The sequence below is a fragment of the Schistocerca cancellata genome, chromosome 2, assembly GCF_023864275.1.
Source record: "Schistocerca cancellata isolate TAMUIC-IGC-003103 chromosome 2, iqSchCanc2.1, whole genome shotgun sequence".
Lineage (NCBI taxonomy): Eukaryota > Metazoa > Arthropoda > Insecta > Orthoptera > Acrididae > Schistocerca > Schistocerca cancellata.
Window position 1 is genome coordinate 993,485,879 of NC_064627.1, and position 288,358 is coordinate 993,774,236.

At 41.0% G+C, this 288,358-nt stretch overlaps 1 protein-coding gene across 1 annotated transcript; it reads left to right on the top strand.

The window, feature by feature from the left end:
- The first annotated feature begins 39,851 nt into the window (after positions 1 to 39,851).
- On the top strand, positions 39,852 to 195,425 carry LOC126160409 (UTP--glucose-1-phosphate uridylyltransferase-like). The gene is made up of 9 exons (XM_049916905.1): positions 39,852 to 39,989; positions 49,799 to 50,004; positions 50,078 to 50,153; positions 71,214 to 71,366; positions 114,316 to 114,454; positions 160,752 to 160,889; positions 186,935 to 187,101; positions 187,259 to 187,363; positions 195,269 to 195,425. The coding sequence occupies exons 1-9, from the start codon at positions 39,852 to 39,854 to the stop codon at positions 195,374 to 195,376; spliced, it is 1,230 nt and encodes a 409-aa protein (XP_049772862.1). The 3' UTR covers positions 195,377 to 195,425.
- The last annotated feature ends 92,933 nt before the right edge of the window (positions 195,426 to 288,358 follow it).

The following is a 288,358-nucleotide window of genomic DNA, read 5'->3' on the forward strand; positions in this document are numbered from 1 at the left end:
CCCGGGAAAGCGGCCGCCACTAGCGACGACTCGATGAAACAGGATCCGCCTCCCACCGGTTGTAGCGTTGTTCCCTTGAAACCTGGCCCTCTGCGGCCGTCGAGGTGACCAGCTCTTCACCCATTTCGTTCCCCCTCTTTTCTGACTAACGATGGCTTTGTTACATTGGAACATAAGAGGTATTCGATCTAATCGGGAGGAATTACAACTGTTCCTCCGCCTGCACTGTCCGCTCATCCTTGGTCTCCAGGAAACCAAGTTGCGCCCAACTGACCGTATTGCTTTTACCCACTATACCTCGGAGCGGTATGACCTCCCCCCTGTGGACGGTATTCCAGCTCATGGTGGGGTCTTGTTGCTCTTACGGGATGATGTCTATTACCATCCCATCCCATTGACCACCCCACTCCAAGCAATAGCTGTCCGTATTACTCTTTCCGCCTTTACTTTTTCTGTTTGTACCATCTACACTCCATTGTCATCCGCAGTTAGTCGGGCTGACTTGATGCACCTGATTGTTCAGCTTCCTCCCCCATTTTTATTGTTTGGCGACTTCAATGCCCATCATCCCCTTTGGGGCTCTCCTGCATCCTGTCAGAGAGGCTCCCTCTTGGCGGATGTCCTCAACCATTTCAATCTTGTCTGCCTCAATACTGGCGCCCCGACTTTCCTCTCGGACTCTACTCATACCTACTCCCACTTGGACCTCTCGATCTGTTCTACCACTCTTGCCCATCGGTTCGAGTGGTATGTCCTTTCTGATACCTATTCGAGCGACCACTTCCCCTGTGTCGTTCGTCTCCTGCACCACACCCCATCCCCACGTCCTTCGAGCTGGAACATACCGAAAGCTGACTGGGGACTTTACTCCTCCCTAGCGGCCTTTTCGGACCACGATTTCCTCAGTTGTGACAGTCACCTCACGGCTGTTATCATTAATGCTGCCGAACGTTCCATTCCTCGTACTGCCTCTTCTTCATGTCGCGTTTCCATCCCCTGGTGGAATGAGGCTTGTCGAGACGCTATCCGTGCTCGATGACGTGCTTTACGCACCTTTCGCCGCCATCATATGCTGGCGAATTGTATTGGATACAAACGACTCCGAGTGCAATGCCATAGAGTCATCAAAGACAGCAAAAAAGCTTGTTGGGCCTCTTTCACCAGCTCCTTTAACAGTTTTACTCCCTCTTCTGTCGTCTGGGGTGGCCTGCACCGGCTGTCTGGCATTAAGGCCCACTCCTCGGTACCTGGCCTGTCTTCAGGTAATGAGGTCCTTGTTGATCCTGTGGATATCTCCAACGCCTTAGGCCACTTTTTCGCGGAGGTTTCAAGCTCCGCCCATTACCAACGTGCCTTCCTTCCCAGGAAAGAGGCAGAAGAGGCTCGGCGACCTTCCTTCCACTCGCTGAATCTGGAAAATTATAATGCCCCCTTTACTATGCGGGAACTCGAACGTGCACTTGCACTGTCCCGGTCCTCTGCTCCGGGGCCAGATGCCATTCACGTTCAGATGCTGGCACACCTTTCTCCGGCAGGCAAAAGCTTCCTTCTTCATACCTACAATCGCGTCTGGACCGAAGGTCAAGTCCCCATGTGTTGGCGTGACGCCGTCGTAGTTCCTATACCCAAACCCGGGAAGGATAGACACCTTCCTTCTAGTTACCGCCCCATTTCTCTTACAAGCTGTGTCTGTAAGGTGATGGAGCGCATGGTTAATGCTTGGTTAGTTTGGATTCTTGAATCTCGATGGCTACTTACCAATGTTCAATGCGGCTTTCGTCGTCGCCGCTCCGCTGTTGACCACCTTGTGACCTTGTCGACATTCATCATGAACAACTTTTTGCGAAAGCGCCAAACGATCGCCGTGTTCTTCGATTTGGAGAAGGCTTATGATACCTGTTGGAGAGAAGGTATCCTCCGCACTATGCACAGGTGGGGTCTACGCGGTCGCCTGCCCCTTTTTATTGATTCCTTTTTAACAGATCGAAAGTTTAGGGTACGTGTGGGTTCCGTATTGTCCGACGTCTTCCTCCAGGAGAACGGAGTGTCTCAGGGCTCCGTCTTGAGCGTAGCCCTTTTTGCCATAGCGATCAATCCAATTATGGATTGCATTCCACCTAATGTCTCAGGCTCTCTTTTTGTCGATGACTTCGCGATCTACTGCAGTGCCCAGCGAACATGCCTCTTGGAGCGCTGCCTTCAGCGTTGTCTAGACAGCCTATACTCATGGAGTGTGGCAAATGGCTTCCGGTTCTCTGAAGAGAATATGGTTTGCATCAACTTTTGGCGCTATAAAGCGTTCCTTCCGCCATCCTTACATCTCGGTCCCGTTGTTCTCCCATTCATGGAAACAACTAAGTTTCTAGAGCTCACACTGGACAGGAAACTTTGTTGGTCTCCACACGTCTCTTATTTGGCTGCCCGTTGTACACGTTCCCTTAATGTCCTCAGAGTTCTTAGTGGTTCATCTTGGGGAGCGGATCGCACTGTCCTGCTTTGCTTGTATCGGTCCATAGTCCGATCAAAGCTGGACTATGGGAGCCTCGTCTACTCATCTGCTCGGCCATCCCTCTTACGCCGTCTCAACTCCATCCACCATAGGGGGTTACGTCTTACGACTGGAGCTTTCTACACTAGTCCCGTCGAGAGTCTTTATGCTGAAGCTGCCGAATTACCATTGACCTACCGGCGCGACGTACTGCTTTGTTGGTATGCCTGCCGGCTGTTGTCAATGCCCGACCACCCCTCTTGTCAGTCCTTCTTCGCCGATTCTCTTGACCGTCAGTATGGGTTGTATGTGTCTGCCCTGCTGCCCCCTGGAGTCCGCTTTCGTTGCCTGCTTCGACAATTGGATTTTGCCCTCCCTACCACCTTCAGAGAGGGTGAGAGCCCGACACCACCTTGGCTCCAGGCCCCGGTTCATGTTTATCTCGACCTCAGCTCGCTCCCGAAGGAGGGTACTCCGGCTGCAGTGTATTGCTCATGGTTTGTCGAACTTCATGCGCGACTTGCCAGTCACACCTTTATTTACACTGATGGCTCCTAAACTGACAATGGTATCGGCTGTGCCTTTGTCGTCGGGGCCGTCACCTTTAAATACCGGCTCCTCGACCAATGTTCCAGCTTTACGGCCGAGCTTTTTGCTCTCCATCAGGCCATTCAGTTTGCCCGCCGCCACTGCCATTCATCGTATGTACTCTGCTCTGATTCACTCAGTGCTCTTCAGAGCCTTGGAGCTCCATATCCGGTCCATCCCTTGGTGCAACGGTTCGGATCCAGCAGTCCCTCCATTCCTTTGCTGAGGGTGGCTCTCCTGTCAGCTTTCTGTGGGTTCCCGGCCGTGTAGGAGTGCCTGGGAATGAGGCTGCTGATGCTGCAGCCAAGGCTGCAGTCCTCCTGTCTCGGCCAGCCTCCCATTGTGTCCTGTCATCTGACGTTAGTGGGGTTGTTTGTAAGAGGCTTGTGTCCTTGTGGTGGGATACTTGGTCCTCACTTCAAGGAAACAAGCTCCGGGCAGTAAAACCATTCCCAACTGCTTGGACAACCTCCTCCTGACCATCTCGGTGAGAAGAGGTCCTTCTGACCAGGTTGTGGATTGGGCATTGCCGGTTTAGCCACCGCTACCTGCTCTCCGGTGACCCAGCCCCGCAGTGCCCTTGTGGTCATGCATTAACAGTGCGCCATGTTTTATTGTCGTGTCCCCGTTTTAGTCAATCTCGTGTTGTCCTGTCTCTGCCATCTACTTTACAGGATATTTTAGCAGATGACGCTCGACCAGCTGCTCGTGTTCTTCGTTTCATTACTTTGACTGGATTGTCCCAAGACATCTAACTCTTTCACTTATTTTATCTGTATCTTTGTAAGAACTTTCTGGTGCCGTCCCCCCCCCCCCCCTCCTTGAGTTTTACTAGATTCTATGTGCTCTAACAATTGTGACTGGGCGCTAATGACCCTCAGTAGTTGAGCGCCCTTAAACACCCCTCAAAAAAAAAAAAAAAAAAAAAAAAAAAAAAAAAAAAAAAAAAAAAAAAAAAAAAAAAAAAAAAAAAAAAAATTCCAGGCAAATGTTAGCTCACTTGGACTCCTGATATGTAAGCAGCTTTTGACAACATCAAAATCGGCCTGGCTCAGACCACCACTCCCATCGCCGGACAGCCATATGGTTATGACAACCAGGCAATTGGGCCAGTGCTACAACAGAAGTCCCTGGTGCAACCCATCCACTAAGGTTTTTCTCGAGGAAATTTACTGACTCCCAGAAAATGTGGTCAATCTTTGACGGTGAGCTTTTGGCAATGTATGAAGTGGTTTGGTACTTCCGAGATGACACTGAGGGCCGGCCGCTTACTATCTACACAGACCACTGCCCTCTGGCTGATGCTATTAAAAACCCACCAGCCAAAACCTCCCTTCAATGATTCCATCACCTGAACTTGATTTAAAAATCTACTACAAACGTCTGCTGTGTACTGGAGCAGAAAACATGGTGGCTGACTACCTCTCACGACTTGCTGGCACATCGGCACACCTCGACTTGGACCAACTAGCGGAGGCACATGCAACTGACACTGACCTTCAAAACCTGCTATCTGGACACACAACAGGCCTCCAGCTCAAGCAGTGCACCAATGCAGGCACTACCAAACTAGTTTGGTGCAACATATCCTATTGTAGGTATCAACCAGCCGTCCCTCCTCCACAACTTGTCTCACACTGGCGTACGCCCGACACTGAAACTACAAACTGAACATTTCGTTTGGACTAAAATTAAACAGGACTGTGCTCTGTGGACAAGAGTCTGCATCCAGTGCCAGCAGGCCAAGACAGGACTTTATGCCCAACTGCACTTTGGGAAATTTCCTATCCCGAAAGGCCATTTCCAGTTGTCCACATAGACTCGGTGGGGCCATTCCCAGATTCAAAAGGATACAAGTACATCTTGTCAGCCATAGACAGGACAACTTGATGGCCAGAGGCCACACCTCTGACTGATATCTCAGCCAAAACCATCACCCGAGCTTTTGTCACACTATGGATTGCATGCTTCAGCTACCCAGAGTCCCTGACAACGGACGAGTGTCAGCACTTGTGGAACGGTGGCACTGCACCCTCAAGACAGCACTCATATGCCATGACCATGAGTGGACGGAGGCTCTCATGTGGGTGCTGCTTGGTATACGAGCTGCCTGTAAAGATGATCTGGATGCCTCGCTGGCAGAAGTGCTCTGTGGGGAACTGATCACTCTCCCAGCAGAATTCATATCACAAACCTTCGACCTGTGGATGTCAGCCTGCCAGACCTAGTAAAATGTGCCAGGGATCACATCTGCCATGTCCACATCCCACTGCCATCCCACCACTACAAAGCAACCATCATTGTGCACGAGGACCTCCAGCCGTGTACCCACGTCATGCTCAGGACTAACACTGTCAAACCTGTCCTCCAGCTGGTGTACAGTGGCCCTTACAAGGTGTTGAAACAAGGGACAAACACTTTTGATATCTTGCATGCTGGAAAAATGACAGCAGTGTCACTGAACCACCTAAAACCGGCATGGACTTAAGCGGACACATCTGGTGTTTACCCTCCATTGGCCCCAACTCCAGGCCCCGTAAGTGAATTTATAGTCAGCCTAGAACTGCAGGACTACCTCCCAGAAGACATTTCTGTAACACTGTAAGACTCGCTGCTCATGGTTAGGGCCAAATTCGACAGTAGACAGTCGGGCTACAGCGTGGACTTGAGAACATTAGAGCGCTACATGCTCTTCCACCTACAATCAACACAGCAGGTCTAAAATCCATCCTTTCTTCAGATGGCTACTTGCTTTTGTTGGCCCCGGAGCACTTGATAATGATGACTGACACCCTGGACACCATTACCGGTGGACCAACAGCTTCATCGGATGGTATACCACCAGCCACACAATATGTCAACGGACACCACCATCACCCAGTCGGCACTGCTACTGATGTCACAGGCCAGCTTCCCTTTACAGCTGCACAAGCACCTAGCAGACTGTGATATGTTAGCCCTCACCACCCCCAGCAGGACAATGCACCATGACGTACACCAGTCACTGTGCTTTGCACTTATGGCGTGGGGGGTGGTCTGTGAGAATGTAGAACAGATTAGTTTTCTGTAGTATGCGCTCTATGCTAAATGCATTGTGTACACACGATGAGAATAAAAGTATTCATAGTAAGTGACAGATGTGCAAATGATTATTTATCATCATAATTACTGTGCCTGCTCCCCACTACCTACATGTCTTTACTTCAGAATACCTCAGACAGTTGCTTGAACTTCTTCTGTGCATTTGCATTCTCTCCCAATGTCTTCTTTTTCACTAGGGACTTGCCAAGAGATACCAAACCATCATTTAATCCATCTAAAGCTATTTTTGCAGCTACAGGCATGTCTGACTCAAATGAGGAGCTATACGGGTTTTCAGTTTCCACTTGTTTCAATGTTGTTGGGTCAGCCACAGGCCCTTGTCCCTGAGTTAATTTTGTTCTACGTTTATCACATATTCTGTAATCTTTCATTATGCCCCACCAACCATATCATCAATCCAAATGTGTTCTTTATGTAGATTTTACTTGTATCTGTTGTGTCCCTCTTCCCAGAACGGAATGCAGCAATACATGGTTTTCTCAAACTCCATCTACAAGGAAGATTTGTGTGATATCAACACACAACATCTTTAGCAACAACTATCTGTGTACATGTAGCAGCCATACAGCTATTCAATATTTGATGGCTCCATATTGTCCTGCCTACATTGTCACCTTACTGTGCATTGTTATAACACCTTTATAACAATAAACATGTTTTTCAGTGCTTTCTGTCATATTATTGGAGTCTGAATACGATTTATTTTGTATTAATGCAACACCTTGCTGTACGTATTGACTTCTGTCTGCTAACTGCATTGTCATCCCAATTTGATTTTTTATTTTGTTGTATAGTGTAACATGAAGAAGCAAATATATATTTTTTTAGTTTTGACCGTAATATATTTTGAGATATTCGAGGTCAAAAGTCAGGCTCACTGACCTCAATTGTGTATATTCTTTGAATATGACAAAACTGCATGTAATTGAAATACTTGTTTCAAGACCTTTCAGAAATTACCTGGTTCACTGTTCTATATTTATTAAAACAGAGTTACAGTTGTTTTTGTCAGCAGTATTTGTTAAATTTTCTGCACATTTTTAGAACTTTGAGTGGCCATGACTCTTGTCTCACATGCACTAAAATTCTTTGATTTGGTGTTTTTCATTCTATTGTCATGTGCAATGAACATATCACATTTTATGAAAACTAAACATGGCCAGGTTGAAAATTGTACTTTCCTGTGTTGATTTGACATGGAACAATTTAGAATATGAAAATTTTGAATACCAATAGCGTTTAAACTAATGAGGTTTCTGACAACATTTACTTAAAAGAAGCTAATGTGAACTTACAAACAATGTATGTTCATCTTAACTTAAATAGTTTTTTGTTATATAGAAATTTTGCATTATGTTTTGCATAGAATTCAATTTTTGATTGTATTTATTTAAGAAAAGTGGTAACTATGAACTGATTAATAAAGTTAATCTGTAATACTGTAAATAAAACTTTCATAATTTCAGAAATTTGTAAATTACACATTGCATATTTCATAGGCTGTATAACACCAAACTACAGTTTGAAACAGTTAAATAAACCTTTTTTTGTTTTTACGAACTACTTCTGTTTCAAATAAATGACGAGATGACAAACCTTTTGTGGAATATGATATACGTACATGTTATAATTAACAAAAAAATGAAATGTATGACTTTTTAGTTATAACCCACAATGAATGCGATTATCACCTCTATGTGATCAATAGTATCACATAATATGAGAAAAAACACTTGCCAGAAAGTGAACATAACACTGCTAAAATGTTACTGCCATTGCAATTAAGATACAAGTAATGATATTACATAGAAATAACTATATAAACAAGTTAATTGAAGTCAGCAGGAAGTTACTTGCCATCCCTCTGTAGTTGCTGAAATGGTAGCAAGTTTATTCATTTATCAGGTTTCTTTTTATTAAAAAAAATTGACTTTTTGTAGTCACATTCCTAATAAAGTCTTCATGCTTTGGATGATGGCCCACATTTATTCTTCTGACATCTATTTCCAAGAGAGGTTTTTTGTTTTTGATCATAAATGTCATACTAATAATTAAAATGCTACGTATTTGTTCATCCATAGACTATTTTCATGTCTGGGGAGTTTGGTGGCCAGCAGAGGTGTTTAAACTCAGAAGAGTATTCCTGGAGCCACTCAGTAGCAATTCTGGATCTGTGGGTTGTTGTATTAATCTGCTGGAATTGCCCAAGTTCGTCGGAATGTACAATGCTCATGAATGGATGCAGGTGATCACACAGGATGCTTATGTACATGTCACCTGTTGTAGTCATATCTAGACATATCAGACATATCAGGAGTCCCATACCACTCCAACTGCACACACTCCACACCATTACAAAGCCTCCACAAGCTTGAACATTCCCCTGCTGACATGCAGGGTACATGGATTCATGAGGTTGTCTCCATCCCGTATACATCCATCCGCTCGACGCAATTTGAAAGAGACTTGTCTGACCAGGCAATATGTTTCCAGTCATCAACAATCCAATGTTGGTGTTGACAGGCCCAGGTAAGGTGTAAAGCTTTGTGGCATGCAGTCATCAAGGATACACAAGTGGGTCTTTGGCTCCAAAACCCCATTCCAATGATGTTTTGTTGAATGGTTCGCACGCTGACACTTGTTAATGGTCCAGCATTGAAATCTGGAGCAATTTGTGGAAGGGTTGAATTTCTGTCACACTGAACTATTCTCTTCAGCTGTCATTTGTCCATTCTTGTAGGATCTTTTTCTGGCCCCAGCGATGTCAGAGAGTTGATGTTATACCGGATTCCTGATATTCACAGTACACTTGTGAAAAATCCCCACTTCATTGCTACCTTAGAGGTGATATGTCCCATCGATCACGCACCAACTATAACACCATGTTCAGACTCACTTAAATTTTGATAAGCTGCCATTGTAGCAGCAGTAACTGATCTAACAACTGCGCCAGGCACTTGTCTTATATAGGCATTGCCGACTGCAGTGCCGTATTCTGCCTCTTTACATACCTCTGTATTTAAATACACATGCCTATAACAATTTCTTTGGCACTTCAGTGTAAATTAGCCATATTATTAATATAAATTCCCCTTTCTGATAAGTAGAAATGAACAGGTGCCTATTAAATCATATAATAATAATAATAATAATAATAATAATAATAATAATAATAATAATAATAATAAACCCCGTGGAGGCCCGGGATAAGAATAGGCCTCCGGTATGTTCTGCCAGTCGTAAAAGGCGACGAAAAGAACAAACCACTGATAGGGCTAACCCCCCTTTTAGTGTGATTACTTGGTTCAGGACAGAACTAAAGAAGCCTCGGACAAGCGCCGTCATGGTCGGGGACGACGCTTGAACCCTATGCCCGCCCACAATGGTAACAACACTGCTAGCCAACTGGAAAATGATTTAAATCCAAATAGAGGTGTTTTGCAGGATATGCTTCCTGCAACCACCCTAGAAGGAAAACAAAGACAGAGGATGAGATGGTCAGATGAAGTCAATAGACACCTCATGTTCTGTTATTACCAAGCAACAAACCTAGGAACCAACACAACTGGATACAGATCACAAGTATACACAACATTTATTACCAGATACCCGGAATTAAAATTTTTAACAGAACAACGACTAGCTGATCAGATCCGTGTAATAATCAAAAATAACAGGATACCCCAGTCAGAATTAGAAAACATCAAACAACAAGTACAACAAATACTGGAACAAAATAATGTGCAATCAGAAGAAGAAGAAAATACAGTTATGGACTCAAACATCCCAGAGCAAACAAACAAAGACCAACACGCATCAGTTAAACAATCAGAGGAAAACGAAATCTTAAGACAGCCACCAGAACAAGCACAAATAGAACACGAAAAGACACATGTGTTAGACATAGAAGAGAAATTTCAGCTGACATATATAGAATACAAAGACACAAATACAGACATAAGACCATTCCTGCATAGACCGCCAAACAACCCACAAGTCGAAACAACAATAAAAACTATCAACACAATCATACACAACAAAATAAATGAAAACACAACTATGGAAGAGTTACAACTACTGGTTTACATAGGAGCACTCACTACACTAAATATACACACTAGGCAGAGATCAGAACAAACCAACACACAGAAGAAACCCACAAAACCAGCATGGCAACACAGGCTACAGATCAGAATAGAAAAACTGAGAAAAGACATCGGACAGCTAACACAACTTATAAGAAATGAAATATCAGACAAAAAACGAAAAAGGTTAGGTAAAATCTCACAACAAGAAGCAACAGAGCAATTAGATGAAAAAAAGCAGAAATTGCAAGCATTGGCCAAACGACTTAGAAGATACAAAAAAAGTGAAAATAGAAGGAAACAAAACCAAACATTCAACACAAACCAAAAGAGATTTTACCAAACAATGGATAACACACACATTAAAATAGACAATCCACCAAACATAACAGACATGGAACACTTCTGGAGCAGCATATGGTCAAACCCGGTACAACATAACAGGCATGCACGGTGGATACAAGCAGAAACAGACACATACAAGATGATACCACAAATGCCTGAAGTGATAATTTTGCAACATGAAGTCACCCGAGCAATTAATTCTACACACAATTGGAAAGCCCCTGGAAATGATAAAATAGCAAATTACTGGCTAAAGAAGTTCACCTCAACACATTCACATCTAACTAAATTATTTAACAGTTACATTGCAGACCCATACACATTCCCTGATACACTTGCACATGGAATAACCTATCTGAAACCTAAAGATCAAGCAGACACAGCAAACCCAGCTAAATATCGCCCCATAACATGCCTACCAACAATATACAAAATATTAACTTCAGTCATCACACAGAAATTAATGACACATACAACACAGAACAAAATTATAAATGAAGAACAAAAAGGCTGCTGCAAAGGTGCACGAGGATGTAAAGAGCAACTGATAATAGATACAGAGGTAACATATCAAGCTAAAACTAAACAAAGGTCCCTACACTACGCATACATTGATTACCAAAAAGCCTTTGATAGTGTACCCCACTCATGGTTACTACAGATATTGGAAATATACAAAGTAGATCCTAAATTGATACAATTTCTAAACACAGTAATGAAAAACTGGAAAACCACACTTAATATCCAAACAAATTCAGATAACATCACATCACAGCCAATACAGATTAAGCGTGGAATATACCAAGGAGACTCATTAAGTCCTTTCTGGTTCTGTCTTGCTCTGAACCCACTATCCAACATGCTAAATAATACAAATTATGGATACAATATTACTGGAACATACCCACACAAAATCACACATTTGCTATACATGGATGATCTAAAACTACTGGCAGCAACAAATCAGCAACTCAACCAATTACTAAAGATAACAGAAGTATTCAGCAATGATATAAATATGGCTTTTGGAACAGACAAATGTAAGAAAAATAGCATAGTCAAGGGCAAACACACTAAACAAGAAGATTACATATTGGAGAACCACAGCGACTGCATAGAAGCGATGGAAAAAACAGATGCCTATAAATACCTAGGATACAGACAAAAAATAGGAATAGATAATACAAATATTAAAGAAGAACTAAAAGAAAAATATAGACAAAGACTAACAAAAATACTGAAAACAGAATTGACAGCAAGAAACAAGACAAAAGCTATAAATACTTATGCTATACCAGTATTGACCTACTCATTTGGAGTAGTGAAATGGAGTGACACAGACCTAGAAGCACTCAATACACTTACACGATCACAATGCCACAAATATAGAATACATCACATACATTCAGCAACAGAAAGATTCACATTAAGCAGAAAGGAAGGTGGAAGGGGATTTATAGATATAAAAAACCTACATTATGGACAGGTAGACAATTTAAGAAAATTCTTTCTAGAACGAGCAGAAACTAGCAAAATACACAAAGCAATCACTCATATAAATACATCAGCTACACCATTGCAATTTCATAACCACTGCTACAACCCTTTAGATCACATAACATCAACAGATACAAAGAAAGTAAATTGGAAAAAGAAAACACTACACGGCAAGCACCCGTATCATCTAACACAGCCACACATAGATCAAGACGCATCCAACACATGGCTAAGAAACGGCAATATATACAGTGAGACGGAAGGATTCATGATTGCAATACAGGATCAAACAATAAACACCAGATATTACAGCAAGCATATTATTAAAGATCCCAATACCACAACAGATAAATGCAGACTTTGCAAACAACAAATAGAAACAGTAGATCACATCACAAGCGGATGTACAATACTAGCAAATACAGAATACCCCAGAAGACATGACAATGTAGCAAAAATAATACATCAACAACTTGCCATAAAACATAAACTAATAAAACAACACGTTCCCACATACAAGTACACACCACAAAATGTACTGGAGAATGATGAATACAAATTATACTGGAACAGAACGATTATAACAGATAAAACAACACCACATAACAAACCTGACATCATACTCACCAATAAAAAGAAGAAATTAACACAACTAATTGAAATATCCATACCCAACACAACAAATATACAGAAGAAAACAGGAGAAAAAATTGAAAAATACATCCAACTGGCTGAGGAAGTCAAGGACATGTGGCATCAGGATAAAGTCGACATTATCCCAATTATACTATCAACTACAGGAGTCATACCTCACAATATTCACCAGTACATCAATGCAATACAGCTACATCCAAACTTATATATACAATTACAGAAATCCATAATTATTGATACATGTTCAATTACCCGAAAGTTCCTAAATGCAATATAACATATACCATACAGTTACAAGGAAGTCACGCTTGACCGAGGTCCGCGTCACGTTCCATTTTTAACCAGACTTAAGTCTGAGAAAAAAAAGTCGATAATAATAATAATAATAATAAACCCCGTGGAGGCCCGGGAAAAGAATAGGCCTCCGGTATGTTCTGCCAGTCGTAAAAGGCGACGAAAAGAACAAACCACTAATAGGGCTAACCCCATTTTAGTGTGATTACTTGGTTCAGGACAGAACTAAAGAAGCCTCGGACAAGCGCCGTCATGGTCTGGGACGACGCTTGAACCCCATGACCGCCCACAATGGTAACGACACTGCTAGCCAACTGGAAAATGATTTAAATCCAAATAGAGGTGTTTTGCAGGATATGCTTCCTGCAACCACCCTAGAAGGAAAACAAAGACAGAGGATGAGATGGTCAGATGAAGTTAACAGACACCTCATATTCTGTTATTACCAAGCAACAAACCTAGGAACCAACACAACTGGATACAGATCACAAGTATACACAACATTTATTACCAGATACTCAGAATTAAAATTTTTAACAGAACAATGACTAGCTGATCAGATCTGTGTAATAATAAAAAATAACAGGATACCCCAGTCAGAATTAGAAAACATCAAACAACAAGTACAACAAATACTGGAACAAAATAATGTGCAATCAGAAGAAGAAGAAAATACAGTAATGGACTCAAACATCCCAGAGCAAACAAACAAAGACCAACACGCGTGAATTAAACAATCAGAGGAAAACGAAATCTTAAGACAGCCACCAGAACAAGCACAAATAGAACACGAAGTGACACACATGCTAGATATAGAAGAGAAATATCAGCTGACATATATAGAATACAAAGACACAAATACGGACATTAGACCATTCTTGCATAGACCGCCAAATAACCCACAAGTCGAAACAACAATAAAAACTATCAACACAATCATACACAACAAAATAAATGAAAACACAACTATGGAAGAGTTACAACTACTGGTTTATATAGGAGCACTCACTACACTAAATCTACAAACTAGGCAGAGATCAGAACCAACCAACACACAGAAGAAACCCACAAAACCAGCATGGCAGCACAGGCTACAGATCAGAATAGAAAAACTGAGAAAAGACATCGGACAGCTAACACAATTTATAAGAAATCAAATGTCAGAAAAAAAAAACGAAAAAGGTTAGGTAAAATCTCACAACAAGAAGCGATAGAGCAATTAGATGAAAAGAAGCAGAAATTACAAGCATTGGCCAAACGACTTAGAAGATACAAAAAAGTGAAAATAGAAGGAAACAAAACCAAACATTCAATACTAACCAAAAGAAATTTTACCAGGCAATAGATAACACACACATTAAAATAGACAATCCACCAAGCATAACAGACATGGAACACTTCTGGAGCAACATATGGTCAAACCCGGTACAACATAACAGGCATGCACGGTGGATACAAGCAGAAACAGACACATACAAGATGATACCGCAGATGCCTGAAGTGATAATTTTGCAACATGAAGTCACCCAAGCAATTAATTCTACTCATAATTGGAAAGCCCCTGGAAAAGATAAAATAGCAAATTTCTGGCTAAAGAAGTTCACCTGAACACATTCACATCTAACTAAATTATTTAACAGTTACATTGCAGACCCATACACATTCCCTGATACACTTACACATGGAATAACTTATCTGAAACCTAAAGATCAAACAGACACAGCAAACCCAGCTAAATATCGCCCCATAACATGCCTGCCAACAATATACAAAATATTAACTTCAGTCATTACACAGAAATTAATAACACATACAACACAGAACAAAATTATAAATGAAGAACAAAAAGGTTGTTGCAAAGGAGCACGAGGATGTAAAGAGCAACTGATAATAGATGCAGAGGTGACATATCAAGCTAAAACTAAAAGAAGGTCACTACAATATGCATACATTGATTACCAAAAAGCTTTTGATAGTGTACCCCACTCATGGTTACTACAAATATTGGAAATATACAAAGTAGATCTAAATTGATACAGTTCCTAAACATAGTAATGAAAAATTGGAAAACCACACTTAATATACAAACAAATTCAAATAATATCACATCACAGCCAATACAGATTAAGCGTGGAATATACCAAGGAGACTCATCAAGTCCTTTCTGGTTCTGCCTTGCTCTGAACCCACTATCCAACATGCTAAATAATACAAATTATGGATACAATATTACTGGAACATACCAACACAAAATCACACATTTGCTATACATGGATGATCTAAAACTACTGGCAGCAACAAATCAACAACTCAACCAATTACTAAAGATAACAGAAGTATTCAGCAATGATATAAATATGGCTTTTGGAACAGACAAATGTAAGAAAAATGGCATAGTCAAGGGAAAACACACTAAACAAGATGATTACATATTGGATAACCACAGCGACTGCATAGAAGCGATGGAAAAAACAGATGCCTATAAATATCTAGGATACAGACAAAAAATAGGAGTAGATAATACAAATATTAAAGAAGAACTAAAAGAAAAATATAGACAAAGACTAACAAAAATACTGAAAATAGAACTGACAGCAAGAAACAAGACAAAAGCTATAAATACTTATGCTATACCAATATTGACCTACTCATTTGGAGTAGTGAAATGAAGTAACACAGACCTAGAAGCACTCAATACACTTACATGATCACAATGCCACAAATATAGAATACATCACATACATTCAGCAACAGAAAGATTCACATTAAGCAGAAAGGAAGGAGGAAGGGAATTTTTCGACATAAAAAACCTATGTTATGGACAGGTAGACAATTTAAGAAAATTCTTTCTAGACCGAGCAGAAACTAGCAAAATACACAAAGCAATCACTCATATAAATACATCGGCTACACCACTGCAATTTCATAACCACTTCTACAACCCTTTAGGTCACATAACATCAACAGATATGAAGAAAGTAAATTGGAAAAAGAAAACACTACATGGCAAGCACCCGTATCATCTAACACAGCCACACATCGATCAAGATGCATCCAACACATGGCTAAGAAAGGCAATATATACAGTGAGACGGAAGGATTCATGATTGCAATACAGGGTCAAACAATAAACACCACATATTACAGCAAGCTTATTATTAGAGATCCCAATACCACAACAGATAAATGCAGACTTTGCAAACAACAAATAGAAACAGTAGATCACATCACAAGCGGATGTACAATACTAGCAAATACAGACTACCCCAGAAGACATGACAATGTAGCAAAAATAATACATCAACAGCTTGCCTTACGACATAAACTCATAAAACAACACGTTCCCACATACAAGTATGCACCACAAAATGTACTGGAGAATGATGAATATAAATTATACTGGAACAGAACCATTATAACAGATAAAACAACACCACATAACAAACCTGACATCATACTCACCAATAAAAAGAAGAAATTAACACAACGAATCGAAATATCCATACCCAATACAACAAATATACAAAAGAAAACAGGAGAAAAAATTGAAAAATACATCCAACTGGCTGAGGAAGTCAAGGACATGTGGCGCCAGGGTAAAGTTGACATTATGCCAATTATACTATCAACTACAGGAGTCATACCACTCAATATCCACCAGTACATCAATGCAATACAGCTACATCCAAACTTATATATACAACTACATAAATCCGTAGTTATTGATACATGTTCAATCACCCAAAAGTTACTAAATGCAATATAACATATACCGTACAGTTAAAAGGAAGTCACGCTTGATCAAGGTCCGTGTCACTTTCCATTTTTGACCAGACATAACGTCTGAGAAAAGAAAGAAAGAATAATAATAATAATAATAATAAGAAGAAGAAGAAGAAGAAGAAGAAGAAGAAATTGTGATACAAATAAGTTTAAGTTTCCAATCAGTGTGACAAAAATGGTGTCACATTGAACTCATTGGTCATGAGATTCAACAAATACTTTTTAATGACTAATAAAAAACGAAACACACATCTCTTCTGTTAGCACTCTTAGTTTAAGAAGACACATGTTGCAGCCTTAATTTACACAAGTTTCAGCAAGAAAGAAAGCAGTATCATAGTGAAATGTTCGTAAATGGTTGATAATTTCTTTCAATTAGAATCTATTAGAAACTGAGGACCAAAATTATAATACTTTTTTTTGTAATTTCAGGTTCAAGATTACTCAACATTGCACTTACCATCATCAGAAAAAATACATCAGTTGCTCAGTAAACTGATTGTTGTAAAGCTGAATGGTGGACTTGGGACATCAATGGGTTGTGAGGGACCAAAATCTGTTATTACTGTCAGAAATGACATGAACTTCCTTGATCTGACAGTGGAACAAATACTAGTATGGTGGAATAAGTGTCAAATTATGCTACTGAAATTATGTTTATCTTTTCATTTAAATGATAGAATTTACAGTCTTGCTCACACTTTATTTTAACAATGTTTCTAATGATCCCAATCCTTCCATCCAGACTGCACTGCATAAATTCCTTAAAACCTTAAGATCTGAGACATGGGTACTTACAACTGCTTCCATAGAACTCTTACCTGCTCCTGATCCATATAGCATCAACTTCTACCTGCTTCCTAAAATAAACAAAAACAACCATCCTGGCTATTCCATAGTAGCTGGTTTCAAAGCCCCCGCCAAATGTATCTTGATTCTAATTGACCATCACCTCTGACCCTCCACAACAAAAGACACCAACAATTTAATGGAATGTCTCAGATCTGTTACTATCTCTCTCCTACAAAGAATTCTACTTATGATCATCAAAGCAACCTCATTCCAGATAAACATTCCACAAAACATGGCCTCTCAACCCTAGAACACTACTTCTTTCAATGACCACATTATTGGTGAAAAGCTCTCAGGTTTACAGCTGTATAGCAGTGTTAAAATACTGCAATGTTTTGATGAGCGTCATACTTATCTTCTGGCAAAGTCTCGAGGTATGTGGATGCTGTGATGTTTATACTAGTGGAGCAGCCCCCTCTACCTGGCTACAGGCAGCTGTATACTGTCTGATTGGTGGGTGGGGACGGGATGAGGCTGCAGTGGTGGAGTAGCGGGTGCTCCATTTGCTCTCTGTGGGCATTCTAGCCGCATCTTGTGAATTGGACGGTGCTGGTCACATTCTTGTCATATTGCCATTAATGCCAAATTCAATGCCACACTTAGCTGGTATTCTTTGTATCTGTTGACAAGATGTTGTGAACCCAAATTACAGTGGATCCCTTACAGTGCTGTCCTAATAGCTGGTTGCTCACCAAAGCACCTTGGTCTTCCTAGAGGCTATGCTCTGCTAGTACTGATTTTTCTGTTTGTTCCAGTCACATGCACCTGATGTCCTCCTCACAGTATTTTGAGATACAGTACTGTGTTCGCCCAATGTACTGTTGGCCATATTCATAAGTAATGCTGTATATTCCGTATACTTTCATTTTTAGTGGGTCTTTTGCAGAGGCAAACCACTCTTTTGTCTTTGGTGGTTGTCAGAAGATAGTTTTTGTGTTGGATTTTTCGAGTAGCTGTGGAGTTTTGACTGGGAGTAGTCCCACGTGCAGAAGGAAAGCAAGTCTCTTGCTTCTTGCTCTTCCTGTTTCCAGCATCTTGTCTCTTATTGAATGCTGTACTAAACTGCACTTCACTGTACCTATTTTTGTGGAATCCTTCCCTCAGGTGTTGTAGTTTATCCTGGAGGCTTTCTTTACCACATATGGCATGTGCCCTATGTACCAGTGTACTCAGCACTGTCTACTGTTGTGCTGGATGGTGGCAGATCATTGCATGCATGTACAGGTCAGTGAAGGTCTTCTACCTATATAGTGAATGGCCTAGCATACCATCTGTTTTCTTCCTTGTTAGTAGGTCCAGGAAAGGGTGACAGTCATTCTCGTCTATTCCCATAGTGAAAGCAAAGTTATGATGGATACTATTAAGGTAGTCCAGAAACTCTTCCAGTACATCTCTACCATACTCCCATACCACAAAGGTATCGTTGACATAGCGGAAGAAGTGCTTGGCTTTCTGGTGAGCAGTTTGAAGAGCCACCTTCTCAAAGTGTGCCATACAGCAGTTTGCAATGTGGATCCATGGTCACATCATTGATCTGTTCATAAGACTAACTGTTGGACTTGAAGCAGGTGTTCGTCAGTTCATGTCAAAACTCACAAGCAGGTTATCACTTTGTTATCAGATATCCTAAGTTTTATCATCCAAGTTCTTAATATGATGACTACAATGTCCCACAAGGGGTTCTGGAAGTGTTGACAGATATTTGGCCAGTCCATAATTGTATGAATTGATGGTGTCAAGTCTAACAAGGAGAGGCCCTTCAGGGGGCACACCACTCTTTGGTGAGTTTGTGCTTGGCTACTAAGGGCCCCAGCCCATGCAGCACCTTTTCCCTTTCCGTCCTGCATGTCTATTCTCCTGCTGTTCTTTTTCCTCTGCCTTGGGAATATGTCTGGGATATTTTTGGGAATGTGTTCTGAAGTTTTAGTAACTTGACATCAGAATAGTCCCTCAATTGTTTTTTCTTTCTTTCTCTGTTGTACATCTCCTAGCTTTCTCTGCTTTCGCATTTGATGACCCTCTTTATTTCTCCTGCTTCCCTCTGTGCTCCTGAAAGCCGACCTATGCATGTGATGTGTCACAGGTGACTGGGTAACATGTAATTCCCAGCCCCAGGTCGACAGGTGGGTTTCGCACATACCCCCTGGTACAGGTCAGCCCCAGGGAGGGGTGATTGCCTGAGCTGTGACCTTCCCAAATTGCCAATTGGTCCCTCTGCCAGGAGTTCAGGAGGTGTTACCTGAGGTGTGGACTGTCACTTGAGGGGGGGTGCCCTCAGCTGGAAGGAGTGGGCCATCAGAGACTTTTGTAATGAGCCTATCACCACATCAGTCTACATCTACTAAATGTAAACACAATGGGGCTAAAGATTCGAAGACTCTACTAGCTGTCCTCGGTTCCTCATGGTATCATGTGCAGAAAAAGGTAAGTCCTTTGTTACAGTTAATCCATTTATTGTTCAGTAAGGTGTTGATGCAAATGCAGACCATGTGAAATCCTGCTCTCATTTACATAATGCCATTTTGCTTCTGGAGACCAATTGTGATTATCATGCCCAACAACTGCTGACAGCTTCACTCCTCCATGACTATCCTGTTCGTGTTGAGGCACATCGAAGGCTGAATTCTTTACATGGTGTTATTTATGCTCAGCTGCTTTATTGTCTGACTGGGGGGGGAGGGGGGGGGCAGAAATTCAAACTTACCTCTCTGATCAGGGCACCACTGCAGTCCATTGGGTAATGGAAAAGGTTGATGCAACCTTAGTGCCTACACTTACTCAATTTCTGATGTTTGACAGAGTAGTGCTTCTGCCAGAGATCAAAGTAGGCTATGAAGTCATTGTAGTCCAACCACACATTCCCAAACTAATGCATTGCTACCAGTGTCAAAGTTACAACAACACAAGTCCTGTAAAAACATGGCCAAATGTGTTACTTGTGTAGGGATGCTCATGAGGGCGACTGCCTGCCTCCTCCTCCCCGCTGTATCAGTTGAAATTTTGACCATGCTGCCTCATCCCATGTCCCAAGTATCTAGATGAATGGGCCTTTCAAAAGATCTGGATGAAGGAAAAAGTACCTTACACTGTTGTTGGCTAGTTGAAAGCCCTGCACCTTACCACCCAGCATTTACAGTACTGTTCTTGTCATGCCTCACTCCATGAAGACCATAGCCATGAAGATTTGTGACCTCTAATTCAGCACTGCATTAGTAAAATCACCCAGTATCACAGTAGCATCCCAGTCCCGTTCTTCTCCAGCTATGTGACAAGCCACAAAATCATCACCTGTGGCTGTGAAATCACCTACTACACAACCAGCAGTCCAGAAAGACAAAAAGAATATTCCTGCAAAGACTTTTTACATCCCTGCAGCCAACAAACGTCTGCATCTTCATCTGTTAACTGTAAAGGCTCTAAGAAATCAAACAAGGGCAAACAGTGTTCTCTTTCCCTGACTCAGAGATTCTCTTCAATGGTGTCACCATGTGACACCCTCACTTGGCCAAACTCAATTTCACTGGTGCAACCCGCCTACCATTTTTCTGTCCCAAATCTGCAGACTCACCTAGTGAGAATGCTGATGCCTCTGTAGATCTCATGGAACAGGATCTTCCAGCCTCTGTACCCTGTAGCAATCGGTTTTCAAAGGCTGTCACTCAGCAGTCACCGAGATGACTACCCTTTGTTTGTTCCCTCCTCCTCAATTCCTCTTATTACTCTTCTCCAATGGAACATTCATGGCATTAGATCCAACAAGGACGATTTATGGCTGCTCTTGGAATCACAGCATCCACTTGTTCCTACTGCCAAGAAACAAAATTGTCTCCTCACAACTGCTTTGACCTCTCGCATTTCCTTCCAGTCCGCTTTGACTCCCCCCCCCACCTTCCCCCCAAGGACAGCATTCCACCTCATGGGGGAGTCATGCTGCTCATCTGTGATGATGTTCATAGCCAAACCAACTCACAGGACACTTGGCTGCAAGCAGTTGCAGTCTGCGTTATCCTTCCTTGCTTCAAATTTTCTCTTTGCAACATCTACATCCATCCGTCATTTGGTGTCACCAGGGCAGGCTTCCTCCAGCTTATTGATCAATTCTTTCACCTCTTTTTGCTGCTCAGTGACTTTAATGCACACCATATACTTTGGGGCTCTTCCAGAACCTGTCCGAGATGTGTCCTCTCAGCTGATCTTCTCAATCAACACAACCTCATTTGTATTAACACTGGAGCAACCATGTTCCTTTAAGATTCCATGCACACCTACCATATTTACTCGAATCTAAGCCACACTCGAATCTAAGCCGCACGTGAAGAATGAGACTCAAAATAAAGGAAAAAAAAAAAAAAAATCCAGAATCTAAGCCACACCGGAAATTTGAGACTCGAAATTCAAGGGGAGAGTAAAGTTTTAGGCCGCACCTCCAAATCGAAACAAAGTTGGTCCATTGTAATATGAGACACAATTTAGGTCGAATGAATGATGATACAGCTACAGTAGTTTGGTTCGAGTCGTAAGTTTAGCAGTTAAGCTTTACCAGGTAGCCATTGCTATGCGTCAGGCGCTCCATCCGTATTTATACGGGTACCCTTCCTTTTTCACGTTTTTCATCTGGTTTGAATCTATTGCTTATTTTGCTTTGATCTGATAAGTGTCGTTTTCTTTGTTATAGGTGTTTGCGTCACTCTAAGCTGAAAATGCATTACTGTACTGTGTCACACATTGTTTGTCGCATTCTGATAGTGCATGTTTACGGCCTGTCGCCGCTCGCGGCATGGCTTGCTTTTGTGCGCGCTACCGCCACTTACAATTAAAAAAAAAAAAGAGAAAGTAATCATCTCATTAGTGAAACAATGGCAAGAGACTGCTATTTGTTGTTACTTACACTGCTGCTTTCTTTGATAATGATCAACAAGAACCAAATAATAGACTGCATATGATAGAACATGTTCTGAATGAGAGTTAGGCGAAAATGTTTCTCCGTTTGAGAATCTTTGCGGCCGCTTCTTAAGTACATCAAATTCTGCACAGAAATTAGAGTCATCTTAGAATTAAAAATCTAGTCAGTTGCCGTGCTTCATTTCCGACTGTATCACTATTAGGCATAAGAATAATATGAATATAAACATGACACGATACGTATATTCTTCCGCGTTTGCTGTTGTCTCACTCTAGTTTCGTAGTTTATTAGGCAGGCAGGATTTAAATGAGATAGCAGCAAACACGAAAGAATACATGACAAAATGTTGATATTTGTATTATTCCTATGGTGAAGAGAATACAGCATGTGATTCACATTTCATCAGGTTGCTATTAGCAACCATCTCTTCTCACAGGTAGGAAAAAATTCAGAAAGTAGAGTTGGCCATATCGACAAACATCCCAAACAGTCTTGCATGTCGGATTTTCGCAGTACATTGAAATTCTGCTACATTCGAAGATGAACAATACGGAATTTGTATTTACTTCGTTGGATAATGTATGAAAATGCAGTGGTCGAAACTCGGGGCGGAGAAAAAAAAGCTCGTCTTCCACCATTTTTTTTTTTTTTTTTAATTTATTTACTGACGCGGAGGTTTTGGCGCCAGTATTTATCTTTGTGCCTACAAAGCATGCCTGTGTAGCGCTACATATATTCGACGGCAGAAGTTAGTTGTGGCGGCACCTACCAACATTTTTCAGAACTTCCACTTGCTTTGCACTCGATTCTAAGCCGCAGGCGGCTTTTTGGATTACAAAAACCGGAAAAAAAGTGTGGCTTAGATTCGAGTAAATACGGTATTCTCATTTGGATCTCTCATTCTGCTCTGCCTAGCTTGCCTATCATTGCAAGTGGTCCATTCTCTACGACATGTACTTGAGCAACCATTTCCCATGCGCTATCCATTTGCTGACTCCTACCCCACCTGCATGTAAACACAGTTGGTGGCTTTATAAGGCTGATTGGAGGCTTTATTTCCTCCTGGCGATCTTTGATGAACAACATTTCCTCAGTTATGCTGACCAGGTAGGGTACCTCACAAATATTATCCTTGCCATCACAGAACATTCCATACCTTGCACTTCATCTTTACCGTACCATGTTCTGGTCTTTTGTTGGACTGAGGCATGCTGCAACACAATTCATACATGGAGATGTGCTCTCTGTGTTTAGCTGTCATCCTATGATGGCAAATTATTTGTTACAAACAGTTGCTTGTGCAGTATCTTTGCATTCTTCCTGATAGCAAAAAGGCTGACTGGATTTCATTTACTAGTTCTTTTAACAGTTCCACTCATTCTTCCATCATGTGGAGCAACCTCTGTTGCCTCTCTGGGACCAAGGTCCATTCCCCAATTTCCTGCCTGACTGTAGCAGATGACATCATTGTGTACACTATAATTGTCTGCAACACCTTGGGCTGCTATTTTGCAGAGATTCTGAGCTCGAACCACCATCACCCTGCCTTCCAAACTTGGAGAGAGTGCAGGAGGCTTAGGTGATACCCTTCTCCTCTCAGATGCATGATTCATGGCCAGTTGGTATGGTGGCTCAGATCTAACCACTGCACAATGTGGATTTTGAGTGCACCGTTCTGCAGTTGACCATCTTGTTACTTCGTCAACCCATACCATGAATGGTTTTCTGTGGAAATACTGGACTGTGACCGTATTTTTTGATTTGAAGAAAAAATCACACCTTCCAATGGTATCCTCTGTACTCTATACATGTGGACAGAATGATGTAAGGAAAAAATGAAAAAGTTCATATGGTGATTAAAATTATGTGGAAAAGGAATAGAAATAAAAAAGTTACATATAAAACAATTAATTGAATAAAAATAATGATGAAAGTCATTTCAATAATAATTTAAAAATAAAATAGTTTAATGGACCTGATGAGATTTGAATCCACACATTTGAAACTATTATCCTGTCCGTTACGCCACACAACCACTCTACCAAATATGACTTTTTTAATGATATTAAGCATCATGCAAAATTCCAAAAAAGTTTTTTCTTCAGTTATTCATAACAAAAGACACATCAGGGTGAATGCCTGCTAGGTGTGACACCTGGGATGTTAACCTACATAGCCGTATATTTGTTTTCAAAAAGTTGATCCCACTGGTGGGTGACCTCTCCTTCCTAGTGAAAGAGGTACTTCTTCCATGTGGATATGTGGAAGTCCATACAGATGTGGTGACAATAGCAGCCTGAGATACAGCCACTTCTTCACTGCCTCTAGAAGATCTGAGTTCTTCAGCATATCTACAGTTTCCCTGGTCGTGGTCAACGTTGGATCCTTCTTGAGCTTCCCATAGACCAGACCCTGTAGCAACAAGCCAATTTTATGATGGTAATCACTGATGCATATCAGCACTACTGCATTCCCATTGTGTGCTGGAAGAACCACAGTGACAAAATCATCTCTCAGAGATGAGACACATTACGTGAACAAAAGTATCCTTATGCCTCCAAAAAATACATTTTTCATATTAGGTGCTTTGTGCTGCCACCTACTGCCAGGTACTCCACATTAGCGACCTCAGTAGTCATTAGACACCACGAGAGAACAGAATGGGGTGCTCTGCAGAACTCATGGACTTCGAATGTGGTCAGATGATTGAGTGTCACTTGGGTCACATGCCTGTATGCAAGATTTCCATACTCCTAAACATCCTTAGGTCCACTGCTTCTGATGTGATAGTGAAGTGGAAACATAAAGGGATATGTGCAGCACAGAAGTGTACAGGCCAACCTCATCTGTTGACTGACAGAGATCGCTGACAGTTGAAGAGGGTAGTAATGTGTAATAGGCAGACATCTATCCAGACATTCACACAGGAATTCCAAATTGCATCAGGATCTACTGCAAGTACTATGACATTTAGGCGGAAGATGAGAAAGCTTGGATTTCATGGTCATGTGGCTATTCATAAGCCACACATCATGCTAAACGCCACCTCACTTGGTGTAAGGAAGGTAAACATTGGATGATTAAACAGTGGAAAAACAATGTTTGGAGCAACGAATCACGGTACACAATGTGACGATCCAATGGCAGGGTGTAGGTATCATGAAAGCCAGGTGAATGTCATCTGCCAGCGTGTGTAGTGCCAAAAGTAAAATTTGGAGCCAGTGATGTTATGGTGTGGTCGTGTTATTCATGGAGGGGGCTTTCACCTCTTGTAGTTTTGTATGGCACTACCACAGCACTGGCCTACATTGATGTTTTAAGCACCTTCTTGCATCCCAATGTTGAAGAGCAATTTGGGGATGGTAACTGCATCTTTCAGCACTTTTGAACACCTGTTAATAATGCACAGCCTGTGGTGGACTGTTTGCACGACAATAACATCCCTGTAACTGGCCTGCACAGAGTTCTGACCTGAATCCTGTAGAACACCTTTGGGATGTTTTGGAATGCTGACTTTATGTCAGGCCTCACTGACTGACATCGATACCTTTCTTCAGTACAGCACTCCATGAAGAATGGTCTACCATTCCCAGCACCCGACTGAACATATACCTGTGAGAGTGGAAGCTGTCATCAAGGTTTAGGGTGGGCCAACACCATATTAAATTCCAGCATTACTGATGGAGGGCGCCATGGACTTGTAAGTCATTTTCAGCCAGGTGTCCGGATACTTTTGATCACATAGTGTAATCTCCATTTTTGCTGCCATCACATTCACTTAGAGATGCAGGGAGTTATTGATGAAGCTGCAAGTTTCCCTCTGGGTTTCCTTTGCATCTTCCTTTGGCAGGCATCAGATTGATTCCTACATGCTACTAATAATGTTGTGTTTTGGTATGGTCCTTGGGATGGGTCCAAAGTTCAGTACTTTCATGAGCACTGTAGTGGAGCTGAATCCAGTACTCTATCTGTCAACTTTACAATTGCTTTGGTGCTATTCACCTCCTTGTCGGTCATTTGAGCTCACAGTAGCAGCATGGAGGAAGCAATCTGAGGCCTGCAAAAGGAAGAATCTAAGGATTCTGGTGGGAAACCTGGAGTATCATTGATAAGTCCCAACGTCCAAAAGTGAACATGATAGCAGTAGAACAGGAGACTATCCAATCACTAAGAGATGATGTTGGTATTATGGTTCTTCCAGTAGACAAAGGGAATGCAATGGTGCTGACATGCATGATTACCATCATAAAACTGACGCGCTGGTACAGGTCCCGGCTTGCAGGAAGCTCAAGAAGGGTTATGACACTAACACTTTTCCCTAATAACTGAACCTTTAGTCCTGTCATGGGAAAGGCACATATAACACTCTAACATGCCATAACACATGCTAATGTTACCCTCTGAGAGGATTTCGAAGTTTGAGCGTGCGTATGTCTAGTGGACAAAGATATCAGACTATAATTTCAATTTTGATGAAATTAACAGAAAAACCAAACGGACTTTAACCTTGGAAGTTAATGAAAGTGGTAAAATCATGAATGAATTAATAAAAATGAATGGTCAATAGCCCAATTAAGCACATTAATTTGGAAATATATATTCGAGAAAATTGAATATTAGTTAGAAGTTAATTTTGTTGAGATTTCCCTTTGAATAGGAAACAGGATACAAACTGACACAGTGGACTCTTTACTGTGTGTAGCAGCAGTTACCAATAACACACACACCAGTAAATTGTTGTTGTTGTGGTCTTCAGTCCTGAGACTGGTTTGAGGCAGCTCTCCATGCTCCTCTATCCTGTGCAAGCTTCTTCATATCCAAGTACCTACTGCAACCTACATCCTTCTGAATCTGCTTGGTGTATTCATCTCTTGGTCTCCCTCTAAGATTTTTACCCTCCACGCTGCCCTCCAATACTAAATGGGTGATCCCTTGATGCCTCAGAACATGTCCTACCAATCGATCCCTTCTTCTAGTCAAGTTGTGCCACAAACTTCTCTTCTCCCCAATCCTATTCAGTACCTCCTCATTTGTAATGTGATCTACCCAGCTAATCTTCAGCATTCTTCTGTAGCACCACATTTCAAAAGCTTCTATTCTCTTCTTGTCTAAACTATTTATTGTCCATGTTTCACTTCCCAACATGGCTACACTCCATACAAATACTTTCAGAAACGACTTCTTGGCACTTAAATCTATACTCAATGTTAACAAATTTCTCTTCTTCAGAAACGCTTTCCTTGCCATTGCCAGTCTACATTTTATATCCTCTCTACTTCGACCATCATCAGTTATTTAGCTCCCCAAATAGCAAAACTCCTTTACTACTTTAAGTGTCTCATTTCCTAATCTAATACCCTCAGCATCACCCGACTTAATTCGACTACATTCCATTATCCTCGTTTTGCTTTTGTTGATGTTCATCTCATATCCTCCTTTCAAGACACTATCCATTCCGTTCAACTGCTCTTCCAAGTCCTTTGCTATCTCTGACAGAATTACAATGTCATCGGCGAACCTCAAAGTTTTTATTTCTTCTCCATGGATTTTAATACCTACTCCGAATTTTTCTTTTGTTTCCTTCACTTCTTGCTCAATATACAGATTGACTAACATCGGGGAGAGGGTACAACCCTGTCTCACTCCCTTCCCAACCACTGCTTCCCTTTCATGCCCCTCAACTCTTATAACTGCCATTTGGTTTCTATACAAATTGTAAATAGCCTTTCGCTCCCTGTATTTTACCCCTGCCACCTTCAGAATTTGAAAGATAGAATTCCAGTCAACATTGTCAAAATCTTTCTTTCTCTAAGCCTACAAATGCTAGAAATCTAGGTTTGCCTTTCCTTAATCTTTCTTCTAAGATAAGTCGTAGGGTCAGTATTGCCTCACGTGTTCCAATATTTCTACGGAATACAAACTGATCTTCCCCGAGGTCGGCTCCTACTAGTTTTTCCATTTGTCTGTAAAGATTTCGCATTAGTATTTTGCAGTCGTGACTTATTAAACTGATAGTTCCGTAATTTTCACATCTGTCAACACCTGCTTTCTTTGGGATTGGAATTATTATATTCTTCTTGAAGTCTGATGGTATTTTGCCTGTCTCATACATCTTGCTCACCAGATGGTAGAGTTTTGTCAGGAGTAAATTATGGGGAGCAAATCTGCACCAAGCTCATACTAATGACAGCCACACTCAAGAGCATTACTTATTCAAATACTGAAATATCATTGCATGAAGTGCAGAACCAAATTTGGACATGAGGGGCTTCTATCTTGATTGACATGAAAAACGCAAATAAAGATGAATAATATCAGAAATACACTGTTTAAGCACCTCTACATATAGCAGTTTTCCTTATTTATAGTAATAGCTCAATTTTTTTCCTAATAGGAGTAAACAATAATGGGGACCCATAAACTAGTATAGTTTCACTAGTCAAAGCTCTTTGACTAATACAGTAGTAAATAATGATTCTAAAAGCTAATCATTCACTTCACTTGGAGTAGTTCATAAATTACTTTGCAAGTCAATAAAATAAAATACAGCATTGGGTTTAATTAACTTCAAAAAAGGAACCTTTCATGATGGGTCCCAAAATTGCACCTTCTTTAAAATTGTGCATATTTTTTTTTCTAGCAATACTAACTTTTACTACTCATTTTACTTTAGACAAAAAGTCACTTTTAAACACATGAATTTTTCATTTAAATCATGATACTTGGTTTTAGTAGCACTTAGGTGAGGACCCAGTGTAGGTTCATGATCAGGATTGAAAATATGGTTCCAGACACACAGTTACGTTTTAAGTCATTATTATTGAAACAATACACAAATTATATTGTCCATGCCCATACACATTACTTAACTGAATGTATGAAGTTTGTAAAGCAGTGGCTAAGATTGGTGGCAGGCGACATGGCGGCTAACTGTACTCAAGGCCCTTGATGCTCTATAAAATATCTTCTTGATATCAGATTTTAAACATATTAGAGCCAATCCATTACCCCGTGAATACCAAATAATAATCAGATCCACATCCAATGCAAATCTGTTATAATGCAGCTTCCATATGCCTCTCTTAGCATCGTCAAAGTGTTCCATGCTAAGGCTAGCCTCATACTGCGTGTTGTTCACACAAAGGAGCCACTCAGTTCGACCACCAAACCCACCTTTTGCATCAAACTATGTCACTTCCATTGCGGAGGGACTTCCCTACAGTGTTTACATCTTAAAAATACAAGTGGCCTAAACATGAACCAGCTTTTAACAAACATACTCTTTTTTTATAAACATATTCGTATCATGATAATTTAAAATTTCAACATATTCTTTTGCTTTTTTTGTATATACATTACAAAACTCTAATTTTCATGTCATAGATCAAGGAGTTTAAACAACATAGATTACACACTTCATAAACTGCAGATACACAATTACGTAAAATAAACCTACTTCTAATCGATATAAGTGTTACAGGGTCCAACCTCAACAATGACCAGGACAACAGTAGCACTGCTGAAGAACTCAGATCGACCAGAGGAAGTGAGGAAGTGCCTGTATCCAAGGCTGCCATTGACACCACAAGGAAGAAGTGCATCTCTGGCCAATACTTGACACCATCAATTCACACAATTATGGGCTGGAAATTAACACAATTATGGACTGATCAAATATCTAGTAACACTTCTAAAATGCCTTGTGGGGCACCGCAGTCATCATGTTAAGAACTCAGCCAATTTAATGAAAATATTTAAGAATATGCAATTACAAAGAGATAAACTGCTTGTGAGTTTTGAACTCTTTGAACATCCACTGATGACCACCTTATTCAAGTCCAATAGGTTTAGGAGTGCACTCCACTGGTATAAACATCACAGCATCCACCTATCTTGACACTTCATCAGAAGATGATGAGTGTGACACTCGTTGAAATGTCATGGTATTTTAACACTGCCACTCAGCTGGATACAGAGAGCTTTTCACCAACATTGCGTGCCAGGAGAGCCTACTTTCATATAGACAAACTTATTGCCTTCCTAAAACCTCATTTATTGTTCCCCTAGTGAACTTCATCTATACCAAAAAAATTTTGTCTTTGAATGCCAGACGTATAAACAAATCAGGTGGACTGCTGTGAGCACCAGGTTCACCTGGTGCTTTGCCCAACTTTTCATGGGCCACATGGAAGAGTTATTCATCAGGACCCAAAAGCTGAGCCCCCTAGTTTGGTAGACCAAATCTCTGGAAGGATCTCCACATTGAAACTGGTATCATTGGTCTTGTGGCTGTTTTAGCAACAATGGATACCAAAGTACAAAGGGCAAATAAAACTAGCAGAAAATCATACTCTTTACCTCATGATCAGTTTTGTATTGTGAATATCTTTAATATTATATGTGTGACTTGCATTATCAATATTATAGTACTTCATAATTAACTGTGGCCTTTAGTTCCAATAATCAGAACACATTTATGTTTATACTGTAAGTGCCTCTCCAGGCCTTTTCAGATGTACTTTCAGCAAAGTGCTGCATGCATCATTTTGATGATTTACTGTGTAATGTATTCAAGTATGTATAGTTGCATATACAAGTTAGTTTTATTTGAATTTTAGTTTTCTGGTATTTTACTCTATATCTCACCATTTTTCCCTTCCCTTTTTAAATAGACGATATGATGATGACTTGGTTAAAAGTCAAAACTGTTAATACTAATACCATTTGAGTGACCTGAGACTATAATAGATAATATATTTTTTCTCTGAAACTGCAGACGTGCGTGCAAGTTGTGTTTGCGTGCGTGCGTATGCGTGTGTGTGTGTGTGTGTGTGTGTGTGTGTGTGTGTGTGTGTGTGTGTGTTTGTGTGTGTGTGTGTGTCTACTGCTGACAAAGGCCTTAATGGCCGAAATCTATAATTGTGTGAATCTTTTTGTTGTGCCTATTGCGACTCAGCATCTCCACTATATGGTGAGTAGCAACTTTCCTTCTCTGGTATTGTTACATTCCATCCTGGATTTTCCATTGTTTGACTTAATAAATTTTTTAGAAAGATTTGCATATTCAGTAAAGTAGTGAAACTGTAGTAGTGTCATACATCAAGGAAGAATGTGAAACTTTTAGGTCTGGGCATGACCACATAGAGCAACTATGTCTCAGAATTAGAAAAATAAGTGACAAAGTGCTCTACCTAGTCAGTTCATGATGAGAGTGACTTGTCATGTTATAAAGTCTCTGTAAAAATCTCAAAGAAACTGTGACAGTATGTATAAAACTTTCTGATACTATAGCAAAGATGAGTGATATAGATGTTAGTGTCAGTGATGATGAGAAACAGCTTAAATTACTCAAATTGAGCAAAGCTTCAGGGCCCAATAGAATCCTTATCAGATTCTATACAGAATTTGCAGCTCAGTTAGCCCCTATTTTAACTACAATATACCAAGAATTCCTCATACTCCCACACTGTGCCCAGCAGTTGATAGAAAGCACAGATCACACCATACTATATGAAGGGCGGCAGAAGTTTTCCACAAAAATCCTCAAATTCTTCTGTCCAATGTATTTGACATCTACCTGTTGTTGAATCTTAGAAATACTCTAGGTTCAAATATAATTGAGATGGTTTGTAACAATATTAGAGAAGGAAAGTTGCTACTCACCATATAGTGGAGATGCTGAGTCGCGATAGGCACAACAAAAAGATTCACATAATTATAGCTTTCGGCCATACACACCATCCTTCAATTGCCCTCCTAATTTCTGTAATGTCCTGGTCAAACTGTTCAACATTCTCAAACCGTTACCTCTTCCCTGTGATTCCTGCCCCTGCAATCATTCCCACTCCAAAACATGGCCCTTGCTCTCAGTCACTGCCACCTACCCTCACCACTCCTATGGTAAATGCTACTATATCAAAGGCAGAGCAACTTATGAAGCCACACATAATGTTAACCATCTAGCACGTGTCCACTGCACATAATTTTGTACAGATATGACAACCACTATGCTGGCAGGGCACATGAATTAATATATAAGAACTGTCTAGGGACATGACTGCTACATCACATGGTCTGTCTGGATACTCCCATCTAATACTAATTTCTCTGAATCCCAGAGGTGGGAACTTCGCCTCCAGCAGCTTGGTAGACTGACTTCAATAGCATCAACATCCATTCTCTCTTCTCTTTTTTCATTTTTATTATATTTTTAATTTTGTATATCTTCTCATTTTCTTTATTGATCTACACTTTTTCATCTTTGTGCCCTTCTGCCCTCCTCTTTACCTGTGGCTTTTTTTTCATCTCACATTCCTCCTAGTTCTTAACTGCACCAGTCATATCATTTCTCTTCCCCTTATCCATCTTCTCACTGTGTCCCCATAATTTCTGGACCAAAGCTAGCTCAGTGCTTACCATCATACCACTCTCTGAAGACATCTTTGTCACCCCTTGTCCTCAGAACAGGTGAGTTACCTTACCCTGGGGTCTAGTAACCTGCTCTTTCTGCCTAAACTTCCTTACCTATCTCTCTTCCTTTCCTGAGAAAGAAAGTAATAGTTCCAGAAGCTAGGAGAGTTTCTTGCCCTTTCATGTGTGTCTGGTGGCAGTACTAATAAGTTTATCTCTTGAAGGTAAGCACTGGCCAGCCTTCGCATTTTGTAATTTTATAATGTTGTTGATAAGTAATGTAAAATCTTTACACAAGTCCACAATCATTATAACTCTAATTTATATAATTTTCCATTTGATTGCTCTTTATTTTCACCTAAGCTATGCAACTTAGCACTTTCAACACAAGCCATGATCAGATATCTGTCAGGTAAGAAAGAAAAAATTGAGAAGTAGTTTTACAGAACAAGTTGTGTACATTTGGTGGTGTTGCTGCAATATACTTTTCTTATAAAAACTGAACATAATGTCTCAAATATTAGTATGAGGCATAGTCATTGCATACAAATAAACTATTTAAAAACAGAAAAGTGTACTATGCACTAACTTGACAATGAAACCTCTTGTAACATTTTTTTTTTTTCATTTTTTTGAGTCGTCTGTATTCTGACTGGTTTGACGAGGCCCACACAAATTCCTCTCTTGTACCAACCTCTTCACCTCAGAGTAGCACCTGCTACCTAAAACCTCGGTTATTTGTAGTGTGAATTCCAGTCTCCATTTTACTCTACAGTTTTTACCATTTACAGCACCCTCTAGTGCCATGGAAGTTATTTTCACATGTCTTAACAAATGTCCTATCAGCCTGTCCCTTCTTCTTTCAGTGTTTTCCATATGTTCCTTTCTTTGCCAATTCTGCAGAGAGCCTCATCATGCCTTGCCTCATCAGTTCACCTAATTTTCAATGTTTGTCTGTAGCACCACATCTCATCTGTTCCAGTTTTCCCACAGGCTGTGTTTCACTACCATACAATGCTGTGCTCCAAATGTAGGTACATTCTCAGAAATTTCTTCCTCTTCTTCTTGACCAGGAATGCCCTTTTTGCCTGTGCTAGTCTGCTTTTTATGTCCTCCTTGCTCCATCCATCATGGGTTATTTTGCCTCCCAGGTAGCAGATTTTCTTAGCTTCATCTACTTCATGATCAATTATTTTGATGTTAAGTTTCTCACTATTCTCATTTCTGCTACTTCTCATTACTTTTGTCTTTCTTTGGTTTTCTCTCAATCCCTATTCTGTACTCGTTAGAATGTTTGTTCCATTTAAGAGATCCTGTAATTCTTCTTCACCTTCACTGAGGATAGCAATGTCATCAGTGACTCTTCATCCTGAATTTTAGTCCCATTTTCAAACCTTCCCTTTATTTGTGTCATTGCTTCATTGAAGTATAGATTGAACAGTTGAGGAAAAAGCCTGCATCCCTATCTTACATTCTTTTTAATTTGAGAACATCCTTCTTAGTCTTCCATAGTTATTGTCCCCTCTTGTCCCTTGTACACACAGCATACTAGCCTTTTCCATGTGGTTTGACTTGCGTATGCTTTCAGCACATATATTGCACACATCTCCCCCTCCCCTCTCTCTGTGTCCACCTCTTCCTCCCCATCTTTCTGTCCACCTCTTCCACCCCGTCTTTCATCCACCTCATCCTACCACCTCTATGTGTCCATCCCACTCTCCTCAGCCTCCTGCATTTCCATCTCCTTCCTCCTCTCTCTTTGTCTACCTCCACTGCCCCCTCTCTCTGACAATATCTCCCTTCCCTTCCATCTGCCTATTCGCCTTCCACTCTATCTGTCCATCACCTCCTTCCCCCTCTCCTTGTCTCCCTTTCTCTGTGCATCTCATCCTCCCCCCCCCCCCTCCCCCTGTCTCACTATCCATCTCCTACATTCCTTTCTCTGCTCAGTGATGCTCTCAGCATTTGTAGCCCCTACAAGTTCACTGACACTACCTGCACAACAAACTTTAGCTCTCTCTCTCTCTCTCTCTCTCTCTCTCTCTCTCTCTCTCTCTCTCACACACACATACTCACTCACTCACTCACTCAGTCTCTCCTCTTCTCTCTCCCTCTCCTCCACCTTCTCTTCACCCACCACTCTGTCCATAACGGTGACAAAGAGTTATGAAGAAGAACTAAAAAAAAAAAAATAAAAAAGGAGACACTGAGGCTATACATTGAGAATTTCAATTTGAAAACTTGAGTATTTCATTATCATTAGGATGTGAAATAGACGCCATGCAATCTTACCTATGACAGCTACAGCATTAACAGCACCATTGTCTGCAAATACCCAGTGCGAATGGGGCAGCACCCGCTGCGATGTTGGCGGACAACACATGTAGAGCTGGGGCATACTGCACCACACAACCCACACAGATGCAGGTCAGTATAATGAACTACCCACATGAAATGTGCAACCGATAAACAGAGAGGTTATGCACGTGACACAGTGCATGAAATTAACACCATACCGGCCCCACCGTCTTATTAAATTGCCCCAAACCTGCCTTAATTTTGTGAGGTACGCCCAGCACAGATGAGACAAGTGTCACTCAGACAGAACACAACGTGCAAGAAGAGAGAAATAACAATCCACTTGCTCATTCATCACCACCACAAGCAACTCTCCCACCACTGCTACTAGAGGTCTTGACACCAACTAACAATATTTCTGCAGATGTGTCTGATGACTTCCCCCCTGCCTTAGCCACTATCACCTAAATCACTGTGCTCCTTTACTGAGGAATTGTACAGTCACATCCTGCCTTGCAGCCAGCCACAGCATGACTGGTTATGCACAACTGCATGCAGAACACATGGACAGTTGGAGCTGAGTTCCCACCTTTCACTAGTGGTCCGCACTGCAAATGGAGGGAGGGGGGGGGGGGGGGGGGAGGGAGGGTGTTGTCTGCCAAATTATATCTCTTGATGTCTCCAATGGCTAAACTAACATGTCCATAGATGACACTATATCAGTAATTAACCAACTCGGGAATGCTTCACAATTGTTAAATATTTTTGGGAACTGGATATACATCCTGATCTACTTCTTCCTCCCATCTCTCTGTTCAGCAGATCCTCCCTCTTCTCTGCCCATTTCCTCCTCCCCTTATCTCTCTCTGCCCATCTCCTCCTTCCCTCTATGTCCACTTCCTCCCCACCCTCTCTCCATCCATCTCTTCTTCCCCCTTTTTCTGTCCTTGAGACATGATTATTATAATAGCAATCAAAAACTTAATTGGGAATTTGTCGTGTAAAATAAATGGTTAAATCAGTTGGGATCATTGATATATGGGGTATGAGAGATCTCTCCTGCTGTTGGATCTGTGAAGATAGTAGCTGCAGTGATAGTAATTTGCATCGTTTTAATCTGCAGATTGGTAGGAGTACAATGTTTCAGGCAATACAGATTCTATAGTGGTATTATAATATAAGGCGATAAGCAGTACACATACAATTTTCATGTTTTCTGTTAATAACTGATTGTGATGAAGAAAACAAAACAGTATGTAGTTGTGCATACAATTTTTGTTTGAAGTTATATTTAAGGAAAAAGAATATATATGCAAGAAACAATTTGTCAAATGGTTTAATTGCCCTGCTACCTAAGTTAAAGCTGTATAGCATTTACTTTCGCACAGTTAATTTTAATAGAAAACCTGCTCACTGTTGCTGAAAAAAATATATAGCCTATGTCTCTCTGAATCTTTATTAGAGTAATTAGAGTATCATGTAAAAATCTGAAAAAATTTGAAGTAGATTGATCAAGCACTTTTTGAGATTTTTGCAATTAATGTTTCCTATTTTTGGATGGACACACACACACACACACACACACACACACACACACACACACACACACACACACACACACATTATATCATAAAAAATTGTTACCTCTGTCTGTCAGAATGTTTATTAGAATATTGTGTAAACATTTGAAGTAAATTTTCGAGATTTTTACTAACAACTTTTCTTCTTTATATGGTATGTGTTTATATACCATACACATTAAAAAATATATAGTCTCTATCCATCTGAATATTTGTTAGAGTGTTGTGTAAAAATATGAAGTACATCAGTCAAGAAATTTTTGAGAGTTTTGGTGACAATGTTAAACATTATTTTGTCTTTCTATAGTATTGTAGGTTTTAAATATATAGGGTGAGTTTTTCCACTGTGTACAATTTCTAGCAGTTGATTGATGAGAGGATATGGAACAAAAAAAGGTCTAATGAACTTATTTCTGGAAATGCATAGTTTCCATGCTAGAGACCATTTATCCAGTCATACATTGTTACAGAGACTGTACCTTGCAGACACAGTTACAATATGCTTAGTTTCCTCCTAGAGGATGGTTCTGTTCCTCATATGTCATGCCCTAGGTCCCCCTTCTGCCGTAGTAATTGGTAATGTTGTGTCCAATTCACTTCACTTGCTGACTCACCTTGGAGTGGATGAGATACAACATTGTATGCAGTGGTTCCGTATTCGAATTGAGAGCTCGGTGACATAGTGTTTACTTACAGAAAGGCAAATGGCAATGGGCAGCAGGCATCAAGGTTGTATCAGGAGACCTATCTCACAGCATTCAATGTTTGCAACAGTGTTTTGCCATTTGTCTGCGATAGGATCATTCCAGGAAGCAGGAAATCATGTAGGATATGAAGGATCTGTCTGAAATTTTGGGACAGCAGGCTTGGAGGAAAATGTGATTAACACCATGGAAGGCATCTACTGTGTCAGTACCAGGCAGGTGGTCCGCCAGTACAGGGTAAGCCAGATGACCATGTGGAACATTCTCCATGACAGTTATTACTACCCTTATTACTTAAGTGTGTGCAGGGCTTACTAGTGACAGACTTTCCACTCGGGAGCAGTTTTGTACTGGTTTCTTCACCAAGTGACCACAATTCCGGGATTTTTGTCATCCATCCTATTCACAGATGAGGCCACCTTTACACAGAGTGGTATCTTCAACTGTCATCTGTGGCATAGCATGCAAAACCCCCATGGTATGGTGACAGTGAATCATCAACATCAGTGCAGCCAGAAGGTGTGGGCTTAGATAATTGCTGACCATATTTTGAGACCAGTCTTCCTTCCACATCGCGTAAGAGGCCGGAACTATTGGCGTTTCCTAGGTTAACTTTGCTTCCCCTGCTAGAAGAAGTGCCATCAATTATTCAAAGGGTAATGTGGCTGCTACGTGATGGTGCTCCAACACACTTCACCATTAGTGTTTGGACGCAACTCAGTCATGTCTTCCCTGGTTGATGGATTGGATGAGGAGTCCAGATGCATGGCCTGCTCGTTCACTGGATCTCAACCCGTGTGATTTCTGGTTATGGGGCCATTTCAAAAGTATTGTGCATGCAGAGCCCATTCCAGATGTGGAGACAATTCGTGCTGCCTTTGACACTGTTCAGATGCAGCATGGCCGATGTGAACATGTGAGACAGAAAATGCTACAGCATATAAACACGTGTTAGGCACATGCAAACCATTTTCAGCACATACTGTAACTGTGGCTGCATGGTACAGTATGTATCAGACTGCAGTCTCTGTAACAATGTATGATTGAATAAATGGTCTCTAGCATGGAAACCACACAGTTCCGAAGTTCATTAGACCTTTTTTGTTCTGTATCCACTCATCAATCAATCTCTAGAGTTTGTACACAATGGAAAAAATCACCCTGTATAATTATATGTCACAAGTATTAAAAAAAAATTGTAGTCTGTGTCCATCAGAAGGTTTATTAGAATATTCAGTAAAAATCAGTCAAGAATTTTTCAAAATTTTTGCTTCAGCATTTCCTGTGTATATAGTAAATATATATTAATATACCGTATATATTAAAACAATGTAGCCTATGTCCATCTGAACCTTTATTAGAATATCCTGTAAAAATTTAAAGTAAATTGGTCATGTACTTATTAGTAGAGATAAAACACAACTTGACAATAAGAAATAGCAAACTGACCCAAGGAACTATTTTAGAACTAATAGATCTCCTGGAACTATTTTTAAAATATATCTCTTTCAATAGTAACCAAGTAGTATACAAATCAGTCAAAGTAATACAAATATGGATTTATTCATAGCCGGCCGGAGTGGCGGTGCGGTTCTAGGCGCTACAGTCTGGAGCCGAGTGACCGCTCTGGTCGCAGGTTCGAATCCTGCCTCAGGCATGGATGTGTGTGATGTCTTTAGGTTAGTTAGGTTTAATTAGTTCTAAGTTCTAGGCAACTGATGACCTCAGAAGTTAAGTCGCATAGTGCTCAGAGCCACTTGAACCATTTATTCATAAACATCTGAACAATAATGGAAGTAAGTCTCTCATAACTCCACACATAACAAGTCAAAATAAACAAGATGCAACATAAGTGATACACAGAAATAATGATGTGAGTGGTACAAATTAAAAGACCATAGAGTGAGTCAGCACTTTTCTATGCATATATAGGCACAAATCACCAGTAGATGGTGTTGTTGAGAATGTGCCATGTGCTCGCTTTCTACATGTGGCCTTTAGTGGCTGGCCCATGCTGGTACAGTTGGCAGTTGTAAGTATACATGCACAGTGACACTACACTCAGTGCACTCACAGTCACATGCATTAGCAGTAGGATACGGCACACCTCTCTCTCATGCAAAGATGCTGCCCAAGTGATGGAGAAGCTGGCAGCCCGATGAGAGACACATCCATCAGATTTGGAGTGGTGATAGTGCCACGGCAGGGGCAGGACAATGTGCTGGGTGGGCATGGGAGCATAGTTTTGGAAGACGCTGAGAAGTGGGCATGCCCGAGGACAGTGGGCCCATATGGTGCCCGATGACAGCACCATGGAGGAGGGTGCCATCACTACCTCTTCATCATCATCAGGCAGGTCCCACGCTGGAGGAAATACTGCTGGACCCACTGGCTGAGGCAGTGATGGTGAGTGGACGGGTGGAGGTGACCTGACTAGAACAGCAGGCTGCGGCAACAGTCCCAAAGCTGGAGACAAGCCAGTGCCTGGTGCTGGGAAGCTGGAACCCCATGGTGCCACATGTGGAGGAGGCAGCCAATGTAATGGGGTGGATCCACAGAAGGGGATGACGGGCTCGAGGAGAAGGGTTACCGAGCAGGCTGTGGGAGAAGGAAGCCATATCAATGAACCAGTAGCTTCCAGTGGCAAGTGGGGGGCAGAGCTGCTCAAAGTGGTGTGCCTCTAGCCCATTGGCCATACAGCATCCCTGGCGGCAGATAACAGTGGTCAGTACCACTTGGGCCAGTGACCAAACCCGTGCACTGACATCGGCGATCCCGGCGCCAAGTGGCCAGACATACCTGACCCGCACTGCAGAAGGTGGAGGAGTGTGCATGGCTGTCAGCCATGAAGCAGCTCAGCTGGGCATTGCTTTCTTGTAGGCATAAAGTGGTAGGTGTGGAGAAGGGCATTGTCCGGTGAAGAATCCACAACAAACTTTTTCATTTGGGACTTGAATGCATGCACTGGTTGTTCCACCTCCCATTTGGTTGGGGGTGGAATGGTGGGACAGTAACATGATGAATGCTTGATGGGAAAAAAACTACTGGCTTGAAAGGTTTGAGAAACTCAGGTTCAAGGAAACACCTCAGAAGAAAAAATCCCTCAAAAGCATATGAATTGTGACCTCAGCCGACATAGACACACACTGGTGAATATAAGGAAATGGGGAAAATGCATCCACAACCAAGAGCCAATGGGAATTCAAGCACGAACCCACACAGTCTATATGAATGTATTCCCTTGGCTGGCATGGATTGGGTCAGGGGGGAGAATACCCTGGGAACTGCCTGTTGTGGGCACACTTTTCACAAGCCATGAGGAAGTGGACAATTTTGCCATCAATTTTGCCAAAACAATGTCTCCTAGGTAACAGTTTAGTGTGCGAAACTCTCTAGTGCCCCTAATGGTGAAGGTGTAGTACCCCGCACCATTACGCAGTGTGAATGACTTTTCTGGGAGAGAAGTCTTCCGTGGACAACAGCAAAACACAGTCAAAAACAGAGAGGTGATACTGTAAGGAAAAAGAGTTGTGCAGGGGGTCTGAAGCCAGACCTTGGTTCATCTCGGCAGTCCTGTTAAACAAACTGAACTACCTGGCAGAGAACTGGCTTGGTAACAATGGCAGCTGCTATGTGCAAGATTGTAATTAGGAAGCCTCAACCATGGCCTGTGTTTCAGTATCAAGATAGAAGCTAAGCAATTCTTCATGCTCAAAGTCAGGATCAGGACCAACAGGAATGTGGGACAAGGCATCTGCATTGGAATTTAGACCTAGCTCAAAAATGGATTTCGTAATTGTAGCGAGACAAGAACAGTGGCCAGGTATGCTTCCTTGTCAGGCAAGGAAGTGTGACGGTTAAACAAGGAAATTAAGGGTTTACGGTCAGTAATAAGTCAAAAGTAATAAGTAAAAACAATGACATTTGTGGAGAACACAGACAATGGCAAGAGCCTCTTTTTCCACCTGAGAGTAACTTTGCTTGGACAGAGAGAGATTTAGAGGCAAAAGCAGCAGGTCAGTCAGAGCCACTGGCATACTGGTGCACTAGGACTGCACTGAGACTGTAGTGTAATGCATCAGTCATCAAAACTATGTGCTGATCCTGAGAGTAATTTGGATTTCAACATTTGCATTCCGGGATGCAGCAAAAAGGTACTTTCTTGCGTAACAAGGCATGCAACTGGTGGACCAATGTGTTGCCCCTGGCAGAAATTTGTGGCAGAAGCTATCTTCCCCAGGAAAGCCTGAAGCTCCTTCATTGACAAAGGGAAAGGCATAGACGTAATAGTGGAGATGCGGTCTGGTAAAGGGTGAACCCCTTCCTGCGAGACCTCAAACCCCAAATAAACAATAAAACGTTGAAATACCCAGGATTTTGTGAGGTTACACAGTAAGCCTGCAGACTGTAAGACAGAAAACAAAGTGCACAAATTTTTCAAGTGGTCAGCCTTGGAGGAGCCCATGCCAACAATATCATCCAAAAAATTAATGCAGTCCGGGACAGGTATAGTCAACTGAATAGCAGGGGTATTAGCCACACCAAAAAGGAAGGCACAAGTGTTTAAGAAGTCCAAAAGGATTATTCAGAACCAGAAATTACCAAGAATCATTATACACGGGAACCTGCAGATATGCTTCAGACAAATCGATTTAGAAAAGTACTGGCCACACGATATTTTTGCCAATAGTTCCTCCTGGTGTGGAGAGGATACACATCCACAATCAAATGCGCATTGCCAATAGTACTGAAGTCAACACAGAGGTGAAGTTTTCCTGATGGCTTCCAAGCTATAGCTAGCAGAGACCACCATTCACTAACTGTAAGAGGTTGCACCAATCCCAGAGACTGAAGACTGTCCAATTCTGCTTTCACTTGTTCTTTCAGGGTGACAGGAATAGGACATGCACAACAGAAACGGGGCCAGACTGTGGATTTCAAAGAAATATGACCAGAAAAATTCATAGCACATGAAAACAAGTCCAAAAACTCCTCACTGAATGTTTTCAATTGAGAATATGGTACCCAATCAGACAGAAGGTGAACTACATTGGTGATAGAAAATACAAGTGCCTGAAATTCTTCCATCGTGAACAAGTTTTCAGTACTGGCATCAGCAGCCACCAAAAATGTAGTGGAATGAGCCACTGACTTTTAAGAGACAGATGCCATAAATTGTCCCAACAGCACAATTTTACGTGTATTATAGCTGATCAGTTTCCACGTGGCCGGTCTCAAAGGCAGCAGGCCTACATGCACATAAATTTGAGAACTGAGTAATGTCACTGCAGCCTCTGTGACAACCTGCAGACAGAGAACTTGGTGAAAAACACTTAACTTTATAAACAACATGGGAGAAGTCACAAGCATTGGATTCATGCAATTTACGTCCAAGTCCATATCCTGAGCAACCTCCAGTGAACAACATGCAGAAGCAATGTGGCCTTTCTTTGAGCATGCATTATGTAGCCCATTGCATAGGACATGCTGAACGTTCATGCTGGACAAAACAGAAAGGACAAGATGGAAGCAGAGAATTCTCACACTGGCACTGTGGTGGTTGCGGCCGCTGGTGCTGGCCCTGGTCTGCTCAGTGCTCGGTGTGCATGTTTACTGCTGCCACTGCCGCTACACCGTACAGGCCATCTGTTATCATAGCAGCCACATCTTGTGACACTACTGCCACATCACCTTACACTTGAATTTGGCCACCTGCTGCCCAAGAAACTTCTAAAGTTTGTGGTATTTGTAAGACTTCTGCCAGAGGGTATTTTTTCACAGAGTAAAGCCTTATGGCCCACATCCTTGTCTGGAGCTAAACATATAATTGTGCTGTGCACCATAGAGTCTGCATAAAAGTCATTGTGGTCATCAGTAATGAACAGACACTTATGGCTAAGTTCATGAAGTTAGGCTGCTCAGATCCTGTGTGACTGGCTTGGTCTCTTTCAGTATCAGTAGAATTTGACTCACACCACTATGACATGTGTTCATTTGTGATGGTAGTTGGACAATAAACTGCACATGTGATCAAAAGTAAGAGCTGCTAGTTCCTGTAAAGAGGCAAGCTGACACAATAATTGATACATCTTAAGATATGTTCCCACTGAGGGGTTTATCATGGAGATTTGTGCCTGTCACATGTAGCCGATGCGATGTGGCACAAGTTGCAAATTCCTGTGACTTGTACCTGATGTACCTGTAACATCAGTGCTAGAATTCTGAGAAATACATGTGCCTGTATCTGCTCACTCATCAAAAACACGGCACAGATCCAAGATCTACTGTGCATGCACGGTTCACAGGCCGACTCATGCTGCATCATGGAAACAAGTGAGCAGCTCTGTGCAAGGAAGCTATAGTGGTTGTTTACGTTTGGTAGGAGGCTAGCAGTCCTTTTAGCAGCAGTGTGTGAAGTTGGAGTGGACGAAAAATAGCAACATGAAATTAACTGAAGAATTTTGTGATAGGCGTTTATTGTGGGATCCCACTTTCCCTGATTATAAAAACCGGAAAATGAAATGGGATGCAGTTCAGCAGCTAACTCATTTATACAGCATCTCTGATAAAGAATTGGACAGCAAACTGCATAACCTGAAGATGAAATTCCTCCATGGATTCAATATATGTGCTTCGTCGAAGACAAGGATCGTGAAGAGAAGGTGTGTGCATTTCTAAGGGGTATGCCTTTGAGTTGTTGCTCATCCTGTGAGTATATCCATTACATAAAAATGAAGAATGTAAATGTGTTGTTTACAGTACCGCATGGAAAAGAAAGCATTTTTTATGAACTATCTTTGACACTAAGCAAACAAATAGTTCCACTCCTCTTGTCCTTCAGCAGTGTCAAAATATGCTGCAAAGTCATGTCTCATTTGCTTAGCATCTGTGGCAGCATTTCTGCTGATTCTTGATAGCAATAGAAGTGGTGGGTGGTCTCTCCATCTCCCAAGTTCTACAGTCCCTCTTTCTATGTTTTTGAAAACTTCCTGGTGGTGAATAAATTAGGCGAGGTTCTCGATTTCTTCTTAGGGTATTCTGAACGTAAATGCAGTGCAAATTCACAATAGTTGCTTTATGCAGATCAAGGTGAACAGGTTTTCATAGAACATGAAAAACAGACGGCACACATTGCTTCTTCAGTGTGTGTGTGTTGGGGTTCATGGGCGCTCAACATCGAGGTCATCAGTGCCCTCATTGCTTCTTCAGTTGCTTCCTAAAGTCATCCAGGATTCACCGCTATATAAAAGTAATAGCTGTACTAGTATAGTGTACAGCTGAATATTATTCTGTGATATTAGATGTGACTTGAATAAACTGTTCAAACTAAAGAACATGTGATTGGTGTTTATTATTTGTCGGTGTACTTCTTTTGGCACTTCACTTTTATTAGTCAGTATGCATCCCAGGTACTTGAATTCTTAATTTATACAATATAAATGTACATCTACATCTGGACCTATACTCTGCAAACCACCATGAAGTGCATGGCAGAACGTATGCCCCATTGTACCAGTTATCAGGGTTTCATTCCATTCCATTCACATATGGAGTGTGGAAAGAATGATTGTCTGAATGCCTCTGTGCATGCAGTAATTATTCTAATTTCATTCTCACGAACACTTTGTGAGCGATATGTAGGGGGTTTTAGTATATTCCTAGAGTCAACATTTAAACCTAGTTTTTTAAACTTTGTACCGACTTTATCAGGATAGTTTACATCTGTCTTCAAGAGTCTTCTAGTTTAATTTCTTCTATCTCTGCAATACTCTCCCACAGATCAAACTAACTGTGACCATTTGTGTTGCCCTTTTCTGTATATGTTCAGCATCCTCTGTTAGTCCTATTTTGTAAAGTTCCCACATACTTGGGTAATATTCTAGAACTAGCCACATGAGTCATTTGTTAACAGTGTCATTTGTAGACTGATTGCACTTCCCCAGTACTCTACCAGCAAATGAAGTCTACCACCTGCTTTACCAACCACTGTGTCTATGTGATCATTCCATTTCTATCGCTACAAAGTATTACACCCAGGCATTTGTATGAGTTGGTCAATTCAGTGACTCATTGAAATTACAGTTTGCTGTATGAATGTATTGGTGCATTCTTCTCAAGACAGTTTTCAGTCTATGATCACTTAAGTAATTTCACTGTTTTATTTTTAGTTACCTTGAGATTAAAAATTATATCCTCTCTTTCTGTCTGGTTTATGCACAGCTGATTGTCCTGACACCAGTTACTAGTCATTTGCATTGTTTCCCTGTTGTTACCTAGTAAACCCTGTAAATTCTCCCCTATGATTGCCAGTGCCATATCATCAGCATATAGTATATTGTTACGTGATATAAAATTTGAAAAGTCATTAACACAGACAGTGAACAGGAATGTCCAAGAAGAAATTCTTGGGATATTTCTGTTTTTATTGGAAGTATTACTTTTCTCTGCTTATTTGCATAAATAGGCTGTAACCTGTAACTTAAATAAGATTTGGATAAACTGAGTGAAACATTTTCAATGCCTTAATATTCTAACTTTTTATGACTTTCATATGGGACTGAGTCAGATGGTTTGCTTACATCAATAAATGTTCAGGACTTAGCCTTTCTTTGTATGCTACATAAATATTGTTCACCAAAGCTTCATTTGCTTTTACAGTTGATTGGCAAGACCTGGATCCAAACTGCTGTTCATTTCAAATTTTATTCTTTTCAAAATAACTGTATATCCACTTATGCATACAGTTTTCTATTCTCTTTTGGATGTGGCTGGTACTATTGAAATGAGTCTGTAGTTATTTGGGAGGCTTTTCTCACCTTTCTTCATGATTAAGCAATATAACTGTGAGCTTAAGATGTTCTGGAAAATTTCTTCATCTAGTACTTTGACAGTGAGAGAAGTGGCATTTTGATTTCCTTTGCTATACACTTTGTGATGAAATTACTGAATGTAAAAAGAGTCTTCTGTTTTGTAATTGCTTAGCTTGTTTATTGATTTGTTGATATCATTTAAAACAATTGGGATTCAAGTAAATTTTCTCACTTCTTGTCTGTTTTGTGGGAGTGAGTAGGGCTTCTGCATCTACAGCAGAATTATTAAATGGAGTTGTGATGGTAGCACTATATATGACGCTGATCCATAAAGTAAGGTTACAATAATTTTTTGAAGTACAAATAATGAATTTATTGTAACAAAATGTACATGCATTGTAGTACAGATCTTGCATTATTTGTCCACATAATCATCATTTACCCCAATACATTTTGTCATCTGTGGGACAGGTTTTTCAATTCTTGTGTCATAGATGTCTCCCACCACCTTTTTCAACCAGTTATTCACTTCGATTTTCACCTCGTCATTGTCAGAAAGTGTTTTCCATGAAGGTGTTCCTTCAATGTAATAAACAGATGATATTCACTAGGTGCGAGATCAGGACTGTGAGAGGGGTGGCTTAAAACATCCTTACCAAAGGAACTCAACAACTCTTCTGTTGCACGAGCAGTGTGTGGACATGCATTGTCTTGAAGAAGACAGACTCCCATTGTCAGCATCCTGTGATGTTTGTTTTGTATGGCTCTGCAAAGTTTCTTATGGTCTCACAGTATGTTACAGCATTTATTTGTTTACCTCTTTCCAAAATATCAACAAGCAAAACCACTTTTCTGTCCCAAAACACTGACATCATGATTTTCCTCACTGTTTGCTGAGTTTTGAATTATTTGGCTGATGGAGAATGAGTATGATGCCACTGCATTGATTGTTGTTTGCTCCCTGGAGTATGATGATAGCCCCAAGTTTCATCTCCTGTCACTATAGAGTTGAGAAAAGCCTCGCATTCAGTCTTAAAACAGTCAAGAAATTCACAATTGGCACTGACTCTGTTCATTTTGTGTGCTTCGTTAAGCATCCTGGGCACCCACTGCACACACAACTTGCGGTAATTTAATTGATCAATTACAATTTCATGAACAACATTTCATGAAATGTTTGGACAAACTGCATGCAGCTCGACCAGAGAGAAGATGTTCTTTAATTTTCTGCACCACATCATCAGTCGCAACGGAGCCTTCTGCTTCTGTCTTCATCGTGAATTTAGGTCCTTCCAAAATTGCAATTTGGTACTCATTTCATCTCATGCTTCCTTGACATTATGTCCTCTCTAAAAACTGAAACAATTTTGTGATGAATTGCAGTGGTGTTCATGTCCTTATCATTTAGGTAGCAAATTACAGCATGCACTTCATACTTGGCAGAAGCTGGAATGAGAATGCTCATTTCTAACAGTCCCCACAACACTAATCAATGAGCTACTGATTGTTGGGAAAGCTCGTTCCTGCCCCTGGCTTCCTGCTACATGGCAATGGTGCCAACTTCCCCCACGGACATTCCATGCTAAAGCTACATGCCTTCTAACCTTAGTTTCCAGATAAACATCATACGAAAGTTTCATTTGGAGTATTGCATTCAGATTGGAACTGTTTTCATTATTGATACTAATTGTACTTTTAATGACATTCCATGCTATTTTATATTTATTTCTATAATCTGAAATAAAGTCATCATTTGCAGTGTACACAGCATTTTTAATTTTGGGTTTGTAGAGTTTTCTCATATTTATGTACTTCTTCTTGTCTCTACCAGTCTTATGAGACTTATCTTTCGGAATGAGTAGTAGTATCTGAAGTTTGTTAATTAGTGGCATGTAGCACTCATTGGCATGATGCTGCTTATGTGTAATATTAGTATGATGTCTTTTGATTACAGTGAGGCATGTCTTTTCTACTATGCACTTAATCTCTGCCAGGAAAATGGAAAAGTGTTTATAAATGGTTTTATTGTTACCCATTACATGAGAGCAATCCATTTTCTTTAACTGGTTTGTCATATTTATACATTAGAAATTCTATACATTGCTTGTCTTTGTGCAATATTGAGAGCTGAAGTTCTATTTTAAACCATAGCCCCTTGCCCCCCCGCCCCCCGTCCCCCTTTCCCCTGTAATCTAATATTCCTAATTCTGTAACATCATATTCTGTGTACATTACTAACTATGTTATCAAGACATGCATTCAGTCTAGTTGATTTTTCATTGAGACAGTTATAGCAGTTTAGAGAATGAACCATGTGAATCATATTTTTTTTTTACTTTGGCCTTATAATCTGTGTTAATGTCACCTACAATCATAATTTCATGATATTTATATTTGGACAGTTGCAATATTAAAGTATTAACTTTTGTATAAATACAATCTCATCCGATCTTGGACCTCAATAAACTGAGACAGTTACAATTTTTCATGTGCATTACCATACCAGCTACTTCAAAAGTGCGTTCAAGGCACAGTCTGCACCACCATGTGAAATGCTGCTTCTGCAATAGATAGTAGCTAGTATGTAACCAAGAGGAACACAAAAGTCTATTTCAGAGTCTTTTATGTAGTGTTCATTGATACATGAAACAGTGCTGTTAATTTTATCAATCTGCTATTGTAGTGTACTGATTTTACCTCTAAGAGATTATGCATTTAAATGGCAGAGAAGGATATTGTTATTGATACAGAAAGGTGTTTTTATGTCCCTGGGTTTTGCATGTTTGTTTATTTTCACTAGATCATTAGAAACACATACAGTGGTTTGCCTTGTGCTGATATGTTCAGTGCAGTGACGGGTTTACATTTTGATAGTGGCTGGATCTTCCTGGGGTAGGCCATAAACATAATCAGGATGGCTGATTTGATGCAATTGACAGCTCATTTTTAAAACTTTCTTTATTCTTTTTGTGTTTTAGACATTTTATGCAATTTATGTGTTTCACTGCATTGTATCATGTGATTTTTGAAGCCAGACTGATTTTCAAGGCTGATGTGCCGTACAACTAGTGACTAGGACCAGACATAAAAATATTAGCATTTTCTTGAATTCATAGTTTCTGACAGATGTGCTTAGTAAGAGAATTGATGATAGTTAAAAATCAGTAAATAAATAAGGGAGATTTTTATTTCCCTTGTCAACATAACTGTGAATTACATTTATGTTGTCATCCACTATGTAGATGATAGGCTACTTCACTCTTTCCTTAAGTTAATCTTCTTGAAATGGGTTTATTATTTGAAGCATCTATAATTTTATATTCATATATACATGCTGCATTATACAGTACCACTAATAACAGTGTAGTGAATGCCACTCATATTTATTCCTAATTAATTTTACAGTACCTGAATTCAACATATGGCACAAATGTTCCATTGGTGTTAATGAACTCCTTTAACACTGAAAGTGAAACTCAAAAAATGATAGAAAAGTACAAAGGTTTGAATGTGCAAATACATTGCTTTAATCAGAGCTGTTACCCTCGAATAAATGAAAGCTCATTCCTTCCAGTTGCAGCAGACTGTGATATCAAAAGTAACAAGGAAGCGTAAGTGATACAATTAAATGTGATCCTTCATGTGATGCTCAGTATAAAATTGCTTATCTGTCCTGTTTTATAGGTGGTACCCCCCTGGTCATGGAGATTTTTATGAAAGTTTCAGCCATTCGGGGCTTCTTAATCAATTCATTGAAGAGGTATGTGCATGCTGTACATAATTTGATTAATCTCATTTCTTTTTGAGTAATGATGATTGTAATGATGCTATTTTATGAGATTCACAACTAGTGTGTCTTTCCTTTTGCACAAGATGTAACCTTATAATGTATGTAGTGAATGGGCTAAGTAAAATGCGTTACAAACTTTAAAGTTTGTTGGCAGTGTGTCCAATGATTGCCACACACCCGTCACATCACATCACATCATATCAACTATAGTTAATATGTTTATAGTCCCAACCACCTGTGGTGTTATATGAGATAATACAAAAAAATCTGTTAATGTACTGCAAAAAACTTTACAAATCCATGAACTCATGCAAGAATTTACTAACATCATCCTACAATTCAGAGTTGAAGTCCACAGGAAATTTAATCTAAGTCTCTAAATGCACAAATAAATTTTGTAAGTTTCTAGACCTGGCACATGGATATTTTCAAACTCTTTCAGAAGTGACTGATAGACCACACATCTGGCCATGAGAGGTCTTACTTGTACAGTGCATATGGCATATGGTCACAATTAGTATGTCTGCATCTCCTGTATAGCTATCAATCTTTTGTTGTCAAAATCACAAAAATGCATTTATTGTAGGGGAGAGTGTTGTACCTGGAGAATAGTGTACATAGGAACACATGGTGCTTCCTGGTTGATGTTTCAATCAACTGCCCAATTTTAGAATCACATGCGGGAATGTACACTAGAAACCTCTAGAAGACGTTTCTGCCATTTTCTAACGTTTTTGTTGTTGTGAGTCATGATTTGTGTTTTTACCAGAATTTGTAATTGCTACAAGCTCTACATATTTAAGTACTGTTTAATATATGAAAGCTTTGTGGAGGATATTGTTAATTCTTCAGTTACAGAATTCTGTGATAGGTAAAATTCAGTATATTTTAAAAACTAGTTATATTTTGTGTTAACATTTAAGCCATACTTTACCAGTCATCATTGAAATGGAAGGTCTTCTATCATGGAACTCATGATGTTTGCAAATGAACAGAATTTCTTTAGTGTCTTAGCAATTTTCCCTGTCCTGTAAATAGAAAATTGTTTTAGCTGCCAATAACTTCTATTGTAAAGTTTTTATACTTGAAACTGGTTGTATGTGATACTACTTTTTAATTTGATTTCACTTATTATTTATTGGTTTGTAGAGGAGTAATAATGTAACACATAAACTATTAAGTATGTTATTGACAATATTTTCTTGATTGCAACGCTTTTAAACTGGAATAGAATACTTGTTCCTAGGTAAATGACATTTGGAAAAGTCTTACTTTTCTGGACTAATTTTTGTAATTTCATGAAAAGACTGCAGCACAAAAAAGTGGCAGCTATAATTTCAAAATGGAATAAGAAAATATATTAAATTACTATTACAGGGTTGGCTAGAGGCAAAAGTCTGCATAGTGTGCCAACTTACAACATTCCTAGTGCTGGTTTAAGGTTCAAGTGACTCGTGGCCACTTGAGGTGCCAAGAAAGTGCCAAAGTCCAAAGTTCGTACACAGGGCGTACCACAATTTCTAGCAAACACAATCCATTTCCAAGCTCACTACATTTAAATTTACTTTGAAAGGTCTTACTGAGATCCTAAGGAATGATAAATAATGTATGAGGGAGGGAATGAGTGAGGTGATGATGGGGTGAAAGAAGGGGGGGGGGGGGGGGTAAATGCTATGTTAAATGTATGGGAAAATGTTCTCGACTGGCCCAGAATACTCTTCCGTATGTACTTTTACTCAGAATATACATTACAAAATTACACTCTTGTATTGATTCCTATGATATGTTATAATATGTCACTTCAATTGGGATTACCTGGAAAATTGTAGAGACAGTTTCTCCCATGCACATGCAAACATTTTAATGAATAAAAGTTGTATTAAAACTTACTGCTATGACAAGTATTTTATATGCTGGATGAATATTTCACCAGGTTTTATTTGATGTCCTTGCAGTTTTTGTACACGGCAATTAGCTTGGGATTTATTTCCATATCACTGTTATGAATCAGACAAAATTAGAGCTACTTTTAATTAACTGTTCAAAACCAATAAGAATTCTGTATCTAAAGCTTGCTATGCTGATCTATTATAACTTTTTTGGGGTCATCATTCTTATGACAAATTTGATGCAATCTGCCATGAATTCCTCTCCTGTGCCAATCTTTTCATCTAGGAGTAGCTCTTGTGCCCAATGTCCTCAATTATTTCTTGCCTACATACCGATATCTGTGTTCCACTACAGTTTTTACCCTCTACAGCTGCCTCAAGTATGCCTTGATATATTAACACATGTACCATCATCCTGTATCTTTTCCTATTCAGGCCGGCCGCGGTGGCTGTGCGGTTCTGGTGCTGCAGTCCGGAACCGCGGGACTGCTATGGTCGCAGGTTCGAATCCTGCCTCGGGCATGGGTGTGTGTGATGTCCTTAGGTTAGTTAGGTTTAAGTAGTTCTAAGTTCTAGGGGACTTATGACCTAAGATGTTGAGTCCCATAGTGCTCAGAGCCATTTGAACCATTTTTTCCTATTCAGTGTTTTCCATGATTTCTTTCTTTGCCAATTATGTGGAGAACCTCTTCATTCCTTATCAGCCCATCACGTTTTCAACATCCTTCTATAAAATCACATCTCATACACTTAAGATTCTCTTCTTTTCTGGGTTAGCTACACACCATTACTCACTAACATAAAATTCTGTGCTCCAAACACACATTCACAAAAATTTATTCTTTACATTTTTTCTTTTCATCTTTCTTCAGTTTACCATCAATCCATAGTGGATGCTTCTTAGGCTATTCATTTCATTGAACAGACTCTGCAATTCTTCTTCACTTTCACTAATGATAACGATGTCATCAGCAAATCATATTATAGATATCCTTTCACCATGTACCGTATTTTAATCCCACTCCTGACCCTTTATTTTATTTCAGTCAGTGCTTCTTCAGTACAGGGGTGAAAGTCTGGCATTGCTCTGTCATACAATTTCTCATTCAAGCACTTCATTCTTGGTCTTTCAGTCATATTTTTCCTTCTGGTTCTCATACATATTGTATATTACAAGTCTTTTTCTGTAACTATCACTTTATTTTTGTGAGAATTTGGACCATCTTTCACCATTTTACTTGTTGAATGCTTTTTCTAGGTTCACAAACCCGGTGAATGTATCTTGAATTTTCTTAAGTATTGCTTCCATTATCAAATGCAGTGTCAGAAATGCCTTGCAAGAGCCTTTACCTTTCCTAAATCCAAATTGATCATCATTTAATTTGACCTTCATTTTCTTTTCCATTCTTCTGTATATTATTCATGTCAGCAACTTGGATGCATGAGCTGTTAAGCTGATTGTATAATAGTTGTTGCTTTCATCTGTTCTTGCTCTCTTTAGGATTATATGATAAACCAATCAAAGAGACATTTGGTCACAACTTCCTCCAATGAATTAAAAAAATACAAAAGATTGTAATCTATGCCTTCAGCCTTATTTTATCGCAAGTCTTCCAAAGCCCAGTTATGTTCTGACTCTAATACTGGATCTGCTAATCTTCCATATTGCCTCCCATTTTCTTCTTCTATCTCTGTATTAGTAGACTGTTCCTGCTTTCCCTGTGTTTTACACTGGAATTACTCTTGCATGTTTAATGTTGACATATACATCTACATCTACATGTCTACTCTGCAATTCAAATTTAAGTGCTTGGCAGAGGGTTCATCGAACCACCATCATACTATCTCTCTACCATTCCACTCCCGAACAGTGCGCGGGAAAAACGAACATCTAAACCTTTCTGTTCGAGCTCTGATTTCTCTTATTTTATTTTGATGATCATTCCTACCTATGTAGGTTGGGCTCAACAAAATATTTTCGCATTTAGAAGAGAAAGTTGGTGACTGAAACTTCGTAAATAGATCTCGCCGCGACGAAAAACATCTTTGCTTTAATGACTTCCATCCCAGCTCGCGTATCATATCTGCCACACTCTCTCCCCTATTACGTGATAATACAAAATGAGCTGCCCTTTTTTGCACCCTTTCGATGTCCTCCGTCAATCCCACCTGGTAAGGATCCCACACTGTGCAGCAATATTCTAACAGAGGACGAACAAGTGTAGTGTAAGCTGTCTCTTTAGTAGACTTGTTGCTTCTTCTAAGTGTCCTGCCAATGAAGCGCAATCTTTGGCTTTCCCCACAATATTATCTATGTGGTCTTTCCTACTGAAGTTGTTCGTAATTTTAACACCCAGGTACTTAGTTGAATTGATGGCCTTGAGAATTGTACTATTTATTGAGTAATCGAATTCCAACGGATTTCTTTTGGAACTCATGTGGATCACCTCACACTTTTCGTTATTTAGCGTCAACTGCCACCTGCCACACCATACAGCAATCTTTTCTAAATCGCTTTGCAACTGATACTGGTCTTCAGATGACCTTACTAGACAGTAAATTACAGCATCACCTGTGAACAACCTAAGAGAACTGCTCAGATTGTCACCCAGGTCATTTATATAGATCAGGAACAGCAGAGGTCTCAGGATGCTTCCCTGGGGAACACCTGATATCACTTCAGTTTTACTCAATGATTTGCTATCTATTACTACGAACTGTGACCTTCCTTACAGGAAATCACGAATCCAGTCGCACAACTGAGACGATACCCCATAGGCCCGCAGTTTGATTAGAAGTCGCTTGTGAGGAACGGTGTCAAAAGCTTTCTGGAAATCTAGAAATACGGAATCAACTTGAGATCCCCTGTCGATTGTGGCCATTACTTCGTGCGAATAAAGAGCTAGCTGCATTGCACAAGAACGATGTTTTCTGAAACCATGCTGATTACGTATCAATAGATCGTTCCCTTCGAGGTGATTCATAATGTTTGAATACAGTATATGCTCCAAAACCCTACTGCAAACCGACGTCAATGATATAGGTCTGTAGTTCGATGGATTACTCCTACTACCCTTCTTAAACACTGGTGCGACCTGTGCAATTTTCCAATCTGTAGGTACAGATCTATTGGTGAGCGAGCGGTTGTATATGATTGCTAAGTAGGGAGCTAATGTATCAGCGTAATCTGAAAGGAACCTAATCGGTATACAATCTGGACCTGAAGACTTACCCGTATCAAGCGATTTGAGTTGCTTTGCAACCCCTAAGGTATCTACTTCTAAGAAACTCATGCTAGCAGCTGTTCGTGTTTCAAATTGTGGAATATTCCATTCGTCTTCCCTGGTGAAGGAATTTCGGAAAACTGCGTTCAATAACTCCGCCTTAGCGGCACAGTCGTCGGTAACAGTACCATCGGCACTGCGCAGCAAAGGTATGGACTGCGTCTTACCGCTTGTGTACTTTACATACGACCAGAATTTCTTCAGATTTTCTACCAAATTTTGAGCCAATGTTTCATTGTGGAACCTATTAAAGGCATTTCGCATTGAAGTCCGTGCTAAATTTCACGCGTCTGTAAATTTTAGCCAATCTTCGGGATTTTGCATTCTTCTGAATTTCATATGCTTTTTCCGTTGCCTCTGCAACAGCGTTCGGACCTGTTTTGTGTACCATGGGGGATCAGTTCCATCTCTTACCAATTTATGAGGTATGAATCTCTCAATTGCTGTTGCTTTCAATTTCACCAAAGGTTGTTTTGACTTTTCTATATATGGAATCAATCCTTTCAATAACCTTTTTTTATGTCCTTGTATTTTTCCTGCAACTATTTTGCTTTGGCTTCCCTGAACTTTTTGTTTACTTAATCCCTAAATGACTTGTATTATTATATTTCTATCTTTCCTTGAACATTTTTGTACATCTTTCTTTCATCAATCAATTGATTTGCTTCTTCTTTTACCCACAGTTTATTCACAGTTACCTTCCTTGTATCTATATTTGTCTGTAAAAGTTCAGTAATTGCTTTTTTTAAGACCTGTATATTCGTCTTCAACTGAACTACTTATTGTGGTATTCATTGTCATAGTGTCTACAACCTTAGAGAATTACAAATGCACCTCACCATCCCTTTTATTTCAGCATCCTGCTTCTTCCCCATTAATTCTTTTGGTTGATTATCTTCAACTTCATTTTACTCTCCATTATTACAAAATCCCCCCCCCCATGAACCACAGACCTCAGCGTTGGTGGGGAGGCTTGCGTGCCTCAATGATACAGATAGCCGTACCTTAGGTGCAACCACAACGGAGGGGTATCTGTTGAGAGGCCAGACAAATGTGTGGTTTCTGAAGAGGCGCAGCAGCCTTTTCAGTAGTTGCATGGGCAACAGTCTGGATGATTGACTGATCTGGCCTTGTAACACTAACCGAAATAGCCTTGCTGTGCTGGTACTGCGAATGGCTGAAAGCAAGGGGAAACTACAGCCATAATTTTTCCCGAGTGCATGCAGCTTTACTGTAGGATTAAATGATGATGGCGTCCTCTTGGGTAAAATATTCTGGATGTAAATTAGCCCCCCATTCGGATCTCTGGGTGGGGACTACTCAGGAGGACGTTGTTATCAGGAGAAAGAAAACTGGCGTTCTACCGATCGGAGCTTGGAATTCAGATCCCTTAATTGGGCAAGTAGGTTAGAAAATTTAAAAATGGAAATGGATAGGTTAAAGTTAGATATAGTGGGAATTAGTGAAGTTCAGTGGCAGGAGGAACAAGACTTTTGGTCAGGTGGATACAGGGTTATAAATACAAAATCAAATAGGGGTAATGCAGGAGTAGGTTTAATAATGAATAAAAAAATAGGAGTACAGGTAAGCTACTACAAACAGCATAGTAAACGCATTATTGTGGCCAAGATAGAGACGAAGCCCACGCCTACTACAGTAGTACAAGTTTATATGCCAACTAGCTCTGCAGATGACGAAGAAATTGAAGAAATGTATGATGATATAAAAGAAATTATTCAGGTAGTGAAGGGAGACGAAAATTTAATAGTCATGGGTGACTGGAATTCAAGCGTAGGAAAAGGGAGAGAAGGAAACATAGTAGGGCTAAGATATGAAAGAGGAAGCCGCCTGGTAGAATTTTGCGCAGAGCATAACTTAATCATAGCCAACACTTGGTTCAAGAATCGTGAAAGAAGGTTGTATACATGGAAGAACCCTGGAGATACTAAAAGGTATCAGATAGATTATACAATGGTAAGACAGAGATTTAGGAACCAGGTTTTAAATTGTAAGACACTTCCAGGGGCAGATGTGGACTCTGACCACAATCTGTTGGTTATGAACTGTAGATGAAAACTGAAGAAACTGCAAAAAGGTGGGAATTTAAGGAGTTGGGACCTGTATAAACTGAAAGAACCAGAGGTTGTACAGAGTTTCAGGGAGAGCATAAGGGAACAGTTGACAGGAATCGGGGAACGAAATACAGTAGAAGGAGAGTGGGTAACTTCGAGGGATGAAATAGTGAAGGCAGCAGAGGATCAAATAGGTAAAAAGATGAGGGCTAGTAGAAACCCTTGGGTAACAAAAGAAATATTTAATTTAATGATATGAATATAATAGAAGGAAACATTCCACGTGGGAAAAAAATATATCTAAAAACAAAGATGATGTGACTTACCAATCGAAAGCGCTGGCACGTCAATAGACACACAAACAAAGACAAAGATACACACAAAATTCTAGCCTTCGCAACCAACGGTTGCCTCGTCAGGAAAGAGGGAAGGAGAGGGAAAGATGAAAGGATTTGGGTTTTAAGGGAGAGGGTAAAGAGTCATTCCAATCCCGGGAGTGGAAAGACTTACCTTAGGGGGAAAAAGGGACGGGTATACACTCGCACACACACATATCCATCCACACATATACCCTCAGCCTTCAAGAAGAATATAATAATTCCAATCCCAAAGAAAGCAGGTGTTGACAGATGTGAGAATTACTGAACTATTAGTTTAATAAGTCACGGCTGCAAAATACTAACGCAAATTCTTTACAGATGAATGGAAAAACTGATAGAAGCCGACCTCGGGGAAGATCAGTTTGGATTCCGTAGAAATGTTGGAACACGTGAGGCAATACTGACCCTACGATATATCTTAGAAGAAAGATTAAGGAAAGGCAAACCTACGTTTCTAGCATTTGTAGACTTAGAGAAAGCTTTTGACAATGTTGACTGGAATACTCTCTTTCAAATTCTAAAGATGGCAGGGATAAAGTACAGGGAGCGAAAGGCTATTTACAATTTGTACAGAAAGCAGATGGCAGTTATAAGAGTTGAGGGGTATGAAAGGGAAGCAGTGTTTGGGAAGGGAGTGAGACAGGGTTGTAGCCTATCCCCGATGTTATTCAATCTGTATATTGAGCAAGCAATAAAAGAAACAAAAGAAAAGTTCGGAGTAGGTATTAAAATCCATGGAGAAGAAATAAAAACTTTGAGGTTCGCCGATGACATTGTAATTCTGTCAGAGACAGCAAAGGACTTGGAAGAGCAGTTGAATGGAATGGACCGTGTCTTGAAAGGAGGGTATAAGATTAACATCAACAAAAGCAAAACCAGGATAATGGAATGTAGTCAAATTAAGTCGGGTGATGCTGAGGGAATTAGATTAGGAAATGAGACACTTAAAGTAGTAAAGGAGTTTTGTTATTTGGGGAGCAAAATAACTGATGATAGTCGATGTAGAGAGGATATAAAATGTAGACTGGCAATGGCAAGGAAAGCGTTTCTGAAGAAGAGAAATTTGTTAACATCGAGTATTGATTTAAGTGTTAGGAAGTCGTTTCTGAAAGTATTTGTATGGAGTGTAGCCTTGTATGGAAGTGAAACATGGACGGTAAATTATTTGGACAAGAAGAGAATAGAAGCTTTCGAAATGTGGTGCTACAGAAGAATGCTGAAGATTAGATGGGTAGATAACATAACAAATGAGGAGGTATTGAATAGAATTGGGGAGAAGAGGAGTTTGTGGCCCAACTTGACAAGAAGAAGGGACCGGTTGGTAGGACATCTTCTGAGGCATCAGGGGATCACCAACTTAGTATTGGAGGGCAGCGTGGAGGGTAAAAATCATAGAGGGAGACCAAGAGATGAATACACTAAGCAGATTCAGAAGGATGTAGGGTGCAGTAGGTACTGGGAGATGAAGAAGCTTGCACAGGATAGAGGAGCATGGAGAGCTGCATCAAACTAGTCTCAGGACTGAAGACCACAACAACAACATATTACAAAATTGTGATCTGAGAGTCTATGTGCTCACGGGTATGCCTTACAGTCCAATATGTTATTTCAGAATCTCTTTCTGACCGCGATGTAATCCAGTTGTTATCTTCCTATATTTCCAGTGTTTTTCCAAGAATACCTTGTCCTCTGGTGATTTTTGCACAATACATTCACTATTACCAGCTGAAATTTATTGCAGAGTTCAATAGTCTTCCTCCCTCTCATTCTTACTGCCAAGACTTCATTCTTTTGTAACTCTTGTTTTCTACTCTGCCCACTGAGTGAAGTTGCACAGAGGTTAGCACACTTCACTCACATTTATAAGGACGATGTGATGAAGCAAGCTGGGATAATTTAATTCCCCTCTTGTTTTGCCATCTGACTCCTTAAATTTGTTTTGTTACTTTTAACTAATTATCATTAACATACGTGAATATAATCTGCATTTCCATAAAAGAGAAAGATTGGCCCTCAGTTTTAAAGTAAATAACACCAGATCTAATTTTGTGCTTAGTTTTATGTATGTAATTGATTTTCTAATTTATTCTGATTATTCCTAGTTAGTATCATTTGTTATATGGTGAAATCAGTGATTGTTTCATTACTTAAATTCTATTGTTGACCTATAAACAAATATAAATTCTGTAATAATTGTAAACATTTGGAAGTTGAAATACTAATAATCTTAAAGTATCTATTTGGCTATATTTGAAAACATGTTAGCAAAACCAGCCCTTCATTAATTCCAAAGTAATTAACAGTTTTGTCAAAAGTATTGTTTGCATAACGATGTCTGTTAATTTCACCATTTAAACAAATAATTTGGACTAAACCTTATAGTAGAAGAAACTGTTAAAAAGACACAATTTTTCAATGTATTCAATCAATTGAGTGAGTTAAGTTTTAATTGTAATTTCTGTAAATTTAACTTTGTTGTGTAGTTTCAGCACCTATTATTGTGATGATCTATGAGGACCCAATTTTTGATCACGAGACAGTCCGTCCACGGCTGAGTTTCAGACAAGTAACCTGTGCTGTTTTGGAACAACAACAGTGCTTCAAATTAACTGTTGAACAAGTGTTAAACAATTAGGCCATGTGTAAAAACAGTGACAATGTCTGCTCCATATGTACCTGCTTATTCTTCAAGAACTGTGGACTTTTTGGTTAGGTTTTACTGCTCGTAGATGTACAACAGGAAACTATTGTAGCAGTATTTGGAGTTTCATCTGCAACCTATTAATGAGGCTTATCGCAAGTTAAACGATAGTACACTGGCCATATAACGGTGTATTATTGGAGGGTTGTGAACAGTGAAATAAAAGTACTGTGTAACACAACTGTGCACCTGTCGGCTATATAATTTGCAGTAGTCAGTGTCGGAATCCACAACCCATTTTTTCAGCCAGTGTAGCAACGCAGTACATTGACACCGAGGATAACAAACGACAAATGAAGAAATAAAAGCAGGTGGCACCGTGACAGCTACTATCAAAACCCACATCTGGATGTCCTACTTTAGGTTTTCCATGATTTCCCTAAACTGCTTCAGGCAAATGCTGGGATGGTTCCTTTGAAAGGGCACAGCTGAGTTCCTTCCCCCATCCTTTCCTAATCAAAGCTTGTGCTCTGTCTCTAATGACCTTGCTGTCAATTGGACATTAAACACTAATCTCCTTCTCCTATTCCTTCCACAGTTGCAACATTCAAATTACATGTGATTATTAGCTTTTCATGTCCCAGTACATACTGAGTTACTCATTAAAGAACTTTGTATATTTTCTCTGCCTCTTCATCTTCTATTTGTGATTTATACTTAAACTTCGTTTGCTGCAGTAAACCCTGTCACTGTACTATTCACCATAACTGATTCTGTGCCCTATCTGTCCACTGCTTGTGCCTGTAACATGACCTTATTTACCTGCGCTAATCTGCCCTTGGTAGCTGCACCTCTGTCAAATCTGACTGAAAAGTGGTTGTTGAAAGTAGGCTATTTCAATTGATATGGTCCACACAAACTTACAGTCCAAACACTTTAACTGCACTTTTCATGTCAAATAATCTACAGTCTATGGCCGTCAAATAATCTACAGTCTATGGCCAGATTGAGTTCCATTATTTATGGACAAATAAATGGTTAGCCACATACTACACTCAACTGGTGTCCCATTACATTATTGTTCAAGTGCAGTGAACGAACATAGACATACTGAGTCACAACAAGTAACATGTGCAAGAAATCATTAACATGTTTGCCAGTTACACTGTCCTTCCAAGTAGACAATTACATCAAAATGAAAATGATGTGCACAGTTAGTATAAGCTGGAGGTAAAACAGTTCAGCTTGACCTAATTGTCACAGTAAATGATCATTATTTGACTCAGTTCATACAGTTTACTGCCCAATTAATCATCAAAAACAGTCACTAAATTACAGAATGATCTCCTGAATGTGAAATACAGATAAAACCCAGCACATTGTACTACTAGTAATTTGTGCTAATTCATCTGTGGTACACTTTTGGACACAGATCTTACTCGTTTCATGACCTCCTGCACACTGACTAATGTTCCTTTCATAAGTTTGCAGTAACTGAAACAACATTCAAACAATTGAAACACAAGGTAGGAATATCAACAATGTAGCGAAAGATAGATTGCTACTAACATAAAAAAGGCATGTTAAGTTGCAGACAAGCACAATTAACAGACACTTATACACAGCTTTAAGCCACAGCCTTCATCAGCAAATGAGAAACAGAGAAACACCTACCATTCGTACACACAAGCAAGCACACATTGCGCATATGTGACTGTCAACTTTGGCAGCTTGGGCCAGAATGCAGCTGTCATGTGGAATAGAAGCAGCAATGTGGAGGGGGTGGGGGAGGGGGAGGGGAAGGGGGATAGTGGTATATGGGTGGGGGAGAGAGGAACGCTGTCTGGTGGAGTGTGCAGGGACTAGAATGCCAACAGACACAGTGTCAGGAGGGTGTGGATCAGGAGCAGGGGAAAAAAGGAGTGAGGAAGAAGAGGAGCAGGGAAAGATGGGTGGGTGATTTGGCAAAGGGCAGCAAATAAAGTGGGTGAGAGTTGAGAATGTGGAGGAGATGAATTGACAGAGAGGGTGGAAACTGTGGGGTAGAGACTAAGGGGCAATATGTTGCCATAGGTTGAGGCTAGGATATTTCTGGGGCCAGAGAATGTATTGTAAGGATAACTCCCATCTGTGCAATTTGGAAAAGCTGGGGCTGGAGGGGAGGATCCAGGTGGCTTGGATAGTGAATTAGCCATTGTAATGAAGAATGTTATGCTCAGCTGCATATTGTGCCACAGGGTGGTTACTTTGCTCTTGGCCACAGTTTGGAGGTGGCTGCTCATCATGGTGGACAGTGGTTGGTAGTCACACCAATACGAACAGATGTGCAGTGATTGCAGAGCTGGTAAATGATATGGCTGCTTTTACAGGTGGCCCAGCCACTGATGGGTGGGTAGGATAGACCTGTGATAGGACTGGAATAGGAAGTGCTTGGTGGATGGATTGGGCAGGTTTGCACTGGGGTCTTCCAGAGACAGATGATCCTTGTGGCAAGGGGATGGGATTGGTAGTGGCATAGGGATGGACTAGGATGTTGTGGAGGTTGGATGGATGATGGAACACTACTTTAGGAGGGTGGGAAGGATCTTGGGTAGCATGTCTCTCGTTTCAGGGCATTAACATAGGTAATCAAAACTCTGGTGAAGGAATGTGGTTCAGTTGTTCCACTCTGGGGTGACACTCCTTTGTGGCTGGCTCTTGGGGATGGTGCAAGGATTGGGGGTGTGAGGGGAAATGGCATGGGAGATCTGTTTGATTGCTAGGCCCAGTGGATAGTGCACGTGTGTGAAGGCCTTGGTGAGACCCTCAGCATACTTAGCAAGGGAATTCTTGACACTGCAGATACACCATCCCTAGATGGCCAGGCTGTGTGGGAGGGACTTTTTCAGTGTGAATGGGATGACAGCTGTCATAATGCAGGTACTGTTGGTGGTTGGTGGGTTTAATGTGGGCAGATGTGCAGATGGAGCCATCACAGATGAGGTCAATGACTAGGAAGGTAGCACACTGGGTTGAGGAGGACCAGATGAAGTAGATGGGAGAGAAGGTGCTGCAGTCATGAAGGATGAAGATAGGGTGTTTCGGCCTTGAATCTATATCCTGAAGATATCATCAATAAACCTGAACCAGACTAGGGGGTTTGGTGTTTTGGGAGGCTAGGAAGGTCTCCTCTAGTTGGCCCGTAAACAGATTTGCATAGGACAGTGTCATGAGGATGCCCGTGGCTGTGCTGCACATTTGTTTATATACTTCATCTTCATAAGAGGAGTAATTATGGGTTAGGCTAAAGTTATTAAGATGTATGAGGAATGAGGTAGTGGGTTTGGAGCCTGAAGGACAAGGGGGAAAGTAGTGTTCAATAGAGTTAAGACAATAGGCATGAGGTATACTGGTTTATTGGGAGGTGGCATCAACCGTGATGAGTAGAGATCCAGGAGGTTAAGGGGTGCAGATGGTGAGAAGTTGGTGAAGGAAGTGGTTGATATCTTTGACATGGGAGACTAGATTACAGGCAACTGGTTGGAGGTGTTGGTCAATGAGGGCCAAAATTCTTTCAGTAGGAGCATAATAACCAGCTACAATGGTTCATAAAAAATAGTTGGGTATGTGGATTTTGGAGAGCATGTGAAAGGTTGGTGTGTGGAGTATCATAGGGCTGCAGAGAGAAATAGATTCAGGGAGGAGGTTCTGGGAAGAGCTTAAGACTTTAAGCTGGGATTGTAGGTAGTGTTGGACTTCTGGGAGGTATCACTCTGGCAGAGTTAATGGGTAGAGGAGTCAAACAATTGGTGGAGGCCTTCTGTCAGGTAGTCACTGCACTTCATAACAACAGTGATGAGACATGTGTCAGCTGTTAGGATGGTTAAGTTTGGATTTTTTTGTTGAGGTTGTGTTTGGCTGTTCTTTCTTCTGCTGAAAAGTTGGTGGGAGCGGCGAAAATTATGGTATCATGGTTGGACGATGGTATGAACTGGGAGACACAGTTGGAATTAGGTGGTTTTGGTTGGAGGAATTGGTGGCAAAGAAGTTCTTCCATTGCAGGGATCAGGAGTATGAGAGTAGTCTTTGACAGGTCCAGCATGGTTAAATTTGGGTGTAGAGCTAAAGGTGAAGCTTTTGGATAGGACTTCAACTTCCATGGAGTTCAAGGTTTTGGTGGACAGGTTAACTACAGCATCATAGGAATGTTTCTTTTCTGGATTTGGTGGAATGTTGGCAGGGAGTTTTGGGAAGATGAAAAGGTCGGCTAGGCAGGGTTTAGGGGCTATGAGCAGTGTACAAGGAGGGAAATGGGTTGGGTAATGGTGGGCCGAGGTGGCAACAATATGTCAGGAGGTTTGATAACTTATGGAGGTGGTGTCTGGAACGCTCCTGCAAGTTCTGGAGAGCAAGTGATACAATTTCAGAGATGTGATGTATGGAGCAGGGATTGCACAGTAGTAGTGTCTTGCAGAGGGACCAGAGGTGGGTGGTTCTGGGATGTCTGTGCCATGAAGATATGTTTTTGCAGTAACAGGATTGTGAGGGCCAGGGACTGACAGAATCTGGAAAGGTGAAGTAACTGTGAATGGAGGTTTGGGATCCAGAGAAAGAAATTTTTATGATTAGGCTGTTTGGGGTGATTCCATGGTTTAGGTAGCATTTGTGGAATAGTATGTGATTCTGAGTTTTAGCCAGGGAAAAGGATACCTTTCTGAACTGGTGCAGATAGAGCAAAGCTCAGCTGTACCAGTAAAGGTGTAAAGGAAACGAGAATAATATGGAAATGGGCAAAATAGCTGTTACTGGTTGTAAGAGGAGGTGGATAAGAGAAAAGACGCGTAAAAGAAATGTAAAGACACATGGAAACGCACACTGATACGCAAAAATACACACAGATACGTAGAAATACGCAAAATAACGTGAAAACATGTAAAAATATGCACAGATACGTTAAAAATGTACAGAAACATGGGAGAAAAGGAATGGATGAGGTGTAGGAGCACGTGTGTGTGTGTTACGATAAGAGATGAGAGGAGGAGGGGGAATGTATTAGGTCGAGGATCACAAGCTGTGTTGCACAGGCAGGTGTGTAAAATGAAACACTAAAGGACTTCAGGATGAGGGATGAAGTGGAATCAACAAGAATAAATATAACTAATAGAGGAAAGAATCTGGAACATCAGATATTGCATCAACAATCTGACCAGTCACGGAGCCTGGATAGTGTGTGGACACTCTTTGATGCAATGTGGCTCGGAAGTAAATGTGGTTTGGAAGGCAGTGAATAAACCCAGGTAAGAAGAGAAGGAACAGACATTGAGAGGAGTAATGTTATAGATAATAGTAACAAAGGAAAACATCACACATTTGTACTACCCCTTCCTCTACCCTGCCCCTCCAGATTGCTGCTTCCATCCCACATAACAGCTGCATTCTCTCCTGAGATGCCAGAGTTGGCAGTCAAGTCTGCATGTGCTATGCTTGCTTTTGTGTATAATTGGTGTGCGTATCTCTCTTTTTCTTTTGCTGATGAAGACTGTGGCCGAAGGCTATGTGTAAGTTCTTGTAATTGTGCTTATCTGCAACTTAACGTGTCTTCTTTACCATAAGTAGCTCTTTATCTTTCCCTATGTTGTTGAGATTCCTTCCTGGAGTTTAATTTTGCTGAATGGTTTTTCTACCATCCTACAAGCCAGTGACATTTCCCTTTGTTACTCTTCTCTTTGGCATTACTCTTCTGAATGTCCATTCTCCCTTTTTCTTTCCTGTGTTTATTCACCACCTTCCAAACCACCTCCACTTTCAATCCACACTCTATGGATAATCGTCTACACATAATACAGGCTTCTTTACTGCGTGGATTGTTGATACAGCATCTGATACCCCAGATTCTTTTCTCTGAGGTTATTATTATATTTATTCCTATTGATCCCACTTCATCTCTCATCCTGAAATACTTGAGCGTTTTATTTTCCACACCTGCCCTCAGTCTAACCCATCACACACACACACATTCCCATACCTCATCCATTTCTTTATTACCACGTTTCTGTACATTCTTACCATATTCGTGCGTATTTTTGCAGTGTTTCACGCAGTTTCATGCATTTTTGTGTATTTTTACGTACCTGTGCTTATTTTTGCATATCGGTGCATGTTTCCGTGTGTCTTCATGTATTTTTATACATCTTTTCTCTTATCCAGCTCCTCTCACAATCACCAACATTTGTTTTTCCCATTTCCGCATCATTCTCGCTTCCTTTACACCATTCCTACCACAACTGACCCCTGCTCCATCTTTCTGCATTAGTCTAGAAAAGTATCCCTTTCCCTGACTAAAACCCAATCCCACATTCTATCTCTCAAATGCTACCTAAACCATGGAATCACCCCAAACAGCCTAACCATAAAAATTTCTTTCTTTGGATCCCAATCTCCTTTCACAGTGACTCACCTTTCCAGAATCTGCCAGTCCCTGGCCCTCACAACCCAGGTACTGCAAAAACACATCTTAATGGCACAGGCATCCCAGAACCACCTCTACTCCCTCTACAAGACGCTACTACTGTGCAATCCCTGCTTAGACATTACATCTATGAAATTGCATCACTTGCTCTCTAGCACTTGCAGGAGCATTCCAGACACCATCTCCACAGCCGGCCAGTGTGGCCGAGTGGTTCTAGGCACTTCAGTCTGGAACCGCGCGACCGCTATGGTCGCAGCTTCGAATCATGGCTCAGGCGTGGATATGTGTGATGTCCTTAGGTTAGTTAGGTTTTAGTAGTTCTAAGTTCTAGGGGACTGATGACCTCAGATGTTAAGTCCCATAGTGCTCAGAGCCATTTGAACCATTCTGAACCATCTCCACAGGTTATCCAACCTGCTGACCTACTACTGCTGTACCAGGCCACAACTATCTAACCCATATCCTACACACACTGTTCCTTCTCGTCCACCGCTCATAGCACTTAAACCCTGCCTAGCCAAGCTTTTCACTTGCCACATTCCCCAAAATGCCCTGCCAAGACTTCATCAGATCCGGAACCAAACAATTCCTATATCACTGTTAACCTGTCAACCAAAACCGTGAGCTCCACAGCAGTCTCAGTCCTGTCCAAAAGCCTCATCTTTAAACCTACACCCAAATTTAACCATGCTGGACTTGTCAAAGACCACTCTTCTTCTCCCAATCCCTGCAAAGAAAGAACTTCTTTGCCACCAATCCCTTCAACCAAGACCAACCTAATTCCAACATTGAACCCTGTCTTTCCTAGTTCATACCACCATCCAACAATGATTCCCCCCCCACCTAACCACTCTCTGGTTACCTTCCAGGAATTCCTTACCTCTAATGTAGCCCAACCATCCTTCCACAGAACACCAACTTTTCAGCAGAAGAAATAATAGCCAAACACAACCTCAAAACAAATCCTAACCTGATCATCCTGGAAGCTGACAAATGTCTCATCACTGTTGTTATGAATCACAGTGTCTACCTGACAGAAGGCCTCCACCAATTGTTTGACTCCTCCAACCATGAACTCTGCTGGAGTGATCCCATCAAGAAGTCCAGTACAACCTACAACCTCCACTTAAAGCCTTAAGCCCTGCCACAACCTCCTCCCTGAATCACTCCTATGACGCGCCATGCACCCACCTTCTAAATGCTCCCCAAAGTCCACAAACCCAACAATTCTGGCTAGTGACCGTGTCCCTACTGAAAGAATTTTGGCCTTCATTGACCAACACCTCCAACCAATTGCCCACAATCTAGCCTTCCATGCCAAAGATACCAACCACTCCCTTCACCAACTCTTCACCATTCATTGGAGCAACTGAACCACATCCTTCTCCAGCTTTGATTACCGATTACCATGCCCTGAAATAAGGGACATCCTATCAGAAATCTTCTCACCACTCCTAAAGTGGTATTCTGTTGCCCACCCATCCTCCACAACATCCTAATCCATCCCTATGCCACTCCCCATCCCAAACTCTCACTCTGGTACCGCGCGCTGCAGGATTTGAATCCACGCCAGATGTCATGGACATCGAAGACCCATAGAGGTCTCGGCACCATCGCGCCGTAAGCTGTGGCGACGCGCGCCTCCTGCCCGCTTTTAGTGTGAGGGTGCCACAGTTGAACACGTGGTCTCAGCGGCCAATAGCGGCGCCCCCGATAGCGTACTTAAGCGCCAGCCTCTCGTTCAGTCAGTTAGTCTAATCTCGCTTACGTCGGTTTACACCTCGCTTTGCGCTAGACTGCTTGCTTCCTGGTTCATGTACAAGTGGACGTGTTTGTTTACTTGTGACTCTGTTGTTCAGTCTTGTTGTATTTGTTCTGTCCTTTGTTGGTCGTGTCTGTCCTCATCAGTTGTGTTGTTGTTCGCGGGCCTCTCCGCGGGTCCCACCGCGCTTTCCGTCATTGCTACCCCGTGACCATCCTGGTCACGGTTACAACACTTATCACAAATATCATATCCCTTGGGGAGATCCAGGTGCAGGTCCTACCCAGTCCACCCTCCCGGCATTTTCTGTTACAATTCTGCCACAGATTTATCCTATCCCATCGAGGACTGGGCCACCTGTGAAAGCAGCCCTGTCATCTACCAGCTCTGCTACAATCATTACACAGCTGTTTATGTGGGTATGATTATCAACCACAGTCCACCAGGATGAACAACCACCTCCAAACTGTGGCCAACACCCACCCAACCTCCACAACATGCATCCCTATGCCACACCCAGTCTCAACCCCTTGCCACAAGGATCATATCCCTGTGGAAGACAAGGTGCAACATCTGCCCAACCCACCCAACCAGCACTTCCTATTGCAATCCTGTCACAAGTTTATTCTACCCCATTATCACTTGTGATAACAGCCACATCATTTACCAACACTGCTGCAATCATTGCACAGCTGTTTGACTACCAACCACTGTCTGCCAAGCTGTGGCCAAGAGCTAAGTAGACCGACCTGTGGCACAACAAGCATTGGAGCATAACATTGTTGATTTCAATGGCTGCTTCACTACCCAAGCTATATGGATCTTGCCCTCCATCACAGCTTTTCTAAAGTGCACAGATGGTGGGAGCTGTCCCTACAACACATGCTCCACTCCCATAAAAATCCCAGCCTCAACCTATGGTAACATATTGTCCCCATGCCCTCCACCCAATAGTTTCCACCCTCTCTGTCCTATCATCTCCTCTCCATTCTCATCTCCCACGTTCTTTGTTTGCCACCCTTTGCAAGAATTATCCAGAGCCCAAAGAAGTCTACTTGTAAAATGGCACAACAGGCACATGTAAGTAGGAGGAGTTGCAAGCAGATATTGAAAAGTCTTAATTTCAAGCCATATCGTGTGATGGTTGTGCAGCAATTAACAGAGGATGACAATCAGAAATGTGTAAATTACACTTGTGGCTTCTGAGTAGCGTCATTGATGGTTTGTTAGATCCTTTGATTATATCATGAGTGATGGAGCAGAGTTTCATCTCTCCAGCCATGTGAATTCACAGAAAATAAGGTATTGGGCAACAGAGAACCCTAATATTGTGTTTCAGCAACCACTCTGTGATGAAAAAATCAGCATTTGGTGCAGTGTAACAGGAACATGCATCAATGGGCCAACATTTTCTGACACTACCCTCAATGCAATTGCATATATGGAAATTTTTGATACATTTTGTGCTCAACTCACTGAATATGAAACACAATACTGCTTCTTCCAGCAAGATAGTATTCCTGGAATGAGTCTGTGATGTTTTCACTGAGGAGCAAAGATTTAAGGCCACCATATTTGCTGGATCTAACAAAAAGGGGTTTTTCCCTGTGGGAAACTTTAAGAGCAAGGTCTATGAAAGAAATCCACATACACAATACAGGAACTGAAAGACAACATCAGCTGTGAAGTTGCTGCCATCAATATTCGAACTGTACACTGGCAGTATCTGAATACGCTTAGATGTGCACAGCCTTGTATTGACATTGCAGGGGATCACTTTTAGCATCTTCTGTAAGTGTGTTTGTCACTGTATTTTTCATTGTAATTAAATGTTAAGTACATTTCAGCTCTTCATCTCTCTAATTTCACTGCATTTCCTTCACACTGACATGGGATACTTTTATCTGCAATACCCTGTAGTATAGTACAGTATCTATTGCAATTCTATTGACTGTTTCTTCTCCATTCCACTTTCTCTCAAAACTGTCAGTTTTGACATTGTTTTTGCTTCTAGTTTCAGTTGATCTTCTTCTTGTATCTCACTTATTAATTTCCATTGTTATAGTCTAAATTTTGAAAATCTAAAATCCTGGCTGCTGACAGGACATGTCTGTAGTCAGTATTGTAACATAAAGATCTATTGATAACTTTATTATTGTAATAATGAAATGTCTGTGAAACAATTACTGTAAAGGATGATAGGGATACTTCAGAAAGTAGTAATCCTGTTGCTCTGTGTGCTACTCTCTCTTAATCTAAAATTTTAATGACTTCCTTATTAAGCCTGAACATTTTGTTTCCTCCAACATATCTCCTCTGTAACTATATGAGGTAATCTGTGGTTCCAAAGACTAGCATTTGTGTCATCTTTTGTCTGCTGCTGCCTGATGTATAGAATTTTTAACCTTATTTACCTTTATGAAGATTTGTTTTATGAAACAGGATTATAATTTTTGTCATTATATGTTCTACAGTGCATTGTGTATGTAATTGATCTTTGTGTAATAGTTTAGTGCCTAATGATAGTTTATTTCAGTATTTTCATTGTTTTCAGGGACGCAAATACTGTTTTATATCAAACATTGACAATTTAGGTGCTGAAGTTGATCTGAAAATTTTAAATCTGATGGGCAGTGCGCAAAGTGTACATGGCGGAGAACTTGAGTTTTTAATGGAGGTTACTGAGAAAACAAAGGCAGATGTTAAGGTAAATCAGACTTGTGTAGTTGTCGTACATAAAATGAAAATATACTTTCTGCAATTTTTCTAAATTGTTTATGTGCCATTGCTGTTGTATATAATTCTCTCCCACACAACTGAAATTTGGGAATAATTAAGCATCATTACCACATTGTCAATATTTATTAATGTGGTAATTCCAGTTTTAAAGATGATATGGTAGAGGATGGAAATCACCAACAAGTGATTCATTATCAAAAACTTTAATGAATTGTGGAAGCACAGCACAATGAACCACTTGTAATGGTACACAGATACAAAGACAAAGAGAGGTGAGTCAAATATCATGACATCAAAGATGCATGATAGTGTTCCATTGGTTGATGGTCACCACAGAGCTGTCTCCTGGGAAGGGTAGTATTGTGTTGGCAGAAGAGCCAACACCGTGTTGCTAGAGGAGGCCGAAATGCATGCGTTTAAGCTCACGCAGACTGGCGTGAGGTCTGGAACAATGTAAAGTAGTTGAGTCTAGTAAGAAAAGAGCGTAGTAGCTGGAATACTTAACTTTAATCCATAATTGGTGTACATCGCTCTTGAGGATACATAAGTACAATCTCAATATAAACTGGTAATGGCGCCTTGCTAGGTCGTAGCAAATGACGTAGCTGAAGGCTATGCTAACTATCGTCTCAGCAAATGAGAGCGTATTTGGCAGTATAGCATCGCTAGCAAAGTCGGCTGTACAACTGGGGCGAGTGCTAGGAAGTGTCTCTAGACCTGCCATGTGGCGGCGCTCGGTCTGCAATCACTGACAGTGGCGACACGCGGGTCCGACGTATACTAGCGGACCGCGGCCGATTTAAAAGGCTACCACCTAGCAAGTGTGGTGTCTGGCGGTGACACCGCAGGTAGAGCACAGAGGACATGCAGAGCAGACAATGCCATCGATAAATAAATCTCATATCCACTTCAGTGGATGAAGTGGATGTCCTACATGTGAGTGGGGGAGGTTGTTGGTTAGAGTGATATCTGTAATTGGAGTCAAATGAGGATGATGGCGGAGAGTCAGCCATCAGAGGAAAATTTCATCAAAATAAAATCCTGGTCACTGTTGGGAAGAAGCTCGAAAGAGTTCAAGATCTGGATGTGCATGGTGGAGGCATTGTCTTGAGGCACTGGTGACATGACAAAGATGAAGGCTGTGCTGTTCCTGACCTCAACAAAAATGTTGTCAATGTTGACATCTGTGATGTTGGCAGTGAACACAGTGTGAGCTGGGTGTGCAAAGGTGGAGGTGGGAATGACACACAGTACTTCACTACTGTCACACATGTCACTCTAAACACAAGGGGGGCAGGTGGGAATTTTGAGGGGGAATGAGTCACTAACAACACACATATTGTACACTGGATCACTGAAAGATGAAGCTGAGGCCATGGAAGGTGGGCAGGGGTCATGGGACAGGTCTGAAGGAACATAGGTGCAGCCTGAGTAAGGTTGTCAGAGAGCAACTGGGACAGTTTCAGTCGATCAGATGAGGCTGTTTGACCATTGCCATTAAGTATGATGTAGGAGGTGTTCTCTCTGTAAGCAAGGACTTCGTGATTGGTCAAGTAAGAAGGCAGGAGTGATGCACAGATAGAGTCATCTTGGAGCATCACATAATCGTAAGTCACCAGTTCTTTGTGGACAAAGATGTGGGGTAGAGAAAGTGGCTGTGGGGGTGGCGTATGGATGTGTGCATTCTGTGCATGTATGCAATCAGTCAGTGCTGGGAGATCATGGTCCTGTGTGGTAGTAAGAGGGGCAACAAATGCGACACATAGGACAGTGGGCTCATTGTAAAAGATGTCTGTGAGTGATGCCTGGAGAATCTCCTTGTAGGTAGCATCTATCCCTAAGGGTCCATGGTAGTGCTTCTGACCAGGAATTTCCATAGCATGAGAGTACTGTCTTAAGTGTGTGGTTTCAACATACCATTGGACCATTGCACTGTGGGTGGTAAGCGGTGGAATGAAATTCATCAAATCGTGCAGCTTGCAAAGTTTAGAGAAGAATGAGGACTCAAACTGGCGGCCCTAGTTGGTTGTAATTGAGGAGGGGCAGCTGAAGTGGGCAATCCAGGAGTTAATGAAAGCCTGGGCAATGTTTTTTGCTGTAATGTCAGAGAGGGGCACCACTTCAACCCACCTCATAACTTGGTCGCTGATAGAATATAGTGAAAACCATCTGGGGGTACTAGTGTTCCTACAGTGTTAATATGGATGTGGCTTAGGTGACCCTTGGGGATAGTGAGTTGTCCAAGAGGGGCTGGGTGTGCCATCCCACCTCACTCCTCTGACACAGTATACATGCACATATCCAAGTGTGACAATTGTTTTTTATTCCCGACCAAATTAAACATTCAGTGATTAGCTTTGTGGTAGCTTTGATGCCTGGATTGGTCAGTTAATGTAGCTACATGAAGATTGTCTGGCAGAGAGGGGCAGGCAAGATCGGGCAGAGCATGCCTGTTGGGGTGTCATACACGAGGGATATGGGGGAAGCCAGGAGTAGGTGGCGCTTGAACATTAATGAGCATTTTGCGTCCTTCAACATTTTGACTAGCTCAGAATCATCTGTCTTTAAGTGTACTGATTTGTTCATGTCCAGGGGAGTCAAACTAATGTTTACACAGAAAAATAAGCTGTGGTCCTGATTATATACTGTACATCTGTGGAATACTGGCAGATGGGGTCCATGTGTCATAGCCCTCAAGGTGGAAAATTCTTTCTAGGGTTATGGATGACGTCAGCCAGTGGGGAATGATCTTTAAAGATGGTGAATTTGTGTCCCTTGATATTGTCATGGAAGTGTTTGATTGTCTCATAGACCCCAAGACGTTCATGGTCAAACATTGACCATTTGTGCTGAGAGGGTGAAAGATTCTTTTGTGACAGCATAGGTGAGGGTGGTATTCAGTTACTCGAGATCTGTGATCATACTGTCCATCCAAGGCATCTTCCTAGCGCCTGAGGTGTCATTATCAATGAGCACATCAGCAAGGGGGGCCTGGATAGAGGCAGTATGTGGGAAGTGGTGGCCATAGAAATTTATGATACCAAGGAGTTCATGGGAGTTCAAAGGTAAAGATAGGTTGTCAGTTAGCTTGACGTAGGTTAGATGCTGTCAGACAAAACAGTGTAACCGTGGAAGGTGACACTGTCATGGGTCAGTTGTGACATTTCATGACTGATCTCGATACCGTTGCAGTGAGACATCACATGGACTGTGACTGAAGCTGTTCATGGTCCTTAATGGTAAATCAAAAACATCAAAGTGTCATCAAGTTAATCATATATGAATGCAGACTGAACAGGTAGTCAATAAATCTCTGCCACATTTGGGCTGCATTTTTGAGTCCATAGGGCGTGAAACACTATTCGTAAAGTTGAAAGAGGGTGATCAGTGTAGTTTTTGGAATGGTATAAGTGAACGTAGGTATTTAGTCGTAAGCCTTGTGGCAGTCCAGGACACTAAACACCCATGCACAATTAAGCAATTGGGTGAAGCCTTGGATGTCAGGGATTGGGTAGTTATCTAATGACATTTAAAGAGTTCAGGATACAGTAATTCCTGCATAGATAAAATGAGCCATTTTTCTTCTGGTCAAGGTGTGTCGGGGAGCCCAATTGTTGTTCGATGGGTGTGTGATTCAGATGTTGAGTGCTTCACTAACGCTTTGCAAGTCATAACTTTTGGGGGTTAAGGCATTTGGTTAGACTTATGATGTGTTAATCTGTGGGACATGCCATGAGAGAGCACCGCCATTGATGTGTTGTTAGAACTTGTCAGAGCATGAGGGGAGAGCACACTGGGATGAGACACTGGAGAGACAGATGTCACTGATCTTGGAGTCCTGAGATGTTGGGCGAAGATCCAAAATCTGTAAAGAAGTTGATGCTGAGCACTGGTTTGCTGACATCAGTAATGTGAAATGTTGATGGGAAAAACAGTTCAGATGTGAGATGAACTTTCAGATCCACAGTGCTGAGGCCTTTGATGCAAGCATTTTTCACCAAGCACAACAGTTTGGTAGGGAATTTGCAGTGGAGGGCCAATGCCACAGGTACAATACTAGCCTCTGTGCCAGTGTTAATAACAAATCGAAGGCCTGACATGTGGTCTGTAACATAAAGATGACTGCTGGGAGATGAGGAGTCATTCACCAATTGTTGTTTGATGAGGCTTGATGTAGAAGGTGTGTAGGCCAGAGTGCATAAATTTGTGCACATAAAGAGTTTACTGTGCAGGGCGAGTATGTGACTACAAGCAAGCTGGGATAATTTTACTTCCCCTCTTGTTTTGCCATATGCCTCCTTAAATTTGTTTTGTTACTTTTAACTATTTGCCATTAGCATACGTGAGTACAATCTGTATTTTCATAAAAGAGAAGGTTGGCCCTCAGTTTTAAAGAATATAACACCAGATCTAATTTTGAGCTTAGTTTTATGTATGTAATTGATTTGTAATTTATTTTGGCTATTCCTAGTTAGTATCTTTCATTATAGGGCGAAATCAGTGATTGTTTCGTAACTTAAATTCTGTTGTTGACATATAAACAAACATAAATTCTGTAATAATTGTAAACATTTGGGAGAGAAAATACTAGTATTCTTAAAGTATCTGTTTGGCTCAGGTTGGAAACATTTTAGCAGAACCAGCCCTTAATTAATTTCCAAGTAATTTTCAGTTTTGTCAAAAGTATTGTTTGCATAACAATATTTATTAATCCCCCCCCCATGAACCATGGACCCTGCTGTTGGTGGGGATGCTTGGTGCCTCAGCAATATAGATAGATGTAATGTAGGTGCAACCACAATGGAGGGGTATCTGTTGAGAAGCCAGACAAACATGAGATTCCTGAAGAGGGGCAGCAGCCTTTTCAGCAGTTGCACAGCAACAATCTGGATGATTGACTGATCTGGCCTTGTAACACTAACCTAAACGGCCTTGCTCTGCTGGTATTGTGAGCAGCTGAAAATAAGGGGAAACTACAGCTGTAATTTTTCCCATGGGCATGCAGCTTTACTGTATGGTTAAATGATGATGGCATCCTCTTGGGTAAGATATTCCAGAGGCAGAGTAGTCCCCCATTTGGATCTCTGGGCAGGGACTACTCAGGAGGACATTGTTATCAGGAGAAAGAAAACTGGCATTCTATGGGTCGGAGTGTGGAATGTCAGATCCCTTAATCGGGCAGGTAGGTTAGAAAATTTAAAAAGGGAAATGGATAGGTTATAGTTAGATATAGTGGGAATTAGTGAAGTTCAGTGGCAGGAGGAACAAGACTTCTGGCCAGGTGAATACAGGGTTATAAAAACAAAATCAAATAGGGGTATTGCAGGAGTAGGTTTAATAATGAATAAAAAAATAGGAGTGTGGGTAAGCTGTGGGTAACTACTACAAACAGCATAGTGAACACATCATTGTGGCCAAGATAGATATGAAGCCCACTCCTACCATGGTAGTACAAGTTTATATGCTAACTAGCTCCACAGATGATGAAGATATTGATGAAATGTATGATGAGATAAAAGAAATTATTCAGATAGTGAAGGGAGATGAAAATTTAATAGTCAAATGTGACTGGAATTTGATAGTAGGAAAAGGAAGAGAAGGAAACTTTAAGGTGAATATGGAATGGGGTAAAGGAGTGAAAGAGGAGGCCGCCTGGTAGAATTTTGCACAAAGCATAACTTAATCATAGCTAACACTTGGTTCAAGAATCATGAAAGAAGGTTGTATACATAGAAGAAGCCTGGAGATACTGGAAGGTTTCAGATAGATTATATATTGGTAAGACAGATATTTAGGAACCAGGTTTTAAATTGTAAAACAATTACAGGGCCAGATGTGGACTCTGACCACAATCTATTGGTTATGAACTGTGGATTAAAACTGAAGAAACTGCAAAAAGGTGGGAATTTAAGGAGACGGGACCTGGATAAACTGACTAAACCAGAGGTTGTACAGAGTTTCAGGGAGAGCATAAGGGACCAATTGAAAGGGATGGAGGAAAGAAATACAGTAGAAGAAGAATGGGTAGCTTTGAGGGATGAAATAGTGAAGGCAGAAGAGGATCAAGTAGGTAAAAAGACATGGGCTAGTAGAAATCCTCGGATAACAGAAGAGATACTGAATTTAATTGATGAAAGGAGAAAATATAAAAATGCAGTAAATGAAGCAGGCAAAAAGGAATAGAAGCATCTAAAAATGAGATTGACAGGAAGTGCAAAATGGCTAAACAAGTTGGCTAGAGGACAAATGTAAGGATGTAGAGGCATATCTCACTAGGAGTAAGATAGATACTGCCTACAGGAAAATTAGAGAGACCTTTGGAGAAAAGAGAACCACTTGTATGAATATCAAAAGCTCAGATGGAAACCCAGTTCTAAGCAAAGAAGGGAAAGCAGAAAGGTGGAAGAAGTATATAGAGGGTCTACACAAGGGTGATGTACTTGAGGACAATATTATGGAAATGGAAGAGGATGTAGATGAAGATGAACTGGGAGATATGGTACTGCTTGTAGAGCTTGACAGAGCACTGAAAGACTTAAGTCGAAACAAGGCACCGGGAGTAGACAGCGTTCCATTAGAACTACTGGAACTACTGACAGCCTTGGGAGAGCCAGCCCTGACAAAACTCTTGCCATATGATGAGCAAGATGTATGAGACAGGCGAAATACCCTCAGACTTCAAGAACAATATAATAATTCCAATCCCAAAGAAAGCAGGTTTGGACAGATGTGAAAATTACCGAACTATCAGTTTAATAAGTCACGGCTTTAAAATACTAACGAGAATTCTTTACAGACGAATGGAAGAACTGGTAGAAGCCGACATCGGGGAAGATCAGTTTGGATTCCGTAGAAATATTGGAACATGTGAGGCAATACTGACCCTACGACTTATCTTAGAAGATGGATTAAGGAAAGGCAAACCTACATTTCTAGCATTTGTAGACTTAAAGAAAGCTTTTGACAATGTTGACTGGAATACTCTCTTTCAAATTCTGAAGGTGGCAGAGGTAAAATACAGGGAGCGAAAAGCTATTTACAATTTGTACAGAAACCAGATGGCAGTTATAAGAGTTGAGGGGCGTGAAAGGGAAGCAGTGGTTAGGAAGGGAGTGAGACAGTTTTGTAGCCTATCCCCAGTGTTATTCAATCTGTATATCGAGCAAGCAATAAAGGAAACAAAAGAAAAATTCGGAGTGGGTATTAAAATCCATGGAGAAGAAATAAAAACTTTGAGGTTCACCGATGACATTGTAATTCTGACAGAGACAGCAAATGACTTGGAAGAGCAGTTGAACGGAATGGACAGTTTCTTGAAACAAGGGTATAAAATGAACATCAACAAAAGCAAAACGAGGATAATGGAATGCAGTCGAATTAAGTTGGGTGATGCTGAGGGAATTAGATTAGGAAATGAGACACTTAAAATATTAAATGAGTTTTGCTATTTGTGGAGCAAAATAACGGATGATGGTCGAAGTAGAGAGGATATAAAATGTAGATTGGCAATGGCAAGGAAAGCGTTTCTGAAGAAGAGAAATTTGTTAACATTGAGTATACGGAAGATTTAAGTGTCAGGAAGTCATTTCTGAAAGTATTTATAAGGAGTGTAGCCATGTATGGAAGTGAAACATGGACGATAAATAGTTTGGACTAGAAGGGAATAGAAGCTTTCGAAATGTGGTGCTACAGAAGAATGCTGAAGATTAGATGGGTAGATCACGTAACTATAGATGGGTAGATCACATAACTAATGAGGAGGTATTGAATAGAATTGGGAGAAGAGAAATTTGTGGCACAGCTTGACTAGAAGAAGGGATCGGTTGGTAGGACATGTTCTGAGGCATCAAGGGATCAAGTATTGGAGGGCAGCGTGGAGGGTAATAGTCATAGAGGGAGACCAGGAGATGAATACGCTAAGCAGATTCAGAAGGATGTAGGTTGCAGTAGGTAGTAGGAGATGAAGAAGCTTGCACAGGATAGAGTAGCATGGAGAGCTACATCAAACCAGTCTCTGGAGTGAAGACCACAACAACAACAACACATTTATTAATTTCATGATTTAAACAAATAATTTGGCTTAACTCTTGCAGTAGAAGAAATTATAAAGAAGACGCATTTTTTAATGTATTCAGTTAATTTAAGGAATTAAGTTTTAATTGTAATTTCTGTAAATTTAACTTTGAACAATGTGTAGTTTCAGTACCTATTATTGTGATGATATAAGAGGCCCCAATTTTTGGTCACAAGACAGTCAGCCTATGGCTGAGTTTCAGACGAGGAACCTGTGTTGTTTAGAATGACAACAATGCATCAACTAAACAGTGAAATAAGTGCTACACCAATAGGCCATGTGTTGAAGCAATGACCATGTCTGCTCCATATGTACATTTCTATTCTTCAAGAACTGTGAACTTTGTAGGTATTTACTGCTCATAGATATTCAACAGGAAACTTGTATCAGTATGAAAATTTTTCCCTGCAAACTATTACTGAGGCTTATCGAAAGTTGAACAATAGTGCACAGGCCATATTAAATGTGTATATGTGGGGTTGTGAAAAGTGAAAGTAAAAGACTATGATGCGTAACTGTGCATCTGTCAGCTTAATTATTTACCATAGTCAGTGACCAAATTACAAACCCCATTTTTTAACCAGCGTAGCAATGCAGTATGTTGATACTAAGGACAGCAAAGGAAGAAAATAAAACAGGCGGAACCGCTACAAGTAGAAGTTCACATGGCATCTTCAAATGTCTCATGCGACCAGTAGGGAAGCCATATCATGCTAACATAAAGTTGACTGTTGGAAGATGAGGAGTCATTGGCCAATTGTTGTTTGACGAGGCATGATGTAGAAGGGTTGCAGGCCGGGGTGCCTAAACTGGTGCTCATGTGAAGTTTACTGTGCAGGATGAGTGGAAGTTACAAACGGCATGTTCAGATTAGCATGGGACTGGCAGAAGGGGTGCACAGGCTGGGGAGTAAGCCATATCACGTGCATGGCCTCTGTTGGAATCTGCACAGAGGTGTTGTACTGTTAGGCTGCTTCCTCGGTAGAGTTAGAAGTACTTGAGTAGTTGGTGCAGTTAGTGCATGAAGATTGACACCATATGGCTGTGTCTCATCCTGGGCAACTGTGTTTGCTTTTGTGTGGCCTGATTGTGGTGGTGGTGGTGGTGGTGGTGGTGGTGGGGGTGGGGGTGGGGCACCTGTAGTGCCAACATTTACATCTGCAATGACCACTTGTGCTAACAATAATGCATCTGTGCCTGTAGGTGCCATGTGTTTGATCCATGAGATGTAACTTATTTTCCAGTGGAACAGATGCATGTAACAATAATTTTAATTGCAGTTCATATGGAAGTTTGATGAGCCACAATGTCCACAACACAATGTTCAGCATGAATTTGACATCCAGTGACATGTAAAGGTGCTGCCAAAATTGGGATGAAGCTGTCAATCATAAGTTCTCATCATGATGACGCATGACATTGGAAGGGGGATGTGACATATGTTCAATAGTAGTACTTTTAGCCACAGGATATTTGTGATGGGCAGGCGTAGAGAGGACCAAGTCACTGATAAGGTTCATGTTGTAGTGTAAATGACTAACTAGCATTTGTCCATAATGCCATAAAGGCTGAAGATGTTATCTGTGAAGGCAAACCACATACTGTATGTGGATTACCCTTCAGTAACTGAGGCAAATTAGGAAACCTGCTGGATAAAGCCATTTGTGTAGGTGTTATTGTAGGAGGTGGACCTGCAGTGATCAGTGAAAGCAGTACACAATTGACAGTGGCGAAATCTTGATTGAACAGTTGCAGGTGTCCCAGTGAGGCATTACCCAAGGTCATTGTGAGGAGGTTGATGTGATGACCACATGCAGTACATGACGTAGTAGTTGTGATAGCATGATAGGTGGTGCAGCAGGGGTTACCATGGCCATCAAAGGTAGCATTGCATGGACGTGCGGAAAATGGACACAATGTGTTGTCATCCAAGGCTCACATGGGGGTGACAGGGGGACCCCAATGTGGGCAGCATGGAAGTGCAGCTGTCTGTTGTAAGAGGTACTGCCCTAGGTGTAGAATGTGAAAACAGAGAAGTCATATGGAGCTGGGAAGTGTACCATATATGTAGAAGGAAAATAGTGCACAGATCCCAGGCCACCGAGTGGCAGAAGCAAAATATGAAGTATGTAGTTGTACATTGCATGGTAATATCAGGTCCAGAACATTGTCAACAGGTTGTGCAACATGCAAAGTGGTGAAATCAACATTACCATGTGGGAACACTGAAGTCAGTGCAGTGTTTTCATGCCATTGTGTGGTTGGAGGGTTAGATTGTCCGTTTGAGTCACGTAAGGTAGGAATTTTCCCTGCTCCAGTTTAACAGTAGGATGTGGAGGACAACATGTTTGAGATTCACAGTCTACCAGTGCAATGTGATGGGCTAGCACAGAGTTCAACACATAGTATGCTGCAGGATTTATAGTTAATAAGGCACACACACAGAACTAAATAAACACCAGAATAATGTTTCATGGAATGTAGTCAAGTGTAGCACTGTACACATTCAGATTGGGAAAATATACACTAATCACACACTTCCAGTACACTACATCCAGATGTGACAAGCTGTAAAACTGGCAAACATAGAAGTCCAACAAAAGATAGCCACATTTTAGTCACCAGCCACTGTGGCCAAGTGGTTCTTGGCACTTCAGTCCAGAACCGCTCGACTGCTCTGGTCGCAGTTTCGAATCCTGCCTTGGGCATGGATGTGTGTGATGTCCTTAGGCTATTTAGGTTTAAGTAGTTGTAAGTTCTAGGGGACTGATGACCTCAGATGTTAAGTCCCATAGTACTCAGTGCCATTTGAACCATTTGAACCACATTTTCAGTCCATGAAAAAGTGCAAATCCATGTTGTAGATATCAAAAATGATGTTTATGAGCATTGTCGTGGTCACCAGTGTGGTAATTTCAGTCCTAACGATGATATGGCAGAGGATGTAAGTCACCAACAAGTGATTCATTAATTGAACAACTCATAATGGCATGCAGACACAATGACAAATAGAGCAGAGGTAAAGATCATAACATCAAAGTTGAATGATAGTGTTCTAGTGGTCAATGGTTGCCACAAATGTACTTCAATCTGGAAAGCAAGAAGCTACCAAATGAATGTTACCACCTACTAAGCAAGAGAATAAGTAATGAAACTTCCTGGCAGATTAAAACTGTGTGCCGGACCAAGACTTGAACTCGGGACCTTTGCCTTTCGTGGGCAAGTGCTCTACCAACTGAGCTACCCAAGCATGACTCACACCCAGTCCTCACAGCTTTACTTCTGCCAGTACCTCGCCTCCTACCTTCCAAACTTTACAGAAGCTCTCCTGCAAACCTTGCAGAACTAGCACTCCTGAAAGAAAGGATATTACGGAGACACGGCTTAGCCACAGCCTGGGGGATGTTTCCAGAATGAGATTTTCACTCTGCAGTGGAGTTTGCACTGATATGAAACTTCCTGGCAGATTAAAACTGTGTGCTGGACCGAGACTTGACCTCGGGACCTTTGCCTATCGCGGGCAAGTGCTCTACGAACTGAGCTACCCAAGCACGACTCACGCCCCGTCCTCACAGCTTTACTTCTGCCAGTACCTCGCCTCCGACCTTCGAGTCTCGGTCCGGCACACGGTTTTAACGTGCCAGGAAGTTTCATATCAGCACACATTCCGCTGCAGGGTGAAATTCTCATTCTAGAATAAATAATGTTCTGAGTAAATGTAAGTGTACAGTGTCATTAAAAATGAAAAATGTTTCATAAATATCAATACCTATGCAATAGCTACAAAGCGTTGACAGTCAAATTGAAGATCACAGCTACACAAAACATGGCAGTAAAAGAGAAAAGAAAATGCTCTTAAAAGTAAAAAAGCCAGTAAAAATGAATGATTAAAATGATTAAATAGCTGAACCAGATGATGAAACACTAAATGTGATAAGTGAACCATCATGCTTAAAAAAAAGTAAGCAACAAACTGTAACTCCAATGAACAATAATGTATATTTATAAGTAATCACTTAAAATATAACCACCTTTTGTGGCTACCAAACTGGATACTTTTTGTTACTGTTTCTTGTTATTTGTATTCTTAGTGTGTGTGTTTGGACCTTACAGGTGCTCACTAAAACAAATGAATTTGGATAAAATTGCTAAACTCCTCACATGCATTGCGGAGGAAATCTATAAAATGACCCTCATTCACTCACTCCGTCCTCACCTGGCATCAATTCACACAATCAATCTCTCACACATGCCTGAAGACAACTTAGAAAGGGTGGGAGGTCTGATACTTGGCATTAAAACAGATGTAAAACCATACAGGTGCTAAAAGAAAGACACAGGGAAGCGTAACTGGCTTACCACTTACAAAAATCTTGGGTGAACCAGTCACCCTGCTAACAAATTAAAAACAGCTTCCTAAAATTTTCAGAAACAATTTGGGCATATCACAAAACCTTAAAAGCTGCACTTCATTCATTTGAACGTCACTTAAAGTAGAGGGAAGATTTGCTGGCAAATCTGACACTGCCTTCTTCTGCGAAAGTAAAACACAGTCTAGTAAAGTAGGGTGCAAAGTGATCTACAAGCCACAAGCACCACATGTGGGAGGGTCCTCTTGCTGGAGAAAGAAGCCATGTGTCAGAAGACTATGGCCTATGCGAAGATGAGTGACTAGGACTTCATCCCATCCTTGAGGTCGAAAGGAGGTATACCATGGTTGCAAAGCAGGCCTTAAGAGATGCAGCTTATTATTTGACACTTGTAGCCACTCGTCTCCCGTCAACACATGATTCTGTACCTCAACAGTGATGTAAATAGCATTCAGGGGGATGGCACACTGAAACAACTGAGAATTGCGACACTCCTCCTTGGCTGCTATGTCAGCCCTTTCAGTCCCCTGCAATTCCCTTGCGATCTGGTACCCAGTAGAAAGACACCTCCTTCCTCAGCCTTTGTAGTTGGAGGAAGGCATCCTGGATATTCTGGATGACTCTCTCTGCAGAGTACAAGAGTTGCAGACAATGAAGGACACTCAGAGAATTGGAACAGACAAGGAATTTAGTACTTGAATCGCATCTCAACTGTTCTAGTACTCATAAGACTGCATATAATTCCATGTCAAAAACAGTAAAGCCTTGAGGCAGTTGGACCTTGATAACACATTCAGGGAAAACAACAGATCAACCAACTGAATCCCCCTTCCATGAAGACACCTGTGGAATTGTGGTGCTCACTTAAAATGTAATAAAATAATGTATTAAGAACATACGGGGATGCAGGAGTGCAATCTCTCCTGTCCTGCACCAGATCTAAAAGTACCCTAAGCCTCTGCAGTAATCAGTGTGGCAGATAGTTAAAATCCTGGGTTTAGGGTTGGCTTGCTCCACACCAAGTGATCTGAAATGTCCTTATTGCTTATGGACATTCGGAGAAAAGATGTTCCAGAGGTGGATGAGCAATAGTATGGTATGCAGGTGAATTTGGAGCTGCAAGGAACTTACATGACTGATGCACCACGTGTAGTTGCCATCAGATTATAAGTGGTGGTTCACCAGCCTCAGCATAGAGTTTGGGCATGGGGCCAGTATTATAAGCATCCAGAGTTGGCCGAATATCCTTATGGTCGAGAGCATCAATGATCTTCAAATAACAAGGCCTTGCTGATACACTCTGCACCCATACTCTAGCTGCAAATGCACAAAAGCCATATAAAACAGGAGCAGATGCGTCCTGTCCACTTTCCAGTTAAGGCACTTTGTGATGTTCAGTGTCTTCAGCATTCTGGCTTTCAGGTCTCTCATGTGTGACAATTATGACAATTTGGAATAAAAAATGAGGCCCAGAAGCCTCACTGAGTCTTTAAAATGGAAAATGGTATCCCTCATATGCAACTCAGATAAATTAAAGATACAATGAGAATGATTAAAATGAAAACTGAAAACCCATCTTTGCAACCCACTCCTCTAACCTCTGCATTGCAAGTTGAAACTGATGGGTCATTGTTATAACACTGGAGGAGGAAGAGAAAACAGCAAAGCTGTCCACAAATAGGGAGCATTGTACACGGCTCCTAACTGTAGATGTCATACTGTTTATGTCTATAGCAAAATGGTTCATATGGCTCTGAGCACTATGGGTCTTAACTGCTGTGGTCATCAGTCCCCTAGAACTTAGAACTACTTAAACCTAACTAACCTAAGGACATCACACACATCCATGCCCGAGGCGGGATTCGAACCTGCGACCGTAGCGGTCGTGCGGTTCCAGACTGTAGCGCCTAGAACCACTTGGCCACTCCGGCTGTCTATAGCAAAGGGGTAACATTTCAAACACACTACCCTGAGGGACACCATTGCTTAAAACACTCTGATAGCTTGTTACCAACTCAGTACGTAAAAAACCACTGAGACAGGAAAGACCACTTGCAAATTGGGAGGTGGCCATGAAAACCCCACTGTTGCTATTGTGGAGAATACTGTGTCTCCAAGTAGCATTGTGCACCTTACTGCTATCAAAGAATATTCTGATACAGTGTTGTTTATGTAGGAAGGCCTGTTGAATAGTTGCCCCTAGCTGGGCCAGGTTGTCGACAGTGGACTGAAATCTCCAGAAGCCACACTGAGGAGTTGCATGGTCTCTAACAACAAGACCAGACAATGGTAAACCGTTTGCTCCAAGGTCTTTTCTACACAGGTCATTAAGGCAATGTCAAGAGCTGGAGAAGTGTCCTGTCTGCCATATCAAATTAAAACATTCTAGAAGGATTTCCTTTGACACTGCTGGCAAACACTGAAGCTTGCAGTACTGGATTTGGTCGTGACCAGGTGCTGTATCACGAGTCTCTGGCAGTGCTGATCCCAGCTCCCATACAGAGAAAGGACAGTTGTAAGGCTCAGAACTTTTGGATGTGAAGTCCAGCCTGTCCCTCTCTATAGTTGCACGGTAGTGGCTAAACACCATATCCTTGCTGGCATTGGCAGTGGTCAGTGAAAAATGCTTTGCCATCATCAGAGCAATGTCTGTGGTTGTGTATAGACACCCCACTTTCAGCACTGCAACTATTGGTAAACAGCTATGTTTACCAGAAATCCACCAGATAGCTTCTCATAACAGGACAAGTGAAATGCTTGACAAGAGTCCAGGAACACTTGCCATTACCTTTTATTGCTCTCCTTGATTATACATTGAGCCCTAGCTCTTACAACCTGAAATGCTGTGAGGTTCCTGCTGTTGAGTGATGCTTTAACCATTGAAGAGATGCATGTCTGACCTGGACTGCTGAGAAGCCCTCATTGGTCCACCAAGGTACAGACCTGGACTTTGGGATGGATATGTCAGCGGCATGAAGGATCACTTGTGTAATGTGGTCCACCCATTCCTAGATACTGTTGTGGTGTTCAGACACAGCCAGTTGTCTGAACAGCATCCAGTTAGCCCTGCTCACCATCCATATTGGTGGCTTCTCTTCAGGGAATGCTCAGCTGGTAGGTGAATGCAAAGTGGTCAGCAGAATCAAGGTCGTCAATAAATTCCCACTGAACAGACTCTGTGAGGGCTGGAGAGCAGAAAAAGAGATCGATGGCTGAGAGTGACCCAGTAGCAGCATAGAAGTGATTCAGAGTGCCCATATTGAGGATGCACAGATCGTGAAACCTCTTGAGGCTCTACAAAACCTGACTGTGAGGGCAGGTACAGCTCGAGCCCCACAAGACATGATGGGCTTTGATGTCTCTAAGTAGGAGAAATGCTTGGGGGAGTTGTTCCATGAGACCTGTGAGAGCCTCTGAGCCTATTGCATCTTGCGGAGGTAGATACACTGAGCAAACAGTAATCCTGCAACACACACGAATTTCAATGGCAACTGCTTGCAGGTCAGTAGCCAGGATGAGAGCAGAGGAGTGGTGTGTGTTATTGACAAAATCCTCGACCCCTCCCTTGGTTCTTCCCCAGTCAAATCAGCCTTGTGATAGAACGTGTAGCCATGTAGTGCAAGTGCATCAGATGCTTTCAAACATGTTCCTTGCAAACATGAGCACAGAGGGCATTCCTGTGCTAGGAGTTTCAGTTCCTCCATATGTGTCCAAACCCATTAATGTTCCATTGTGTAATAGGAGCCATCTGTCATGGGAGTAGCGCTTTCAACCTGGCTTTCCTCTTTTAAAACAATGTTATCTTTATTTTTAACATTTTTTAAATTTATTTTTTACTTAAGTCCATATTGCTTTTGATTTGTTTGTTGTCCCTATGATAACTTTGTTATTGTGGATTGTCTCTGCTTTTTTAATCACCTTTCTATAAATTATTTTATGTGACTTAGCATAGTCTGAAGTGTTCATCTTTGTGATCTTTTTAAGTTGGTTGTGATGCTTTAGAGTTTGACTGGAACTCTGATAGCAGGTGATATCCACTGGCTGTGCTTCTTGGCATGACACTGATTTTTGTGAGATTTTTTGGAGAACACATCTCAAATAGGGACATGAAAGTGCTAGAAAATTTCAATGATTCATCAGTTGTTGGTTTTCCAAATACATTTTCCAAAGTTTATTTTGCTAATATTTGAATAAAAGTATTCACTTGTTCTGTGTAGAAGTGCCTTTTTATAAGTCCCACTTATATTTTATTACCTTGGGTATCTCTCCCTCTTCTCAGTGGTCAGAGGTCCTGTAGACTACGCACTGCATCAGTGATCTGCTTCCACTGCCTTCTATCTCTCGCATCCCCTCTCCACCCTGCGGAAATTCCTGATGCTGCAATGTCCTTCTCTATGTCATCTTTCCACCTTGTGTGGGGTCAGCACAATGGTCTTGTTGCCTGGAGAGTTCTTTCAAATGCCTTCTTGGTGATTCTGTTGTTTTCCATTCAAGACACATGTCCAGCACATTGCAGTCTCCTACATTTTAGTTTCTGGATGATAGTGGGTTGCTCCATTAACTGATAAATTTCATTGTTCTTTTGAATTCTCCACACACCATTCTCCAACATAGGTCCCCAGATTTTTATCATTACTTTTCTTTCGATAACATTCAATTTTTCTCTTTCATTCTTTGTAAGCGTCCAGCTTTCTGAACCATACAGCACTATGGGGCAGATGGTAGTGTTATATACCTTCATCTTTTTGGTATAGGAGAATTTATATATGTTACTGATTTGTTGTGATCTCACTGACGTAAGTTTACATTTAGTGCCTCAGTGACACTGTTTTCCATATTTGTGAAGATATTGTTGAATAGTGAAGCTGACACCTTTGCTATTCTAGAGGCGTCTATAAAGAGTTGTGAAAGCTGTTTAAAATACTCAAAAGCTGTCCTTTTTCCTTTTAGTTAACAGGTTAATGTTAAAATCCCCATATAATAAAAATTTCATTATTATAAAAAGTGATTATTGCTGTCTCCATTAAAAAAAATGTTTTTATCACCCAGTGGTGATCTATATACTGATATGACAACCAGTTTTTCACTCTTCTCCTCAGTTTTGATTTCTATGGCACATGATTCAAAATGTTTTTCAGTATTTAGGTGGTTGTCTTCTGTTTTTACTTTAAACTGTAATTCTAATATTGTGTAAATCCGTACTGCACCATTCTTAGAAACATTGTGGCAATAATAAGATGCTAATTTAAAATTTATACATTTATAAGTCTTGATTTGTTAACTTTAAGTCAGTGTTTTGACAAACATATACAAGAGGCATTAGCAAAATTATTATAGCTACTTTTAGATCTGACACTTTGGTCTTGAGGCACTGAATATTCAGACACATTACCCTGAACATTTGGCAAGTATATTTCCTTTTATCATGCTTTTTCTGATAGTTGTCACTTATTTGCAAGATTTCAGCCTAGGGTTTCTGAAATCTTTCCATTTCCTTTGGAGCCATTTAAAATCCTCATGAAATGAAGTACAGTGAAACCTCTATATAACGTTTTTCAAGGGACCACAAATTCTGAACACTGTATAGAGGAAAACACTATAAAGAGGAAGACTTCCAAATAATAATTATAGGGCATTACTGAAGATCGGGATACCACTAATCAGCTTTGACAAATGGTGCCATAGATGACATTTTAAATTTTCACAACACATGTAATATGATGTTCACTGCAAATGATCAATGTATCAAATGATTAGTTTTTTGTAATTAGAACATGGGTCTCGGTAGGTGGATGGGTGAAAGTAAATGGTGCTAAAAAGATCGCAAGTAGAATGTGCGTCATATATATCATGTGACCAGGTTCTGCCGCTGACATATGAAACACGCTGAGTGCGGGCTTTCCGAGCCGGTGCAAACTGTGAATCCAAAGAACGGAAAATGATGCATCTACATCCAGTCACTTAAACGTTATAAAGAGGTAAATAATTGACCAGGGTTCCAAAAATATAAGCATTACATGGAGGAAATTATAATATAGAGGAAACACAGTAAAGAGGAAAATTTAACATTGTTTATATGGGCTTTTAGCCGGGACTGAAAAAAACAGATGTAACATAGAGGAAAACATCACATGGAGGACCGTTATAAAGAGGTTTCACTGTAGATGTACCTTATCTTATGATACAAACTCCATGTTTCAGATGCAAAAATGAATACATTACAGTCATTTTTGACACATTCTACATTGATGGAAACTTGGGCTAGTATCAACTTGTAGCTGATTTTCGATCAAGGTGGCTTACGTCCCATTTTGATACTAGGCTCTTCATATACCAAAGCATCAAGGATTCATCAGTTTGATAATGAAGGATAGTGTTGTGGATTACAATGTAGGAAGAAACAAGGACTTGACTACAGTAAGCTGGTTCAAAGGGATGTATGTTGCAGTAATTTTACAGAAATGCATAGGCTTACTCAGGATAGGCTAGTGTGGAGACTTGCATCAAATCAGTCTTTGCACAGAAGACTACAGTCACAAAAGGTAAAAGTTACTTATTTAATTGCTTCTGAGCACCTTTTTCAAACCTTATTTATGATACACATGGTGTAAATGGTAATTGTTTACAATGTACCATAGTTGTATAGGGAAAGTCGAGATGTACCTAAAAACAAAGATGATGTGACTTACTTTGTTCTTTGTTTTTAGGTATATTTTTCCTTTGTTTTTAGGTATATTTTTCCTTCGTGGAATGTTTCCTTCTATTATAACCATATCATTAATTTGAAAGTCGAGATGAGTTAGACTACAGTAACAACCTAAGCTACAGTGCATGCATGGGTCATGAGACTTTCAGTATCCTATTACTCTCCATGAGAACTATTGGTTCTAGAGAAAAAATGAATAGGGCCGTGTAGGAAAATGAATACAGTTTAATTTTGCACTGGTATTCGTTTTCACTGTAGGGAGCAATCTTTGATTTATTCAAGAGAAACATACAGAAGAGACATTCAAATCCAACACTACCCCCCCCCCCTCCCCACAGCCACCACCTGCCAAGATTTTTAGTATGTTGTTCATGGTACTCCCTCCTATCACTGTATCACTGTATCACTGTACCAAATTTTGTGACTACATGGATTATTTTCCATATTTGACATTTTTGGTCTTCTTTGATTGGGCTGTATATTATGTCACTGTCTGAGTCATGGAATTACTAAATACATTGATTTCACCTCACAGTTTCTGAATTTTAACAATATAAAATTAATAATTAAGTTGTTTTGGGTGGTCTGACCTTCTTATTACAAAAGTGCTATATTTATAGAGTAGTTGAGATCGAATTGTAAATGTGATTAGTTTGTTTAATGCTTACAAAAGTCTTTATTTTTAATTCCCTTGGGGCCCCTCTCTAAATTATAAAATTTTTAGAGTCTCACAGTCTGCCCTAGCAGAGAGCTCTTCCCCCACAGTCACACCTAAACACTGTCCAAAGCACCTGCACCATAATGGACACCTACTGACAGGAATGCCTACCTGGGCTTTCACTCAGAATTCTCATTGGTATACTAGGCAAACGGCTCACACCTTAGATAGCTGGGCTATGCTTTAAGAAGTATAGGGTCATAGGGTCAACCAGCACACATCTGCTTTCATACCCAGCAACTAACTTGCTGCAAATAATAATCTGTAGCTGTCATCCTGCTGTCCAATTGTCTATACATTGGCTAGAACTGCAAATTAATAAAATACAACAGATATATGATGTAATAAAAAGGATTCTATTTTAACATCTGTATCTGATTTAGACAACAGAAAATTGTATTGAATAAAATTATGTTGAAAAATTTTTATTCAACAAAGGACACCTCAAATAAACAGGAAGTAGCACTATGATATCCAGCTTAAAAAACAGACAGAAAATACCCTTATTGAAAGCAGTAAACTTTGACAGCATTACAAGAACGGTAGCAAAATCCCTGAGCTAAATAGTCATCAAATATATGCAACAACTAAGTCCATTTCTTGACCACAATACATGAAATATTCATCAGATCAGAATAGTTCAGAGTTCATCATGATGATATACAAATTAGCACATGAGATGACAAGTAGAAACTCATGTCCTGTCTCTTCTGAATTCCGCAGTTCAATCAGATAAAGTTAGACATCAACACTGGAGCACATTCAGACCTCTCAAAATACCAAGTCTCTTCAAAAGTTAGAGTATCATAGTGCCCATTCACTGCCAAGAGACTATCACCAACATGACCAAAAAATGCACTATATCAAAGACAGCTCTGCCTTCTTCCAGAACAAACATAATAGTGTGTAAAATCACTCCCTTGAGCTCTTCCACCACCATCTATTTTTCCATTGCTGAAGGCCTTCCCCACCAAAAATACATGATTCTTAAGCTCTACAAACATCATTTTACTCAAAATGATCACTTTCCACACTGAACTAATATAATGCAACAATATTTAACTAAAAGACATGTTATAAACATTTGGTCACACTCAAATCATTTACAGTAAATATAAATAATAGCCAGTTGGTAAATAAATTAGCCAGCATTCTTGCACCAGTGCGCTTACTTTAGATGACGACAGATTGTCTCCAAATATTGTTTAAACAATTATTTAGGTCTTCTTGATAGAAGCATCTTTTGGTTCTCTTTACGATATGGGGGTTTGGCAGCTCATGCAACTGACCACTTCTTAAATTCCCATGATTTTGTATTAACAATTGTAATCAATAATTAAATAAATGTCTAGCAAAAACAGTAAGAAATTCATGAAATAACTATGCTACTATGACAAGATATGAGTGTTCATACTGCATCAGTTGCTATATTATTGTGGAGAATAGTGTGTTCTGACAACTATGTGCATGATGAAAAGATATAAAAATTCTAATAAATCAAGAAATAAAATAGATTCACATGTATAGCTTTCAGGGATGATGGCTATAGTGCAGTGCTATCATCTGAAATATTATTTATTCAAATCACATGAAGCATTTAAAAGTTGTTAATTCAGAGGTTCATTGTGAAAATGAGTAGTCACTAAAATTACTAACTTTTGTTGTCTTAAAGATATTGAAAATATCATTATGTCATTGGATGTGCCTCATTTTTATTAGACCACTGATGTATTCAGATTTGTTTAATATTTGTCTGTGAATTATTGTCAAATTTCAAAGAGGAGGTGAGAAGCTTGTCTGAGTCCTCCATTGTTGTAGAATTTCTCAAAGTGAGCAACCATTGTTCAGCTCTCCTTTCTGGGATTTTCCTCATTTCTGGCTATACTGCTTATCTCCATACCTGGCTGGGTGGTACTGGTCATCTAGCCAGATTGGCTCTGGCGTGCACTGAGCCCTGGGCCCACTAGTGTTCAGCCATACAACAAATACACCTTAGCTTGTACCAAATCTAGGCAGTTGATTAGCACACCTACATACACACAATGTTATGCCTCTGTTGGGCACTGGTTCTCTTGTGTTCACATTGATGTCAGCGGCCCCCTGAACATCCTCAGATACTTGCCACAATGATAGACCAGTTTACATGCTGACTGAAAGGTGTCTCCATCCTCGACATTTTGGCCAAAGGGTTGCCCTGGCATTCATCCATGCCTGGGTTTTGCTACAGAACATTAGACTGCTGGCATCAATTAACTTCCTGTTTACTCATAATCCTGTCTGAGACTTGCAGCACCCTTGTTCATTTTACTACTAGCTATCACCCTGCAGCCAACGACATGGTGGAATGTTTCCACCATACATTAAAATCCATCTTTACCTACAATGACATGTGTCTGCCACCCTGCCGCTGGCCTTGTTAAGTTTGTGGGTGGAGGTGTCTGCTGCCAACCTACCCCTAGCCCTAACAGGTGACTTTATTGAGCCACAGCCTCTGTCATCCAAAAACTGTGTCCCAGCTTACATTCAACAGAGTATGTAGCCCAGCTATGACCGATGCCTCCACAGTGCCCATGTAAGACTTTTGTGCACTGCAACCTCACATCATGCACTCATGTAATGCTATACATCGACACCTGCCAGTCCCAACTCCACCCACAATATTTGCATCCTCACCTCATTTTACACCGAAACAACAGAACATTACCATGCCTCTCCACAGCACCCCTTCAGTTGTGTCCTTCGACAGATTAAAGGCAGCTTACATGCTAACACTCGACAATGCCTGTATGCCACTCAGCTGATATCTTTCTGCCCATCACTGACACTACTGGTGCCACCACCAATGTCGTCACTGGTGGCATATCTGACACCACCACCATCCCTGCCAGCACTGCTGAACCATTGGTCAGGGACTGGGACTCAGACACAGCCACCTCACTCCCCTTCACTTCCCCTCCATCTCCCACTCTGCAGCATTTGGAGCCTGACATAGAGCACACAGTGTCCGAGCTCAGCCCAATGCCTCACCACTGCCACCTTATGGAGTCACAGGCGCTTCTCCGTCAGCAGTCATGCGGTCCCCACTACAACTCCAAATGCAGTCCCAGAATCTTGGAGCTGACGCCATACCCTACTGTCATGCCAATATCTCACTAGGGCATCTGGTAGATAGCAGCAACAGCAGCAGCAGCACTCACCAGTGCATGCACACTCATGTGCACACTACACCACATGTGCCAGCTGCACAGTGCATAGCCATCTGTGTCATGCCTGCTTAAGTATCCATCACCACCTGCCCCTTGCTCATTGAGAGTGTGCCACATTGCAGCTCCTCGTGCTGTCCAGTGTCCCCTTCATGCCTGTCACTGTGCCACACTACACCTACTTTTCCAAGTTACAGTAGTGCCATGTGCAATGCTGCCATTTGTGCAAAACGCACATGCAGTCAACTATTACCAAGCTACGCCAGCCTCGCCTTCCTCACAAATCAGTAACAGACATTTTTGTGCATCCAGTTCACCACAACAAACCACTGGATCGGCGGCCCAGTTTTGTGACCACTTGGGTACGAGTGCACCCAGCATGGCCTCTTCACCCAGCAACGTTGTACTACGACAGTGCGACCACCAACAGGTTTCTCCAGCATTTTATGGTCCTACCACAAAGGGTGCATGGCCAGTGTGCACGGATAACTCTCATTGTTGCCACTTTAAGCTCCAGGCCATCTCCCCTTCACCCCCTATCCTACCCCACCCCACCCTCACCCATGGGGGGCCTCAATTCCGACCATACAACCACTTGCTCCTTCTGCAGTACCGTCTGCGTCTGCTGCGCTGGCCTTCCACATAATTTCCGAGTTGGGCAATGTCAGTGCTATTCCTGCAATTTCTGGTCCAGTTTATGGGCCCACATTATGTGCCACTTGCCCATTCGCTCCCATGGTACTGACTGTGCCTGCCGCATCATGTTTTTGGGTGTCTTCAGAGACATTACAGCCAGCCGTTGTTCCGAACGTGTGTGCTAGTAACATTTCCGCCACGGTGGTGCCGGATCCCAGCATAAACTCTTGTGCAGCAGGACCGCAGGCCTTCCAAGACATGTCGAATCCACCTTGTCTCCACCTCCAGGCTGCCTACCGAAGCTACCTCCCCTATATGAGGATAATCCAGTTGCATGGTTTGCACTGGTGGAGCACTTCTTCGAGCTGCATCAAGTGACTGATGGCAACCCCAAGTTCCTATGTTTGGTCACACACCTTCACGACCACACGGATTTAATTTGTGATCTCCTACTTTCACCTCCACTGCCATCAAAGTACGAGTTTGCCAAGAAAACGATATTGGACCAACTTGCCTGCTTGCCACAGGAACTGATAATCAAGATTCTGTACGAGGAGCACCTGGGGGACTGCTCTCCGTCACAACTTCGGCGCCGTCTCAGGTTACTCGTGAGTGAACACACGATACCAGACGTCACTCTGTGGGTGGTATGGTCTGTCAAGTTACCTACCGACCTACAGATACACCTACTGCTGCACTCTTTCGAGTCTATCGGTTCTTGCCTACGCATTGCAGATCAGCTGTGTGCGCTCCTGTGCCAGAAACATCCAGCTCACCCCCTGTCGCTGTGTGACACTACACCTCCTGTTTCCCAACCGTCTGCAGGCAGGGGCAGGGCCCATTCTGCTTCCATGCCTTCTACACTGCAAGGCAGTACTCGTTCGCTCTCTCATCTTTCCGAGCACTCAAGACTCGCCTACGCTCCATACATCCCGGTTTACATCCCAGAACAGATCAATGAGAATAAGCCTCCCCTGCTATCACAGTCACTGCCACCGCCACAACCAGCTCATCCATACTGTTGGTACCACAAGGTTTTTGGGGCTGATGCCAAGAAGTGCAGATTACCTTGCCAACACCCAAACACTGACCGCAGGAACTACGTGACGCCGAGTCCTGCGGGGAACTTCACAGGCATCCCCTAACATTGCACCCCCATCCACTTGTCCCCTTGGCTGAGCGGTCGTTTATACTTAACAGACATTTCATCACAGTTTGTCTACCTAATTGACACTGGTGCTGATGTGTCTATCATACCTCAATTGTTGTCTCCTACTGACTTTTCACTGACGAAGTCTCTCCTATGAGCTGTCAATGCATCAACGTTACGAACTGTTGGTTCTGTGAAAGTGATGGTGCACCTAACCCCTTCTCTGTATTTCCTGTGGACCTTCTACATCACCAACATCGACTAGCCAATTCTCAGTATGGATTTTTTGTCCCAATCCAAGCTCTTCCCAAATGTAGTCCAGTGTACAGTGTTACACCACCCATCTAATACTGAGATACTGTGCTCCAGCACCCATACTCCTCGTTCTGTTTCCGCTGCGACACGAGATTTAGTTCACGAGTGTTCCGCCCTTGCGGGCAAGATTGTGACCTGTGTCACTAACCTACTTTCAGAATGCAACACAGCGGTGCACCTCCACCGAGAGAATGACGAGATGAAACAATGTATTACTCACACCTACAACGAGCTCGCTGCGGCCCGCACCTCGCTGTTGAACCTACAATCCGCAGTTCCTTCACTGGATCAAACTTCATTGCCAAGCATCAATTCGAACACTCATCAGGTTAGTTCAAAAACATTCACTGCGTGTGACAATTCACGTTCAGTGACCTCTGCACCACCCAAGTGCCCACTACGCGCAGTGCCTCGTGTTTCAAACAGTTTCTCTAATAACAGTCGCTCGCGCAGCACAACCATGCCCACTACGTAGGCAGCTGCATCACTTGTTGATAAACATTCCCCCTCTTGCGCGTGCCAGCCAAGCAACTCGGCAGCCATTGCTGTCCCTCTTGTGATGTCAGCGCCTCCCTTACCCGCGCCGGTTACCCAAGGCAAAGTTAACGACAGACAGTTGCTGCACGCCCTACTCCTTTCTGTGCTACGCACAAAGCCGACCTATACGAACAAGCGCACACCGCACTCGCATGATAGGCATGTGACTTTCGTGCTGCCTTTTCCCACTCGTGCTAACAGCTATGCCTCATCGTGCCCCACTCTTCCCAAAACTCCACGCCAGAACGTTACTCAGCCTCGTGTGCAGTTCCCAGTCTCTTCCATTGCTGATGAAACGATACACAAGATAATTTCCACTGCCGGCCCTCCTATTATACACAAGGTTAGATGCCTCAACCCCATTAAGTTGTACGTGGCCCAGCTGCAAATTAACGAACTTCTGGAGGCAGGCATTCTACAGCCATTAGACAGCAACTGGTCCTCACCAATTCACATCATCACCAAACACGATGGTTCTTTTCGAATGTGTGATGATTACAGACATTTAAATGCTCGCACTGTCATGGACAATTACCCCGTGCCAAACAAAAATGTTTTCACTCTTATGTTACCGGGCGCCACAATCTTCAGTGTGATAAACTGCAAAAGTGCTTATCACAATATTCCCGTAGCACCGGAAGGCATTCCAAAGACTGCAACCATCACGCCACTCAGTTGGTTCCAGTACAACTTCATGCCATTCGGTTTAAAGAATGCGGCACAAATGTGGCACCATTTCATTGACTCAATCTTACGACAATTCGAGTTCTGCTTCGCATACCTGGATGACATACTCATTTTCAGCAAATCGACTGAAGACCATGAAGATAATTTATTTCAGGTCCTCCAGACTTTGGCGTCCAATGGTGTTGAGGTCAACAAAGAAAAATTCCAATTGCGTCAGTCTTCTGTGACATTTCTGGGTTTCAATGTCTCCGCAGATGGTATACAGCCTCCCAAATCCCACATGCAGTCTATCACGTCATTGCCACCCCCATCTATGTACAAAGAATTCAGACATTTCCTAGGTACTATAAATTACTACCGCTGTCATCTACCTTGTGCTGCCACCGTGCAGGCCCTGCTGACGGGCTCGCTCTCTGGCAAATAAACTTCAGACGTTAAACCTGTCCATTGGACTCAACCCATGCTAGAGGCTATCAGGGCTCTTAAAACAGCTTTAGCTCACGCATTTGTACTCGCACACCCTGATCCATCTGCCGATTTGTTCATGACTACAGACACCAGTGACATTGAGGTCGGGGCAGTATTACAACAGAGCACAATTTCACCACTTCATTTGTTCTCCAAAAACTGTCTACAGCACAGAAGAAATATTCCACTTTTGATAGAGAGCTTCTGGCAGTGTACAAGGCTGTCAGACATTTCTGCGCTGACATCGAGGACCATCTTTTCTTCATTCTTACTGATCACGAACTGCTGGCGGATGCTTTCTGCAATCCACCAGAGGATACCCCCTGCTGATTTCCTCTCGCGGATCAATGCCGTTTCAAGTATCGTTGATTTATCCGACCTTGCCACTCTACAAGCTTTGGACGAGGACACTCAGGCTCTGCTCATGGACCCACAGTCTTTGGTTGTGTTTACCAAGGCTAGGTTCCCTGGCATTTCTGACTATATGTGGTGCGACTCTTCTATGGGCATTCTGCGGCCTTTGCTCCTGCCCACACTGAGCCGACGGTTTTCGATGGCTTGCATAATCTTGCCAATCCTGTGGTCAGAGCCACCACTCGACTCGTCACTGAGTGTTTTGTGTGGAAAGATGTGAAATGGGACTGTCAAACATGGGTACACAGCTGCATTTCCTGTCAACGAAGCAAAATAGGACATCTAAGCTCTCCACCGCTCGGCAAGTTTGACATCCCTAAGGGACATTTCTGTCATGTACATATCGACCTTATCAGTCCCCTGCTTCCATTGGTGGGCCACAGGTATATACTGTCCACAATAGACTGAATGTCTCGTTGGGTGGAAGCCGTCCCCTTACCCAACATCACAGCAGAAACTCTGGCCAAAGGATTCATTTCTTCTGGATCACTAGGTTCGACTGTCCGTCTACCTTCACAACTGACCAGGGTCGACAGTTCGAATCTGCACTTTTAATCATTCTCTGTAATCTTTGTGGTATTAAAAAGATCCATATGACAGCCTACCAACCACAAAGCAACGGGTTGGTGGAACAATGGCATCGCACCCTTAAAACTGCACTCAGGTGCCACGACTGTCTCTGGTCCTAGGCACTTCCTTGGGTGTTGCTGGCCTTTGTTCTATATTTAAACCAGATTTACATGGGACAATTTCTGAATTCGTTTTCGGCGAAAACCTGGTTTTAGCCGGAGAACTAGCTCTTCCCCTAGATCCCAGGGATTCCCCCTCCTTCTCAGACTTTATCGGAAGGATGTATGCACACTTTAGAAACACCCAGCTACACCTACCCTTCAGCCATTCACACCTGACACATGCTGACTGCACTCAGCACTTGCTCACATGTCATGCTCAGGGACAACTCTGTAAGACAACCCTTACAACCCCCTTACCTCAGCCCCTTCGAAGTACTTGGGAGGGGTGAGACGACATTCGACATTATGATAAAAGATCACCCATAAACTGTTTCTCTACACAGGCTCAAGCCTGCCTTTGTAGACTCCGACACCCCTATGCCGTCCTAGTTGGACTGCCTGAGGACATGTTCTTTTGACGAACCCGCTAATGATTCCATTTGTGGGGCGGCGGGTGGATTTATTGTTATAAATGTTCTGTTTTTCCTGGCCGATGCACCATATGTGGGTGGTGGGTGGATTAATTGTCATAAACTGTTCCTATTATTTATTTAATGCTGTTGTCTGCCGTTCTCAACACTTGCTCTCTAACTACAATATTGGCAACCAGAAAGTGATCAGCAAAACGTGAAGCTTGTAATTAGAATTCCTAGTGCCCACTTCATCTGAGAAATACATTTATAGCTAAAGCTTATAGCTCTGAGGAATTATGAGATTGTCTGGGATTCAAAATCAAAAACGATTCTCTCTAAAATGTTCACTATATTCTGAAAGCCACAGAAAAAAAAAAAATCCACACAATTCAACCAACTACCAGAGCAGTTCAGAGTCTAATGCGCTGATGCTACTATAACTGTTCAAATTAAATTTTTAAGTGAATGCTCGCCATAATTTGATGATAATGTTCATCAAACGCCACGCTAAATAATGGTAGAATGTCTGGCCCGCGGCAGCACGTGAAAATACGACATACGCAAACTGAAGATAGTACATTAAAGTCATCCCAGAATTAACACTTCACTCGAAAACAATTTCATGGTTACGCGTATCCCGAGTAACTTATTACGACATCTGAGGCTGTTTATAGCAATGATACCAACGCGACGCGACTCCCGGCACAGATGGTGCGCTAATCAGCGTCTGAAGAGAACTGGGGCCTTACTTCTCTCGCACAGCATTCTTATATATAAAGCCACGGTGCGGACGGCTAAGGGAATGCCTGATCAAATCCACTTTCCCGACTAGCCGCTGGGCTAGTAATGCACCACTTTAAGTTATTGAATAAATCATAGCTTCCTTTGATGATGGCTGATGAAGCTCTCAATTTAAATGTGCAATCAGCTCACAGGTAAGTAATCATAAGAAAAGTCTGACGTGGCTAAGTCAAATATTTTGGGCGAGAGAATTAATTTAATTACACTACACGCAGTAGACGAGCTCTGAACTTGCCCTTTGGAGATATGCTATCGCTATAGTTTTATAGTTATTCAGTTGAAACATCTCACATCTTTATGATTATAGCGGATCTCCCTTCTACTTAAATTTAAACATCCTAGCCTTATTTATTCGCATACTTAATCTATCTTGCTTCCTTAATTTCTAAGACAAAAACCAGAAAATCATGAATTTCAACTAAAATTTTAATTTGTGAGATCCAGAATCTACTAAATTATTATGCAAAAGTAATCTAAATATAAATTTTTAAGTTTCTAGCTCTTTTCTGTTGCGCCAATGATTTTTACAGAAAATCGTCCAAATTTCGAAAATGGTTAAAGTTACTGTACTGATATTCAACACATATTGATTTAGTATTGCTCCTGACATGCTAGAAACGTTTCAGGTTATTTACTTGATTTTTAAAGTATTGCGCAACATTTATGACGTCAGAGCTAGTTACAGCGGACTAGGCTGGCACACAATGGAAAGACTGATGTGAATTTTAAAGCGTGAGTAGGCTGCTTCCCTACATCAGCCTCTGCTTAATTTTTTTTTTTTAATGTAAATGGGAAAAAAAATTAATTACAAAAAGGGAAGCAAGAGTACAGCTTAACTCCCTATGAAAATTAAAATTGAAATGTGAACATAGAGAAATATTAAAAGAAAACTTATTACCTACTTCAATTATTTAAATTGCTGGGATGTTCACTGCCTCTTAATAAGCAACATTATCACTCAAAATTTAAGCAAAATCAATTAAACACTTTGGCATACATATTGCCTTAGACAGACAAACACATAAAATATGTAAAATTATGAAAATCTTTAATCCATTAAATACATTTTTACATACACAAATTCAAAGAAAATAGCACAGTTATTCATGATACATAAACAGATAATTATATCTTAGCAATCTTTTCTAAACCTGAAAGAAAATTTCACAAATCATGACAATTTCATTTTTACACATGTGGTTGTAGCCGCTTTGGCTGGCGTTCTACACTCCCATTCACAAGGGTAGAGGAGGGGAACTTGCTATGGTGTGCGTCCTTCACGTTCACTCTAAATTGCATGGGGAAAGGGGAGGGGTCACTGTGAGTTGTGTCCAAGTCACTCCACGCTTTCACGCAGCTACCAGGCTGCCATTATCTGGTTTGTCCTGTAGAGCAAACAAAAGGAGTGCCTCAGACTCTGTTCACTTAATATCTAAGGGTGGGTCACAATGAAATGGGAATATATACATTTTATCTTTCAATATGTTACTGGAACAAAGTTAACAGAACTTTTTCAATTTTACTCTCGTGGTTACTTAATTGTCATAAAATCAGTAAACAAATGGCTCAAAACGCCGTTAGTCACGTACTAGACAAAATTTATGCTCAAGACATACAATCATAAATCCTATTTAATCTTAATTTATCATTTCTGGGCCGCAACACTGAACCAATGCTCGGTACATTCTTGATACATTTGTATTTTATTTACTTAGCTGACTCATCTTCGATTACATTATTCTTAGAGATAGTATGAGTATATTTGATTAGTAGTTGTCTTTTCAGCTTCTTTGTACATGTAACTTGTGGTAATAGTACAGTTCTGAGTGTTCAAAACACACTACGTTTAGTTGACTACTAAATCCACTTATTGGTCCTCTGCTGCTGTGTCAATTCCACATCTACAATTATGTACTTACTTCAGTGAAACGTATTTATGCTGAGCTATAAATAATGTTTCACGTCTGCCATTATGTTACTCAATTATGTTGCTAGTGTATGTACTTATTTAACACTCACTCTATTAACATTTAACGCATAGGGTAGCACATTTATTTTATATCTATAGTGTGTTGTAGCTGATCAGTTTGCTCACATGGCAATCCATTTCCACTTGATTGAATGCTGAAACCACAGGTAGTCTCTCTCGACCTACCACTAAAGTGCATAAGTAATTATGGACGAGCGTAATGCTTAATTCCATAAACCTATAGGACACCATGAGCTGCTCTGTCTCATCTAACATAAGGGTACCTATGGTCGCATTCACGCCTCCAACTCATAACCTCAATACGTGTAGGTGTGTCCTGTCACACACTACACCAAATAACGGCCAGCTCCAACCTTATAAATATTTCAAGGACGTGTCCTTCACGTCTCAACCACAAACACTGTTCAATTCTATTACACTGCCATTCCTTGCTAAACAAGGTGAGTTCATTCTTACAACTTATCTGCATATTTTTCATAACACTAAGCAATCTCTTTTACTATTAATTAGTTAGCTCTACAGCATACAATAGGTTTCACTGCCACTTCAGATCCTGCTTATAAATGAACTTGTATATCTTTTTTAAATATTATTGTGGGACCATTTCCAATAAAACAACACTTTGTACTTACAATATTACCAGGGTTCTATACATACTTGTTACTCAAATACCTTTGTATCTTAATTATGTCATACTTCTGTATTGTTTATGTCACTGTTAGGTTTGTCACATTAGGTATTTTCTTCACTAATCGGTGGATAGAATGGTTACAGAGCTCATGGCTTGATAGCCATGACAGAAAATTTTTGTATTGCAAAGAAGGAGTCGAAACTTTGGTGGATAGGAAAGATGTAGAATGAGTGAGACCTGAAAAGGAAAGAAGATCTCACACAGCTGGGACTGCACAGCTGCCACACTGTGTAGAGGTTACAGAACAACCTCCCCCCTACAGAATTCATTAGCTTAATGCTGGCTTGATAGTCATACCAGAAGATTTTAGTATTTGAGAGTAAGAGCCGAAATTTTGGTGGATAGGAAAGATGAAGAATGTGTGAGACCTGAAAAGGAAAGAAGATCTCACACAGCTGGGACTGCACAGCTGCCACACTGTGTAGAGGTTACAGAACAACCTCCTCCCTACAGAATTCATTCACTACCTATGAATTTCTTTAGGTTGATCACGTTCCTGAGACCTAATATCTTTTTACTTTTAGGGTACTCTAGCCTATATGCATTGGCATGTGGTTTTCCTATGATCCTGAAAGGTCCTTGGTATATGAACATGAATTTCTTTGTTCCTGCATTTATTTTCTTTGATTTTTCCTTGGTTTTGACAAGGACTAACTGACCTATTTCAAAACTGGTGGGTACAGCTTTTGCGTCATGACGCTTCTTCCTTTCCAATGCTCTTTTTCTTATATTTGCCCTAGCCTTTAACTTCTTCTCATCTGTGGATATTTGCATTAGAATAGGGAATTCTACCATATCTGCAATCACATTGTGTGGTTCTTGGCCAAACATCAATTTGCAAGGCGCAAAACCAGTTGCATGCCTTAAGTTGTTAATTGCCAACATTCTCAAAAATTTTCGAAAAAGTAATGTACAGTCGTCTTTATAACCATCTTATCTCAAATAACATACTGTCAAAGTCACAGTTTGGATTTCTAAAAGGTTCTGATATTGAGAAGGCTATCTTCACTTACAGTGAAAATGTGTTTAATTCATTAGACAAAAAATTGCAGGCAACTGGTATATTTTGTGATCTGTCAAAGGCATTTGACTGTGTAAATCACAATATCCTTTTAAGTAAACTAGAATATTATAGTGTAACAGGAAATGCTGCAAAATGGTTCAAATCTTATATCTCTGGCAGGAAACAAAGGGTGTTATTAGGAAAGAGACATGTATCAAGCTATCAGGCATCATCCAACTGGGAACTAATTACATGTGGGGTCCCACAAGGTTCCATTTTGGGGCCCTTACTTTTCCTTGTGTATATCAATGACCTTTCATCAGTAACATTACCAGATGCCAAGTTTGTTTTGTTTGCCGATGATACAAACATTGCAATAAATAGCAAATCAAGTGTAGTCTTAGAAAGATCAGCCAATAAAATATTTGTGGACATTAATCACTGGTTCCTAGCCAATTCTTTGTCACTAAACTTTGAAAAAACACACTACATGCAGTTCAGAACTTGTAAGGGGTGTCCCAAGAGTATATGTCTAACATACGATGACAAGAAGATAGAAGAAGTGGACAGTGTTAAATTCTTGGGATTACAGCTTGATAATAAATTCAACTGGGAGGAGCACACCACAGAACTGCTGAAGCGTCTTAACAAATCTCTGTTTGCAATGCGAATTTTGTCAGACATAGGGGATATAAAAATGAAAAAGCTGGCATACTATGCTTACTTTCATTCCATAATGTCATATGGGATTATTTTTTGGGGTAATTCATCAAGCCAAGCTAAAGTTTTCCGGGCACAAAAACGTGCAGTAAGAATGATGTGTGGTGTGAACTCAAGAACATCCTGCAGAAGCCTGTTTAGGGAACTAGGGATACTAACTACAGCTTCCCAATATATTTATTCCTTAATGAAATTTGTCATTAAAAATATATCACTTTTTCAAACCAACAGCTCAATTCATGGAATCAATACTAGAAATAAGAATAATCTTCACAAGGATTTAAAGTCACTTAGTGTTGTACAAAAAGGTGTGCATTATTCAGGAACACACATTTTCAATAACTTGCCAGCAGCCATAAAAAGCTTAACAACCAATGAAATTCAGTTTAAGAGAAGCCTAAAGGATTTATTGGTGGCCAACTCCTTCTACTCCATTGATGAATTTCTTAGTAAAACCAACTGATTTGTATATAAGTACAACATAACTTCTGCACCATTTCAGTGCAGTAATGTGTTCACTGAAAATTTGTGTGTCTGTGTGTGTGTGTGTGTGTGTGTGTGTGTGTGTGTGTGGTTATGTGTAAGTATAATCTAACTTCTGCACCATTTCAGTGCAGTAATGTGTTCATTGTAAATAAGTATTACAATAGTTGTATTACATGTTTATTACCTTATAAATAAATAAAAAACTTTTTTATTTTAAATTCAGTGCATTAGTATTTGTAAAATGACTCTTAGTGTTCATTAAAAAATGACGATCATTCCACTTGGGACCTGTGGAATGGTACATTAGCTTATTTGTTTTAGTTGTAAATATTTGTCATGTATTGTTGTTTTTCTGACATGTTCCACATCCTGGAGGACCTCCTCACTACGGATCAATTGGAATGAAAGTAAATCTAATCTAATCTAATGACATTCTCAAAATACTTCATGTGCTCTGCCCAACTTGAGTGTTTCAGAGCACAATAAGTCCTGCAAAGCCTATTCAATTCTCTCATAATACGTTCACTCATATTTCCTTTGGGGAAATACGCAGATATTTTCAGATGTTTCACTCCGGCCTTATCCAGACAGTCTTTAAATCTGTCAGAAGTAAATTGAGGCCCATTGTCTGACAGCAAACTCTTTGGAACACCAAAGTTCATGAAGAAATCTTTTTCCAACTTTTCTACCAATGTTTTTGCATTTGCTCTTTTAATTGGGTATAGCTTAATATATTTACTAAATCCATCCACAACAACAAAAACATGGGTGCACCCACCTCTCGAAGCAGGAAGAGGGCCAAACAAATCACAAGCCAGTAATTCTAGAGTTTCAGTTGGCTCTACTGAATGCATATCCCCTTGTATTCTTGTGTTAGCAGCACGGACTTTCTGGCACACTACACAAGACGCTAGACGCTTGGCAACACGGCGGTACATGTTGTCAAACACAACTTTCTCTTTTAATTTTGCAATGCACTTCTTTGCACCATAGTGCCCATACCTGAGGTGTACATAGTCGATTAGTAAGTCTGCGTGTTGTGAGGGAAAGCATAGCTTCCACTCAGAAACACCTACCTTTTACCTCCTAAACAGAATACCTTTATGCAGACAGTAGTATTGCGAAACCTTATGATAGTTCGCATCTTCCAAATAGCTCTTTACTAATTTCAGCTGGTCATCTGTATTCTGCTCATGTCTCAAGTTCTTAATCACCCTCTTTAATGCACTTTCTTCCTTTACTTCGTGCAACGCAAACATTCATACTTCACTTAGGTCTGTTGCTTTAATTCCCACGTCATCACAGAGCTCCGCACTTCTAGATAACCCATCAGCTACCAGATTGTCTTTCCCTTGAGTATATCTAACCTCAAGGTCAAACTGCTGGAGATACAATGACCATCTTACCAAACGAGCATTCCTCAACTTACAGGTCTTTAAAAAGGTCAACGCCTTATGGACACTGTAAACAATTATCTTGTGATCTAATAGATACTGCTCAAATTTCTGTATCCCAAATACAATTGCCAATGCTTCCAGTTCTGAGATGCCATAATTTCTCTCTGCTGCCTGTAAAGATCGACTTGCGAAAGCTATAGTCTTGTGCACTTCTTGTTCGTTCTCTATTTCTACTTGGAATATCTCCACAGCTATACCATAGCCACTAGCATCAACAGACATACAGAATGGTTTTTCAAAATCAGGATGATGTAAAATAGGACTATTAATTAAAGATTGTTTAAGCACCTCAGACGCCTGTTGACATTCTGATGTCCAAACCCAAGCGATATTCTTTTTCAGCAGGAGGTGAAGACAGGGCGCATTAAAAGCCTGATCACTAACAAAACGCCTATAGAAGCTGAAAAGACTGAACATCGATCTCAACTGCTTCTTGTTTCTGGGAGCCTCAAATTTTTCAATGACTGCTAGCTTGCCTGGATCAGGCAGAATACCTTTTCCACTTATCATATATTCCAAGAAACCTATTTCCTCTTTAACGCACTCTGTCTTTTCAATCTTTAGTTTCATGCCATCTCTCTCAATAGCCTCTAACACTTCCTCTAATAAAACTATGTGTTCTTCCCAGGTAGGAGTTGCTATTAACAGATCATCTACGTAGACTGTGATTTTATTAATTAAGGCTGGTCCTAAAACATGGCACATCACACGTACGAAGGCACAAACAGAGATATTAAGTCCGAAAGGTACCACATGGTATTGGTAACAAACTCCTTCGTAGAAGAAAGCTGTGTACTTCCTTGAACTTTCTGCCAGTGGCAAATTCCAATATCCACACGTGATGTTCATGGAAGTTAAGAATTTTACTCCCCGGAATAACTCGTCCATGTTCTGCGGTCTATCATTTTCCCTAACCACTATTTCATTCAACCAACAAGCGTCCAAGACCAATCTGACACTCCCATCTCTTTTTCGTACAACAACAAGAGGATTATTGTACTCACTGACTGCTTTTTCAATCACACCCCACTCTAGCACTGTCTGTATCTCCTTTCGAACCACCTCCTACCTAGCTACATGTATTTGGTATGGCTTCCTGAAAAACACTTGGCCAGGTTTCACATTTTATTGACATTCATAACCTTTGACCACGCCAGGTCGATTTGAAAATACCTTATGATGCCTTTTTAAAACCTGTCTCAGTTCTTCCTTCTGATTAGCTGAAATATTATCGATTTCCTGCAATTTAGCTTCTATTTTGTCCAAAATAATTGCTTCTTCTTCTTCTTCTTCTTCTTCTTCTGTGTTTAGCTTACTTTTACTAAGATTAACACCTTCGTCCCAATATCTCCTATTTTTCAGAACTCGTATAGGCAGCTCCCAAGTTTCACCATTAGTTACTACATGTTTATCAATAATAGGTACCGTAATTACTCCGGTTATCAGCAAGACCAATTTTAACTGGCTTCTTTCAAAGTCAACAACACTCTGATATTTTGAAAAGAAATCTATGCCAATTAAAACCTCAATACTGAGATTATTTAGAATTAAGCATGGATGATCAATTAAATTATCATTAATGTTAAAGGGCAGCAAAGCTTCTTGCTTTACCGTTTTTGACACCTTGCCAGTAGCACCAATTATTCTTAGTCCTGATACCCTCATTACTGTAAGCTTGTCTTTACCATGTAATGTATCAAAGAAGGACTGAGATATCGCACTCACCTCACTTCCACTGTCTAAGAGACAACGTACATTGATAACCAACATATTCACTATTATTATAGGGTGGCTTATTCTAGGTTGTACAGGTGGTTCCTCAAACTCATCCAATAGTTCCTTTTGGATTTGCCTCCAACTAAAGTGATCGACATCTGTCTTCATTACATTTAGGTCAAAGTGTGTAGGGGTTTCCTGAATTATATTTTCAGCTGCCTTTTCCAGTCGGTCTATTAATTTCAAATTGAAACACCGCACGAATTCATTACATTTAGTTTGCTGAACATGACCCAAATTACTGTAGTCTGAGCGATTCTGCGCCTCCAGACCGGGCATAACACTAGTTACAGCTAAACCACTTTCACTATTATCGTCGGGTTCCTTCTCAAGTGACAACTGCTCACAGCTACTGGGTTCATCGACCCCCAACAGGCTATCCTCTACAGTCTCACTTACCTCCTGTCCTAAATCTATTAGTACAGTACCAACATCCTGCACAGGCACTTTAGATAAGAGCACATCATCCTCATCGTAAATATAAGCATGAATTTCTTCTGCTTCTTCACCTGACAATTCAGTATTTTGTAGCTCTTCCCTACCATTACACTGATGTGCCTTCTCTTTCTCTTCCCACTTAGAAAGCGTCTCTAACATGGTATCTATCAAATACTGTGAGTGATCTAATATTTCTGCTGTATCCTTAGATGCTACCGACCCCTCATCCACATGTTCAGTCTGAGTATTCTGATCTGTCTTACCAATTACTGTAATTACTGGTTTAGGAAAAGTAACCGCCTGGTGAGCGCCAGTGTCCTCATAGACGGGAACTAGTTTTCCTGCCTCGGCCTACTACTGTTTCCTTTATTTCCATTATAGTTAACTGGCACAGCATTGCTTTCCGCACTGTTGTTTACCTGCATAATTTTGTTCGGAACAAAATTACTATCATTTGGATGCCATTGTTGGTTCTGATAATTATTTCTCCAATTCCTACCTCTCTTAGGATGGCGAACACCTACTGTTCTGATGTTTACATTGCCATTCTGCTCGTTCTTAAAATTACTAGTAGTCTTATTACCATTTCTGTTATTACGTGCTTGCTCCTCATTGGCAGCAACATGCTCTACACGTTCCAAATATTCAATGAAATGATCCAGATTGTCTCTAGGGGCAGATATAATTCTAGTTTGCCAATACCATGGTAGTTTGGCTTCGAGACCTAGTATTATCATTTCAGGTTTTAGCTTTTCGGCCAAATGTGACAAACGTGAGATCCATGACCTGGCAAACTCTTTAATAGATTCCTTGCCTGCATTGAAGTGTTTTCCACTCCAAAATTCTCTCAAAACTTCATTTTGCTTATTACTAGACCAATACTCATTAATGAAAGCTGTTTTAAATTCTGCTAATGTTTTACACGTGAACATAACATCATCTGACCAACGCATGGCGTCACCTGCTAAATGGCTTCTAATAAATGAGATCTTCTCTCGTTCAGACCAAGTTGGTGGAATCACATCTTCAAAATCGTTCCAGAAATCTAGCGGGTGGATATTTTTATCTGGATCGAACCGCAAGAACTGCCGACATCCGATAAAAGCGGCGCTTGCAGCTACAACTTGCTGCATACTACCATTACCAGAAGTTACTGAAGCTACTTTACTCTCAATGTTAGCAATGTTAGTACTAATATTTTCTACTCTCATTTCAACATTATCTACTCTTTGCACATATGAGTAGTATCAGTTTTGATTGCGTTTACTTCTGCTTGACATATGTTTACTTTTATATTAACATCTTTAAACCTATCTGAGCACAGTTCAGATTCCACCTTGATCTTTTCTGTCAACTTGTGCTCCAGCTTCGCATCTTCCATTTGGAAGTCTTTGCGAACCTCAGCAACTTCGGATTTTACTGTTTTATACACTTCAGAAAATTGTTGAGCAACCTTTTTCTTAATATCCTCATGATTGTAATCAATTTTATAATTCAAACTGTCCAGATCCTCTTTCAACTTATTGCAACCAGCCTCAAAGGTATTGTCCATTACCTCCAATCGTTTATTAAAATTAGTTTGGCTGGCCATAATCTCATATTTTAATTCAGCATTACTGCTTTTGACCTCAGTTACTTCAGACTTTAATTCAGCATTACTGGTAGCTATTGCTTGTAATATAACATTTAAATCAATAGCCCCAGTATCTTTGGGTTGCTCATTAGCTGGCTTTTTATCACACTCAGGTGACGAAAAACTAGCTCCAATACCAGAATCATCAAAACGAAATGAAACATCTGATTGATCAATCATATCTAACTTATCCTTTTTAAACTCTACCACCTCTGATGACTGTTTCGTTTTTAACTCATCAGATAAACTATCATCCAATAAATTAACAATCTCTGATTTCTGCTTTACTACAGGGGTCTCTATTATTGAATCATTGCCCCTTTTCACACTACTGTCAGGAAACAATACTTCATATTTCCCTTTAAGATTACTATTTTCATGCATATTTACACTTGAACCATTGTCTGGATTTACAGTTCTCTCAACAGACATAGGTTCTGATTTAAGTTTAACCTCAGTTTCTTCTGGCGGTTCCATCGCCGACAGTCTTTTAGTGCAGGTTAGTAAAATTTTTAACAGCTTTTCACTTAACTTAGTTCCTACTGCATGACATATGGCGTTGCTGGCGCAGCGTACCAGGATTACTGATGTGACGCGGCATGTTGAACTGCAGATAACACTTCGACGGCTGCTGTGTGTTTGCGTGGCCCGCAACTGCAGGCATGGCTCCGGTTGCTCCGGCGGGCGACTGCTGTGAGGCAAAACTGGCTTGTCGCAATGCTGGCAGCGCTGCTAGACTTAGTGCCAGCTCCGTCAATCCAAATGCGTTGTTAATCCAATTGCGTCGTCCACATACACACGTAACACTATCACTGTTTTATTACTCAGTTGCATGTCGCATTTCACTCCCGATCCGAATATTTAAAAATCACTTTCACTTTTACTCAGTTTCTTTCCAGGCCGATGCACCATATGTGGGGCGGCAGGTGGATTTATTGTTATAAATGTTTTGTTTTTCCCGGCCGATGCACCATATGTGGGGCGGCGGGTGGATTAATTGTAATAAAATGTTCCTATTATTTATTTAATGCTGTTGTTTGCCATTCTCAACACTGGCTCTCTAACTACAATATTGGCAACCAGAAAGTGATTAGCAAAACGTGAAGCCTGTAATTAGAATTCCTAGTGCCCACTTCATCTGAGAAATACATTTATAGCTACAGCTTATAGCTCTGAGGAATTAGGAGATTGTCTGGGATTCATAATCAAAAACGATTCTCTCTAAAATGTTCACTATATTCTGAAAGTCACGGAAAAAAAAAAGTCCACACAATTCAACTACCAGAGCAGTTCAGAGTCTAATGCGCTGATGCAACTATAACTGTTCAAATTAAATGTTTAAGTGAATGCTCGCCATAATTTGATGATAATGTTCATCAAACGCCATGCTAAATAATGGTAGAATGTCTGTCCAGCGGCAGCACGTGAAAATACGACATACGCAAACTGAAGATAGATCATTAAAGTCATCCCAGAATTAACACTTCACTCAAAAACAATTGCATGGTTACACGTATCCCGAGTAACTTATTATGGCATCCGAGGCTGTTTATAGCAATGATACTGACGCGACGCGACTCCTGGCACAGGTGGTGCACTAATCAGCGTCTGAAGAGAACTGGGGCCTTACTTCTCTCACGCAGCGTTCTTATATATAAAGCCGCGGTGCGGACGGCTAAGGGAACGCCTGATCAAATCCGCTTTCCCAACTAGCCGCTGTGCTAGTAATGCACCACTTTAAGTTATTGAATAAATCATAGCTTCCTTTGCTGATGGCTGATCATAAGAAAAGTCTGACGTGGCTAAGTCAAATATTTTGGGCGAGAGAATTAATTTAATTACACTACACGCAGTAGACGAGCTCTGAACTTGCCCTTTGGAGATATGCTATCGCTATAGTTTTATAGTTATTCAGTTGAAACGTCTCACATCTTTATGATTATAGCGGATCTCCCTTCTACTTAAATTTAAACATCCTAGCCTTATTTATTCGCATACTTAATCTATCTTGCTTCCTTAATTTCTTAGACAAAAACCAGAAAATCATGAATTTCAACTAAAATTTTAATTTGTGAGATCCAGAATACTGTTTCTACTAAATTATTATGCAAAAGTAATCTAAATATAAATTTTTAAGTTTCTAGCTCTTTTCTGTTGCGCCAATGATTTTTACAGAAAAACGTCCAAATTTCGAAAATGGTTAAAGTTACTGAACTGATATTCAACACATATTGATTTAGTATTGCTCCTGACATGCTAGAAACGTTTCAGGTTATTTACTTGATTTTTAAAGTATTGCGCAACATTTATGACGTCAGAGCTAGTTACAGCGGACTAGGCTGGCACACAATGGAAAGACTGATGTGAATTTTACAAAGCTTGAGTAGGCTGCTTCCCTACACATTCAACCTATGGTTGGGTTTTCTCTGTGTAACGAGTCACCACTGCTGTTTGCGGGTTCCTCAGGCATGTCATCATCATCCACATTCACCAGTTTTGAAGACGTTTCAGATACTAGAGACGCGGATGCCCCGTCCTTCATTGTTTTGCACTGCGCCGTACCACCTGACCACATCAACAATGTGTCAATTATGGTGTTAGATAATCGTGTGCTTGTACTGCTCACTAACAGCACAGACCCGACCCTCACCGAGGAACTCAACGTCAATATAGTGCACAGCTTGTCCCTCACACAAGAGTGCGACCCATCAAGTGTTCGAGCATTCATTTCTTCGGATGGCTCAGTATGCATTCGGGGAAGGCATGCTCACACACTGCCTCCTCTCCTCCCATACTACCACTACTCCCGAGTTGGCTGACGCACCTTCCCCCCCTCACCCCCCCCCCCCCCCACTGGTTTTCGGATTACGAGTTGGACCAGCGGCCACCCACTGCACCTTCACACGCCGACCCGACGGAGATGGAGCTTCCGGTCGTGCGCCTGCCACCTCGCACCACTCATGCCGATGCTGATACCCACACGACCCCCCTCAGTGCTTGTAGTCCATACTCCATACTGTGGGAGGGGGGGGGGGGGGGCGGCTACGTTGCGTCGATAGGTCACATCGACCACACAAATTACAATCTTTGGAACATTAACTGCTCTGACGAGCCGCCATGTTTACTTCAGTCTTCCTTTGTACTTCATGCAGTGTTCATGCGTATCAGTCTTTATGGTAAAATATATATGTATATAAAAAACTTGGGAACTGTTTATTACATATATTATGATCTGTATCCAGAATCCCATAACAGCATCAAGACATGTTATTTGGCAAATGATAGTAGACAGAGGGGCACATAATTCTGTTGCATTCATAATACACTTAAACCTTGTATCAACTGTCATATTGAAGCAAATATGTATTTAATGGAATAATACACTTTTGTTAAAAGTGTACAAAAACTGATTACAATGCTATATCCCTTATCTATACGTATTTATGTAGTAGTTGATGAGTGAGGTGTGGACCCAGTATGATTTAATAGATGTTTTTCAGGGTGGTGCATTAGTCATATATGAAGAGAAGCTTCAGCTGCTTGAGACGGCACAAATACCTAAAGAGCATTTAGAAGACTTTAAATCTAACCCAATTTTTAAATATTTCAACACAAATAATTTATGGATACAGTTAAATGGTAAGTTTCACATTAATTAGTTTCATATTAATTGTTGTTTTATTAGAGTGATACTTCCGAAACAACAGTAATTGATTACCATGCACTGTGTAAATGCAGTTTCACATAGTTTCTCTGCTTCAAGTGATTAATGACTTATTAACACATTAACAAAGAATTACTTGTGGCAGCATGAAATCCTACTTTAATTGCACATTTAATTATATGCTAAGGATTTCACAAGGTTTGAGTGAGCTGTCATGGGCAGGTATTTCAACAATGCTGCTGCTGTTCACATCTCAACTGCCTTTCAAAAACTGAAACAGTATTAAAAAAATTAACAGCTGGTGCTACTCCTGTCATGGGACATTATGATGAAGTGTGGCAGTCTTTGTGTGCTTCATCCTTTCTTTTAGATGGGAAGCAAATTCTTTCAAATCCTTATGAAAATACACTGTTTCCTCAGCTGCACATCTAGGCAGATTTCACACAGTTATTTTTTTTTATCAGTTCATGACATTATCCATTCACTTAATAATTTTAACACAATAAAATATTGTGGAGTATTTATTGTTTTCCACTTATTTAGTTTATTTGTTCATGAGATATTATGGTACATAGAATGTACAGTACGATGTTGGGCGTAATATAAAACAGTACTTTTTCTATCATAAAACATGATTAATTATTTATGGTTATGGTACAGATTATTGACACATTATTAATATTGGTTGAGTGGTTACAATGCTACTATGGTTTCAATGGATGGATGGATGATGATGATGATGATGATGATGCATGCTTTGCTGGATCCTTCTCTTCCATAAATACCTATCCAGTGCTTCTTCTCTGAGCCTTCCTTTCTCCCATAGGTACCCTGCTACCTTGTCTTTCCATCTCAGTTTTGGTCTTTCTCTTCTCCTTGATCCTTCAATTTCTAGGTCTTCAACTCTTCTCCCCACATAGTACTCCCATCTTCTCTGTACATGACCATACCATCTTAACCTGCTTCCTTGGATCTTCTTCCCCATGGGCCACATTTTCACTGTTCACCTGATGTACTCATTCCTTAGTCTATCCTTTCATGTCATCCCACTCATCGACCTTAACATTCTTATTTCTGCCACTTCCATCTTTTTTCTCTTGGGCTTTTGTAATTGGCCAAGTTTCTGCACTATACAGCATCACAGGCCTCACCACAGACTTGTAAAGCTTTCCTCTCATTCTGCCACTAACCTTATCACACAGTACTCCACTCAGTTTCCTCCAGTTCATCCATCTACTATTTATCCTGAGCTGTATTTTGCCCCCCAGTCCTCCATCATTTTGCCTGCAAGAGCCTAAGTATTTAAATTTCTTGACCAGTGTCAGTTGTTCTCCTTGCAGGTTAATATATATAGCTTTGGCATCCTTTGTACACATATAGTCTGTTTTCACTCTGTAATTCTCATTCCCCTTTCCTCTAGAGCTTTTCTCTACTGTTCAAGCTTGTCTTGACAAGCCTCCTGGATGGGTTCACAGATTACATCATTGTCAGCAAACATCATGCTCCAAGGTGCCTCTTTTTTCACATCTTTGACTAGTACATCCATAACAAGGTTGAAGAGATATGGCCTGAGAGCAGATCCCTGATGTAGTCCTACTCTCACTGGAAATGCCTTTGTTGCACCTGCACTGCTCCTGACTTGTGCCATTGCACCTTCACACATGCCTTCTACCACCCTGATATATTTTTCTGGCAGACATTTACTTCTCACACATCTCCATATCTCTTGCCTCAGCACTCTGTCATATGCCTTCTCAAGATCGCTAAAGGCCATATGCAGTTCAGCTTGTACATCTCTGTGCCTCTCCATCACTGCCTTAGTGCAAATATTGAGTCAGTTTTTCCTTTTCTCGGCATAAATCCAAACTGTTCTTCACGTTCTTCAGCTTCTAAATGCAATCTCTTCTCAATTATCCTTTCCCAGGTCTTCATTGCATGGGACATCAGTTTTATCGCTCTATAATTGCCACAGTTTTGGATACCCCTTTTCCCTTATATATGGGAACCAGTATACTGTTTCTCCACGCATGCGGCATTCTTTCTCCTTTCCAGATATTCTGCATTAGATCCCAGAGAATATCAGTCCCCTGTTCTCCCAGACTTTTCCATACTTCTATTGGGATTTGGTCTGTCCTTAAGGCCTTCCCGTTTTTCATTTTCTTCATTGCATGTTCGACTTCTTCCCTACTTATACTTTGGGTCATTCCTTCATTTATGTCTCCATCCTCATACTTCTCTTGTAGGTTTTCCTCATTCAATAGCCTTTCAAAGTACTCCCACCACCTATTCAGGATTTCCTCAAGGTCATGTAACACTGCACCTGATTATCCTTTATCTGCCTCATTGATGTTATATCCTTGGTTACTGTGGTGTCAGTGCCAGACACCACACTTGCTAGGTGGTAGCCTTTAAATCGGCCGCGGTCCGTTAGTATACGTTGGACCCGCGTGTCGCCACTATCAGTGATTGCAGACCGAGCGCCGCCACACGGCAGGTCTAGAGAGACTTCCTAGCACACGCCCCAGTTGTACAACCGACTTTGCTAGCAATGGTTCACTGACAAAATACGCTCTCATTTGCCGAGACGATAGTTAGCATAGCCTTCAGCTACGTCATTTGCTACGACCTAGTAAGGCGCCATTACCAGTTACTATTGATGCTGTAAAACATGTACCGTCAAGAGCGATGTTCACCATTTACGGATTAAAGTTAAGTATTCCAGCAGCAACATATGTTTTTTGCTAAAGTCTAATTTCCTTGTCCTGTTCCAGACCTCACGCCAGCCTGGGTGAGCTAAAATGCGTGCCTTTCGGCTTCCTCTAGTAATCCGGGTTGGCTCTCCTGCCAGCCCACAACTGTTACCTTATCTCTTGCTTTAGCAATCCGTAGGAGTTGCCTGCTGTCCTGTCTTCTTTCCAGCTCTTCATACGCCTCTTCCATTGCCTCAGCCTTTGCTTTTGCCACTGCTGTTTTTGCCAACTTGTTTTTTCAGTCTTGTAGGCTACCCTACCCTCTTGTCTTCCTGTTAAGTCCCTTTTTTTCATCTTTCTTCACTTTTATCGCTTTCTGAACCTCCTCATTCTACCACCATGCCTCCTTATCTTCTGGTGGTCCCTTTCCTGTTGTTAACCCAGCACACCTTTTCCAGCTTTTGTAATTACATTGCTATTATAACCCCACCACTCCTGTACATCCTCTGGTAATTTCGCTTCTCTTAATACTGTTTCCTTGAATTTTTCTCCCAACACCTCTTTTTTCAGTTTCCATCACTTTATTCTTTGTTCTCCTCACTTGATACATTTATGTCAGTTCCCCACTGAGTTTGTGTTGCACAGCCACACTTTCAGTGTATATAACCCTGGTATTCTTTATTTCCTTTATGTGTTTTCTTCTGAACAACAAGTAGTCTAACTGACATTTATGGTCTCTGCTCCTGTACATTATAAGTTGTTCTCTTCTACAATTCTTGTGCCCTGCTGCATTTCTTTCTCCATAACTCCATCCACCATGAATTCTGTCTTCCACACTCCTCCTTTCACGAACATGTTCATTTAAATCTCTCCCAGTTATCACCCTTTCATTGTCTGGTATTTCCATTGTTACTCCATCTAGGATTTTCCAAAATTTGTCCTTCTCTTCTTCTGAACACCTTGTCTGGGGGGCATACCACACTTAGGACTGTGATGACGTCTCCTCCGATAGTAAGTTTTATGCTCATGATTCTGTCATTGATTCTGTCCACTCCACAGACTTCCTCTTTTAGATCTTTATCCACAGTAATCTCTACTCCTTTTCTGGACTCTTTGTCTGCACTGCTATAGAACAATTTGTATCCTTCTGCCAATAGTTTGTCTTTGTCACCCTTCCACCTGTCTCTTGTAACCACATGATATTGTGTACAATCTCTCGGCTCTTTCCCTTCAATGCCCCAACGTTCAAATTTACAACTCTGATTTTGCATTTCATTCCTTCTTTTGCACCCTCTTCTTTTGTTGGATACTCCGGAACATTTGCTTTGAGAGGTATCCACCATTGTTTTGGTTTTGCCAGGTTTTTTTCTATCCAGATGCCCTTCCCGATGCCAACCCTCTTCCTTTATCCTGGCTTGGGACCAGCAGCAACATTTAATGAGCTACTCAATCCACTCATTAATGGCTTCAATGGATGATACTGGTGCATTGTTATTAGCACTGGTACATCACTGGTGCATTGTTATTAGCACTGGTACATCATTATTTGTTGAAAGAACTCTTTCAGGCCATGGAAGCAGTGGTCAATTAGATATGCCTTCACTGCAGCTGTATACTTGCTGTATCAATCAAAGACATGAAGTCTGAAAATAAGTCCATGATCATATTTTTGACGCTTTATTTTACAGGTCCGTTTTGATCACATAAATTTTTACATTTCACTATGACTGGTTTCTACTATTGCCATCTTCAGATCTGTTAGAAAAACAAAAACAGTGTGTACCCAATTAAGCTAATTTGCTGAAACTAAATCTATAAAAGTCCTGGTGCTACATAAGGAAGATAATATGTTTACATGATTAACAGCCATGTATACCAGCCATACATACCATAAAATATTCTGATGCAGTGTCAACGTCAAACTAAACATGTAGGTGCATGGTAAGTGCTGGTGATGATGATCAAAATGCGTCTGGTATTTATGTAAGGAAACTGAGGCCTGCAGAGGGCACTGTAGCTAGGATACACAATTAACCAGTATCACAGTTGTAACGGTTAAAATGTGGAATGCGTAATCATTAATTAAAATTCCTTCATGCGGCAAAATGAGCACCTGATAATAAAACATGTACTGACATACTCCACGTGGAATTCGATCCATAGTTAAAATCCACATAAAAAGTGCAAATATTAATAATGTGAAGCTTCTAGCCTGACAAGGTAAAACATACAACTGTATAAAAGTCAGTATAGAAAGTATGAGATTAAAAACCTGTATAAAATAAAATCTTCCAGCCTGACAGAACAATTACCATAAATGTAATTGTAAGGTAATTAACAAAGCAGTGACTATTAGTTAAAAATTGAAAAATCAATAGTCGATAATACTGTTTCTTTCCAGGATGCAGAAATCCACTTTGTCAGAGCTTAGTTTTTGTTTGGTGCATATGGAGACACATTCTCAGCCTTGTATTGTATGTGTGTAAATCTTCATTTTCGAGGAAGAGTGCAGGATTTTCAGTCACTTACTGCTTTTTGAATACTACAGTTTCATATAGTAGGTGGTTATAGTTATGGGAATGAGATGCATGTAGAGGTATACAGAACAAACTGTCCCGCAAGTGTCTAAACATAAGTATATATATTTACATTAGTCGGACACATATACACGACACAACATACATATGCAGACTGAATGAATTAACATGGTGGCTCGGCAGAGTGATCTAAGGTCAAAGATTAAATTGTTCATGGTTGATATGACCTATTGACAACACACAGCCCCCCCCCCCCCTCCCTGCAGTACGGAGTAGAACAGGTGAGTCTTGGGGGAGGCAGTGTGGGCATTGATGCTGTTGGTGGTCGTACAAGATGGTAGACGCATGACCAGGACCTCCACCTCGACCGGGGCTAGGTGCGGAGGCGGAGTGGCAGAAGGTAGGTCCATCTCAAAAGTCGTTGAGCCAGCGAGGACGGATGTTGTGGCGGCCAGCCCGTGAGAAGGCAGGCTGAATGGCAGATGGTGGGGTATAGGTGTGGCAAGCCCTGATGCTAACCGAGCCATCCTGTGAGATGAAGGCACAAATTGTCATCAGGTTGCACTCACGAGGGAGAGTGAGGCAGTGTCTGTGAGCAAATGAGAATATCTGAAATATCATCCAAGTGGTGTGGGGGTACATTGCAGAGCAGGGCGACTGTAGGAGAGGGTGTCTCTGTAGTCGGTGAGGTAGCAGAGAAACCCACACAGAGGATGGAGGTTGACATATCTGAGAAACGCACAAATGGCGACGGGGAGGCATTGGGTGAAAAAATCGGCGTGGCGGCCCGAGGAGAATCATTGTCGGACTCCATGGCGGGGGGGAGACTGGCAGGAGAGTCTTTAGGAGAATCTGATGTTGTGCAATATGGCCGCAAGTGTAGAAGTGTGTAACCCTAAGACGAGTAAAAGTTACAGTTATGTACTAAAAAAGGCAGTGTGCGAGAATTGTAACGTCGAAATAACAAATTTAAGAGAACGAGTTTCAGGTCTACAATTCTTAGTCAACACTTTAAGAAGCGAAATCACCACACTCAAGAATGAAAATCGGGAACTACGGTCGAAGAACAAATCATCCGAAGTGGCACCTGACGAAAGGCACAAATCGTCCGAGTGGACAGAAGTGAGACACAGAGGTAGAACTTTAGCTGGAAAAATAAAAACGAACTTTGCAACAGCAGTTACATTTACGGATAAAAACAAATACGGTGTTCTGCAGTCCAATGACGGTGTTAAAGACAGTGTAAATTATCCAGACCATTCAAAAGACAATGCGCTGAAAACAAATGGTCACTCTGGGAAAAATGTTGATAAACGGGAAACAACAGGTAAAAGGAACAGTGTGCTTTTTCTAACAGATAGCCATGGCAGGAATTTATCAAGTATGTTTCGAGAAATAAATCGAGACTTAGCAGTGACCAGTGTTGTTAAACCTGGAGCGGGAACTAAACATGTTTTAGACGCTTGCATTCAAACAAAATCCACGCAAGAAAATGACTTTGTCGTATGCATAATGGGATCAAATGATGTTGCGAAAAATGAAGCAGATGTCTGCGTAAAAGTGCTTCAGAACTTTCTAGAAAAAAATAAATCAAGGAATACAGTTGTTGCTACAGTGCCTCATAGGCACGATCTAATCTATAGTTCGTGCGTTAATAAAGAAATTCGAAGAACGAATATTAAAATAAAGAAACTGTGCTCTGAATACGCAAATTGTGCTGTGGTCGATATAAGTAAACTTAAGCGTAACCTTCACACCAGACACGGGTACCACCTAAACTATGAAGGGAAAAAGTTTGTGTGCGAACGTGTCAATGAAATAATTAAAGAAAGACTCACACAGAATAAAACGATCTACGAAAGTAGCGGTTTGAGTAATACCTGGAATGTACGTCATTTTTTAGTATAAAAGTCTCTGAATCGGCGGGTAATAAACCTCCTGTACTTGAACTAGGTGCTAAAAGCGACATTCGAATGAGAGAGTGTTCTCAGTCAATAAACAATAAAGATAAATCTGTTACTGTGATGCAAACGAACATTCGCTGCATTAGGAACAAAGTATTACAATTATAACATTTTTGCAGTATTGAAAACGTTGATGTTGTTTGTATCTCAGAACATTGGCTGACATGCGATCAAGTACAATATTTTGTTCCTCAGGGGTATGCTGTTGGAGACATTATGTGTAGAAGTGAAAGAAAGAATGGAGGTGCCCTAATATTTGTTAAAGATAGTATAATGTTTACTAAAATAGATGTTAGCTCTTACTGTGCAGAACTAGATGGAGAATTTAGCTGTATAAGACTAAACGTAGAGAATACTATAATTGTTAGCTTATATAGATCACCAGGAGGAGATGTAAACACATTTTTCGAAAGATTTGAGCTGCTTATGAGGAAAATACTAAAATCTAACATAAAACTAATTATCTGTGGCGATTTCAACATTGAAATGGCCAACAGTGATGAACATGTTACTAGAACGTTTTTTAATATCTTTAGATCACTAAATTTACAATGTACAAATTACACACCAACACGGGATAAGGCGTGCTTAGATAATATTATATTAAATTTTTCTAGAGATATGTACGACGTCAGACTTGCCAGTGGAGCCCTAGCTGATCATGAACCATTGATTTTAACATTCTCCTGTGATAAGTTGCCTAAATCAGTCAGAATCAAGTCTAATGCCACATGGGTACGAGGGCAGAAAGATGAATATATTAATTTATTGATTGACAGAATATCTTACGTTAACTGGGACTTTGTATACAACACACAACCTGGAAAGGGTGCTGGTGAAATGGTGTTTAACAAATTCCTGGAAATACTCATAGAGTTATGGTACTCCTGCTCACCATTAGTCAAAAGTAGCCCTAAGCATAAACAGAAAAACAAACAGCTAAAATGGTATACAGATGAGCTAGCTCTCACTAGGGAGGAGATGCTCAGACTGTACAGAATATATAAAAATTCTTGTAAACAAGGACCTGAGCTAGATAATACTTCTTACAGAGCTTATCTAAAATGTAAAAAAATCTACAAAGATAAACTGTCCTTGGCCAAAAAACAAGCATGTGAACATTACATTGAAAGTGCTCCCAACGAATGTAAAGCAGCATGGGATATCATCAACCAATATAATTCACAAACCCATACACAAGATGCAATGCTGGTCCCAGAAGAAGTAAATAATTACTTCCTAACCTCAGTGAGTGAGCAGAAAAACAAAATCAAGCAAAATGGCACTTGTGCACTAGATCATCTTGGTGCTGTGCTCCATAGTATGTATACTTTCCACTGGAAGGTTGTCACCCCAGAGGATATTGTAAAAGCTGTGGCAAGGTTCACCAACTCCAAAAGTATGGACTGTTATTGGTTTTCTAACTATGTAATGAAAAAAATAATACACCTTATCTGTCAACCTCTTCCTTTCATTTTTAATATGTGTTTAGAATCTGGAGTTTTCCCAGATGCACTCAAAACTGCTAAAGTAATACCAGTCTTTAAAAAGGGAGATAAGCATCTGCCCCAAAACTATCGACCAGTTTCTATTGTCCCAATTTTCTCTAAAGTTTTTGAATATGTAATGTACAGTCAACTAAATAACTATTTTGATAAGCATGATCTCCTCTCCAACAGACAGTTTGCATATCAGCATGGTAAAAACACCACTACTGCTGTCACTGAAGTTGTTAACCAGGTGTTAACTGCAATCGAAAATAAGGATCTAGTATCAGTCGTACTGTGCAAAGCCTTTGACTGCATACCATCTAACACTCTACTTGCAAAACTGGAATTTTATGGCATACACAAACCATCTTTGGATGTAATCGAATCATACTTAAGTAACAGGAGACAGTATGTATCAATTAAAAATAGATGCTCCTCACTGAAGGAAGTTCGGACTGGAGTGCCTCAGGGCTCGGTCCTAGGTCCTTTTCTGTTTATCATTGCAATTAATGACTTACCTTACCATGTAGGAGCAAATTCAGTTGTGTGTTATGCAGATGATACAACATTGCTCAATACACACCATGACACAACAGAACTGAATCAGGCAACACAGGAAAAACTAGAACTAGTAATGGATTGGTTTTCTTCTAATGAACTCCTGTGTAATCCTGATAAAACACAAGAACTAATTCTGGGTTTAACTACAGCTGTTGAAAGCAAATCAATAAAATTGTTAGGATTCCACATTGACTCAAAATTAAACTGGGAGGAACACATTAGCCATATCTGCAAGAGAATAGCACGAGTGTGTTATCTCATCTGGAGACTGACAGATGTAGTCACTGATGAGTATCTAAAGGTGGTATATTTTGGCCTCTTTCAGTCACACATTTCATACAGCATATTGTTATGGGGACATTCTTGCTTTGTCAGTGAAATTCTGAAAATTAAAAAAAAAAAGTAATCAGAATAATAAGCAAAGCTAAGCCCAAGGAACACTGCCGTCCCCTCTTTATCAAGCACATGATATTAACTGTGGTGAATCTATACATCTACACAGCACTGCTTTATGTCAAAAGCAACTTAAATGAGTTCGAGACCAGAGAGAAAATACATCCCCACAACACCAGAGGCAAACTGGACTTTGACATACCAAGACACAGACTCACAAAGACTACAAACTCACACAAAATAATGAGTTTAAAACTCTTCAATAAACTTCCAGCTTCTGCTCGGTCACTGACCAATAATATTTTCAAACGTAAGGTTTATGACTGGCTTCTCAAACACCCATTTTATAAGATAACAGAATATTTTGAAATAAGCATTGACATTAGTATATAAGGATATTCCTAAAAGAAAAGGAATTAAATTGTAAAAAACTTTACTGTAAAGTTATTGTTAATTGTATATTTAATGTTCAGACCTATTCCGCTGTAAGTGGTCAATGGTGAATAAACTGAATACTGAATACTGAATACTGAGCCAGCAGAGGGGTGTTGGGGTCCATGAATGTTGGTTCGAGTCGGAGTAACGAAACAGTTTGCGGGCAGTCTTCGACGAAGATGACTAAAGTTGTATCGCCCCACTGGAGGACTTTAAAGGGGCTGAGATAAGGTGGTTGCAGAGGTTGTTGGACCAAATTGTCTCTCATCATCATGTGGGAGCAAGTGTTGAGAGCAGTTGGCACGAAAGTGTCTGGCGGGGAGTGGCTGATAGGTGGGTGTGGGCATGCATGTTTGAAGTGAGTGTGCATGTGACTTATGAAATCTGGGAAGGGGGGAAATCATCAGGTAGCTGAGGCTGGATGAGGCTGAATGAGTAGGACGGGGTTCTCCCAGAAGACGAATTCTGTGATAGTTCCCTGTAAGTCGGGCTTGAAAGTTGAGCGGAGGCCGAGGAGCACCCATGGAAGTGCTTCGGACCAGAGGCAGTCGTGGCACCTGAGGGCTGTTTTTAGAGTGTGGTGCCACCATTCTACTACCCATTGCTTTGTGAGTGGTATGAATTTTCTGTATACCACAGATGTTACATAAAATGGTGAACAGGGAAGACTCGAACTGCTGACCCTGGTCAGTGGTGATGGTTGTTGGACAACTGAACCTAGCAGTCCATGAGGAGATGAAACCCTTGGCCATGGTCTTGGCTGTGATGTTAGGTAAAGGAACCGCCTCTTCCCAGTGGGACAAACGGTCAATTGTGGGTAGAATGTATCTGTGGTCCTCTGACGGTGGAAGAGGACCGATAAGATCAATATGTACATGATGAAATCTTCCTGGGGGGGGGGGGGGGAATGTCGAACTTGACCAGTGGTGGGGTGTTTTGGTGGCAGATTTTGTTGCATGGACAGGGGATGCAGCTATGTGCCCAGGTCTGACATCCCTTTTTATATTTTCCAAACAAAACGCTTGGAGATGAGCCGTGTAGTGCTTGAGGTTATGCAGTACATCGAAGGCCTGCTGGCACAGGGGGGTGGGAGCAATGGGCGTAAGGTATCGGTAGAAGAATTGCACCACACCTCATCCACAACGCCGGGGAATTTATCTTTGGTAAACACAAGGGATGTTTGAGGGTCCATGAGGAGAGCTTGAGATTCCTCATCGGAGGCTTGTAGGGTGACCGGGTTGCGTAGGTCAGTGATGCGTGAAATAGTATTGATCCATGAGAAAAAATCTGCAGCAATGTTGTCTATGCCTTTGATGTAGCAAATGTCAATTGTGAATTGGGAGATTAGATCAAAGTGGCAGAAACGCTGAACCCTGAACTGCATTTGGAGAGAGTTTGTAATGCGACAAAAAGTCCATACCGAGAATTAGTTCATCGATGTCAGCAATGTAGAAAGTCCACGGAAAACACAGAGAATGAGATGGGTGCACCATAACTTTGGCAGAGCCTGAGGTTTCTATTGTTGATGCATTGATAGCTCGTAGAAGCGATGTTGTTGGTGAAAAGATGGAGGGAGCCATCGATGTAGGTATAATAGACGCATCAGCACTGGTGTTGACTAGGCAAACGAGCCGTGACGAAATGTCAGTCACATACAAACAATCTCTCAGCCGGGTGGACTAGTGGATGGAGCGCAATGTATGAGGATGCCTGTGAGGTTCCCCACAGGACTCTGTGTCTTTCAGATCCTGTGGTCAGCGTTTGAGTGCTGGGAACATAACCAGCACTTCTTAGCATTATCACCGAAAACCTTGGGGTACCAGCAGTATGGATGAATTGGATGTGGTGGTGGCAGGCACTGTGGCAGTGGAGGAGGCTTGTCCTCGTCAATTTGTTCTGGCTTGTATACTGGTACATATGGTGCATGGATGATCCTGGAGTGCTCGGACGGTGGAGAGAGCGAGTCGGTGCTGCTAGGCGATGAAGAAGGCGTGGAGGCAGAGCAAGCCCTGCCTCTGCCAGCTGATGGCCGGTAAGTGAGAGCAGTTGTGCCAACTAGCGGTGAGTGGTGAGCTGGCTGGCATTGTCATAGCAATGAACATAGTTGGTCTGCAATACAGAGACAAGAGCCGATTGAATCAAAGGAGTGCAGTAGCAGGTGGATCTGTAGGTCAGTAGGCAGCTTGGCAGTGCAGTGTGACGTCCAGCATGGTATGCTCATTCACAAGTAGCTGAAGGCGGTGCCAGAGTTGTGATTGGGTTCGGTCCCCCAGGTGTTCCTCATACAAGATCTTGATTATTAATTCTTGTGGTGAGCAGACAAGATACTCTATGATCATCTTCTTTGTGAACTCGTATTTTTGTGGAGAGGGTGGTGAGAGAAGTAGATCACAAACTAAGTCTGAATGGTCATGGAGGTGCGTGATGAGGCACAGGAATTTAGAGTTCTCGTTGGACACGTGTTGCAACTCGAAAAGATGCTTGACAATCCATGACACTGGGTTGTCCTCGTATAAAGGTGGCAGCTTTGGCAGACATCTTGGGTGTGGGGACGAAGGCAGCTTCGGTGTCTCTTGGAAAACTGGCTGGTCCATGGTGGGAGAGGCTATACAGCAGGCCGGCACGGTGGGCATGGGTGTGTTTCTGGTGAAAATGTCCATAGCAATGGCGAGTTGCACTGTCCTTGATGTGTTGGGAAAACACAACGCGGCTGACACGGTCGGTACTGTGGGAACGAGCGGTTGTGCGGTAGGCATTGGTGTCCCATAAACTGGGCCATAGGCTACAGGCACTGATTTGAATTGACCTACGTTTAAGTTCCTTGTGCACATTGAAAACATGCCCTGTGAGGTCGGACTGTGACTGACTGGTGGAACTTGTGGTGGGTTTGCTAAGACACCATTGGAAGGCGAAATACCGAATGATGCAATCGAACCAACGTGGTCAGAAACTTGAACAACTGGTCTGGGGGGATGAACATGAAGGATTGTGCACACTGAAATGTTCTTGATTAGTTTGCCAATGAGGCAAAACTGGAACAGGTCATGGTTGATAGTGGCTGGGTGTGTTTAGCGATAATGGCAGCACTGCACACAGTAAGACAGTGACTGTTGTTGCAGCCCGTTGAGAGTATGTGTGCGAATGTAGATTGCTTTGGGCATTACACTATCGATTGGTAGGTACACAGTTCTGAATATTATTCACTTCACACTTCACACTTCACATGTTGGGGAGCACAGTCTGGTGAGACGAAACCTGAGTCCATTGTTTGTGTTAGTGGTGTAGTGCTCGACTGTTGTAGAGGGACAAAGTTTGAGGTTAATGTGGCGGGAGATCATGAATCACTGTGAATTAGTGTAGAACCGGTCTTGGCGAAGGAATGAAGAGGTCTGGCAATCGTTGTTGGGCTTCCAAATCTTGGAACAAAGCGCTGGGTAAGGTGGCCATGGCGGCGTGCACCTAACCTGTTGATGCTACAACACCCAGCATGAAAGACGTGCAAACTTTGGCGTCACCAGTATGGGTACGAGATGCATGTAGAAGTATACAGAGCAAACTGTCCCACAATTATCTGCACATAAATATATACATTTACATTAATCAGACACGTATACATGACGCAATATACATATGCAGACTGAATGAATTAACACGGCGGCTCGGCAGAGTGATCTAAGGTCAAAGATTAAGTTGTTCATTGTTGATATGACCTATCAACGCCACATAGTTAAAGTGTAGCTAAACTCGGATGTCCTGTATGGGCTGTAATTATTGTATGGCAGTGAAACTTGGTAGGTTTTCTAATGAATTAAAGTGGAATCAATTTAAGTTGAAAAAATTAGTTTCAGTATTGGCCAGCGGGTGCAGATCTGACACTGTACAGCATCTTATCAGCATCTCATGTGATCATGTTGAACAAATTGAGTAAGGGATGGTTAATAATAAAATTAACATAATGCCTTTATACTTGTTTAACCTTTTCTGCCCACATCCTGTTCCTAATCCATTACATATGGAAACATTTCAATAAGTCTTAGGCACGCGAGAGTAGCTGAGCGGTCTAAGGCGCTGCAGTCATGGACTGTGTGGCTGTTCCCTGTGGAGGTTTGAGTCCTCCCTCGGGCATGGGTGCGTGCGTTTGTCCTTAGGGTAATTTAGGTTAAGTAGCGTGTAAGCTTAGGGACTGATGACCTTAACAGTTAAGTCCCATAAGATTTCACACACATTTGAACATTTGAATAAGTCTTTCTTGCATTCACAGAACAGGATTTGCACCTGATGCCCAAAATTGGAATTGATTTTTTTCCCAGCCTAATTCAGTTCTGCATACATGATTTAGAATAACTAGCAAATTTTGCTGCCACATGATAATTATAGCTCGCACAGAACCTCCGTGAGTAGCTGCACTTTAATTATAACCATCCGATACATGCAGGTATGAAAATGGGAGGATTTGCAGGTTTTTGAAGAATGGCTTGCAAGTTTTCTGTGTGTGGTGTCTTCCGTGATTTTTATGGTTCTTGTTAGTTCTAAATAGCTTAATGCTGTTCGAGGAAGCTCCCCATAAAATGATCCATACTTCAGAAGTGACTGAACATTAGCGTAGTGCACACTTTTGAGACAATGTTTGATGCAGCACCTTCCAATGATCCTTGTCACACTGCAAGATGTGCTCAAGTTTTTGATGAGGTTGTCAATATGAGTTCCCTATCCCACATTATCCTGGATCTAGAGCCCAAGAAAGAGTGTCTCAGCAGGTCTATTTAAATTTTGTTTGAGAAATGGATGTTTATAATTTTTGGGGACTTTTCCTTGACATTATAGAAGCAGAGTGGTATAGGTTTTCTTTCAGTTTAAGATTACCCTATTGTGTGTGATCCATTGTCTTTGTAATTTTTTTCTTTTAATACTTTTCTGGTTTGCATTAATGAGAAAGCTTGTGTCATCAGCAGCCTGATAATCTTTTTGACAATATAAATTTTTTTGTTGGTCATTTAGATATATGAGGAACTGCACTGGTCCAAATACTGATCCTTGAGGAACACCACATTTCATCTCTCTGTACTCTAAGGAATGGTTTGTAATTTTGTTGCATTCAGTGTGTTGTATTCCCACCATTTGTTTGTATCTGTGAAGGTATAACTTGACCCAGTCATTAGGTGTGCCACTGATGCCAATTGATTTAAATTCTATAGTGGTGCCTGATGATCTATAGTGTCTGACACCTTCAACAAGTCAAGGCATACACCAGTAATATATTTGCTACTGTCCACTTTCTGGCAATTCCACTCAGGAATTCATAGAGGGCAGTGTTTGTTTAGTGGTTCCCCCTAAACTTGTGCTGTGGACAGAATTTGGTATTTTTGCACAGGGCCTGTAAATCTTTTTTGGGAGGCCTTCTCTAAATTTTCAAGAAGCCCAACAATAGTTCAACTGGCCTGTAATTTCCAAAATCTTCTGTGTTTCCATTTTTGTATATTGGTTTTAATTTTCCAATTTTGCAGTTTTTAGACAAGAAGGAAAAGTCCCTGGTGCCAGTGACCTACAGAAAATTCAGTACATCTTTTTATTATTTTATCAAGTATACCATTACTCCTGAAGACTGTTTGGTTTTTAAGGTTTCTATAAGAGTCATAATTTCTTCTTCATTTGTTGGGAACAGATACAATGAAGTAGAGCTGTTGATCTTAAATAGGTGTCATTGAATTTTGTTACTTGGGTTAATCTTACTGATTAGTTGGCTGCTTAAATCTGTAAAATAGTTGTTAAAGGTATTCTTCATCTTGGCATAGTCTGATATGGCATTTCTGTAATGACACTCCCTGTCTGTTATTTTACATCTTTCCACATAGCTTTTGTCTTCTTTCCAGCAGATTGTATATAAAGGTCATCTGCCTTCATTTTTGGTCCCTAAACAACTTTTTTAAGCATTGTCCTATATCTTATATTTTCTGTAGTAAACATGAAATTTACCACTCAATTGCTGTGTCGTTATAATGTCATATAAGTTTCATTATTTTATTTATTTATTTATTTTTACATTAGATCTTTTATTTATTTATTTATTTTTACATTAGATCTTTTATTTATTTATTTATTTTTACATTAGATCTTAATGTCAGCTGTTATCCAAGACTTATTTTGTTATTGACCTTAGTCTATGTTTCATCATTGAGACTGCAGTTTCATAGTAGTTAGTAAACATTTCCACAAATCCATTGTACTTTTCACATTTAGTGCTGTGCTCACATACCACATTACATATTTCCTTAGGTAACAGTTTTCAGAATTTGCCTGTGTTTTTTTTCGCTTAGGGTTCATTTTTCTTCGACTAATTCTGTTTGCATTTTGGATATAGATATTATATGGAAAGCAGTATACTCTCCATTATGGTCACTAAGTTCTGTATTTATGGTGCCAGCCTGGAAGTTATTATTTTCTGCATTTACAAATATTTGGGAAATAGTGGTTTTTGTAATTATAGTGAGAGAGTTTATCGTGACCTGCAAATTACATGTTGAAAGAATGGCCCTGAGATTTTGATTTCATTAGAGTTTTCCCATAAATTTATACTAAAATTAGATTTTACTTGTTAGCTTTAAGTTTACAAAGTGCAGTGTTTAGTTTCTGTGGGAATATACGCTGACCAACCAGAACATTATGACCAACTACCTAATAGCCAATATCCACGTTTGACATTCATAACAGTGGCAATGTATCATGTCATGGAAGAAATGAGGTCTTGGTAGGTTGCTGGAGGGAGCTGACATCACATCAGCACACATGCCACCTAATTCCCGTAAATTCTGGGGAGGGTCAATGAACTCTGTTGTCACATTCAATAATATCCCAGGTGGGTTAGATCGGGTTTGAATCTGGTGAAAATGGTTCAAATGGCTCTGAGCACTATGGGACTTAACTTCTGAGGTCATCAGTCCCCTAGAACTTATAACTACTTAAACCTAACTAACCTAAGGACATCACACGCACAGGCCCGAGGCAGGATTCGAACCTGAGACCGTAGTGGTCGTGCGGTTCCAGACTGTAGCGCCTAGAACCACTCGGCAACACCGACCGGCTCATATCTGGTGAGCAGGGCGGGGTGGGTGGGGGGGGGGGGGCAGCACATCAGTTGGACCTCGCCACTGCATTCATTGAACCACTCCATCACACTCCTGGCCTTGTGAAATGGCGCATTATCTTCTTGAAAAATGCCACTGTGATTGGGAAACATGATCTTCATGAAGGGGTGTATGTAGTCTGCAACCAGTGTACGACAGATACTCCTTGGCCATCATAGTGCCTTGCACGAGTTCCACCAGACCCATGGAAGACCATGTGAATGTTCCCTAGGGCATAATGGAGCTGCCAACAGCCTGTCTCCACCCCACAGTACAGGTATCAAGAAGGTATTCCTATTGAAGACGACAGATTCATGCCATCCCATCAGCATGATGAAGAAGGTATCGCGTTTCATCAGACCAAGCAATTCTCTGACAGTGCATTGTGGAAGAGAAAAATTGTGACGAAAAACACAGTCCAGTTCCCTAAGCTCAACTGTATTAAAAGCTTTTTCTCGATTATGAAATAAATCATGATTGCATGGCAACCTGATAAGGAAATCTGTGAAATTGCCTCAATCCCTGTCCGTATGTTAACAGTCGTACCAGATAAAAATTATATTATGTCTTCAGTGGGTCATTTAAAACGTCCTGCACGCTGTTCATGCACGACCGTTACAATGGAGTGATCAAGTTTAAATTCGTTTAGTTGTGAGTGAGACTTTTGGCGTGACAGTCGTATATGTGTTTGGTGAATCGCATGGATGTGTCATGAGTGATTAAGTTTTAGAATGGAAGCTGAAACTGGGTCAAGTCGGATTATACGTAACGACCATTGTTGCTACGTCAAAATCGAACGTGGAAAGAATCCAACGGAAGTTTAAACCGTTTTGAGACTGATGTGTAGGAATAGTGTACTGAATCGTAGTGCAATATCATGGTGGTCTGCTCGTTTCCATGAAAGTCGAGAAGCACTAAGGAGAATCCAGGAAGTGGAAGGCCATCAACTGCAACAGACTGCACCTCTCAGTTTCTGACATTTTAAGAGAGGATACACAATAATCATGAGAGGAAATCGCGTATGAGGCCAGAATGTCTGTCACTTCATAACTGAAAATTTAAAGATAAGAAAAGCTGCTGCCAGATGGCCTCTGCACAATCAGAGCGAAGATCAGAAAGTAGTTCGCAGGAGGATTGCAGAAGAATTTCTTTAACCTTATCGAAAAGAAGGAGAACAGTTTCTGAAAAGCACTGAGCAGTTGATGAAACTTTTATGCGAGATTTTGAGCTTGAAGCGAAGTCTCAGTCGTCACAATGGAAAAGTTCCGACTCTCCACGCCCGAAAAAATTCCGCCGCCAACAGTCAAACGTGAAACTGATGATGATCTTTGGTACGATATGAATGGAGTCATAGCTACAAGTAGAGTGCCCTAGGGGCGTCTGTAACAGGCGTGTACTACAAGCTGTTTCTGCAAAACGTTTCGCGCCCGAAAATTCATCAAAGAAGGCGTGATATGATTGCAGCTGGTGTTCTCATTATGCACGATAATGCAAGATCACATATTGGCCTACTAGTGCGAGAAACGCTCGTCAAATACTTCCCCATCCACCGTACAGCTCTTTTATGAGCCCACCAGACTCTGATTTGTTTCCCAAATTGTAGCGCCGGCCGGGGTGGCCGAGCGGTTCTAGGCGCTACAGTCTGGAACCGCGCGATCGCTACGGTCGCACGTTCGAATCCTGCGTCGGGCATGGATGTGTGTGATGTCCTTAGGTTAGTTAGGTTTAAGTAGTTCTAAGTTCTAGGGGACTTATGACCTTAGAAGTTAAGTCCCGTAGTGCTCAGAGTCATTTGAACCATTTTGAACCCAAATTGAAGCAACAGCTCCATGGAAAACGTTTTGATACAACTGATAAGGTTTACAGTGAAGTGAGCCAAGTAATCACACAGCTTAACGATGAAGATGCCGTATCCGGAATACAGAAGTTGCCAAAACGTTGCGATGCCGTCATAAGCAAGAATGGAAATTACATTGAAGGCCTGTAAAGGTTTTTGCAAGATAAATTATTTCCTTCACTTCTGTTTTACGCCAACAGCCTTGCCACAGTGGTAACACCGGTTCCCGTCACATCACTGGTGTTAGGCACCGTCGGGCTGGGCTAACTCTTGGATGGCTGATCATCGCGTCTGTCGAACGCTGTTGGGAAGCGAGGTGCTCTCAGCCCTTGTGAGGCAAACTGAGGAGTTACTTGATTGAGAAGTAGCGGCCCTGGTCTCATAAACTGTCATACGACCAGGAGAGCAGTGTGCAGACCACATGCCCCTCCATATCTGAATCCAGTGACGCCTGCGGGCTGAGGACGACATGGCGGCCGGTCGTGCCGTTGGGCCTTCATAGCCTGTTTGTGCGGAGTTTAGTTTATTAATGCTATTTTACAGTGTGTAGAATATTTGAACTGATCCTTGTAATACTTAAAATTTGTTTCATTTGTGATCTATGTTGTTGAGAAATATGAAACCAAAAGTCATATGCAGTTGCGACTCCATTGCTATCCAAATGCGGCGCGTTCACCGTTTACCCCTCGTCGCCTTCCTACTGCTCAGATAGTGTGATGGCAGAGGAAATGTGCAGCGAGGCTGGGTACTATGGCACACGTGCCACAGCATGGCTCACGAACTGTATTCTTGCCCTGTTATAAGCGAATGAAAAAAAGCAATGTAGACTAATTTTCGTGTTGGATTAACACTGATTGCAGATAATGTTCTAATGGTAAATACAGCAGAATTAGGTTTTTGAACAAGATCCTGAATATGGACTTTCAATCTACATCTACATCCATACTCCGCAAACCACCTGACGGCGTGTGGTGGAGGGTACCTTGAGTACCTCTATCGGTTCTCCCTTCTATTCCAGTCTCGTATTGTTTGTGGAAAGAAAGATTGTCAGTTTGCCTCTGTGTGGGCTCTAATCTCTCTGATTTTATCCTCATGATCTCTTCGCAAGATATACGTAGGAGGGAGCAATATACTGCTTGACTCCTCGTTGAAGGTGTATTCTCGAAACTTCAACAAAAGCCCGTACCGAGCAACTGAGCGTCTCTCCTCCAGAGTCTTCCACTGGAGTTTATCTATCATCTCCGTAACGCTTTCGCTATTACTAAATGATCCTGTAACGAAGCGCGCTGCTCTCCGTTGGATCTTCTGTATCTCTTCCATCAACCCTATCTGGTATGGATCCCACACTGGTGAGAAATATTCAAGCAGTGGGCGAACAAGTGTAATGTTGTTTTCGGATTGCATTTCCTTAGGATTCTTCCAATGAATCTCAGTCTGGCATCTGGTTTACCGACGATCAACTTTATATGATCATTCCATTTTAAATCACTCCTAATGCCTATGCCCAGATAATTTATGGAATTAACTGCTTCCAGTTGCTGACCTGCTATATTGTAACTAAATGATAAGGGATCTTTCTTTCTGTGTATTCGCAGCACATTACACTTGTCTACATTGAGATTCAATTGCCATTCTCTGCACCATGCGTCAATTCGCTGCAGATCCTCCTGCATTTCAGTACAATCTTCCATTGTTACAATCTCTCGATATACCACAGCATCATCCGCAAAAAGCCTCAGTGAACTTCCGATGTTATCCACAAGGTCATTTATGTAGATTGTGAATAGCAACAGTCCTACGACACTCCTCTGCGGCACACCTGAAATCACTCTTACTTCAGAAGACTTCTCTCCATTGAGAATGACATGCTGCGTTCTGTTATCTAGGAACTCTTCAATCCAATCAGACAATTGGCCTGATAGTCCATATGCTCTTACTTTGTTCATTAAACGACTGTGGGGAATGTATCGAACGCCTTGCGGACGTCAAGAAACACGGCATCTACCTGGGAACCCTTGTCTATGGCCCTCTGAGTCTCGTGGACGAATAGTGCGAGCTGGGTTTCACACGATCGTTTTTTTCGAAACCCATGCTGATTCCTACAGAATAGATTTCTTGTCTCCAGAAAAGTCATTATACTCGAACATAATACGTGTTCCAAAATTCTACAACTGATCGACGTTAGAGATATATGTCTATAGCTCTGCACATCTGTTCGACGTCCCTTCTTAAAAAGGGGGATGACCTGTGCCCTTTTCCAATCCTTTGGAACGCTACGCTCTTCTAGAGACCTATGGTACATCGCTGCAAGTAGGGGGGCAAGTTCCTTCGCGTACTCTGTGTAAAAACGAACTGGTATCCCATCAGGTTCACCGGCCTTTCCTCTTTAGAGCGATTTTAATTGTTTCTCTAACCCTCTGTCCTCTATTTCGATATCTACCATTTTGTCATCTGTGCGACAAACTAGAGCAATCAATCCATGACAGCTGAACAACCAGAAATTTGAATTGTTCAGACTCACTAAACATATGCCAATCCTGTGTCTTTCCTTTGAACTCTATAATTCTGTCTCCAATTATTTTTTTTTTTTGTGCTTGCTCAGTGTACAGACTGAGTAACGTTAGGGATAGGTTACAACTCTATCCGACTTCCTTCTCAACCTCACCTTTGGCATGGGTAACAGTGGCAATACATCCTGTCATGGAAGCAATCGGGCATTATTAGGTCGCTGGAGAGAGTGGGCACCATATCCACACACACATCATCTACTTCCCATAAATTCTCTGTAAGGAAACTATGAGCTCTGACGCCACGTTCAATCACATCCTAGACGTGTTCAATTGGGTTCAGATCTGGCTAGTTGAGGGGCCAAAATATCAGCTAGAACTTGCCGCTGTGTTCCTCGAACCACTCCATTACACTCCTGGCCTTGTGACATGACACATTACTTTGCTGAGAAACGCTACTGCCGTTGGGAAACATGACAATCATGAACGGCTGTACGTGGTCTACAATCAGTATACAATACTCCTTGGCGGTCATGGTGCCTTGCACGAGCTCCACTGGACCCATGGATGCCCACGTGAATGTTCCCCAGTGAGTAATGGAGCCGCCACCAGTTTGTTTCTGTCCCACAGTACAGGTGTCAAGGAGCTATTCCTCTGGAAGGCGACAGATTCTCGACTTCCCATCAGTGTGGTGAAGAAAGTATCGGGATTCATCAGACCATCAACGCTTTGCCACTGCGCCAACGTCCAGTACCAATGGTCACGTGCCCACTTGAGTCATAATTGCCAAATTCGTGGTGTTAACATTGGCACAGTCACAGGTCGTTGGCTGCAGAGGCCTATCGTTAGGAGTATTCAGTGCACTGTGTGTTCAGACGCACATGTGCTCTGCCAGCGTTAAAGTCTGATGTTAGTTCCATCACAGTTCGTTGCCTGTCCTGTTTTACCAGTCTGCCCAGCCTATGACGTCTGACATCTGTAATCAGGGGTGGCTGCCCAACACTACAGGGTCTGGATGTGGTTTCACCTTGGTTTTGCCATGTGTTGAAGGCAGTCATCACCGCACTCCTCGAACACTAGGCAAATTGTGCAGTTTCCGAAATATTCCTGCTGAGCCTCCAGGCCATCACAATTTGCCCTCGGTCAGACACAGACAGATCACATGCCTTCCCCATCCTACACACATACAGCACGCTCACTGAACATGTACCTCGCATGTGTCTGACTAACAATCGTTCCTAGCCAGGTGACGCTGCTATCGCCTGGACGGGTTTATAACAATAATAGATCGGTGGTAGTAAAGTTCTGACTGATCAGTGTATTGCCCTCAAGTGCATCTTCCTTGTATAGACCTTTCAGCTTTTACTTCTTTGTTTAGGACCGTTTTCTGTCTGAGCCCTCGATATTCATAAAGCTGATTCTCTTTTCTCCAAAGTTCTCTTTAATTTTCCTGTTCGTGATATTTATCTTCCCTCTAGTCAAATATTCTTCTAAATCCTTACATTTGAGAAGCTCATTTCCAAAAGTTACCAAACCCGAAAATTGGAAAATTCTAAGTAGTGGTAGCACTACCTGTATAGTAAGAACTGTTATATACGTCAAAACGTATCCTCTCTATTACGTATTTCCCCTTAAGACTTGCTGTTCATGGCAAGGAGCACCAAATCCAGTATTATTTCGTATCCAAGAAATACAAAACCCTTGCAGCCAATCGTTGCTCTTCTTGGTAATGACGTCACACACAACATGGTCGATATTTGTTTACACGACATTGTGCTGTAAGGATGTGTCTGGTGTTTTTTATGTTCATTGTGTTTGTAATTAAATTATGGTGTCTGATATATCATATGAATACTGTGAATCACCAACAGAAACTTCAGAACGACAGTTACCAAAATTAACACAATTTTCTGCGAAAGGGTAACAAATTCATTTTATTAACGCAATAATAATTAAACAACATAACATTTAACGGAGATATTTGGCGTTATGTGTGTCAACATCTATCTGAATATAACAACAAATCTACAAAACGATTTCTGATGTTACTGTGGTTGTAAAACTTTTTTTTGTCTCAGTTGTTAAATTTGATTTCATGGGTTTAGTACATTTTGGAAATTAGCTTCTCATTTGTTCTCCAGCCATTCCTACTTAGCCATTTTGCATTTCCTGTCAGCTTTATTTTTTTAGACGTTTTTATTCCATTTTGCATCATCATTTACTGCCTCTTATTATTTTAATGCCGAGACATTCTTGAACACAATAATCTTCAGCGATACGTCAGCGTTTCATATCATTGGCACGGTGAACATCCATGACTGCAGAATATGGGGCAGCGAAATTCCTCGTGCAACTCTGGAACATATTCCTGACATCTACAAAGTTAGTGTGTTTTGTGCCATTAGCAAACTTAAATTGAACGACCCTTTATTCTTCATTGAGAAAACTCACTGGTATTTTTCGTCTGGATATAATAGAAAACTCTCCACAGATCGGTGGTATGACCTAGATGTGATGGTACTATCGGCAAAAGACTGGCCAGCACCTCATTCCCTCATGGAAGTTCGAGGTTTCCTCAAAAATCGCTTCCCAGGTAGGTAGACAGGCTGTGAAGTGCCAATTGCATGACCATCTCGCTCCCCAAACTTGACACCATTGAATTTCTTTCTCCCGTGTGTATGTTCCTCTCCGACTAAACAATTTACCCAACCTGAGAAATCGAATCTACACTGCCGCTGCACAGGTTATGCCCGATTTGTTGCAACGAGTGTGGGAAGAAGTTGTTTACTGTTGGGATGTTTGCCGCATCACGAATGATAGTCACTTCTTTGTGAAACTTGAGGTTGTTTGCTACAAAACAACACATCTACCGATTCTGTAAGTTATTTCAATAAATTTCTGCATCATTCCAAAGTTGTAAAGTCCTTCTTGACTCACCCTGTTTATAAGCAGTTTGAAATATACTCTAGGTCTTTTCCAAGTATACAACTTTCTCCTAAGATTCTTAAACCAAGTGTCAGCGATGATTAAATTATGCTCTGTGAAAAATTCTACAAGGTGGCTTCCTCTTTCATTCCTTTCCCTCTGCCTATATTCACCGACAATTTTCTCCTCTCTTCCTTTTCCTATTAAATTCCAATCCCTCACGCTAATAAAATTTTCGCCATCATTGACTGTCTGAATAATTTCTTGTATCTCATCATACATTCCTTCAATCTCTTCATCATCTGTGGAGCTAGTTGGCACGTAAACTTGTACTACTATGGTTGTTCAATAAAGATTACCTGCATTCCTGTTTTCTCATTCATTATTAAACCTAATGCTGCATTACCCCTATTGGATTTTGTATTTATAATCCGGTATTCACCTGACCAGAAGTCCTATTCCTCCTGCCACCAAACGTCACCAATTCCGACTATATTCTCCGCAGCTCGTGGTCTAGTAGCTAACGTTAGTGCCTCCAGATCACGGGGTCCTGGGTTCGATTCCCGGGCGGATCGTGTATTTTCTCCGCCTGGAGACTGGGTGTTTGTGTTGTCCTCATCATCTCATCATCATCCAGGTAGTGGCGAGACTGGAAATGGGAAGATAGGACTTGTACAGGCGCTGATGACCACGATGTTGAGCATCCCACAAACCAACATCATCATCAGACTATATCTAACTACAGCCTATCCATTTCCCTTTTTAAAATCGCCTATAAAGTTTGTCAAACTCCCCATCCCTTTGTAATCTTTATACGTAATTATCTATAAATGAAAATACTGAATATTCTTTTTTAGAAAAACTTTCTCTTCATGTAAAGTGTACTTTAGGTATTGTGTTCAACAGCTGAGCAATTCTGACTGTTGGTTAGCCCTGTATTGCGCTTGTGAACAGTGTCATGAAACCAAACACCAATCTTAATGAAATACTGAATTTGAAATAATGAAAATGAATCTAATTAAATGACGCACACCCATTATATATATATATATATATATATATATATATATATATATATATATATATATATATCTGCTCTACTCAGAAGAAAATAACTGTTTGAGGTTACCAACACTGTTCGCAGTAAGTTAATCTGCTTATGTAGCACAGCACTTGAAAACTCTATTTGCTGTTTCCTGATAAGACTGATATCTGTCATGAAAAAAAAGTGACTTATCTCATGCTCAGCATGCTGTTTTGTGTCTGGTGTACTGATATTCTCGAAAGCAAATTGAAATCAGCAAACGCTGCAGCTAAAGAAAAATAATCTACTCCTGCAACGTTGGTTTTTTGCTTGTCACAAATAATCAGTGGTTTTGTATGGCGTAAGGCGCAATGAACACACGACAAAATATTCACAATTTTACCAAAAGTGATGAAGGCGGGTTCTACTTCAAAGAATGTCGTTCTTGAAAAATTATTGACAAAAAAAGGCTGTACAACATAAGAAGCCCTAACAATTAAGAAATTCTCTCAGTACAAAAATTACAGAATTTCCAACCAACTGCATTATTTGGTGACAAAACAAAGAGATCAAGTTAACACTAACCATGGATGTTATTAGTAGAGTCTGGATTATATGCATTTGCATGTTGCAGATGTATTTGCATGTTTGGCTCCTTTTCACCGGCTATTGGATATTTTACTAAACACTAGTGATGACGCAGTTTTCTCTCTATGTTTACAATATTTTAAAAACCTAGACAGGCGGGCCCTAGCTCTGTCTCGTTTTTATCTCTCACATAGTGACCGCGATTAACTGCGTGCGATCGCTAACCTAGAGGGTACGGGCTAGCGAATTGTTAACTGCCGCCCGCGCACCCCACTTAATCCCCTCTTCAGCCTTACCTCACGCGTCGGCATCAGTTACATTACAAAAGTCGCTTGTCGCACTTCCGTTTTAGTTTCGTTTTATTTTTATTTGTACATAGTTTAACGTGTTTGGGTGTGCTGTGTAACGTTTTCTGCACCATGCCGCCCGAAAAAAAGAAATATCGTTTCGTGGATAACTTACAAGCCTGGAACATTTACAAATGACGAAAATGTTTTATACTGTCCAGTTTGCGAGAAAAACGTTTCGTGTAAGAAAAAAGTTTCAAATAGACCAGTTTGTGAAGACAGGTCTTCACATCGCAGGAATGGAAAAGACAGGCCGACGGCAACGTTTGTCAGCCAGCAAATAGCGGTAGCAGGGATTTAATCTCCGAAGGTAAAAAAAAGAAAAAAAATCGCTTTAACATGGGTGAATGTGAAGCATGCTCTGGAAGAAATACGTAGTGAACTCAAGGATGACATTATTTGGATTTCAGTTGACGAAACCACCCTCACTTGTGGTCGTTACATTGCAAATTCAATTGTTGGTGCTTTAAAACTAAAGCCTTCTTTTTTAGTGGCATGCAAAGAACTTGAAAAGACAAATCATTCTACTGTCACCAGATTTGTGAAATAGGATAGCAGAAAAATATCTCGAGAATCTTGATGAAAGGGTATTTGTGTTTCTTTCAGATGCTGCTTCGTATATGAGCAAAGCAGGAAAAGCCCTACAAGTATTTAATCCCAGTTTGATTCATGAGACGTGATTTGCTCACGGAGTACATAGCCTTGCTGAAGAAGTACGATTCACGTTTGGAAATGTAAATAAACTGATTTTATCCACAAAGAAAGTGTTTCTTATGGTAACTGCTAGCATCAAGACCCATAAAGAAAAACCACCAAATGTGCCTTTACCTCCTGAACCAGTGGTAACTCTTTGGGATACGTGCATCGAAGCTGTGTTGTGTGACAATGAAATTTTCGAGGACATCAAAGGCGTAGTAAACGACTTCGATAGTGTAAGAAAGCATTTAACGATTCCAATAATTTTTATGAAAGAAAACATTTTTCTTGTTAGTACTCGTTTTTCCCAGATACCTGTAGTATTAAAAAGCTTGCAACTCAAGGTTAGGCGTTGAATGAATCTATTCAGTTGGTAAATAAAATTAGTCTAGTGAACTCTACATGCTGGAGCCATTTCCGAGAAAACTTAAAGAAAAGTTTGAAAACGTTTTGAACAATAACCCAGGCTTTGAACACTTGCCACAATTGGTAGTTTTATTAATGGGATGGGTGAACTTTTGCCAGAAACGCATCGCATTCGCTTCTTACCAACAACAAAAGCAAAGAAGGAAGAATATTTGAAACACAGTGTGCGTCTTCTTTTTGCAATTTTTAAATAGTAATCTCAACCAGGACCCTGCCAAGCCTCTACCACAAAGCGTACAGATAATGAGATTCACATTCTAAATGTCCCGATTTTTCACGTGTCCTGCGCTCCTACTCGCAATCGATATGCAACTTCGAGATATATCGCATGCAATAACTGCTATTTTTTTATTATTTGATCTCTCATGTATCGACACTTTTCATGCCTATTTTACCAATTTTCAAGAAATTTTCATGTGTATTTTGGATTTTTATGTTGCATGTAATCTGATCTCTACTTATTAGTTATGTGAGGAACAAAGATTTCCTTCAATTAATAGTTCTGGCATGCAAACAGTTTATTCTCACACCTGCATTGGTTACCTTGAAATATTCTTTCAAAACTCTTTTCCATCCATAGAATCAATAACATATTTTTACAAGCAAGTTTTCATCTCTATAATAAAGTATTCCAGATAATTTCTGCCAGGTTCACTAATATCTCTTTCCCTAAAAATTCAGCTGCATGCCATGAGGTGCATTCAAGTTCTAAGGCCTCCGAGTTTTTTTCTCTGGACTGGAAAGAGATAGAAACATGCGCATTGTTTTAAAATGAGGCCGCGTTCATTGTCAATACGTCCCAGAGATGGTAGCACCATACGGCAGATGGAATTTTACCTTCAGCGGCAAGAATGAGAACTGTTTTAAATACTTAAAATGGCGACGTTTTCCTTACTTGAACAGCGTGCAATCATTCGTTTTCTGAATTTGCGTGGTGTGAAACCAATTGAAATTCATCGACAGTTGAAGGAGACATGTGGTGATGGAGTTATGGATGTGTCAAAAGTGCGTTCGTGGGTGCGACAGTTTAATGAAGGCAGAACATCGTGTGACAACAAACCGAAACAACCTCGGGCTCGCACAAGCCGGTCTGACGACATGATCGGGAAAGTGGAGAGAATTGTTTTGCGGGATCGGCGTATGACTGTTGAACAGATCACCTCCAGAGTTGGCATTTCTGTGGGTTCTGTGCACACAATCCTGCATGACGACCTGAAAATGCGGAAAGTGTCATCCAGGTGGGTGCCACGAAAGCTGATGGACGACCACATGGCTGCCCTTGTGGCATGTTGCCAAGCAATGTTGACGCACAATGACAGCATGAATGTGACTTTCTTTTCGTCGGTTGTGACAATGGATGAGACGTGGACGCCATTTTTCAATCCAGAAACAAAGCGCCAGTCAGCTCAATGGAAGCACACAGATTCACCACCACCAAAAAAATTTCGGGTAACCGCCAGTGCTGAAAAAATGATGGTGTCCATGTTCTGGGACAGCGAGGGCGTAATCCTTACCCATTGCGTTCCAAAGGGCACTACGGTAACAGGTGCATCCTACGAAAATGTTTTGAAGAACAAATTCCTTCCTGCACTGCAACAAAAACGTCCGGGAAGGGCTGCGTGTGTGCTGTTTCACCAAGACAATGCACCCGCACATCGAGCTAACGTTACGTAACAGTTTCTTCGTGATAACAACTTTGAAGTGATTCCTCATGCTCCCTACTGACCTGACCTGGCTCCTAATGACTTTTGGCTTTTTACAACAATGAAAGACACTCTTTGTGGCCGCACATTCACCAGCCGTGCTGCTATTGCCTCAGCGATTTTCCAGTGGTCAAAACAGACTCCTATAGAAGCCTTCGCCACTGCCATGGAATCATGGCGTCAGCGTTGTGAAAAATGTGTAAGTCTGCAGGGCGATTACGTCGAGAAGTAACGCCAGTTTCATCGATTTCGGGTGAGTAGTTATTTAGAAAAAAATTCGGAGGCCTTAGAACGTGAATGCACCTCGTACTATGCCTCCAATAAGAATAACTGACAGACGAGCAACCAAACCACAGATACACTTAGTCATAGAGTGAAGGAGCATATTCATGACCCATGCAGCACGCTAATTCCGTTTTGTCCCAGTACAGTAAACGTGAAGTATTTAAAGTGGCAGAAAACATATAAAAACCTTCCACCATACCTACCGAGGTGCAGGCCATGCATAATGAAACCCGATATATATTTTATAGATTCAACTGGCACCACTATGATGTGAGCCATACTTACTGTCTTCAATGCCTTCCTAAGCTCCATTTTAATACGGCTAACAGCTTATGAAGATGTGCCTAGTCATGATGCTGAAACGGCTACGTGAGGTGCATATTTGTGCTACCAGTTTGGGTCATCACCTGTCCCTATGAAGACCATTCCACAGTTCCCATCCACTATGTGATCCTCTTTTGTAAAATTCCTGTATGACTCCCCTATGTCGTCTGTAACCTCTGCCAACCTTGCAGTAGGCATCACAGTGCTGGTGACCTCGTGCTTATTCCCAAAATTTCCTGCAATGTCTTGTTGACCGCCTGTGATGTGAGACCTATCAAACAGCAGAACCGTCTTTCTATTTGTATTTACACCTGACTGTTGTGGTCTGCTGCGTGTTTCATACACCTGCAGCTACAAGATTCTCCTCTCCAATAAACTTGACAGTGGGTCAGATCTCTTGGTGATGCAAGAAGTGAAACAGCCTGAATATATACTTCTCCTAGCAGCCATCTTATTAGTTGCCAGTGTCCATTCCCTAGTTCTCCTCTCCCTACTTATCCTATGTAGTTTGTCCATTGCATTTTATAACTATACCTGGGTGGCACAAATCTTAAGCTCCTGTTCCTTTATGAACTTATTTCTGCTAAATATTCTGCAATTCCAGTTGAGGATCTCAATAGAATGCCCTCTGGCTTCCCCAGTGCATTTCCAATGGAAATACTTTTCACAAATGTATCTCCATAATCCACTAATCACAAACTTATGACAATGCCCATACTTCCCATTCATTGTAAAAATATTATAATTAATGAAAAACTAATTGTCTATGTTACCTAAGTTATGCTGCAACAGTAAACGATTTTATGAAATAACTACTGCGATTTCAAAATTTATCCTATAGCCAGAATGTAACTGCTACTGTTAGCGCTACTAATCAACCACTCATATGACTACCACAAATACTTCAAATGATTATTTGTTTAGAACACAAATTTCATATATTGTCTAGTACATTCTGTGAGGCTGAGCGCTACACTATGATCGAACTTCTCCGAAAGTCCTTTTTACAGTTATTCCACAAGAAACAACAAACGATACCAGTTGAAAACTATTAAAATAATTAACCCAGATGAGATCGATATCCTATGTATAGGACACGATCCTTTATTTAGTTTATAATCCTTTTGTGTGATATGACTGTGTCATTAGCAGTATGTACCTATTTACAAGCTATTGTTAGAAATTAAAATTGGAATCAACAATCAAAATCTTATGATTTGTATTTTTGGCTGGAAAGTGTGTCAATGTTCCGGTGCATGGAAAAATGGATAAACTACAGGGTCAAGATCATTTTAAAGAATTTGTTTGCACAAAGGGGCTAATGCATTATTAACAACAGCTTCGGCTTTGGTGTGCTTAAAACCAAAATTTATGTAATAGGAAATGCTATCAAAATGTGCATGAAAATGTGTGTAATGTGCATTATATTTGTTTGCAACTAGTAGTTTTATATCCACAATGTGAGTACAAAATAGTTTTTTATATTATGATCTAAAACTAGTATAACATCAACAATGATCCACAGTATTCAATGTTGTATGTTGCCTTACTTCACACAGTACATCAGTCACAAAAAGAGATTCATTTATAACAAATAATAATTTACTATTATATCTTTTACGTAAGTCTCTCAGTCTCCCTCAAGCTGTGAGAATACTTGAAAACAAAGAATACAGTTACATCGTGGATGCCAGCAGCCAGGTTTCACTAATAGCCCTTCACGCCCCCCCCCCCCCTTACCCCGATCCACTAATGTTTGTTGTGTAGATTAGATTAGATTAGTACTTGTTCCATAGATCATGAATAGGACACTTCGTAATGATGTGGAACGTGTCAGGATAATAAAAGGTGTCTATACAAGATATTACATTACACAAAATATTACATGACACTTAATATCTTTAATTTTTTGTGGGGGTTGGGGAAATTACCCATTTACTATATCCAAAAATTCATCTAATGAGTAGAAGGATTTGCCATTAAGAAATTCTTTTAATTTCCTTTTAAATGCTATATGGCTATCTGTCAGACTTTTGATGCTATCAGGTAAGTGACCAAAGACTTTTGTGGCAGCATAATTTACCCCCTTCTGAGCCAAAGTTAGATTTAACCTTGAGTAGTGAAGATCATCCTTTCTTCTAATGTTATAGCCATGTACGCTGCTATTACTTTTGAATTCGTTCGGATTGTTAATAACAAATCTCATAAGTGAATATATATATTGTGAGGCTACATTGAAGATCTCTAGCTCTTTAAAGAAGTGTCTGCAGGATGATCTTGGATGAGCTCCAGCAATTATTCTGATTACACTCTTTTGTGCAATGAACACTCTTTTACTCAAAGATGAGTTACCCCAGAATGTGGTGCCATATGAAAGCAGAGAATGAAAATAGGCGTGGTAAGCTAATTTACTGAGATGAGATGTATATCGCCAAAATTTGCAATGACCCTAATAGCATAAGTAGCTGAACTCAAACGTTTCTGCAGATCTTCAGTGTGTTTCTTCCAGTTCAACCCCCCATCAATGCATACACCTAGAAATTTTGAATATTCTACCTTAGCTATCAGTTTCTGATCAAAGTCTATATTTATTAATGGTGTCGATCCATTTACTGTGTGGAAGTGTATGTACTGTGTTTTGTCAAAGTTTAATGAGAGCCCATTTGCTGAGAACCACATAATGATTTTCTCAAAAAGATCATTTACAATTTCACCAGTTAATTCTTGTCTGTTGGGTGTGATAGCTATACTTGTATCATCGGCAAAAAGTACCAGCTTTGCATCTTTGTGAATATAGAATGGCAAGTCGTTAATATATATATTAACAGCAGAGGACCCAAGACCGAACCTTGCAGCACCCCATTATGATTGTTCCCCAGTTTGAGAAATCACCAGTTTTTTTGCATGTTATGTGAACTGCTTATTTCAACTTTCTGCACTCTTCCAGTTAGGTATGATTTAAACCAATTGAGTGCTGTCTCATTCATACCACAGTACTTGAGCTTATCTAGAAGTATTCTATGATTTACACAATCAAACGCCTTTGAGAGATCACAAAAATCCCAAAGGGTGACTTACGGTTACTCAGAGCATTTGATATTTCATTAGTGAAAGTATATATAGCATTATCCGTTGAAAAACCTTTCTGGAAACCAAACTGACACTTTGTTAAAACTTTATTTTTACAAAGGTGTGAAGCTACTCTACAATACAGTACTATTTCATGAATTTTGGATAAGGCAGTGAGAAGAGAGATTGGGCGGTAGTAGTTGTCATCAGATGTATCCCCTTTTTTATGCAGTGGTTTAACAATGGCATACTTCAGTCTATCTCGGAAAATACCCTACTTCAGAGAGCTATTACATATGTGGCTAAGAATCCCACTTATCTTTTGGGAACAAGCTTTTATTATCCTGCTGGAAATGCAATCAATTCCATGTGAGCTTTTATTCTTGAGAGAGTTTGTTATCTTCTTAATTTCAGAAAGAGAGGTGGGTGGAATTTCAGTTGTATCAAATGATGTGGGTAAGGCCTCTTCGATTAACTGCCTTGCTTCTTCTAATGACCATTTAGACCCTATTTTCTCTATGACATTTAAAAAACGATTATTCAAATGTTTTCGAATTCTGGCTTGTTGTTTGTCAAGTTTCCATTGACATTGATGGTAATGCCATCATCCTGTACTCTTGGTTTCCCTGTCTCCCTTGTAATAATATTCCAAATTGTTTTGATTTTGTTATCAGAGGTATTAATATCAGACATGATGCACATGCTTCTGGACTTTTTAATAACCTTTCTTAATGTAGCACAGTAGATTTTATAATTTTTGGCTGTTTCTGGTTCATTACTCTTTCTTGTTGTTAGATACAGTTGCTTTTTGTGGTTACAAGATATTTGTATTCCTTTAGTAAGCCAAGGTTTTTTGCATGGTTTCTTATAATTAGATTCGGGAAAATTTTTCAAATTCTCTTACAAGTGTATCATGGAATAAGTTATATTTTAAATTTGCATTGGGTTTCTTGTACACCTCATCCCAGTCTAACTGCTGAAGATTTTCTCTGAAATTTCTAGTTGTTGATTCATTAATTGAATGCACAACCTTGGAGGGTAGTTTTTGAATTACTGAGTGGAGCTTTGTTATATACTGTAACTAGCTGATCACCATGATCAGAAAGGCCATTCTCAACAGGTCAAGAATTTATGTTTTTAAGCTTATCTTGGTCTATAAAAGTGTTATCTATCAATGTGCTGCTGTCCTTTACTACCCGAGTAGGATAACTAATGACAGATGTCAAATTGAAAGCAAGACTTCCAGGTCATTCTTCCTATTACCCTCTTTCAGTGAATCAACATTGAAGTCCCCCATGCTTCTATATGTTGCTCTAGACAAAACTTTCTTGTATCTACTTTTTTATAGAGTGATAACTTTTGATATATATGGCAACTCCTCCTCCTACCTTATTATCTCTACTCATATGTGCAGTTAGTTTATAACTACTGATATTTACCTTTTCCATATCAGACACTATGTGATGCTCAGACAGATTATCAGGGTTATTGTCATCTAAACAAACGAGGAGCTCATCTACTTTATTCTTCAATCCCTGAATATTTTGGTGAAAAATGGTAACATTATTTTGTACTTTATTTTTGTGAGAATGTACTTTTTTCTTTAATCCACCAATATTTTGGTTAAATATGGTAACATTATTATTTACTTTCCTGTTGTGAGAATCTTATGAGTTTTTGACCTCTTTAGCACCTGCCAGCCTGAACTTCTCATTGGGCACTGATATTAGTAAAAAAAAAGTACATTGATGAGTTCTAATGTATCCCCTTATGGATATCGCTAACAACCCTGCCAGTTTACCCTTCCCTTTCCTATTGAAGTGTAGGACATGCCTTGTGAAATCCCCCCTATCAATAGCCTCGACAGGAACCAATCCACTGTCTGACACAGTGGCTGCCCTACGCAACAGATCCAACTCCATATTTACCCTCCTGACAGAGCGGTTCAACTGGGGTTGATCATGCTGCACGAAAGCAGGCACCAGCCCAACATTGGTATGGGTCGTTGCAGATGCTATTTTCACCAGGTCGCACACAATACTGTAGCCCTGATCCCTAACAGTACTGTTTCCCACTATCATCACATGATCCTGCTTTGAGAAACCCTTGCACAAGGAACCTATATCGTCTACCACCTGGCAAAGACATGCTCTTGGCTTGAAAAAGTTTGTGACCTGGTTCCTATCACCTAATTTTTCCTACAAAAACTGGCCTTGTGATGTGATTGATGAAGATTCAGACGATGAAAATACACTCCTGGAAATTGAAATAAGAACACCGTGAATTCATTGTCCCAGGAAGGGGAAACTTTATTGACACATTCCTGGGGTCAGATACATCACATGATCACACTGACAGAACCACAGGCACATAGACACAGGCAACAGAGCATGCACAATGTCGGCACTAGTACAGTGTATATCCACCTTTCGCAGCAATGCAGGCTGCTATTCTCCCATGGAGACGATCGTAGAGATGCTGGATGTAGTCCTGTGGAACGGCTTGCCATGCCATTTCCACCTGCCGCCTCAGTTGGACCAGCGTTCGTGCTGGACGTGCAGACCGCGTGAGACGACGCTTCATCCAGTCCCAAACATGCTCAATGGGGGACAGATCCGGAGATCTTGCTGGCCAGGGTAGTTGACTTACACCTTCTAGAGCACGTTGGGTGGCACGGGATACATGCGGACGTGCATTGTCCTGTTGGAACAGCAAGTTCCCTTGCCGGTCTAGGAATGGTAGAACGATGGGTTCGATGACGGTTTGGATGTACCGTGTACTATTCAGTGTCCTCTCGACGATCACCAGTGGTGTACGGCCAGTGTAGGAGATCGCTCCCCACACCATGATGCCGGGTATTGGCCCTGTGTGCCTCGGTCGTATGCAGTCCTGATTGTGGCGCTCACCTGCACGGCGCCAAACACGCATGCGACCATCATTGGCACCAAGGCAGAAGCGACTCTCATCGCTGAAGACGACACGTCTCCATTCGTCCCTCCATTCACGCCTGTCGCGACACCACTGGAGGCGGGCTGCACGATGTTGGGGCGTGAGTGGAAGACGGCCTAACGGTGTGCGGGACCGTAGCCCAGCTTCATGGAGACGGTTGCGAATGGTCCTCGCCGATACCCCAGGAGCAACAGTGTCCCTAATTTGCTGGGAAGTGGCGGTGCGGTCCCCTACGGCACTGCGTAGGATCCTACGGTCTTGGCGTGCATCCGTGCGTCGCTGCGGTCCGGTCCCAGGTCGACGGGCACGTGCACCTTCCGCCGACCACTGGCGACAACATCGATGTACTGTGGAGACCTCACGCCCCACGTGTTGAGCAATTCGGCGGTACGTCCACCCGGCCTCCCGCATGCCCACTATACGCCCTCGTTCAAAGTCCGTCAACTGCACATACGGTTCACGTCCACGCTGTCGCGGCATGCTACCAGTGTTAAAGACTGCGATGGAGCTCCGTATGCCACGGCAAACTGGCTGACACTGACGGCGGCGGTGCACGAATGCTGCGCAGCTAGCGCCATTCGACGGCCAACACCGCGGTTCCTGGTGTGTCCGCTGTGCCGTGCGTGTGATCATTGCTTGTACAGCCCTCTCGCAGTGTCCGGAGCAAGTATGGTGGGTCTGACACACCGGTGTCAATGTGTTCTTTTTTCCATTTCCAGGAGTGTATATCAGGTTCAGGTAATTTAAGGGAAGTCGACTATGAACTGAAACAGAAGTAGAACTAGTTATTGAAAGTGGATATACTGGAAGAGTGGGAGCAAGAGGAGAAAAGATAGGAGCAGGGGAAGGTAGATAGGATGAAAATGATAATGCAAAGAGGAAAAATCCGATCATACACAGTGCAATAACGAATGCTCTCAACAATATTTTATTCACAACAATGTAAGCCCTTTGCAAATATTGTGGTCATTTCTTGATGACGATAATGTTATTGATATCAATGTTACAGTCACAGACATATGCTACCAAACGTAATAAACGGTGTGATGTGACTTCAATTGAAATAACATGATACTTTTACTTAGCGGTTGTATTGAAGTACCGAGGTGGAGTATGTACTGGGAAACAGGATCAAATTGCCATAATAAATTTGTTGCAGTGGCTCTTTCCCGCGATAGTTTCAAATTCATAATGTTCAGCTTACATGTATGTGACAGTGACAATCTAAATAAGTCAGGCAGGTACACTAAAGTGAGGCAGTTAACTGATCCACTCAGCTATGCCTGTGTACACAAATGAGACCGTCATCTTTTTTTGCACATGTGTCCACATCTCCAGAATTTTTGTCTTGCCATGAGAAATGCTGGATCAGCTCTTACCTCACTTATTGTCACCATCGTTTTAGCACATTCTGTGAACAATGAAGACAAACGACGTTGGCTTAGGCTAGACTTGGCAACTAATGTGTTGTGTTGTTATTTGCAAGAACTAAGCTGTTATGCCTGAATGCAAAAGCACCTTTCCTTCCAACTTAAAGGGAGAATATTCTTTGCTTGAAAGGATGAAGGTATGACTTCTACTGTCATGCCACAATTTCGATTGCAAATGGTGGAATTAAATTCCGCAATATATATCAGTCAAACATAAGCTGCTGTCTTCTGCTGTTGTTGCAGCAACTCCGAAAATCAATGACTTCTTCATCAAAGAAATAGTAGGTAAGTTCATTTCACAAATCCTAAGAAATCCTGCTTACATTGTAAACATAAATTAACAAACAAAAACATTGTAACATAAATTAAAAATGTGAAACATTGCCGGCGCTAACATGATTTATTAATAGGCTATAATGAAATCAAATTCTTTGGTATTCAGGGTCACATAAATGTGTATGTAGCAAAAGTGTAAATTGTGAAATTACAGGAGATGAAGAAATTACATTGGGTGCAGCTGATGGAACTTCTGCATACCATACCATGTGTCACAATCATGGATTGCTTCATGAATGTCATTTAAAACTCATGACATAAATTTTGGTTTTAAACAAACCAATCCTGAAGCTATTGTTAATAACGAACTAACATCTTTGTGCAAACAACTTCTTAAAGATGATCTTGACCCTGTAGTTTATCCATTGATACCAGTAATCAAAAATCAACAAACTTTCTTGCAGTATTAGTTAAAAACATATTTCATTTCAGAATGTGGGGTGCATAAGAAATATCGCAGGTTATTTCTATTGAAAATGCATCTTCTAATGTAATCTCCGGGCGGGGACTACTCAGGAGGACGTCGTTATCAGGAGAAAGAAAACTGGCGTTCTACGGATCGGAGCGTGGAATGTCAGATCCCTTAATCGGGCAGGTAGGTTAGAAAATTTAAAAAGGGAAATGGATAGGTTAAATTTAGATATAGTGGGAATTAGTGAAGTTCGGTGGCAGGAGGAACAAGACTTTTGGTCGGGTGATTACAGGGTTATAAATACAAAATCAAATAGGGGTAATGCAGGAGTAGGTTTAATAATGAATAAAAAAATAGGAGTGCGGGTTAGCTACTACAAACAGCATAGTGAACGCATTATTGTGGCCAAGATAGACACAAAGCCCATGCCTACTACAGTAGTACAAGTTTATATGCCAACTACCTCTGCAGATGATGAAGAAATAGATGAAATGTATGACGAGATAAAAGAAATTATTCAGGTAGTGAAAGGAGACGAAAATTTAATAGTCATGGGTGACTGGAATTCGTCAGTAGGAAAAGGGAGAGAAGGAAACATAGTAGGTGAATATGGATTGGGGGGAAGGAATGAAAGAGGAAGCCGCCTTGTAGAATTTTGCACAGAGCATAACTTAATCATAGCCAACACTTGGTTCAAGAATCATAAAAGAAGGTTGTATACCTGGAAGAATCCTGGAGATACTAGTAGGTATCAGATAGATTATATAATGGTAAGACAGAGATTTAGGAACCAGGTTTTAAATTGTAAGACATTTCCTGGGGCAGATGTGGATTCTGACCACAATCTATTGGTTATGAACTGCAGATTGAAACTGAAGAAACTGCAAAAAGGTGGGAATTTAAGGAGATGGGACCTGGATAAACTGAAAGAACCAGAGGTTGTACAGAGTTTCAGGGAGAGCATAAGGGAACAATTGACAGGAATGGGGGAAAGAAATACAGTAGAAGAAGAATGGGTAGCTCTGAGGGATGAAGTAGTGAAGGCAGCAGAGGATCAAGTAGGTAAAAAGACGAGGGCTAATAGAAATCCTTGGGTAACAGAAGAAATATTGAATTTAATTGATGAAAGGAGAAAATACAAAAATGCAGTAAATGAAGCAGGCAAAAAGGAATACAGACGTCTCAAAAATGATATCGACAGGAAGTGCAAAATGGCTAAGCAGGGATGGCTAGAGGACAAATGTAAGGATGTAGAGGCTTGTCTCACTAGGGGTAAGATAGAAACTGCCTACAGGAAAATTAAAGAGACCTTTGGAGAGAAGAGAACAACTTGTATGAATATCAAGAGCTCAGATGGCAACCCAGTTCTAAGCAAAGAAGGGAAGGCAGAAAGGTGGAAGGAGTATATAGAGGGTTTATACAAGGGCGATGTACTTGAGGACAATATTATGGAAATGGAAGAGGCTGTAGATGAAGACGAAATGGGAGATAAGATACTGCGTGAAGAGTTTGACAGAGCACTGAAAGACCTGAGTCGAAACAAGGCCCCGGGAGTAGTCAACATTCCATTTGAACTACTGATGGCCTCGGGAGAGCCAGTCATGACAAAACTCTACCATCTGGTGAGCACGATGTATGAGACAGGCGAAATACCCTCAGACTTCAAGAAGAATATAATAATTCCAATCCCAAAGAAAGCAGGTGTTGACAGATGTGAAAATTACCGAACTATTAGTTTAATAAGTCACAGCTGCAAAATACTAACGCGAATTCTTTACAGACGAATGGAAAAACTGGTAGAAGCCGACCTCGGGGAAGATCAGTTTGGATTCCGTAGAAATGTTGGAACACGTGAGGCAATACTGACCTTACGACTTATCTTAGAAGAAAGATTAAGAAAAGGCAAACCTATGTTTCTAGCATTTGTAGACTTAGAGAAAGCTTTTGACAATGTTAACTGGAATACTCTCTTTCAAATTCTGAAGGTGGCAGGGGTAAAATGCAGGGAACGAAAGGCTATTTACAGTTTGTACAGAAACCAGATGGCAGTTATAAGAGTCGAGGGGCATGAAAGGGAAGCAGTGGTTGGGAAAGGAGTAAGACAGGGTTGTAGCCTCTCCCCGATGTTATTCAATCTGTATATTGAGCAAGCAGTAAAGGAAACAAAAGAAAAATTCGGAGTAGGTATTAAAATTCATGGAGAAGAAGTAAAAACTTTGAGGTTCGCCGATGACATTGTAATTCTGTCAGAGACAGCAAAGGACTTGGAAGAGCAGTTGAACGGAATGGACAGTGTCTTGAAAGGAGGATATAAGATGAACATCAACAAAAGCAAAACGAGGATAATGGAATGTAGTCAAATTAAGTTGGGTGATGCTGAGGGAATTAGATTAGGAAATGAGACACTTAAAGTAGTAAAGGAGTTTTGCTATTTAGGGAGTAAAATAACCGATGATGGTCGAAGTAGAGAGGATATAAAATGTAGACTGGCAATGGCAAGGAAAGCGTTTCTCAAGAAGAGGAATTTGTTAACATCGAGTATAGATTTAAGTGTCAGGAAGTCGTTTCTGAAAGTATTTGTATGGAGTGTAGCCATGTATGGAAGTGAAACGTGGACGATAACTAGTTTGGACAAGAAGAGAATAGAAGCTTTCGAAATGTGGTGCTACAGAAGAATGCTGAAGATAAGGTGGGTAGATCACGTAACTAATGAGGAGGTATTGAATAGGATTGGGGAGAAGAGAAGTTTGTGGCACAACTTGACTAGAAGAAGGGATCGGTTGGTAGGACATGTTTTGAGGCATCAAGGGATCACAAATTTAGCATTGGAGGGCAGTGTGGAGGGTAAAAATCGTAGAGGGAGACCAAGAGATGAATACACTAAGCAGATTCAGAAGGATGTAGGTTGCAGTAGATACTGGGAGATGAAGAAGCTTGCACAGGATAGAGTAGCATGGAGAGCTGCATCAAACCAGTCTCAGGACTGAAGACCACAACAACAACAAATGTAATATAGTAAAATGTGACATCAGTTGTGTGACCTCTGCCTAGAATTGAAGTTCGTGTGTTTATCTGCTGACAATATGAACGGTATGTTTGATGGAGACAACGGAAGTGGCAGAGAAAATGTTTTTGATAAATTACAAGAAAGCCTTGATATGAATTACCTTATAGGTGTGTATTGCAAGGTACATGTCATTCATAACAGTGTGGAAACAGCCATTGTAAAGTTGCTTATTGCTATACAGGATATTATATGTAATATTTAAAAGTATTTTCGTATTTATGCTGTAAGGGTAGACAGACTCAAATTTAATTGATTTTGTATATGCCAGTTACTGTCAATTGCTAGGTCGCAGTAGTGCAAGATCGTTAGCATTTCTTCCCATTCTTGAATTTATAACCTGCTCTAAAATCATTTTTTCTCCCTGAATCGCGCTGCCCTTTATCATTGCACCCATGTTTCAACAATAAGGAATCTGAATTATACATTTAAGCAATCGAAAAGCAGAATATGCCTGCTTGCAGGGGCAATATGTTGTTATGAACTTCTCACAACAAAGATAAAAAACAGGAAATAAAATAATTGCGGATTTTGAGTTTAAATTTGTGTTGAAAGAACTGTGTGACACGCATGGTAGGTTTTATTTTGATGTTCATTCATTCTAGAATGTAGCACTTGAATATTTGGTTTCATGGGGGAAGTAGTTTTCCAGTTATAATTCTCTTCACTGCTCGAATTTGATAAAGGAGCTACAGTGGAGTGATGTTGAATGAAGTATACCATTAATTCAGAAAGAAGTTGATGTAGAAATTGATAGTACAGAACTGCTGATGAATATTGTATTGTCAAAAGTATTGCAGCTCAAAAATTAAATTGTTGGAACTTTTCCAAGAAACAAGAGCACAATAGATGGGTTGGAACATTTAAATTGTTAATTGGGATATTTAAAGTGCTAAAGTAAAAATGCATTAAAAGTAAAATTTCTGCCTGAAACTGAGGAACTTGCTCTGAGCAGGAATTGAGCATGTGTTTTCAATAATGCATCATTATTGTTCATGTTATAAAACAAATGTTTTAGATAATACACTCACCAATGCAATGACCCTCAAGTTTAATGTAAGCATTTAATGTGCAGACTTATATGATAGATGGTTATGCAACAAGCTGTCATGTGAGCAAAATCACTCAGGTGAAACATACAATAAAAATTCTATTGATGTGAAGGATCTGTAACGGCACTTTACTTAAGATATTGATAAATACTATTCTGATGCAAACTACAATTATTCAATGGCATGTTTCCCTCATCTTAATGTTCTGTTAACACAGTGTTTCAGAAACTGATTTGTCAATCACAGGCTTTCCAGGTGTCCCTTTACCCAGCGCGCAATCCCAGGAAGCGAAACATAGTATTGATGAATCAGTGGTGCCTTACTTCGATAAATGAGGGTACAAGCAGTTCACTAGAGGAAAACCAATACTGTATAGCTATAAAATTTGGGCTGGAGCTGCAAAGACTCGTTCCCCCTTCATAATGAAGTATGTGTTAAAGGAATCCAAGGTACAGGTACAATTTAGACAAAACTGGATCGCTAAATGTCCCCCACTGGACAGTAAGGAGATGAACCATTGATTTCAAAAGTAACGAATCTAGCAATATGGTAGTTGCAAGATGGAATGACTATACTGTAGTCACAATAGGTTCCAACTCTACACCTGCAAAGCTAATACACACAGTGAAACGATTTTCACAGAATGAGAAGAAAGGAATAGCTATCAAACAACCTCAAATGATTTATCTTTATAATGGAAACATGGGTGGAGCTAATCGGTCTGATCAAAACATAAACCTCTACAGGACATCCATCAGAGGGAAAAATGGGACTGCAGTTTTATTGCGCATAACATTGATGCAGCTGAACAAAATGTGTGGCAGTTACAGGGACTTGATGGTTATGAGCAACTGGATCATCTTGGATTGCAGCACCATTTCGTAATTTCCATTCTGGAAACAAATTCCCAAGAATGCAAGTCTAAAGGGAGGTAGTGAAAAGAGAGCATCAAGACTCCAGATACGACAAAATAAATCATTGGCTGATTGATCAAGACAGACAAACCTGCTACAGACTCTGCCATAGAAAAACTACGACAATGTGTGTAAACTGCTCTGTTGATTTGAATGTGATATCTTTCATGACAGGATAGCGATAGTTCAAAATGCGTTTGATCTATTGTTAATTGCAGTTAACTTTGAAATGTCATAAATTTCGCTGTGTTCGCCATAAATAATATAATTATAATACTAGGTAGTTACAATTAATCCAACAGTGTTCAGAGTGCAGCAGTGCGGGCTATATACAGTGCAGGGCACTGAAACATCGTAAATATGTTCATTAATCGGTGCGCTCGTATGCGGAATATGCTGAAAAAAATAATACTTTCATTTTCTACCACCAGGTGAAAATATGGCACTGTAAGCAGTCAGAATGTGAATGTTCCCTGTTTTGATGTCAGTATGCTGCTTATTTCTTGGCGACACATGTTGATTTCTCTTGTGAAGTGACTGTTGGTATTAAGGGCTTACAAGGTTGAAGTTTTCCATATGAATCACAATGCCTATTAAGAAGGAAGACCATACACTGCCAGTAAACTTGTTTTATCAGAAGGGCAGTAATAGCAGCGCTGAACTTTGGAAATATAGCCGATAGAAGCAGCTACTAAGAGGCTCCATGTCAATAAATGGGCTAGGCGAATTAAATGGTGCAGCAGGCATAACGAGGCGGCCCATTCCCCTGGCAGTTGTTAATGAAGTTGCAGCACATGTCTCAAGTTATGCAGCTTGTGCTTCAGGTGTGTCATGGGAATTGTCTCTCCCCTGGTTAACAGTTCAAAAGTTTTTGAAGTGCATGCGACACTGCTGTACCTACAAGATTCACAGAATGTGCACCACATGAAGCCCAGAACAGGCTACAACGCCGTGATTTCGCACTTAGTTTTTTGTCATGCGTGGAAATGGCTGGCGTGACTGGGGAATTTTCTTGGATGAACAACGCACATTTTACTCTGCACAGTGCCTTGAATGCAGAGAACTGTGTGATTCTGCTAGGCCACATGTTTTGCAGGAACATCCATTGCACTCAGCTTATGTGACTGTGTAGTGTGGTTTCACTAGCTCTCCTTCATTCTCGGTCCGTTTACATCGAGGAGATGCCACCTCTTGGGCATATAGTGACATGTGCATGTTATAAGGACTTCGTTGGAGGAACAGTATTACGTCCACACCACTATTTCCACTTAAGATGGGGCAACACCACATGCCGCTTGCCAGGTGAAAGATTTGCTTCAAGAAATCTTTGGTAACTACCACATCATCTTTAGGAAATTTCAAGATGTGTGGCCTTGCAAATCCCCAGCTTAATCCATTTGATTTCTGGTTGTGAGGATATCTGAAAGATCTTATCTGTCAGATATGTATCCAGACTCTTCCTGATCTGAAGGATAGTGTACAACAACATACCGCTCTGATTATACTGGATATGCTGCGACCAACTGCCAGCTGCTGTCAATGAAGTCCTCCAACAGCCTTGTATCTTAAGATGTTATTTTACTTTGAAGGCTGCCAGTTTCACCGTTTCACTAGGCCATCTTCAGAGCCCATATGCATCTCTCCAAATAAACGTTCATGTCATATACAGCCATAAATCTCTGGATGTCGCGAATTGAGTCATTACACTATTGCTTCATATTCACACTGTCAACCGTATTATGTTATGCATGGAGTATATTGTTGAGTCGGGAGACCATATTGAACAGATGATGTAACTTGTGAGCATATCCTACTAAACAGGCCAGAACCAACATTATCATGTTTTTATCGCTCCTTCCCTTTTCCTGCGCCCACACCATATTCTCACTGCTTATTGTGCCATAATTTCTCCTGGTGATGGAAAGCAGAACTATTATTTTTTCAGCCTTCTCCCTGAGCACATTGATTAATGAACATAGCTACTGTGTTTCAGTGTATTTTTTTGTTGTCCTAATCATCATCATCTCATCCTCATCGACACGCAAGTTGCCAAAGTGGCGTCAACTCAAAAGAACTGCACCAGGCGAACGGTCTACCTGACGGGAGGCCTTAGTCACACATTATTTAGTGAATTGTGATGTATACAACCCACACTGCAGCACTCGGAGCACCGTCAGTTTAATTATAGCCACTTGGTATATGGTAAACTTAACTACTTATATGATTGGCTTCTTACATATGCGACACCCTTTTAATCACAAAATATTTAGTATTTAAGCATGAAACTAGTTTTAACTGGTTATGGGCCCCTATATAACACACTTTAGTGCAGAATACACCAAACTTTACATTAAATTAATCCATTGTTATCTGTGTTGATAACTGACTACAGTTCACAAAGAAATTTATCATTACTTGACTTTCAGATCCGCTTCAAGTGCAAACTGCTGACCACGAAATATAAACACACTCAGCTGAGATACTTTGATATAAGATGTAAACTCACTCACACATAACACACCATTAGAAGCAATGGCAGCTCAAGATGGTCGGAGATGAACATAAATCCGCTGATAAATTACTTTTAGTGCAGATATCATCACAAACACTGAAAAGTATCTGACACCTAAAACTATATCTTCGATATCACACCAAAGATCTAGACATGTACACTATAACGTCGTAACACGTCTGCAGCAAAACGAACCCTTGTCCTAAATGATATTTTCCAAAACAACATCTTTGTGCAGAATGTAAATTATTTATTATGCAATTGGCTTTCAGGACATGCTGATCACCAGGAATCTGACAGAGAATCCAATAAACAAAAATGTTGATTATAATGATAGTCATTGTGTTTGATACCAAAAGGGCAATAAAAGTAAACATACCTTACTCTGGCACTAATTACATACAGGTTAGCAATTGTCAGCGTTACTTTTATCAGGGAGGAACTGTAACAACATACAATGAAAAGAGAATAAAGCAAGTTGATAATGTTTGTGATAGTCAATTGCCTTACAGGTGCTAATAAGAAGTAAAGTCACATTGCAAAATGTAACCATGTAAATACATGCTAACTCATTGAAATTAACAAATACAACAGGTGGTACTAGATCCAGTTGGACACCAGTAGTACAGACTCTTTGAATTTTTAAAGTGTTTATAGTAAAAATATATTTCTTTCGTTCAGCTGTGAAACGAAATGTCGAAGAAAAGTGGCTAGAAATGGAAGTCATTGTTAATAAAAAGAAGATGTCAAATGGACTCCCTGTTATACAGCTTGAGACAGCAGTGGGGGCTGCGATGAAATCTTTTGATGGAAGCAAAGGTAAGTGAATATCTAATTTCAGTGAACAATATAGTATATACAGTATATCATAAGTTTATGATTCTGAAGTATTGTTTACGGTTCGATAGCACTATGGCTTCATAGCGCTCTGGTGTCGTCATATCACTGAATAGTGTAAACACGGCTGATGTACACTACATTCCTGACTAATGTCAGCCTACTGTTATGGAGTGGTATGTTGAATTTTAAAAAAACCAGGTCACTTCATAAAACCTCAAGTTTTTATGTCTAATTACTTGGTCACTGAAATTGGATGGCAAAGAGTGATCTTAATTCAATAGTGCTTCGTCCAAGTAAACATACGTGTGATTTTTGCTACAATATTTCTTCGGACAGCCGATAAGCCATCTTCATTTGAGTTCACGCTGGAGATTGTTGGAGTATGTCTAACATTTTACTGAAATTGGTGCGGCGGCACATGTGCATAACTTTCCCCTGCATGACCGCCCTCTGTCGAATTTAGTGCCCTCTGTAGAATATTGTTCCATCTGTGGCGCGCAGGCACATGCGCAACGGTGAAATTGCGTACACGCTCTCTGTCGAACTGCTAGCCTGCAGGGTTAAAATTAAGTTATCGTATCGATAACATTAACAGTCGGAGAGCGTGTCATTAGGGTTAAAATTTTATCTTTTTGAAGATAGAGAAATTAACGGACCCAAGCCTTGTCAGATAGAAAGCCAGAGTCACGATTAATAATTTCTGCGATATACACTTTCAAAGATTCTCAATAACTAAATCCCAAAAGTATTTCGTTGTGGCCAAGGCTTTCGTGGCAGAATAACTCCGAAAATGTCCTATAAAAGCCTGTTCCCTGCTCGCCGCGGTGAAGGACGATCTTGGCTTGCGGAGGGCTGAACACCATGACAGTGTGTCATAACCTACATTGGTCAGACCACACGCACAGTTTATAAAAGCTGTGTCGAACATTATCGTCACACTCGCATTTTTGCAGCCCAGTAATTTAACCATTACCCAACATCGTATGTCTACAAAACATTTTATAGATTACTCTGCCATGAAAATTTTCACCACAACGAGATTCTTCTGGGATTCAGTTATTAAGGAATATGTGGAAGATCTTATTAATTGTGACGCAACTTGCTGTTTCATAAGGCTTGGGGCCCAGTGATTTTTGTGATATAATCAGAAGGACAAAATGTTACTCCTAATGACACATCCTACGACAGTCAGTTTTATCATTATAAATGAATTTTAACTCAGTATTTCATATGCGATGCGTCTGTGCGCTGTAGATGTGGAAATATTAGACAGAGGGCGCTAAACTCGACGGAAGGTGAAAACTTATGCGCATGCACCACCATGCCAATTTTCGATATAATGTCAGCAACGTGTCCCAGAATATGCCTCTGTGGTATGGGGCAACGCTGGTACCACACTCATCGGGAAACGACAAAAAATACAGAACAGAGCACTTGCACTTGCTGTGCAGCTTCCGAGGCGCTGCCATACACAGGAGCTCCACTAGCTGTCAGGCATCCCAACACTTACAGATCGCTTTAAACAGATTGATCTCAAATTCTATGCGTTGGCGCAGCAGTCTTCGAGCAGACTAATCGCCAATCTCGATAACCAGTTTCAGTGGCGACCTACGAATCGGTAGCCGGACCTGTTGGGCGTTTAAATGCACGCACTAAAAGAAGTTGCATGAAATTGATTGACACAAGAGCCCATCCGATAAGAACAAATAACAAGAAATCAGAGCAATAACTAGGCAAAGCACTTCGGATGCCTAAACTACGAATAAATAAGACTAAACTATTCTCGAGAAGTTAAGTGATGGATCAATCTCCAGTGTCAATTCACATCAAGAAACCTGAGTGGTTGTCATACGAAATATCGTGGCGAAATGTCGACATCCTCTCGCTGCAAGCTCAAAACCTGACGGAATAGACATACAGTGTTCTCACTGACTTGTTATCGGAGTCTCTTGTATTATAAACTGGTCGTAAGCAGACAAACCATCAGAATCACAAACTGCTGTTCTGTCAATCATCTCAAAGCTTAAAATGTTTCAATTATACATGTGAGGCAATTTTCATGTGATTACATGAGTACTGATGATGCTGAAGATGATGACGATGGCTGTCACTCAGTCTCCACTTGCATTGGAGACTGATTTCCTCTCTTATGGAGATACTCCATTGATCAAAATGGGAAGAATTATTGTGTCTTGTTTGAAGACGTGAGCAGTGATGATGATGATGACTGTCACTTCAAGCCCCCCCCCCCCACACATTGGAGAGAGTAATTTCTTCTCTTATGTCGATACTCCAATGGTCAAAATGGAAAGCATTATTGTGTCTTGTTTGAGGGACAAGATTCTTAGAACAATGTTTATTTGATAAGAGAGAATACATATTCTCTGACAATGTGAGGTTGAATCATTTGAGAAAGACAAATATTTCTTGAATAAGGAGTAAAGAGTATTGAAAAGAAATTCTCTGCTTAAATAGTGAAATAACAGTAACACTATTAGGGTGGTCAAATACCTGAACGAAAACAGTTTTTCTTGCAACAACGAATGAACGTCGATATTAGTATTCGGGCAATGTTCATACCACCCCACTCTGCATTGTTGCCAGATGTATGCAAGGTGGTGACCATGACGTCATCCAAGATAGCGGCGTTAGACTTGGCAACAGCGCATAACGTCATCCAAGATGGCGGCTGTACCGTCATTCAAGATGGCGGATTTTTGTGGCAAGTTTGAATTTTGGCGGGAAGAAGGTCAATTGGGCTACCTCCACAAACCTAACCCCCTCACCTCCCCCAGAAAAATGGCTAGAAGTTCAAATTCCAACAGGATAATGCATCACACCTAAGAAAATCGCGGAAGATAGGTCACTCGGGCTACCTCCACTAACCTATGTCGTCCGACCCCCATTACTTCCTATGAACTGGTGCAAAGTTTGAATTTTGGTGGTAAAGAAAGGTCAATTTGTGTATCTCTACTAAACTAAAAAAATGGCGTGAAAGGACACTTCGACTACCTCTGCTAACCAAAGTCACCCGACCGCTACCTCTTTCTAGGAACTGGTGCTAAGTTTGAATTTTGGCAGTAAAGAAAAGTCACTTGGGGTTTCTCTACCAACCTAAGGAAATTGCGGGAGACAAAGCTCACCTCCACTAACTTAAGTCACCCGGCCATCACGTCTTCCTAGGGATTGGTGGGAAAAGGACTTAGCCTACAGTGGGCTGGTGGAGAGAGGAATAAGTGTACTTTATTTATTTTGGAGCAGTTTACTTTATTTTGGAGCAATTTACTTAGGGATGGAGTATATTTATCACAGTGATACAGAACACACACTCCAACATGCCCCACAGCATACAGACCTACAAACTACTACTACATAAATCTATAATGCTCTACACATGCACTTGCTAATTGTAAACTGTCAAAAATAACGCACTGCACAGCCTAAAGACATGCAAGCCACTTGTAAATAATGGAATGCATTTACATCCACAAGGCTAAACAACTCTTAAATTGTCAACATAATAATCCATCTAAAAGACTCTGCAAACATGTATGCTAATCGTCAACTGTCGAAATCATGCACCAGTCTTTATTTAAATAATTAGAGGCAGCACCACCATCCAATGTGTTCGCCACAAGGTCTGTACTCCAACTGACCTAGTACACAACACCACCACCAGAGGGCACCATCATCCAATATGGCGCTTATGACGTGAGGTGATGACTCAAGTACCATTACCCAAGATGGCGTCAAACAGTGTGTTCACCACAAGGTCTGGACCTAGTACTCACAAGGGAACCTCCCCATCGCACCCCACTCAGATTTAGTTATAAGTTGGCACCATGGATAGGCCTTGAAAAACTGAACACAGATCAATCGAGAAAACAGGAAGAAGTTGTGTGGAACTACTTGTGTTCTTGAAAAACTGAACACAGATCAATCGAGAAAACAGGAAGAAGTTGTGTGGAACTACTTGTGTTCCACACAACTTCTTCCTGTTTTCTCGATTGATCTGTGTTCAGTTTTTCAAGGCCTATCCAATGTGCCAACTGTAACTAAATCTGAGGGGGGTGCGATGGGGAGGTTCCCTTGTCAGTACCACCACCAGAGAGTGCTATCGTCCATTCCATGATGTAACCCAAGATGGGGGGGTAAACGGCGGGGAAACGACTCTGTCTGTGCTGGATGTGAGTTTTTATTTTGCAGGCAGTGTCTCCAGCACAAGATCTAGACTCCAACTGACCTAGTACACAATACTGCCACCAGAGGATGCTGTCATCCTTCCTGTGACAAAATCCAAGATGACGGTCTGGGGTGGGGGAAAATGACAGGAAAACGACGCAGCCTGTGCTGGGCTGTTGGATAGAGTAAGGAAGGAGTGTACTCTATTTATTTTGGAACATTTTATTTAGGGATGGGGTATATTTATCACACTGACACAAAACACTCGCCCTGATGTGCTTGGGGTCATGATACACAATCTGCAGACACACAAACAACTCCTAATTTACCGAAATAATTTCAGTAAACACCTGCAAACTGCTCCTAAATAATGCAGTACACACATGTGCAGACATGAAATCAACTCGTAAACTGTCCGAATAATGCATAGCACAGTCTACAGGCCCACTCGCAAAATAATACAATCGACACGTGCTACCCCCCTTATCCACTGGACCGAACAGGAGGTTAGCGGCAGCCCCCGTGAAGTGAAGTGGCCGTCAGTTGTTTAACCACGCACAACTGCCCTCAACCATGAGGTGGCGACATCCTTTTCATACTTGACACCTGACAAATTCCTTTAGAAATATGTGTTCACCTAGACACTGGTGCAGATGCACCCGGGGCACACACAGCCATGAGCTGCCACTAGATGCAGGTGAAAGTTGCCTCTATTTTCGAGTAAACAGTCTCTGTTATACCAGCGTCATGGAACTCCAAGGTGCACTCATGGCTGTCTCATATGTGAGACACCTCTGGGCAGCACTTGTCTTTACTGCTGATAACAGAATAGCACAGGCTGCTTTCCCCCTAACGGAACATATGAGCTACGTCCAGTCATGCGTACCTGCCCCAGCATCACTAACACTTTGCCCTGAAACGTCTGCGTGGCGACTCGCCATCTAAAAGGTTCTCAATGTTGTTCTTACGTCACATGGTTTTATAAAAAATAACAGCCAAGTCGACCTCTCAGGAATTGTATAGTGTCTCAGCTTGTGTGCATGGAAGTTCTTGCCCTAACAGTACCTGATTACGAAAATAACGGCGAATGCAGTCTTCGTTGCAGACCTGCCATGGCACCCAGTCCATCACGTGCTACCTTTCCTGCTTCCAACGTGCACAAACATTCCCTCCACTATGTAGAGGCTCCTATATCCCAGCATAAAGGATGTGAATGAATCTAGCTTTATGATTGGATCTTATCGAATTTACCTGCCGATTTACTGATGCTGACAGTATAGAAGCACCATCAGCCTTTTTCTTTCTACAGATGAGACATTCACTGGCAATAAACTATTTTACATTGATCAACATATTGCAACGACAACTAAACCTCGCAAAGTGCCATACATATCGTCAAACGCGGAAAGGCTCTTATTTAGTTACACTGCTCCCCCACCGAGGACAGGAGCTTGAATATTATTCCGTGAAACCGATCACCAACCCAGCAATATATCATCGCCTACCATGTCAATGTAGTAAGCATACAATTCATATCCTCTCCCATACAAAATCACCCCTTTTACATCATTCGTACATATACTGCAAAGACGGACAGTACCGTATATATACTCCTCTCAGCACTAGGGCATCTACACCAGCACCTCAGCAGAGCAAAGTCGCTCTCAGAACTGTTCTACAAATTCCGTATAATTTCCCCTTGGCACAAACGCGTTACTGTTTCTGCTCCGAACCTGCTTCTTTGCTTGCTTGCTTTTCCACACACATCTCCAGACTCAGAGATTACAATAACACACATATTTTCGCATGGGTTGCCATAATATTATACCATTTTCTTTCGCGGTACTTCTGGATATCAAGCACTAGACAGCATCCTACCGATCTCTAACGAAACATAATTCCCCAAGATATAGATTGGAAATTATTTCTCTACAAACCCCAAACTTTAATGAGGTGCAGTATGCTGTAAACCACTGAGTAACTAGAAACAAATAGAGGTAACTGATATTTCCACTCTGGAATACAGATGTCAGTGATGTAACAGATTCCAAATCATTCCTATAATTTACAAGGTCATTCTGATGTCTAGAGAACAGGCAAACGTATCTTCCACATGCTAGATGCACACACCACAATCGATCTTCTCCCAACTAAATAAAGGCGTGAAATGTGCAGAAGCAGTCAACCGAACAATTTACATGGGAGGGAATAACGCTCCAGCACAAACGCATCTCCATACAAAATCTTCTCAAATTTCCACTTGATCACAAAAGCCACTCAACGCATACTAAGTGTTAATTGGCTATTCGGTCATCTAGAGGGCGGCAAAGTTAACTCAGATACAATCCTACACTCCAAGAGGCCTCTGCATTTAGATGGCTGCTGCCGTTAACGGGAACCGTGAATCATTCCCACTACAGGCCATGCATACACGGATCATTCTAGAAAACCGGTCACATGCATGTTTTATCGTTATACTTGCAATTAAATTATATGATCACAGTCTCAATTGAATGGCATTCGACAATGAGCGAAGTATCAGAAATACACCCTGATTGCCTATGATACGAAATAATACTGACCGAAAATCAACAATAGGTGGACATGTCTCATAGGTTTTTCTTGCGAGTGCTACCACTGTGTCTTAGAAAGAGAGACATATTCGACCAGATGTTAAAATACTGGATCCCAACAATTACACTATGTTACTGTCACAAGCGATCTTGGTTCTACAGGTGCACACAAGTATCCATGTTAAAAGCTAAACCAGCTTTACGATTCGAGGTACGACATTACCTCTGAATGAGGTGGTTTTTTTTTCCTGACAAATACTGTGACGGTGATCTTAGAAATGTGTATTATCAGATCAACACGTAGTCCATGATGCAACCTCGTGATAAAATTACCGCATTTTGAAAATGATTCCGCTAAGGAACGTGGTATGTAAGCGGTATTGCGACTCTCTCACACCGCCCCAGCTGTAGTATTTGTAGCGCATTCTGTTTCGAGACCATATCAGAGGTTCTACGATATATCCATTGAGTTATAGGCGATGACTGATTCAGAAGTAACACAAACAGTAGTAGTAGATGATGTGCCGATTGAGGTCATAACAAAATGTACACTACGAGGTGCATTCAAGTTCTAAGGCCTCCGATTTTTTTTCTAATTAACTACTCACCCGAAATCGATGAAACTGGCGTTACTTCTCGACGTAATCGCCCTGCAGACGTACACATTTTTCACAACGCTGACGCCATGATTCCATGGCAGCGGCGAAGGCTTCTTTAGGAGTCTGTTTTGACCACTGGAAAATCGCTGAGGCAATAGCAGCATGGCCGGTGAATGTGCGGCCACGGAGAGTGTCTTTCATTGTTGGAAAAAGCCAAAAGTCACTAGGAGCCAGGTCAGGTGAGTAGGGAACATGAGGAATCACTTCAAAGTTGTTATCACGAAGAAACTGTTGCGTAACGTTAGCTCGATGTGCGGGTGCGTTGTCTTGGTGAAACAGCACACGCACAGCCCTTCCCGGACGTTTTTGTTGCAGTGCAGGAAGGAATTTGTTCTTCAAAACATTTTCGTAGGATGCACCTGTTACCGTAGTGCCCTTTGGAACGCAATGGGTAAGGATTACGCCCTCGCTGTCCCAGAACATGGACACCATCATTTTTTCAGCACTGGCGGTTACCCGAAATTTTTTTGGTGGCGGTGAATCTGTGTGCTTCCATTCAGCTGACTGGCGCTTTGTTTCTGGATTGAAAAATGGCATCCACGTCTCATCCATTGTCACAACCGACGAAAGTCCAATTCATGCTGTCGTTCCGCGTCAACATTGCTTGGCAACATGCCACACGGGCAGCCATGTGGTCGTCCGTCAGGATTCATGGCACCCACCTGGATGACACTTTTCGCATTTTCAGGTCGTCATGCAGGATTGTGTGCACAGAACCCACAGAAATGCCAACTCTGGAGGCGATCTGTTCAACAGTCATTCGGCGATCTCTCCACTTTCCCGATCATGTCGTCAGACCGGCTTGTGCGAGCCCGAGGTTGTTTCGGTTTGTTGTCACACAGTGTTCTGCCTTCATTAAACTGTCGCACCCACGAACGCACTTTCGACACATCTATAACTCCGTCACCACATGTCTCCTTCAACTGTCGATGAATTTCAATTGGTTTCACACCACGCAAATTCAGAAAACGAATGATTGCACGCTGTTCAAGTAAGGAAAACGTCGCCATTTTAAGTATTTAAAACAGTTCTCATTCTCGCCACTGGCGGTAAAATTCCATCTGCCGTACGGTGCTGCCATCTCTGGGACGTATTGACAATGAACGCGGCCTCATTTTAAAACAATGCGCATGTTTCTATCTCTTTCCAGTCTGGAGAAAAAAAATCGGAGGCCTTAGAACTTGAATGCACCTCATAGCTTCTCACATCTCTAGTGTTACGTTATCCGCTAGTCATGATGTCCATTATTTGGAATCAGGTCGTTCCATTCAAGCACATACCTGCATTGAATCCTATTGACAATATGTTTACCCGCAGGCTTACAGAAAGCTCCATGTGGTACGGCGGCGCCAACATCGCCCAGGGGTGCCACGATCACCAGACTACTTATCTACAGCAATCATGTGCCCACTTGGGAACTGGACAAATAACTTTCTACCCTACGTGTATTTAAGCTGAAATGTGTGTGAATTCCTAAGGGACCAAACTGCTAAGGTCATCGGTCCCTAGACTTACACACTACTTAAACTAACTTGTGCTAAGAACAACACACACATCCATGCCCGAGAGAGGACTTTATCCTCCGGCAGGAGGGGCCACGCAATCCATGACATAGCGCCTCAAACCATGTGGCTGTATTTAAGCCTAGCCTGCCAGTTCCAACCACTACTTAATCATATTTCTGGCACTCTCACATCTCGAAACGAGTCACCTACTTTCGATAAATACGGTCTTACCGAAGGAGACGTTGTACATGGTGGAGCCAATCTCGAGTAATGAGGAGTTGGATAATGCACACTGTTTTGTGCGGTGGAGTTTAGCTCACGCTAATTATGTGGAAGGAGATTGTAGATTTCCTGTAAGTATAGATAACTTCGGCAGAGCGGATTTTATCTTGTTGAAAGGGTTGTTGTTGGTTTTTTCATGAAGATGATCTCGATAGGGAGGATTTAGAGATTAAGATGCGAGCCATAAGCAAAACGTCGACGCAGGGCAATTAAGGGGAAAATTACAGCATTTGCAGGGAGATGACAGAGTCATGTTGGAGAAATTATTATTGACATTTAGCGATTTATTAGGAACAGAGGGTAGGTTACCGGTAACACCGGTTATGAAGCATCACATAGCAACAGAGGATAATACACCAGTGTTTAGGAAACTATATTGGATAGCACGTCATATGCAACGGCTGCTAGAGGAGTTAATAGAACAACAACTACAGGATGGAATATAGAGAATAGCGATATTCCATATTCAAGTAATATAATTCTCATAGCTAAGAATGCACTGGCAGCTTTTCAGCGATTATTAGATGGGATTTTAAAGGGATTGAAACCAAAGATGTGTATGGTTTACCTAGATGACATTATAGTATTTTCGAAAGATATACCAGGACATGTATCGCGTTTAATAGAAGTCTTTAGAAGATTGCGGTCGGCATGGTTAATGTTAAGTTTAGAAAAATGTAATTTTGCGCAGACGTGTATCAAATATTTAGGTCATGTAAGTAGTCAACAAAGGGTTCAAACTGATCCTCGGTTAACAGAGGCAGTTCAAAATTTTTTAACACCACGTACAACGAAGCAATTACAATCGTATATTGGGTTATGTTCATATTATCGTAAATTTGTATAAGATTCTGCGAAAATAGCTGAGACATTAACAAAGCTTTTAAAGAAAGGGGTGAAAATTCAATGAACGGAGGAATGTCAGAAAGCTTTCGATGAATTAAAGATGAGATTAGTTTCTGAATTTTGAAGAAGACTTCATCTTATCATGTGACACTTCAAATGGCGCAGCAGGATGTAATTTGAGGCAAATGGTGAATGGACAGGAGTATCCGGTGGTGTATGCTTCTAGATAGTTAAATAGGGCAGAGCGGAATTATTCCACAACGGAAAAGGAGATGTTGGATGTAATATATGGAGTAACGTATTTTCGTTGTTACCTTTATGGTAGGAAGTTTAACGTCGTGATGGATCATGCAGCGTTGAGATGGTTGCTGGGACTCAAGGACCCTACTAGTCTATTAACATGGTGGGCTCTAAAATTAAGTGAATTTGACTTTGAAGTAATTCATAAGCCAAGGAAGAAACATGGGGATGCAAATGCATTAAGTTAGACATATTAGAAGTAATGGGTAAGAGTGTTGCGGAATGGCAAAGGGCACAAGCAGAGGATGAGGAGTGCCAGGGTTTTAGAACTCAACCACATTTCATTGTGGAGAGAAATTTGTTGTGTAGCGATACCAGGTGCAGACCACAGGTAATGGTTCCAAAGAATTTGAGAGAGGAAGTATTAAAGCATGTGGAACAATACGTAGCAAACTGTGTGCTGCGTGCACAGCGAGCGGATGTGATGTGCACAAGAATTCCATTGCAACGGTTACCAGAGGCTTCAAAACCATTTGAGTTTATCGCGCTGGATATTTGCGGGCCATATAACAAAACACCGTCAGGGAATCGTTAAGTTTTAACTATAACTGATCTCGGCAAGTACGGCAGCACAAGCTTTAGTCAATAACTGGTTATTGAAGTTTGGGGTGCCTGATGCCATAATTATGGATCAGGGAACGAACTTCATGTCCAAATTAATGTCACAGTTTTGTCGTTTATTGAGAATTAAAAAATTACGGACCAGTCCATTGCATCCACAGGCGAATGGGAGAACGGAGCGAGTACAAAGGACAATTCAGCAAATGTTAAGTTAGTATGTGAATGGAAACCATGATAACTGGGACGTTTAGCTTCTATACGTGGTATCGAGTTATAGCACTAAAATACATTCGGGGTCGGAAAGTCACCATTCGAGGTGGTCTGTGGAAGAAAGATGCCATCGCCAATAGACGTTCTAAGTCCGAAATTGGGAGCTAAAGGGGACACAGTGAGGGAATTCGCAAGAAGAATACGGGAAGTCTGGAAGAGGGTACAGGAGGCAAATACGGAAGAGTTAGAGAGGCAGGAAGGACCGAATAAGCGGTTGGGACCTTTACCACCGTACAGGGTAGGTCAATGGGAATTAATCACAAATCCATATACAGCTAAGGGAAAGACGAAAAAATTGTTGACGAAGTACCACGGACCATACCAGGTCGTGGAGATGACTTCGCCTGTAAATGTTAAAGTGCAGGCTATATTCCGCCTGTGGCGAAACAACACTGGGGCGGGACGGAATGGCAGCCTGGAACTTGGAGATTGCGCGGTCTGCCTGAAAGAGGACAGTGACAGCGGTCTGCAGGGGGTCCAGGAAGGCCTGGTTCCACTCGGCGCAGTGGGTCCCAGCTTCAGCTCGGCCATCAGGAGTCCTGGGTTCGCTTCCCACATGGTGTACTGGGGTACGGGTGGCTTCATCTTGGTCATCTGGAGTCCCAGGTTCGACTCCCCAACCCCGTAACAAAGTTATTGTCCCTCAAAGCCAAAGTAGAATGAGGCAGTGGTCGATGGTGATCGATAGCTTTGGGTTGGCAACGGCTTGTCTGCTCACCGAATATAATGGGGTGATGAGTTTCCGAGACTGGAGCTTCAGTTGGAACTGGCAGGCTAGGCTTAAATACAGCCACATGGTTTGAGGCGCCATGTCAAGGATTGCGCTGGCCCCTCCCGCCAGAGGTTAAAGTCCTCTCTCAGGCATGGATGTGTGTGTTGTTCTTAGCACAAGTTAGTTTAAGTAGTGTGTAAGTCTAGGGACTGATGACCTTAGCAGTTTGGTCCCCTAGGAATTCACACACATTTGAGCTTAAATACACATAGGGTAGAAAGTTATTTGTCCAGTTCCCAAGTGGGGACATGACTGCTATAGATAAGTAGTCTGGTGATCGTGGCACCCCTGGGCGATGTTGGCGCCGCCGCACCATGTGGAGCTTTCTGTAAGCCTGCGTGTAAAAATATTGTTATTGCCCGGTGATTGACACCATGCGGAGTCTTTTGCACGTCCCTCAGCAGTCCTGTGTTTATTTACCAGTGACTGACGTATGATAGGGCGGCCGTCCGTCATCCTTGTCTGTGTTACCGTAAAGCTGAGATTCTAGGATAAAGTAACTTCGACAAAGGGCAGATTGTTAAGAACTTGCAAGTGGAAACGAGCATCTCAGAAGCGCCGAAGCTGGTTGACTATTTGCATACTACTGTCATGAGAATCTATGAAAAAGTGATTGAATATCAGTAAAGCCACGATTAGATGACAAGGTGTTGGACGTCAACGCCTTTCATAAGATGTGGACGTCCGAGTCTTACCCGCTGTGACAATTAGTGATTTAATTATTGATCCTAGATGTCTAATAGATGAAAACGCTGGAACTTGTCATAGTGATGTTTGGTTTAGACATCCTAAGGCTCCAATAATAATTCTTAACACAATAATGATGAAAATACATTCGGATAAAGTATGACAGAACTATCATAAGAACAATTTTTGCCCTATTTTTAATGTTAAACAATTAGTTCTACTTGACGCTCCTATAACTTCTGAAAAACAAAAGTGAAATGGAGCAGTACCCATTTTCGGCCATTTGTGGCTTATCTTTCCACAGAGTACAACGCTGTTACAGCAATCAGTTTTTTTTTGCAGACACACATTTCCAGTATGAGATTTTCACACTGCAGCGGATTGTGCACTGATGTGAAACTTCCTGACAGATTAAAACTGTGTGTCGGAACAACTCGGACTCGGGACTTTTGCCTTTCGCAGGCAAGTGCTCTACCATCTGAGCTACCCAAGCACGACTCACGCCCCTTCCTCACAGTTTTACTTCTGCCAGTACCTCGTTTTCTATCTTCCTAACACCACAGAAGGTCCAGAGTTCGAGTCTCGGTCCGGCACACAGTTTTAATCTACCAGAAAGTTCCAGCACACACGTTGTTGAACATGTGGCTGTGCAGTGGACGACCCTTTCGTGTTCCCATACTGACCCAACGACATCGTGGGCACAACATCATGGAGATTGGACTATAGATTAATGGAAACGTCTCGCCTGGTGGGAATGAACAAGTTTCTTGTTACACCAGGTGGTGGCTGTGTCTGGATACGTTATCATCCAGGTGAACGACTGCTTTAGCTTGCACAGAACCATGGATTTTGGCAGGTGGGTGCAATATAACGTTGTGGGGGGCGTTCACCTTGGCTTCTACGTGGACCTACCGTTGTAATCGAAGACACCACGACAGGTAAGGACAATACGTACATTACTGCGGACTAGCTGCGTCCTCTCATGCTTGATATGTTTTAATACAGCGATAACATCTTCCATTAGGGTAACTGTCATAATCGGTCCACAGTGGCTTGAGTGTGTCAATGAACTCATATTGATGTCTTGGGCAAGAAATTTGTCTGAGCTGAATAGGATGGAACACATTTGGGATGACATCAGGCATCAGCTTCGCGCCTACAAATCACCAGCCCGTAATCTACCAGAATTTCGTGACCAGTGCGTAGAGAATTGGTCTCATATACCCCAGACGTAGAGAATTGGTCTCATATACCCCAGAAAATCTACCAAGGACTTTTCGAATCCATGCCACACAGAAGTGCTGTTTTATGTAGTCTTGATGTTCCGTGTCATCACTGTGTATAAACATGATGTACAGAACGGCTTGCCTTACATCAAAATTAAGAACAACGCAGAATGCGAGGAAGTGAAAGAATTCTTCTGTTCAGGGTGTTCGGAAATTCCCGTTACAAGCTTCTAGGACTTACAAACTTCTAGGGCTTGTAGAGGGAATGAATAAATAATATTTTGAATAGGAACCCACGTCCAGAAACGTACCATTTCCGTTCTACGACGGTTTCAAGTTAAGATATTTTACTCATCCAATTCTGCTTGAGGAACTGAATTAGGCGTAACACAGTACAATTATTAGGTAACAATTCGAAAGGAAATTTAGCGAAATATCTATCACTTAAGCGCATTTGTATGTATTTTATATTACTCCATAACGAAAAAGAGCCCAGCATACTATACGTACAGAACAGTATTAACGCATTACAACAGCAGTTCGATGTGGCGACCACCAACATTGTTACAGTCATTTTACCTACGAAACATGTTCTGGACACACTCTCCATTTCTAGTGCTACAGCCAAAACTTGTGCCAGCAGATCTTCCTTTGTCTCTACAACAGGCGTCTTGTAAATTAAACTCTGCATACGACCCATAGGAGTTAAATCCGGAGATCGCGGCGGCCACGCGGATGGACCACCTCGGCCTATCCATCTTTCACCATATCGTCTGTCCAGATGTCTCCGAACAGAACGTGAGATGTGAGGTAGTGTACCAGCATGCTTAAACCGCGTTTCTCGACGGACATTCAATTACGCTTCCAAGAACGGATCCAATACTTTTTGTAGGAAGATCAAGTATGCAGGACCAGTTAGCTTGAGGGGAAGGAGATATGGCCCAATCACACGACCGTCCAGAACACCTGCCCACACGTTAATACCAAAACGGTGCTGAAATCCGGAACATGCGTGCACGGTGGTTTTCGTCTGCTGAGACATGGCTGTTTCGCGAATTCAAAACACAGTCCCCAGTGAACTTAACATTCATCCGTTAACGGTACTCGACATGGGAACAGGGGAGTGTCGATGCAGAGGTGCAGGAGCCGTGTGCAGCTGGCAACGCCTTGTGGAAAACCGGCTGCACCCATAGGGTGTACTCTTTGTAAGAGATACGGATGTAATTGTTGCTCACGCAGAAAGTCCCAGACGATACTGTGACTAATACCCATTGCACGCGCAACTGTTCGAATAGTCGTTGACAGGTTTTGTTCAACGCGAGGGGGAACGGGTTCGATTCCCGGCATTGGACTGGGTGTTGTTTGTCCATCATCATTTTCATCATCACTGACACGCAAGTCGCCGAAGTGGCGTCAACTAAAAAGACTTGCAATATGACGGCCGAACCCCGAAGGGGATATCCCGGCCAATAAATGCCATACGATCATTTCATTTTCGTTTCAATGCGATGTAGTACATCTTCTTCAAATTCGCGCGTGCGTCATTGCCATGGAGCACCACAGTCCTGCCTCCTCACGGTGAAGATACCTGCTTCTCGAAGCTGCTGCGTAACTTAGGCAAAAAATTTGGGTGATGGCGTGCTGCGTTGCGGAAAACGTGCACGATACAGCCCACTAACAGCTCTTCATTACCTCGAGTTTCACTGTACACAAGAAGCACGTCTGTGTATTCCGAAAACGTGTACCGAATTATGTTTATTGTATCGGAGACGCACAGGAATTGAAAAGGTCTCGCAGGAAGGCAGATGCAGAGTGACATCAGGTGACCGTTTGACGTACCACACATCATCCTGTCTACCCTAATGCATATTAGGACAAACAACTCTAAGACTTTTCTTTTTCCCTCAGCTGAGGTGGACTGCACATTTGAACTGAAACCACTGTAGAACGGAAACGGTACGATTCAGGACATGGGTTCCTATTCAAAATATTATGTAATCACTCTCCTTTACAAGTTCTATAAGTTTGTAATGGGAATTTCCGAAACACTGTATAACAAACTAGATCATATAAAGTGGCTGAAGGCTAGAAGATACCACAAGTAGTTTGGAACAAGTGAAAACTGCTTTCATCCATGAAAGAGCTCTATATCTGTGTGATACTGATTTGTAACACATGAAGAAATTTCTGAAAGTGTACGCTTAGAGTGTAACCATTGTATGGAAGCGTTACATGGATCATCGGTTATCCGGAGAGTGAGAAACTGGAAGTGTTATGAATGTTGTGGTATCAAAGAATGTTCGAAATTAATTGGACAGATAATGCACAAAATTAAGGAATACTACGAAGGCTTGGTGAGGAAAGGGGTCTTGGGAAGATCCTTAGCAGAAGGAGCAACAAGTTAGTGGGACGTCTGCTAGGGCATCCACGAATAGTTATTTTGGCAGTGGACTTCGCAATTGAGGGACAGAAAACTGGGAGGAGACAGAAACTGGAATATGCAAAACAGATTATAGTGAATGTTGTGTGTGTTAGATACGTAGGCATGAAAAGGTTAGCACAAGGTAAGAAGAGAAGGAGTACAACACAAAACCAGTCGAAAGAACGATGGTTCCCGAACTTGGGTCCTACGTATCCTAGGATATAGAAAAAAAATATTGTGTAGATAAGACACTTCTGGCACCCTTAGGAACGAGAAAAGAAAATAAAGGCAGTGAGAAGGAAAAAGACGTAATCGAATACATAGTTACACATTCATCCATTTTCCTATCAAATATAAGACTGTGATAAACAGGTAGTGTGCAACTCCAGATAATCAGCTAGTTAAATAACAAGTTCCTTGTCTGCTACAGTCATCCTAATTAACATCCTTGTTATAGTCATAAAGTCGTTGAATGAGACTCTTATCTTCGAAACATTCATTGAAATTAAAAAATAATTGTGAGAAAATATTAGTTAAAGTTTTTTTTGCTGTCTCACATTGCTTTCAAATATGCGTATGTTTGAATGCAGATTTTTTAAAGCGTGAATGGTAACTTCTGGTTTTCTCATTGTAACTCCCTTCTGGTCCAGTAACACAATATCCTCACTAGTGCTAAATATCTAATGCAGTAGCCACCAACGATAAAAATTTTACGTTGAGCCGTAGGTATGGAATGAAACCTGCTGCCGCGATTCGTTTTTGCATTCAACGCCATGATTTATGGAAATTGGTGCAATTTGCTTGAAATACGCCACAGTTTAGTAAGGAAAGTCCAATGGTGCATCGAAAGCAATGTAAATTTTATTTGTGTTTCGTTCATTCATTGCGTAAAACGACCGGTTTATGCCTTCTGTCTCGAATTTACGAGAAAATCGTGTGCAAAGAGAAGAGTTTCGCGGCGTTTTCAGAATCTCACTTATTCCCTTACACTCCCTCTTTTAAAGTATTCGTATTTAAGCGAAATAATTTTAACCTCAAGTGAAAAATCCGTTATTGGTGATCCAGCTTGTTACAGCAACGTTGCTGTTTATAACAGAATTACATTTCAGTACTGTAATTACTCTTTACAGTTTCAGTTACATAAAGAATCAGTGTTGCGTGGATATGACAATGTAATTTGGAACACATATTATAATGCAAAAGAAAAATGAAAATTGTATAGATTCATTTGTAAATGGGCAATTAATGCTTATAAATAGATGTTAATTTCGTTAAAAATCATACAAACTGTCTTTTTTTTAGATTGCTGAGCAGATGGTTGTTGTAAATGCAATGGTCTTCACCTATCAAGGAATTTGCCTCTGCAGAAGCTAAATAGGAACACATCCGCGGAAAGAAATTTTCCATATTGATCTTTGTCCACTGCACACATTGGGGCACCCACTGAGAACAATCGACGCAATGAAAACCGCTGAGGGGTGTACATACGACTGGTCGTTTTGCTCACCTAGCAGCTTCGTGAACTCCGTCGTGGCCAAAATTCTACGATACTATACTTCCAATGGTTAAAACAAGCTGAGACTGTTGTCTTCATCGAGAGCATAACCGTAAAAATCGATATCAGGGAGAGTCCTTTGGTCCTTAGTAGTATATTCTGAATGAATCTCAGGTCAGAATATGATACCACAGTCCGTGGACAACTAAAGGATAAATGATTATATCTCTTTTGCCTCCAATCTTCCACTAACCATTACAGTTCGAACGGTACATGCTACTCATTCAAACAAGATGGTTATCATAGCTGTATTCTTCCGCTCTTTCTACTCTAAAAATTAATGCTTTTACGTTTGGCATCAACAACTTAGCTGGCACATGTTATTTCTTTACAAAATTTTCTTAAAATCTTCTAAAGAAACTTTAGGAAATCACAGTGCTGTTGATAATCTATTATTCTAGGATTTTGTACGATCGTTTTCACGATACTGTAAGTGGATCTTTAGGTGAAAAAACTCTACAAAAACATACGATGTGGATCAGAAGCAAATTAATAATACCAGATATGTGATGAACCCAAACCAGAAAAAGTGGGAGTGAAATACTCTCATAATTAATTTAACATTAGACTAGTGAAGCAGTACGGTCTTCCAACGTTCGGATGAGTCTTGACGTTAGCATTGTCAGTTAAAATGGATAATGATTAAACCAGAAAAAAAGATAATTGTTGCTCTTGCCATCACGTTTCCGGGTCATTCACCCGCTGAAAACATATGTTCATGGGCTGTTGATAGTCTGACGCGCCGCTGCTCACCATCCATACAGTTGATGAACTCTGGCACAGACCAGAAGCAAAATGGAATGACATACCCATATCTCTCATCTAAGATCAGTTCGACTTGATGCTCAGCCAGGCTAGAGCCATTGCTGCTATCCAATGTGACAGCTCTGTGCATTAAATTTCTCAACTTGTATACTCCCACATAAATTAAAAGGTGAATCAAGTATTCATCCTACTACAGTATATACGCACAAAAAATAAAGTTAGTTATTTGCTATCCGTCCTGGCTTTTCAGTTTTATTGGTCTCGCCACGAGACGTCCGCTGACAGAAGAGTGAGAGGCATAATAAGAAAAAGTGTCCTGTGCGCATGTGCAACACCAGTGCAGGAAAACTTCAGCCATATTAATGTTAATGTAGTAGGTGGGCAATGTTGGTAATTTAGACTGTATATCTCGTGCCAGCTGGCATGCCTACAAGCTGCTGTGACTCACCGTGGCGCGTCTTAGTAGACGTTGGTAAGCCAAAATGTTATGACTATATGACCAGCAACATGTTGGCCTTCCTTTGGAAAGCAATACAGCAGCGGTTCTGTGTGACATGGATTGGAAAAGTTATTGGTAGGTTCTCAGAAGTATGTGACACCGGATGTCTAGGCAGAAGTCAAGCGATTCCCGTAAATTACAGGACGGTAGTGTGTGAATGCGGGGCTGCCGTCCGATAACATCCCAGTTGTGCTCCTTTGGCTTGAGAAAAGGCGAATCTGGTGGATAACATATCATCGTGAGTGCACTACCATACTCCTCAAACCAATCTAGCATAGACAGTTATCATACTGGAAGATGCAATCGCCGTCTGGGGAGATATCAAGCATGAGAGGATGCAATTGGTCAACAATAATGTTCATGTAATCCACATGTGTCCTGGTGCGTTCGATTATTACCGAGGTGAATTTCTGCCTCAGCACGATCTGCTCGCAACGGCTTGTGTCCATGATGCAGCGCCCGTTGCTGTTAGCCGAGCCCTTTGCCTGGATGACGTAATAGGAAACGTCATTCTTCCGACAAGGTGACACATTTCCATTGATCCACGGTCCATTCTCAATAATGGGTGCCCACTGTAACCGTAATTGTTGATATCACTGGGTCAGTTTGGGAACACGTAAGAGACGTCTGCTGTGGAGCTTGATATTAAACACTGTGCGCTAAAAAGTGTGCTCTGAAAAAATTCTGCCTGCACTAGAATCGTACTCTGTCATCAGACCTACCACAGGTCGCCGCGTATCAAGCTTTACATAGCCGACAAGCCTCCGACGTTCACGTTCTGTGATGAGGCATGGATGTCCGACCCATTGTCGCCTACTGATGTTTCCAGTGTCCTTCAACTCCTTCCGTAGATGCTCACTACAAAAGCATCGGAACTTCTGATAGCTGCATTTTGTCAAAGTCGTCTGTACCTGTAAACTTCCCCATTTGTTGTGCGTATCGTCGTTGAAATGAACACCCATTTGTGTTTGATTGGCTTATACACTGAGTGAAAAAAACTGAAGCGGCAGAAGGGGAAGAAGAAACGAAATGAAACTTCACTTTCTGATATGGTATATGATGATATTTCAACGGTACAATATTGACTCAAATTTAGGAAGAACTTGGCACCATACTTCTCGGTATGATGTCGCACCCCCTCTGGCTTGGATGTAGGCACTGAGTGGGTTATGAAGGGAGTCGTACAACAGCAGTATTCTCTCCCTGGACAAGTTGGCTCACAGCTGTTGTAAGTAGTCCTTGATACCCTAGACACTGCCACTGGGACGTAATTGACGTCTGAGCTGGTGCCACACATGTTCTATTGAGGACCGATCTGGGGATTTTGCTGAGCATGAGAGTACTTCAGCATCACTCAGATAAATTTCTTTTCAAACCTTTTACCTTGATTCTATTGGAAAGTCATCGGTTACAATAACGTTAAAATATTTTGTAATGAAACAGTCCGAGCCATTTATAGATGTTTATTTATTTACTGGTGACTGGTTTCGATCACTGTTCTGTACAACATCCATGGGAGTCTGCTGAAGATGGCGAGGAGCAGGCACCACTCTAGGAGCGATATGCCAGAACAGTGGTCGAAACCGGTCACCATTAAATTAATAAACTTCTTTATGCAGTTGGGATTGTTTTATTATGAAAAATACAATGAGAATGGTTAATAGCGACACATGACGTTTGTGGACGAGCATTGTCCTACTGAAAAATGTCAGCACGATTCTGTGCGAGAGAGGTAACACGTGAGGACGGAGTATGTACGTGACATTGTGCCGCCAGAATTCCATCACTACCCGCTGTGACCTGAAGTCGTGTCCGATGGCACACCACGACACTGGGACTTACAACTCAGTGCCGCTGTAAAACATTTCCGAGGTCACCACCATACTTGCCAACGATAGTCATCTGGAGTAGGTCAGAAGCATGATTCCTCGCTGAACACAGCGCAACGCCATTCAATCGCAGTTCACACTTCCAGTCATGGCACATCCCCAAATACAACCGATATTAGCAGCAGTCTACACTTCCTCTCTTTCGCTTACGCCATAGTCCCGCAGCGATTGCAGAGTCGGCGTGGTTACAACGGATTTGGCAATGTTAGTTTTAGGGATGGCCGGATGTCTTTCCTGCCGCCACCCCATACCCCCCAGGACGGAATCAGTGGACCCCCACTGTCTGCGTCTAGTGTAAATCGTGAAATAGTGTGGACATGTTTCAAATGTCTGCGACGTGTGTAACTGAGGCGGAACGTGGGGACCAGCCCGGTATTCACCTAGCGGGATGTGGAAAACCGCCTAAAAACCACATCCAGACTGGCCGACCCACCGGCCCTCGTCGTTAATCCGCCGGGCGGATTCGATCCGGGGCCGGTGCGCCTACCCGAGTCCAGGAAGCAGTGCGTTAGCGCTCTTGGCTACCTTGGCGGGTCTTGGCAGCAGCCTACACATGGCGGCCGTAATTCTCTAGACCGGCTGTTGCTAGTCTCAACCCAATTGTATCGGGGGATACAAAATGTTGCAGGGAGTCCATTACTTGTTCTCAGATGGCAGACCCAGATGTGAAGGAGTTACAACGAGCCTGATGGACAATAATGCTTGTCTCCCTTCTGGAGGTCAAACGTGGTCGACCACAAACATGACGACGACTATGTATTCCCTCACATTCGAATGCAGTCCAACATCGGACCACTGTCACATGTGAATGGCGCAAAAATCTGGATATTGGATGACTCGATTAGCCAACCAAATGGAGACAGATAACAGTCCTGTTCTGATAATGCTGTCTCACACGAATATGTGGCATCTCCGTGTCCTTCATAGTGGTCACTCAAAATCTGAAGCTGTTCACGTCCCTCATATATCCTAGGCCTGAATATGAATAACACTAATGCTCTCTGGCTGTGACAGAGGACAGCAACCGTAATCATTTACATGCCCGGCGATGCTGAGTACGTGTAAACAGTTACATTGACATACGAACATGTCTTCTCTGTTCCCCACTTTTTTTGCCAGTCTGTGTACTTTCTTTGCCTGGCCACGTGCCTGCAATCAGGCACCATTCTATCTCGCGGCGGTCACTTGTCATCATTGTATAGTGCTTCAGCGGACAGTGCATTTTCGAACTCCTTTATTTTTCCTATGCGTACTGTATATTCAGCCATAATCCATGGTTTCGTAATTGATTAAATAATCTGTGTTGTGCTCTTGAACAACAATGCTGTTGATAACATCTAGTCCTGTACTAACATATACGAGGGTTGGAACTTTAATAGTGGCAAGTATTTATTTACAGCTCGTACAAAATAGATACGTGTTTCAAAGTTGTACTGACCTTCAGAGTAGTCACCAGCATTGTGTATAAACCGTTGCCAGCGATGTGGAAGTCATAGGACATTCTTAGCAGTGCCAGTTGCGTTGACAGTTCTATCGGCGCGGTCTATTGCCCGACGAATTTGTAGCATTTCTGAAGCGAATGACGTGAAGTGTTTCCTTCAGTTTAGAAATCGAGTTGAACTCAAGAGGCCTTAAGTCAGGGGACTGCAGTAGGTGGTATAGCACTTAGCAGCCCCATCAGTCAAACAAATCAGCTAAGCCTGCACTGTACGTGCTTGAACAGTGTCCTGCAAAATGATGGCCAGGTCCTGCAGAAACTGTCATCACTTCTGTCTCTAAGCGGGTCGTATATTGTGTATCAGAAATGAACAGCTACGGGCGTCGGGAGTGAAGCTGTGGATCATGCTGCCTATTGCTCACATTTTGAGTCGTAACACGACATCCTGTGGCTGCACGAAAAGCATTATTCAACATGGTCGCGTTGCTGTCAGGGTTCCTCCGAGCCATAATCCGTAGGTAGCGGTCATCCACTGCTGTAGTAGTCCTTGGGCGGCCTGAGCGAATCATGCCATCGACAGTTCCTGTCTCTCTGTATCTCCTCCATGTCCGAACAACATCTCTTTGGTTCACTCCGAGACGCCTGGACACTTCCCTTGTTGAGAGTCCTTCCTGACACAAAGTAACACTGCGGACGCGATCGAATCGCGGTATTGACCGTCTGGGCGTGGTTGAACTACAGACAACACGAGCCGTGTACCTCCTCCCTGGTGAAATAACTGGAACTGATCGGCTGTAGGACCCCTCCGTCTAATAGGCGCTTCTCATGCATGGTTGTTTACATCTTTGCGTGAGTCTAGTGACATCTCTGAACAGTCAAAGGGACTGTGTCTGTGATACAATATACACAGTCACCGTCTGTTTTCATGAGTTTTGGGGACCGGGGTGACGCAAAACTTTTTTTGGTTTGTGTATGATTACAGTCGCATTTAAGCATTATTTGGAAATTTGTGGTAAGGCCTTACGGGACCAAACTGGATCGTGACAAGACGCCTTAGACGGCGCGGCTAAGCATTATTGTTGTCTCCATTAAACTAGAACGAGTCAAGGAGACTAACTGCTGAAAATGCAAATTACCTCATTAAACGATCGTGCTTACAGTGCAGCTTCAAGCGAGCCCTCAGCAAATGAATATTTCTATGTAACCCTATGCACACCACTTAAAACCTGTCCCCTCTTTAATGCTGCTGAATTGATGAGATTCGTCAGTCGGTAATGTCGTCACATTTCAAAATGAATGTTTTTTGTTGACCTTGTTCCTACGCTCTTTGCGTTCAAATTCGTTCTCTTTCGAGGCATTATACCAGGTTCACCGGGAATGTTGCGAGAGTAAATCACATTGCTCACAGGGCGGTCATTTGTCGAATTTTTCGCTGTGGTAGGTTATATGACTTAATTTGTAGCTAGAAAGAAATTTTCACTCTGCAGCGGAGTGTGCTCCAGGCTGTGCCAAAGCCATATCTTCGTAATATCCATTCTTCGAGGAGTGCTAGTTCTGCAAGTTTCGCAGGAGAGCTTCTGTGAAGTCTGGAAGATAAGAGACGAGGTACTGGCGGAAGGGAAGCTGTGAGGAGGGGTCGTGAGTAGTGCTTGGGTAGCTCAGTTCGTAGAGCACTTGCCCGCGAAAGGCAGTGGTCCCGAGTTCAAGTCTCGGTCCGGCAAACAGTTTTTATCTGCCAGAATGTTTCATAATTTGTAGCTGTTTGGAAAAAAATCTTATCTTCCATTTAACATCTTATAATGTTACACTTGGCATTTTTGTGTTTCATAGTGTACGATGCATGTAAAGTCTGTGAGTGGTTGCATAATTATCTAGAAACATGCGCTTCTCCACTGAGAACAATGCTTGCCCCAGTCTGTAAACATTATAACCAAAAATAAGTCCCGTAGATCTACGATGCGGCTGGTGATACATTAGAGAATTAATAGCACATCTAACGAGTACGGTTCTTTATCCGTGAAAAAGCGGACTTAGCAAAGTTGGATGCGGTGAAGTTATTGTCAGTAAGTTCGTGGTGAAATCACTTAAAGAATATGTAATAACTGTAGCTTGTCATACTGCAATCATCTCTACGAAAAGTGCAAAGTGATTAGGCATATCGATGCAAATTTTTGTTTAAGTAAGAAGCATCGTTCACAAACCATGGACAAGTGAATCTTCGCAATATACACTAATCGTCAGTTGAAAATCCACATTGACTCAAAGGAGTGGATAAAAACAACAGTCTTTGTCTATCAATATTTGGTGCGTGTTTCTCAGAACACCCATCATCGGTCTCTGATTTATCGACGAGAATCTAAATCTAAATCTCGAGTTTCTAAGATATGCTGCTGCCGCAGTTATTGGAAGACATCCAATTGGATATAAAACAATCAGTGTGGTACCAATTTGACGGATATCCCTGCCATTTCGCATACGTAATAACCGACCCTCTTAAGAGAGCATTTGGAGAGTACTGGGACGTTCGTTCAGGGAATGCAAAATGGTCTGCACACGCACCAAACTTAACACTTGTATACTTTTATCTGTGGTGAAAATTAAAATAAGAGATTTGTTAGGAAACACCAACGACTCCCGAAGGCGTAAAATGCCCTATAACACGGACCTGTGCTGGCGTTAACTCCAGATTGAATTTAACGTGCACTATTGCTTCTCCAGAATAACTTTATAGCGTTTAGCAGTGCTCAAGGTCAACATTATGAGCACTTAGCATGGCAGTCGTGATAATAGACGTACGAACCGTGCCTTCTTACTTTTGCTGTAGTAGTACGCGGGACTGTGGTTTGTGCCGACGTTGTCTTGATACTGTTTGATCAAATCCCACACAGGTTATGTCGTCGAAGTTCAAATGGGTTCAAATGGCTCTGAGCACTATGGGACTTAACATCTATGGTCATCAGTCCCCTAGAACTTAGAACTACTTAAACCTAACTAACCTAAGGACATCATACAACACCCAGCCATCACGAGGCAGAGAAAATCACTGACCCCGCCGGGAATCGAACCCGGGAACCCGGGCGCGGGAAGCGAGAACGCTACCGCACGACCACGAGCTGCGGGCTGTCGAAGTTCCCTTAGAAGCTTCTTTCAAATGCTACAGAAGAAAGTATATAGTTCCATTAGAAATAGCAATCAGTGTCGTTACTAGGGGATTGTAAACGATAAAAATTACTTGCGAACGTCAGGAAATTTGCCATGTTGCCCACTGTAAACTGGAGAAAACCTCATCTCGATGTATTTATTCATTCTGAATATATTTGAGGTGGCCTGTCTTAGCTGCTTTACCCTTTGTAGATAGCATATGTCAAATATCTTAAAGTATTCTTTCGTTAGAAACTGAATGTAATAATTACTTACAGCTTCTCTTACCCGTACGTGACACATATGAAGATAAAGACATGAGTGTCTGGTTGCTAAAATATAGCAATTTTGCAGTGCTTAAAATTATGTACTCATTCCCCTTTTATTTTTTTGTTCACTTTAACGTAAAGTAATATTTTAACCGCCTGAAAGTTTGTTTTACTATTGTTTAGGTGTCAACGTTCCACGCCGTCGGTTTTTGCCAGTTAAAAAAACTTCGGATCTATTGCTGGTGATGAGCAATCTGTATAAATTGAAGAACGGATCACTTTCAATGAACCCTCTTCGAGGAAGTGACACGGTACCCCTTGTTCACCTTTCTGAAGAGTATTATAAGGAGGTATGAAGTATGCTGTCGACGTATGTACAAAATAACTATGATATAATACATTAGAGTTCACTATTTTACTTTCCAAGGAAGAAGTCTTATGAAGTACAGTTATAAGTATACCACTTCCCCTGGGTTTCGTTGTAGTCATTGCACCTTTTCTTTGCAGGTGAAGGACTTTCTCGCCAGATTTCAAAATATCCCAGATATTCTGGAATTGGAATTTCTAACAGTATCTGGAAACGTTTATTTTTCTAAAGGAGTATCTTTAAAGGTTAGTAGTTATGCAACTTTCAAGACCCTGCTTTAATTCCATGTTTACAACCAGTCCGCTAAAATTAGACGCTACATACATCTGATACGCGATGAATACTTCTAGAAGTACATGACACGTTAAAAAACTACACGCTTGAAAGGCCGGCAGTACTTAGTTTCTAGGCTATAATATTATTTCATGCGCTGTTGTAGTAATACTAACTTTATTAGGCCTTAATGACTAACATAATATCTTACACACGAAAGAGAGCTTTGATTACACGTTTAATGTCAGTGTTACCATAGGAAATGAGATGATCATGGAATTGTTTATTTGTGCGAGTGTCAAACATTTTTGTGGAACATGATTTAAGCGAAGTTGTTTTTCATTGTAAACTGTATGTCTTTAGTTCTTTTTAATTATTGTTGCTGCATTGCGTTTCAAAGATGGACTGACGCGCAGTTAAGGTTGTGGTAATATTTTGGTTCATCAATGCACATTGTGATCTTCAATTTTTACCATCCACGTTTGTCCATCTTCCCCTCTGTCATACTGTAGATCTTTTCTTATCAAGAGAAACAGAGCACATACTCTCCTTCATCAATTTCCTTTCGTAGCGTCTCGCTATATGCTCAGCCTACGTCCGTTTCATTTCTGTAACCGTCATTATTACATCCTCAACTCCTGTTGTTTCTCTATCGATTCGCTTGTTTTTCTGTCACGTCTTCTTGCGTCCGACATGCACGTTTGCGTTTCTCGTCAGGAAACGCTCGTTTTGAACAGCTTGCGCTCTTAACGTACTTTTCAGTTCTTTAATTTAATACTGGTTGTACATTTTCTGTTCAAGGTACATTAGAAATGTTATCTTCCAATAATTTTTTAAGTGTCTATCACTTTATTATTTTCAGTTATACTCAGAATAAAAATTCCTTAACATTTTCTGTGACCTCGTCATTAATGATAACATCTTCTCTTGTGATCAGCCAAATGACAGCGCGTCTTGTCGCAACATTTCAATGAGTTTAGTGTCATCATCTTCAGGTGAAGAGGGGAGTTTTCACCTGAAGATGATGAAAACAAAACTTTGAAACGTTGCGACAGAACGGCGCCAGCACTCGTTTGATCACCCAAGAGGATTTTATCGTTAATGATGAAGTCATACAAAATGCTGACTAGTTTTTACTCTGAGTATAACTGCAACAAGACGACGCGACCACTCGGCTTGTCACCGGAGGAGATTTTGTCATTGATAATGAAATCATAGAAAATAATGACAAGTTTTTATTCTGAGTACCGCACCCGAGAAGACTTCATTAATGAAATACGCCGAGAAAGCCTGTAAACACAGTCATTAATACTTGTTATTCCCCTACCGGCGTATTAACTGATCATGTTTTCGCTTTTCTACAGTTAATCTTCAGACCTCCAGTCATAATTATTGTGTCCACTTCCTCTACCCTTTGGTGAAGTTCCTTTGGATTCGAAATAAATAAATCAATGGTATCTGCAAACCAAAGGTGTCTAAGATAAGATCAGTTTATGCGTAACCCTTCTTCATCCCAATTTAATGATTTAAACACCTCCTCCAAGGTTCCAGAAAATATTTTTTTATCAAGTGGAGTAACCTTGTCTAAACTCCTTTCTCAGTTCAGAGCGTTTTTCTCTTTTGATCCAATATATTGGAAGCCGTAGCTTTGTTATATATATTTTTAAACAGACTGATGTAGGTATACTCTATTCCTTATTTTATGATGACAAAATCAAACTCTTTCTTGTAGTCTATAAACCGCATAAAAAGTGGTCACTAGTATCCGTTCCTTCTTTTTACCACTCACAAAGTGACCTTGCCTGCTCATTACCATCGATTTCGTCCAGATTTATGGTATACACAGGGTTGGCTAGAAATGTAAATGAGAGAATTGGGAGCACTATAGATGGTCAAACGTCTAGAGAGACTAGCAGTTTTGTCATGGTCGGGCGAGGCATGGGCCATTTTACATTACCGTAGTGTCCAGGCGTAGTGGAGGGTACAAAAGAGTAAACTGAGGTCGAGCCTGTATGCGGAAATGTTCTTTATTTTCAATTTTACGTTAATGACACAACAAATAAACCGAAATAATGGTCAGTGTATTGTATTTATTAATATTTTAATAAAAGACATGAAAAGTACAGACAAAGGAATATTTGAGATAGCAAATAAATATCCAGGAGGGGATTCTAATGCATACAGGAGACGTTACTGTATAAAATTAGACAGTTTTATAGTTTTACAATTGCCGATTTGCACTTGCTGGTGTGATACTCGTAGTAAAAACGTGGGCAGAAATAACTTTCTTGGCATCTTGCACGCTTCATAAACGCCATATTTTTACAATGACATGTTTGTTTTAAAGTTTCTTTAGAAAAGCTAACTTGGTTTGCATTCATAGAAGGTTCTCTCCCACGTACAGTTGGCAGCAAACCATGGTTAACAAACCATTTCGCCAAATACTGGCGAGGATAGTTGGTCATATACAATGAACCGTGTTTTGTTGCACTCTTCTCGGGACGTGATTTCTTTTTCTGTCGATGAGACAAGAGCAGTTTTGAAGCTTTTCGATAAAGCTATTTACCCGACGATAAAAACAGACATCGCAGAGTTTCACTAACGGAGTGCATATGGGGGTTATCCTTCCTCATATCGAAAAATCTCATTGTATAATTATACATTTATTTCTCCTCCCCCGAGTCAGTCAACAGAAGAAATTTACGATTCTTCAACTTCGTACTTGATGATGGCAACATCTTTGTTTGCCAAAATATTGTTCCGTTGGACACTAACTTCTGGCCGTTCACAAGTGAGCTGTTTCTCCGTAAGAAATTTGTTCGCCTGCACCAAAGACTTCATCACATCAGTCAAAAAACATTTGTAGTAGACTGTTATAAGTTTCATAGATTTTGATGAAGTAATTACGACAGTCCTACATTTTGCCACGTACTCATCCACCGTTTTTTGAACCCTCTCTTGTAGGCATACGAAGTCCTGTACGTTTTAATTACAACCACTTCATGGAAAGTTATTTGCACAGTCATCTTGGACGCTGTAAGTACAATCATTTCCTGGAAATATATCTGCAATCACAAGTTTTCCTTTGCCTTTCCTTTTCATGCCTTTTGTGGAAATATTAATTAAAACAATATAGTGAGTATTATTTCGATTTATTTGCAGTGTCAGTAAAGTAAAAATTAAAAATAAAAATGTTTCGTATAAGGACTCTACCCCACGACACTTGAATTACCTTTCTGTAATCTTCTGTTTTTGCTGGGCCTAACGCTGAATGGAGACTATGCTAACATAAATGGCTCATACATCGCCCAACCCGCGCCAAAAATGTAAATTTCCGAAACGCTTTGTCGTCTAGATCTCTCACTTCCATCACTTTCATTTCTGGCCAAGCCCTTCATATACCATAAATTTCGATGAAATCGGTGATGACGCGTGGGCGCGCTCCCCTTGTTAGGTGACACACAGTAGATTGTGTTACACCAACTAATGAAGCCTGCATGTTCTTTTCATTGATTAAGGTTTGATGCTTATTTTTAGTAGAGAAATAGTAAGAAATTTGTGAAAATTTTTACACAAATCAAAATACTTCTCGATCTGCAGATCTCCACATCTTCCCTTATCGCATTCTTGTGGATTATACTAATCGTAGCATATTTCCAGCTATCCGATATCGCCCTATTACGAAAATATACTACGATTCGCTGTGAGAGTTTTCCTTTCACCAATTTTGATGATTTCTACTGTATCTCATCAATCACGCAAGTTTTTCCTCTTTCCGTGCGCCGATTTCTTTCCCTACTTCTTCTGGTAGTACTTCTGGAATGTACTCAATCTTACATCTTGTTTGTTTCATTAGGTGCACTTTACAGATATTCAGAGAAATTTTCAAGCAGATTTAGTAGGGTCTACCAGGTTGTTGTAACAGAGTCAGCCAATATTCTGAGTAATGTGATATCGCTACCCAGCCTACGTCATACCTCGGTTGTTGTAGTCTGTTGTCCTTAAAATCTTCCAATTACACTTTCTTTTTTTCGAGACTGTTTCTGAATGGTTTTGTTTAGTTCATTCTGACTTCTTCGGTTATTTACTTTCAGCTCTTTTCCCTTTTTCATCGGCTATCTTGTGTCCTCTCAAACTTTCTTATGTTCGTTCCTTTTCGCTCCTGCAACATCTATTGCTGTTTCCAATATAATATTTGTTAAACAATCATTTCTGGCGTTGGAGTCTACTGTTTCTCCATTTCCTAGAGCCTCACACAGTGGTTTCATGGGCAAGATCTCAGTTTTGTCAAAGCATACTTGTAATCATATTGTTTGAAGACTGACGATCTGGGCATGAACTTCTTCCACATCCAGAGCTGAGATAGCTAAATATATTTCGGTTGTTTTAGAGTGTCACTAGGCTGGCCTGCGACAGTGTTGATGACATTTGGCCCCAAGATGTGGAGGTGTCACGTAAGAGTGGTTTCAGCCACATTTCACACGCATGTTTTTTCTTTTCCTCAGGGGAAAAATGCTGCGGAAATAAGACACACCTAGCAACTCTGTTTGTGGAGTTGAATGTACGAAAATTGAAAATAGTGGCAAGTAAACATAGCTCTTCAGGTAAGCTTAGTACACACACGTCTTACTGTCTAGGAAATTAAAACTGTTGGGGTGCGATACTCTGAGCACAACTAGGGATGTGTGTGGAAAGAATTGGTTTAAAAATGATAGGATTTTACGAATATTAGTGTCGAATCCACAGTGCTGTGTACTGCATTTACGCTAACACATACGCATACATGTAAATAAACTGTAACAGACGTAATTCCGTTTCTGATCTAATATAAAATGATGCCAGGGCGGCAGATAATATACTTTATAAACCACTGCATTAACTATGCAGATTTGTTTTCAGTAACTATTTTGGACTATCTATTCTTTTCACAGAGCATTATATCACTGAAATAACCCACCCATTATTCAAAAAAGAAGATAAAACCAGCCCGGATAATTAAAGATAAATAATTCTTCCGGACTGTACATACAAAAGTTTTACCCGTATGATTTACTATAAAATCAAAAACATTCTGGAACCACAGCTTGGAGAATACAAACCGCCCATACAGAAGCTGCTCAGACCAAATTCTCACCCTGAAACTAATAATTGCATATTACAAGTGCAGAAATAAACAACTCTTTACTTTATTCGTAGGTCTCAAAAAGGATATGATAGCGTCCATAGTTAGACATTTTTAAAAACCCTCAGATCGTACGGTCTTTATCCAAGATTAATTTAAAGATATTGAATTCCCTTTAATCAGCACAAATTCCAAGGTGAAGAAAAAAATTCAAAAGCCTTCGCAATAAAAATCAATCTCATACAAGGTGAAATGTTATCCTCAGTTCTTTTCAATGTAACCCACGATTACGCCATGAACCCACCTAAAATCAAAACTGGAGCAAACCCCGCAATAAGTACAAACTGTGTGGGATTAACGGATGATTTATATTTATCTCTCTTAGCTGTGGACGTGGAAGAAATTAATGCCCAAGTCAACAGTCTTCAAAAAATAGAATTACAAGTGCTCTCTGAGAAAACCGATATCATGCCCATGAACCCCCGTGTATTAATAAAGCCTTCATAAACAACCAAAAAATGTTCATAGTTCTTCGTTTTAAATAGCACGGAGAAATCGCCAGGCACAACATAAGTGCGGAAGAAACAGGAACAAATAGGACCAACCAAATGAGAAAAAGTTTAATTTGTAATCCACTCTACGTATAATAAGAAAAGTTTGCTAACTGACAATAAGATCCAACACTATAAAAGAGTAAGTGTCTCGGAAGTCACATATACTTGCGAAACATTGCTCCAAGTGAAAGAAGAACTGATTGCCTCTTTAAAACCGAAAGAAGTGTCATCAGAACTAGCACAAATAAAAAATACCACGTCGAAGAAGTCTAGAATTCTCCTCAATGAAACTTTCTATCGAGAGATTGACTCAAGCAATAGCGTAAAGAAGAAGAAAAGAATCTCTTACTTCTTTCACATCTTGCGAATGAAAAGAAACGGGATTTTACAACAACTTGAGATGAGAAACCTTAGAAAGAAAACAGGAGGACAATACGGATTGAAACATTATGATCGGAAAGACTGAGATAGTATTGGGCGGATCGCAAGAACCGAACAGTACTGTACGTCCTTTAAGATTTGCATGACGCAATGGTAATGTTTTGATAATGTCTCAATCGGTTTGCAAGAAAGTCAGTGTTATTTCTAAAGTGTGTATATTTGCTACAAAGGATTTGATGTGGGGACATCCGCAACTGAGTAACATATTCGTAAAGTGACTTTCCATACTGCGTGGCCCGACCGCCGTGCACTTATGATTGTTTCTAATTAAGTGAGTTTATGACTTTCTACGTATTGTCTCATCCCGTAACTCCTTACATATACTCTGTAACCAACATTTCTCTCTTGTTTTTACAGTTGGTGGCTCCTGAAGATGGAGCTCTAATGTTCTGAAACCGGCCTTGCAGTTAAAATTTTTTTTATTACAGCTGAAGCGGATTCTTACTTCACGAATAACTGTATTTGAGTAGTTTTCAGAAACTGACGTATGTCTACAGTTGTGCTACTTCAGTGGGATCTGACAATGAAGGTTGTTCTTTGAATACGTGATCAACACTGAGGCTATACTTCCGCTTTTTGCTCTTTTTTAAGACACAAAAGTGATAAGCTGTAGAACATTTTTGAGGTAAGGAATTATTATCAGTATTGCATATCACACACCGACGTAGCAAATTCCTGTACAGAGCAGATGTTAATCACTCTTCCTCTTTTCCTCTTTGGGTGCTTCCCTCCAAAAATATTGGTGGGTACCGTCCGCGTTCTCCTTTTGTTAGCTGTTATCGTAAAGAGTAGTCTCACACATCTGTGAGATGTGTAGATAATTACATAAAAGGGTTTCCATCCATCTCATCTCAGGTATCCCATACATGTGAGAGGTTTTACTAACCGTATTTGCTCATGGAATTTGGAACTTTTTTACACATTGCTTTAGGAAACTAAATACGTTTCATGACACATTGCTGACTACAAAACATCGGAACAATCAGAACTGAAGCGAAACTAGCGAACGAGTGACCTCAACGTGTTACACAGCTAGCCCATTACATTATAATCTGCATCTTCTAGTCTGTGTGTTATAGTGTGTCTCTGATTTAACATTCAGTTTACTTAACTTTTACAAAGTATTTACAATCGATAGTCGCTCTCGCTTTACCCTCATTGATTCCTATTATCTTTTCTGTATAGTTGTGATTCTGACAGTTGAAAGTTTTCATTTCTCGTTTTCTCGTTATTCGTGATTACGTCTTTTCATCATATCTTTCTTCAGGGAACTGTCATATATTTCCCTTTTCAAATAATATTTGAAAAGGCATTTAAGAAAAAAAGGTATTTCCGCCTATATATTTTCCAATCCCCTCTCACCACTACCCCACTCCACTCCACTCCACTGGGTGCAACCAATGTAATTTGATTCTTACGTTCATAACTCATAGTTCTAACATATATTTACCAATAACTTTTAACTATCGTTATTTATAACTTTCGCAACTGTTTACTATATTGAGACCAACATAAATATGATGCGAGAGAAGTTGCAGTGAATATGAATGTCTTAGAAAGCTACCAAAATATAGTTAGTAAAGACTTGATCTTTGTATGACAAACATCCCTAGTACTTTCAACAACCTCACATCATATTCACATCATATACTGTCAGGTATCATAACCTTTTATCTCAAATAGACGTAAACATGTGTTTTTAGATGTATGCTTGTGCCTGTTGTTATAAGAAATGAATAATTAACATCTTTTATTTTCAGGGTACAGTTATCATTTTTGGTAATGGCAGCAACAAAGTCTGCATTCCACCAAATGCTCTGTTACAAAATAAAATAGTCAAAGGCGCCTTAAATATTTCTGATTTTTAACGAAATTATTTTATAGAGATTTTTTGTGAAGTTATTGGCTTGCACAAAACACAAGGTCTTCTGAACTTGTTTACAGCTATATTTTTATTACCAAGGGTTTTATCTGGATAATCTATAATTTTTGTATTCAGCAGTATATATAATTTTCTGTGATAGTGTATCAGTTTTAGATAAAATTTTCTCATGTCTATGAAAAAATATTTTGTGAATATTTTTTTTTCTAAATGATGTATCAGATTTACTGTGAACTCGTGTTAAAAGGTGAGTGAAGATATTGACAGCAATTCGCTGTAAAATCAACTGCACATTGTATGCAATGGATTGAAATTAAAAACTGCATCTCTAAATATCTTTTACTTTACATAAATAGTTAGACTTAACATTCGTTTCACTAGTTTCAAAACGTTTACCTTATGGGAATCAGGTTGTGCCTGATTATGAAATCAACAAAATCTTTACCCTCATGCCTACAAGAAACTCATCTCACCTCTGCTCGGACAGCGAAGTACCTCGCCAACTCTCACCGCCATGGATTTGTTCAAACTCAGGTCGCAACTCCGCTTTGATAAAAAATTTAAGACAACTCACTTCAGACATTCCTCTTACAACGCAATCTCCAAACTGCAGTCTTTTAATACTCCCGTTAAAATTTGTCGATGTTCCACTTCGCCGCGCGGGGTAGCCATGCGTTCTAGGGCGCCTTGCCACGGTACACGCGGTTCACCCCGATGGAGGTCCGAGTCCTCCCTCGGGCATGGGTGTGGGTGTTGTCCTTAGCGTAAGTTAGTTTCAGTAAGATTAAGTCAGCAGTATGGTCCCATAGGAACTTAACGCAAATTTCCAAAAATTGATCCACTTCCACCAAGCCTAACATTGCTTGGTGGGAACTAAAAAACCCGACTCCCTAAACACATCCACTTTCAACAATGGTAGAATCACCAAATTTGCTTCAAACTCGATTCTCTGACCTTTCGATGAACATCGCTCTCTTAACTTTGAGCCCTCTTAGTGACAAAATGGAACACATCTCTCTGTCCTCACATATTTGAAAAATGGATAAATGTCCTCACAGATAACAGAAAAGGGGTTGCCAGTGCGGAAAACAGACGTTAGACCTACTGGACCCGCAAATATCGCTACACTGGATTTACTGGCACGGCTTTTACTTCCATAACGTCGTCTAAAATCATTTCCTTTAAGTTTTACTTACAGCAAAATTAATACCACAATCCAACTCTTCTATCCATACTCCTTCTGCTGCTGACAATTTATCATTGCGGGGGGTGCTCGCCTGTTCTCTGGCAGACTGCAAAGTGGATCCATGGCGAATTTTTCCACATCTTGCAAAACCGTAAAACCGTGATCGTTTCTCGCTTCAAAACTGTACTGGTATCGGAAGTAGGAAATGGTGGAAGAACGAACCGTGATACTACTCAGGAGACATAAACTGGTTTGCTGAGGGATGAAAAACAGATGAAGATTTCGGCCGATTATAGGGGGTACAGACTAGAATAGAGAGAGAAATCCCTCTAGAGAATATGGCGCTGTATTTCAGGTGGAAATATCTGCTGTCAGAGAGTGAGAGGCGGAGGATCGTGGTATTTACATTCCTTCAGACAGCCAAGCAGCTCTGAAATCTCTGTCAGCCGCAGCAAAGAGTTCAAAGACCGTTGTGGAATGCCATGAAACCTTTGTGAGGCCAGAGGAAAACAACGGGTTAAAATAATTGTAGGTTCCATTGTCGGATGAGAACCTGTCATAACCGCCACTAAGGCGTAGGTAAGAACAAAACTACACGTCTGTATTAGAAGGCAGCACGCAGAATATTAGACTAAGACCTAAAACAGAAACATGGCAATTCAGTGACGCCAAAGTCATGTCTCAGGAGAAGTTCCATGATCTTGGGCTTGAACAGGAGTCAGATTAAACTGTTGGAAACTTTAAGAAATACTTACATACGGTGGGTATTGATAAAGAAGTCTCTTAAGGGCGGACTACGAAGTAAGGGAGATGAATCCATAAAATCTTTCAATCTGAAACGTTGGAGGCCAAAAGACGCGAACATTTGGGGCGTTAATTCCTCAAGAAATTTTGTCTAACAAAAAACTAGTAAAAGACCTTCTATTACTCTATAAAGGTCCTGGCTAGCTTTACTAGAATGAAAACGAGAGAAATTGCACAATAGTGTGGGCACTTTGGGCTAAGTTCACAGTTGTTTTGTCTCCCTGTATAACTGAATAAAACAGTCATGCCATTCTCCTACTCCCATAGATACTTGTCATTGGGGTGCTGGACTATTCTCTGGTAGATTACTACCTGGATTTACGGGGTTCATCTCCACACCTTGCAGAACTGCAAATCTATTACCATTTCATGCTTCGGGTCTGTACTGGTTTTTCTTTCTGTAATTCTGCCTGTTCCAGTTTCGCATTCTGGAAGTAGAGCGTCAGTGTATGTTCTGGACAATAAAACACTCCAACTGTATTCAAGAAAGGATAACTGTCTTATTACAGCTGACCTAGAAGTGAATGTCATAGTCAAGGCTACTGGCCACACATGTCAAGATCATCCCTCAGGTAGGTGGTGGGGAAGGGTGGGAGGAGGTGGAAGGGAGGGTGGGGGAGAGGAAGGGGAAGATGGGGAGAGGTCGGTCAATCATGTTACATTGACGTCATGATGTTGTCTGCCAATTGCTGTAATTCCCTGGGGCACTACTACCTGAGCCAATGGTGTGTAGGCTCACCCCTCCACCATTTGAACAATTTTGATTCTTATGATTCAGTTATTTTGAGTGCTGTCATTTTGCTGTCTGCACTACATATTGTTGAGAGGATGAAGAGGCTCTACTGCTTTCGGGCAATATGCTCTGCATTCTAGCATTTTCTCTGCAATGAGAGGATTAGGGCGTGGATATTTGTTATAAAAATTATTTTTATTACTATCCCAGTTACATGAGTTCTTTCATTTGCTGTAGTTAGAAGCAAAGTTAAAAAAGGCGAGGTAAGATACCTTGATAGTATGAAATAATGACATCATGCATAATCTGCAAAATAATGGAAAATATTAGTCGAGAGACACCCTTGCTCTAAAGCAGCCTTCTTTGAATTATTTATCAAAAAGTTTGTTACTATTGCAATATAGCCCCATATAAGTCAAAGTATCTGAACTGTGTAAAAAAGACATTATTAACATATAAATAATGTTATTTTTCCCAGCAGGGAGTATTCGTCCATCTCTAATTGTAAATATGTATGTACACTACTGACCGTTAAAATTGCTACACCAAGAAGAAATGCATATGATAAACGGGTATTTATTGGACAAATATATTATACTAGAACTAACATGTGATTACATTTTCACGCAATTTGGGTGCATAGATCCTGAGAAATAATTACTCATAACAACCACCTCTGGCCATAATAACGGCCTTGATACGCCTGGGCATTGAGTCAAACAGAGCTTGGATGGCGTGTACAGGTACAGCTGACCATGCAGCATCAACACGATACCACAGTTCATCAAGAGTAGTGACTGGCGTATTGTGACGACGAGTCAGTTGCTCGGCCACCATTGACCAGACGTTTTCAGTTGGTGAGAGATCTGGAGAACGTGCTGGCCAGGGCAGCAATCGAACATTTTCTGTATCCAGAAAGGCTCGTACAGGACCTGCAACATGCGGTCGTGGATTATCATGCTGAAATGTAGGGTTTCGCAGGGATCGAATGAAGGGTAGAGCCACGGGTCGTAACGCATCTGAAATGTAACGTCCACTGTTCAAAGTGCCGTCAATGCGGACAAGAGGTGACCGAGACATGTAATCAATGGCACCCGATACCAACACGCCAGGTGGTAGGCCAGTATGGCGATGACGAATACACGCTTCTAATTGCGTTCACTGCGATGTCACCAAATATGGATGCGACCATCATGATGCTGTAAACAGAACCTGGATTCATCAGAAAAAATAACGTTTTGCCATTCGTGCACCCACGTTCGTCGTTGAGTACATCATCGCAGGCGCTCCTGTGTGTGATGCAGAATCAAGGGTAACCGCAGACATGGTCTCCGAGCTGATAGTCCATGCTGCTACAAACGTCGTCGAACTGTTCGTGCAGATGGTTGTTGTCTTGCAAACGTCCCCATCTGTTGGCTCAGGGATCGAGACGTGGCTGCACGATCCGTTACAGCCATGCGGATAAGATGCCTGTCATCTCGACTGCTAGTGATACGAGGCCGTTGGGATCCAACACGGCGTTCCGTATTACCCTCCTGAACCCACCGATTCCATATTCTGCTAACAGTCATTGGATTTCGATCAACGCGAGCAGCAATATCGCGATACGATAAACCGCATTTGCGGTAGGTTACAATCCGACCTTTATCAAAGTCGGAAACGTGCTGTTACGCATTTCTCTTCCTTACACGAGGCTTCACAACAACGTTTCACCAGGCAACGCTGGTCAACTGCTGTTTGTGTATGAGAAATCGGTTGGAAACTTTCCTCATGTCAGCACGTTGTAGGTGTCGCCACCGGCGCCAACCTTGTATGAATGCTCTGAAAAGCTAATCATTTGCATATCATAGCATATTATTCCTGTCGGTTAAATTTCGCGTTTCTAGCAGGTCGTTTTCGTGGTGTAGCAATTTTAATGACCAGTAGTGTAATATCCATGTAAAAATCAGAAACAAAACGAAATTATAATCTAAACGAATAACGTAAATATTCTCCTAACATTCTATGCCCGAATCTTCAGTGGAAAACAAAATTAAGTTGTATCAAGATTCGCTTCCATTACATACAGGAAGCTAGAGGCATCGGAAATCCAGTAACAACACAACTAAGCGATACGAACATATTAAACGGATCTGACGGATCCCTTTCAAAATATGCAGTCGTGCCCCACGTCTGAGGTAAGTTGGAATAACTATAACGTATTCTTAAGAAGTTTTTTCGAATTCAGCACACAATTTTAAGTGATGTTTTTGTCATTAGTTACTAGCGAAAAAGTAGCTATGAGCAGAATCAGTCACATAAACAATAAAATTAGAAAGAGAAAACAGGGATGAAGAGATACTGAAAACATCAACTAGCCCTGATCTCTGCTCTCATTCCACAGATAATTCAAGGAAATATGTGCCTCTGTTCGTCTTATGCATGAAGGTATAATAAGCAGAGTTGTCATAATGTCACAAACTTGAAGTCTACGTCCGCCATGTCAGTTGTTCCGTCTGGAAGATGAGTATTGATAGAAAAAGATGTCAGCTTACGACATTTACCTGTGTGCTAATCGCTATGATTGTAGTATAAAGAGCACAGGAAAAATTTTTATTCGTAATTGGACTCGTTCAAGCGATATTTTCTTTTGCATGCACGAATTTTGGTTGCGCTGATTAGTTTCACTGTAGTGGTTTTATTTTTGTCATTCGACTTTAGCGTTTCTATCAGTCCAACTCTAAAAGCTCTCCGGGTGACCGAAATGAGAAGGAAAAATTGTAAACCGAACACACACAGAAAAATAAATTCTCGGCATTTTCGGAAGAGTACGTGTATTGAACATCAATTTCGTCAGTCCTTATTAAGGAAAATACTGGATTACGAAACCAGCCTTATCACACAACGTACCTCTCGCTTTCTCGAAAAGTGTAACAAAAACAAAAATACATTGACGAGCTTAAATGAATACATTATTGGATCAAATATGCGTTTAAAACCAGAAAAACGTCTGAAAATGGCTTCCTAACACTGTGTTATTCACGAAAGCACTGTAACATTTACTTTTTAGAACTGCTGCTGCATTCACAGGACAGAAATTAAGAATAAGAGGCAATTGTAAACAATAATTTTCTAGTGTTTTGAGGCATACAGTACGACGACACCGGCTTCAAAGCAATGTACAGTGAACATCCTCCCTTCAATGGTCTTATGGTCATCAAGAACCTAATGAAGCCATATTGAAGTGACTGGAACGCAATTTATCCTTCTGTGTAACATATCGAATAAATGGAAACATTGTGCCAGGACCGATGGAAGGTGCTTTAGCGCGTTATTGGTTACGATTTTTGAGAGTTGTCATTCGTCGTAGTGAGGAACGGTTGCTGAAAATCAGGTAACAAGACATTGTAGAACAGTTTCTTTTATAGCAACAGTCATCACGTGAGACACTGTCTGCTCTTTATGAAATAGACTTAGATATGCACTACAGTATTCAACAACATAATTTTATAAACTGTATTAATGTACTAATTTTATTCTAAGATTTTAGTCTTTAGAATTTTTAGCGCACTTTTCACAACAATATGGCTAACAAAGACCTGTTGTCGTAAGAAGTAACGGAAATCGTTACTTAGTCTACTAGCAAGAATAGGACAGCAGTAATCGGAAAGTAACCCATTTAGTCGTGGTTGTTCGATTTAGGGAGAGTTAAGCAACGTTGTATTATTACGACACTTCCCTGATGATCTAGTACTATATTCAGTGCGGCTGATGACAGATGATAGGTATAGGAAGGTAATAATTTGTGGTATGCAATCAAGAACTGTTACACATAACAATTAGACAATGCCCTTTACTGAAATTTACATTCGTAACGAATATTGCATGACTTACTTAATTAATAGGAGTACCTCTTTGCTTTTCTTGTGTAATAATCTCTCTACACCTGCAAGACAAAAAGAAATCTCATACAGTATTTTTAAGGAGTCCCAGGTTTCATTGAACTTTTGTCGAGACGTTTTAAATTAACGTCTTGCAAAACGGTGAACACATGCCGGGCTACTAACATTTTCGTTAAACTGCAGCTTTTTTGTGCTCAAAACAATGTTAAGACTGTTGTTGTTGTTGTGGTCTTCAGTCCTGAGACTGGTTTGATGCAGCTCTCCATGCTACTCTATCCTGAGCAAGCTTCTTCATCTCCCAGTATCTACTGCAACCTACATCCTTCTGAATCTGCTTAGTGTATTCATCTCTTGGTCTCCCTCTACGATTTTTACCCTCCACACTGCCCTCCAATGCTAAATTTGTGATACCTTGATGCCTCAAAACATGTCCTACCAACCGATCCCTTCTTCTAGTCAAGTTGTGCCACAAACTTCTCTTCTCCCCAATCCTATTCAATACCTTCTCATTAGTTACGTGATCTACCCACCTTATCTTCAGCATTCTTCTGTAGCACCACATTTCGAAAGCTTCTATTCTCTTCTTGTCCAAACTATGTATCGTCCATGTTTCACTACCATACATGGCTACACTTCATACAAATACTTTCAGAAACGACTTCCTGACACTTAAATCTATACTCGATGTTAACAAATTCCTCTTCTTGAGAAACGCTTTCCTTGCCATTGCCAGTCTACATTTTATATCCTCTCTACTTCGACCATCATCGGTTATTTTACTCCCTAAATAGCAAAACTCCTTTACTACTTTAAGTGTCTCATTTCCTAATCTAATTCCCTCAGCATCACCCGACTTAATTTGACTACATTCCATTATCCTCGTTTTGCTTTTGTTGATGTTCATCTTATATCCTCCTTTCAAGACACTGTCCATTCCGTTCAACTGCTCTTCCAAGTCCTTTGCTGTCTCTGACAGAATTACAATGTCATCGGCGAACCTCAAAGTTTTTGCTTCGTCTCCATGAATTTTAATACTTACTCCGAATTTTTCTTTTGTTTCCTTCAGTGCTTGCTCAATATACAGATTGAATAACATCGGGGAGAGGCTACAACCCTGTCTTACTCCTTTCCCAACCACTGCTTCCCTTTCATGCCCCTCGACTCTTATAACTGCCATCTGGTTTCTGTACAAACTGTAAATAGTCTTTCGCTCCCTGTATTTTACCCCTGCCACCTTCAGAATTTGAAAGAGAGTATTCCAGTTAACATTGTCAAAAGCTTTCTCTAAGTCTACAAATGCTAGAAACGTAGGTTTGCCTTTTCTTAATCTTTCTTCTAAGATAAGTCGTAGAGTCAGTATTGCCTCACGTGTTCCAACATTTCTACGGAATCCAAACTATCTTCCCCGAGATCGGCTTCTACCAGTTTTTCCATTCGTCTGTAAAGAATTCGCGTTAGTATTTTGCAGCTGTGACTTATTAAACTGATAGTTCGGTAATTTTTACATCTGTCAGCACCTGCTTTCTTTGGGATTGGAATTATTATATTCTTCTTGAAGTCTGAGGGTATTTCGCCTGTCTCATACATCGTGCTCACAGGTGGTAGAGGTTTGTCATGGCTGGCTCTCCCTAGGCCATCAGTAGTTCAAATGGAATGTTGTCTGCTCCCGGGGCCCTGTTTCGACTCAGGTCTTTCAGTGCTCTGTCAAACTCTTCACGCAGGATCTTATCTCCCATTTCGTCTTCATCTACATCCTCTTCCATTTCCATAATATTGTCCTCAATTACATCGCCCTTGTATAAACCCTCTATATACTCCTTCCACCTTTCTGCCTTCCCTTCTTTGCTTAGAACTGGGTTGCCATCTGAGCTCTTGATATTCATACAAGTGGTTCTCTTCTCTCCAAAGGTCTCTTTAATTTTCCTGTAGGCAGTATCTATCTTACCCCTAGTGAGACAAGCCTCTACATCCTTACATTTGTCCTCTAGCCATCCCTGCTTAGCCATTTTGCACTTCCTGTCGATATCATTTTTGAGACGTTTGTATTCCTTTTTGCCTGCTTCATTTACTGTATTTTTATGTTTTCTCCTTTCATCAATTAAATTCAATATTTCTTCTGTTACCCGAGGATTTCTATTAGCCCTCGTCTTTTTACCTACTTGATCCTCTGCTGCCTTCACTACTTCATCCCTCAGAGCTACCCATTCTTCTTCTACTGTATTTCTTTCCCCCATTCCTGTCAATTGTTCCCTTATGCTCTCCCTGAAACTCTCTACAACCTCTGGTTCTTTCAGTTTATCCAGGTCCCATCTCCTTAAATTCCCACCTTTTTGCAGTTTCTTCAGTTTCAATCTGCAGTTCATAACTAATAGATTGTGGTCAGAATCCACATCTGCCCCAGGAAATGTCTTACAATTTAAAACCTGGTTCCTAAATCTCTGTCTTACCATTATATAATCTATCTGATACCTTTTAGTATCTCCAGGATTCTTCCAGGTATACAACCCTCTTTTATGATTCTTGAACCAAGTGTTGGCTATGATTAAGTTATGCTCTGTGCAAAATTCTACAAGGTGGCTTCCTCTTTCATTCCTTCCCCCCAATCCATATTCACCTACTATGTTTCCTTCTCTCCCTTTTCCTACTGACGAATTCCAGTCACCCATGACTATTAAATTTTCGTCTCCCTTCACTACCTGAATAATTTCTTTTATCTCGTCATACATTTCATCTATTTCTTCATCATCTGCAGAGCTAGTTGGCATATAAACTTGTACTACTGTAGTAGGCATGAGCTTTGTGTCTGTCTTGGCCACAATAATGCGTTCACTATGCTGTTTGTAGTAGCTAACCCGCACTCCTATTTTTTTAATTATTATTAAACCTACTCCTGCATTACCCCTATTTGATTTTGTATTTATAACCCTGTAATCACCTGACCAAAAGTCTTGTTCCTCCTGCCACCGAACTTCACTAATTCCCACTATATCTAACTTTAACCTATCCATTTCTCTTTTTAAATTTTCTAACCTACCTGCCCGATTAAGGGATCTGACATTCCACGCTCCGATCCGTAGAACGCCAGTTTTCTTTGTCCTGATAACGACGTCCTCCTGAGTAGTCCCCGCCCGGAGATCCGAATGGGAGACTACAAACAATAATTTTGTAGTGATGATCATCACATGATGGGCATTATATGATTTACCTTACATTCCATTCGAAACTGATGCCGATCGGTAACATCAATATGAGGTGAACCCCACAGACACCAATGAATTTTGTATTCTCTATGGCATGGAAGTAAACAACCTCCGAGTTCATGTTGAGGGTTTCCCTGCTATGCCCGAAAAACATGTTTTGTCATTTCGTGAAAATGTATGGGTTGCAATAAGAGGACGTGGCATCCCAGCCAAGGATCTGTATATTCCTCTAAGAGTTTGTGGTGTTAACTGCAGTGTGAAGTCTTGCATTATTGTGCTGGAGTACGTCATTTGGTACCCTGATCATGAAGGGTACATCAAAGAGCGTTTCCCAGTCTTGCGACATACTGGTGAGCCTTCAGCCTCCATTCAACACTTACCAAATCATTCCTCTTGTCTTAGCCAGGAACACTCCACACCATGATTCTAGGAGTCGGAGACTACAGTGTCTCCAAAATCTCTGCTTCCTGTGACCTTTCACCAGGTAGTCTACTGACAAGTTGGTGTCTACCTGATCGCAGGAAACGGAAGCAAAGCTGAAAGGTAAAGAACACAGAAAGCCACTCAATACTGAATATGAATTTAGCTCTACGCCATGCATGCCTCTGTTGTCTGTGTCAAGGTGACAGCAGTAAAAAAGACATGGCAAATGGAGATCTCAACCCAACATACAGTAATGTACTCCCGACGGTTAATGATGACACCCTGCCCAGATTTCTGCTGTTATAGTCCATCTACTTGTCAGAGCCAGACGAACAGTGCTAATATCTTCTCGCTGTCCAGTCCTTCTATAAAGACCCGTGCCTTCCTTCCTTGCGACGTCGTTGTGCTGAGTCCATTTTGTCACCTCTAGCTCTGCAGGAATAGCACTACACCCAACCGCTGTGAGATCTCTCGTTATGATGCTCCCAAGTCCAGCAAGCCAGTGATTTGACCTGAAAGATGGCGATAAATTGCACGTGTACCTTCTCGGAGCTTGCTGTGTTGCGAGCTCCACCTAAAACGTTATAGTAACGATCACACGTGCAATAGCTATCATATACTTAAAACTTTCTTCATGTGCAGAAATAGCTTTATTCTGTACTAAAAATAACCTCTCATGGGGATGAAACTTTAATCAACATATCCCACAGGCGTGAAAGTTCAGGATTATCAGTTCTGTATCGTTTGGTCGAAGCTTCCATTTCCGCAAGCGTAGATTTGTTCTCATTGTTCATTCTGGAGTGCAACGGGTAACGACATATATGAGCATTGTTTCAGAAGCACATCAGCCTTTTAGTTACTCTTGCGAATAATTCATTTCTTTATTTTTACAATCCCAAACAAAACCATTGTTAATATAATAACTCTGTGGTCTGTTTTGTTGAACTGTGCGCTTAGACGATATTTCTTATTTCAGCTACGACAATTGCTTTGGCTTCTTAGTTTTTACGCAAATATCTCCTAAATCACTGGACCGATTTCAAGCAAACTTGGCACACTTATCACTTACTGCCCGAAAATCATCGCTGTGGTGGTGAGAACCACCTATCTGTCAGTTATCCAGTATTTGAGAATGAGAGAACTTAGTGACCTGGTACAAATTTTACACAATTTCGAATCATGACGAAAGCTTTTCCTTGCTGATGGATTGTCGCTTACTACATTTTCACTGTTTATGCATGACGTTTTCATTTATTACTTCTTTACTACTAAATGTAATCGCGACACCTTTTGCAGACAGTATTCAATTACACCATTGAATGCACCTGTAAAATCATATTATTGTACAGCAGATAGTTCAGCTGATATGGCGTCATAAAATTTAGTCGCGTGCACGCGAAACGCCAGGGCGAAATTCGCTGGAGGCACAGGTGAAACACACTGATAAGCCAAAACATTATGATCACTGCTCACCTCGACGTTGAATGCCGTCTGGTGGCGTTTTGGACACGTGGCGCGGAAATGAATGAACGGGGGTTGAATGCAAAGTAATGTCTCCACCTTCATTAGTTGGGTTTGGATGGGAATATTTTAATAAATTAAACACAGAAATAATCCTTAGAATGTGATCTTTAATTACCAATATTCACGTTTCCACATAATCACCAGCCAATTGGATACATTTCTGCTAACGATGAACAAGTTTTCTGAAGCCGTCATGGAAGAAGTCGACACTCTGTTTCCGCAACCACAGTCTCACAGTTCTCTCAACGTCTTCATCAGAAGCAGAATGATGTCCCCGCAGAACGTCTTTCACTCTCGGGAACAGACGGAAGTCTGTGCACTTTCATTTCAGGAGTCAGCATCCGGGGTACCCATTCTCCACAGATCTTCTGATAGCCAAGCAAAGCAATAATGTGACCCACACGTTCTTGCGAAATGACGAATGTGCTTGCAATTTCTCGCCGAGTGAGACGACGATCGTCCTGAATAAATCTGTCAACGTTTTGCTTGTGAAACTCGGTGGCTGCTGTCACAGGACGTCCAACTCTTTGTCACGCAGGTCAGATGTTCCTACCTCAGTATCTTTAAATTTACTCGCCCAACGACGCACAGTACTCACATCAACACAACCACCATAAACTGCTTTCATTCTCTGAAGAATCTCCTTTGGGGTGACACCTTCTGCTGTCAAGAATTCAATGACTGCACGTTGCTTAAATCGCATACACCGACCGTCTGCGCAGGTTCCCATACTTTACACTGTAACAACACAAACGTTCAATGCTAAGGCTTCCCGCCAACTGGAACTGTAGAGAAGAGGCTACGGAACAAGCCAGTACCTGCCACATACCAATGCTGCCAACTGTTGAAGAGTTACAAAGGTGCAGGCATTACTTTTCAGTCAATCCTTGTATGCAAGCGGAACAGACACGGCCAGGAGACCGAGATATGGCTGCAGATGGGGAAATCCATTGACGATGATGACGTTTTGGTTTCTGGGGCGCTCAACTGCGCGGTCATCAGCACCCATAAGGAGTCCCAATGTTTTCACAGTCAAATTTTTTTAACACTCCTATCTAGCCACTGTCATGAATGATGATGATGATGATGATGAAATGATGCGGAAAACACAAACACCCAGTCCCTGGGCAGAGAAAATCCCCACCCCAGCTGGGAATCGAACCCGAGACCCCATGATCCAGAGGTAGCAAAGGAGGTAGCAAAGCTAGCTACTAGACCACTAGCTGCGGACGGGAAATCCATTGAGATTAGCGACTTTGACAAAGAGCAGATTATTATTACGCAGAGTCTGTGAACGAGTATCTCGAAAACGCCGAGGCTGGTCGAATATTGACACGCTATTGTCGTGAGCATCTACGGAAAGAAGTAGAAAGACAGTGAAATTACCACTAGGCACTAAATGGCTGGATGTCCACGACTCTTCACGGAACGTGGGGTTCAGAGGCTTGCCCGCTCTGTAAAGTGGGATAGATGGTGATGTGTGGCATTTCTGACGAAAGAGCAGAATGCTTGTGCACGCACAAGTGTTTTAGAGCACTTCGTTCATCGTACGTTGTTGAACTTGGAACTCTGCAGCATACTACTACTACAAGTTCACATTTTGACCCAACGACCTCATCTGTTACGACTGCAGTGGGCACGGGACCATCGGGGTACGACCAACGAGCAATGTAAACTTGTCGGCTCTTCGGGTGAATCACATTTTTGCTATACGAGGTCGATGGTCGTCTTGACAAACGCGGTCATCGAGGTGAACGGTGGCACGAAACGTGCAGCGCGCCAGGGACGCAGGTTGGTGGGAGCTGTATTATGCTATGGGAGACATTCTCCAGCGCTTGCATGGTGGTAGTAATGGAAGAAATTCTGACAGCTGCGAACCACCTGAATCCCTTCATGCTTGATGTTTTCCTCGAGGGTGATGTCATCTTGCAATAGTATAACATTCGTGTCTCGGAGCGAGAACCACGCTACAGTGGTTTGAGAAGCATTACAGTGAACTCAAATTGATGTCTCGGCGACCAGCCTGTTGAGCCCATCTGGGTCGCTATTGGGCGCCATCACCGCGTGCGCACATCAGCGGCCCGGTATTTACTCATGTTACATGACCTGTTCGTAGACATCTAATGCCACATACATCCACAGACCAACAAACTGTCGGCTGCCTGATAAGCGGAATCAGTGATGTATTTCGTTTCAGAGGCAGACAAACACGCTATTAAGGAGGTGGTCATAATGTTTTGGATCATCAGTGTATGTATGCAAATATGTGGGAAATATGTTAAATAGACGTGAAATACATTTGACACTCACATACGGGGACAAAGACAAAGTAAAAAGCTCTTCCTAAACTCCTGGTGTCCGCAGCTCGTGGTCGTGCGGTAGCGTTCTCGCTTCCCGCGCCCGGGTTCCCGGGTTCGATTCCCGGCGGGGTCAGGGATTTTCTCTGCCTCGTGATGACTGGGTGTTGTGTGATGTCCTTAGGTTAGTTAGGTTTAAGTAGTTTAAGTTCTAGGGGACTGATGACCATAGCTGTTAAGTCCCATAGTGCTCAGAGCCATTTGAACCAAACCCCTGGAACGATTTCAGTCAAATTTGGTACACATATTAGTTATAGTCTGGAAAGAAATACTGTGTGGGTAAGACCCAGCAGTCTCCGATTGGGGAGGGCATGATAACATGTAGTGGATAGAACAGGTGGCAGAGATATGGCGGGTGGGTGGGTGGGTGGGGGAAGGAGATGAACAGAGAAGGGAAGGGAAGAGATGAGCAGAGACATGGGAAGGAAGAAATAAGCAGAGAGAGTGGGAGAAGGAGACGAACAGACACAGCGTGGGGTGGAAATTGACAGAGACAGGGGAGAGGAAGATGGACAGAAGGAGTGGAGGAGATGGAGAAAGAGAGGACGAAGAAGAATACAGAGTAATAGAAGAGTTGAGTATATACGTATGCGGGGAACACGGGATACTCAGCTAGTGAATACGAAATGAGACATGAACTGCAAATAAATAAAAATGTTGGCAACCCAGCAACTGTTGACTAGCTGTTATTTATGTTGTATTGAAAGTTCTGTGTGATCTGGGGAAACTGTCTAATACGAGTAATAACCAATTTTCAGCTGTAACTCTGTATCGTGGTCCTGGTTGGTTTTAGCGTGCAGGTACAAGCAAGTCACAATATGCCGGGAGCGCTGGTGCAATAAGCCGGCGACACGGCTTCGTTAGGGAGGTCTGAATCGCACAGCGCCTCGAGGGATGGTGGGTCAGCCCGCCTGCGCCGTGTCGGCGGCTGCGTGCCGTGATGGATCGGCAGCGGCCGCAGCCTTCACGAGCACATTAACCCTCTTCTTCTTCTTCCCTTAACAACGCTGTTCCATCACAGTCCCATCGGTCACCTTACGCGTCGCCTGTGTGTAGAACGGATGGCTTTCTGCACACAGAAATTCTGACATGTACCACTGTAAGTGAGGCTAAAAAAATAGACAAAACAGGATTAAAATTAACTGATATGGTTCAGTAGAGAACGGAAGCGTAAGGAGGGACTTGAGGTGTAGGCTCTATTATAAACACGAAAACTCAATATAACATTACGGATATTGAGAAGTCTGACACATAACGCCAAGACTTGTTTAAAAGTGAGCCAGATATATTACACAGGAGTCACATCAATTTATCGAGATGCCATCAGTTTGGTGAGGAGATAGACGACTTCTACGATGAGTTGCAGACACTGATAAAAGACAGCAGTTCCACTACTAGACGATAATAAAGGGATTTTATTGCGAAAGTAAGACGGAAACTATCAGGCGACTTCTCAGTGGGGAAGTTTGGCTGTGATAACAGAAGTGATGCGGGTCATATGTTAGTGGAAACTTATAAGGAGAGCGACTAGTATCCCATCTATTTTTAACACTCTTTCAGAAGAAAACAAAAAAGAACTAGATGTTGTAGGAACCAAATGGAATTAAAATGACATTGATTGTATTTTATCAAATAGTAAAGCAACGCTACAGGATGTAACGGCCCTAAATCACTTTCCAAATGAAAATCATAGTAGACTTACCAGTAAAAAATGGTTTCTAAACGAGAACATATCAGAATCAACAAGCAATAAACCATAAGCGTAGATAATAAAAATTCATTTAACAATAGGGCTAAATGAAGCACAAAGGCAAGCGTATTATAAAATGGAGGATTTAGACAGATATACATATGTAAACAGAGAATATGCTTGCCAAGGATGGCAAAAACAGTAGAAAAGTCCAATACAACAACTCAACTGTTAAAGAGAAGGCTTGAGTATCAAATAGACAATAATAGGAGCATAACAGAATACTCTGAATTAAACTATCCGTAAAGGCCTTCGACAGGATGTGAGGAGATAATATCAAAAATAGCCAAGAGACAAATTGAACACAATAAGAATAGGAAAACAGAAAAACTTTACGTAGTATAGACACAAATTTTCATTGGTTACGATGACAGAAGACACAGTAACTAACAGGAGAGAAAAATTTTGTGCGAGCGTATAAATATTTTTAAAAATCCAGAATGAATTTTCACATTGCAGCAGATTGTGCTCTGATTTCAAATTTGTTGTGTTGGCAGAAGAGCCAACACCGTGTTACTAGAGGAGGCCGAAATGCACGCATTTTAGCTCACGCAGGCTGGCGTGAGGAGGGAAGAACTGTACTGACGTGAGGTCTGGAACATGACAAGAAATTAGGATTCAGAAAGCGGACGTAAGTAGTTTGATACTTAACTTTAATCCATTAATGATGAAGGTCGCTCTTGACGGTACATGATTCACAATATCAATATCAATAGTAACTGAATATGGCGCCTTGCTAGGTCGTAGCAAAGGACGTAGCTGAAGGCTATGCTAAACTGTCGTCTCTGCAAATGAGAGCGCCTGTAGTTAGTGAACCATCGCTAGCAAAGTCGGCTGTACAACTGGGGCGAGTGCTAGGGAGTCTCTAGACTAGACCTGCCATGTGGCGGCGCTCGGTCTGCAATCACTGATAGTGGCGACACGCGGGTCCGATGTATACTAACGGACCGCGGCCGATTTAAAGGCTACCATCTAGCAAGCGTGGTGTCTGGCGGTGACACCACAAAATTGGCTGGCAGATTAAAACTTTGTGACGGACCGGTACTCGAACCTGGGAGCACGGAAGGCAAAGGTCCCAGGTTCGAGTTCTAGTCTGACACAAAGTTTTAATCTGCTAGGAAGTTTCATTTCCTTAAATATTTGTGTAATTCAAAATGTGGTTCAAGTATACACGAAGATAATAATGAAGATAACATCCCGAAGATTATGCTGAAATTGAAATGAACAAACCCGTTTGCGGTATGAAAAGGAAAGGCATTTAGAGATGGAGTTTTAATAGAAAGGGCTAAATTTTATAAGTGTAATACTTACGTCTGTAACTTTACAGTAAGTCTACAGAGGAAAGCAATTCACGAAAACTGGAACACTGCTGTAATTACTCTGCATCATAAGAAAGGAGAGAGACAAGAGCTAAAGAAAACCGTAGATATATTCGTATTCTCTCCGTAACGTGCAAGATATTCGCTATAAAAGTATTCTATAGTTTATAAAATATTGTGTTTTTTAGCAGGCAAAAGACAAACTGGTTTTAAAAGTGGATACATTGGAATGGAATATCACGACGTGAACGAAATTATCGAACCGAATCATGAGTATAAATTACTGCTTTCTCCAAAACGTTACCAGATTTACCTAGAGAACTCACCATGGTGTAGGGGTAGCATCTTTCGCTAGTAATCAAACCGTCATATCTAGGCACAGCTTAAATTTTGTAACAAAAGCCCAGCAATGGTGGCCGAACGCTTCCAGTATAAGAAGTCACCCTCATTGGACAACAGCGTTTTTAAAGAGGGTGGCAAATCCTTTTGCCTTGGGGTGGGAAACTGCCACTGAAAGACAGAGGAATCAGCAATAGTCAACGGTTTTCTATTCTATTCTGCGTAGTCAGAACACAGTTTATGATCACTCGCACTGGCTGTGACACAGAGACTGGTGGAACAAACTGGTGGCTCCTGTGGTCGATGACGGCGGAGTTCACGGAGTAAACGGCGAAGTCCGGACAGTGCTGAAAGTCGTCGTAAACGCGCAGGTTTTGGAAAGAGAAACATAGGTACAAAGGAGAAACCATGGGTAACAGTTGATGGAACGAAGTACAAAAATGTTAGGGGAAATTCAGGAATACAGAAATACAAGTCGCTGAGGAATGAAATAAATAGGAAATGTAGGGAAGCTGAGACAGAATGGCTGCATGAAACATGTGAAGAAATCGAAAAAGAAATGATTGTCGGAAGGAGTGACTCAGTATATAGGAAAGTCCAAACAACCTTCAGTGAAATTAAAAGCAAGTGTGGTAACATTAAGATTGCAACGGGAATTCCACTGTTAAATGCAGAGGAGAGAGCGGATAGGTGGAAAGAGTACATTAAAGATTTGTCTGATGTGATAGAAGAAGAAACAGAAGTAGATTTAGAACATCAGGATTGATGGTGTACATCTACATATATACTTCGCTAGCCACCAAGTGGTGTGTGGCGGAGGGCACAATTAGCGCCAAACGCGCCAAAGTCATATTCCCCCCCTCTCTGTTCCACTCGCGGATCGCGCCAGGGAAAAAAGACTGTCTGAACGCCCCAGTACAAGCTCTAATTTCCCTTATCTTTGAATGGTGATCATTGCGCGTTTTAAAAGTTGGTTGTAATAACATATGCTCTACGTCATCGGTGAAGATCGGATTTTGGAATTTAGTGAGCAGCCCCTTCCGTTTAGCGCGCTGTCTATCTGCAAATGTGTCCCACTTCAAATTTTCTTTGAGGTTTGTAACGCTCTCGCAATGGCTAAATATACCAGTCACGAATCTTGCTGCTCTTCTTTGGACCTTCTCAATCTCTTGAATCAGACCCAACTGATAAGGGTCCCCCCCCCCCCCCCCCCAAGGGGTCCACAACTCTTTTGTGGATACGTGCGTAGTGAGCATGGGACCCCAAGCTAATGTGGCCCTCCTTCCTTTCCGGGCTGCATACCTTCCTTTTCCGCATCCTTCCCCATCCCCTATCTTCGCCCCCCCCCTCACCTCCGCCTCTTTCCTTCTCTTTCTCCCCCTCTGGGGGTATGTTTTGTGCCTATGTCTGGAGTCGGATGCTCGAAAACGTAAAACAGTCTCTCTTCTTTGCTTTCTATGCTGACAAGTCTTTGTCCTTCCTTTGTCCTTCTCTTTTCCTTACCTCTTCTCTTTACCCGTTTCTCCACTGCGGCGTTTGAGACCTCTCTTCTTTCCTTTCCCTTGCTTTTTTTCCCCTTTCTCTTTTTTCCTCCCTGTGTGGGTCTGAAGGCCGACCCACGCATTCCCATGCGTAGCCAGTGACGGGGTAACGCGTAATTCCCCGCCCTGGGTAGACAGGTAAGACACGTACGTACCCCCTGGTAACGGCCAGGCCCAGGGAGGGGTGATTAACCGAGCTGATACCTTACGAAAGTGCCGATTGGTCCCTCCGACCGTTTCTCGTGAGCTGTGACCTGAGGTGTGAACAATCACAATGGTCACGAAGTAGATGAAGTTAAGGAATCCTAGTACTCTGACTGCAAAATAACAAATGCTGGTCGGAACAAGGAGGATATCAAAAGCAGACTAGCAATGGCAAAAAGCGCATCGCTGGCCAAGAGAAGTCTGTAGTGTCAAACATAGGCCTTAATTAATGAAGAAATTTATGAGAATATATGTTTGGAGATTCAATATTTCTTCTGTTACCCAAGGATTTCTACTAGCTCTCGTCTTTTTACCTACTTGATCCTCTGCTGCCTTCACTACTTCATCCCTCAAAGCTACCCGTTCTTCTTCTACTGTATTTCATTCCCCCATTTCTGTCAATTGTTCCCTAATGCTCTCCCTGAAACTCTGTACAGCTTCAGGTTTAGTCAGTTTATCCAGGTCCCATCTCCTTGAATTCCCACCTTTTTGTAGTTTCTTCAGTTTTAGTCTACAGTTCATAACCAATATATTGTGGTCATAGTCCACATCTGCCCCTGGTAATGTCTTATAATTTAAAATCTGGTTCCTAAATTTCTATCTTACCATTATATAATCTATCTGATACCTTCCAGTATCTCCAGGCTTCTTCCATGTATACAACCTTCTTTCATGATTCTTGAACCAAGTGTTCTTCTTAACCCCAATCCATATTCACCTACTATGTTTCCTTCACTCCCTTTTCCTACTACCGAATTCCAGTCACCCATGACTATTAAATTTTCATCTCCCTTCACTATCTGAATAATTTCTTTTATCTCATCATACATTTTATCACTTTCTTCGTCATCTGCAGAGCTAGTTGGTATATAAATTTGTACTTCTGTAGTAGGTGTGAGTTTCGTGTCTATCTTGGCAACAATAATGCATTCACTATGCTGTTTGTAGTAGCTTACCCGCACTCCTATTTTTTTTATTCATTATTAAATCTACTCATGCATTACCCCTATTTGATTTTGTATTTATAACCCTGTATTCACCTGACCAAAAGTCTTGTTTCTCCTGCCACCGAACTTCACTAATTCCCACTATATCTAACTTTAACATATCCATTTCCCTATTTAAATTTTCTAACCTACCTGCTCGATTAAGGGATCTGACATTCCACGCTCGGATCCATAGAACGCCAGTTTTCTTTCTCCTGATAACGACGTCCTCTTAAGTAGTCCCCGCCAAGAGATCCAAATGGGGGGCTATTTTAGCTCCGGAATATTTTACCCAAGAGGACGCCACCATCATTTAACTATACAGTAAAGCTGCATGCCCTCGGGAAAAATTACGGCCATAGTTTCCCCTTGCTTTCAGCCGTTCGTGGTACCAACACAGCAAGGCCGTTTTGGTTAGTGTTACAAGGCCAGATCAGTCAATCATCCAGACTGGTGCCCCTGCAACTACTGAAAAGGCTGCTGCCCCTCTTCAGGAACCACACGTTTGTCTGGCCTCTCAACAGATACTCCTCCGTTGTGGTTGTACCTACGGTACGGCTATCCGTGTCGTTGAGGCACGCAAGCCTCGCCATCAGTGGCAAGGTCCATGGTTCATTCCATTAGAACTACTGACAGCCTTGGGAGAGCCAATCCTGACAAAGCTCTACCACCTGGTGAGCAAGATGTATGAGACAGACTAAATACCGTCAGATTTCCAGAATAATTTAGTAATTACAATCCCAAAGAAAGCAGGTGTTGACAGATGTGAAAATTACCGAACTATCAGTTTAATATATCACGGCTGCAAAATACTAACGCGAATTCTTTACAGACGAATGGAAAAACTAGTAGAAGCCGACCTCGGGGAAGATCAGTTTGGATTCCGTAGAAATATTGGAACACGTGAGGCAATACTGACCCTACGGCTTGTATTAGAAGATAGATTAAGTAAAGGCAAACCTACGTTTGTAGCATTTGTAGACTTACTGAAAGCTTTTGACAATGTTGACTGGAATACTCTTTTTCAAATTCTGAAGGTGGTAGGGGTAAAATACAGGGAGCGAAAGGTTATTTATAATTTGTACAGAAACAAGATGGCAGTTATAAGAGTCGAGGGACATGAAAGGGAAGCAGTGGTTGGGAAGGGAGTGAGACATGGTTGTAGCCTATCCCTGATGTTATTCAATCTGTATATTGAGCAAGCACTGAAGGAAACAAAAGAAAAATTCTGAGTAGGTATTAAAATCCATGGAGAAGAAATAAAAGCTTTGAGGTTCGCCTATGACATTGAAATTCTGTCAGAGACAGCAAAGGACTTGGAAGAGAAGTTGAACGGAATGGACAGTGTCTTGAAAGGAGGGTATAAGATGAACATCAAAAAAAGCAAAACGAGGATAATGGAATGTAGTCTAATTAAGTCGGGTGATGCTGAGGGAATTAGATTAGGAAATGAGACACTTAAAGTAGTAAAGGAGTTTTGCTATTTGGGGAGTAAAATAACTGATGATGGTCGAAGTAGAGAGGATATAAAATGTAGATTGGCAATGGCAAGGAAAGCGTTTCTGAAGAAGAGAAATTTGTTAACATCGTGTATAGATTTAATTGTCAGGAAGTCGTTTCTGAAAGTATTTCTATGGAGCGTAGCCTTGTATGGAAGTGAAACATAGAGGATAAATAGTTTGGACAAGAACAGAACAGAAGCTTTCGAAATGTGGTGCTACAGAAGAATGCTGAAGATTAGATGGGTAGATCACATAACTAATGAGGAGGTATTGAATAGGATTGGGGAGAAGAGAAATTTGTGACACAACTTGACTAGAAGGAGGGATCAGTTGGTAAGGACATGTTCTGAGGCATCAAGGGATCACCAATTTAGTATTCGAGGGCAGCGTTGAGGGTAAAAATCGTAGAGGGAGACCAAGAGATGAATACACTAAGAAGATTCAGAAGGATGTAGACTGCAGTAGGTACTGGGAGATGAAGAAGCTTGCACAGGATAGAGGAGCATGGAGAGCTGCAACAAACCAGTCTCAGGACTGAAGACCACAACAACAGCAACATGTTTGGAGCACAGCATTGTATGGTAGTGAAACACTGACTGTGGGAAAACTGGAACGGTAAAGAATCGAAGCATTTGAGATATGGTGCTACAGACAAATTTTGAAAATTAGGGGGACCGATAAGGTAAGAAATGAGGAGGTACTGCACAGAATCGGAGAGTCTAGGAAAACATTGACAAGAAGAAGGGACAGGATGATAGGACTTCTGTTAAGACATAAGGAAATTACCACCATACTAAAGGGAGCTGTTGAGGGCAAAAACTGTAGAGGAAGATAGAGATTGATATGCATCCAGCAGATAATTGAGGACGTAGATTGCATGTGCTACCCTGACATGAAGTGGTTGGCACAGGAGAGGAATTCGCGGCGGGTCGCATGAAACCAATCAGAAAACTAATGTCGCCCCCCAAAGAAAGGGGTCAAGTGTGTTTTCACAACCGTTTACTATTCGGTTGGGCTCGTGAACTTGTTACTCGAAATAATTTTCAAGGGATGTGTTTAGCACAATTTCGGATGATATTTTATGCGTACTTACCAAGTTAAATATGTACTTTCGCCAACATTTTGAAGGTAAATTGAAGTCACAACCAACTACAATTGTATGCGTCGATACGCTTTGAAATTACACTCGAGCTTTCTCTGAATTTTTCGGTAATTGAGTCATCTGAGTACCGAGGTCGGTAAAAGGTTCCAATTATTATTTCATTCCGGTCGCCAAGAATGACATCTACCAGTACTGACTCACAGAAACTACACTCCTGGAAACTGAAATAAGAACACCGTGAATTCATTGTCCCAGGAAGGGGAAACTTTATTGACACATTCCTGGGGTCAGATACATCACATGATCACACTGACAGAACCACAGGCACATAGACACAGGCAACAGAGCATGCACAATGTCGGCACTAGTACAGTGTATATCCACCTATCGCAGCAATGCAGGCTGCTATTCTCCCATGGAGACGATCGTAGAGATGCTGGATGTAGTCCTGTGGAACGGCTTGCCATGCCATTTCCACCTGGCGCCTCAGTTGGACCAGCGTTCGTGCTGGACGTGCAGACCGCGTGAGACGACGCTTCATCCAGTCCCAAACATGCTCAATGGGGGACAGATCTGGAGATCTTGCTGGCCAGGGTAGTTGACTTACACCTTCTAGAGCACGTTGGGTGGCACGGGATACGGACGTGCATTGTCCTGTTGGAACAGCAAGTTCCCTTGCCGGTCTAGGAATGGTAGAACGATGGGTTCGATGACGGTTTGGATGTACCGTGCACTATTCAGTGTCCCCTCGACGATCACCAGTGGTGTACGGCCAGTGTAGGAGATCGCTCCCCACACCATGATGCCGGGTGTTGGCCCTGTGTGCCACGGTCGTATGTAGTCCTGATTGTGGCGCTCACCTGCACGGCGCCAAACACGCATACGACCATCATTGGCACCAAGGCAGAAGCGACTCTCATCGCTGAAGACGACACGTCTCCATTCGTCCCTCCATTCACGCCTGTCGCGACACCACTGGAGGCGGGCTGCACGATGTTGGGGCGTGAGCGGAAGACGGCCTAACGGTGTGCGGGACCGTAGCCCAGCTTCATGGAGACGGTTGCGAATGGTCCTCGCCGATACCCCAGGAGCAACAGTGTCCCTAATTTGCTGGGAAGTGGCGGTGCGGTCCCCTACGGCACTGCGTAGGATCCTACGGTCTTGGCGTGCATCCGTGCGTCGCTGCGGTCTGGTCCCAGGTCGACGGGCACGTGCACCTTCCGCCGACCACTGGCGACAACATCGATGTACTGTGGAGACCTCACGCCCCACGTGTTGAGCAATTCGGCGGTACGTCCACCCGGCCTCCCGCATACCCACTATACGCCCTCGCTCAAAGTCCGTCAACTGCACATACGGTTCACGTCCACGCTGTCGCGGCATGCTACCAGTGTTAAAGACTGCGATGGAGCTCCGTATGCCACGACAAACTGGCTGACACTGACGGCGGCGGTGCACAAATGCTGCGCAGCTAGCGCCATTCGACGGCCAACACCGCGGTTCCTGGTGTGTCCGCTGTGCCGTGCGTGTGATCATTGCTTGTACAGCCCTCTCGCAGTGTCCGGAGCAAGTATGGTGGGTCTGACACACCGGTGTCAATGTGTTCTTTTTTCCATTTCCAGGAGTGTATTTACTTCAATTTCGCTACTTCTAACAGTAACAAACAGGCCACTGCCCACTGTATTTAGCCTATCCTTTCTGAACACCGTTAGCTCCTTCGCAAAAATTTCGACTGAACCTATCTCCGGCTTTAGCCAGCTATTAGTATCCGTAACTATTTGAGCATCAGTGTTTTGTATTAGCACTTGGAGCTCTGGTACTTTCTCAACACAGCTACGACAATTTGCGACTGTTATACCAATGATTCCTGTCGAGTGTGCTGCAAATGGAGAACTTTGCTTTCATCACACAAGCAAGAAAATGAAATTTGTGCTAAGTTCTATGGGACCAAACTGCTGAGGTCATCGGTCCCTAGGCTTACACACTACTTAATCTAACTCAAAGTAACTAACTTACGCTAAGGACAACACACACATCTATGCCCAAGGGAGGACTCGAACCTCAGACAGGGGTTGCCGCGCGAACCGTGGCAAGGCGCCCCGGACGGCACGGCTACCCCAAGCAAGAGTGGCAGCGTTTACCAATTCTGATAGCCGCTCAAAACCAGAGAGTATCTGTTCCGATCCAAAGCTACACACATTATTGGTACGGACGTGTGCGACCATCTGCAGTTGGCTGCAACCTGTATTCTTCATGGCATTCAGAGGGATCCGTTCTAGGGCTGGAATGACTCTATCCGGTATGCACAGGGAGTGAAAATTATCTTTTTTCCCCTCCTTGGCAGCCATATCCCTAAGAGGCCCATAACACGCCTAACATTGGAGCTCCTAATTACCTTAATCGCACCCTCTGTGGCTGTTCGGACCTTGCAGGCTAAGGGGTTTTCTCTGAAGAAAGACAAGCGACTGCATCTGATGGAGGGACAGTGTCAGCCACAGACAGATCCTGGAACCTGTGTGGGTGAAATCTTATGGGACTTAACTGCTAAGGTCATCAGTCCCTAAGGTTACACACTACTTAACCTAAATTATCCTAAGGACGAACACACACACCCATGCCCGAGGGAGGACTCGAACCTCCGCCGGGATCAGCCGTATAGTCCAGACTTCAGCGCCCCTGACCGCTCGGCTAATCCCGCGCGGCGATCCTGGAACCTGTTTGTCAGACTAAGTAGGGAAGCCTTACGTTCGGCCGCCGGGAAGTATTTCGCAGCCTGCCACGTCGCAAGGCGACCTCCCACCCGACCGCATGTTGAATAGTGGCGGGGGGACTAAGAAATGTGATGTATATTGGATTTCTTAATAAAAGTTTGCTGTTTAAATAATTAAAAGGAAAATTTTGAAAGAATTATTACAAAATAATTGGAAGGTAGGTACACATATCTTGAGTGAACTTTAACTGGCACTAAAATAAACATACCTTCAATATTCAATACATATATTCAGCAGTTAACATTCGTAAATTTACGTACATTCTTTTCTTGTTACCGCTATGGTGCATGGAGATTGGTATGACAATAGTGGTTCCGTATCGCCCCTTCTCAGCTCACGCGAGTTCTTTTTGTTAGCTTCGATCCTCTTGATGCAGGATCCTCAGCATGTCGCGGAATAATGAACAAAATATGACTGTGCGAATAAACTTTGCTATTTTCATAACACTTTTTAATGTACAATTTTTATATACATTGTTTCAACGTTATTAACTTTGCGGAAGTCACAGTACGTTCGCCCGCTATCACTTATTGAGACGAACAGACAAATATAAAGCAATTAAAAAACTGAAGAGCATCTCTCTACCTCCTTTGTTTCTATGGCAATGTTATCTATGGTACAAAATTATTTATATATATATGAAGAAAAGAACGAGGGAGAAAAGAAAGAAATAATAATAATAATAATAATAATACATATGCTACATTATAATGTGAGTGGTCAACCTCGATGCTTGTCACCGATTCGGGCCGATCAGCTGACTTATGGGTCGTGCTGGATATCCATTGGATCCTCACGGCCAGCCCACAACAGTGATGCCCATCCACTGCAAGCTCAAGCTGTGTAACCGAAGCCAACGCAGCCTGGAGATGAGAGCTAAGTGTCATCACCTTGGTTTGCATCCACCCACAGCTATCAAAGTCCCTATCCATACTAAGGACCGTGGAAAACTACAATACACATTCAAACAAAGGACTAGCGACACGCACCACGGAACTCTACTGTAGACAGTGACGAAAACGCAAGAGCCGTGTCTAGTAAATTAGAAAAACGCGGATACTCAAAAACTTAACTACCAAAGCACACAAGCGAGACTAAACAATTCGCTCCTGTTTAGGAACTTGTAACGAGCCAGAAAAATCGGTTTACTTTCCGACACAAAAGAAACTGCGGGAACTGTGTCTATTAAATATTAAATCACGCAGAAATTCAACAACCAACCTACCAAGCACATAGATTGAACTGCATAATTCGCTCCTGGTTAGGAATCCTTAAAAGTCACAAAATGGTTGTCTCCCTGTTGATGCTGTCTCTTGGCCAGCAGCTGCTGGCTGTCTTCGAATGAAACACTTGAGTTATCAACAACTGAGTCCAACATCGTCATCAGAACAGAAGCAACAGACGCGGTAGCAGAGTCTGGAAGCTTCCAGAGGGGTCCGCAGTGACGCCTGCATGGGAAAGCGAGCTGGGTAGTTCACAGAACCTCAAGCCCACCGTGCGACCGAGTGACATCTGATGGCACAAGGGGTCGGCGCTACATGTGAACATCTCTCTTTTGCTTCCCTACGAGCATCAAGTATCCGTCCTTGCTTTCGATGAATATCCAAAGTCTGCCCCCATGTCCTGCTAAATGTGTACCCATGGTCTCAATTGTGTACCCCTGGTTTCACCGCTTTCTTTGTAATAGAATCCCAATATGGTGATGCACGAGCTAAGACACTCTTCTTTTCACAGGTAATGTTGAGCCACAGCTGGCTTATCAGCTCCCATTGTTTAATGTGTCCCTTGTGCTTGGCACAAGGCACAGCAAAAGTGCGGGTAATCTGGATTATACAGATGCTGTAATTGTGCCACGGTACAGCACGTGTATATGAACTTGTTCAGTCAGATTCTTATGACAGTTTTGGATGTTATACAGTTGGTTGGGTCATATTTGACAAAAATACATTCAGCTGATGGCACAAATATTCCTTTTTCAAAAAACGTGCGAGTCAACAACGTACTGTCCGCATCGTCCCAGTTTGGGTGATAATAATCCTACCAGACGTGGGCTTAACAGGGACACGTTCCTTGTGTATCCATGAAGCGTAGCAGGTCTGGCGGCATGTGGTATTAATATCTTCACCAGTTCAACCTTCATTAACTTCCCTGGCTATGGCCTGCGTTGAATCACCACTGAAATTCCGATATGTATCATCCTCTAACAAATGTAGCTCCTTCTGGTGGTAGTCTTCAGTGTTTAGAACCGTAGTACCATTCTCTTTATCGGTTGGCAAGACAACTAACTTCTCGTACTCCGGTAATAACCGTAAACCATGTCGTTTCTCCTGGCTAGACTTTGGTGACTTAGCTTTCGCAGGAATATGGCTAGCAGTTAGCCTAACGTTCTGCACTGCGTCGTGTGAGATATGGACTACTCCATTTCACTAATTATATCCAGTACTGGCAAACTTCGGGAACGGAGAAAAATTAAGACCTCTACTGACCACTGCCACACAGCCATCGTCCAGTTCTGTCCGCGCGACTGCTACGGTCGCAGGTTCGAATCCTGCCTCGGGCATGGATGTGTGTGATGTCCTTAGGTTAGTTAGGTTTAAGTAGTTCTAAGTTCTAGGGGACTGATGACCACAGATGTTAAGTCCCATAGTGCTCAGAGCCATCGTCCAGTTCTTACATGGGAAGATTAACGACTGTTCTGTGGGCCTTTTTGGATTACAAGTCGACTTCTCCGTGAGTTAAGCGGTCAAACCTGTTACATTGCTTGGACGTTGTCTTGCGCAAATTCGCACACTGTTGTGGTGCCGTGGGTGGGTTTACCAATACTGATTAAAATGGTGATAAGGTTGATGACAGCAAAAGTTAGCAGTCAAGTAGGTTTTTGGTATTAAGATCAGGCTCACACCTTGTCTGTCACATCCGCTGCGGTGTCGTCGAGTATCGAGAGCGGCGGAAGAAGTGTCGACCACATCAGAGAAAGCGCACAGCAAAGCGGTATCGTGAAGCGCCAGTGAGATGCTAGGAAGAAGCCGTGAGTCTCGTACTCCTGAGGCGCCTCCGCCGCGCCTCTGCTCTGAAAGAGCGCCACCACAGGCCAGGAGGGCAATTCTGTTCGAGGTGGGATCTGCCCACCTCCAGTAAGTTCCTGTCGGAGTAGCGTCATTATGGCGCCTGCTCACCGTGACGCAGCCCGTATCAACCGCCGCGAGTGAAGAGACTTCCGTCCCCTGTGAACTGTGCCTACACGCCAACGCTGTCAGATTTGAGTCAAGTATCTACGAACTTACGTTTTCTAGAGACTGTAGTACCGCCATTCTGAACTTGTATCAATTCGCCACTCAGTCATCGTGGCTCATGTAGTGTGTTCTGAACGCCAAATCCACGAGTGCAGCCGGACGCTGTGATCGAGCGGTTCTAGGCGCTTCAGTCTGGAACCGTTCGACCGCTACGGTCGCAGGTTCGAATCCTGCCTCGGGCATGGATGTGTGTGATGTCCTTAGGTTAGTTAGGTTTAAGTAGTGACCTCAGATGTTAAGTCCCATAGTGCTCAGAGCCATTTGAACCACTTGTGCAGTTTCAGAGGCATATCAGAGCCCGACGAGCAAAGATAAGTTTTGTTACAGTTAATAAAGTATTAGTTATTCAGAGTGTTGTAATTGATTGTGTTATTACTAGCCTCCTCAGTGCCCAAAAAGTCGGACTCAAGATCCGCAGTGTTACTAGGACACGACTAGTTCAAAAAATGGTTCAAATGGCCCTGAGCACTATGGGACTCAGCTGCTGTGGTCATAAGTCCCCTAGAACTTAGAACTACTATGCCCGAGGCAGGATTCGAACCTGCGACCGTAGCGGTCGTGCGCCTTTAACCGCTCGGCCACTCCGGCCGGCGACACAACTAGTCTTCTTCAAAGTTTTATCCACTGCAGCACTTCGAAGGTGGTGCTTTACCACTGTATAGCAGTTGGAGCTATTATGAGATGCCCAAGTTATCCTCTTTGGAAGGTTCCAGACGTTGCTTTCGTGTCTGTTTAAGCGTAAAACAGCGACAGCTCCGGCAGTCAGCTTTTCTCTCTCTCTTTCTTTTGTGATGACAGCGGTGACAGCAGTCGAAAACTGAAGTGTTTTACTTGAAGTGACGCGGCTTGAAAAGAGAGAATGTTTCATTCAGACATGGCACGAAGAACGACTCCAAGGACACGGACTAACAAAAATGGTTCAAATGGCTCCGAGCATTATGCGACTTAACTTCTGAGGTCATCAATCGCCTAGAACTTAGAACTAATTAAACCTAATTAACCTAAGGACGTCACACACATCCATGCCCGAGGCAGGATTCGAACCTGCGACCGTAGCGGTCGCTCGGCTCTAGACTGTAGCGCCTAGAACCGCACGGTCACTCCGGCCGGCACAGACTAACAGTGTTCGGAAAAAGAAAATACCCCTGCCATAGGGGTGGAGGGGGAAAGATTGTGACAAAGATGTGTAACTTAGGAACGTTTGAAACAGTGTCAGCCAAATTTTGTGTACACACCATCCATTATTTGTTTAGTTAACTGTATAAAAATGCCGCAGGTGTACTAAGTTGATTTACGGTGGTGGACTGGCACGTTGTGAGGAAGCTGATGAGTACTTTCCGGAAGTCGGCTGTCGTCATTATCTTGTTTGTATCCATATTGAAATTCCTGACCATCTGATCATTTTCAGAACTTTACGTGGAATGGAAAGAAGCGGCGGTCAGGTGTCCAGTGCCTTTGTGTTTCAAAAATTCTGAATTGCAGATGCGGAGCACTGAGGGCCGTTGTCGGAAATCGGGGTAAAAGTTGACCCCTGATTTGCAAATATGATGCAGACCGCACCGATATGGTGAAAATACACATCCGCCATATGTGCCACATAATGAAAGACACAAAGATTGCTGACAACTGATAACCACATTGGTCCCTGGAATGGTCCAGCGAAATTTACTTTCTTGTTGTTATTAATATGTGCTTTTTGCCAGGGGTGGCCAGAGTCGGGCCAATGATTGAAACGCTGCACCAGACTGCACAGTAGAAAACACCCTATGCAGTAGTGGACCACGGCCTATGCCCTGTAATTGGTAATCCGTCGAAGGTGTGTCTTTGATTGGCTTCTAAGGCAAAACATAGTTCTTCGAGCCTGTCAGACTTTACATCTCAGCCTCACAGCAAGCGGTAAAGCTCTTCTGCATATGACTCCTACATGGTGGTCCAGTAATTGATAGTACACTTATAGTAAATAAGGAATAATGCCCATCACTGCAGCTAATGCACTGTCTTAACGTGTAGTCCCTAGTGGGGATCAAATAGTGAAAAGTAGGTACCAAGTCAAACTTGGTACCATAGAGATGCACATGAATCTTCTTGACACAATATATGACAAAGTATGCCTCATTCTCTATTTGCGAGCAATTCCTTTTGCGCTACATTTAACGTTTTAGATGCCACGAAATGGCTTGTCCTGTACTTTCGACAAAATTGTAGGACAGTACTGGACCAACAACGCAATACTGCAATGTAAGGCATCAGTGGACAGCATTAAGCGTTTGTCTACGTCGAACGTCGTTAAACAAGTTGCCAACCTAACATAATTTGTAAGTTACGAATAAACTTTCTTCCACGCATCTGACTACATAAATTTAACTCATTTTTAAGGTACTCTCACGGATAAAAAGGAGTTGTGTGACATAGAAGAAAGTTGGTGGGCGTTCTTCTACGTCTGAAAGACGATGTCTATTCAAATTTCACCAGTCGCTTTAAATAAACGCTGCAACGTAGTTTGCTTTAAACACCCCCTGTAACAACCCTTTGAGAGTGGACTTGGTGACTTGATGTTAGTCAAGAATGCCTTTAAGGCGACAAAGACGCCATTATCAACACCTCAGTGAATTTGAACGAGATCGTGTAAAAGGGCTACGAGAAGCTGGATGTTCTTTGTGCGATACTGCAGAAAGACTTGGCGGGAATGGAGCCACTGTATATGATTACTGGCGGTGGTGATTATGAGAAGTACGGTCGCAAGATGACAGGGCTCCGGACGGCCACGTGGCACTACAGAGAGGGAAGAGCGTCGTGCTCGGCGTATGGATCTGGAGAATCCACTGCATCTGCCGTAGCAATATGAGCAGCAGTTGGCACCACAGTGACACAACGAACTGTTATGAATTGGTTACTTCGAGGACAGCTCCGAGCCAGACGTCCTGTGGCGTGCATTCCACTGACCCCAAAACCGCTGTTTGCGAAATCAGTGCTGTCAAGCGAGAGCTCACAGGAGGGCAGCTAGAAGGACTGTTGTTTTTTCTGATGAAAGCCGGTTCTGTATGCTAGACACACTGGACCTACACCTGGAATTATTGCCTTAGATGTGATTTCGTATGGCAGCAGAAGCACTCTCATGGTTATCCCACGCATCTTGACTGCAAAACTGTACATCAGTCTGATATTTCGACCTGTTGTGTTGCCATTCATGAACAGCATTCTAGGTGGAGTTTTCCAACAGGATAACGCTCGCCTACATATCGCCCTTGTGACCCAACATGCTCTACAGAGTGTCGACATGTTGCCTTGGCCTGCTCGATCACCATGCCTGTCCCCAATCGAGCACATGTGGGACATGATCGGACGACAACTCCTCCTTCATTGATAAACGGCATTAACCGTCCTTGTATTGACTCACCCAGTGCGACAAGTATGGAACTCCATCCCACAGACATCCGGCACTGTACAACACAATGGATGCGAATTTGCGTGCATGCATTCAACATTCTGGTTATTAATGTACCAGCATTTCATATTTGCCATGACTTATCGCGCACTTAGGTCAACTTGTAATCTTGTAATGTAATCAGTTAAATATGTTACCTAGACAAATGTTTCCACGAAATTTCATTACTCTACATCAATTACTTTTTGTTGTAGCGATTTTTTTTCCGCCAGTGTATTTGTTTAAGTGTGTAAGGAATCTGAGCTACGCTGGGAATGAATTTCTTGTAATAATTAACTTTTCCGAAGAACGTCTGCAGTTCTTCGATGTTCTTGGGAGATGGTAAACTGTTGATTGTGCCCACATGATCCTGTGTGCGTGTAAGGTCTTCTTTATTTAATATACATCCCAAGTACTGTACACTTGACTCAAAGTATCTAAACTTGGCGAGCGGACAATGCAGACCATGGGGTTGAAGCCGCTTAGGCAAAGTCTGTAGCTTTTGGTGCTGTTGCTCCCACGTTGCCCCAGTAACTAACAAGTCTTCAAAATAATTAACTCAACTGGAGATACCATGAGTGAATTGGTCAGAGTATCTCTGAAGTAATGCAGGAGAACTTGCGACCCCAAAAGGGAAAATGTTATAACAATATATGCCAACGGTGAACAAAGCGCTTCTGTTTGTGAGCGTCTACCAACGGTGAGGGCAGTGGATCGCTAACTAATTCTCTAGCTGTTGAATGGCGCCTCACCAGACTACGGGATAATTGGGTGCTCGATAGCTTGGTTGTCATCAGTTGATCGTTTAACTCAACAGCGACTACCGCTATGAAAACGTCGGCATCAGTAGTTTGGTAAGTATAGCTTTTTCTGATGGTGCCACTTCGAGAGCTTTGGCAACTTTTAGCACATTGCAAGGCTTGGATCACATGACTCTGAAGCCTTCATACTATTTTCTCGGCTCGGAGCTAGACGTGTAACAACAACACACATTAATGGTTCCATATATGACGCATCGCACTGTTTACTGGAAAACTCGCACTACTAAGCCATGTAAGTCAGCAGCAAATACTGCTTATGTTGTTTAACACACTGATTAAATCTGAGTCTAGCTGCAACTGCGTGATTTTGGTGACCATAGTAGACAGGCTGCAAACCTCGAACATCTAAGAATCTCAAACTATTGGGCTCCGAGAGTGGGTATAGTTTTTGTACTTCTTTATACGATTTACTACTAGCAGACAGTGAACGAGCAGTATGACGTTTAGGGTCAGTTAATTGACTTCCCTAGCAGTAAAGAAAAAAAGATATAAAGAGATCGGTACTATCGTTTCCCTCGCCGAAACAAGCAAATGGCTGAGGCTACAATGCTTCAACTGCGGCTTCTTGTCGGTAATACAGTAGTTGTAACAGCAATTTCTGCTGTTGCTGTCAGAATTGCTGGTACTCAGTATCTGCGTCAGGCTGTCTGTGGTAGGAAGGACAGGGCTAAAGGGATATTGAACATCATTCGTATTTTGAACTTTATCTTTATTTTAACAAAACACACTAAATAGGATTTATTAAGCATCTATTGAGAAAACATCTCCAGTGGTATTGACTACAAAGCAATAGAATAATTTAGAATCATAGAACTGTAACACATTGATTAATAGCAAACATATTGAAAAGAATACTAATAACTTTAGGAGTACAACAAAAGAGATAAAAAATTTTCCTCGATAAAAATTCTTGGCTAACGAACCCCTGACTAACAGCAGATAGAACATAACCTTTCTTGAATAACATTACAGCCACATATAAGGTAGTAGTAACAAACGCAAAATAAAGTCCTCACTGAAAGAGACTTAATAATTAAGATTAAGAAGGCCCACCCTTAAAAAAGTAGCCACAGTCAAACTTGGTAGTATAAACACCCAATAACACAACACATAAAATCGCGCACCAGTAATAGTAGATGCAGGACGTGGCCCGTGAAATGAAGCTATTTCATGTATAAAAGCGTGCCGCCAGAAATCTGACGGCTTACAGCAAATAACAGTCGTATTGGAGCATTAAATGAAGAAACAAATTCAGTAATTTTATAGGAGCGCAAGTACGTCTTCCCCGCCTAGAGACAAAAGCGGGATCAGTAACCAGAAGTCTGATATGTAACCGGTAGCAACCGAGGTAATAATGGTTCGCAATCTCTGCCTGGTATCGCTGCCGGCACACAAGTCACCTAGCCGCCAGGTTCGGAATCGATCGTACAATGGTTCAATTGCCTCAAAATGGTTCAAATGGCTATGAGCACTATGGGGCTTGACATCTGAGGTTATCAGCTCCCTAGAACTTAGAACTACTTAAACCTAACTAACGTAAGGACATCACACATATCCACGCCCGAGGCAGAATTCGAACCTGCGACCGTAGCGGTCGCGCGATTCCAGACTGAAGCGACTAGAACCGTTCAGCCACACCGGCCCCAATTGCTTCAGCTTTCGTTGCTGCTGGAACTGCCACTGCTTCTCTTGGTGTTTTCGCTGCTATTGGTGATACTGCAGCCGCTGTTATTGTTTTAGCAGCTGAAACTGCTGCTGGTAGTAGTTTAGGAACTCATGATCCATGCTTGCACGATGTGAAAGTCCTCGTCGCTATTTTTCTATCCTACTCTGCATAAGCAGAACAAAGTTTATGATGAGTACCACTGTGGTGAAGCGGAGACTGCTGGAACATACGTCCAATTCCGTAGGAGAGAAAAGAAATGACGGCGGAGTACATGAAGTAAACGGCTAGCCAGAACCAAAGTCCAGAGACTAGCGAAAGTCATCGTACGCGTGCACAAAACAATCGAGGCAGCCATCTGAATCAAAAACTGTACACACAAGCGAGGTAAGATACTCTGATATCAACGGGACATAACGAAGACTTCAAAGAATAGCAGCGAACTGAGGGACAAGTGTGTGGCCGCGGCGTTACTCGTACGCTCGCGTTAGTGGTGGTGCCCAGTTGACAAGCCCACGTCGGAGTGAGCTACGACCGCATCACGAAGCCTGAGTATTTTTGACTTTTCCTCAAAACGTGAGAAACTTGGATCATTACCAAATTCTAAAAACGGCATGAGGATGCAAAGTGCAAAGGAAACCACCGTATTAAAGTTGCGAAATTTATATCCACAGCAATGTGAAATGTAATTGAAAACAAGTCGTTATTATTTGTCCGTTGGAAAAACATTCTGGATTAGTCCCCCATTTGTATCTCTGAGAGGGGACTGCTAACGTGGAGGTGACTATGGGAAAAAACTGAATAACCAGCGTAAGGGTAACTCTCTACGAACTGGAGCGTGGAATGTTAGAAGTCTGAATTTTGTAGGAAAGCGAGAAAATGAAAAAAAGGGGTAAATTCAAAGGTTCAGTCTATATACGGTTGAAGCAGTGAAATTAAATAGTAGGAGAGGAGGGAATAAAATACAGTGTGCGGGAGAATGTCGGCTAGGAGTACGAATGAGAGACGAGAAAGACTGATTCAGTTCTCCAGTACGTATCAGCGTGGAATAGCAAATAAACTGTTCAACTATCACAAGAGGATATGGTATACTTGGAAACGGTCTGGAGTCACTGGACGATTCCAGATGGGCTACATCATGGCGACACAGAGATTCCAAAATCAGATATCTGGTAGTAGGACGTGTCTAGGAGCAGATATAAAATGAGCTCACAATTTAGTCATGATGAAAAGCAGAATGAAATTCAGGAGAATCGTTCGTAAGAATCCGCGTGAAAAAAAGTGGTGTACTGAGCTTATGAGGAATTTTATGCTTGTGCGGAGACAGCGGAACAACGAAAACCGCGGAAGACGGAATAAGAGGAATTAACGTCCCTAAAAATGACAACCACAAAAGTTAGACATACAAATGTAGGTACAAGGAAGGTAGCAGCGAGGAAACTTCGACTTACAGAAGATATATTTCAATCGATAGACGAAATAAAGAAGTCTAAAAAGGTTCGGTAAAACACAGGAATACAGAAACATAAGTCAGTTAGAAATCTAATAAGTAGGAAATGCAGGAAGGCTGAAACGAAATGTTTGCAGGAAAGTGTGAAGAAATCGAAAAGGAAATGCTTATCTGAAGGAGAGGTTCAGCATGTACGAGGGCGTGCTGAAAATTAATACCTAGCAATTTTTTGTGTGGAACCTCTTAAACTTTTTATATAAAACAAACTTTACTAACGTTCTACAGCTCTGTTATTCATGTATATATATTCATTTCTGAATATAACAACCCTGGCGACGCGCGCATTTCTCCCAACGAGAGATCAGTTTGTTGATAACGTTCCTGTAGGATGTCCGACTCTGCTGACAGGGCCGCAACCTCACTTCTGCTTGCACCGCATCGCCAGTATCAAAGTCAAGTCTTCGAAGGTGTTCTCTGTTCTGGAAACAGATGAAAATTGGATGGGCCCAAGCAGGGACGGTGTGGAGGATGATCGGTGACAGTGAACCCAAGGCGTCGGATTGTTGCAGCTGTCTCAGCGCTTGTTTGTGATCTGGCATTTTCGTGTTGAATGAGAAGATGCTCCACGTGTGGACGATCTCTTGGAAGTCGTGCTTCCAGTTTTCAGACGATCTCATGGTACACCGACACAATTAGTTTACACACGGCCACGCTTCAATTCGGGGTCTCTAGCAGCAGACGGCTGCAACTTGCGTCAGCTAAGCGGCAAAGTCGATCAAGTAATATGCATGCTGTGTAATACTTCAAAAGATCTTGAGAACAGGATAAAAAATTTGGAGACATGACTTTTCAGCACCAACTGTTGAACAATCAGAGAAGACTTTAGTCTCATTTCAAATACATACCACACTCATACAATGAAGTTACACTTGGTGTTGAATTCGATCTACCCTTGAAATGTTTGGGGAAATACAAATTTAAAGTCGGTGGTAGGCATGAAACTTAGTCCGAAATCGCACTGAATGCTTTCATCATCATCATCATCATTTAAGACTGATTATGCCTTTCAGCGTTCAGTCTGGAGCATAACCCCGCTTATACAGTTCCTCCATGATCCCCTATTCAGTGCTAACATTGGTGCCTCTTCTGATGTTATACCTATTACTTCAAAATCATTCTTAACCAAATCCAGGTACCTTCTCCTCGGTCTGCCCGGACTCCTCCTACCCTCTACTGCTGAATCCATGAGTCTCTTGGGTAACCTTGCTTCTCCCATGCGTGTAACATGACCCCACCATCTAAGCCTGTTCGCCCTGACTGCTACATCTATAGAGTTCATTCCCAGTTTTTCTTTGATTTCCTCATTGTGGACACCCTCCTGCCATTGTTCCCATCTACTAGTACCTGCAACCATCCTAGCTACTTTCATATCCGTAACCTCAACCATACAACAAAGTTGGTCGAAAGATTGAACGGTGCACAGATAACTTAGTCTTGGTAGTGACTTCCTTCTTGCAGAAGAGAGTAGATCGTAGCTGAGCGCTCACTGCATTAGCTTTGCTACACCTCGCTTCCAGTTCTTTCGCTATGTTGCCATCCTGTGAGAATATGCATCCTAAGTACTTGAAACCGTCCACCTGTTCTAACTTTGTTCCTCCTATTTGGCACTCAATCCGTTTATATTTCTTTCCCACTGACATTACTTTCGTTTTGGAGATGCTAATCTTCATACCATAGTCCTTACATTTCTGATCTAGCTCTGAAATATTACTATGCAAACTTTCAATCGAATCTGCCATCACAACTAAGTCATCCGCATATGCAAGACTGCTTATTTTGTGTTCACATATCTTAATCTCACCCAGCCAGTCTATTGTTTTCAACATATGATCAATAAATAATATGAACAACAGTGGAGACAGGTTGCAACCTTGTCTTACCCCTGAAACTACTCTGAACAATGAACTCAATATACCGTCAACTCTAACTGCTGCCTGACTATCCATGTAAAGACCTTTAATTGCTTGCAAAAGTTTGCCTCCTATTCCATAATCTTGTAGAACAGACAATAACTTCCTCCTAGGAACCCGGTCATATGCCTTTTCTAGATCTATAAAGCATAGATACAATTCCCTGTTCCACTCATAACACTTCTCCATTATTTGCCGTAAGTTAAAGATCTGGTCCTGACAACCTCTAAGAGGCCTAAACCCACACTGATTTTCATCCAATTGGTCCTCAACTAATACTCGCAGTTTCCTTTCAACGATACCTGAGAAGATTTTACCCCGAAAAATATTTTGAACATTGGTTCAAGAACCCACTAGAAGTGTAAATGGTTGCGAAAACATACTCGACTTATTAGCAACAAATAATCCCGAGCAAAAAGGGAATATTATCGTGGATACATGGATTAGTGACGACAAGGTCTTTGTAGCGAGACTGACCTCCGAAACATCCAAGTACACCATAAGTAAACTCAAAGTGTGTCTATTTAAAAATGCAGATTCGCTTGATGCCTTTCTAAGAGACAGCCTCCATTCCTTCCAAACAGACTAGGTAAGCACAGACCAGATATGCCTTAAATTCAAAGAAATAGTATCGACAACAATTTAGAGGTTTATACCAAATAACGGAACTGAAACCTACCCCCCCCCCCCCCCCCCCGCATGGTCCACAGAACAGGCCAGAATTCAGTTGCAGAAGCAACGAAAACAGCATGCCAAATTTAAAAGAACGCAAAAACCCGAAGAGTGGCGAAGTTTAAAAAAAGTTATAAATTTAGCATGGATTTCAATGTGAGATGCTTTCAAAAGTTTGCAGAACGAAATTCTGTCTCGATATCTGACACAAAACCCAAAAAGGTTCTGGTCACATGTAAAGTACACAAGCAGGAAGACATAGTCGTTACCTTTCTGCGCGATAGCGAAGTTAATATTGCGCATGACAGTCCTACTAAAGCAGAGTTACTAAACATGGCTTTCCGAAATACCTTTACCAAAGGAGACGAAGTAAATATTCCAGACTACGTATCCAGAACTGCTTCCAACAGCAGCGAAGCAGCTTAAATCACTTAATAGAGGCAACTTCTCCAGTCTGGATAGTGTACCAATTAGATTCCTTTCAGAGTATGCTGATACAATAGCACCGTCTTAACAGTCGTCTACAACAGCTCGCTCGACGAAATATCTGTACCTAAACTCTGGGAAGCTGCACAGGTTACACCAATGCTCAAGAAAGGGCGCAGGAATAATCCACTGAAGTACAGACCCATATCACTAACGGCAATTTGCAGTAGGATTCTGGAACATATAATGTGTGTGAACGCTATGAATTACCTCAAATAAAACGATCTGCTAACACGCTGTCAGCTCGGATTAAAAAAATATCGTTCTTGCGGAACACAACTTAGTCTTTATGCTCGCGAAGTAATGTGTGCTATCGACAGGGGGTCTCTAATCGATTCCAGCCGGCCGTTGTGGCTGAGCGGTTCTAGGCGCTTGAATCCAGAACTGCACTGCTGCTACACTCGCTGGTTCGAATCCTGCCTCGGGCATGGATGTGTGTGATATCCTTAGGTTAGTTAGGTTTAAGTAGTTCTAAGTCTAGGGGACTGATGACGTCAGATGTTAAGTCCCATAGTGCTCAGAGCCATTTGAACCATTTTCTAATCGATTCCATATTTCTAGATTTCCAAATGGCTTTTTATACTGCTCCTCAGAAGGCGTTTCTAATCAAATCACGTATCTAAGTATGTAACACCATAGCTCTAATACTCTACTGATTTATTTTGCTTTTGTTCCATTTAACGTTACATCGTTGAGCTTCTGTAAATATTGTTTGATTGAATCGATAACACAGAATTGTATACTCCTTTCTTTGTACAAACTTTGAGTCATGGTCTGATTCTATGCAAAGTAGTGTATCTGTAATTTAAAATCTTTGTCCCATTTGGAGGGAACAAAACTTACTGTATATAACTGTAATTTTGTGTGAATAATTTTTTTGTAGAAATGTCAGTATGTGCAATTGTTCTGTTTTATTTAATGTACACTCCTGGAAATTGAAATAAGAACACCGTGAATTCATTGCCCCAGGAAGGGGAAACTTTATTGACACATTCCTGGGGACAGATACATCACATGGTCACACTGACAGAACCACAGGCACATAGACACAGGCAACAGAGCATGCACAATGTCGGCACTAGTACAGTGTATATCCACCTTTCGCAGCAATGCAGGCTGCTATTCTCCCATGGAGACGATCGTAGAGATGCTGGATGTAGTCCTGTGGAACGGCTTTCCATGCCATTTCCACCTGGCGCCTCAGTTGGACCAGCGTTCGTGCTGGACGAGCAGACCGCGTGAGACGACGCTTCATCCAGTCCCAAACATGCTCAATGGGGGACAGATCCGGAGATCTTGCTGGCCAGGGTAGTTGACTTACACCTTCTAGAGCACGTTGGGTGGCACGGGATACATGCGGACGTGCATTGTCCTGTTGGAACAGCAAGTTCCCTTGCCGGTCTAGGAATGGTAGAACGATGGGTTCGATGACGGTTTGGATGTACCGTGCACTATTCAGTGTCCCCTCGACGATCACCAGTGGTGTACGGCCAGCGTAGGAGATCGCTCCCCACACCATGATGCCGGGTGTTGGCCCTGTGTGCCTCGGTCGTATGCAGTCCTGATTGTGGCGCTCACCTGCACGGCGCCAAACACGCATACGACCATCATTGGCACCAAGGCAGAAGCGACTCTCATCGCTGAAGACGACACGTCTCCATTCGTCCCTCCATTCACGCCTGTCGCGACACCACTGGAGGCGGGCTGCACGATGTTGGGGCGTGAGCGGAAGACGGCCTAACGGTGTGCGGGACCGTAGCCCAGCTTCATGGAGACGGTTGCGAATGGTCCTCGCCGATACCCCAGGAGCAACAGTGTCCCTAATTTGCTGGGAAGTGGCGGTGCGGTCCCCTACGGCACTGCGTAGGATCCTACGGTCTTGGCGTGCATCCGTGCGTCGCTGCGGTCCGGTCCCAGGTCGACGGGCACGTGCACCTTCCGCCGACCACTGGCGACAACATCGATGTACTGTGGAGACCTCACGCCCCACGTGTTGAGCAATTCGGTGGTACGTCCACCCGGCCTCCCGCATGCCCACTATACGCCCTCCCTCAAAGTCCGTCAACTGCACATACGGTTCACGTCCACGCTGTCGCGGCATGCTACCAGTGTTAAAAGACTGCGATGGAGCTCCGTATGCCACGGCAAACTGGCTGACACTGACGGCGGCGATGCACAAATGCTGCGCAGCTAGCGCCATTCGACGGCCAACACCGCGGTTCCTGGTGTGTCCGCTGTGCCGTGCGTGTGATCATTGCTTGTACAGCCCTCTCGCAGTGTCCGGAGCAAGTATGGTGGGTCTGACACACCGGTGTCAATGCGTTCTTTTTTCCATTTCCAGGAGTGTATTTGGTTGCTGTTATGTAAACTGCTGATCCTCACTTAGGGTTCTTAGTTAGTTTGTATGTAAAAGGTGTAGTAGTTCCCCTCGGGAACGGAACTGAGTAGCGCGCGCAAACTGTGGTTGGCCTATGTAGAAAAGGTGGAACTGATAGTCAGTCGGGGACGAGCTACGAGTCGGAGACGAGCTACGAGTCGAGGACAAGCTACCAAACTGTGCACTGCCATGTAAAAGATGCATATTGTGCTGGTTCCGAGGGAGGCTTTTTCTGCTACTTTCCAATGCCTCAGATGAATGGATAAATAGCTGGAACTATTCTGGAATTTGTATTTATCATCGCCACCAAGAAATGACAGAGTCCAGCAATTCTACCTGCAATTCCACCTAACAACATGCAGTTGCCACCACATTGCGCAATCATTGTATCGGAATACTACATTGATGTACAGTGAAGGATCAGCCTAATGGATGTGTTAGTGTGCTCAAATATAAGGTAATTTATATCTGAATTTATGTACCTACCTTGATTTTTTCCTTATCATAACACCTCTCAGGTTCCTCTCCGTTTGAACTAAAGTGATTACCGAGTGTCCCTACTGAAAGAACATTAAAAACCAGTGTTTCTTTTCTAATTAATGCCTCTTGAACATAGTAAAGAGAAAGTTAAAGTTAATGTGGCAATAGAGTGAGTTAAAGTCAATGATGCTTGCTGAAAATAATTTTCCTAGTAAAACTGCTTATTAAAGTGCTGTTGCTAACTTCAAAATTAAAAGTTCTTAAGACTGAGGCTTATAAAGTAAATGACCACATTGTTGTCTGTAGTAAATTCTAAAAGGTGAGTCAGTTTCTTGCAATTTTGTCAACATTGTGTTTCGCAGTAGTAAAAGTGAGAAAGCTGCAGTTGTGAAACGTTATACACTCATGTTTACTAAGTGTTTGTCTCTCTTGTGTATTAGAAGTGCATATTAATAGTAATGTTATAAAGACTATTCACTTTGTGTAAGCCCTGAAAGTGATAGTGTGTTTCGGTATCTGTTATAATTTTGCTATTGTTTCTGCTGCTCTGTTAGTTTCAATCTTACCGTAAACGTATGTATGTGACAGAGTTCACTGCACTCGCGTGTGACAAAGTATAGGTTGTGTTGATCCGTTATAGTTACTTATACCTACTTTCTTAAACGAGAACGTTGTAATATTGTAACTTTAATTTTGTTATGCTGATGTGTAACGTTGTTACTTTAATTTTGGTATACTGAAATCGGAACTAATTGACAATGAAAGTGGGTTAAAAGCCGTGATCTGTCTGGGGACGTTAACCGTGGATTACTGGGCAACTGTTTCATCAGATATTTAGCAGACTAACATTAATGATAATCTTTTAATAGTCATACAAAACCGGTAAAATATATATATAAAAAGGAGAATTTAAATAAAAAGAAAGAAATCAGTTTATACTTGGAAATTTATTTTAAGATTGTTCATTGAAATTTCAGCATATTATACGTGAGTTATAACTGAGCTGGTGCCTTATTTACGATTGAAAAGAATGTGAGATTGTAATCTTACGGAACACATAAAATATGGAGCCAAGATTTGGGAAACTGCATACAACACTCCATTCATAAAATAACACACGAAGAACATTGAAACATAAGCAAGAAGAAATTAACCACAACCAACAGATTCAGTTTTTACCCAAAGAAATTACGTTCATACCACAATCCTGTCCGTCATGTAATTACCACACACTGGTATACTAAATTCATATTAACTCTTTGTGAAGTCTTCGCTAAAAGAATAGCTGAGGGCTACTTTGATGATTACACCACATGCTCCACGTGGTCAACTTGGTTTACACAAAGCGTACAACTCCACAATAATTTTGATAATTAAAATACATTAGATCGAAAAGCAATTGACAAAAGAAAAACCTTGAACTGGTTACTAACGTCTTACTATTAACCTGATGGGTCAAACAGTTATATAAGCACGTGGTACTGGTCTCGTAAAGTACACCCCACGTGGGTTGAACATAAAGAAAAGTTGCTATATTAAAAAAATATTCTCAAGACGAGACGTTATAATCTCACAAGCATTCGCATTTAAGATTGATGAACTTAGTTAGAGTTACTGATCAACACGTGGTTCCACTTTACTCACAAAGTAGTAACAAAGCAACTACCGCAAAATAATCTGAATTTAACACGAGAATTACACTCCGCTGCACTTTAAGATAGCATTAGATATTTTAGAGCTAAACCTGAAATCAAGGTGATTAAATTTTCAGTTAGGCTGAACTTAAGAAATCCATTGTCCTACGGACTTAACAGACACGCGCTTAGCCGGAGATCTTACCACTTCAGACGCTCGCCACGGCCACACAGCAACTGCCTTACTGCCGAGCGTACTTCCTGGGGGTAGCTCACAAAGACCAACGGAAGTGGCCAGAGGGGCAGCTTCCTATACCAACATGACAACGGACGGACAGGACCATACTAAGGATAGAAACCTCTTTGCTTTTAGGAAGCGTAGCTACCTGTTCCGACGTTGGTCCTACTGTTCTCTAGCAGACAGCCTTGTCTGCTACCCTCAAGCATGCAACTAGAAATACATATGCTCATTCATCCTCTCACACAAAAGGGAAGGGGGATGACAGTATCTTATCATATACAGTATATAAAAGAAAGCGGATGTAGGTTCCGTATGAGACTGTGTGACATGAATTACATATAAGAATTACATATAAACTGTGCTTTAAAGTGTAGTAGTGTGACAGATCGTTCTTGTTTATGTGTAAAAGTAACACGTTCCACTGCTCAGTCTCCTCCCAGATAGTCAGAAACGCCACAGTACATTTAGAAGAGGAATTTATTCCATAAATGGCAACAGATTTAAGAAATTAAACATGAAAGGAATCCAACAGAGACCTTTCAACGTTAATCTTTCTCTTGCCTAATTAGGCTGGCGACCGTTTTCCTTATTCTATAAACAGTATAGCTAGGCAAAATTTTGTTCGTTACTGTTCAAATATTTACGTAATTCTGACTTTCACTTCCGATAAGCCACCTCCGTTAGGTACAACACGGTCAAAATATCAAAATTCCTTTCAGAGGGTAACACTGATCTGTTGCTTTATACCATTATTACTCTAACAAAATAATTCTGTTTTGCAAATTGCCTTCAGTTTCGAGGTTATGGTATAGCAGTAGCAGAAAGAAGTGTTATAAGTAGTATCGTCTCATTTCTGCGACTAAATTCGTGATTTTCTTACAGAAATAACAGTTCGTAGTAACTAACAGAAAGTCATCGAGTAACATAGAGGTTGTATCTGGGGTTCCCCAAGGAATGTTGTAGGTCGTCTGCTCTTCCTTATCTGTATAATTGACTTAGGAAACTATCTGAGTAGCCATCTTGGATTGTTTTCAGATGATGCTCTCATTTACTGTCTAGTGAAGTCAATAGAAGATCAAAGCAACTGCAAAATAATTAATACAACATATCTGTATGTTGCGAACCTTGGCAACTGACCCTAAATAACGAAATGTGTGAGGTCTTCCACATGAGTACTAAAACGAATCAGTTAAAATTCGGTTACACGATAAATCACAATTTAAAAGCAATCAATTCAAGTAAATACCTTGGAATAACAATTACGAACAACTTAAATTGGAACGTTCACGTAGCTAATGTTGTGGGGAAAGCAGACCAAATACTGCAATTTATTTGCAGAATTCTTCGAAAATCCAACGGGGCTACTGAAGAGATTGCTTGCACTGGGCTTGTCGGCTCTCTTATGGAGTCTTGCTGTGCGGGATGGGATCCACATCAGTTAGGATAGACGGACGACGTCGAAAAAGTCCAAAGAAGGAAATAAGGAACAGAGTGTTACGGATACGATATGCGAGTTGGGGTGTTAATTACTAAAACAAAGTCGTTTTTCTTTGCGACGACACCCTTTCACGAAATTTAAATCTCGAACCTTTTCTCTCTAAATGTGAAAATGTATTTTTGACACCCAACTACAAAAGGGGAAATGATCATTGTAATAAAATAAGAGAAATCGGAACAGAAAGCTGTAAGTGTTCATTTTTCCTGCTCTCTATCCGAGAGAGGAACGGAAGAGAAATGTAAGTGGTTCGATGAACCCTTACCAGGCACTTAAGTGTGAATTACAGAGTAGCTATGTAGATGCAAATGTAGAAAGGCACCAACATTAAGACTGCAATAGAAATTCCCTCTACGAGGTAAGGAACTGTGTGATGACGTGATAGAAGAAGAGATGGAAATCGATATTGAAGATACTGGGAATCAAGTATTAGAGTGGGCGTTTAACAGCTTCGTGGAAGACTTAACATCAAAAAATCAAATGTTCAGATGTGTGTGAAATCTTATGGGACTTAACTACTAAGGTCATCAGTCCCTAAGCTTACACACTACTTAACCTAAATTATCGTAAGGACAAACACACACACCCATGCCCGAGGGAGGACTCGAACCTCCGCCAGACCAGCCGCACAGTCTATGACTGCAACGCCTTAGACCGTTAACATCAAGTAAGGCGGAAAGAATAGATATCATTCAGACAGAATTTCCAAAAAACTGGAGGAAGCGTCGAAAAACGCGTTTTAGAATTTCTGAGGCTAAATATACAGGTACGATCATACTTACGAAAAATATTATTCATACAAACGTGAATAAAGCAAGGGTAAGTATATGCGAAAAATATTGTGCAATTAACCTAAAAGTTTATGCATCAAAGTTAATGAAAGGATAATGTAGAGAAGAATGGAGAAGAAAATATACGAACCGTTAGACGACGACTAGTTTGGCCTTAGGAAAGGTAAAGGCACCATAGGGGCAGTTCGGACGTTGCGCTTTATAATGAGAGCAAGGCATAAGAAGCCAAGACGTGTTCATAGGATTAGCGGGCATAGAAAAAGTGTTCAATAACGTAAAATGGTACAAAACGCTCGAAATTATCATAAAAGTAGGTGTAAGCTTTAGGGAAAGATGGGTAGTATACATTATGCACAATAACCAAGAAGCAACAATAAGAGTGGAAGACCATGAAGTGTTCGAATTAAAAAGGGTGTAAGACAGGATGCCGTCTTTCGCCACTACTGTTCTACCTATACGGCGAAAAAGCAATTATGTAAATAATGACAAGTTTTAGGAGTGGGATTCAAAGTCATTGTAAAAGGATATCAGTGATAAGATTCGATTATGGCACTGATATTCTCAGTGAAAGTGAGGAAAAATTGGAGGACATATTAAATCGAATGAGAGTAAAGCGAAAAAAAAGACGAAGGTAATTAGGAGAATCAGAAATGCGATTAGCGATTAACTTCACATTAAAACTGGAGACCACGAAGTAAAGTAGAGGAAGTGAAGGAATTCTGCTACGTTGGAAGCAAAATGACACATGACAGACGAAGCAAGGATATAAAAAACAGACTAGCACAGGCAAGGAGGGCATTGCTAGCCAAAAGAAGGATACTAGTATCAAACATCAGCTTTAATCTGAGTAAGAAGTTTCTGACGTTGTACATTTGTAGCACAACATTGTATGAAAATGAATCATGGTCTGCGGAGAAATCCTGGAAGAAGAAAATCGGAGCGTTTGCGATGGTGAAAATTGGATGGACTGATAAAAGGAGAAGTGATGAAGTTCTCTGCATATTTGGTGAAGACTGCAACGAATGGAAAACATAGAGAAGAAGAAGGGACGCAATGATAGGAGAGCCAGCTGGTGTGACCGAGCGGTTCTAGACACTTCAGTCTGGAACTGCGCGACCGCTACGGTCGCAGGTTCGAATCCTGCCTCGGGCATGGATGTGTGTGATGTCCTTAGGTTAGTTAGGTTTAAGTCGTTCTAAGTTCTAGGGGACTGATGACCTCAGATGTTAAGTCCCACAGTGCTCAGAGCCAATGATAGGAGAGGTGTTACCTCGAGGAATAACCTGAGCGATCTGTAGAGGGTACATCCAACATATAACTGAGAGCGTTGGGTGCAAGAACTACTCGATGTGAAGATGTTGGCACAGGACAGGATTCCCGGTGGCCTCGACACAACTGTCAGATGATTCTAGCATACGAACAATGGCTATAAAATAGCGTGAGTGATGTCGTCACAGAGTAATTACTCGTGCACCAAAGATGAACGACCAATAACGAAGAAGCGTGAAGTCTTGTCAGTCGAATGCGGCATCTCTGGTGTCTATAGACAAATCAGTGTGGGCGTGGCTCTCGTTTGTGTAAGAGCTGTTACTTTGTTGTGTCGGAAAAATTATAAACGTAGTAATAGAGCAATGAATTATCCTGAAGTTTCACACGTAACTTGAAAAAAGTGGTACTTACAGCTACTGTTTATCACGTACGCGAGTTTCTGAGTGATGCAGTCGTTTGTAAGATGTGTAACCTCCCCACAAAAATTTTTTAAAGAAAATATTTAATAAAAATGGGACCAAGTGAAACTTTCCCACAAAAAGTTTGACCTGACAATATTTTGAATGTTATCAAGAATACAACCTAACGTAATCTCCCAGCAGATAAATTCACTGACAATGACAATTAAACAGAAATTCGCAATCTGACTTTGGTGTATGCTTCCGCAAAAATAATGAAAAACAATTCAGTACTAATGAAATCTCAGTGATAATGAAAATTCAATTAAACCGAAATATCGGTCTTTGGCCCTGTGCATAAATCAGAATTAAATTCTTACCTCATTGTAACTGCTAACCAAATATCTGCTCTTATTGTTCCGCACTGCTTGGAGGAACTGCATTGCAAATAATAATATTCCTTTTTTTTGTAATTTAACTGAAGTTTGTCTTTAAGGGAAGTGGATTCAATTAAATTCAATTAAGTAAAATTTTTTTTGTAAAATGCTTTGAAATCAAAATTATTATTGGGGCGCTTGTTGGAAATTAATTACAATAAATGAACTTTACATTATCTAATGATTATCTTAATTAACAATATACCTCATTCAGCATCTTGACCAGTGTTGCCGACAGATTACATCACACAACCGCACTGGGCTGCTACTACTGACCGACCGCTCTGCATGACGACTACTCCATAACTCCTCTCAACGACAACTAACTGAGTACTGCTCTCAACTAGACAGAGCTGCAGACTCGCAACGACTTACTGCCAGAGTACTGAGAACCGCTCGCAACACTCGCGCGGTCAAGCGCATACTCTCTGGTCACAGATGCTACAATGCCTCGCCATCGCTGCTATGTTACATACGTGTTTCATAACCCTCCACTGGGGGGGCAAAAATTTGGCAGCGATGGTGAGTCATTTGGACTTGCCAAGCGCGGCAAAATTTTTCTTTAATTAACAAACTTCTACAACTTACAGAATATTTAGATGTAGTACATGAATTAAATGTTGTGCACACGCACTAAGTACAAAATATATCAGACAAAGACAAAATGTGAGTACAAAACATAGTAGCAATCAGAAAAATGTATATACAAATTATTTGACAGATAACAAAGTGCACAGGCACTGAAAAAATTCTTTAGCATATTCAGAACAAATAAACAGACTGGGAAAAAATATTATGTTGACAAGTGACGTGAGTGCACATGCACTGCTGTTGAGAACATGTCAGTAAATGATGAAATGTATATACAATTAGTAACAAATGACATAAGTGCATACGCATTGAAGTATTGAATATACAGAATAGTACAAATCATATTGAAAAATGAGAAAAGTGCACAGGCACTGAAGTTCAGTAGAAAACATATTAACACCTAACATAAGTGCACATGCACTGTAGTTCAGAACATATCATTAAAATAAAATACTAAAAAAAATGTATATACAATATAAAAGACAAGAGTGCACATACTGTACTTGAGAACAAATCGAAAAAATGTCTTAGGTATTTTTGCAATAAATAAACATAATGGCAAAAATCATATCGACAAGTGACATAACTGTACTCGCACTGGAGTTCAGCGAATCAAAAAAAATGTATAGTCATGAACATAAATAATGTTAGCAAAAAATTATTTTCACTATGTGACAAGAATTAGGATAGGAAAGGGAAGGAATGCATCATGGTTGTAGCACTTTAGATTGCACACAGCTGTTCTGAAAGTCCATATCTTTCCACAGAAGTACAACACCAAGTGACACAATTTGCAGTTCTTTTCCCATCAGAATTCATCAGTGTAGCCAAGACACTGAACTCTCGTAGTAATATTTCATGTTCTCATTTTGGCAGTACATCAGGTACACCAAACAGTGGGACCATAATAATGTCTTCATCGCTCATGGTGGTGGACAGCATGTCGTGTCAACACCACGCTTTTACAAGGCACACCAACGTAGAAGTAGTGCAAACCCAAAGGTAGTGCTCCATGATCACTAGGATAGACAGGACAAATGGACATTGCAGTAATTCAGGGTAGTTGGCTCATGAGGTGAAGGACATTAAGTCACATAATATTGACAATTACAGTTTTCATTTGGGGCATTCATAGCCCAGTGTTGAACATTTCTGTACCATGAATGTAGTATTACAGAAAAATGTTCGCAAAATTAAATTATTGGCATCATGGGTAATCGTATTACAATAAACAGTGGCAGTCCTTGGACGGTTACAAAGCCTATTTAGTATGACAGAATAATGTTAATTATTGGCACTCAGTGGCCAGCAAGTATTGAATAGTACAGAACATTACACTAATTCTTGGCACTCAGTGGCCAGCAAGTACTGAATAGTACAAAACATTACACTCAATCATTGGCACTCAGTGGCCCAGCAATTACTGAATAGTACAAAACATTACACTCAATCATTGGCACTCAGTGGCCAGCAATTACTGAATAGTACAAAACATTACACTCATCATTGGCACTCAGTGGCCAGCAAGTACTGAATAGTAAAAATATTACACTAATTGTTGGCACTTGGCATAATATATTGAGTTATACAAATTATTGGCACTCATTGGCCAGTGACCAAAACATGAAAAGTCATAATTGAAAACAGAAGCTAATTAATGGCATAATTAATAACCTAATTCATTGATTGACATAAATTATTGGCACTCAGTGGCCATCAAGTATCGAATAGTATAAAACATTGTTAATCATTCAGTATTATTCAGATCATTAAGAAGTAATAACAATTCATTGAATGACATTCAGATCATTACAAAGTCATTATTAAAAATCAGCTAATTATAGTCATAGCATTAATAACCCTGGGCATTATAAGTAGTCTCATTACAATAAACAGTGGCAGTTATTAGCCAGTTACAAAGCATTATTTTATACATATATTTTTTTTTTGTATCTTTACGAAGTCATTACTGAAGTGACATACTATTCAGAGTTGATCAGTATTATTCAGAACTTTCTCCAACTGGTATCACTATTTGGGAGTGGTAATACATTTTTTTGTTAGCAATGCATTGCGTTTGGTAATTATAAGAGAAAGCAAGAAGAGAAAAAAAAGAAAAAAATTGGTTCTGGGTTGTCATTGTAAATGAAAAAAAAAATTGAGTAACGTCATTCGTCATGAGTCAGCTGTAGCAAGGTTATGTAACAAGGCAGTATATGTGATCACATTTATAAATGATAAACACAAATGGGTTAAAAAAAAATGCAAGTACTAGAACAGGTATAATAAGTAACAGGTTTAGTAAGTATCATGAAAAACTTCTCCTGGAAAAAATACAAAATGGATTATTGACCTGAAAGAAGAAACGCACACTATGCTGAAAAGTAGTGAACTTCGAATTAACAAGTAGTGAACTGTGTATAAACATGTTTTCCATAGCTGTCTTTTCCAAAACTTTCCGTCATCCTACTATGCAATATAACACCTGCTGTCAAAACAAACTGCAACAAATACTTAAATAACTACGTAGCATAAATACATAACTTCAACATTATCCTCATCTGTAAAGAAAAAACTTCATTATTCATAACAGCATTATCCATATTATCATAACTTCTTTATTATCATCACCTGTAAAGAAAAACTTCATTATTCATAGTAGCATATTCTTCATCATTATTCATCATCACTCATTATCATCTGCAAAAAAATATCACTTCATTATTCATTATACAACTATTCCTTATCTCTAGCATATTTCATCACTAAAACTAAGTGTGTAGTTCTGTCTGACAGCCTGCATCAATCGCCTTGTATTCTGAAAGAAAAAATTAGTTAAGACTGCTATTCTGCGATGTGTATTGTATATTCTTGTTAATGCTTGTTAATCCTGATCCATTTACTCTTCCTCATAAAGTTATTGCATCTTCTATCGTTTATTCCGTAGGTGAAATTCCCATTTCCGTTTAATTTATTTTCTTTACACGTTATTTCTTTCTGAAATTGATGAACAAAGATTAATGTCTTGCATTTACATCATATACCCACTAAGTAATTACTGATTAACGGTAATATAATTAAGCATACAGCCTAACATGACAGAAAACGTAATATGTCAAAAGCACAGACAGTGTTCAAAGGCAAAAATGTACAAGGAATATCACAATGCAGCAGCAAAAAAAATGTAAAAGTCACGATGTTGAGATGTCATAAGGCCAAAAAAATGTCAAAGTCGACTGGTGTGTGTTATATCTTAACTATTTCATAGTCCATATCGACAAAACTGGAATACAATCGTACATAAAAAAGTGGAAAATGTGCATGGTCTGATGTGTAACGACAGGAAAAGCGACCTGCTAACCTTACCTTGCCGGGCACTTGCCAAGAAAAAATACGATAATCATCAGTAAGTATTCATGAGAGTATAATTGCATACGTGATCATAAAATTAGCAAATGGCATTATAGCTTGTTAAATCATAAAGTGATTTCATTCAATAAACGGTTTAATGTTTGAGATATGGTGGTTGCCTTTCGATTTTCTGGTTCTCAAAGTTTCGACGTGTACAACATTGGGGTGAGGGATGCTGCGAATCCGATATGGACCTGCGTATAGAAGTTCAAATTTACTGCACTTACCTTTTAATTTGCTGGATAAATAGTGTGTACGTACTAATATTTTCTGTCCAACGTGAAAGTCGCGGCGTGTACAAACCTGTTTTTGCTGTCTTCTCCGGCGCTCTGCGGCACGTTTGATGTTGTTCAGCGCAATGTCAATTATTTCGTGGTGTCGTAAGCGACGAGATGTGGGAAAATTTACAAATTCTTTAATTTTGTTTGGTGGTTCAACGTTTTTCAGTATAACAGACGGAGATAGCATAGTGGATTCATTTGGAATGGAATTAATTACATCTTGGAATGAGAGTATGTGTGTATCCCAATCAATATGTCTTTTGTGGCAGTATATTCGGCACAGCTTACCAATTTCTTTCATTAACCGTTCACAGGGGTTCGAAGAAGCGTGGTACTTGGATATATAGATCGGAGAAATGTTTCTGGCTCGTAACATGCGTGTCCATATGCTACTACGAAATTGAGATCCATTGTCAGAAATTACTTTCATCACATGCCCTACATGAAATAGAAAATGTTTTACAAATGCTTTCGAAACAGTTTTAGCAGTAGCTTTGCGTAACGGAGTGAAAGTAACAAATTTTGAAGTGAGCTCAACAGCGACAAAGATGTAGCAAAAACCTCTGTTAGTTCTCGGAATCGGACCAAAAATATCTACTGCGGCCATGTGTCTTAATTTAACAGGTACAATGGGATATAAAGGAGGAATATGTGAAGTGGTGTCTGATTTAGCTTTCTGGCAAATTTTACAAGACGCTAAAACTCGTCGTATACGTTTCTCCATGTTGTTAAAATAACAGTTCTGTCTCAATATAAGAAAACATTTTCGTGCTCCGTAATGTGCGTAGCTTAAATGAGTATACCAGATTAGTTTGTTAACCAGTTCGTCGGGAATGCATAATAACCAATTGTTGCTGTCAGGGTGAGAGCGGCGAAACAAAATGTCATTGCGTACAGTGTAATGGTTTCTAATCGTAACATTATTCTTATCTTGCCAAAGGAGTTTAATTTCTTTCCACACATTGTCTTTATTCTGCTCATTTGCTATGTCCTGTAATGAAGACGAAATAAAATTTTCAAATGCAACTTGCTGGATGTACATGACGCTGAAATTTGCTTTGCAGAAGTTGGTTGCGATGTCTTGCTGATTGTTGCAAAGAGAACGGGATAATCCGTCTGCTACAACATTTTGTGTGCCGGGAATGTGAACAATTGTGAAATTAAATTCCTGTAAATAAAGTTTCCATCTGCTTAATCTGTCGTGCGTGAATTTAGCCGAAAGTAAAAATTGTATCGCTCTGTGGTCTGTGTAAACTGTGGTATGTCTGCCATAAAGAAAGTGCCTAAATCTCGTAAAAGCCCATACAACACATAATGTTTCCAATTCTGTAACGGAGTAATTTCGTTCAGCAGGTGACAAAATGCGGCTTGCAAATGCGATGTTTTTAATTACTATTGAACCATCTTCTTCAATTTCCTGGAAAATGTGTACGCCTAAAGCGGTGTTAGAACTGTCGGTGGCAATGGAAAAATTTCTGGTAAGATCTGGGTGCGATAAAAGTGGAGCATTCAACAAAGCGTATTTCAAATAACATTTTCGTGGAGTACTGTATTTAATCAAATTCTATCTGACGTGCTATCGAATGTACGCTGAAAATTGTGCTAATTAATTTTACGTATGTCGTGATAGTCATTTCCTGACGGCGCATTGCGATAGAGATTGAATTACTGTTTTTTTCTGTACGTAGTTATTTCCTCGTGGCTATGCGTTACTATTTGTTGTAGCTGGGACTATAGGTGCACGCGGCGAAACATTAAAGCTTGGTTGACCTTGTGCATTACATTGTTGGTTACGTATGCTAAGCGGCTGACTTTCATGCTGTTGTGGTGAAAAACCTCTATTGTTACAAAAAAGTGTTTACTGTTACTGATAATTTTACATGTACTGATGATTAAAATTTTGTCAGTTATTAAAATTACGCTGGTAGTTGTGGAGTGCCTAATAAAATTGTCACTTTCGGTAAAAACTTGTCTTATCGGGTTTTCATTACATATTCTTAATTCTAAATAGAGCAATAGTTAAAGTGCGGTTTTGATAGATATAAAGGATAGTAGAAGAGAAGGCAGCAGTGCAGAAAACTAAAGATGAAACAGCACTACTACAGCTCGGGGCCCTATGCTCGCTACGGCACATCTTCATTAAAGTGTAATGAATCCCCTGAGGTCAATTACGCACTGCAAATACTTTTTAGCTTTTGCGTTACACGCAATGGCGGTAAAATTCCAAAATCAAATTGCTGTATTCTTGCTAATTCAAGTTCTTGCATTAAACGAAATGTTGGTAAAAATTCAAGAGCAAATTGTCGTATCCAGTTCAAAGCTAGTTTCTGCGTTACAGGTAATAGCGGTGAAAGTACAAGAATAAATCGACGTATCCAGTTCAAATCGTGTATCTGTGCTCTGTCATTATTAAATTCCTTAGTTTTTCTTACGGATAAAAATTGCTCGTAATCAACGTTCTCGTCACTGAATTTGACAACACGTTCACGTTTGTGTGAGAATCTATTTGTCTGTGTCATTTCAGATTTTAAGTCGCGTAGCTTTTCGGATTTTAAGTCGCATAGTCTCTGTAAATTGCTCAAATCATACGCGCTGCGTGACTCTGACAAATGTTCGCTAAGTGGCGCCCTTTGTGATGTGTTATTAACTGAAATATTTTTAATCTCTGTTACTTCTTGCTGTAAACTCGACAGTTTTCTACGCAACGTGTTGTTAGACGAGTCGATCTCATTAATTGTCTGCTGCAAAATTTGAAATTCAGGTGTTTGGTTAAATGAAATCGGTGCAGTATCGTCTGATTTATTATCATTACTACTTTCAATAGCATCAATACGACTGGCCAATTCATCATATTTTTCAGTCAGTATTTTTGCCTGATCATCAGTTTTAGAATCGGACGCATTAATCTGTTTCTGCAACTTACGCGTAGTTTCGCTCAGTTTTCTAACATCAGCTTTGATAACATCGCAATCCTGCGTTAGTTCTAATTGTTCGAATTTGTCTGTCACTGTTTGAATATCTACTGTGTGTGTATCTGTTTTTGATTTAAGATTGGAAATTTCGTCACGTAAGTCTGTGTTCGACTGTTTGATAGAATTAATTTCGTCGGACACTGAGGCAATATTGTTGTCTACGTATGTCTTCGCTTTCGCGAACATTTTACGTTTGTCTTCTTGTCTCTGAGCCGTGATTGTTTCCATTACCTGACGTTTTACTTTATTTTGATCTTGAATAAATTTGCGGAAACGCGTATTACTGTTTTCTATGTGCTGATTAAAGCGCTCGTTAATCTGAGTGTTCTGCTGTTCGAATTTCGCGTCTATCTTTTCATCCATTGTGCGCGAAAGTTCTGTCGTCATAGCTTTAAACTCGTCCCGTAATTGTATAGCTTTTTCAGAACATTGTTTAGCGACTGTACTAATTTCCGCTCTAAGTGTTTCTGTTGCGGCTGTTTGCATTTCCCTTAATTCTTGCGCAACAGACTTAATTTCTTCGCTATTTTTTTTTGAACAAGCCTCAATTTCTGCGCGCAACTGTTCCTTAGTGTCATGACACTGCGCGGCAACAGCTCTAATTTGTTCACTAAGTTTGTCTTGTTTTTTATCATTATTGTCTAGTTTTTCACTAACGTGTTTGTTCTGCTCACTAAGATTGTCTTGTTTTTTATTTAGTTGTTTAAATTCTTCCTTATTTTCATTAAGTTGTTTACTCATTTGTCGCAACAATGCCATAATTGGATTCGACTCAAAGTCAGCATTTCTATTCTCTTTGCTGTTTAATGGCGGATCTGGAATTGTTTCGCTTTCTGTAACCATTTGGTTATTTTGAGATTCACAAAAAGGTTTGTCAGTCGAATGTCCATTGTCGGTCATTATTTCGGAATTAAATAGATCCGTCGTACTTTGAGTATCCTGTTCATTTTCATTAGACAAATTTGTCTGTACGTTACTTAAAACTTCCAAATCGGGCGTGTTAAGCTGGGCAGCGCTCATTACAATAGAGCGTCCCGCGTCATCAATTGTCGTCAAGTTAACAGACGAGACAATTGAGTTCGTTTGTTCATCATTAAGGTAAAAGTCATCATTAGTGGTTGGAATGCACTGATTGTTAGTGAACGCAGGATTGTCATCATTACACTGCGTGTCACAATTACTATCGGTTAAGTTGTTTGAGTCGGTAATTTCGTTCACAATACCTCGCGATACACTATTCACAGTCTTTCGCGGCATTTTTACAATAGTCACTAATATTCACAAAACAAATAATCACAAATGCAAAAATAACACACAAATACAACAGAGCAACGAATTGCCGTTGACCTGTAGAAAGAAAGTCACAAGTTAATAAAAGCGTTGCGCCAAATCCTAATTATATCTAAGCAAATAAGAGCAGATATCTGACTGTTGTTCAAAAGACTCTCAACGAAATACGATCCTGGACTGGGTCTCGCCAAGTGTAACCTCCCCACAAAAATTTTTTAAAGAAAATATTTAATAAAAATGGGACCAAGTGAAACTTTCCCACAAAAAGTTTGACCTGACAATATTTTGAATGTTATCAAGAATACAACCTAACGTAATCTCCCAGCAGATAAATTCACTGACAATGACAATTAAACAGAAATTCGCAATCTGACTTTGGTGTATGCTTCCGCAAAAATAATGAAAAACAATTCAGTACTAATGAAATCTCAGTGATAATGAAAATTCAATTAAACCGAAATATCGGTCTTTGGCCCTGTGCATAAATCAGAATTAAATTCTTACCTCATTGTAACTGCTAACCAAATATCTGCTCTTATTGTTCCGCACTGCTTGGAGGAACTGCATTGCAAATAATAATATTCCTTTTTTTTGTAATTTAACTGAAGTTTGTCTTTAAGGGAAGTGGATTCAATTAAATTCAATTAAGTAAAATTTTTTTTGTAAAATGCTTTGAAATCAAAATTATTATTGGGGCGCTTGTTGGAAATTAATTACAATAAATGAACTTTACATTATCTAATGATTATCTTAATTAACAATATACCTCATTCAGCATCTTGACCAGTGTTGCCGACAGATTACATCACACAACCGCACTGGGCTGCTACTACTGACCGACCGCTCTGCATGACGACTACTCCATAACTCCTCTCAACGACAACTAACTGAGTACTGCTCTCAACTAGACAGAGCTGCAGACTCGCGACGACTTACTGCCAGAGTACTGAGAACCGCTCGCAACACTAGCGCGGTCAAGCGCATACTCTCTGGTCACAGATGCTACAATGCCTCGCCATCGCTGCTATGTTACATACGTGTTTCAGATGGCCGAGAACACGTTCATGATGACACGCACCCGGGACGCCCTTCAACGTTAAACTAGGATGAAAATATCGAAAAGGTAAGTAATCTGATTCTATTTGACCAACGGCTGTTTATTCGACCGATTTCTGAAACTGTAGGAATTGAGAAAGAATGCTTAAGACAAATTTTACGTAATAAATTTAAGTTGAGCAAAACGCGTTGGAAAAATTTTTGCCGAAATTTCTCACGATTAAATAAAAAGAAGCTTGTGAAAATCTTTGTATTAACACTTTTAATAGCATTGAAAATGATTCTAATTTCTTGAAAAGAGTGATACGGTGTGACGAATGTTAGTTTTTCACCTATGATCCAGCAACTAAGCTCCAATCGATGCAATGGAAGAACACAAGAACCGAGAGCGAAGAAAAAGCTCGAAAGAGCAAATCAGTATTCAAAGTGTCGATGATTTTTTTTTTGATATTCATAGAATTGTGTTTCTTCACTGAGTTCCTGAAGGTGAAAATATTAATCACCATTACTGTCTTAGAGTTCTCGGTCAACTCCATGAGTGGCCGGCCGCTGTAGCCGAGCGGTTCTAGGCGCTTCAGTCCGGAACGGCGCCACTGTTACGGTCGCAGGTTCGAATCCTGCCTCGGGCATGGATGTGTGTGATGTCCTTAGGTTAGTTAGGTTTAAGTAGTTCTAAGTTCTAGGGAACTGATGACCTCAGATGTTAAGTTCCATAGCATTCAGAGCCGTTTGAACCACTCAACTCAGTGAGAAAAAAAGGAAAAAAAACGAAGCGAAAGTCGTCTGTTAAGAGGTTCTTAGCGAAATACGGCATCCCAGTGTCAGACTACCCAATTTATTTGCCTGACGTAGACCATATGACCATATGACTTTCATCTATTCCCCAAGGTCAAATCGGCCTTAAAGAGAACAAGAGTTGGGGGGGGGGGGTTTGTTTTTGGGAAGGAGACCAGACAGCGAGGTCATCGGTCTCAACGGATTAGGGAAGGACGAGGAAGGAAGTCAGCCGTGCCCTTTGAAAGGAACCATCCTGGCATTTGCCTGGAGCGATTTAGGGAAATCACGGAAAACCTAAATTAGGAGGGCCGGACGCGGGATTGAACCGTCGTCCTCCCGAATGCGAGTCCAGTGTCTAACCACTGCGCAGAGAACAAGAGTTCAGTCCGCTGGTGCAGTGAAAGAAAAAGCTGCAGGTGTTACCAAGGAGCTCACAGAAAAAGACTTCTAGCACTATTTCCGTCAATGAAAAATTCGCGTGGAGCGTTGTAGGGATAGAAGAGGGGAGAATATATGTTTTTGAAATAAAATTTTTTATAGCAGTAGTCCCGTTATGTTATAGTGACACCTCGCAATTATAAGCTTTCAGCACGGTTCAGAATTTCAAGCTCGATGTGTAATTTCTCCTTTGGGCGCATCTTTTGTTTTGCTCGTATGCTTGAGAGAATCATATGCCGTTGTCGGAAGTGGACATTATGATTTTGTGTCTTTAAAGCTTACCTTAGTCACCTAGACTAGGTCGTAAAGCTGTGTCTGGAGGGTTATGCAAGTGGCAAGGAGAAAAGGCAGTACTCACACTAGTATTATCCATGCTTCTGTTATTAACGCTATTTCGTTTATTTGTGGTGCAAAAAGTGAAAAAAAAATTAAATCAAATTTTATCATGTCTTCAGGGGAACACATGTACAATAGTGCCCTTTATTAAATATATTTACCTTTGTAGGATAACTTTTGTTGCTTTGAGCTGAATACAGCACTACAGAGAATCACACAGTCTAATCTAAAAGCTGTAAATTCAACTAAATACCTAGGTATTACAATTACGAACAACTTAAATTGGAAGGAACACATAAAAAATGTTGTGGGGAAGACTAACCAAAGACTGCGCTTTATTGGCAGGACACTTAGAAAATGTAAAACAGACTTACTAAGGAGACTGCCTACACTACGCTTGTCGGTCCTCTTTTGGAATACTGCTGAGCTGTGTGGGATCCTTACCCAATAGGATTGACGAAGTACATCGAAAAAGTTCAAAGAAAGGCAGCACGTTTTGTATTATCGCGAAATATGGGAGAGAGTGTCACAGAAATGATACAGGGTTTCGGCTGGAAATCATTAAAAGAAAGGCGTTTTTCGTTGCGACGGAATCTTCTCACGAAATTCCAATCACCAACTTTTTCCTCCGAATGCGAAAATATTTTGTTGACACCGACCTACATAGGGAGAAACGATCACCACAATAAAATAAGAGAAATCAGAGCTTACTTAAAGATATAGGTGCTAATTCTTTCCGCGCGCTATACGAGATTGGAATAATAGAGAATTGTGAAGGTGGTTCGATGAACCCTCTGGCAGGCACTTGAATGTGCCTTGCAGAGACTCCATGTAGATGTGGATGTAATGCAAACGAATCTTGAACAGTTTTTTTAGCCATCGACAGCAATGACATTTTGTTAGCAAAAATTAATTTTAAATTTCAACCTAGTCCTCCAGTTAGCGTCAACTATTTGAGGTGTTTTGTTTTGTTTTTCCTCTCCAGTGCAGAAACAGATGTCCCATCGTTCACATTTCTGCAACGTGCAGTATAACGGAAAGGCAAAGAAGAGGATAACCATTCGTTCTCTTTGAATAAAAGCTACAATCATTGTCTCACAACGGATTTTATGTCATGCACTGCTCTTTGCTGCGTTTATCTCACTTCATTATGCAAAGCTATTCAGTCTTTATGTAATTTTTCGAAACAATGAGTTTGACAAATGTTTGGAACACACTTTATATCACTGCCAATGTGGCCTCTTATTATGTTTCTAAGTTACCTCAAAAAATGAGTTTTGTACCTTGAATTCCAGAGCGCAGGGTGGTTCGCAGCGGAGCTACGCAGACGCTGGCGGTGCGTAACCAGAGGCTCATCCACGGCGTGCCGAGACTGAGGAGCGAGAACTAATTACACCGCCGAAACGGCGACGGGCGCAGAGTATAAATTTGCGAGGAGGACCGACCGTATAATATCTGCGCCACCCGCACCAGCACTTGGGGGACCCAGTTCCCTAGAATCCGATTTAAAACCAGGAAATTGGAGTGCGGCCCGGAACGTTCTCCCTGGCCTCCTGTAATAAGTCCTCCCTCCTTACGTCTGCCTACGTTCTCGGACCTCGCCGTGTGATTTTCGCCCACCTGAGGTAGCGCAAACTTGCTGCATACGTGTTACCAGAAATCTCTTAAGGTCGTTCACTACTTACGCTATTGCCTGGCGTCCCTGTGTTTCTGCGTTCGTGAAAAAATTTCTGTCTCTTCAGTTTTTCAAGGCACTGAATTTACCTAATGCTTGACAGAGGTAGGAGAAAGCTTCTTTGTTTTCCCAATATATGCTCATATGATACCAACGGGAGACTAATTTTAATAGGCACTGTGACATTATTTTCCAGTTTCTATACCACGAATATTCGTAGGCTGTAATTGAGCAAATAATAGACCAGTAGCAGGTTGCATCTGTAGTCAGCACTTTGGTGTAAGCAAGGAGGGGCCGCAGTGAATCGTCAACAACCGAGTAATTCCACCAAATGGACATATAGTGATCATTCTCAATGGAGAGAAGTCTTCCGAAGTCTTCTGAAGTAAGAGTGATTTCAGGTGTGCTACAGGGGAGTGTCGTAGGACAGTTGCTATTCACAATATGCATGGTGTGCTACAGGGGAGTGTCGTAGGACAGTTGCTATTCACAATATGCATGAATGACCTTGTGGATAACATCGGAAGTTCACTGAGGCTTTTTGCGGATGCTGCTGTGGTATATCGAGAAGTTGTAGCAATGAAAAATTGTACTGAAATGCAGCAGGATCTGCTACGAATTGACGCATGGTGCAGGGGATGGCAATTGAATCTCAATGTAAACAAGTGTAATGTGCTGCGAATACATAGAAAGGAAGATCCTTTACCATTTAGCTACAATATAGCAGGTCAGCAACTGGAAGCAGTTAATTCCGTGAATTATCTGGGAGTAGGCATTAGGAGTGATTTAAAATGGAATGATCATATAAAGTTGATCGTAGGTAAAGCGGATGCCAGACTGAGATTCGTTGGAAGAATCCTAAGGAAATGAAATCCGAAAACAAAGAAAGTAGGTTACAGTACACTTGTTCGTCCACTGCTTGAATATTGCTCACCAGTATGGGATACGTACCAGATAGGATTGATAGAAGAGATACAGAAGATCCAACGGAGAGCAGCGCGCTTCTTTACAGCACCATTTAGTAATCGCGAAAGCGTTACGTAGATGATTGATAAACTCCAGTGGAAGACCCTGCAGGAGAGACGCTAAGTAGCTCGGTACGGGCTTCAGTTAGTTTCGAGAACATACCTTCACCGAGGAGTCAAGCAGTATATTGCTCCCTCCTACGTATATCTCGCGAAGAGACCATGAGGATAAAATCAGAGAGATTAGAGCCCACACAGAGGCATACCGACACTCTGTCTTTCCACGAACAATACGAGACTGGAATAGAAGGGAGAACCGATAGAGGTACTCAAGGTACTCTCCGCCACACACCGTCAGGTGGCTTGCGGAGTTTGGATGTAGATGTAGATGTAGATTCTGTTGCTTCCACAGCACTGGAAGTTGGTGACATCATGTGTGAATTATTTTGTTTTGAGAACAAAGACTATTCTATACTTTGATTCAGCTGCGGTTATTCTTTTAATTTTTGCATTTGATTTCGAAGCAACTACAACTTCATATTCAGACACTTAGCAGTGTGATCAGCCTGTTATATCTTGCAATTCTATTAGAGTAATTAAAAATGTGAAGGTGTCACAAACATTCTTCGCGCTGTGACAAGCGTTAGCTGGGAAGCAGATCCGAGAATCTGCATTAACATGCAGGTTGTCCTTCATTAAAGTTCCAGTTTGAAAACTCTTTAAAAGAAGAAAACCATTGCCTAGCATGACGTCGAATTTGACCAACGTATTGTAGGGGGAAACGTCACGGGAAAAAAATTGACAATTACATGGCTCTGCAGGCGTCAGAAAATGCACAACAACAGACATTGGGCACCCGGCTGTTCCTCACTTTGCGTCCGAGATGAACGACGTGACTATCTCCATAACGGAGCACACGTTGCTGGCAAAGCTCTTCTGCAAGAACGATGACTATGCGCCAGTTGCCCTACAAAAATGGTTCAAATGGCTCTGAGCACTATGGGACTTAACATCTGAGGTCATCAGTCGCCTAGAACTTAGAACTACTTAAACCTAACTAACCTAAGGACATCACACACATCCATGCCCGAGGCAGGATTCGAACCTGCGACCGTAGCAGCTCCGCGGTTCCGGACTGAAGCGCTTAGAATCACTCGGCCACAGCGGCCGGCAGCTGCCCTACAGAAGTTCTGGACCTTCGAGGGTATGAAAAAAAGCATTGGTCCGATGTCTCCTGAGGCTTTGAAGAAAATGATTACAAAACTTGGAAAGACAGATTCTTTTGAAAGTTCAGAGGGAGGAAAGCAGCTGATGCGATGTCAGTCGAAAATGTGGCCATAGCACTGCAGCAGGCGTCAAGCGCTGGTTGTGCAAATATTCGGTGTACGGGGAATTGCCCGAATGTTGGACATGCTGTAATGTCTCTTGCAGCGGTCTCTCTGCGATATTTTCAGAAATTTTATAAATTATATAACTCAGTACATATCTCGAAATATCTCTTCTTATCTTACCGATTCCTAAACTTTAATATACAATGATTATCAATGCAAAGTAGTTTCAAGCCCTATTGTTCCTTGGAGCGTCCATTTACTCCATGGAATAGCTTCTCTGCTATCTATGTTTTCTCTTATGAAAAGAATGAGGGAATGCTTGCCGATTAGCCGTGAAAGAAGGAGGATGTATATGTATGTATTGTTGAGCTAGTCGCCATCTTGGTGAGATTCTGTATGAGAAGGAATTTAATACATGAACTAAACTAAAGTAAGTGTGTTCGCGTATTATTTAACTGATTATTATTGACAGTGTCTGCTTACTACGCTGTGTTGCACGGGATCAGTGGGGAACGTCTGATTTACACTGGACAAACCTGCCGTTTTGTATGTTCAAGATACCCAGTTACTTTAAATAAATAGGCTAAAACGGTCTTACCAGCAGATCTCCGGTCTTCCCCATGTGATCACCGAAAGTTAATAATTATTACAAATGTTTTCAGGAGATCGACTGAGAATTTTCGTCGCACCGAGACTTCGAAATTGCTTCACTGCCTTATGGAATTTAAGTTAAGCTCAATTTAATCAGTATAGAACAGTATTGAACTGTGTGAATGTGATAAGCCTGCTTTGTGAATGAAAATTCCCTTAACATACGTATGTTTTTACTATCCTGATCAGTGAAGCTAAATCAGGCCGGTGTGAAAGAGGTTTTTAAATTTTTTGAATGCCACAAAAAAATATTAAATTTGGCTTCACTGTGACAGGACACATTTTTGAGCATTACTTAAACATTGAGTGAATTTTATGTTGCATGTGCACGAGAGAAAAGAAGACGAGGCCTGTTCCAGAAGTCACAATTTCGCCACAACCAACGAGAACGTCGTTCAGGCCAGACAATATACAATTAAATTTTTGTAGATAGGAATTTAGAATAACTATTTAAATGTCTAAAGGTAGACCTTGGATATTTTGAATCAGATTGATTGAGTGACTGTTGGGTTGAACGTTAGATAGGAAGTGTTTATTATAAGTGAGTATTATGCAAAATTTAGGTCAGTGACATTATTAACTCAGATGCGAGTGACTTTATATATTTATTGTTCTGTGTATTAATGGTTCTTACTAGGGCGGCTTATAAAATGGTAATGCAATAGCAGAGCCAATCACAACAGCCCTCAGCTGTTTCTGAGGTTAGTGAAACATTAGACGCTAGCTTAACTGAAGTAGTGCCTAATTAGAAGCTAATCAAGCGGAATTAAATAATAAATTAGTAGAGAGTTTTCAGAAACTTGATGATTAAATAAAACTGCGTAAGAATTGAAAATTCATAATGAAAAGACAGAATTAAAATTAGCTGCTCAAATTGAGCAAGTCACTCAGCAGTGTAATGAAAATGCGAAGAAGTTACGCCTAGAGCTAACCGAGTATGTTGCTACTAAGCTTGATACTATTAAAGAGCAGGTCGAGTCAATCCCACAGATAGTTCAAGCACAAGAACAGATGCAATGTTCTATGGCGGTAATTCCGGTATTAGTTGAAGTTCAAGATGAATTAAAGCAACAAGTAAATGAGATGTCAGCAGATATGCAGGATTTGAGACAATCACAAGACAAGATTCCGAAGGACATCCAAAATTTGGATAAATCCATAAATAACATAAAGGAGAAACAAGACGAGGTTTATCATAAGGTAAACATTCTCTCGGGAAAATTCTCGCAGTTAAGTTTGGAAAGGCAAAGCATTTCTTCAGACAATATTGAACATAGAAACGAGAGAATAACTAGGTGAAGAAATAATCTCTGACCGAGAATTCTGAAGAAAATTTATTTAATAAAGGCTTGCAAGAAACGAGAGAATAACTAGGTGAAGAAGATTTGTGTTCCACGCAAGGCACTGTAAACTAGGTGAAGAAGATTTGTGTTCCACGCAAGGCACTGTAATTGTAAATGCAATACTGAGGAGAAAATGCTGAAACAACGGCAGTTCCAGATCTACAACCCAGACAAGAAAAATGCTCATCCCGTAGTGTTCATAAGAAGTTTTAGGGGAGTATTGCCAAAAAACTGGAGTGAGTGGCAAAAGGTTAGTTTCGTGACCGGTTATATTCAGGGGTCAGGAGGTTAGTTTCGTGACCTGTAATTGTAAATGCAATACTGAGGAGAAAATGCTGCTCATCCCGTAGTGTTAATAAGAAGTTTTAGGGGAGTATTACCAAAAAACTGGAGTGAGTGGCAAAAGGTTAGTTTCGTGACCGGTTATATTCAGCGGTCAGGAGGTTAGTTTCGTGACCGTTTATATTCAGGGGTAAGGAGCTATATGGGCATCTGATATGATATCAGCTTAGGACACATATGAAGATTTTGAACGAGCATTTTTATCCAAATACTTGTCCGAAGGAGTACAAGAACGTTTAAGGCAGGAGGTATTATACCCGGAACCTTTTTCCTTTTCACGTGGGTCTTTAAAGAAATACTTTGAGAAATATATAAACAAATCGCGGTATTGGGATAAGCCTATGCCTCTACAAGACGTGATTGGCATATTAAAATCTCGACTTCCGGTCAGCATCAGAAATAGAATGCTGTATATTAATGAGCATGACCTTGACTCTTTCATGACTACGCTTGACACTATAGATATGATCGAGGAAGATGAACATCGGCCAAGACTACCGGTTATGCAGAGGAGAGCGATTGAGGCACCAAACGCAAACCGGAACGCAAACGGATTTAATAACTATTATACTAAGAATAGTCAGAGATTCAATGGAAACAACTGCAACGGAAATGGAAATTTCAATAACAGTGCAGCGAGGGGCAGATTCAGAGACAATCGAACAGGTCGCAGATACAACCCAATGTTTGGAAATGCAAGAGATTATCAGAACCAGCAGTTTTCAAACAATAATAATGCGTACAGAAATTCTGACCCTCGATTTGAAGCAAATAACACAACCAGTCATCAACAACAACCAATCACAACAGAAGTAGTAGATGATTTAAGAGGAAATAATAATTGACATTTAAACTGAAGGGGGCCGCTTTATGCTCCGTAAAGTCGGCCGGGGAATACAAAAGGGGCAAACCTGTTTTAAACGAAAATAATTCCGTGGCAATGTTGAGATATAATGAAGGCGAATTAATGACAGATGAATTGACGAGAGACTTAGAGGCCTCTGTAGTCGAAGATAAAAGGGTTCCTGTGTCTGAGATCATCACAGAAGTGGGAGGAATTTTAACCAATGTTGTATTGGACGCAGCTTCATCTACAGGCGTAGTATCCGGAACTTTGTTTCGCAGAATTAGTAAAATTAAGAAAATTCCTGTCCTACCAGTACAAAATTACCGAGTTATAGGTGCAGTGGGAGCAAAATCCCGGAACGTCAAGATAAAAACGCTTATAGAGATAAAATTGGGAAATGTAGCTAAACAATGCACATTCCTTGTAGTGGAAAAGTTGTTAGTAGATTGTATTCTTGTCATTGGAACTTTGCAAGCCTGCAGTTGCAAGTTGGACTTGGTAGAAGGAAAGGTGTATTTTAAAGTCGAAGATCAATTTCTTACACTGATCTTACTGAGAAAGGAGGCAGTGTATGAGCGATATTTCCGTGGTGCTGCTGTGCAGTTGATTTGTGCTGAAAATAGTAATATGTACCGACTACCGATCAAGTCAATTCAAGTAAAGGGTTTCAGACAAACAGTCGAACAGAAAATTGCTGAGTCAGATTGCCTAACGGATAGTCAGAGGGAACGATTATTCAATATATTAACAGAATATGAGTCAGTTTTCGATGAAAAGCCCGGAATTATTAGAGGATATGTTTGTACATTACAGATTAAGCCCCATAAGACATTTTGCCGCACACACTATCCCATTCCCTGGCGATTAAAACAACCAGTTCAGGAAGAGATACAAAAAATGTTAAACTGGAATCTTATTGAACCGTCGAACAGCCCATATTGTTCTCCGTTGCTTGTTGTACCAAAGCCAGGAGGAAAAGTTCGATTGGTATTAGATGCAAGGGAAATTAACAAAATTATAGTACCTGTGCGCACACATCCGGAGAACATCGAAGAGTTAATACAGAAATTTCAAGATGTATCCTATTTAACCAGTATTGATTTGAGAAGTTCGTTCTGGCAAGTCCAGTTAGACAAGATCTCAAGAAAATATACTGCTTTTATATATGGGGGAGAAGCTATCAGTTCAAGGTCGTTCCGTTTGGTCTCAATATCAGCTCTGGAGTTTTTATTTCTGCGTTGGACTATGCCCTTGGACCAGAACTACGTAGTCGAATAACAATTTTTGTGGACGATCTATTAATTGCCTCTAAAACTTGGGAGGAACATGTACAACTTATTATGAGGATTTTTGCTGTGTTCAAACAAACTGATATAACTGCAAATCTAAAAAAATCCCAATTTTCTCTACAAAGAATTAAATTCTTAGGACATATGATTAATGCAAAAGGCATTCTTCCAACAGAAGCGAAGATTAGTGCGATAAAAAATTTTCCAACTTCAAGAAACAGAAGACAGCTGAAAGGCTTTATAGGCTTGGCTTCATTTTTTCGTCGATTTATTAAAACTCAAGCAATGAACTCTGAAGCACTAAACCGGCTCCTGAGGAAAGATGTACCATGGCAATGGTCTAATGATTGTGAAAAGGCTTTTTGTGAAATTAAGGATCAACTGATAAATGCTCCGTTATTATATCACCCTGATATGAATGTCGGATTCTGTTTAGCCACTGATTCATCAGATGTGGGATTAGGATCTTGTTTATTTCAAATTAGGTATATCGATGGTGTAAAAACCTTTTGTCCAATTGCATTTGCTAGCAGAGTTTTATCCACCTGTGAAAGAGCATATACCACTACGGAATTGGAAGCTTTAGCAGTTATTTGGTCTTTGAAAAGGTTTAATTATTATGTATATGGCTCAAGGATAATCGTTTATTGTGACCACCAATCACTAGCCTTTTTACAAACTTGTAAGTTGCTGCATCCTCGCTTGTCAAGGTGGACGCTGGCGCTGCAAGAATATCAATTTAAAATTATTCGTGTAGCCGGAAAAGAAAATATTATAGCTGACGCGTTGTCAAGATCTCCAGAAGGAATAACACCTGAAATGGATGTAAATAATAAGGCAGAATTTCCAGTGCTTCTTCTTCAAGAAAATAATTACAAGTTATATTATATTCATTTATGTAAGACAATGGCTCAGCTTCAGAAGAAGGATCGGCGATGGAACGCTATAATACGACAATTCAATCAACAAAATCCTACGGTCAATTTGGAATACTACAGGCTTGTCAATAATATTTTATTTTTTAAATCTGGGAAGGCTGAGAATCCAAAGTGGTGTGTCTGCATACCCGAAGAATATGAAGAACGATTAATTTGGTTTACACATTTGACCTGGCATCATGTTGGTGTTGTAAAGTGTGCCAATAAGATTATATACTATTGTAACTTCCCAAATATAAGGCGAAAAGTGCACAAAGTCATACAGAAATGTGTTCTCTGTCAAAAGGCTAAGCCGGACAACAAGGGAAATAAAATTGCGCTTCACTCAATAATACCTGAAGCACCAAGATCACTTATATCATGTGATATTTGTGGACCACTTCCTGGAGCCAGAGGTGGTGTTAAGTACATTATTGGATTCTGTGATGTGTTTACAAAATATGTTAAACTATATCCTATAAAATCAGCAACTGCAAGAGCTGCCGCAGTAAAGTTTGTAAATGACTACATTCCTCATGCAGGGATTCCAAAATCTATAATCTCTGACAATGCGAAGATATTTACTGGATATTTATGGAGAAAATTAGTATCACAACTAGGAATAAATCAGATATTTACATCTTGCTGCCGGCCGTGGTGGCCAAGCGGTTAAAGGCGCTACAGTCCGGAACCGCGCGACCGCTACGGTCGCAGGTTCGAATCCTGCCTCGGGCATGGCTGTGTGTGATGTCCTTAGGTTAGTTAGGTTTAATTAGTTCTCAGTTCTAGGCGACCGATGACCTTAGAAGTTAAGTCGCATAGTGCTCAGAGCCATTTGAACATCTTCCTATCATCCACAATTGAACGGGATTTTCGAGAACTAAACAGATTCATGAGAACGTACTGTCATGATAAACAAACTACCTGGATAAACTATTTGACCGAGTTTGAGCAGATTTATAATAATTTACCGCATAGGTCTACAAACTTCACCCCGAATGAACTGATGTTCAGAGATAACGAAAGAAACCTTTGGGTAGATAACTTGCCTAAACTTGAGGACACCAAAATGTCATGGGAAGAAAAAATTCACAATGCTCTAATTAATATTACGGAGAAAGCAAGACAGCGAAAGGAACTCCATGATAGAAACATCAAACGGATTCAGACTTCCAATATCGGACAGAAAATTCTTCTAAGAAGACACATAAAGTCATCAAGGTTGAAGAAGACCATCAGAAAATGGAATCTAATTTATACAGGTCCGTATATAATAGTTGATATACCGAATCCTGGTGCGTATTTATTAGTATATCCGGATTCTGGAAGAATAAAAGGATTATTTCCCCATGTAGACCTAAAGAGGTACTTTTAAGGAAAGTGTTTCAAATTAAATGAAAAGTCTGTATGAAGTATTTGGGTGTTAAAAAAAGTTGAAGTGCGAGGGACAGTATGCCTCAGCTACTGTGATAGATTAAATGGCAGCATGCCAAGCATCTGTGATAGTTTAATGAACAGTAAGCGATTGCTTTTGTGATAGAATAGGAATATTTAGAAAAGTAAGTGGAACTGTAGCTGTTGCTGCTGTGAAGACTTACGGATTATCTGTCTAGACGATTATCACCAAAGAAGCTTGTGCGTGTGAAATAATATACATTCAGGGAGTGTTAATCTCCAGTGATAACAAGTTTACTGAAACTATATGATCGAATACGGCGCTTGCGTGTGAAGTTAGTGTTTGTAAACTGACAGTTCACAGGAGAACAAATGAACCGCGTTAGGAAATTAGAATCGATTGCAACTGTCCACAGACATAGAGACTAGCTGTTTTTTCTTTCTTTCTTTCTTTCTTTTTTTTTTGGCGCAAGCTAAATTCTATTTAAGAGAATTTAATTAACTAGCTTAGTGTGTGTTTATAAAATTAGAGTTAATAAGAAAGTTCTTCATTGAATTTATAATAATGTGTCATTTTACAGTTGGATTTGTTTATTTTTATATTTCATTCATATATGTTCATGAGAAAATGCGGCAATCGGAGTATAAAAGAGAAAAATTTGATCGTCAATCACTACTAACAAAGATTAATTTCAGCTGGAGAGGTCATGCAGCAAGAATTAATTAAACGTTCTCTTTCAGCAAAATTTCATTGTAATCATGTACAAATAAGATATAATTTTTTTGGAAAGTGTCTCAAATAATAAAGTTTTTAATATTCTGACATGCTATCCACATTCGTACTTGAAACCAAATTAGGAAAGATTCAGATCTACTTCCACCTGGAAAAGCCAACGAAACACCAAAAAGAAAAAGAAAAAAAATTAAAACCAGGATTAGAACCTTTCGGCTTACTCAAGAAGATGGATGAAATTATCCATGTTTTCAAAGTTGTTTTCCGATCTGGAGTTGTGATATTGTGCAACTACAGTATCGATTAAGACACCTAGGTGTGGAAAGTATAAGACGAATGGATTTTCGCATTCCACAGATGGAAGATTGAATGGTTCAGGTCCATATTTGAGTTCAAAATGAATCTGGAGAAATTCGACTAACCCGTCTCTTCCAGGTAATAGTTGACCATTTCTTAGACGAATTTCGATTGTTTCATGCCACAATCCTGAGTACCTGTTCCTGAGGTTCCTTCTGGTGTCTCAAATCCGTTACGTCTCCTGTCCGGTACGCCAATGCGACGCCTGTCCTCCGTGCCGTGTCCCATGTTCCTGTTCGATCAGTTTCACCGCAATTCAGCAAGACAACGATGAAAAAAATTTTTCAGAAGATTGTAAAAATTTGCATGTGTAAAGATTTTTTCTTTGGCTATGAGGCAAATTTTATCTTTCCTATGAATTCTAGAATATCTCTCAAATTTCTAAATTATTCTGTCTTTCCTATCATCTGTGATACCTAGTTGGGGTCTAAGCCTCCAGGTTTTCCGGGGTTTCCCTGTGAAGGCCAGTTCCTGAATAGATAGACCTGATTAACAACTATATAAGTCCATCTTCCCTGGTTGTGTACGTAAGATGCGGGTATGCACCAGTACACGTGAAAGCAACAACTAGGTATCTAGGTAACGAAGATACCAAATCTCTTTCAATTCTTGTAATCAAAAAATCTTACTAACTTCTTAAAATTTATAGGAACGTATGTTCCATAAATTCTAACGAGTTAGCTAAGCCAATAGTTAGCTCGCAAAGTGGATACATATCAACTTTGCTCGCTGCGAGGGGCGATGTAATGTCTCTTGCAGCGGTCTCTCCGCGATATTTTCAGAAATTTTATAAATTATATAACTCAGTACGTATCTCGAAATATCTCTTCTTATCTTACCGATTCCTAAACTTTAATATACGATGATTATAAATGCAAAGTAGTTTCAATCCCTATTATTCCTTGGAGCGTCCATTTACTCCATGGAATAGCTTCTCCGCTATATATGTTTTCTCTTATGAAAAGAATGAGGGAATGCTTGCCGATTAGCCGTGAAAGAAGGAGGATGTATATGTATGTATTGTTGAGCTAGTCGCCATCTTGGTGAGATTCTGTATGAGAAGGAATTTAATACATGAACTAAACTAAAGTAAGTGTGTTCGCGTATTATTTAACTGATTATTATTGACAGTGTCTGCTTACTACGCTGTGTTGCACGAGATCAGTGGGGAACGTCTGATTTACACTGGACAAACCTGCCGTTTTGTATGTTCAAGATACCCAGTTACTTTAAATAAATAGGCTAAAACGGTCTTACCAGCAGATCTCCGGTCTTCCCCATGTGATCACCGAAAGCTAATAATTATTACAAATGTTTTCAGGAGATCGACTGAGAATTTTCGTCGCACCGAGACTTCGAAATTGCTTCACTGCCGTATGGAATTTAAGTTAAGCTCAATTTAATCAGTATAGAAAAGTATTGAACGGTGTGAATGTGATAAGCCTGCTTTGTGAATGAAAATTCCCTTAACATAGTATGTTTTTACTATCCTGATCAGTGAAGCTAAATCAGGCCGGTGTGAGAAAGGTTTTTAAATTTTTTGAATGCCACAAAAAATATTAAAATGCCTGCGAGCGAGGTGCATAAAATCCAGTGAAAAATCCTGCATTGTTATCCATAAAAAATCACCCATGTTCAAGAGTTGCTTGCTGTTGACTTGCCAGCAAGACAAATTTTCGCTCAGGAATTTCTTGTTGGCATGGAAGAGGACAATGAATGGCCGTGGAACATTTTATGGACATCTGCAAGGACATGTCAGTACGCAGAACTGCACAATATAGGCAACGCAAAATCTTCTCCCCTTCGTTCTGCAAAGGTGTGGGGTGTGGGTTGACGGCATCGTTTATCGTAGGGCCGTATTTTTTTGAGGAGATGATTCTTGCGGGCGCTGTTACCTATATTGTCACTGATAAACGCTGTGAGAGTCTTTTGCACACCAACGTCATTCCAAACCTTCAACAGCGTGCATGTGTGTGCATCACTTTTATGCAAGATGGCGCTCCTCCGTACGTTGCACAGGCAGTGAAGCGGCTGCTACAGAGGCATTGCTGAAGTGCAAGTGTTATCATCCGTTATGTCCCCACAGCCTGATCGTCCAGATCACCTGATCTTAATCCGTGTGACTTATGGATGTGGGAGTATCTGAAAGATAACTGAATTGATGGCACGCATAACGCAACGCATTCTGAACGTGACCTCAAAGACACCCCCATCTGTTGTGGAACATTCTGTTTCTCAACTTCAACTTGTGGCAGAAAACTGTCTGGCACCATTTAGACAGAAACCGATATAACTTTACTATCTATGCAGTTTTTACCCAAGAACAATTAAAAATCGATGCCAATTTGCTTTTTATGCGGTTTTTGGGCTCAAGACAATTAAAAAAGCGATTTTTCCCATCCGATGAGGCGCGACCTTACAGTGGGGAATGGACGTACCTAATTAACACCGCAACAACTGTTGACTGCAGTAACACCCCAAATATAGAACCCATTATAACTACCCTTTTTGTTGCAAAAGAAATAGCAAAATTAGCAGCTACTGACAACAAAATTTACACTCTTCTCAATTTGATTAACAGGACTGTTATTAAATACTAATACTTATCATAAAGAAAGGAGTGAATGTAAAATACCATACGATTCAAAACAGAAACTTTAACGGCTAATTCCGGCTGAGGTTCGAGTCCTCCCTCGGGCATGGGTGTGTGTGTTTGTCCTTAGGATAATTTAGGTTAAGTAGTGTGTAAGCTTGGGGACTGATGACTTTAGCAGTTAAGTCCCATAAGATTTCACACATATTTTTGAACAGAAACTTTAAAGAAAGAATTCAAAAATTATTATGTACGAAGATTAAAGCCCAGACCATAAATGGACCAAAGAAAACATTTATCCTAGAAGAGAGTCGTAACCGTATCGAACTGTAAGTTCGCTGTGACTACAATGTAACTCGGGAATGGAAATGTTAACTTCTCTCTTGTATTCTGCAACAGTAGTAGCGCTAGTAGGTTGTTTCAAAACCGATCTGAAGTTTAAAGCTTTACGATATAGACTTGAAGTATCTCAGAAGTCGGAATAAAGTAGGTTCTTCTTTAACGTCTGGACAAATAACGGGATTTTGATGTATATGACAGAAAAGAGAATCGTGTGATCACCGATTTGTGATGGGACTTAGCCTTCGTGATACTTAATAGTCACGAACATCAAAGGACACAGAAAGAGACTGATCACCGACATAAACTCGATTATTAGACTTGAGTAGGGTACAACTAAACGCAATACGAAGAAATTACAATTTCGCCGTATTGACAGAAGTAATCGTCAAAGTCAGGATTACTGATGTTAGCGGACATAATTCCCTGAATGACATATCGGTGTGTGTGCTTAGGCAATAAACGTTAATTCAGCTTTAATTCTTCGTGTTGCCTACATCATTTAATGGACATTTAAAGGGCTCGTATATTTGTGGAATTGACTGAGTCTTCAGATAACATAAAAGTTTAAGTGATTTAGTGACAATGCAAAGGTGAACAGCAATAACTTTACACCAAAATTGCGACGCGTTCTGAACATTGCTCAAGGGTATGTTATCTATGGAATTAAGTCGTGTAGTTGCTGAATACGCGACGAAGCGGCGCCTTGACGATGGAATAATAATTAACAAATTAATATCCTCACAAAATTCATAACGTGGCCTCGGCTTGGGCGATGGAATGATGATTCAAGACATTGTTTTTTAACGTTTGAATAACCATTCTCAAACCGGGCATAAGAACTATAGTCAGCAAGTTCGCGTAAACTGAAGGGTCTGTCGCGAACACGCAAGAGACTTTTGGTTATTTCGCGTCAATGGAGGCATCGCGTTATCGAGTGGTGCAGTCACTACAATTACAAGTGAAGAAGATCGACAGACAACGAACACAATTGCTTTCATTACAAGCAAGGGCGTGCCGCTCCATCGAGGCAGTGATATCATTTACAAGATACAGTACCTGAAAATAACCAAACCACTCGAGGAGTTTGTTCTTTTTCTAATAGTTACAGATTGGCGTTGTCGTGATGGACGGACGCCGTTCCACGTCATCTCAACTGGGACACCCATCACCATCGAGCCGAGAGAGAACAGCGCCACACTGCCGAACTTGTGCAGGCATGAACATTGAGCAGTACCGATGGTGTAATGTGCAGTCGTTTTGCGATCCATCAGCCATTTGTAGGCGACCTCATTTACATTAAGACGCCTACAGCGCCATCTATTGGCACAATTTTCACTAAATTTTTTTTTTGTTCCGTGACATTTCCCCCCCTGCGTCAATTATATGCTGTTCAAATTTTACATCACTCTGAGTAGTGGTTCTCTTTCTACAGCGTTTTTAATCTGGAACTGTAATAGTCGAAACCCTATATATCGGGCTCTGATAAGATCTTGTTTGCACTACGGATGCATCTGCTATGTTCAACAACACAAAACAGCGAGGAGGAACTAGATAAATTCCAGTACAAACCCTTCAGAGTCTGTAAAAACCACACAGCAAATACATGAGCGTCACGGTCCTGTTGAAAGATTTCCAATTCTTACATGACAGTTTATTAACAAGGTTTAGAGATCTTACTATTAAGTGATAAGCAGGCAGGCATTGGTTTAACAAGAAACTGTTAAAACCTTGGCAAATTTTTACTTCGATACGTGGCCCTTGCGTGAAAATTTCGCCGCTTTCTTCAAATTTGAACTGCCACAGTATGTCCTACGCAGTTGACTGACAGCGCTTTCCATGGTAACCACATCGATGTCACCGTCTGGTGCGAACTTCAATAACTGCATTTCTTCATTGCTTTTCGGTGAAATATCAAATTTCTTCTTCCTTTAGCATACCCTTGGGGCTAGTAATGTCCAGTGCGACAATTATACTAGCAGTGTAATGGTGTTGGAGATGTCGCTAGCCCCGACAAGAGCTCTGGCTTAATTTAGAATGATAGCATGACAGTGCCACTGGTCTATGGCCAACGTGGGCGGTGCACCTTAGGGATGATGTACTGGAAGTTACTCGAGATACGGCCTACCGTTGCTACCATTCTGCCGTGCTTTCTGGGTGCCTTGATTCGGCTTTAGGAGAAATTCTGTTACTTGCAGGTATACATGAAATTTATTAATCCTGTGTACTATTGGTAACGTCTCCTCCTCTATTTTGAACTGGGATCAACTTCCGATAACGTCTGTGAGGCAAAAGCTTACGTCTGTTCTGTGCCGTCGGTTTTTTATGCGATTATCTACCTCAATGCGTCGATGGAGAGGAGTAAATGCGCCCTAACTGGGACCTATTTTTATTTTTATGAAGCCTTTTGCTAAGCCACAAACAATTCAGCCAGATCCCCTTTTTCTTCACCTGAGTTGAGAGGATTATTTGGGCTGCTTTAGGAGTAAATTTGATATAGTAACGCTTGCTAACGATGAAAACAATTTTTTTAATAAAATTGGCTGAATCGTAATACAATAACAGAAAAGCCGTATCATTAACCATTTTTTCAGAATCAGCATTCAAAAGTTAAAAATTGCGTTTGTAGTGATTTTAATGATACAAATTTGTATTCCAAGCAGACTCTGTCGTTAATGGGAAACTATACACGATTATGATGAAATTTCATGTAATATTTCAATTAATAATGAGAATTGTGAACTGGATAGTAGATCAAGGGATAATTTCCGAACAAACTGGCCTGTAAGAAAATCTTTGAACATGGAAAGAAAACATTTTGCACAAGAAACTAACAAAAAAAGTTTGCGAAAGGCTTACCTAAAGATGTAGAATAGTTCAACTACCTCTACGAAAAATTTTACTCTCTGTCAGAAATGAACTTTGGGTGGTAGGACATGACGTTCGAAAATTATTGGATTCCAGCTCTGAATCAAAGCTGTGATTGAGATGGAGGTTTGCGTGTCGTTAAAGGAGACTGTTACTAAGCTCTTATGCAATAAAAAGGATTTACGTAATATTTCTGTTGTAACTAGCCGCGCGGGATTAGCCGCTACAGTCATTACGCGCTGCAGTAATGGACTGTACGCCTGGTCCCGGCGGAGGTTCGAGTCCTCCCTCGGGCATGGGTGTGTGTGTTTGTCCTTAGGATAGTTTAGGTTAAGTAGTGTGTAAGCTTAGGGACTGATGACCTTAGCAGTTATTTCCCATAAGATTTCACATACATTTGAACATTTTTTTGTTGTAACTAATATGCTGGAAAAATTCAAGACGTGTGGATGTTTGTAAGCACAAGATATACAATCAGAAGTTTCACCTTGATCTTTTTTTTATGAAAATTTGGGTGATGTCTTTGAGGAACAAACCGAGCACCTTGATCAAGCCATCAAATTGATTACGAGACGGTATTAGGATAACTGGAATGCCAAATGATGAGAGACTGCTGTTTGTTACTTTACCGAGGCGAGCATCAAGTAGTTCATAGGAGAAAGTTTTGTGTCACACATATAAGAAGAAGAGATGAATGAAATGTAAGTCAATGGACACACAATTCCTGTTTGCTAAGTAGGTGCTTTCTTGTTTATTCATCAATGAAACCTCTTCTAATATTGAAAAATTAAACATTTGTTTTTCCATTTTTCTTGTTTCTAACCAAGTCAAATTATAACAAAATACGTCACTGAAAGAAAACTGGTGACACATATGGAATGAGGGTCCAAAAAATCATGGGATCAGCTATTACCAACAAAAAGTAATTAAAATATATCGTTTCGTTGGCTTTTGTAATTGAGAACTGCAGTTTCTGTAAGTTTTTGTATACTAGTAAGTTGTTCATTTACGTGTTTAGACATAGGAACTTCATCTCGTTCGTAGTTATAATGACGCCTAGGTATCTGGCTCTTGTCTCAAACAAACTGCATTTATTCAGCTTATTGAGAAAATAACATTAATGTATTACGCGAATGGTGCTCCTGTTCGGTGCCTGATACACTGACATCGTCATGGTAGCTTGCATGCTGGGGAATAATTACTCAGCACATCTCTGAAATACGATGAAAGTTTAACTTCAGCCGGCCAGAGTGGCCGAGCGGTTCTAGACGCTACAGTCTGGTACCGCGCGACCGCTACGGTCGCAGGTTCGAATCCTGCCTCGGGCATGGATGTGTGTGATATCCTTAGGTTAGTTAGGTTTAAGTAGTTCTAAGTTCTAGGGGACTGACGACCTTAGAATTTGAGTCCCATAGTGCTCAGAGCCATTTGAAACATTTAACTTCATGCTATAATAGGCGATCACAAAAATTCCATCCGAGGGCGTTTCTTTAGCGTATATGCAACGTATTACGGTTCATAGGCTGGTATATATACACCGACATGCAGGAAAGGAGTTAGTGTGGCGTTCGTGTCTTTACTACATGCCTGCGGTATAGGCGGAAAGCTGGATCACGGCCATAATTTTTCAGAATACGTCCAGACACAAAGAACATGGTGTTCTTCTTGCCTTGGCTGCCGAAGGAGAAACACCGGTAGACAACAATCCGAGAGTGAAGATTCTGTATGGAGCAGCAAGTCTATCGAAAACCAACGGTGTGGAATGGTGCGCCAACTTCTGTGCTCAGTGCTGTTTCTTCATGCTATCGAACGTCCCAATATCGCAAATGTCGTCACGCAGAAGTTAGGCCAACTCAAATGCGAGACAATGAAGCATCCGCCCTTTAGTGTGATCTCTCCTGATGTCATTATCGCGCCTCTGATCTCTTAACAAAAGCCTTGAAGGGTCGATGATTCCTATCGGATGAGGATGTACAACAGGCAGTAACAGACTTCTTCACGAAGTAGGACACTACGTTTTACGAAACGCGTATTTTCAACCTGTTGCGTCTTTGGTGTAACTAGCTCAATGTTCACGACGATTTTGCCTCATTGGCATACCGATTCTGGACTGTACGGCAATCAAACGGAATCTTTTTGATCGCTCCTTATAAACGGTACAGACACAAAGTTGAAGAAATTTCCAGAGCCGTTTTTCTCTTTAGACAGAATGCTTCTTACGTCAGCCTCGAAAGTAAAATACAGTTAAAAGCTATTGTTTGTTCTAGAATACTTAACAAAACCGATTTTAATAAAGGGAATAAATATTTAACTTCCAGATAAGCTCGATCAAACGTAATGATACCGTAGTAGTAACAATTTGACCAGATAGTATGAAATGCGTATCTCGTGTTGTACATACACTACTGGCCATTAAAATTTCTACACCAAGAAGAAATGCAGATGATAAATGAATATTCATTTGGCAAATATATTATACTAGAACTGACCCGTGCTTACATTTTCACGCAATTTGGGTGCATAGATCCTGAGAAATCAGTACCCAGTACAATCACCTCTGGCCGTAATAACGGCCTCGATACGTCTGGGCTTTGAGTCAAACAGAGCTTGGATGGCGTGTACAGGTACAGCCGCCCACGCAGCTTCAGCACGATACCACAGTTCATCAAGAGTAGTGACTGGCGTATTGTGACGAGCCAGCTGCTCGGCCACCATTGACCAGACGTTTTCATTTGATGAGAGATCTGGAGAATGTGCTGGCCAGGGCAGCAGTCGAACATTTTCTGTATCCAGAAAGGCCCGCACAGGACCTGCAACATGCGACCGTGCATTATCCTGCTGAAATGTAGGGTTTTGCAGGGATCGAATGAAGGGTACAGCCACGGGTCGTAACACATCTGAAATGTAACGTCCACTGTTCAATGTGTATCAATGCGAACCAGAAGTGACCGAAACGTGTAACCAATGGCACCTCATGCCATCACGCCGGGTGATACACCAGTATGGCGATGACGAATACACGTTTCCAATATGCGTTCACCGCGATGTTGCCAAACTCGGATGCGACCATCATGATACTGTAAACAGAACCTGGATTCATCCGAAAAAATGAGGTTTTGCCATTCGTGCACCCAGGTTCGTCGTTGAGTACACCATCGCAGGCGCTCCTGTGTGTGATGCAGAATCAAGGGTAACCGCAGACATGGTCTCCGAGCTGATAGTCCATGCTGCTGCAAACGTCGTCGAACCGTTCGTGCAGATGGTTGTTGTCTTGCAAACGTCTCCATCTGTTGACTCAGGGATCGAGACGTGGCTGCACGATCCGTTACAGCCATGCGGATAAGATGCCTGTCATCTCGACTGCTAGTGATAGGAGGCCGTTGGGGTCCAGCACAGCGTTCCGTATTACCCTCCTGAACCCACCGATTCCATATTCCTCTAAGAGTCATTGGATCTCGACCAACGCGAGCAACAATGTCGCGATACTATAAACCGCAATCGCGATAGGCTACAACCCGACCTTCATCAAAGTCGGAAACGTGCTGGTACGTATTTGTCATCCTTACACGAGGCATCACAACAACGTTTCACCAGGCAACGCCGGTCAACTGCTGTTTGTGTATGAGAAATCGGTTGGCAACTTTCCTCATGTCAGCACGTTGTAGGTGTCGCCACCGGCGCCAACCTTATGTGAATGCTCTGAAAAGCTAATCATTTGCATATCACAGCATCTTCTTCCTGGTGGTCAATTTTCGCGTCTGTAGTACGTCATCTTCGTTGTGTAGCAATTTTAGTGGCCAGTAGTGTACATCACTTAGAGAGGTAATAATATGATGTGCCTCGCGGTATAAATGCCAACCCAACATAAAAAGACAGGAGAGAACGCTAATAAAATCACTTTGAAGTGAATAACGAGTGACTCATGAACTTGGTAGCACAGTGAACAGGTGCATTCCCGTTTAATCATTCCTTTTGCAATTTTCTTTGAGTTCCACATATGACGATGTTTTATAAAGTGGCATGTACGACGTTAGATGATAATGTTGAGACTGAAGGTAATTTCAGTCCATCGGGAATGGCTCCAGGGAGACATGATGTTGTCTGTGCGAAAATATGTAGCATTCTAATAACTTTAGTGTAAAAATGGCGGAATATTTGCTGAGTGGTCTTCGGTACTACTACGAACGCAATGGCCCGTTAAAACACGTCGTTGCGTGAGGACATCCCTGCGTTTCTCTGCACGCAAAGAGTGTTTTTTTCTCTCTCTAAAAGCAGTCGCCATTATTTCCGTCCGAATAACTGCGCGTTTATTGAGGCGCTGCAGCATGTCAGGCTGAAGATTTCATTTTTTACGCTTCTCTGAATAGTTTAGAGAAATTAACAAGCATAACAGATTGTGGTACAATTTCCGCCCTGTAACTTTCCACGTAAATCATAGAAAAGTATTTCAACTGCCGTTTCCCGCTGCTCGCGCAATAACCTCATTTTGTACACCTTTTTACTCTTCGTGGCACCGCGTCGTCTGCGCTTGCAGGACCTATTTATCGTCTACATCAAAAGCGCTATGGTGGCTTGCTGATTCCAAAAGCGGCACAGTAGTTGAAATTTTGAAGCAAATATTATTATTAACACTGAGATCGTCGACAACTGTATTTTTGTGACGGTAAACCACATTGGTTGGTCCAAGAGAAACGAATCTGTTGTGAGAGTTACCTTTTTCAAGGTGACTTTAAAAGTTCGCAGTTCTCACATTATTGCCAAGAAGTGATTGTTGTTACAAACCTTAAAACTATCTTTCTTTAATATACACTACTGGCCATTAAAAGTGCTACACCACGAAGGTGACGTGCTACAGACGCGAAATTTAACCGAGAGGAAGAAGATGCTGTGATATGCAAATGATTAACTTTTACAGAGCATTCACTCAAGGCTGCCGCTGGTGGCGACACCTACAATGTGCTGACACGAGGAAAGTTTCCAACCGATTTCTCATACACGAACAGCAGTTGGCCGGCGTTGGCTGGTGAAACGTTATTGTGATGCCTCGTATGGAGGAGAAATGCGTACCATCACGTTTCCGACTTCGATAAAGGCCGGATTGTAGCCTATCGCGAATGCAGTTTATCGTATCGCGACATTGCTGCTCGAGTTGGTCGAGATCCAATGACTGTTGGCAGAATATGGAATCGGTGGGTTCCGGAGGGTAATACGGGTCGCCGTGCTGGATACCAACGGCCTCGTATCACTAGCAGTCGAGATGACTGGCATCTTATCCGCATGGCTGTAACGGATCGTGCAGCCGCGTCTCGATCCCTGAGTCAACAGATGGGGACGTTTGCAAGACAACAACCATCTGCACGAACGGTTCGACGACGTTTGCAGCAGCATGGACTATCAGCTCGGAGACCATGTCTGCGGTTACCCTTGACGCTGCATCACAGACAGGAGCGCCTGCGATGGTGTACTCAACGACGAACCTGGGTGCACAAATGGCAAAACGTCGTTTTTTCGGATGAATCTAGGTTCTGTTTACAGCATCATGATGATCTCATCCGTGTTTGGCGACATCGCGGTGAACGCATATTGGAAGCGTGTATTCGTCATCGCCATACTGGCGTATCACCCTACGTGATGGTATGGGGTGCCATTGGTTACACGTCTCGGTCACCTCTTGTTCGCATTGACGGCACTTTGAACAGTGGACGTTACATTTCAGATGTGTTACGATCCGTGACTCTACCCTTCATTCGATCCCTGCAAAACCCTACTTTTCAGCAGGATAATGCACGACCGCATGTTGAAGGTCCTGTACGGGCCTTTCTGGATGCAGAAAATGTTCTACTGCTGCCCTGGCCAGCACATTCTCCAGATCTCTCACCAATTGAAAACGTCTGGTCAATGGTGGCCGAGCAACTGGCTCGTCACAATATGCCAGTCACTACTCTCGATGAACTGTGGTATCGTGTTGAAGCTGCGTGGGCAGCTGTACCTGTACACGCCATCCAAGCTCTGGTTGACTCAATGCCCAGGCGTATCAAGGCCGTTATTGCGGCCAGAAGTGGTTCTTCTGGGTACGGATTTCTCAGGATCTATGCACCCAAATTGCGTGAACATGTAATCACATGTCAGTTCTAGTATATTTGTCCAATGAATATTCGTTTATCATCTGCATTTCTTCTTCGTGTAACAATTTTAATGGCTAGTAGTGTACAAAATACGATTGAATTTCTCACTGGAAAGACTTTTTTATCTACTGTATTTTATTTAGGGATTCACCCAGACAAAAAAATAATGAAGAAGAACACTGTTAATACCTAGCAGCGTGTTACACTATAAACGGTAGAGAATTTAGAATAATCTCCAAAATATGCCCTGTCTCCCTGTCACGATTACATCCAGTATGAAGTAAATAGCCGAGCGGATAACGTCGCAAGCTCCACGAGATCATATAGTGTTGATACCACTCTATGCAGAGAAGTCACAAACTGAATTATTGCCAATTTCAGGTTAGTCATTTGTGCAGGAAATTGCTAGTTCACATTGCAAACTTTAAACCAAAAATTGGCGCCGAAACGCATGCGCAAAGACTACTGCTACATCAGAGATCTCTGTCGAGCTTCGCACTCTCTTCGAATATTACTGCACCTATGGCGCGCAGACGCGTGCGTAACGGTGATACTGCATGGTGAGCTCCCTGTCGGCATGCGGAGTTACGGATTTAAAATTCAGATGTCATATTAATTAAATTAAACTTCTCTGGACGTGTCAATGGTCATAAAATTTCTCCTTTCCGTAGATCTTAAACAAATCATCAGGCCTCAGGCATTATCCACCTGAAAACGTAACCATGATTACAATATATTCCATCAAACGTGTTTCCATCGATTCCTTAATAACTGAATCACAGAAGGAGCTTGTAGAGGCCATGATTTCCATGGCAGAATAATCTGTAGAAAAGGAATGGAGCAACACATCTAGCATGTTCCTTTTCATTTAATGTGAGAATGACACTATTTAGACCATAATGGAGGGGTGGGGCGAAATACGATTGTAATGTTTGTGAAAGTGAATTAGAGTGCAGTGACTGTACGTAGTGACTTCTAATTTCAGATCTCAACTTCATTTAACATAGTGTGGGCCCTCTTTCGTTTGTGCTTTGGAGAGTGCGTGGGACCAGGGCAGAATGCTGGATCTGGCACAGGCACAGCAGTGTCTGACGTAACAAAACAGTAGCTTCTGTCTTCCACATCGGCAGGGAGCCTCAGGTGTTACTTCTGTGAAAGTTGCCTCTTCTGGTAAGCTCCAGTGTGTTGGAACTATTGTACATTTATGACTCGCCCCCAGCCCTGTGGCCAGGCAGAGGCCAGGGAGGGAACTTAATGAGTGGGGACCGGTGCTCTACCATATCCTGAAGAGTGCCTTCAGCAGATAAAAATCTTACACTTTCCTGAAGAAACATGGCTTGCAGAAAAATAAGAGCCCAGTGTCGGGTGAATTTTAGCAATTTTAAAGGATCTCCGATGCCAGACTAGTTGTTGGGCATAAAAAACGCATTTTTGGTAAGAATGTTTGTAACAACACAAAAATGGAACAGAAACAGTAACTTTTTTCAGAGAGAAGGGCGAATCGGAAAGTCATTGCCATTTTAATTTGATGCGGTTCCTTGGCGGGGTTTTTGTGCAAGAAGGAATCACACCATTGACTGGTTGAATGTTCTTATTCAGTAATGGGCATGATCGGTTACGTGAGAAGAAAAGAGCAGGCAGTACGAGTCATCTACAGTACAGAGATTGGTTGTGTGATGGAGATACAGATGCATCAAAGAGTTCGCCCAGAGATGGGGAGACATGGATCTGGTGTACATCTCAGCAACTGTTCAGGATGCAGCGCTCATATTGGGAGAAACACGATCTTCGCCCTGTACCACAGAGACACGGGGTCAACAGTACCTCTCTGCATATCTCATGCTGAATATTTACAGTAAGCATTTTAGCAGCACCAGCATCATAGGATAACCCTTAGTGCGCATTTGACTCAGATTATTACGGTTATCTGTCTAAAGTCCAACACTGCTTTAGTAGATGCATGCATTCATCAATCAGACTGTCAGACCAACAGTCACTGTACTTGTTGGAATAAAAGCTTGTGAGTAATTTAAGAAAGTCAGTTGTAGTAATAGTAGTAGTAGTAGTAGTAGCTTTATTCATCAATAGATCTCTTTCTACAAGGATATAGGACATGTCAAAGTTAATTTATAAGTTGTCTCTGTTAACACTTGTCATTAATATCAAAGTTACAGGCAATAGTTTACAATTTTTCACTTTATGATCCACAGATAGGACCATAAATTCTTTGTGTCATTCATTCATTTGTGTACAATAATTTCAGTTTGGGTATTACAGGTGTGTGCGGCTCTTGATCAACTTCCTCAGTCAGGGTAAATGTTTTAAACACACGCAGGATTTTCACATAAATTGGTGAACCCTTGTCCAGGATAGAATTTTCTCATAAACACTCCATAATGTATATCTCCGGAAGTCCATAAATTGATATCTTCTTGTAAGTGACTTAGCCCAAGTGAAAATATGTAGCACCACGATAACCCATGGTACTCTACTGGAATGAGTAAATAACACATGTAATTTGATTTTGAGCTTCATGTTCATGGTCTTGTGGATTTTGTTCGACATCTGACTGTCTATCAGTGTTGAAAGATAAAGTTATAAAATTTTGGATGGGTTAAATATTATGTTGAGAGGATTTGTGTCAGGTTATGGTGAGAATAGATATTTGTTGCAAAGACGTTCTATTAACTGGGTTTTCAGGTTTAGGTTTGGACATGAAACAAAACGCATCTCGAATTAGGCCAATGCAAATAAAGGTAGGACAATGGAGCAAAGTAAAGTAATGTGTGTTTGTTACTCAGGAGAGGAACAAGTAATTTATCCATTGGAACAGCCAAAGCCCAATTGGTAGAGACAACAAATAGTGTAATGCACAGGACATTGATTGAAAATGAAGGCAATATAGTGAACTGCCATACCCATGAAAATCAAGGGAAAATCACACTACAACATGTAGAACTGCTGATTACAGTTTGGAATTTGATAAAGTGGAGTGTGAGAGATTGAACAAGCTGGTAACAGATGTTACTCTATTACGTTTACATTCGTCTAAATAATGAAACTGTCTTTGATTTATTTTGGTTCAACTGTTCTTGAGATATTAATGGTTTCCTTTCTCCAATTTCAGATTATATTTTACTAATTTCTTCAACTTCTGTTTTCATAGATTCAATAAATTTTATATGACAATTTGGTCCTCTAAACATAACTGGATTTTTATATGATCCATTGATATATTTAATGTAACAACAACAACCGCTTGGTTCAAATTTCTGATGTTTTATTGTACATAATTTTTCTAGATTAGGCTGACAATAAACTTTCAAAATAAACATAACAGAAGGAACATTCTATGCATGTTGATAATTTTTAAAACTGGGATATGAACTGTTAACTAGTAATTTAACTTTTAATGCAGAATAAGATTTTCACTCTGCAGCGGACTGTGTGCTGATATGAAACTTCCTGGCAAATTAAAATTGCGTGCTAGACTGAGGCTCGAACTCGGGACCTTTGCCTTTCTCAGGCAAGTGCTCTACTAGAGAAAGGTCCCGAGTTCGAATCTCGGTCCAGCACACAGTTTTAACTTTTAATGGTTAGTTAAATAAACAGTTTGAAATATGATTATCTAGTTTTTCTTTATTATTAAAATGTAGTAACTACATATCTCTAATAAATTTTCATTCTTTATGTTTTGTTACTTATGTTGACATAAGATGTGATAAATGTTTAATCCAACAATATTGTAGAATATTATCATCTCCAAAATGTAGTAATAGATTAATAAGCTTTTCTTGTTTGCATTTAGTTATTTGTAATGGACACAGTTAATATTTTTCATTCTCAGTTTTTGAAATATCTCCAATTAATGCTGGAAATCAGATATTAGGTATTTTTTCTTCAACCTCTAGAACAAATATCTTATAATTACTCATTCTATCTGGATTTTTACATTTTTCACTGTCTGCTGGGTATAATGTCGAAGCTGTAGACCACAAAAATGTCTGTTAATTTTAATATTAACACAAGGTTTTTATTTTCGAGTTTTACGGTAAGTCGATGTAAGGTGAACATTTTAGTGGAATATATTTATTAACTGTCAACTGTAATCTAATAATTCGATCTAGACTCCAACAAGAGTCTCAAGCTTGAAATTCCGATGTTTGTACTACAACTTTTTTTCCCTATTTTATGAGATTTAAATTCCATTGTTCTTCAGAATCAGATGATTCGACCTTACAGTCACAAAAAGTTAAAAACTTACTTTCATTTCATTATGTAATTTTAAATTTTCTTTCACTATTTCTATAATTTTTTTACTTTTGGATTCAAAAGAAATATGGATCAAACAAGTTAAGACTGGTCACTAAATTTATTATTAGTAACCTATGATGTTTCATTACAAAATCAATGAAATCATCAATTTTTAACTTATTATATTCACTTAAATAATTTCTTTTAGAATGCTCATGAAGTTTTGTGACTATGAACTGTTTCAGTTTTGTCCCATTTATAAGAGAAAACATGTTATTGAAGAATAAAAAATTTACAGGAATACAAAATTATTAAAATTAATGAAATGTAAAAATGCAAACAATCCAGAATTCTAAATTAATTTTACATATGGAAACAGTAAATTTAATTGAATTCAACATAAAAGTAAATTTAAATTATTTGTAATATGGTTCAAACATTTTAATCAGAAGATTTCTTATTTTTTATATCTTCTAAAATACCATTTCTAAATTTAGTTGAATATTTGTCCTTAGAAGACGGATTTGAGTAAAACCACTCAGAATTTTTAATTTCTTGACAATTAACACTTTTTTGTTTTCTATCACACTCAGTTTGTTGTCTATCATCATTTTTCAATGTCAGTATTATTTTAGAATTTATTTTCAAACGTTCAGCACTTAATTTCTTTTAAATGATTACTACAATAACACTTAGAAATCTATTTTCCACATACACACATAATTTGACTACTTTTATACACTTTTTGTCACACTGATTAAAACATTATCTACATTTTACTCTATAGCCATCCAAGAATGGAATTAAAATTCAAGATAAAAGAATATCAATGACAAGATTGAATGATGACATTGCTGTGCTTAGTGTAAGTGAAGAAGAATTAGAGGATCTGCTGAAACGAATGAACAATGCAGTGAGTACAGATTACGGTCAGAGAGCAAATGGAAGGAAGATGAAAGTGATGAGAAGTAACGTAAATAACAACATTTGAAACAGAACATCAGGATTTGTGGCCATGACGTAGATGAAGTTAAGGGATTCTGCTACCTAGCCTCCAAAATAACACACAACAGATGGAGCAAGGAGCATACAGAAAGCAGACCAGCACAGACAGAAGGGGCATTTCTGGCCAAGAAACGTCTGTTAATATCAAACCTAGGCATTAATTTGAAGAAGAAATTTCTGAGAATATACACTTGGTGCACAGTACTGGTAGTACAATGTTGGCTGTGGTGAAACTCAAAAGCAGAGAATCGATGAGTTTGAGATGTGGTGCTATGAAAGAAAGACGAAAAGAATCTAAACTCATAATGTAAAGACTGAGGAAGTACTCAACAGAGTTGGTGAGGAAAGGCATATACTGAAAACACTGACAAGAAGTAGGGACATCATAGTAGGACATCTATTAAGACATGACAGAGTAACTTCCATGTACTAGAGGGAGCTGTAGAGAGTAAAAACTACAGAAGAAGACAGAAATAGGAATACATTCAGCAAGTTATTGAGGATGTAGGTTACAAGTTCTACTATGGATAAGGAGTTAGCACAGGAGAGGAATGCATGACAGATCACATCAAACCAATCAGAAGTCTGACGACCCAAAAAAGCAATCTTTTGTATATTCTTGTAAATTAAAATTATCAATTGATTTCTCAATTTTACACATTTTACATTGTTCTGTTTTGGCATAGTCTGAAGACTGTTTTGACAGTCACTTGATTGCTGCCATTTAATGGATAAAAGTATTTTACACATATTAAAATGAAATGAAAAATCGTGAATACACTTCAATTGTATCATCTAAAAAATGATGAACACAAAAAAGTGAGATTAAAGAATAAATATGTTTTAACAAAAACTTTCTCTAATAAATCAGGCTTATCCAAGCAAGAAATAAATCTGAATCAACAACAATGTTAAATACATGTGAATAATAAAATAATAATTATCAACTAATTTAGGAATGTTTTAAGGATATTAAAAGCTAGTGATGTTTTATCTTTTTTGTGATGTACCTTGTGGGCTTTCACAGCAGAAAATGTGAGATGATGAGGTGGCCCTCAACTATGTACTCTCCGACTCAGAGTTGCAATATTAAAAGTTTTGGCTGGTTTCGTTGTCTAGGGGCTGGGATACATAGTTGCCGCATTACAGGCCAAATACTGCTGAGTCTACTGTATAAGATATGAATACCCACATGAATCGAATTGTCGAAGGTTTCTATCACTTGGCAATTGCGAATTATGAATGTAACATATAAACACAGGACACAGGACACATCCTGTGTCCTGTGTGCCTGTCCCTCGCACCACACTGTTCAGAACCAACTCGTGTCCTCTCTGCTCCTCCCCAGCCTCCATATGTCTCTCTCTTAGTAACGAGCACTGTGATTGGCTAGAGCACTCCCTCCATGTCTAAATGCCAACGTCCAATTACAAACATAATGAAACATATTCGAAATACTGGATTTAAGTTTAAATACTTCAAATTAAATAAATATTCCTACACCTGGACCATAAACACGCTCTAACACACATTATTAAATACATAAACAAATTAAATAAACATATATAAAAGGAATAGAACAAAAGGTAGGCCAGTAGCCTAATGTCTCTGTGCTTCCTAAGACACAGCAAATATTTAACCAATTTCTTCTTGAGTAGCATATATATCGGATATAAACAAAGACATAGATGAATAAGTATATTTATAAGCATGCTGCTACCGTTTTCTCGTGTAACTGTGGAGTTCTTATGGCTTGACGTGATCAATAGTAATCGCCCAGTTGGACACCCAATAACTCATGTAATATTAAAGTTACATGCCTGTAATTCATACCGATTTAGGTTTACCCTAATAGCTTTCTAAAGACACAGAGATCGACAAAATCGGATGAAGCGTTTATATTTTGGAAATTCGTTGCTGGGTGTTACCTGTATAATTTACCATCAGATACTAAACTTTAAACTAATAAAGATATTGAAAATCTTATTACACCATCAGAATCGTCGTGCAAATAATAGTAATGTACATGTTTCTTTTTGAGGTATCATGATTCATTTTTCTGCTACTAATTCCATACGAACTGTGAAACGTCTGCCAGTAAGGTTTCACAGAGTCCGCCATGTTTGACACTCCCAGCACGTCTCACTCATTGACACAGGATCACAATGGAATTCCAAGCCACGCGGCTGGACCATGCACTGGGGCTACCCCTCTTGTCCAGCTAATGTTCGCCACCATGTGTTTGCTGCTGGGCACTGGCTGGCTGAGCGGCTTATATAAAAATAAAAGAAATTATGTTCCACATCATATAAATAATATTTAAAATTCAGTAAAATAAAACATGACCATCTATTATCTTTAGAATACAATTGTATTGTACATGAAATTAAAATCTTAACACCTAATAATCTTGATCAGAAGAAATGGATTTTACTAACAGATGATAATTTTAAAGATTGCATGATGATGTTTAGTACACAACAATAGAAAATAATATGTAACTGTAGAAACAATATTGACAGATTTATAAAATATACATCATATGTAAAAATCAACAATGAGCCATACACTATAAAAAATTAAAATTAGAACATGAAGGAAAAAAACGTCTTGGTATAGAATTTTCAAAAATAAAGGAAAAATTGTAACATTAAGTTCGATTAGTAAAAGAATGTCAGAAATGTAGCAAAATGATATCATATTTGATGTTAGTACAATACTACCACAAAAAGACCATTTTTATAAAGTTGGTGGAAAAATTAAAAATTAAATTATATCTATATTCTCAACATACTCTAGTGGTGAATATTCTGATGAAATATTCGAGTATTATTACATGAAAAATTGTGTCAATAACATTGTTATTGAAAAATTATATAAATCAGCTTATAAATCACAAAGAAGTTATGAAGATAATGAATTATGTAACATTATTGCCATAGAGAGTTATTAGTTGTTTCACAAGTTAAAATTACATGATAATGAAGTTAGATAGATAATATATAACAAGATATAAATATTCCTCAAAAAATAGAAGCTTTACAATATCTCAAGAAATAACAACTACAGTTAACAAGGAATTTATACAATACTATTAGAAAATCTCAGTGATAAAGAAATAAAACACATATTAAAAAATTTTACTCAGTGTGTCCTAAGACAGATAAAATAACTAGAAAAAATTTTGAGTAACACTTGTCTGATAATGATTATAATGTAAACAAAGTAAAGCTAATTTAACTAAAGGAAATTTGGGGATATAACTAAGTGTGTATATTAGTGTGTTTTTGATACAGTTAAGATGGCTTTATTTGTTGCTTGAAATAATTATATACAATACATATTTCTTTATCTTTCAGATGATAAATAATTGATACAATCATCATTCAGTTGATTTATTAATAAAGATATATAGGAGCAGTCTTTGGCTTCATCATCAGCATAAAACCAGATAGAAAAAATGAGAGTGGGAATGTATTTATTTAGAGAGTGTGCATTCGTAGTTAAACTTTTTATACAATGATTTTATCTTTACTTAGTTAACTGTTTTGCAGATTATAAGATGCTAATCATTTAACATATACTTTATCTCATTTTGTACAACTTTTTCTTCAAGATATACATCTGAAAAATTTGTTTTTGTAGTTCTTTGACATAAAAATTTTCTTTTATATTTGTCAATTTGTGTATTATTGGGTTTGAAAATGTAATACCTTCAGTTTCAAATATTTATATTGATCAATATACAGTATAATTACAAAAATCCTTTCAATTTGAATTTTGCATATTGTCTCCTATTGTTTTGTTCAAATGGCTGTAAGCAGTATGGCCCCCAGGGGCTCAGCATTCAGGTGCCGGGTACGGGCTTGGCGACCTCGGGGATCCTGAGCTGGGGACTGGTAAGCGCCGCCAGTCCCCTGTCACCGTATCCTCTGGGCATACTTCAGCGACCACCGTGGGGCGCGGCGGTGGAATGTTGTGTGTCTGACTGGGGATCTTGACTTGACTGCCCAGATCGCGAGGATGGAATAAACCTCTATAAACAACCCCTCAATCTCAAGGTGTGCTGCTTGCTGATGAGATGCGTGGCTGTTGAGGTGGAACAGTCGTTAGTGGGCAACCTCTGGGGAACCTGCCGCACCTTGGTTGTATAAGGCTTACCTAGGCACGTGGGGCTCTGTCTAGGAGGACTTCTAGTTCCCTAGCTGCTCATGGGACCGAGATGGATCCTTCGAAATTCTCTTTTCCTCCTCCCAGCGGAAAG

Coding starts and splice junctions, on each gene's coding strand:
- LOC126160409 (XM_049916905.1), top strand. CDS start 39,852: ATGCCCGAGGACAGTGGGCCCATATGGTGCCCGATGACAGCACCATGG. Junction 50,154..71,213: donor TTAATCAATTCATTGAAGAG/GTATGTGCATGC, acceptor CATTGTTTTCAG/GGACGCAAATACTGTTTTAT. Junction 187,102..187,258: donor CTGAAGAGTATTATAAGGAG/GTATGAAGTATG, acceptor TTTTCTTTGCAG/GTGAAGGACTTTCTCGCCAG.